The sequence below is a fragment of the Phocoena phocoena genome, chromosome 3 (genome assembly GCF_963924675.1).
Source record: "Phocoena phocoena chromosome 3, mPhoPho1.1, whole genome shotgun sequence".
Taxonomy (NCBI): Eukaryota; Metazoa; Chordata; class Mammalia; order Artiodactyla; family Phocoenidae; genus Phocoena; species Phocoena phocoena.
In genome coordinates this window covers 114,075,160-114,363,517 of record NC_089221.1, presented here as the reverse complement: position 1 = coordinate 114,363,517, position 288,358 = coordinate 114,075,160, and the positions used below count along the sequence as shown (strand labels likewise).

Genomic DNA, 288,358 nt, shown 5'->3' with positions numbered 1-288,358 from the left:
TATGAAGTCAGCAGGGCTTCATACGCTTTCACAGGGGTCCAGGAACAGTGTTCCTTGGTCACCTCCTTTTCAGACTCATCTCTGGCTCGCCACTCACCACAGAACTTAAAGTCATGATGAAGGAGAAAGCCTTGCACTTCTCAAGTTGGCCCTGCCTGGTTCCTTCTGCCTTCAGGATGAGTTTTCTCCAAGAGTCTCCTCAGCCCCTCAGGAAGAGAGAGTTTTAGCCAGTTCACCTAGCAATCTAGCAGCCATGCCGACATGAGACCGATGGCCAGTGGACCTTAAGCTCCCATGCTCCACAGACACAGCTCATAGATGATACACCAGCATGGAGCATGGGGCTGCTGTGTTTGTCCTTTGCAGTCACCCAAAACGTTTCAAGCTCAATGACCACCCACTCTTGGTGTTAGCGACCATGTCTATCTCAGAACATGACATAAGCTGGCTGAATGGAATGTTCCTTGAGAAGTCCAGAACAGTTGGAAGAGGGGAGGCTGACTGCTGGATGCCCCTTCTGCCAACAGTTAGGACTGCTTCCCTCAGGATCCTGTGGCCGGGAGGTGGGGGTGGGGAACAGGTCATTCTTCCCTTCCTCTTTTCTGCTGATTCTCTGTGGGCTACCACTTACATGGTGGCTGCTTCAGGAAGAGATAAGTGAGACCCTACACAGAGTGAACTCATCACTGGGAGTTCATAACAAGCCCTGAGCCTAATATGCCCAAACTCGAACATGTCCATTCATTCAGAGATCTCTTGCATTTCTTAAGCCCCACGGGTACCATATCATAGGCAATCCCAGCCTCAGGGAAATGAGAATATAAGATACACCACAGACAAAACCACACAAACATATATAAACATCAGGAGGACATCTTCAAGAGAAGCAAGCTCTAGTGCAACCAGAATGTTCTCCTTCACACCAGAGGTAGCCACATCCTGGGCATCCGGTTCCAGGCCCAGTTTCGTCCATTTCTTTGGTGAATTTAACTTTGTCCCTTTCATTTATGGATTGAGGTGCCCTTCAGCACCTCCTGGTTGACAAGGAAATGAGCTGATGAGGTATAATCTTTCAATAAAGAAAGTACATATGGGAACATATGTTGGCTCTATAAATCAACAATCTCCAACATGACCATTAAATAATTATTTCCTATTTTTTCTCAAATGCTCCATGAGGAAGCTACCAACAGGACAGATAGGGCATATGGGTGGAAATCAGACCTGCGGCAAAGCAAACACTCTTTTCCTTTGCTTTTCTTGCCAATGTCACTAAGTTTATTGATGGCATAATTGGAAAGTTCGGCTTGGAGCCAAGTGTTGCCTTCTGAGTGAGGGGCAGGGGTTGGAGGAGCCATAAAATGTTAACTGCAACAAGCAAGCTCAGGGCTCCCTGCCCTACGCACCTATGCCACATGCATCACTGCAGCCTCCAGTCCAACCAAATGATGAGGCTTCCATAGTAGACTCCCAGAAGAGGAAAAACACTGACCTCCCTTGGTGCCTGCAGCTCCCAGCTACATAATTAACATTTACAATATGGGCATGAAGTTATTTCCAAGGCTCTGGAAACTCCATTTCCCAGACTGAGAAAATGAGTGCAGAATAAAGCAGTGGCCAGGACCACCAAGCCAATAGTTCCACCAGGAAGACACCCCGTCTGTCACTGCTGAATCCCTAGCCCAGTGCTCTGGCACTGAGCAGAAGCACAGTAATTATCAGTGGTGGCCCCTTTCTTACTGTTGCCTTTGCTTCTCCACCTCCTACACCCACAGACACATGCAGGTAAACACAAACACTCAAAAACACACATATAGAGATTGGTTCAAGATGGCGGAGTAGAAGGACATGCTTTCCATCCCTCTTTCGAGAACACCAGAATCACAACTAGCTGCTGAACAATCATTGAAAGGAAGACACTGGAACTCATCAAAAAAGATACCCCACATTCAAAGACAAAGGAGAAGCCGCAATGAGACGGTAGGAGGGGCGCAATCACAGTAAAATCAAATCCCATAACTCCTGGGTGGGTGACTCACAAACTGGAGAACACTTATACCACAGAAGTCCACCCACTGGAGTGAAGGCTCTGAGCCCCATTTCAGGCTCCCGAACCTGGGGGTCTGGCAATGGGAGGAGGAATTCCTAGAGAATCAGACTTTGAAGGCTAGCGGGATTTGATTGCAGGACTTCGACAGGACTGGGGGAAATAAAGACTCCACTCTTGAAGGGCACACACCAAGTAGTGTGTGCATCAGGACCCAGGGGAGGGAGCAGTGACCCCATAGGAGACTGAACCAGACCTTCCTGCTAGTGTTGCAGGGTCTCCTGCAGAGGCGGGGGTGGCTGTGCCTCACCATGAGGAAAAGGACACTGGCAGCAGAAGTTCTGGGAAGTACTCCCTGGAGTGAGCCCTCCCAGAGTCTGCCATTAGCCCCACCAAAGAGCCCAGGTAGGCTCCAGTGTTGGGTCGCCTCAGTCCAAACAACCAACACGAGGGAAACCAGCCCCACCCATAACTAGACAATCAGATTAAAGTTTTACTGAGCTCTGCCCAAGAGAGCAACAGCCAGCTCTACACACCACCAGTCCCTCCCATCAGGAAACTTCCACAAGCCTCTTGTATAGCCTCATCCACCAGAGGGCAGACAGCAGAAGCAAGAAGAACTACAATCCTGCAGCCTGTGGAACAAAAACCACATTCACAGAAAGATAGACAAGATGAAAAGGCAGAGGGCTATGTACCAGATGAAGGAACAAGATAAAACTCAAGAAAAACAACTAAAGGAAATGGAGATAGGCAATCTTCCAGAAAGAGAATTCAGAATAACGATAGTGAAAATGATCCAGGACTTTGGAAAAAGAATGGAGGCAAAGATCAAGAAGATGCAAGAAATGTTTAACAAAGATATAGAAGAATTAAAGAACAAACAATCAGAGATGAACAATACAATAACTGAAATGAAAACTACACTAGAAGGAATCAATAGCAGAATAACCGAGGCAGAAGAACGGATAAGTGACCTGGAAGACAGAATGGTGGAATTCACTGCTGCACAACAGAATAAAGAGAGAAAAATGAAAAGAAATGAAGACAGCCTAAGAGACCTCTGGGACAACATTAAACACAACAACATTCACATTATAGGGGTCCCAGAAGGAAAAGACAGAGAGAAAGGACCCAAGAAAATATTTGAAGAGATTATAGTCGAAAACTTCCCTAACACGGGAAAGGAAATAGCCACCCAAGTCCAGAAAGTGCAGAGAGTCCCATACAGGATAAACCCAAGGAGAAACACACCGAGACACATAGTAATCAAATTGGCAAAAATTAAAGAGAAAGAAAAATTATTGAAAGCAGCAAGGGAAAAAAGACAAATAACATACAAGGGAACTCCCATAAGGTTAACAGCTGATTTCTCAGCAGAAACTCTACAAGCCAGAAGGGAGTGGCATGATATACTTAAAGTGATGAAAGGGAAAAACCTATAATCACGATTACTCTACCTGGCAAAGATCTCATTCAGATTTAATGGAGAAATCAAAAGCATTACAGACAAGCACAAGCTAAGAGGATTCAGCACCACCAAACCAGCTCTATAACAAATGCTAAAGGAACTTCTCTAAGTGGGAAACAAAAGAGAAGAAAAGGACCTACAAAAACAAATCCCAAATAATTAAGAAAAAGATAATAGGAACATACATATAGATAATTACCTTAAACGTGAATGGATTAAATGCTCCAACCAAAAGACACAGGCTTGCTGAATGGATACAAAAACAAGATCCATATATATGCTGTCTACAAGAGATCCACTTCAGACCCAGGGACACATACAGACTGAAAGTGAGTGGGTGGAAAGAGATATTCCATGCAAATGGAAATCAAAAGAAAGCTGGAGTAGCAATACTCATATCAGATAAATTAGACTTTAAAATAAAGAATGTTACAAGAGACAGGAAGGACACTACATAATGATCAAGGGATCAATCCACGAAAAAGATATAACAACTGTAAATATATATGTACCCAACAGGAGCACTTCAATACAAAAGGCAACTGCTAACAGCTATAAAAGAGGAAATCGACAGTAACACAGTAATAGTGGGGGACTTTAACACCTCAACTTACACCATTGGACAGATCATCCAAACAGAAAATTAATAAGGAAACACAAGCTTTAAATGGCCCAAAAGACCAGATAGATTTAATTGATATTTATAGGACATTCCATCCAAAAACAGCAGACTACACTTTCTTCTCAAGTGCGCACGGAACATTCTCCAGGATAGATCACATCCTGGGTCAGAAATCAAGCCTCAGTAATTTTAAGAAAATTGAAATCATATCAAGCATCTTTCTGACCACAATGCTATGAGATTAGAAATCAATTACAGGGAAAAAACGTAAAAAACACAAACACATGGAGGCTAAACAATACATTACTAAATAACCAAGAGCTCACTGAAGAAATCAAAGAGGAAATCAAAAAATACCTAGAGACAAATGACAATGAAAACACAATGATCCAAAAACTATGGGATGCAGCAAAAGCAGTTCTAACAGGGAAGTTTATAGTTATGCACACCTACCTCAAGAAGCAAGAAATATCTCAAATAAACAATCTAACGTTACACCTAAAGGAACTAGAGAAAGAAGAACAAACAAAACCCAAAGTTAGCAGAAGGAAAGAAGTCATAAAGATCAGAGCAGAAATAAACGAAATAGAAACAAAGAAAACAAAAGCAAAGATCAATAAAACTAAAAGCTGGTTCTTTGAGAAGATAAACAAAATTGATAAACCATCAGCAAGACTCATCAAGAAAAAGAGGTAGAGGACTCAAATCAATAAAATTAGAAATGAAAAAGGAGTTACAACAGACACCACAGAAATACAAAGCATCCTAAGAGACTACTACAAGCAACTCTATCACAACCTGGAAGAAATGGACAAATTCTTAGAGTGGTATAACATTCCAAGACTGAACCAGGAAGAAATAGAAAATATAAACAGACCAGTCACCAGTAATGAAATTGAAACTGTGATTAAAAATCTTCCAACAAACAAAAGTCCAGGACCAGATGGCTTCACAGGTGAATTCTATCAAACATTTAGAGAAGAGCTGACACCCATCCTTCTCAAACACTTCCAAAAAATTGAGGAGGAAGGAACACTCCCAAACTCATTCTATGAGGCCACCATCACCCTGATACCAACACCAGACAAAGATACTACAAAAAAAGAAAATTACAGACCAATATCACTGATGAATATAGATGCAAAAATCCTCAATAAAATAACAAGCAAACAGAATCCAACAACACATTAAAAGGATCATACACCATGATTAAGTGGGATTTATCCCAGAGATGCAAGGATTCTTCAACATACACAAAACAATCAATGTGATACACCATATTAACAAACTGAAGAAGAAACACCATATGATCATCTCAATAGATGCAGAAAAAGCTTTTGACAAAGTTCAATACCCTTTTATGATAAAAACTCTCCAGAAAGTGGGCACAGAGGGAAACTACTTCAACATAATAAAAGCCATATCTGACAAACACACAGCAAACATCATTCTCAATGGTGAAAAACTGAAAGCATTACCTCTAAGATGAGGAACAAGACGAGGATGTCCACTCTCACCACTATTATTCAACATAGTTTTGGAAGTCCTAGCCATGGCAATCAGAGAAGAAAAAGAAATAAAAGGAATACAAATGAGAAAAGAAGTATAACTGTCACTGTTTGCAGATGACACGATACTATACATAGAGGATCCTAAAGATGCCACCAGAAAACTACTAAAGCTAATCAATGAATTTGGTAAAGTTGCAGTATACAAAATTAATGCACAGAAATCTCTTGCATTCCTATACACTAATGATGAAAAATCTGAAAGAGAAGTTAGGAAAACACTCCCATTTACCATTGCAACAAAAAGAATAAAATACCTAGGAATAAACCTACCTAAGGAGACAAAAGACATGTATGCAGAAAACTATAAGACACTGATGAAAGAAATTAAAGATGATACCAACAGATGGAGAGATATACCATGGTCTTGGATTGGAAGAATCAATACTGTGAAAATGACTATACTACCCAAAGCAATCTACATATTCAATGCAATCCCTATCATTATTACCAATGGCATTTTTTACAGAACTAGAACAAAAAATCTTAAAATCTGTATGGAGACATAAAAGACCTCGAATAGCCAAAGCAGTCTTGAGTGAAAAATCAGAGCTGGAGGAATCAGACTCCCTGACTTCAGACTATACTACAAAACTACAGTAATCAAGACAATATGGTACTGGCACAGAAACAGAAATATAGATCAATGGAACAAGACAGGAAGCCCAGAGATATACCCATGCACCTATGGTCCACTAGTCATAGGTGCATGGAGGAGGCAAGGATATACAAAGGAGGCAAGGATATACAATGGAGAAAGACAGTCTCTTCAATAAGTGGTGCTGGGAAAACTGGACAGCTACATGTAAAAGAATGAAATTAGAACGCTCCCTAACACCATACACAAAAATAAACTCAAAATGGCTTAGAGACCTAAATGTAAGACCGGGCACTATAAAACTCTTAGAGGAAAATATAGGAAGAACACTCTTGGACATAAATCACTGTGAGATATTTTTTGTTCCACCACCTAGAGTAATGGAAATGAAAAGAAAAATAAACAAATGGGACCTAATGAAACTTAAAAGCTTTTGCACAGCAAAGGAAACTATAAACAAGACGAAAAGACAACCTCAGAATGGGAGAAAATATTTGCAAATGAATCATCGGACAAAGGATTAATCTCCAAAATATATAAACAGCTCATGCAGCTCATTACAAAAAAAACCAAACAACCCAATCAATAAATGGGCAGAAGACCTAAATACCTGGACCTAAAAACCTGGACATTTCTCCAAAGAAGACATACCGATGGCCAAGAAGCACATGAAACAATGCTCAACATCACTAATTATTAGAGACATGCAAATCAAAGCTACCATGAGGTACCACCTCACACCAGTTAGAATGGGCATTATCAGAAAATCTACAAACAACAAATGCTGGAGAGGGTGTGGAGAAAAGGGAACCCTGTTGCACTGTTGGTGAGAATGTAAATTGATACAGCCTCTATGGAGAACAGTATGGAGGTTCCTTAAAAAATCTAAAAATAGAACTACCATATGACCCAGCAATCCCACTCTTGGGCATATACCCAGAGAAAACTATAATTCAAAAAGACACATGCACCCCAATGTTCACTGCAGCACTATTTACAATAGCCAGGTCATGGAAACAACCTAAATGCCCATTGACAGATGAATGGATAAAGAAGAGGTGGTACATATATACAATGGAATATTACTCAGCCATAAAAAGGAATGAAATTGGTTCATTTGTAGAGATGTGGATGCATCTAGAGACTCTCATACAGAGTGAAGTCAGAAAGAGAAAAATAAATATTGTATATTAACGCATGTATGTGGAACCTAGAAAAATGGTACAGATGAACCGGTTTGCAGGGCAGAAGTTGAGACACAGTTGTAGAGAACAAACGTATGGACACCAAGCGTGGAAAACCGCGGTGGGGTGGGGATGGTGGTGTGCTGAATTGGGCGATTGGGATTGACATGTATACACTGAAGTGTATAAAATTGATGACTAATAAGAACCTACAGTATAAAAAAACAAACAAAAAAACACAACTAATACTAAACTTTCTTTGGGTTATTTGTACGGAAATATGTTAATATAAGTGTTTCAGACATCACATGAAATTTCTAAAAATCTTATATGTTCTGGTATAATGTTATAAGTCATAATTCTAGTTATTACTTTAAAATGTATATCTCAGAAATAACTAAAAAAAGGAAAAAAAAAAAAGACACATGCACCCCAATGTTCACTGCAGCACTATTTACAATAGCCAGGTCATGGAAACAACCTAAATGCCCATCAACAGACGAATGGATAAAGAAGATGTGGTACATATATATAATGGAATATTACTCAGCCATAAAAAGGAACGAAATTGGGTTATTTGTAGAGATGTGCATACATCTAGAGACTGTCATACAGAGTGAAGTCAGAAAGAGAAAAACAAATATCGTATATTAACGCATATATGTGGAACCTAGAAAACGGTACAGATGAACTGGTTTGCAGGGAGAAAACGAGACAAACGTATGGACACCAAGGGGGGAAGCGGCAGGGGGGTGGGGATGGTGGTGTGCTGAACTGGGTGATTGGGATTGACATGTATACACTGATGTGTATAAAACTGATGACTAATAAGGACCTGCTGTATAAAAACATAAATTAAAATAAATTTAAAAAACACACATGTATACACAAATAGAGGCACACACATACATGCACACTCACATACAAACGCATAGACATTTCTGTTAATAACCAGGTTTGGGGCTAGAATTACCAATATTTCTTTCATCAGTTTGATACTCCCCTTTGCTGGTGAAAATAAAGCCACTTATACCTTTGGGACTTCCCTGGTGGCACAGTGTCTAAGAATCCACCTGCCAGTACAGGGGACACAGGTTCAAGCCCTCGTGCAGGAAGATCCCACATGCAGCGGAGCCACCGCAATGAGAAGCCCGTGCACCGCAACGAAGAGTAGCCCCTGCTTGCTACAACTATAGAAAGCCCGCGCAGCAACGAAGACCCAATGCAGCCAAAATATAAATAAATAAATAAATGAATAAGCAAGCAAGGAAGCCGCTTAAACCAGTAGCGCCCTGCTTTGTTTCATTAAATTTCTCAGGTGCATTCAAGGAGTCATTAAGAGTTTTTCTAGGCCAATGTCTTCATTTTAAAGGTGGGAAAACTGAGGCCCAGATGGGGAGGGGAATTGCTTAAGAAAATTAGTGATGGTCAGGAATGAATCTGGTCCTTTGTCTTCTTAGCTAAATGGTCCTGAGTTCTTTCTGGCGATTACTTTTCAGCCATCTTCCCCACCAAGATTAACTGTATAACAAAAGCGGCTGCCATTTATTGAGTGTGGCATGGGACTAGGCCTTTGACACACATGATCTCTAATCTCACTATCAATACTTCAGGGAACCTATTATCATCTGCATCTTAGAACTGAAAAAATCAAAGTTCGGGGAGGCAAAATATTCAATTCAACCACTGAAATGAACGATATTCAATTATACTTGTCTGATAAAAATGGCAAATTAGTAATTTCCCCAGGCCTCAGATCAGGTGAGTAGCCAAGCCAAGCTGTGCTTCTAGGGCCCTTTCCTCTCTGCTGCAGCTCCCTGAATACGCAGCCCCTTCTCACACCGGCCTGTGAGCTAGGCCTGCTCCTCTACAAGCCATCCTGCTGGTCCTGCTGGCCTCCTTTAATGCTGCTTTAGACTCACCCGGGACCTGCTGCCCTCCACTCTACACACTGAATCTCCATTACAGCTGTCCTCTGTCTTTTCTAATCTCACCTCTTTTTGCTTTGGGATCTTCCCTGTCTCATCTGACCTCTGACTCTTCTTTTCACCGTGAGGGCCCTTGTGCCTATGCGGAGCCCCCGCTCCCCACACCGGTCAAGACAGCTTCTCTCCTCTCCTGGCTTGTCTGTCCTTTTCCTCATTTGGAGTCTGCTAAGCATTTACTCCTCGTGTTCTTGCAGTTTACTTTAAGCACAGGCAGTGTCTTGGCCTTAAAAATATGCCCACAAATGTTTTGATACTGCTGCTTTCAAGAGGTAAAGCTTACCTTCCTTCCTCCTGAGTGTGGGCTGGACTTCGGAACTGGCTTCTCACAAAAAGAAAACAGCAGAAGTGATGGCGCGCCACTTCGGAGATTAGATTAGTGAGGGAAGCCATGCCACGCAGAACCCGACAGACAGGGTGCCATGGCAGTTTCTGGCCAACAGTCACATGAATGAGCCTGGAAGAGGAACCTCCAGCCCCAGCAAGTCTCAGTGACTGCAGCCCCGGTCAACAGCTTGATCAGAAAGATACCAAGCCAGAAGCGCCAGTTAAATTGCTCCTGAATTCCTAACCCACAAAAGCTGTGAGATAATCAACACTTGTTGCTTTAAGCTGCTGGTCTGAATAACTAACTAGGCACCTTTGGCCTTTATTGGCAGAAAGAGGTCACTCCCCTACCGACAATCAGATATTGCAGAGGGGCTACCTTATTCTCCACACTGCCTCCTTAATTGAAAACTGGCCTATACTTCTCCCTTCCCAGCATCTTTCCTTGCCAGGGGCCCATTGCTTCCAAGGGCTTAGCTAATGGGTATTCTCAGGCTAACCCTTGTTGTTAGTTCCAGTTAGCTAAAAAGCAAACAAACAAATGAAGAGTAAAAGAAAAACAAGAAAATCTCCAAAGGTTTGCTGTACTTGTCTGACATGAGTATATGTTGCTGCAGAATGACTTAGGCAGCTACGGCACCACTCAGAGAAAACATTCCATTGCTTTGTTCTTGGTCTATGACTTTGAGCTACAAGATGAGAATTTTCCAGTCCAATGAAATGCATATTGACATTAAAAACGTGTCAGAGAGCTGACAGAGACAGAAGAACTGAATATCTGAAAACTGAGTCCAATTCTCAGGAGTGTGCACCTTGTCCTATGCGGGCAAATTATTTGAAACGTTTGTGCAGGGATAAAATCCTACAGCTGTGAACATGGACGGTCTCTGGGTTTTTGGCATTCTACTGAATAGAAGTTACTCTAATTTAAGTGGACTTAGAAACTCTATTGGGAATTCAAAGGTTTTTACCACAGGACCATGACTATGGTAAGACAGAATGCGTGCTCTTTAGGTCACTTAGGCGGATGTGCATGGTATTTTCTCTCTCATCCCCTTTGCTCCTCTTGTCCCATCCCGGCGCCACACTCCCTCATCTGGGTGTTAAACCACTCCAGTCTTTTCAGAAGAGCTGGGGACAGGTTTCATTACTTGTAACAGGTCTATCACTGTGGAACCAAGTCATTATCCTTTGCTTGTTTGTGGCATGCTTACCAGGTCTTAAAATTGCCTTGGAACATATATCATTTCTAACCCTTGGAAACGGACAAGAAAATCAAGTCGAGCTTCCTAGCTATTTCACAAATAGCCTATTGCAAATAGCTTTGATTGTGGGTACCATCATTCCTCATCCTTGCTCCATTAAATTCCCCAGCGGTGCCTGCCCCTGAGTGAACAGCTAATAGTTACGTGCATCTTCAGGAATCCAGGACACCAGGTAGGAGCTGCTGTTAAGGATCTGCCCATCCTTGAAACCACTAGGCTTAAGCCTCTTCTCATAATAGGGCTGCACCGAGAACACTGTCTGGCTGCAAAGTTAAGCCTCTGCAGTGTGACAGAAACCAGGTCCTGGGCTACCGAAATGGAAGGCTGTCCTATAAAAGAGGTGACATCATCTAAAGTAAGACACGGCTAGAGGAGGTCATGTGAAGTGGATAAAAGCAAACCTTAATTAGAGACGAAAATAAGCCTGTTGGATTTGCTTTTGAAATTACAGATAAGGGAATTTCAAAATATAGGCTGTATGGGCTTCCACTCACCAATTTCACTGACTAAATGGATTTCTGAAGCAGCCAACTGGAAATGTAATCTGTATTTCAAGAAAGCAAAATCAGCTTTCATCACTTAAATTTGGTGATTTAGTGTTTCCACACACGCTAAAGCACAAAAAAGAATAAAATAATTTGAGATCAAAACCTGAAAACAGGTGCACGAAAGAAACAATTGCAACACCTTTCATCGTCCCAACTGTCATAAACTCTAGGATCTAGCTGTGGGACTTCAGTTTTGTTTCATCACCTGTAAAATGTAGATATTAATAAAATATTAATAAAGTCTTCCTGGACTTCCCTGGTGGCGCAGTGGTTAAGAATCCACCTGCCAGTGCAGGGGACACGGGTTCGAGCCCTGGTCCAGGAAGATCCCACATGCTGCAGAGCAACTAAGCCCATGTGCCACAACTACTGAACCTGTGCTCTAGAGCCCAAGAGCCACAACTACTGAGCCCTCATGCCACAACTACCGGAGCCTGTGTGCCTAGAGCCCATGCTCCGCAACAAGAGAAGCCACCACGACAAGAAGCCCACGTGCAGCAACGAAGACCCAATGCAGCCAAAAATAAATACATAAATTAAAAATAAAATAAAATCTTCCTCATCAGATTATTGTGAAGATATTATTTAATATCAAACCACACAGAACAATTCCTGGCACATAGGAGGCACTAAAGAAAATATTAGCTATCGTTGTTGATGTTACTTTTATCCTCCCATTCTGTCTCTGTAAGCAAATCCACCTGGTGAAGCCACATCATAAGCACAGTGTTGCCTGGTGAGCAAGGGGTTTGCACATGAGGATGAATCCAGTGTTGACTGGCATCAGCCAAGATGCATGGTATCTACCCGCCTTTCTCCATTACACAGGGAAGGTTTTATCAGTGAAGTCAGAATACTCCAAGTTTGTTGCTTAAAGCTCCCTCTACTCTGGTCAGGTGAACACTGCTTATGCACCCTTGTACAGCTCTCCTCTGCCTTTCTCTCTCCTTTTTAATAAGTCAAACATTCTAGACAGTGTTTCTGAATGGAGAACCAATGTTTCTCCTTCAGGTCTCTATCTATCTCTGCTATGACCAGCATGCATTAACTGTAACTTTTACCTCTCCAGGGGGTTCTCTTACGTCCTTCACTTCCTAGTTCGTGGTGGGCAATATAGCCACCAAGAATTTACTATCTTTCATTCTTTTTTTTTTTTTTTGAAGACTTTTTTGATGTGGGCCATTTTTAAAGTCTTTAATGAATTTGTTAACAACATTGTTTCCGTTTTATGTTTTGATTTTTTGGGCACGTGGGATCTTAGCTCCCTGACCAGGGATCGAACCCGAACCCCCCGCACTGGAAAGCGAAGTCTTAACCACTGGACAACCAGGGAAGTTCCATGAATTTACTCTCTTTCTGACAGATCTTTTGCCCACAAAAAAAATTTTGGAAATCTGTAGAATTACCCAATAATTCAGTTTAGATACTTCATATGTTTCCAGTAGTTTGACAAAATATTCTCCTTTCTGAGTCTGATGAAGGCAATTTGCCCTTGATACTCAATATTGGCTATTTTTGTTATTTCATTTAAATTGAAAGAAGGAGATCATCCACAAGTCTAAGGTGACTTGAAATTAGTCATTTTTTTTTTTTTTTTTTTTTTTTCGGTACGCGGGCCTCTCACTGTTGTGGCCTCTCCCGTTGTGGAGCACAGGCTCTGGACGCGCAGGCTCAGCGGCCATGGCTCACAGGCCCAGCCGCTCCGCGGCATGTGGGATCCTCCCGGACCGGGGCACGAACCCGCGTCCCCTGCATCGGCAGGCGGACTCTCAACCGCTGCGCCACCAGGGAAGCCCCTACAGCCATTTTTATATATAACCCTGCAAGAGTTTCAGTTTGCCTAAGCTGATCAGGGACATTATAGCCTAACTGCCCAAGGGGCCACATCTGAGATGAGCAAAAGCCACTGAACAATAGCAGTGACAGTCGTTTTCATTATTTTTTCTAATGTTATTTTTCATTAATTTTTAAAACTGTCCTTATAAACAAATACATGATCCTACTTAACTATGTTCAAGGGATACTTCAAGCCAGATCTGATTTCCATATCAATTACAGGCAATGAATCCACTTTCTCTTAAATGTCATCCTAACATATATACTGGTGATCAGGTCAAAGGTTCCCGGCTAATACTGGAAGAGATCTTTCCATCTGTACCATTGGGTTTTCACAACAAACCTTTGAGCTAGGTATTGTGCTGTTGAGGCATAGATAGGTCCATTAACTTACCTGAGGACCAGAACTGGTAAGAGATAGAGTTGGGATTTTTTTTTTAATATATAATTCAATATAAAAGCAGACACCCCTCTAGACATTTTAAGTGGAGGGATTAAATACAGAGAATTAAGTTACAACATTGTTGGGAGGGCTGGAGGAGCAAAAGGGGATTCTCACTGTGACCCAAAAATAAACTATAGGGAGTAACTGCCCCACCTGAGAGCCTGCCCTTTTCTGATCCATGGCCCTTAACCCTTGAGCTGCCAGTACAGCTGCCTCAGGAGCTCATGGACCTCCTCAGTCATTGGCTGATGCCACTGCCACCAGGGCTAGATGAAGAAGTCCATTTCTCCCTGTCTTCACCTAAGTACCCAAGCATTCTCCCACTGGAAGAACATAAAGGAGATCTTCACTGGAAAATGTATCTTATAGACTTTTAGCCCCTATGGAACAGAGAACCAAATGTTCCTATGAATAGAATTCGTGGGGCCCATGAACCTGGATGAGAGAAAATAATTACATCACCATTTACACTAACGTCTTACTGAAACTTAACATATCTTTCAATTGTGAGCACAGGTAACTATCCACAGAAGAACTGATAGTACTGTAACATATTTACCTATAGAAGGTACAGGCATCTTTATATCACTAACAGTCGATATACTTCAAGAATGCATCATACATAAAAATTAGTGGCTATTAAGTCCATCACTAGATCTCATTATTTAAAGCATTAATAAAGAAGCATATATATTACTATATCAAAATTTATTATATTATATATTTTCATAGCCAATATAATTGGTTTCCTATGAAATCTTATGTTTTCTATTTTAATCATTTAAAAATCAAAATTTGAAAAGAAGTTCATGGGGGAATTCCCTGGCGGTCCAGTGGTTAGGACTCCGTGCTCTCACTGCCGAGGGCCCGGGTTCAGCCCCTGGTCGGGGAACTGAGATCCCATAAACCAAGTGGCACAGCCAAAAAGAAAAAAAGGAAAGAAAAGAAAAGAGGTTCATGGACTTCACCAGATGATAAAGGGTTTGGGGTGCAGCAACGTTAATTACCCTCGGCCTAAAAGGACAGGGCTGATTCCTATCAACACACAGAATCTGAAATCTGAACCCCTTCCTATCAGCTATCAGACTCCATCATTCCTGCTTTAATCATCACACTCCACTGGGATTTGAGGGTGAGAGTAATTATTTCAGGTATTTCGAATACCATCAAAAACCTGAGTGCTCCTGGGAATACTCCTGGCACTGATGTAGCCTCAGAAATCCCCAGTGCACACTAAAGGAGTAGTTTTTTCATCCAAAAGACCAGTCCTTTTTGTGGAGGGGGGTCATCTTTGAAGGATTTTACTCTATTTTCCCACACACATTGCCTTTTCATTTGCAAAGTGCCTTTTCCAGTGACTTCATTAAGACATGTCAGAAATATGCAGCTGACTCCTGTTTCCATCAGGCAGAGTAATGACATGTACAAAAATTAAACGTTTGGTGTGCTTAGAGGAAGATATAAAGATGCTATCTTAAGACTTTTTCCATGAAACATCGAAGTCAGAAGACACCTGTGTGGTATTTTCTTTTCTGACAGGGCTTCCATTCGTGAGTATGGCTAAAAATATGGATGGCCTGTTTGTCATCATGTATCTGAGAATGACATAAATAGAAGAGACCTCATTTAACAGATAAAGAGACCAAAAGAAACAGTGTCATGGCTAAAGGCTCAGCTGTAGAGTCAAAAGGACTTGGGTTTGAACGCAACTTCTCATGCTACTTGTATAACAATGGATACAAATCCTGGTTAGAGAGTCACTTTATCACAAGTTCATCATCTATTGGCAGGGGCTGGGGCGGGGGGAGCGGGGGCGGTAGATTTACTTCTCAAGACATTTTCTTTTTTTTAACAAATGAGATAAAATATGAGCTGACTAGCACACACAGTGAATATTATTAACACAAAAGACACAAAATTACTCAAGGTCATAAGATGGGATGGTAGAAAGCCAGGTCTACAACCCAGGCTTCTGGCTCTTTCTGCAGTGTTCTTTTCCGCATGAAGACCTTCTGTGTGACAGCTTTCTATCCTCTAGGACTTGGCTGGGCAGCTGGTGAACTGCATGACACCTTTCTAGCTTGTCCTTAGAGAAGGAAAAGTGTAAAAACACCTTTTATGTTTATGTAACAAGCAGAGACCCCGTAAGTATCACTTGCTTCTTCTATCCCCAGAAAAATGAAAGAATAATAGCAGAACAGTCGAAAATAGATGTGAGGGGGGCTTTTAATCTCGTACCTGCTAGTAATCAGATTTCTGGACTCTAAGCTCCCTCTGATAAACTGGCTATTCTCTTTTCACATCTCCATGATCCATTTGTAGCACCTGCTCAGCCAAGGTTTCTGTTCAAATCATAACCATCTTTGGCAAACTCACTTGCAGAGGATTCAACAGATTTCTGAGAGGTGACATGTTCCAAAGTTGTCCTGGGAGCTCCCTTTACCACCCGCTTGGCTGATGTGGCTTGAAGAAGAGCACCTCGGACATAGCCCAGGTCCTCAGGGACTCAGAGTACAGGGGAGAGCACAGGCCACAAACTTATAAACCCAGGATTCTGGGGAGCACATGGTAGGAGGGCTGATCTCAATGGAAGAGGGAGTTAGGGAGAGCTGCCTGGAGGGAGTCACATTGAGGAGCAGTTCAGCAGGTGAAGAAAACGATAAAAGCCAGGCAAAGGAAATAGCATATTCCAAGGCCCAGAGGTAAGAGAAGCAGATTGGGTTTCAGAAAATAAACAATTCTATGAGCTTCTGGGATTGGTGGACCTTCAATAATCCTTTTTCCTTAATACCCTGATACCAAAAAGAAGTTGTTTATGCTACACTGAGATGGAGCCAGTTTTTTTCAGAGTAGAAGAATCACTTTTGTAGACCTCTAGTTCACAGCTGAGAAAGCAGTGATGAGCACTCAACAGCTGCTGGGGTTTGTGGGAAACATAGCAAGGGCCTTAAAGAGACCCGTCAGGCTGGGCCTGGCAGCTAGGCTGGACTCACTGTACATTTACCACCCAGTGAGAATGAATCCTGCAGGAAGAAGACAGCATTCCCTCTGATCCAGCCACCAAGAGACTGACCAAGGGTGGGACTGAATTTCCACTGGGCATTCCACTTACTCTCTCAAGTTCTTGATAGCCAAGGGTAAGACAGAGAATCAGTATTAGGGTTCAGTTTTTACTGATTCAGCCTAAGGTGTCAACCATTCTAGTTTGCCTGGGACTCAGGACTTCCAGGACTTCAGAACATGGGAAGGTGGGTGCCAGGAGGGTGCCGGATGAACCAGGACAAGTTGGTCACCCTAGTTCAACCCACTACAAGTGCACCTGCTCCTAGGTGCTAAAAAATATGGAGATGGATAAGACACAGTTCCTGCCCTCAAGAATTTCACAGCATAAGGGAAAACAAACATGTAACCAAAATAAATCCTGGGCCCACCATGTACCCCTGTTTGATTAAGTGGTGAATTCAAAGAAACAAGCCCAACAACTAAAATTGATTAAAACACAATTCTAATTTCTATTCATATCTCTCACAAAGAATATCACAGGAGATCCAGTTCCTCACCCACATTCCTCTTCTTTTTTAATCTCCCTTTCTCTCATCTCATCTCCAAATCTCTTTAAACCTCAATGTGCCTGAGCCTCTGGGACCTTCCTCACACTCAGCTCCCTCCCCGAGGTTTCCCTGGCATCCTAATTACAGGGACCTTCTTCCTTCTCCCTTTCCTGGACATGTAACACAATTTCCCAACCAGAAGTGGCTGCTGGGACTCTTTCTGGGTCATTCCAGAAAGGCCAGAGACCCAATGACTCCATAGCCGCAGTCTTCCTCTCGGCCCAGAAAGGAGCAGAGCAGTTGTTTTCTCATGTGGTTGCTTTTCTTGCAAGAAATTCTCCACCTCATTTCTCTCATATAAGCAGATCATTTCCAACTGCTCTGAAAAGGGCCGTGATGAGGGTAATGTGTGTACAGGGAGGTGTGCGGACACAGAGGTGGGCACTTTGCTCAAAAACAAAGCAGAAACTTGGTCGTTGGAACCAAATCAGGCTTTGTCCTACAGATTGGGGCTTTCTCACTGTTCCAGACCCAGAGGAACTAACTGTGTGTGTGTGTGTGTGTGTGTGTGTGTGTAGGGGAGTGGAGATGAGGCTTTAAGGCTGCATCCATCCAACCCACAAGCAAAGTTGAAAACAAAGTGAAATGCACAAGCCAAGCCCATGGTCCTCTATTTTCCAAATCACTTGAGAAAAAGAGCTTCTTAGAGGGGAGTTAGGGATAGGGGGTAGCTAGGTCTGCCTGGGATCTTCTATTTGGTCACTAGAAATGTGGATTAATTCTGTCCTTAAAGGAATAGAGCCTCACTACAGTGAGTGCTAGCAACATATTGTTTCGGGGGAAGGGGCTTTGTCATTAGAGTTCATATTTATACCTTCAAGGCCCTTTGTCATTGTCCTTCCTGGAATATCGCCATAACCGTGAGGCTGCACAGACTGACATGGGGCCAAACCGCCTGAGTTTAAACCCACTGACTCTTTGTGGGATCCTGGACAAGTTATTTCACCTCTCAGTGCCTCTGTTTCTACCTCTGGAACACAAAGACAATTATATTACCTACCTCATAAGAATATTAAACAAGATAATAGCTGCAAAGTACTTAGAACAGTGCCTGGTACATAGTAAGCATCACACGAGTATTTGTTAAATGACTATCATTTTTAGTACCATTTAATTGGTACTCACTGCGTGCCAAGCACTATTCTCACAACTATTCTCTCCAAAAGGCAGGCAGTTTAAAATGATCTCTTGTTTACAGCTAAGGAAACTGAGGCTCTGAAAGGAAAGTAACTCACCCAGATCACATGGTTGATAAATGGCAAAATCAGAAGCTAACTGCATGTCTGCCTGGCTTTGAAGCCCATGCTCTGGGCTCTTTTGCCATCCTAACTCCCCAAACCAAGTTTTGGAGAACTATCCCTCCAAGAGTTTGTCTAAGACCTGCCTCCCCACCACAGTCCCTCAGAAGTCTGGGAATGGACTTGGAAGAACCTCTGGGAGCTACAGTTTGTCCAAGGAGAGGCAGAGACATGGGGCTGGACAGCCTCCACCTGGTTCCAGGCAGGTGGGGTCTCAGGCAGGACTCCATCGCCTAACAATCAGCACACGCCCCCAGCACCCGTGTGGGACCCAGCACCACCATCACTGCTGCTGGAACAATCTGCTCGCCTCCAGCCTCCCCACCGGTGGCCCAGGAGAGTGCCTCCCCGGGAAGCCCTCGCATCTCCAGGGCCAAGTGACTCAAAGAAAACCTTAGCTCCCCGGAGCCTGCTCCCCTCTGGCCAGTCCTCCTTCCTCAAGGGAGGACTGCCACCTTTGTCTCTGGGGACAACTCAGAGAGGCTCGGGCAGGACAGAGGACAAGGTGATTCCCCAACCTAACGCCGCAGCTGTGTCCACAGATCAACAATAAGAATAGTAAATGTAACAACGAATGCAGTGGTTATTACACATGGAAATGGGAGCTAACTGAAGGAGTTACTGTGTGCAGGGAGCTTTTCTGAACAAGTTATGACACACATCATCTCATATACTCCTCACAATAACCCTTAAACATCTGTAATATACCCAACTTACAAATGTGAAACTCAGACCCAGAAACAGGAAGTTACTTGCCCAAGGCCCCACAGCTAGTGAGTGGCAAAGCACCCAGGTCATCTGATTCCAGAGTGTGTCAGTCTCTTTCCCCTTCTCCACAAGACCTGGCCAAGTTGAGGTACCACCAGGCCATTTTCCCCATAACTCCGTGGATCTAACTTCTAAGCCATACGTTTCGTTTCTCTGTCCCGCTCCTGCCTCATGTCTTCCTGGACAAGTTGAAAGTGCCAAAGAATTCTTCAGAGCACGTCAGACTAAAGTATGGAGTGTCCAAAGCAAATAATGTTTCAGGATAATTTAGTTAAATAAACGTTCCAAAGTGAGAAACTGTATCAAAGCTTCCCCTGGGGAACATCAGGCCAGCTTTGCAAGCTCAGCAATCAGGTAGGATCCTGCTGTTCTATAACTGCCTCTCCTTCTAAGTGCTTCTGACCATCACCCAGATGGGCCTCATCAGGGCATCTGCACCTTGCTGCGGTCCTGGGCTGAGAGGCATGTCCCTAGGATGGCTTGCACCCTCTGCTTTCTCTCGCACTGCCTTGGCCTATGCCTTAGACACCTTTGCTCTTCCTTTGCTGGTCCACACTGAGAGGTTTCTACCCAAGGCTTTCCTGGGGGTACTGAGGCACACTGCAGCATGAGCCTCCCTGACACTGGCGCCCTCTGCCTGGTATGTTTAGAACTGGATGGTCCAGCCCCTTGGTGGTGGCCATGAACTGCTGTCTATGATAGGCCAGATCATTCCTCCAAAACAAGAAGGAGTCCATTAGGTAAGGGAATAAGTCCTCACAAGCAGTTTCTCAGAAGACAGAACCACTACTGGGCCTCTTCCTCTCCCCTGGAGCCAACACCCCAACTCCTTGCTTACTCTCCTGGTATGCCCCAAGGTTGGGTAGCTTATGGTTAGGAACAAAGGCTTTGAAACCAGATAAAGTTAAGTTCTGATTCCAGCGAGGCCATGTGCTGATTGTGACCTCAAACAAGTTGCTTTGCTTAGCTTCTCTAGACCTCAGTTTCTTCACTTATAAAACAGAGGTAATAATATACCCTACCTCAAAGAGCTGCGACAATGGTTGAATGATTTAATGCACACAAAGAACTGAGCACAAGGCTGGAACAGAGTTAGCACTCAGAAACTGGTGTCTGTCCATTCCATGTTGGTTGCTAACTTCTCAAGGTACCAACCTCCTCATATAGGCTGGTGACTTGAAAGTCTGTATTTTCATTACTCACTGCCTCCTGGGCCTCCATGTGTGAGGGTACAGGTACCTCAGTTTCAAAATATCCACAAAAGAACCCTCCTCTTCTCCCCAAATTAGTGTGACACCTAAGACCTTCACCACCTCATCTATTCCCGTCCTGGACATACACAGCTTTAACTCTCACTTCACAGGACAAGTTACATTTTTCCAGAAAGAAAATAGTATGTTTCATGCCTCTGTACCTTTGTGTGGCTTCTTCCTCTTCCTGGAATACCGCTGCCTAGTTTCTTGGGCTAACTCACTCCTACTGCTTTCCATTCAAGCATCACCCCCTGAAAGCCTTCCCTGACACCCCCTCCCTCCCACCCCAAGCTGGGTCAGGTGACCTCTTATGAGCTTCCATAGAGCCCTGTCCTTCTCCCATCATTTCCAGTATCACACCGAATCAGAATGGCCTGTGTGGCGGAAGAGTATCTGTCTACAATCTAAATTGTGCACAAAAAAACACCTTTCCTCTGTTGCTTGACAATTGAACTTCATTTCCTTTCAAGCTCCCAAATCATAATCTCAGTCACTTTGGATTAGTAGTTAATTTAAGATTTTCTCAGCCAATTTGGCCCCTCTCCCAATTCCCACATTTCCCCAGATTGAGTATGGGCTCTGAGAGCCTCATAGAGTGCAGAAGCACGGGCTGGGTAGGGAGAGAGATGGATGGGGCATCTGTTCCTCAGCTGCCATCATTAACTCATGTTGACATCTGCTGAGATGAAGCCCAACCCACCTCTGATCTTCTGTTATCAACCTCCAAAGGTCTTAGCTCTGCCCAAGATCTGTCTTTCCATGTCTGGTATTATCTGGTTCCTTCTGTGTTTCTTTGGGTACATGGGAATCATTTTCCTGTTCTCCATGCAACGCTGAGCTCTAAGAGGCCGTCTCAAGGCCACCTGCCCCAGACACTGCACATACCCATCTCCACTGCCCCTGTGACCTTGAGTGTTAAGGAACAACGCAGGAGTATTGTCATCCTCCCAGGTTCCACCAAGAAAATTAAGTGCAAATACCCTCCCTGCCAGGTTGTCCCCAAACCAACCTGGATATACTGTCAGTTTTCTCACCCATCCTCCCTAGACCTCAGCGCTGAGAGTCTTGGGCCCCATCTGAGGGAATAGCACCAGTGTTCATTTCTACTGCATTCCCTCCAATTTTCCTCTTTTAGACCAGAAAATCTTTATCTTCTATAGAGGACGGAAAAAAAATCCTAAACTCTGATTGGTTTTATATCTTCTAGCCTCTGAGACTCTTCAAGGCGAAGATTTTTGGAACCCTAAATTCCTAAGCTTTTGGAAGACCCTTTGAAACTTTTGGAAGTTTCCTTTGAAACTACTGTCTGTGCCTTGAGTTTTCAAACAAATTTTGAAACTCTAAAGCCAAGACTTGACCCTTATCTTTCTGTGTTCTGCTATAAAAACCCTTCCCTGAGGCAAAGAATGCCTCAAGGTCTAATTTGAATCGGGAATGTGCAGTAGGACCAAAAAAAAATCCTTTCCTGAGGCAAAGAATGCCTCAAGGTCTAGTTTGAATAGGAAATGTGCCATAGGACCAAAAAAAACCCCACTAACCAGACACAGTAGTAAATACACCAAAACAGTATCTCACTCCCCTTAAACTGTCTGATTGTTCACCAGACTGAGCTCTCTGAAAGCAATTATTTCATTTCTTTCACTAATACCTACCATGTGCTCAATAAATTTTAGTTGAATAAATAATATGTCTATTTCTGTTCACAGTGTTTGGAATTTCAAGAAATAAACAACATACTGGACTATCAACTAGCGTGTGGAAAAGTGATGCAGAGGGAGCAAAGCTCCCTGTGGCAGAATGGTAAAGCCAACAGAATGGATCTCTTGACTCTTCCATAGGACTTCTTTTTTTCAGCATTTACTAAGCAGTTATATGATCAGACACTGTCAAACATTTTACATACATTATCTCACTCGACTCTCTCGTAGAAATGAGAATGTGGAATCTTTTAGGCGGTAAGTCCTAGTGCTTGGGGCTCAGTTTTTTCACTAGAAAATAGAAGGGCTCTCTTCCCACAGAATAGCCACCAAGCACAAAGGCTTATCAGTACAGGTATAGTGAGATGGGGAACATGGGAAGTTACAGAATATGAGCATCTTTCCTGGCATCTGTGGCTCTTGCAAGTGAGAAACCAGGGAACATATTTATCATTTCATGCTCTGTATTATCAACCCTGGCACTGAGATAAATTCATGGACGTTCATATGGGGAAACTGGTAAAAATTTCAGGAAGGCTCTTGGAAACCTCATATTGCTTTTGCCCTGAGGCTCAAAATTTGACTTTCAATCAATGAAGCCGAAATATGTGGCATGAAAGTTTTACAACAAAAGGAAAATGTGTGTGCCAAGAGGTAACCTCCTTTCTGGGTTAATTATTTACCTTTAAAGGGAAAATATTGCAGCATAAATCACAGGTGCATCGCTCCTCAGTGTCTGGCTGGAGTGTGGAGATAACTATGCCCTCTAAAATCAAATGGGTCATTTATTCAGATTCATCCTAAAGCTGCCGCTACCCAGCTGTATTGCCAAAGTAGAAATTAGGAAGGAGGCAATCTGGTGCAGGGGAATGACTGCTAGACTTAGACAAAAGGTTTGAGCTTGAGCCAGGACTCTCTTTCTTCACTTGCTAAGTCACTTATGACGTTGACCCTGTTTTCTCATCTTCTGGGAATAATAATATCGACACTGACTATAGCATACGGTTGCTGTGAGGACCAAGTTAGTTGTTACATGTGAAAGAGCTTTGTAAACATTATGCCCTTATGAAAGGAGAGAAGGTAACCTGGCTAACAAGCTTATGCTTCCTGTCCCTCTTATAGAAATAACAGCTGGCGCCCCTGTAGTGCTCACCGATGTACAGGGACTGTTCTAAGTGTGAATATTAACTCATTTAGTCCTCAAAAACCCAATGTGGTAGGTTCTACTAATATTCCCATTTATAGATAAGGAAACAGAGTCAAGGAGAAGCTAAATCACTGGCCCAGGAGAGCAAGCTGTAAAGCTGGGATTCTAAGGAAAGCCATCTGGCTCTAGAATCTCTGCTATTAATACCCTTGGTAAGGATGTCTTTCAGTCCACCTTCAAGCCTTCCCTCAGATATCTTCATCCTTTGATCCTACTGTAAAGCCATACTTCTTTGGGCCAAAAAACAGCTAAAAGGAGTACATCTCTCCAGAAAAGAGTCTGCCTTGGGATCTGGTGCTCCTTCCCCACTTAGTACTATATTTGCGTGTCCTATAGAGATGTAACTTCTGCTTTCCAGTCCTCCCTCTGCTCTCTGAGCTCATGCAGAGCAAGGTGAACCCCTTCCACATGGAAGCAGTCCAAATACTGAAGACAATCCTCAAATCTACCACAAGTCTTTTCTAAAAACTAAATGGCTCTTCAATCCTTTATCCCATGGAACAGTCCTAGGAATTTTCCAGATGCTCACTGCCCATTTCTGTATTCCTGATTTTCTCCCCTAGAAATGGGCTGTCTGTGATTGGGACTTTAGCCACAAGGGTGGTCTGTCCAGGACAGAGGCCAGGACTGGCATTTCCTATAGCCAGGACTATACCCCCAACACTAAAGCACAGCTAAAAATCATGCTTAATTTTCACATGTTGCTATATCTGTCTGAGCTCAGCTTCCCTCCAGCCTGGTGTTTGAAAATCCTAAGATATGGAAACTCCTTCTGCAGAGAACAACTTTCCTGACCGAGGAACACTCAGCCAACTCCCATCACCCAGAGATAGATTATTACTTTTTTAGATTATTCTGCTCCTGGATTATTCTTCTCATTCTCCTTCATTTAGGCCCCCTTTTTCAACTTCTCTAGTCATTTATTAATTCATTCGTTCAACTAGTATTTAGATTCTATTAAATAACTGGTACTCCAGAAGCTGGGGTCAGAAAATATTAAAACTGTTTAGTAGTTCTGAAGAAGGTGGAGATTCAATACATCTTTTGGAAATTTGCTCAGATCTCACTCAGACTCTCTCTCTCTCTGCTTATACAGATATGATTCTACCTTTACTTATAGTAAATGTTCAATAAGCACTTGTTGAATTGAATTAAAGGTGTATAGAGGTATGATATACATATGTATGATGATCCATGACATGTCCAAGTGTCTGTTCCAAGGAAGACAATGGAGAGGTATATCCACCTTACTTTGTAGGTTCTAACATTTATGTTTTCATCTTGCAACTGCATTAAGGGAGTAACAAATCAGGTAATTTAAAAGGAAATGTCTAAGTAAAGAAAATCATTCGTAGATTTTCTCAAGGACAACTTTTATTCTGGCTTAGCTGTTGACTTTGGGGAGATTTTAGGTACCAAATGGTTAGTTTTAATAATTTCCATAGATTAAGGTCCTCTTTGATTTCCTTGGTATTTATGACATTTCTCTGTGTAATAAACTGTTTAATTCTCAGCCAAGAATGAAGAGTGGAATTGTTGTGAAGTTAACTTTTACTTCGAAAGAGTTACGAACTCTTATAAACACTTATAAACAAGTGTTTTAGGCCTTGACTTTTAATGGAATTTTCCTCTGCCTTTATACACTGCATCACTTATCCCCTGCTGTATCACACATTGCTGTATCCCCTGCTGTATCACACACCACTCCAAGACTCAGTGGTTTAAAACAGCAGCCGTGTTGAGGCTCACAGTGTGGGTTGGCTGGGCTCAGGGTGGATGGCTTGTGTTTGTTCCACATGGAGTCAACTGGGATGACTCAGCTAGCAATAGAAATCCAAGAAAGCCTCATCCACACATCTGGGAGCTTGGTGCTTGCTTGCTAGCAGTGCGCTGGGGTGCCCCAGTTCCCCTCCAGGTGACCGCCCTCTCCAAGTGGGCTCTGGAGCAAGACAGTCTAGATTTCTTTACATGGTGGTTGGGTTTTGAGAGCACAAGCAGAAGCTACAAGGCCTATTAAGGTCTGGGCTGCAAAATTCCAGAACAACACTTCTACTACATTCCTCTTAGACAAAGCGAGCCACAGGGTCAATCCAGAGTCAAGGCGTAGAGAAACAGACTCCACCTCTTGACAGGTGAGACAGCAAGTCACATTGCAAAGGGGTAGAGACACAAGAAGGCATAACTCACTGCATGTTATCGTAAAGAATCCATTACACGTAGGCTCGCCAAAGAGATGGAATGATATCACTCAGATGACAGTAAGAGGGACTCTTTCTGCCAAATCCCGGTGAGAGGGTGACCTGGAGTGTTTCACTGAGCCCACGTACGCCCACCTGAATCAAAGCAGTCATCAAGGAGGAGTGATGTGACTGAAGAAGGTCCTCCTTGAGGTCCACCCTGAGTCTAGTAGATGAAATGAGGACTACTGTTCAAAGCCCAGTGCATGGACTGGGCAGCCTAACAGACATGGGTGTAAATCGCAGTTTTGCCATTTGCCAGTCCTGGCAAGTTCTCGACCTCTGTGATCCCTTTTCTCTCAAGCACAACACAGGCATAACATTATTAGGGGCCTACCAAAGACGTCGGTGAGAATTAAATAAAATGTTTCAGACGAAGTGCTTAGCACAGAGCCTGATAAAGAGTGAGTGCTCAATAAACAAACAATAGCTCCCATTTCACCTGGAATGGAAGCTTCTTCTTCTCACGAAAATGCCCCTCCTGTCTCCAGGGAAGAAGGCAAGTCGGGCTTTCCTTGGCCAGGAAACAAGAGTGAGATTCAAAACCCTGAACAACCTGTGTGGCCCTGGACTAGCCATTCAGAACTGAAGCCAGTCTTAGGGCTCTGCTGGTGTCGAGCATTAACCCTTTGGTTGCTGGATTAGGAGAGATTTAAGAGATCCCAGGGGACAGGCCAGGCAGGGCAAGCAGGGTGGCAGGGAAGCCCATGAAGGGCTTGGAGCAGTGGCTATTTACCAGTAAATACAGAAAGATTTCAATGTTATGACCCCAAGGATGGACACACAGGTGTGGACCAGCTAAAACAACAGCCTCATCTAGGACAAGAAGTGCCAAGGCCCCTTTTCTGCAGGTAATTTGATTAGTACAGCCAGCCTGGAAAAGAGGAGCCAAAATCTCACCCTTCCTGCCTGAAGGACTGGGGTTTAAAAAGCAATTGATACTCAGCAGTGATTCAAAACGGGGAACAAAAGTACAATTCTGCAAATCTGTCGGAGTCCCACTTACATCCAGTGGCCTGGACGGCAGCAAGGAAACAGCACGTGACGCTGAGCATCAGAGGGAGCAGGTAAGGAGGGCGTGAAAGCTCTGATACACGCAGACACTAGTAAGGCAGGAGCACAAGGTCTGCCTCTACAAGTACCATTACGCCAGGTCAACCAAAGAGGTGGCGCTCTTTAAACTGAGTAAACGGAAGGACAAGCGCGTTTCACGGGAAATATTCACACAACTGCCGTTCGTCCAAAGGTCTGCGCTTAGTGCTGTGGGTGCTGAGACAGCGAGACTGTGCCCGCCCTTGCGGGGCCTGTGTGCACCGTGACCAGAGAGCTCACCGCCCCAGCCGGAGGTGGGGCCACCCGGGAAGGCCGGTGACTGTGATGACGACAAGCAGGAGGCTGAAGGGGGGACTCCAGAGAGAGCGGGCACAGGATGGAGGACACAGATGGACGTGCTCTCGGCAAGAATACGGTAAGTGGGTGATGGAGCCTGCCCTGGCTAGACCTTGGAGGCCTGGGCAGCTGGGACGGCCTGGAGAGGGATTCACCAAGTGGCTCGGGTAAAAGTCTCCAAAGCCAACCGAATAAGGTCCTATTTCCCAAGCCTACAGTCAAGACCCTCCATAACTGGTTCCAACTTACTGTACCAGCATTAAGTTCCCCTAAGTGGAACTGCATGGGATGGGGAAATGAATAGCACAGCCTTCATAGGGCAGTTATGAGGAGTCAGAAAGTTATTATATGTGTGAAGCATTCAACACAGAGCTTGGTCCTCACTGATAAATGTGATCATTCTTTCTACCACCACGTACACTTCAGCAGTTGTGCACTGCACAAAGTTGTCCAGTTGCTCCAGCTCACGTTCCCATGAGGTGTCTGCCATTTTCTCATTCCCCGGAACTACCGCATAGGCTAGCAGAACCCTGATTTCCTCATAAGGTTTTGTGGGAATGAACTGAGATAAAAACTATTGTGTGTTTAGCTCAGTGTTTGACAAGAATTATATGTTCAGGAAGTGTTCACTGTCACTGCTTTGTTGTTGTTGATGATTGGTGTCCAATCAAAAATAATATTTCCTTTCCTATTAGACCAGTTTGCCCATTGCCTGCTGAACACGGAGTGTGCACTGCCCTCCCAAGTTTCTCATCGGCCTGTCTAGTGCACCTCCAACCGTCAAAGCTTTCCCATGCCCCAAATTCCTCTTCAGTTCCTGCATCCTCTGTAAATTCCCTTACAACTTTTGCCTTCCTCTTTTGAACCCCCAGAGCATCAGCCGTCAGCATAATTCACTTGGCAGTTAATTATTCTGTGCTTTGCCGCAGCTCTCTACTGTGGGTAAGCCGAGGGTGCTGAGCTGTCCTTGTACCTTCCTACTGCCTGTGTCCTCACACACCCCCAATCTTTGGATGTCCCTGAAGCACCTAGTCCAGGATCTGGTTCCTAGGAGGAGCTAGGTATATTCATTTGGAGAATGAGACGAGACATGGCAGTGACTTGAAGAGTTAAGAGCAAAGTGCCTATGGAAGGTTCTGGGATGATTATAAAGAAACGTGCAAAAAAGAGAATCAGCACTTCAATTGATCAAAAGTATCTACTTCAGGGGCTTTGTGTGGACAGAGTCTAAACAGGTGTCTAAACATGCCTATGTGGTGCTCATCTTCCAGGCTTCTCCCAAATGAAACTCAGAGTCTCAGTGAGCCCCTGTGAACTCAGTGCAGTTCCGAGAAACTGTTTGCTAGCCAAGGGAGGAGGGGAGCCTTGGGCCTAACTTAATACTCCTTTTGAAACTGGAGAGAAATGAACTCTTGCTTCATACATTGTGACCCCCTCCCTTACCTGGGACCCTATTCATTAAGTAAGAATGTACTGAGCATCTGGCAAAGTACGGAAGATGACACAGGGCCGAGATGAACGAGTCACAGAGCCTGGCCTGAAGGGGCTAAGGGACCACAGGGAGGAAGTTCACACAGGAACAGTAGATGACTCTTGCTCAGCCAGTACCAAGGGCCAGAACCCACCTACATCAGGCGCCAAATGTGCAGGAGGGCGCAGAAGAGGCAGATGGTCCGTGTGGACCCCACTCCGTACCCATACCTTTCACCAACAATTCCTTCCCCACTCCTGAGACTCATTCCAATACCAACTCCTTCTGGGGTTTTTTCTGGATTTTCCAGTCATAGGAATTGCTCCCCTATTAGGATCATTCAGCCCTTTTGGTCAATACCTGTAGCTTCCAAACTATCTCACAAAACATTCTGCATCAGCGTTGCCAAAATCCCACCAAGGCTTCCTGCTAGTTTAGTAAGGTGCTGAAGTAAATGTGAGCCTGGGAGCACCACCATAATGCCCAAATTCAAATATTCATGTTCCTCAAAGTGGCCACACCGATTGACTGTATAAACATATAAACGAATGGTATAAACATAAAATCAATCTGTATTAATAAAAAGATTTTATCCATCTTAAAATGTATGTGATCTTGTTTGAAAATGGGTCCCATTGCTGAAAACAAAATAAAACACAAGTCTGAAGAAGGCTGCTTCCCATCATACATCTGGTAATTAACCCTTAATGTTCTAAAAACATCTCGGGCATTCTTTTCCTATACTTTCAATATGTGTTGACCACATATTAATTATTAATTGTGGTGGGTTTTTTTTTTTAATGTTCTAGAAACTGAGTTCAGTTCCGGAAGCAGCAGGAGCTGAAGCTAGGCATTCTGTGATTCTGGCAGAAGCAGTCCAGCTATTCCTTGCCTCTCTCCAGTCTGAGGAACTGGACTCAAACACTTCGGAGGACTGTGCACCGAAGACAGGAGAGGTGCTGATACCATTTTGTAAGCTTTTACACAGATGACGTTCATCTGCTCTGCTCTCCAAATCCATCCTAACACTGATAAAATCAGTGATCCCAAAGGGGTCACTGAGGTTCCACCTCCCCTGGCTGAGCTAGCTCTTCTGGATCAAACTGGTATTCTAGATCTCCTTCTCCTGAGGAGCCTGCAGTATGTTGCCAGGTTTGCGGAGTCCCATTTGAGGACTGTTGGGATCTGTGGGCTGCCCAGAGTTCTTTCAGTCACAGAGATCAAACACCATGGGTTGCCATGATCTATTGTCATGGATGTTCAAATCACTTAGAGGAAAGAGTTTAAGTAACAGTTAAAATACTACAAGGCAGTTTAGCATAGATGATAAGCACATTTTGGAATTCGAGTAATTATTATCCCAGGCTTCCCCACAGATTTGCTGTATGACCTTGGGAAAGTGACTTAACCTCCTTGAGCTTCAGTTTCCTTTTTTGTTTTTGGCTTGCGGCATCTTAGATCTTAGTTCTCCGACCAGGGATTGAACCGGGGGCCCTCAGAAGTGAAAGCTCAGAGGCCTAACCACTGGACCTCCAGGAACTTCCTGAGTTTCCTCATTTAAAAAAAATATAATATTAATACCTGCCTCTTAGGCATTCCACGAATAAGCAGGACAATATATATAAAGTGCTCAGAGAGTGTCCGTCATTCAACAAATGTTAGCTGTTATTTTTAATTAGTGAACTTTATACATTATTTGCTTTTAAAAAGTTAAATGAACAAGGCCTCACTCTAACTGACCCACTTCTAAAATGCATTCCTGAATGCCAAGGAAAGGCTGGAGGTGCAGTTAGGCTATGGGAAATTGCTCACAATATCAGGAATATCAAATAGTGTGCCATGCACACATAAGCATTCATCATGTATTGGGGAGGATTCAGACATGCTTCTATGCCTAAAGCCAAAGGCATTTCTTTAGGTGTGAAATTCTCAAGGCTTAGTGGTGGTGATTCTTTCTTTTTAAAATGTAAGGACTTGGAGATCATGTCTAGAGCCCAAAGATGTCAAGATGCACAGCAGTAAGAAGACACAAACTTTGGAAGCACAGCGATATGGGTTCAGAGCCTAGCTTAACCGCAACTCACGTGACGACGGGCAAGTTAGTTAAATTCTATCGTTCTCTGTTTTTTGTTTTTTTCTGTAAAATGGGACAAGGAAAAGATACCCTTATGAATTGCTATAAGGATTCAGTTAAAATATGCAAAACTCTTAGAGGAAAGAACACATAAGCTGGATTTTTTTTTCCCTTTGTGACATTAAGCAAGATAACTGCTAAACATCAGTTCCTTCATCAATACATTGAGGATGAAAATAATCTCTCCACGTTGGTTTTTTTTATACTTTTATTGAGTCATAATTGACATACAATAAACGGCATTTACTTCAAGAGTACAATTTCATAATTTTTTTATACAACAGGTTATTATTATTCATCAATTTTATACACATCAGTGTATACGTGTCAATCCCAATCTCCCAATTCATCCCACAACCATGCCCCACCCCGCCACTACCTCCCCTTGGTGTCCATATGTTTCTTCTCTACATCTGTGTATCAATTTCTGCCCTGAAAACCGGTTCATCTGTACCATTCTTCTAGGTTCCACATATATGCGTTAATATATGATATTTGTTTTTCTCTTTCTGACTTACTTCACTCTGTACGACAGTCTCTAGATCCACCAACGTCTCAACAAATGACCCAATTTCGTTCCTTTTTATGGCTGAGTAATATTCCATTGTATATATGTACATCTTCTTTATCCATTCGTCTGTCAATGGGCATTTAGGTTGCTTCCATGAACTGGCTATTGTAAGCAGTGCTGCAATGAACATTGGGGTGCAGGTGCCTTTTTGAATTGTGGTTTTCTCTGGGTATATGCCCAGTAGTGGGGCTGCTGGGTCATATGGTAATTCTATTTTTAGGTTTTTAAGGAACCTACATACTGTTCTCCATAGAGGCTGTATCAATTTACATTCCTACCAACAGTGCAACAGGGTTCCCTTTTCTCCACACCCTCTCCAGCATTTGTTGTTTGTAGATTTTCTGATGAAGCCCATTTTAAATGGCGTGAGGTGATATCTCATGGTAGCTTTGATTCGCATTTCACTAATAATTAGTGATGTTGAGCAGCTTTTTATGTGCTTCTTGGCCATCTGTATGTCTTTTTTGGAGAAATGTCTATTTAGGTCTTCTGCCCATTTTTGGATGGGGTTGTTTGTTTTATTAATATTGAGCCTGCATGAGCTGCTTATATATTTTGGAGATTAATCCTATGTCCACTGAATCATTTGCAAATATTTTCTCCTATTCTGAGGGTGGTCTTTTCATCTTGTTTATGATTTCCTTTGCTATGCAAAAGCTTTTAACTTTCATTAGGTCCCATTTGTTTATTTTTGTTTTTATTTCCATTACTCTAGGTGGTGGATCAAAAAAGACCTTTCTGTGATTTATGTCAAAGAGTGTTCTTCCTAAGTTTTCCTCTAAGAGTTTTATAGTGTCCGGTCTTACATTTAGGTCTCTAATCCATTTTGTGATTATTTTTGTGTATGGTGTTAAGGAGTGTTCTAATTTCATTCTTTTACATGTAGCTGTCCACTTTAGCCAGCACCACTTATTGAAGAGACTGTCTTTTCTCCATTGTATATCCTTGCCTCCTTTGTCATAGAATAGTTGACCACAGGTGTGTGGGTTTACCTCTGGACTTTCTATCTTGTTCCATTGATCTATGTTTCTGTTTTTGTGCCAGTACCATATTGTCTGGATTACTGTAGCTTTGTTGTAGAGTCTGAAGTCAGGGATCCTGATTCCTCCAGCTCCGTTTTTTTCCCCCAAGACTGCTTTGGCTATTTGGGGTCTTTTTTGTCTCCATATAAATTTTAAGATTTTTTGTTCTAGTTCTGTAAAAATTGCCATTGGTAATTTGATAGGGATTGCACTGAACCTGTAGATTGCTTTGGGTAGTATAGTCATTTTCACAATATTGATTCGTCCAATCCAAGAACATGGTATATCTCTCCATCTGTTGGTATCATCTTTAATTTCTTTCATCAGTGTCTTATAGTGTTCTGCATACACGTCTTTTGTCTCCTTAGGTAGGTTTATTCCTAGGTATTTTATTCCTTTTGTTGCAATGGTAAATGGGAGTATTTCCTTAATTTCTCTTTCAGATTTTTCATCATTAGTGTACAGGAATGAAAGAGATTTCTGTGCATTAATTTTGTATCCTGCAACTTTACCAAATTCATTGATTAGCTCTAGTAGTTTTCTGGTGGCATCTTTAGGATTCTCCCTGTATAGTATCATGTCATCTGCAAACAGTGACAATTTTACTTCTTCTTTTCCAATTTATATTCCTTTTATTTCTTTTTCTTTTCTGATTGCCATGGCTAGGACTTCCAAAACTTTGTTGAATAATAGTGGTGAGAGTGGACATCCTTGTCTTGTTCCTCATCTTAGAGGAAATGCTTTCAGTTTTTCACCTTTGAGAATGATGTTTGCCATGGGTTTGTCACATATGGCCTTTATTATGTTGAGGTAGGTTCCCTCTATGCCCACTTTCTGGAGAGTTTTTATCATAAGTGGGTGTTGAATTTTGTCAAAAGCCTTTTCTGCAGCTATTGAGAGGATCATATGGTTTTTATTCTTCAATTTGTTAATATGGTATATCACATTGATTGATTTGCATATGTTGAAGAATCCTTGCATCCCTGGGATAAATCCCACTTGTTCATGGTGTATGATCCTTTTAATGTGTTGTTGGAATTTGTTCGCTACTATTTTGTTGAGGATTTTTGCATCCATATTCATCAGTGATATTGATCTGTAATTTTCTTCTTTTGTAGTATCTTTGTCTGGTTCCAGTATCAGGGTGATGGTGGCCTCATAGAATGACTTCGGGAGTGTTCCTTCCTTTGCCATTTTTTTGAAGAATTTGAGAAGGATGGATGTTAGCTCTTCTCTAAATGTATGATAGAATTCACCTGTGAAGCCATCTGGTCCTGGACTTTTGTTTGTTGGAAGATTTTTAATCACAGTTCCAATTTCATTACTTGTGATTGGTCTGTTCATATTTTCTATTTCTTCCTGGTTCAGTCCTGGAAGGTTATACCTTTCTAAGAATTTGTCCATTTCTTCCAGGTTGTCCATTTTATCGGCATAGAGTTTCTTGTAGCAGTCTCTTAGGATGCTTTGTATTTCTGCGGTTTCTGTTGTAACTTCTCCTTTTTTGTTTCTAATTTTATTGATTTGAGTCCTCTCCCTTTTTCTTGATGACTCTGGCTAATGGTTTATCCATTTTGTTTATCTTCTCAAAGAACCAGCTTTTAGTTTTATTAATCTTTGCTAATGTTTTCTCTGTTCCTATTTCATTTATTTCTGCTCTGATCTTTATGATTTATTTCCTTCTGCTAACTTTGGATTTTGTTTGTTCTTTTCCTCTAGGTCCTTTATGTGTAAGGTTAGATTATTTATTTGAGATTTTTCTTGTTTCTTGAGGTAGGCTTGTATAGCTATAAACTTCCCTCCTAGAACTGCTTTTGCTGCATGCCATAGGTTTTGGATTGTTGTGTTTTCATTGTCATTTGTATCTAGGTGTTTTTTGATTTCCTCTTTGATTTCTTCAGTGAGCTCTTGGTTATTTAGTAACATATTGTTTAGCCTCCATGTGTTTGTGTTTTTTATATTTTTTTCTCTGTAATTGATTTCTAATCTCACTGCGTTGTGATCAGAAAAGATGCTTGATATGATTTCAATTTCTTAAAATTACTGAGGCTTGATTTCTGACCCAAGATGTGATCTATCCTAGAGAATGTTCCGTGTGCACTTGGGAAGAAAGTGTAATCTGCTGTTTTTGGATGGAAGGTCCTATAACTATCAATTAAATCTATCTGGTCTATTGTGCCATTTAAAGCTTGTGTTTCTTATTAATTTTCTGTTTGGATGATCTGTCCATCGGTGTAAGTGAGGTGTTAAAGTCCCCCACTATTATTGTGTTACTGTCGATTTCCTCTTTTATAGTTGTTAGCACTTGCCTTATGTATTGAAGTGCTCCTGTGTTGGGTGCATATATATTTATAATTATTATATCTTCTTCTTGGATTGATCCCTTGATCATTATGTAGTGTCCTTCCTGTCTCTTGTAACATTCTTTATTTTAAAGTCTATTTTATCTGATATGAGTATTGCTACTCCAGCTTTCTTTTGATTTCCATTTGCATGGAATATCTCTTTCCATCCCCTCACTTTCAGTCTGTATGTGTCCCTGGGTCTGAAGTGGATCTCTTGTAGACAGCATATATATGGGTCTGTTTTTGTATCCATTCAGCAAGCCTGTGTCTCTTGGTTGGAGCATTTAATCCATTCACATTTAAGGTAATTATCGATATGTATGTTCCTATTATCATTTTCTTAATTGTTTTGGGTTTGTTTTTGTAGGTCCTTTTCTTCTCTTGTGTTTCCCAGTTAGAGAAGTTCCTTTAGCATTTGTTATAGAGCTGGTTTGGTGGTGCTGAATTCTCTTAGCTTGTGTTTGTCTGTAAAGCTTTTGATTTCTCCATCGAATCTGAATGAGATCCTTGCCAGGTAGGGGAATCTTGGTTGTAGGTTCTTCCTGTTCATCACTTTAAGTATATCATGCCACTCCCTTCTGGCTTGTAGAGTTTCTGCTGAGAAATCAGCTGTTAACCTTATGGGAGTTCCCTTGTATGTTATTTGTCATTATTCCCTTGCTGCTTTTAATAATTTTTCTTTAATTTTTGCCTATTTGATTAGTATGTGCCTCCGCATGTTTCTCCTTGGGTTTACCCTGCCTGGGACTCTGCGCTTCCTGGACTTGGGTAGCTATTTCCTTTCCCATGTTAGGGAAGTTTTCGACTATAATCTCTTCAAATATTTTCTCGGGTCCTTTCTCTCTGTCTTCTCCTTCTGGGACCCCAATAATGCGAATGTTGTTGCGTTTAATGTCCCAGGGATCTCTTAGGCTGCCTTCATTTCTTTTCATTCTTTTTTCTTTATTCTGTTGTGCAGCAGTGAATTCCACCATTCTATCTTCCAGGTCACTTATCCATTCTTCTGCTTCAGTTATTCTGCTATTGATTCCTTCTAGTGTAGTTTTCATTTCAGTTATTGTATCGTTCATCTCTGTTTGTTCTCTAATTCTTCTAGGTCTTTGTTAAACATTTCTTGCATCTTCTCGATCTTTGCCTCCACTGGTTTTCCGAGGTCCTAGATCATCTTCACTATCCTTATTCTGAATTCTTTTTCTGGGAGGTCCTGGATCATCTTCACTGTCATTATTCTGAATTCTTTTTCTGGAAGGTTGCCTATCTCCACTTCATTTAGTTGTTTTTTGGGGTTTTATCTTGTTCCTTCATCTGGTACATAGCCCTCTGCCTTTTCATCTTGTCTATCCTTCTGTGAATGTGGTTTTTGTTCCAAAGGCTGCAGGACTGTAGTTCTTCTTGCTTCCACTGTCTGTCCTCTGGTGGATGAGGCTATCTGAGAGGCTTGTGCAGGTTTCCTGATGGGAGGGACTGGTGGTGGGTAGAGCTGGCTGTTGCTCTCTTGGGCAGAGCTCAGTAAAACTTTAATCCACTTGACTGCTGATGGGTGGGGCTGGGTTCCCTCTCTTTCGGTTGTTTGGACTGAGGCAACCCAACACTGGAGCCTACCTGGGCTCTTTGGTGGGGCTAATGGCAGACTCTGGAAGGGCTCACACCAAGGAATACTTTCCAGAACTTTTGCTGCCAGTGTCCTTGTCCCCACGATGAGCCACAGCTACTCCCCGCCTCTGTAGGAGACCCTCCAACACTAGCAGGTAGGTCTGGTTCAGTCTCATATGGGGTCACTGCTCCTTCCCCTGGGTCCCGATGCACACACTACTTTGTGTGTGCCCTCCAAGAGTGGAGTCTCTCTTTCCCTCAATCCTGTCAAAGTCCCGCAATCAAATCCCACTAGCCTTCAAAGTCTGATTCTCTAGGAATTCCTCCTTCCATTGCTGGACTCCCAGGTTGGGAAGCCTGACGTGGGGCTCAGAACCTTCACTCCAGTGGGTGGACTTCTTTGATATAAGTGTTCTCCAGTCTGTGAGTCACCCACCCAACAGTTATGGGATTTGATTTTGCTGTGATTGTGCCCCTCCTACCATCTCATTGTGGCTTCTCCTTTGTCTTTGGATGTGGGGTATCTTTTTCGGTGAGTTCCAGTGTCTTCCTGTCGATTACTGTCCAGCAGCTAGTTGTGATTCTTGTGTTCTCACAAGATGGAGTGAGAGCACGTCCTTCTACTCCACCATCTTGGTTCAGGGAATTTTTGACATATCTATACATCTGCAAATCCATCACCACAATCAAGGTAATGAACACATATTCACCCTCAATTGTTACCTTATACATCTCTGTAATCCCTCTCTCTTCCCCCTCCCCATTCTACCCCCACCTATGAATTCAGGCAACCAACCACTGGTTTTATTTCTATCATTCTACATTAGGTTGAATTTCCTAGAATTTTAGATAAATGCAATCATACAGTATGTACTCTATTTTTGTGTGACCTTTTTCACTCAGCATAACTATTTTGAGAGTTATAATAGTATGAATCTGTAGTTCATTATATTTATTACTGAGTAGTATTCCATTGGACGGATATAGCATAGTATGTTTATCCTTTTGCTTGTTGATAGATATGTGGGTTGTTTTCATTTTTAGACTATTCCAAATAAAGTTGTGTGGAACATTTGTATACAGGTCTTCATATAGACATATGTTTTCATTCCTCTCAGGTAAATTCCACTCCTAACAGCAGAATGGTTGGGTCATCCGTTATAGGTAACGTTTAACTTTTGAAGAAACTAAAAAACTGTTTTCCAAGGTGCTTTCACCATTTTACGTTCCTACAAGCAGTGTATGAGAATTCCAGTTCCTCCACATCCTCACCAACGTTTGATATGGTCAATCTAATATTAGCCATTATAATCAGTGTGTAGAAGTACTTTATTGTGATCCTCACTTGCATTTCCCTAACGATTAGTTATGTTGTTCAGTTTTTCAAGTGCTTATTTGCCATCCATGCATCTTCTTCATTGGGGTGTATGATTAAATCTTCTGCCCATGTTTTTATTGGGTTGTTTTCTTATTTTTGCATTTTCAGAGTTCAGAGTTCACTTATTCTGGATACAAGACTTTTATCTGATATCGGTTTTGCAAACAGTTTCTTAGACTCTAGCTTGTGCTTTCAGTCTCCTACAGTGTTATTCAAAGAGCAGAAGTTTTAATTTTGATAAAGCCCAATTTCTCAATTTTTTTCTATTATGGATCATCTTTTTGGTGTCATATCTAAGACATCTTTGCTTATTTCAAGGTTACAAAGGTTTTCTTCCATATTTTCTCCTAGAACTTTTATAGATTTAGGTTTTACATTTAGGTCTACGATCTATTTTGAATTAATTTTTCATATGGTGTGAGGCAGGATCAAAGTCCTTTTTTTTTTGTTTAGTTTTATTTTGCATATGGATGCCCAATTGTTCCAGCACCATTTGTTGAAAAGACTACTGTTTCTCCACTGAATTGCCTTTGCACTTTTATTAAAAATCAGTTCCTCATATATATGTGAGTCTATTTTTGGATTCTCTACTCTGTTCCATTTTTCTCTTTGTCTGTCTTTGCAGTGATACCATACTATATTAACTATAGTGACTTTATAATAAGTCTTAGTTCACCAATTTTGTTCTTGTTTTCAAAACTGTTTTGCCTATTTTAGGTCCTTTGAAATTCCATTAACATTTTAGAATCAGTTTGTCAACATCTACCATTTAAAAAAAAAAAAAAGCCTGGTTGGATTTTTATTGGGGATTAAGTCTATGAAATAATTTGGCAGAATAGTCATTTAACAACAGCTGATGACCAATGGTATTATATTAACAATGGTATTATATTTAGTTGCCTAACCCGTAAATACAGTATACCTCTCAACATCCTTAAGACTACTTTAGTTTTTCCTGATGTACTGATTTTTCACCTCTTTTGTCAGACTTCTCCCTAAGTATTTTCCATTTTTTGATGCTATTGTAAACAAAATTTTTTACTTCAATTTCCAATTGGTTTCTTCTAAAATAGAAAAAGAATTGACTTTTGCATATTGATTTTGTATTTGCAACCTTGCTAAGCTTACTTGTTAGTTCTAGAAGCTTTTTGTATATTCCACTGCATTTTCTACAAAGACAAAAATGTTATCTGTGAATAAAGACAGCTTTACTTTTCAACATGGATGCCTTTTTTTTTTCTTGCCTCTTTGCACTGGCTAGAACATCTTGTACAATGCTGAGAAGACACGATAAGAGCAAACATCCTTGTCTTGTTTCTGTTAAGGGGAAAGCTTTCATCCTTTCATCATTAAGTATTTGTCTTTTGTAGGTATTTTTGTGTACAACTTTTCAGTTGAGGAAGTTGTATTCCATTTCTACTCTGATGAAAGTTTTTATCAGGAATAGATTTGGGATTCTGTCAAATGCTTTTTCTCATATATTGAGTTGATCATATGGCTTTTCAGTTTTAAGATATTAATATGATGAATTACATTGATTTTTCAACATTGAACCAACTTTGAATTCCTAGGATAAAGCCAACTTGGTCTCTTTTTATATACTGTTGAATACAATTTGCTAAAATTTTGTTTAAAATGCTCATATAAGGGATATTGGTCTGTAGTTTTCTTTTCCTGTAATGACTTTCTCTAACAAGATAACTTGTTTTGCTAACAAGTTAAGGGTAGCCTCAAAGAACTAGTTGGGAAGTGTTTCTTCCTCATCAATTTTCTGAAAGAGTTCATATAATATTAGTACAACTTTTTCCTTGAATGTTTAGTAGAATTCACCAGAAAGCCATCTGAGAGCTAATTTTTCTTTATGGGTAAGTTTTTAAGTAAAAATTCAGTATCTTAAGTAGGGTTATTCAAGTTTATTTGCTTCTTATTAAGTGAATGTTGGTATTTTGAGTCTTTCAAGAAATTTGTCCATTTCAACTATGTTGTCAGATTTATGGGCATAAAGCTGTTAATAACATTTCGATATTATCCTTTTTAAAATTTTTATTTTATTTTATTTATTTTTGGCTGCACTGGGTCTTCGTTGCTCTGTGCAGCTTTCTCTAGTTGCGGCGAGCGGGGTCTACTCTTTGTTGCGGGGCTTGGGCTTCTCATCGCGGTAGCTTCTCTTGTTGCAGAGCACGGCCTCTAGGTGCACAGGCTTCAGTAGTTGTGGCACGCAGGCTTCAGTAGTTTTGGCATGTGGGCTCTAGAGCACAGGCTCAGTAGTTGCGGCGCACGGGCTTAGTTGCTCCGCAGGACGCAGGATCTTCCCAGACCAGGGCTTGAACCCGTGTCCCCTGCATTGGCAGGAGGATTCTTAACCACTGTGCCACCAGGGAAGCCCCCATATTATCTTTTTAATAGCTGTAGAATCTATAGTGATGTCATTTCTCTCATTCTTGATACTGGTTAACACATGTCTTCTTTTCCTCCGATTAGTCTGGCTACAGGCTTAATTTTATTGATATTCTCAAATACATGTAGTATTATATTTCATTGTGATTTTTCTCTTTTTTTGGTTTTCTTTCACTGATTTCGGCTTTAAACTTTATTATTTCTTTTCTTCTCCTTACTTTAGTTTAACTTGCTCTTCTTTTTCTGCTTTTGTTTTTAAGGTGGATATCACTGATTTGTGAGATCATTGATTTGTGTTTTTTCCCCAATATAGATGTTTAGTGCTATAAATAGCACTAAATAAAATACTGTTCAGCAGCATCCCACAAATTCTCATATAGCGTTTTTTTTTTCACTTTAATTTCAAAATATTTTCAAATTTCTCTTTTAATTTCTTCCTTGATCTTTGTGTCATTTAGAAGTATGTTATTCCGTTTTCAAACATTTGGGGATTTTCCACAGATCTTTCTGTTACTGATTTATAATTTAATTCTATTATGATCAGAGGTCATATTGTAATCCTTCTAAATTTATTGAGACTCATTTTATGGCCCAATAGTCTATCTTGGTAAATGTTCTGTGTGAATTTGAAAATAATGTGTATTCTATTGATATTGAGAGAGCCATATAAATACCAATCAACTTAGGTTGGTTGATAGTGCAGTTCAAGACTACTATGTCCTTGAGGAATTTTTGCCTGTGTGTTTGAGTGGGGGTATTAAAATCTCTGACAATAGTTGTGCTTTTGTTCATTCTTCCTGAAGGTTTATCAGTTTTTGCCATGTGTTTTGAAGCTGTGTTGTTAGGCATGTAAACATTTAGGACTGTTATGTCCTCTTGATGTATTGACCTACTTATCATTATGAAATTACCTTCTTTGTCTTCTATCCCTGGTAATAGACTTCACTCTGAAATATACTGTGTCTGATATTAATATTGCCATTCCAACTTCCTTTTGACTACTGTTACCAAGATATACATTTTCCCATTCTTTTACTTTTAACCTACTTGTGCCTTTACATTTCTTGTAAGCAGCATATTACTGGGTCTTGCTTTTTTAACCAATATCATAACCTCTGCTTTACTGGAGTAGTTACATTTAATATGAACTATTAGGTTTAAGTTTTTCGTCTTGCTTTTTTATTTCTATTTGTCCCCTTTGTCCTTTGTTCGCTTTTCTTCTTTTTCTGCATCTTTTTGGATTGAGTATTTTTTTATAATGTAGTTTTATCTGCTTTGTTGGCTGATTAGCTGTTACTCTTGCTTTGCTGTTTTAGTGGTTTCTTTGGAGTTTATAGTACATATCTTTAACTTATCATAGTTTATCTTCAAGTGATATTATACCCCTTCATACAGAGTATAAGAACTTAACAAAAGCACACTTTCATTTCTCACTGCTAGGTTTTTATGCTATTTTTGTCATATATTTGCATATGTGTGTATGTATTATAAACTCCCCAATTCATTATTGTTTTTGCTTATGTCATCAATTATCTTTTAAAGAGATTTAAATAATAAAAAATCGTATTTACCTATGTAATTACCATTTGTTGTGCGCTTTTTCCCTGTATATACATTCCATCTGGTATCATTGTCCTCCTGTCTGAAGGACTTCTTTTAATATCTCTTGTATTGGAGGTCTGCTCGTGGTGAATTCTTTCAGCTTCTGTATGCCTGAAAACATCTTTATTTTGCCTTCATTCCTTTCCTTAAATATCGATATTCTCCATAGGATTTACTTATTTATTCATGTCTTTTTTTTTTTCTGGCATGCCACACATGTGGGATCTTAGTTCAGCAACCAGGGATCGAACCTGCACCCCTTGCAGTGGAAGCGTGGTGTCTTAACCACTGGACCGCCAGGGAAGTCCCTATTTTGCCTTCATTTTTGAAAGATACTTTTACTGGGTATAGAATTCTAGGTTGACAGTATTTTTCTTTCAGTTCTTTAAAGATGTTTTTCCACTTTTTTCTCACTTTCATTGTTCCTGATGAGAAATTCTCTGGTGTCTTTATTTCTCTGTACACAAGGGTCTCATTTTCCTCTGGCTGCTTTTAACTTTTTATTAATGATTCTGAGAAAACTGATTATGTGCTGTGCTGTAATTTTATTTATATTTCTTGTGCTTGCAGCTCATTTATTTTCTTGGATTTGTGATATCAGATGAGGAACATCTAATCTGGAGTTTAAAATGAAGCAGTAGTTTGCATGACCCAAAAGGTCTTAAAGATAAGGCAACTTTTAATATACCAACAGCTAATCTGAAAATTTTTCTTTTTTATCTGTCTGGGATCAAAGGCTAGAATCAGGGATGGTATCTGGCAAATAGATACCATCTATTACTATTGTGGAGAAGGTGTCTCAAACCTCTTTTTCTGGGGTCATTCAAGTATCATAAGGCTTTCTATTAATGGGAGATACTCCAGGCAGACTCTTGTGTTTTATGAAAAGGAAAGAGTGGAGAAAAAAACAGAGACTGGGTATAACGAAATGAGGGAGTTTCAGCATTTGACACGCCAAATTTGGAATGGAATTTCAAGTGGAAACAAATATATTGTATCAAAGATATCTCAAAAATGCTTCCCCACAATGACTAAATTTACATAATTCTCAGGTGGATGTGTTCTGTGGTCTATACTTTTCTAAGAGTTTTAGATGTTAGAGTGCAATAAAAAATCTTAATGCAAAAAGAAGAGGAGAAGGAGGTGAAAGAGGAGTATAAAGGGGAGGGGAGGGGAAGGCAAATGTTCAAGCTTATGACTGCATCCTAAAATCTTGGTTTTGCAGATGTAATTTAAGAATACCTCTGCTGTCATTCCTGGTCTCTTTTCACAACTCTACATTCAGCCCTCTAGAAGAGCTGAAAATAATTCTTCACATGCACCAAGATACCTGATATAAGAAAAGCCTTTTGAAAATGGCTTTATCATGGTAAGTCACCATACAGGCTGGTCTGGAAGTAACAGAGCTATGTCTAAAAGAGAGAGGAAATAATTATATTTCTAAACTGTAAACTTTGTATGTCTTTTTGAGTAAGAGGAACAAACTTATAAATAGAATAAAACTCTAAAAGGATTTCAAGAAGAACACATTCCTGTCTGCTGGCAGACTGAACAGCCGAACTTGGGCAAAGCAACATGACTTTATAGCAAAGCACTGAATCCTAGAATAGGCAAAGTCAATACAGATGGGTGGCAGTGGCTTCTTGTGACACTGTTGATGCAGAAAAGCCTCCTTCTTCTATAAAATCATAGAAATGCTTGACAAAACATTCTTCACACAATTTAAAATTCAAAATATAAAATTCTTTCACAAAGATCAATGTCAAAGACACAAAAGGAAATCCCCAAGGGTCAGAAATGAATAAGCAAAGCAGTAAGGGGAAGGAACTGTCATGGTGGATTAAGGGAGTGTAGGACCATACATAGGCTTTAGGGACTGGAAGTTGCGGTTTTAAGATGCCCTCAGGAACCCTGGGTTCCTGAAGGGGCCACAGCCCCATATTATAGGGATACAGTATTCCATGGAACAGAGATGTCACAGGGATATAGAATCCCCGCTACCTAGTATTCCATTGTATAATTACACCAAAATTTATTTGTTCATTCTCAATTGATAGACATTTGGGTTATTTCTGGTCTTTATGAATACAGACATTGCTGCTATGAAAAGCCTTATACAAGTCTCGTGGTGCACAAAAACAAGCATTTTTTAGGGTATATATAATACATATGCCTAGGAGTGGAATTGCTGGGTCATAAGGTATTGTAAGTTGTTTACAAAATGTGATGTTTTCAGATGTTTTAATTTTTACTAACTGATGGATATAAAATGGTATTATTGTGGTATTAATTTGCAATTGATTACTAATAAGACTGATCATCATTTCATATGCTTATTGGCCACTTAAGGTTCCTCTGCTGTGATATATCAGTTTATCTTTTGTCCATTTTTCTACTGAGTTATTGAGCAGTTATTTATATATTCTAGACATTAATTCTTTGCCAAGTACATGTATTACAAATATCCTAATTTTGTTTATAGCAGGTTTTGATGAACAAAAATTTTTAATTTATTGTAGTCAAATGTAACAATCTTTCCTTTTTAGTTTGGAATTTTTGCCACCATTTTAAGAAGTCATTTCCTACCCCAAAGTCATAACATATTCTCCAATATTGTCTCCTAAAGTTATACGGTTTGAACTTTCATCTTCACTTATTGTCATATTTTAGGAAGGAAATCAATATGTAAATGAGCCCAGTACCATTTATTGAAAAGCTTATCCTTTCCCCCACTAATCTGCAATTCCAGTCTGTCTGAAAACAAAGTCTATTTCTGGATTTTCTATTCAGATTCATTGGCCTATTTTTCTTTCCATATACTAATAACTCACTAAATTACTTTTTATAACTTTAAAATAAATCTTGCTATCTGCTAGGCCAATCCCTCCTTTGGGATGTTTTAGCTGTCGTTGCTTTTTTGCTGCTCTGCATAAATTTCAGAATTAACTTAATTCCCAAAACCAAGCAAAGCACCCCACCACACACACACACACACACACACACAGACCTGTTTTTATAATATTTTTAAAAGTTTGGTAAAGAAAGATAAAGCAAGAAACTATTAACAGAAACATGATATAATAATACTGATATCAAATTATACTAAGGCAAAATGCATCTTTAGGGATAAAACAGGATCTTACTTAATGATGAAATTTAAAATTCATCAGGAAGATATGACAATCCTGATCCAGTATAAATGAACCACATAGTCACTGATTTTGTTATAAGAAAAATAAGTAGACTCACGATGAGAAATTGATCAAAGAATCATCATGGGATATTTTACCTCATCTCTCTTGGAAACTGATAGATCAAGCAGGCAAAAATAAATAAATAAGGTGATAAAAGATTTGAACAGCAAAATAAACCATATTGATCCAGCAGACATATCCTACAAATAAAGTAGATGCATTATTTTCAAGTACATATGGATAATTCACAAAAATTGACCATGTTCTGGACCACAAAAGAAGTTTCTACCAAGCTATCGATACAGAACAGTGAATTCTCTAACTACAAGGCAATAACGTTAAAAACCAATAGCAAAAGGACACCTTTGCAAAGTCCATACGTACAGGTCTCACAGGTTTTTCACAGCTTGCCAAGCTCTTGGAAAGAGAGCCAGTGAATGGCCTCTCCCATGACAGTAAAGAAAAGTCACCTAACAATGTAGACTATGGACTCAACCAGACCCTAATGGGGATTCTAACTCATTATACCAGCCTGTGACCTCGGGCAAGTGAAACAGTCTTTCTGTGCTTCTATTTCCTCATAGTTAGAAGGGAAATTGCCTTTCCCATAGGGCTGTATGAGGATTAAGATAATACACAGTACTATGCATAAAGACTACAAAGAAATATCTAATGTTTGGGGTGTTTTTAGGTTTTATTTAATTTTGTTTAGTTATTACCACTGGTATTATTAATTTAGGAACATTTGCTTCTCAGCATCACAAAGTGAATTTCTCTTATGCTTTCTGTCCTGGCACAGGCACCCTTTTTCAAATCTGAGCCACTGACTGAAGTTCAAACCCAGCATTACAGTAGAACAGGCCAACCAAAGTAATAGCTTCTAGTTTCTCCCGCTTGGTTTCTCTGGCAATTCATGGCTCCCAAGGAAACTCTCTCTCCAATTTCCCTATTTAAAACAGCTAAAGAGATCATTCAGATTCGACTACCTTTTACCAAACATATGGACAAATGATTTTTTTTATTATATTTTATACTGCATATCTTATCTTGTAAAAGATACTATTTTTACATGTTATGTTCAAAATGTGAAAACTGGCAGTTTGACACACAGATTGTATAAATCATTCAATGTCTGTATTAGAAATTACCAAAGTAACATCTGCAAAGTTTTGTGATATTTTGTCACCACATTAGGAAAGCCTATCATTATAGCTTGTAATCACTGATGGAGCGAAAACACCATCTTAGAATTAGTCTGATTCAAAGGAGTCAGAATTGAAAAGAGACATATTTCCACATACTATACAAGGAAGGAGATCTTAAAGGCCCAGGGACAGAGCCTCATTTCTGACACCCCAGGAAATGGTCATCTTTTACTGAATTGTCCTAGTCACTGAGAGATATCAAGCCTGATCTATGTAGCTCTGATGAAACTCATTACCTGTTATATCTGACAAGGTTCTATTAGAGAAGCAAAACCACTATGACAGATCAGATACATTAAAAGATGAATCAGGGATGTGACTTTACACAATTGGTGGAGCAGGTTAAAGAGTCTATGTGAAACTATTCTACCTTCTTCTGGTACTAGAGCCTAAATCTGCAGACAAGACCATCCGAAAGAGAAGACAGATGGGAAATGGGGGAAGCAAGGAAAAGTTGGAACCTATGAGGATGAGCAGAAAGGACTAGTACCCACTGCAGTCTCTCACTGCCTCCAAGCTCCTACTCTGATGATGGAGGTATCCTGCAAGGGAAGCTGGCACCCTTCATCAAAGAACTAATCACATGTCTGGGTCCAAGAGTTAGAGAAGCATGAAGGCAGTAGGAGCTGGAGGTGAACCAGGAGATCAGCTACAGCATGTGAGAAGATGCAGCGGGCTATACCAGTACCATGCCCTGCACTGACCTTCTAGGCATAAAGAACATGGCTGCTGCTTCACTTCCACCCACCACACCTCCTGTGAAATGCCTCACACGGCCCAAATGATTTAGAATTATACAGGGAAAGGAATTCTGGGAACTTTAGTTTTAGCTAAATTGACACAATACAAAACTACCACACTTGCTTTTGAGGGCAGATCTAGCACAAGAGGGGAGTGATCAGATAGTTCACCTGAGAACATGTCACCTTCGATCTTCTCAACACAGTTATTAGCATTCTGTAGGCAGACTTATTTTGTCTTTACAAAGAAACAGTGATAAGTTAGTAAATATCAATACTTGACACTGTGGATTTATATCCATTACCTTAGTTAACTCTTATGGTTAAAATTATATATATTAGTCCTATTTTGGAAACAAATGCAATGAAGCTCAGAGAAATTATCAAGCTTACTCAAAGCTACACAGTATGTTGCAAATTCCATAACTCCTGCCCATCACCAATTCACTCTGCTACTCCTGCGGCATAAGTTGGAGAAAATCTCTTCAATCACTGCCTTTTATGAACATCTGAGAAGAGCCAGACTCTTTATTGCATTGGTATAGCCCTACTTCCTTTTTCCTGAGTGGACCCTGAGAGAGAGTCAGAGACCCATAGAGACTTAGAAATGGAAGGGAGCCAAGAGATGGCCTACCCCCAGAAAGAATGAAGGGGAAGAGGAAAGAAGAGGATTAAAAGTTCAGGAAGAAAGTAAGAGAAGAGAATCATGGGCTTGTAAAGGGATTATCCTCTGGCAGAACTAAGGTGGGAAGAAGAAAGATGTATGAGCAGAGGAAGAGAAGTATTTCTGCATTTTCAAAAGGAGAAGAAGGATTTGTGTAGAGTCATGAGCAGACCAAGGGAGAGTTGGGAATCCGAGTGAAGGCTGGGGTGAGAACACAAGTTGCACAGCTCTCAGTCAGACCCCTGTAAATCTCCATTGTCATGACCAAAATGGCCTTATAATTCCTCCAGCTTAACTAAACTTCAGATAGGCTTCCCTTTTCCTAAAGCATTTACTTTTGAAAACTTATAATTGCAAACCCTTTCTCTGCTTCTTTGAGATGTAAATCTTTTAAAAAGCTTCTTAACCAATTTTACAAGCCTGTACTATCTTTCTCAAGGACCTTGGAGCCATCCCTTTGAAATATAAACATCAGGGGAGACAGCTCCCTTATCTTCTAGTTTCTGTGGGAGGATGGAGTCTAACTTCCCATGGACACCCTGTTCCAAGTTGTAGAACTACTTTCTGCCATGAAGATACAGAAAGTTTACTTTTCCTTTGGGTAAGGTCAATTAGCAAACATGGATGGCCTATGACCCTCCCCACCCACCATCCCAGCTCTTAAAATCTTTCCAGCCCTTTGTTTCAGTGGAGTAGAACTCATTGGGTTCTAGTCTCTCTTTCTTACTGCAGTAACCTTGAATAAAGTCTCTCTTACCTCTTTAATTTTTGCTCTGACAGTCATAAGCCCGATATGGAATGGGCAGAAGTTTAACTTTAGTCTACCTAATGGGGAAAACATTTATTATGCAAAGGAAGATAACAGTATCAACCAAAAAATTAGGAATTCAAGCAGTTGGGAGATCAAAGTAAGAGAAAGATGGGGTAGAGGTTTAGAGCTCAGGCTTTGGAGTTCATCAGACTCAAGTCTGAGCCCCTGAGCCCCCTCTTACTGCTCTTACTACTCTTGCAATGCTGGAAACATTCTTTAACCTTATTTTTCTCTATGGCACAGCAAAACAGTGATGATGACAATAGTACTGGTCGTGCTGAGAACTAAATCAATGTACCTGACGGTTTTATTAGTAGGGTCTAACTAGGAATAATGAAAATTACCCTAATTATTTACACAGAGGGAGGCTTTTTCCCCCAACTTTTCACTCTGAAATATTTCAAACCCAAGGAAAAGTTAACGAATAGTACAATGAATAACCACATTCTCTTTACCTAGATTCACCAATGTCTATACTTGGCGTCTCTCTCCCTCTCTCTGCCATTTGAAAATACGTTGCAGACATCATGCCTAAATACTTCACCCCTAAATACTTCAGCATCCATCTCCAGAGAATAAGGATATTCTCTTATAAGTATAACTGAAATGCATTATCACACCTAAAAAGATTCAATAATATCACCTGTTATTCAGTCCATACTTAAATTTCTTCAACTGTCCCCAAAATGTCTTTCATTGTTTTTTTACTTTCTGATCCAGGATCCACTCAAGGTTCATATGCTACTCTATACTTGCATTGTTTTTCTACTTTCTGATCCAGGGTCCACTTAAAGTTCATATACTTTACTGTTTTGGCTCTTTAGTCTTTTTAAATCTAGACATGTCTGAATGTTTTTGTGTATTAACTGTTTTCTTACACCATTAACTTTTGAAGACTCCAGGCCAGTTACTCTGTAGAATAAACCAGATTCTAAATCTGCCTATTATTTTCCTCATTTTAGATTTAAGTTTTCAGCAGCTGCAGAATACACATTCTTTTCAAGTACACATGGAACATTTGCCAAGGTAAGTCATATGTGGGGGCCATAAAACAACTCTCGAAAATGTCAAAGGATTGAAATCTTACCCAGGATGTCCTCTGACCACACTGGTATTAAATTAGAAATTAATATCAAAAAGATATTTAAAATTTTCTCAAATATTTGAAAATTAAGCAATATACCTAAACAATCTATAGGTCAAAGACAAAATTCTAAGATAAAATAGAAAATAAACTGAATAACATTGAAAACACATCTCAAAATTTGTGGGATACAGCTAAGCACTGTTTAAAGGGAAATCTATAACTTTGAATAGTTATGTTAGAAAATAAGAAAGGTCTTAGGTCAGTAACCGAAGGTAAAGTCAAACCCAAAGTAACCAGAAAGGGTGAAATAATAAATATGCATAGAAAGTGATAAAACTGAAAAAGAGAAAATTATAGTTAAAAATTACTTGAAAAAAATTGGTAAACATTTACTAAGACTGATCAAGAAAAAGAGAGAACACAAATTACCAATATTATTAATAAGAAGTATTATACATCACTGAAAAATCTACCGATGTTAAAAGGGTGAGAATATTATAACTTTATGACAATAAATTTGACCACTTAGATGAAATGGACAAATCTCTCAAAAAATGCAACTTACCAAAACTGACCTAAGATTTAGATTAAATATTTTTAGCAAATATACTACCTAGATGATGTCTTATACATCTCAGTTCATTACTTCAGGAGGCACATAATGTTAGCTTATTCCATTTTTAGAGATGCCAGGTTTGATTACTTGGTTAAGGTGTGAAACATCAGATATGTCCATTATAAAAGTATATTTTTCCTTTTACCCCAAATAATCTCTGGGATGTACTTTTAGACCACATAAATATCCTATCCCTCAACAATCTCTAACCCAATAGTTTCAGCATTCACTGATCATCCTAGTTGGAATAACTAATAATTAATTGATAACTAATAATTTATTAAATTGGAGTGAAAACACTTATTTCCTAATAGTGTTATCCCACCTACATTTATTAGCTAGCATTCTTTTATAAAAAGAGCTTTTCTTCTCTCTCAGTCTCTCTTTGTATCTCTTTCTCTCTTCTCAACGTGAGGAACTCATGAATTCAGTTTACTCAACATGTTACAATCAATTATCATCATTCTTTTTGATGTGTAACTTGTCTCAAGCCAGCTTTTGCACTTTTCTTTGTAATGAACCTATTAGTCCTTGTGCACTTACTTGCTTTTTGATATGAGATTTTTCAGTTTTACCTTGTAAATTCCCTGCTCTGGGCCTGGAAATACCCATTTCTCTAGGAAGCACTTTAGTGGTGACTGGTATTTAGAAATCCAGATCTAGGTGCCAGCTGTACTCATTGCTACTGAAGTAGATTCGCTTAAATTCCTTTCAGCAGACAGAACTAGGAAGTGTACACGTGTTCCTGTTATCTATCAAAATATATACTATACTATAATACAATACATTTTGTTGGCCAAAAAGTTCATTCATTTGTAAGATGTTACTGAAATACCTGAATGAACTTTTTGGCCAACCCAATAATATAAATAATGAGCTCATATTGATATCTCTTATTGAAATCCAACAATATGTTAGTCCTTACTTATGAAAGTAAAAACTCTGCTTCCCCAAAACATCGATACATTTACTCAATTGCTTTATCCTATTATACACACAAAACAATTTCAGAATTACACCACCAAATACTACCATCAAGAACAAAGCTGCTAAGCAAATGTCAACAGTTCTTTGTATCGATAGTTCTTTTTTGCTTTACAATACATTCTGTTTAGTATACAGTCAAAGTCTTGTGTTCAGGTTACTTAATTCTTTTCTCTGTGTGACTGTTATCAATTTGACATAAAGTAGGTTATTTCTCACTTATTCAAATTTAATGTCCGCCTTTTCATGTTTTGTTAGATTTTTTAATATTTACAATATTCACATGTTCAAAATTAAAACCACATAAAAATGGTCTACTAAGAGAAATCTCACATTCAGCCCTATACCCTCTCCTCACCATCCCAACACATCCTGTAAGTAAATATTTTCATTGATATCTGGTTGATATACCCTGTTTCATTTTGGAAGAATGAAGAATTTCCCCTTCTTTCCTACATGACAGGTAGCCTATTATACGCACTCCATTATATCCTGGATTCAGAGACAGCTTCCTCATTCTTCCTCTTCGGCCATATCATATACCATTGTCTGGAGCACTGTATTTAATTCGATTACTTTCCTTTGAGTGGTCATTTAGATTAACTGGAATGTTTTGCTATTACAACTCATTCCTGAATGCAAACCTTACACATATGCTGTTTCATATTTGTGGAGGTGTTTCTTCAGGACAAATTTCCAGGGCTGGGATTTCTGGTTCAAAAGGTAAATGCATATATAATTTTGTTAAATATCATCAAATCCCCTCTAGGGGGGCTGCTGTCATTTTGCATTCCCACCAGAAATGGACGAAAGTAACTGAATTTCCACAGCCTTGACAAATGTGTTATCTAGATTTTGACATGTTTTACCATTCTGATAGATGAGAAATGGTCCCTCAATAAAGTTCTAATTTGCATTTTATTATGAGTAATGTTGAATATCTTTTCTTGTATTTAAGGGCCATTTTATATTTTTTGTGAACTGTTTGGGGTTTTTGTCCACTTTATATCATATTTTGTGATATTTTTATTGATTTTTAAGAATTCTTTATTATTAATCAGCCCTTTGGCCATAAATCTTTTGATTTTTTATTAGTCTTTTGACTTTGCATGTGGTATTTTGCCATGTAAAAATTTTTTTATTATTTATTAATTAATGGATATTATCAATCTTTTATTGTTTCTAGATTTGGGATTATAGTTTGAAAGTTTCTTCATGCCCAGTTCAAGAGATAAATCACCCTTGTTTTCTTCTATTATTATATGGATTCATATTTTACATTTAAATCTCTGATCCATTTGGAATTTGTTTCAGCAATTGGTATGAGATATAGGCTATTTTTTTCCCAAATGACTATTCAGTTGTCCCCAAACCATTTATTTTAGAAGTCCATATTTTCCAAAACAGAAGGAATTTGAGACTTGGTTTTATGAGTGACGGATGAGCTGAGAAGTCAAACAGGGGGCAATGAAACAGCTCAGAGATTGGTAACCACAGGAAACCATCATCAGCTCTGGGTTAAAGCATCAAAGGAAAAAGAAAATGTTCCTGAAATCCAGGGTTTAGGGCCACCAAGCAAATATAGAAACCATAGCAGTCTGTCCAATGAGACCCGAAGCCTTCCAAGAGCTGCACTTGCTGCCTAAGCTTAGAGACAAGCATAGAAATGTCCCTTTGCTCCTGCCCTCAAATCTCCCACCAATGATTCTGATTGGCCACACCCAGATGGAAGCCAGCTAATGGGAGCCTGAGAAATGCATCCTGCAGAGATTAAATCCCTTGCAAAATAAAACGGTGATGGCAAAGGGGGAAGAACTGCTCTGAGGGCAAAGTGCCAGCATAATACTCAGTGAAAAATATAAGAATTCTTTATCTTTTCATTAAAATAAATTCCCAGAAGATATCATGTAATTTATTAACATTCCAGCAATACGTAAAGTAAATAAATGTAAAGGCATACATGGGTTTGAAGACAGACTGTAATACAATCTTCTTAGTTCAAACCATTGCTCCTGAAATTAATCTGAATCAGTGAGATTTTTATTATGTATAATTGGCCCTCCACATCCTCGGGTACCACAATCGCAGATTCAACCAACCAAGGATAGAAAATACTCAACAGAAAAATTCCAGAAAGATCCAAAAAGCAAAACATGAATTTGTTGCATGCAGGTAACTATTTACAAGGATTTATATTGTACTTACAACTATTAACCTAGCATTTACATTGTATTAGGTATTATAAGTAATCTGGAGATGATGTAAAGTACACGGGAAGATTTACGTAAATTATATGCAAATACTACACCATTTCATATGAGGGACTCGAGCATATGTGGATTTTGGTAACCCTGGGAGTTCTAGAACAAATCCCCTATGGATACCAAGAGACAACTGTATATGTTTTGGATAAAGAAGGATTGGGAAAATCAAGAGTGTGGGGATGAAACTAGAAAGATTTAAAAAATAGATTAGCTCTGCAGAAATCAGAAGCATCCAAGAAACTGAAAATGAGATAAAAAAGTAATAACTGGAAACAACTGAATAAAAAAGATTTACTTTTCATTTTAAAAGAATTAAAACTGAATTTAAAAAAGAAAAATTATAAGCCATATACAATGAATGCAGGAGTTTAGATACTCAGAGGCAAAAACTTCTTTTTAATCATTTAAAATTTCCCTAGGTGCTGCATTTTAATGTAATGATTTTAGAAATATGAACTTTAATAAATCTAATGATCTATTTTATACCCCAAGAAACCCATTACACTATTTCTACACCTAACATAGCAAAATCCAAATATAACCCCAGTTTTGAAGGTTTGTTAGTTGCCATAAAAGAAATACTTTGAGTTTTTGAAGGAATGATTTATTCTCAGAATTAGTCCAATGAGATAAGATCACTTTCTTGTAAGGAAACCGGTAATGTATCTCTGTTCAATAGAAAATCAAGGGCTCAAAATCAAACGCTTTGCTGACTTGTGATTCAGGTACTCAAGAAAGAATTCTCCAGCTGTAGGATTCTCTGGGCCTCTCAATGTTCCACTTATTTCTTTTCCTTTTTCTCCTCTTCTTTCCTCCCTTCTCTTACTTGCCTGTGTCCTCCTCTGCACTGAACAACATCACCATTTGGGGGAAGGAGAATCAAAAGGGTAAATAAGTCAACTCAAGCAAAAACATTCTGGTGCATAGGAGGATGAAATAAATAATAGTGCATGAGGCACCATTAGTCATCGTGGTTCTGCACACTCCATCTCCAATAAAACCACCTTAATCAAACACCCTTGGATAATTGGTCCCAGTGACTAATACATGCCCACTGATCCAGAGCCTGAGGAGCGTGAGTGACAAACCATAAACCTGCTCAGGATAATGTGGTTGATTGTAATTCCATTTCAGAGAAATGTAACAAATGGGGATGCACCACCTAGTCAACCAAGCAGCACAACTGTAATTGTTAAGGTTGTTCGTTTCATTACACAGTGTCCTTTCTCAAGAAAAAAAAGTTCTACTCTTAGGATGAGGAATTGTTGCCCTTCATCTGATCGCATGGTTTCCCCTGGCTACTTGGCTTTTTATTTCACTCTGGCTTCTAGAAGACCTGGAACCTGTCTATAGCCTGTGGATAGGACTCAGAGAGATATCTGCATGTTAGCTTAAATCAAGCAGTTTATGTCCTATCCTTATTACGTCCTATTCTTTTTCGACTATGTCTAATTTTGATTCGTGATTTATTTATCCCTGTAAATCATCTGTTGCAGGTTCTCTAGAAACAGATCAGAGATAGCGTTTGGGGTCCAAGATGTTCCTTTGTAATAAATACTTGTGATGAGACGAAGGAGGAAGCAGCACTGGGCAGAGGGAAAATGCAGGCCTGATCAAACCTTTGCCAGCCTAGCAGGGCTCTGTGAAGTGGTGAAGTGAGTACAGTCCTGTGCCAACCCATAATGGCTGGTATACTCCCCCCCACCGTCAGTCACCAGAAATAGGTCCCCTCCGCCCCCCACAAGGACGGGAGCTCAGGCAAGGTGGGCCTCTAGAGCTGAGGGAGACTGACGGAGCTGAAACGTGGAGACTGCTGATTCTAACACTCGCAGCCGGCAGCAAGTCCTCCCTTGGGGAAGCTGCCATCCCCACCTTTTTCTACTCCAATCCCCTACTGCACACAGGATGGAAGAGAAGCTTCTCCAGGGGCCTGGGGTGCCTCTCCTCCTAAAAGAAGCTTAGAAGAGAGATATTAACGCGATAACTACAGGGCCTGAAGTAGAAGTGGGTCTCAGAGTCCCAAGAGATACTCATTATTTTCTCCTTCCACTATCCTTTTTAGATTCTATTAACCATCAACCACCACCTCTGCTTACCTATTAATGTGCTTCAGACCTTCAGCCATAAAGACCTGAACCTACGGTTACCATGCCCTTTGGCTGGGGTCACTGTACCAGCTCACTTACAGCCACACTAGGCAAGGGAGTACTAATATAGGTCCAAGTGGACCAGTTCAGTTCCACCCATACTCCTCCCTTCCTCCTTTGTGTAATACCAGCCCTATCTCCTCCAAATGATCAGTCAATTACCCCACCAAGATCGGGACTCCTCTTCTTGCTTTTGGTCCCTAAACAGAAGGAAGTCAAAGTGCCCAGGTGAAAACTAAAGCTTAAAATTCAATGGGGTTCTTTCTGTGTGCCCTTGAGAAAGTGTGCTCCCTTTGGGAAGCAGGAGCTCTAACCCAGCAGAACCCAGAATTGTGGGGAAAAGAAACACAATGACCCTCAGTAGGTCACTGAGAGTGATAGTAAATGGGGTCACTACTGTTTCCACCCCTTGAGTCCTGTGTTCATGTATTCTTCCTACTGGACACAACACCATATAAAGGTCATTAATTCAAAGCATTCTAAAAGATGGCATCTCACTCCTGTAGAGCACTGCCTCTGAGCTTCCAATGATCTATCAGGCTAGCAGTTTATGAGTGGAGTAGAATGTGATATGGCCAGTGAATCTCACAGTCAGACCCATTCATGAACCTCCTTTGCTAAAAAGGTGGGTCCTTTGGTCTGAGGCTATGTTACACAGGATCCCATGCCAATGGATCAAACCCTCTATAAGCCCTTGGACAGTAGTGCTGGGTGAGACCATACAGACAGGAAAGGCAAACTCATACCCAAAATACATGTCCATTCCTGTGAGACGTGAAAATAAACAGTGAATCCTTTCAGAATAAAATGAGTTCAACATAGCCTACCTGCCAGCTACAGGATCATTGGTCTTCTTGATCAATGGTGCCATTTTGATATTATTCTCTGTTGCTGGCACACTGGATATTAAGCAGTAGCCATAGCTAGACAAGCCTTGGTAAATGGGAGTCCAGGCTGTCGAGGCCTTGCATATCCTTTGTTACCATGATTTATGTGTCCATTGTGTCAGCACTGAGATGGCTGATGATAGAGGCTGGCTGCTAGCAGCTGGACAGGTCATTTTGTTTACTTTGTTGTTTAGTATCACTGCCATGGTAAATACTATCTGGTGGACAGCAACATGTGGTACGATGATCTTCACAACTCATACTCACTCTCATACGTCCATTCATACCCCTCTAACCCAGACTTTCTTGTCATCAATCTTCCATGCTTTCTCCTCCCAGGCCCCTGATCAGCTGGCCAAGCCACTCCTTACTGTCCATGAGTATGCATACATTTAATCTCAGGTTAGTTCTCTTTCCACGCAAAAGGGGTAACCAGGTCCACCAATCCTCTGTGCACTGAGAGGACTTCCCTTATCTTTCAAGGCCATCTTTGAATGAGATTCTGGTGTAGCTACCATTTTTGACTTGTACCCATATATGAAGCCAACTCATCTGTATACTGAATTCAGGTCCTCTCTTCTTTCAACTGGTGTATTAAATTCTCCATACAGCCATTGGCATAAGCTGAGGATCACTTGTGCCACACTGGTGGATGCCATGGGGATCTGAGCTACTGCTCACGCTCACGCATTCTGCATGTGTCTTCTGGTCCTGATATTACTCAGTCCTAGATATACCACTTTCATTTTTCAATGAATTGTTCCTGGGCCCATCTGACCTTATGATTTGTGGATCTGATAGGACCCAGTTCACGATGGACCGTTCTGGACATAAAGTCAATTAGTTTGGCCATGATCCAAACTAATGGATCCAAATGACCCATCACTGCCAGGACCCAGTAGCATGTCAGAAGTTGTTTTTCAAATGGTATAAAATTTTCCGCTGCAAATGGCAAGGCCATGCTCCAGAACCCGAAAGGTTTACATTATGATTCTCTCACTGGGGCTTAACACAAACTATATATGACATATTTTCCCATCAATGATAACCCCTAATCATATTTGGTCTGCCAGAGTGTGTGGCCCAAGAGTGGGGCTACTTGCACTACAACCTGGTCCTGCTGTAGACTTTTCCTGCTCTGGGATGCACTCAAAGCTGGAAATGTTTCGTGCATCCTGGAATATACTGGGTTAGCAAAAAAGTGCCTTTGGTTTTTAAGTAAAAATAAAAGACACATTCTTCATTTTCACCAAGAACTTTATTGAATGATGTATTCATCCTTTTGTTCCATTACCTTTTGACATTTTTCAGGCAACTTCATAATTCCATCTTCCCAAAACTTTTTATCTTTTTGAGCAGAGAACTATGCCAGGTGCCTTTTACAGTCTTCCAGGGAATTGAAATTTTCTCCATTAGGAGAATTTGGTAAAGACCTAAATATATGGAAATCTGAAGGTGCAATGTCTAGTGAATATGGTGGATGCATCACAACTTACCAGCCAAGCTGTAACAGTATTTGCCTGGTCATCAAAGAAACATGCAGTCTTGCATAATCCTGATGGAAGATTACGTGTTTTCTAATGACTAATTCTGGACACTCTTCATTGAGTGCTACTTTCAGGTGATCGAATTGGAGGCAGTACTTGTTGGAATTAATTGTCTGGTTTTCTGGAAGGAGGACTCCCTTCCAATCCTACCATATACACGACATGACCCTACAAGCAACTCTATGCCAATAAAATGGACAACCTGGAAGAAATGGACAAATTCTTAGAAATGCACAACCTATGAAACTGAACCAGGAAAAAATAGAAAATATGAACAGACCACTCAAAAGCACTGAAATTGAAAGTGTGACTAAAAATCTTCCAACAAACAAAAGTCCAGGACCAGATGGCTTCACAGGTAAATTCTATCAAACATTTAGAGAAGAGCTAACACCTATCCTTCACAAACTCTTCCAAAATATAGCAGAGGGAGGAACACTCCCAAACTTATTCTACGAGGCCACCATCACCCTGATAACAAAACCAGAAAAAGATGTCACGAAGAAAGAAAACTACAGGCCAATATCACTGATGAACATAGATGCAAAAATCCTCAACAAAATACTAGCAAACAGAATCCAACAGCACATTAAAAGGATCATACACCATGATCAAGTGGGGTTTATTCCAGGAATGCAAGGATTCTTCAATATACGCAAATCAATCAATGTGATACACCATATTAAACTAAAGGAGAAAAACCATATGATCATCTCAATAGATGCAGAGAAAGCTTTTGAAAAAATTCAACACCCATTTATTATTTAAAAAACCCTGCAGAAAGTAGGCATAGAGAGAATTTTCCTCAACATAATAAAGGCCATATATGACAAACCCACAGCCAACATCATCCTCAATGGTGAAAACCTGAAAGCATTTCCACTAAGATCAGGAACAAGACAAGGTTGCCTAAACTCACCACTCTTATTCAACATAGTTTTGGAAGTTTTAGCCACAGCAATCAGAGAAGAAAAAGAAATAAAAGGAATCCAAATCGGAAAAGAAGAAGTAAAGCTGTCACTCTTGGCAGATGACATGATACTATACATAGAGAATCCTAAAGATGCTACCAGAAAACTAGTATAGCTAATCAATGAATTCGGTAAAGTAGCAGGATACCAAATTAATGCACAGAAATCTCTGGCATTCCTATACACTAATGATGAAAAATCTGAAAGTGAAATTAAGAAAACACTCCCATTTACCACTGCAACAAAAAGAATAAAATATCTAGGAATAAACCTACCTAAGGAGACAAAAGACCAGTATGAAGAAAATTATAAGACACTGATGAAACAAATTAAAGATGATACAAATAGATGGAGGGATATACCATGTTCTTGGTTTGAAAGAATCAACATTGTGAAAATGACTCTACTACCCAAAGCAATCTACAGATTCAATGCAATCCCTATCAAACTACCACTGGCATTTTTTCACAGAACTAGAACAAAAAATTTCACAATTTGTATGGAAACACAAAAGACCCCGAATAGCCAAAGCCATTTGAGAACGAAAAATGGAGCTGGAGGAATCGGGCTCCCTGACTTCAGACTATACTACAAAGCTACAGTAATCAAGACCGTGTGGTCCTGGCACAAAAACAGAAATATAGATAATGGAAGAGGATAGAAAGCCCAGAGATAAACCCACGCACATATGGTCACCTTATCTTTGATAAAGGAGGCAAGAATATACAGTGGAGAAAAGACAGCCTCTTCAATAAGTGGTGCTGGGAAAACTGGACAGGTACATATAAAAGTATGAAATTAGAACACTCCCTAACACCATACACAAAAATAAACTCCAAATGGATTAAAGACCTAAATGTAAGGTCAGACACTATCAAACTCTTAGAGGAAAACATAGGCAGAACACTCTATGACATAAATCACAGCAAGATCCTTTTTGACCCACCTCCTAGAGAAAGGGAAATAAAAACAAAAATAAACAAGTGGGACCTAATGAAACTTAAAACCTTTTGCCCAGCAAAGGAAACCATAAACAAGACCAAAAAGACAACCCTCAAAACTGGAGAAAATATTTGCAAATGATGCAACTGACAAAGGATTAATCTCCAAAATTTACAAGCAGCTCATGCAGCTCAATATCAAAAAAACAAACAACCCAATCCAAAAATGGGCAGAAGACCTAAATAGACATTTCTCCAAAGAAGATATACAGATTGCCAACAAACACATGAAAGAATGCTCAACTTCATTAATTATTAGAGAAATGCAAATCAAAACTACAATGAGATATCATCTCACACTAGTCAGAATGGCCATCATCAAAAAATCTAGAAACAATAAATGCTGGAGAGGGTGTGGAGAAAAGGGAACCCTCTTGCACTGTTGATGGGAATGTAAATTGATACAGCCACTATGGAGAACAGTATGAAGGTTCCTTAAAAAACTAAAAGTAGAACTACCATATGACCCAGCAATCCCACTACTGCGCATATACCCTGAGAAAACTATAATTCAAAAAGTCATGTACCAAAATGTTCATTGCAGCTCTATTTACAATAGCCAGGAGATCGAAACAACCTAAGTGTCCATCAACAGATGAATGGATAAAGAAGATGTGGCACATATATACAATGGAATATTACTCAGCCATAAAAAAAAACAAAATTGAGTTATTTGTAGTGAGGTGGATGGACCTAGAGTCTGTCATACAGAGTGAAGTAAGTCAGAAAGAGTAAAACAAATACCGTACATTAACACATATATATGGAATCTAAGGGGGAAAAAAAAGGTCATGAAGAACCTAGGGGCAAGATAGGAATAAAGACACAGACCTACTAGAGAATGGACTTGAGGATATGGGGAGGGGGAAGGGTAAGCTGGGACAAAGTGAGAGAGTGGCATGGACATATATACTCTGCCAAACGTAAGGTAGAGAGGTAGTGGGAAGAAGCTGCATGGCACAGGGAGATCAGCTCGGTGCTTTGTGACCACCTAGAGGGGTGGGATAGGGAGGGTGGGAGGGAGGGAGGGAGGCAGATGCAAGAGGGAAGAGATATGGGAACATATGTGTATGTATAACTGATTCACTTTGTTATAAAGCAGAAACTAACACACCATTGTAAAGCAATTATACTCCAATAAAGATGTTAAAAAAAAAATACGTTATAGCAGAATCCTCAGATGTGGAACTTGCTGCCTCCAGAATCCCAAGTGGCCTACCCATCAATGTGCTTCTTTCTTTGGATAGAAGACCGCAAGACACAGTAATTTGTTTTTACTTGAGAAGGAATGTGCCAGCATGCTCCTGATTCTGGGACCCCTAAATATGTTATATACATGGAAACCCATAAATCTTCACAGTTTTCATCTTCTACCTTCTGGAATACATGTGTCTGACCAGGACCTCCAACACACTGACCACTTGTGGCTCCTCTGGCCCAGTAAACATAATATCTCCAATCCAATAAATCAATATGATGTCCTGCAGTATGCTTAGGGAGTCCAGATTACTTTGTTCTACGTTATGACAGAGAGCAGTAAAGTTAATATAAGTCCTCAAGCAAAACTATAAATATATACTGTTGTCTCTTCAATGTGAATATCTGATCCTCTTTCATGATTTGGGATAGAAAATAATGTATTTTCCAAAACGATGACAACATATCTGAGGCCTATTAATCTACCCCAATAAAGATACCACATCTAGTACAGAGGCTGTGATTGGGACTGCTATTTGCTTGAACTCGCAGTAGCCTACAGTTGTCACCCCGGGACCATGGGCTTCTTCAGGTGCTAGACTGATCAGTTAAATGGAGGTGCCTTGAGGGCTAACACCTCTGTTTGTTAAATCCTAAGGACTGCTATTAATCCGCACTACTTTTCTTCTCCAGGATGCCCTATTGCTTTTTACTTTACTATCAGTGTAAGAGGTATGGGGGATAGCTTCAAGAGCCTTCCACTTGATTTTCCCTGCTGTGATAGTTCTTACCCCACATGACTACAGCCTAATGTGGAGGTTACATCTGCCAAGTATGCCAAACTCACTTAATATCCTGGGACCAGGGAAATGGCCATCAGGCGGGTTCATGGACCCAGTGGATCTCCTGTAAGCTCAGTGTTGGTCAGTACTCCATTTATCGCCTAGTCATTATATACTACCTCTCTAACAAGGGGGCCATGATGAGGCTTTGGGTCCCTGGGTGTTAATGTCAACTCAGACACTGCAACCAGCAGATCTCAAAACGCCTGGGCATTCGTTCCCATTTCTCTTTTCCCTAGTGCAAAGCTGTTCAGGTAAATGACCATAGGACCCTTTCGGGAAGGACTAGAGGAATCATTACCATGTAAAGATCCTAGGTGTTCTTTCCCACCTCTTTAATCAGTGGGTTCCAGGCCTGAAAATTGTATCAGATCCAGAAACTGGGTAAGGAATCTTGACCTTGTTTTTTCTTTTTTTTCTTTTTTTTGCGGTACGCGGGCCTCTTACTGCTGTGGCCTCTCCCGTCGCAGAGCACAGGCTCAGCGGCCATGGCCCACGGGCTCAGCCGCTCCGCGGCAAGTGGGATCCTCCCGGACCGGGGCATGAACCTGCGTCCCCTGAATCAGCAGGCGGACTCTCAACCACTGCACCACCAGGGAAGCCCTTGACCTTGTTTTTTAAAAAATTATATTTTCTAAAGCAGTTTTAGGTTCACAGCAAAACTGAGCAGAAAGTACCGTATTCCCATATATGCCCTGCCCCCCCAACATGTACTGCCTCCCCAACCATCACCATGCCCCACCAGAGTGGTATATTTGTTACCACTGATGAACCTACACTGGCACATCATTATCACCCAAAGTCTACGGCTTACGTTAGGGTTCACTCTTGGTGTCATATATTCTATGCATTTTGACAACTGTATAATGACAAGTATCCACCATTACAGTATCATGAAGAATAGTTTCACTGCCCTAAAAATCGTCTGTGCTTTGGCTATTCATCCCTCCCTCCCTGCTAACCCCTGAAAATCACCGATCCTTTTACTGTCTATATAGCTTCGTCTTTTAAAGAACATCATATTGCTAGAATCATACAGTATGTAGCCTTCTCAGTCTGGCTCCTTTCACTAAGTAATATACATTTAGGATCATGACTTTTTATTAAAGTATCATGACTTTTTATTAAAGTAACACACTCAGCCTACCAGTTATCCCTTCTTGATTGTTCTACAGGCACAAACTGAATAGCATCTTAGTCAGCTACCCATCTATTTTGTCCTTACAGGTAGTGTTTTCTATTAACAATTTCTATAACTCTATAGGTTATACTCTGGACTGACCCTCCAGTCTTGCTGGTCATTACAATATTGCAACAGCCTGGCTTGGGATGTTTAAGTACACCTGACTCCATTGTTTCAGGGCTCTATTAAGCCCACTGCTATCAGCGAGCCAAGTTCTATAACAACTATCCTACTACCAGCCTTGGTCTACAGAAAAGAACCACACTGAAAATTTTAGTGATACTGGTGCCTTTCTAACAAATGCATTCCTTATGCCCTTAGTAAAAGATGTGTCCTCTAGGTCCCATGAACATAATCATATCATGGGCTTTCTAACAATAGTTACAACTAGTTACAATAGTTATGGCATCCCCACATCTACAAGCTTTTTATTCCCTTCCTCCAACCTCTGACATGGAAATTCTGTCATTTCAACTTTGTGTATTGTGAGCCATTGCTTTTTTCATGTTTCCAGGGACCAGCCTAGTAGTAACTTCATGACATCTCCTGGGATCCTTGCCAGAATGTTAAATCCTGTAATTCAAGAGTCAATAAACTCTTTACTATCCAATTTTTATTTCAGGCCCTCTTGATCAAGCACCCTCAGAATGCAGTCCCACACGTACTCCCCTGACCCCTTCCAGTATATGCTGGCTAGTTCTTGTACCTCCTTTGGAGCATCATCCCTTTCCTGCTTTATCTATCTCAGAACATCCTCTGCTATATTATGGGTCTCTAGAATTAATGTCAACTCAGATCCTGTGTATAACTTAACCCTAGTTATAGGTCTTATGGGCAACAGGGAAGGTGGTGTGAGTCCTGAGGCAGGCATATGGTACCCTCAGGGGTGAGGCCTATATATGCCTTCCAGTGTGAGATGGTGGGTACTTGCTCTTAACAGGGATGAGTGGGCCACGTCTGCAGTCTCAGAGGGTTCAGAGGTGTATGAGAAGTCACAATCTTCAGGGAAATCTATGAAGACATCTTTATACCATCAGAGTCCTGGATTTTCCCAACCAAGGTGCTAACCTCAGCATGACAGACTTAATTTGGTTGGGCATTTAATCATCTCTGAAACTCAGTCCTCTAAGTATTAACTGCTAGGCTCAGACCTTGACTTTCTCTACCCTCCCACTAGAGTTGATAAGAGCTTCTTTGGTATGCAACCAAGAGGTCCTCTGGCTTTTACACCTGGATTTCAATTGCCTATTGTACACCCTCATCCACTCATTATCTTTTTCTTGGGCATCAGTGGCATCTATTAACAGCCATCCAATACCACTGTGCTTGTCATTATTATTTCTCCTGTAAGTTTCAAATACATTACACATCACACCTGTTAATATATTCTCTTCTACCAGTACAACCTCCCAATTAAGCACAGGTGAAGTTTAGGACCATTACCTTGTTCCAGGAGTTGTATGTGCTTCACACGTGACCCATGATGGGGTCCACACTGCCATCTGGATAGTGGTGATACAGCTTCAAAATCCATTTTATCACCTACTTTCTTAAACCACAGCTGTCACCAATTAGTGCAGGTTGTATTCTCTGGGCACTGAGACAGCATTTGAGGTAAAAGATACTTATTAGAGATCAACATTTATAAAAGGAAGAGAGAGGAAGAATGACTGGGCAGAGGGAGAAATCAAACTATGATAATTTGGCCAATATACCAGTGAGCTATGGAATAAGTATTGCTCAGAAGAGTATCCCTAAAATGGCCTGTATACTCCCAACTCGCTCAGTCACCAGATAAAGGCTGCTGAAGAAAATATGTGGCCTCAAATAAGATGGCTCTTTGCAGCTGAGGCAGACCCTGAAGGAACTGACAGCTGGACTCTGTCAGCTGACTGCTATCTCCACGCAAGTCCTTCCTTAAAAGAGTATTCCCGTGTGCTAATAATCATTTCATACTAGTTTCTGTTTGGTTTTTAAAGAAAACTTTCATAGGCTACTGGTCGATTATTGCTGATGTAAATCCTGTAAAGGTACAACCATTGAAATCCAAAAGTTACAGCTCAAACTGGAAGGTCAGTAATTTGCCATAAAATGCATAAATGAATAGGATTAGATCAGCATTATTCTCATCATCACTTTGAGATATTGTGCCATTTCTAGTCACTTCCCACCTGCTTGCAAATAAAGACACAATTTTCATGGCTTGAGAACAGTCTAGCGCATAGGATTTTGACTAGATCTTGTGCCCACTCTGCAGAAGTTTTGTAGTGATACTGCCATGAACCAAAACAAGAAAGAGATCCCCTGTTCTTTTTGAATATGAGCTTAACATAGTGACTTCTGGCAATTTCAAGCAGGATTTTTTTTCTATGAGACTGATCTGCATCACTTTCTTAAATCAAAAGTATAAGAAGTATGCTTATATTATATAACAGTATATTGCTGTTTCTATCAAGGATAAATAGCCAGGTCTGTCCAACAGCCAAACAAAGTAGCATGCACTATTAAGGAACATTCTGAAAGGGGGAAAAGAGAGACAATGTGTGTCTCAAAGAATTCAATCATTTGAAACAGACTTTCATATTCATGGCTGTGGTTTCTGAAACAGCTTAGTCTTCCAACAGACAAGAGCAGTGTTTCCTCAAAGTATGATTTATGAATCACCTGCATCAGAATCACCAGAGGACCTTGGGGAAAAATGCAAATTCTCTGGGGAAGGAGCACCAGACATTTGTATTTTTATATTTTTAACAGGTGGAGCACACAAAGTCTGACAACCACAGATCAACAGCACATTCACTGCTCAGTTATAGACTGAGCTGTTAAGCAACAATGAAAGCTTACAGGAGGGGTCCAAGATGGAGCTGTAGGAAGACCCTGAGTTCACCTCCTCCCACAGACACACCAAATCTACACCTACATATAGAGCAATTCTTCCTGAAGAAGAACTGAGGGCTGACTGAACAGCTACTGCACGCAGAAGAACCACATAGAAATGGGTAGGAAATGTGGAGGCATGGTATCCAAAGGAACCCCATCCCTAAAGGAGACAACCTGCAGTAGGGAGGAATATTGCTGAGGGGCCTGAGCACAAAATCCCTCACCCTGGAACACAGGAAAAAAAAAATAGGGGTTTAAAAGGCACCTAGACTTCCTGGAAGGTAATCCATTCACTAACCCCAGAGCTTCTGCCAACAGGCAGGGAACTTCTAAAACCCTCTCCAGGGCCAGAGGCACCAGTAAGCACCATTGTTTGAGTGCCCCTGCAACTCCCCCCAGCCTGTGCCCACTCCAGCTCCATCCATCCCATCAAGGTGGCCTTAGGTGCAGTACTCCCCAGCAACTGCCCCTGGCCCCAGCCCCTAAAATACTCTATCCAGTAAGATTATCATTCAGAATTGAAGGAGAGATAAGGAGTTTCCCAGACAAGCAAAAACTAAAGGAGTTTATCACCACTAAACCATCATTACAAGGAATGTTAAAGGGTCTTCTTGGAGTGGAAAAGGCCACAGCTAGAAATCAGAATATATATAAGAAAAAAATCTCACTGGTAAAGGCAAATATATAGTAAAGGCAGTGGATCCACCACTTAAAAAGCTAGATTGAAGGTAAAAAGGCAAAAATAGAAAAATCAACTCTAACTACAATAAGTAAAGGATTGACAAAATAAAAAGGTATACAATATTACATCAAAAACAAAGGGAAGGGGCTTCCCTGGTGGCGCAGTGGTTGAGAGTCCGCCTGCTGATGCAGGGGACACAGGTTCATGCCCTGGTCCAGGAAGATCCCACATGCCGTGGAGCGGCTGGGCCCATGAGCCATGGCTGCTGATCCTGCGTGTCCAGAGCCTGTGCTCCGCAACGGGAGAGGCCACAACAGTGAGAGGCCCACGTACCGCAAAAAAAAAAAAAAAAAAACAACAACAAAGGGAAGGGAGTAAAAATGTAGTGCTTTTAGAATGCCTTCAAACAAGTGACTACCAGCTTAAAATAGATAGCTACCTTTACAGGTCTATACATATGAACCAAGCCAAAAACCTATAATGGGTACAGAAAAAATAAAGAGAAAGGCATCCAAACACAACATTAAAGGAATCCATCAGACAACAAAGGAAGAAACCAAGAAGACAGGAACAAAGAAGAATGACAAAGACAACCAGAAAACAGTTAACAAAATGGCAATAAGTAGATACCTATCAATATTAACTATAGGGCTTCCCTGGTGGCACAGTGGTTGAGAGTCTGCCTGCCGATGCAGGGGTCACGGGTTCGTGCCCCGGTCCGGGAAGATCCCACATGCTGCAGAGTGGCTAGGCCCGCGAGCCGTGGCCACTGAGCCTGAGCGTCTGGAGCCTGTGCTCCACAACGGGAGAGGCCACAACAGTGAGAGGCCTGTGTACCACAAAAAAAAAAAAAAAAAAAAAAAAAATTAACTATAAATGTAAATGGACTAACTCCTCCAATCGAAAGACAGAGAGTAGCTGAAGGAACAAAAAAAAATAAGACCCATCTATATGCTACCTACAAGAGACACCTCAGCTCTAAAAACACAGACTAAAAGTGAAGGAATGAAAAAGATGCTCTATAAAAATGGAAAAGAAAAGAAAGCTAGCAATACTCATATCAGACAAAATAGACTCTAAAACAAAGACTGTAACAAAAGACAAAGAAGGGCACTATATAATGATAAAGAGATCAATCCAACAAGAGGATATAACATTTGTAAACATTTATGAGCCCAGAGGAGAAACATCTAAAAATATAAAGCAAATATTAACAGAAATACAGGGAGAAAGAGAAAGCAATACAATAATTGTAGGGAACTTTAATACCCCTCTTACATCATTGAACATATCATTCAGACAGAAAATCAACAAGGAAACATTCACTTTAAATGACACATTAGAGCAGATGGACTTAACAGATATATATATAGAACATTCCATCCTAAAGCAGCAGGGTATACATTTTTTTCAATTGCACATGGAAGTTTCACCAGGATCTTTCACATGTTAAGCCACAAAATGAGTCTTGATAAATTTAAGAAGACTGAGATTACAAGAAGCATATTTTCTGACCACAGCAGTATGAAACTAGAAATCAAATATAAGAAGAAAACTGGAAAAAACACAGACATGTGGAGACTAAACAACATGCTATTAAACAATCAATGGATCAAGGAAGAAATCAAAGAGGAAATCAAAAAATACCTTGAGACAAATAAAAATGAAAACACAACTTTCCAAAATCTATGGGATGCAGGAAAAGCAGTTCTAGGAGGGAAGTTCACAGTACTAAAGGTCTACCTAAAGAAATAAGAAAAAACTCAAATAAACAACCTAACTGTACATTTAAAGAAACTAGAAAAAGAACAAGCAAACATAAAAACTAGTAGAAAGAAAGAAATAATAAAGATCAGAGCAGAAATAAATGACATAGAGACTAAAAACCAATAGCAAAGATGAAAGTAAAAGTTGATTCTTTAAAAAGATAAGCAAAATTGACAGACCATTAGCCAGGCTTATCGAGAATTAAGAGAGAGCCTAAATAAATGATATCAGAAATGAAAGAGGAATTACAACTGACACCACAAAAATAAAAAAAAAAAACACAAGAGAATACTATGAACAATTATATGCCAACAAGTTATACAAACTAGAAGAAATATATAAATTCCTAGAAATATATAATTTTCTAAGACTGAATCATGAAGAAATAAGAAATTTGAATAGATGAATTACTAGCAACAAAATGAATCAGTAATCAAAAACTCCCAAAAAATCCAGGGCCAGACGGCTTCACGGGTGAATATACCAAACGTTTATAGAGGAGTTTATACCTCCCCTCAAATTATTCCCAAAAATAACTGAAGAGGGAGGAAGACCTCCAAGGCCAGCATTACCCTGATAACAAAACCAGACAAAGACACAATAAAAAAAGAAAATTACAGGCCAATATCCCTGATGAAAATAAATGCAAAAATTGTCAAAAAAGTATTAGCAAACCAAACTCAACAGTACATTAAAATAATCATAAACCATGATCAAGTGGAATTCATTCCAGGGTTACAAGGATGGTTTAACACCCATAAATCAATCAGTGTAACATACCACATTAACAAAGGATAAAAATCATATGATCATCTCAATAGATGCAGAAAAAGCACTTGACAAAATTCAACATTTCTGTTTGATAAAGACTCTCAACAATGTGGGTATAGAGGAAAATACCTTAACATAATAAAGGCAATAAACGGCAAACCCATAGCTAACATCATACTCAATGGTGAAAAGCTGAAAGCTTTTTCCCCAAGACCAGGAACAAGACAAGGATATCCACTATCACTACTTTTATTCAACAAATTACTGGAAGTCCTAGCCACAGCAGTTAGGCAAAAAAAGAGAGAAAGAAATAGGCATCCAAATTGGAAAGGAAGAAGTAAAACTGTCATTTGCAGATAACGCAATACTGTATATAGAAAACTCCAAAGACTCCACCAAAAAGCTATTAGAACTAATAAATGAATTCAGTAAAGCTGCAGGATACAAAATTAATACACAGAAATCTGTTGTATTTCTATATACCAATAATGAAATATTAGAAAGAGAAATGAAGAAAACAGTCCCATTTACAACTGCATCAGAAAGAATAAAATACCTAGGAATAAATTCAACCAAGGAGGTTAAAGACCTTTACTCTGAAAACTATAAGACACTAAGGAAGGAAATTGAAGATGACACAATTAAATTGAAAAATATGCCATATTCATGGATTGGAAGAATCAATATCATTAAAATGCCCATACAACCCAAAGCAATCTACAGATACAATACAATCTCTATCAAAACACCAATGGCATTTTTCACAAAACTAGAACAAATAATCCTAAAATGTGTATGGAATCACAAGAGACCCCAAATAGTCAAAGCAATCTTGAGAAAGAAGAACAAGGGTGGAAGTATCATGTCCCCAGACTTGAAATTATACTACAAAGCTACAGTAACCAAAACAGTATGGTACTCACAAAAACAAAGATCAATGGAATAGAATAAAGACCCCAGAAATAAACCCATGCTCATATGGTCAATTAGTCTACAACAATGGAGTCAAGAATATACAATGGGGAAAAGACAGTATCTTCAATAAATGGTGGTGGAAAACTGGACAGCAACTTCCAAATGATGAAACTGGCCCACTTTCTAACACCATATACAAAAGTGAACTCAAAATGGATTAAAAGCTTAAAAATAAGACCTGAAGCCATAAAACTGCTAGAAGAAAACATAGGCAGTAACCTCTTTGACATCGGTCCTAGCAATATTTTTTGGATATGTCTCCTCAGACAAGGGCAACAAAAGTAAAAATAAACAAACAGAAGTACATCAAACTAAAAAGCATTTACACAGCAAAAGAAACCACCAACAAAATGAAAAGGCAACCTACTGAACCGAGAAAGATATTTGAAAATTACATATCTGCTAAGGGGCTAAATTCCAAAATATATAAAGAACTCATAAAACTCAACTATCATAAAAGTAAACAACCTGATTAAAAAATGGGCAGAGAACCTGAATAGACATTTTTCCAAAGGAGACATACAAATAGACAACAGGCACATGATAAGGTGCTCAACATCACTTATCACCAGAGAAATGCAAATCAAAACCACCTCATACCTGCTAGAATGGCTATTATCAAAAAGACAAGAAACAGCAAGTTTTAGTGAGGATGTCATGCACTGTTGGTCAGAATGTAAACTGGTGCAGCCACTATGGAAAACAGTGCAGAGTTTCCTATAAAAAAAAGTTTCCTAAAAATAAACTACCATATGGTGCAGTGAGTCCATTTCTGGGTATTTATCTAAAGAAAAGAAAAACACTGCTTTGAAATGATATATGTACCCCTATGTTCACTGCAGCACTGTATACAATATCTAAGATATGGAAGTAATCTAAGTGTCCATCGATAAATGAATGGATAAAGAAGATGTGGTGGGCATACACACACATGCACACACACACAATTGAATATTACTCAGTCATAAAGAAGAATGAAAACTTGCCATTTGCAACAACATGGAGAAACCTACAGTGTATTATGTAGGTGAAATAAGTCAGAAAGAGAAGGAGAAATACCATATGATTTCACTTATGTGGAATCTAAAAAACAAAATAAACAAACAAAACAGAAACAGACTCATAGATGCAGAGAACTGGTGGTTGTCAGAGAGGATGGGCTAGAGGAATGGGTGAAACAGATGAAGAGAACTAAGAGTTATTTAAAAATAGGTCACAGGGATGTACAGCATAGGGAAAATAGTCAAGAACAGTGTATCAACTTTGTATGGCAATGAATGGTCACCAGACTTACTGTGGTGAGCATTTATATAAAAATATCGAATCACTATGTTGTACAGATGAAACTAATATTGTATGTTAATTATAACTCAAAAATTTTTTTGTTTTAAAAAAAGAATGAAAGCTGACACATGCTGAGCTGACTTTATGCCAGGCATTGCTATAAGCATTTTATGTGAGTTCTCTCATTTTATCTTCATTGTAGCTCTACAAGTGAGGGACTGTTATTACCTTCATTTTATAGGTGATAAAACTAAGGGACACATTGGGGAATGGAATATTTGGAATTAAAACACAAAAAGTTTGACAAGAAGTGCTATGTACTCTGCTATGAGCCTAGGAAAAAACAAAGCTCGAGACCTTACACAGGAACCTTAGACATCTATCATCTTCTGAACTTTCACTGTTGATAGTAAGAACCTAATTACTTCTGCATTTTACATATTGAAAATATTTTGATATGTACATAACTTTTTTCAGATTACAAGTATTTACCCATTGAACCAAATGTTGTGTATAATATCCTCCAGAAGTGATAAAGCTCTCTAATAATGTGTACACTGCAGGTTAGATTCTTCATAAAACATCATCTTATCCCATCATTTCTGAAGAGCTGATTCTGACCTGTCTTCAATTATATATCTATAAAATAATTAGCTCATGTCCTCCATATATATGACTGTTGTACTGTCATTAGCACATTTTTAAAAATATGCGGGTTTTTTTATGAGCTCATCATAGTGGAAACAAGTACATAGTTCATGTCACAATTTATCTTGGTTATGTATTCAAAACAAATATAATAAGAATTCAACTCCATCATTATCAACTAAAAGCCACAACCTAGTAGTCTTCATAAAGTATTTTATAATTAAGAGTATCTTATTCTGCACTGCTTCACTGATCACGATGATGAGGATCCCAATCAAAGGAGTATTATCAGTGTCAGAGCTAATCTTCTAACTCTGGGATTGTGTAAGACACTTTTGTTGGCTTTACATTTTTTTTCTACAAAAAAATGTAATACTAAATAGCTCTTAATTTATTAACATTTTATGCAAAATGAGTTAAATGTATTTGTTGCTGATTCTAATTAAAAATAACATTCCCTTGCCCTCAAGACTGCAAAATTTTTAAAGAAAAAGTCTTCATGTTAAGGAAATTTCTTTTTAAAATAGTATTTTATCCAATAAACCACAATCATTAACATTGGAGAGCTTGTGTAGAGGCTTATAGGAATCAAATTAGTTTGTTGTCAAGCTTTTTAGAGTTTTAACTAGATAATTAACTTCTCTTGAACAAGGAGGGGAGGAAGAACAGTCAAACTTATTATGCATCTCTTAAATGCATGCATTTGGAAAAAAGCATTGTTACCCATTTTCACCCACCATTTACATACAAGAAGACTGAGATTCAGTAAGGTTATTATGCTCAAGGTGACACAGTTAATAAGTGAATCAAAATTCCGGGGTCTTTTCCCACATACCATGTTATATGCAGAGAAAATGCTAGTAGCATGTTAATGAACCAATGTAATCTGATTTGCATATAAACCTAGAATGACATTGTGCAAAATATATTGAAGCCAACTCTTTAATCCTAAGTATACAGACTGTCAGTTGTTAACCATGAGTTGGTTTCAAACAATAAGCCTTCTGATTCATTGTTCAGTGACCCAGATAGATCCTGGGAGTAATCCTGGTTTCTCTCACACAGGTAATATTTCAATTAAGGAGGTTTCTCTCCATTGAGGCCATCAAAATACCTTGGTGTTTAAAAATCATAGATCATTTGTTAACAAAGCAACTGGTGAGAGGGTGGAATGTGGGGAAATGGGTTTTTGCATTAGGAATTTCCTTTCAAAAAGTGGAAAGTTACAAATGAAAGCTAACCCTTTTAAAGTCTTTTTACTAGTATCAGACTTGCTCTACATCACTGACCTCTTCCTGACCCGAGACAATGGCTAAAAGATCAAGAAACAAAAGGTTACATTTAGAAAATGCATCTCTCACAGAAGACAAAGTGGGGTGTGACCTTAAAGCTTATTAAAGTAAACTACTTCTGTTATTCTTAAGGTTCCTCTGGTTTTAGTTTTCTTCTCAACTCCTTCCCTCTGTAAACACACACAGATACAACAGGTAGAAAACCAGTTCATTCCTCATTTTTCATTTAACAGATGAATATTCTGCTTCGGGAGCCAGAACCTGCTACCTTATATAATTGAGGTGTGTGTGTGTGTGCGTGTGTGTGTGCGTGTGTGTGTGTGTGTGTTATGCGCCGTTCTGGGGCTTGAGTGAGGGCCGGCAGAAATCCTTAGGAGCTGTGGTAGGAAGGCAGAGTTGCTACCTCCCTTTCAAAGCTACTGGAGAGGGGGTGGGGACTATAAGAACCCATCACCACACCGCGTGCCAGTCTCACACACGGATCCCTCTCCGTCATGTTCCCTGGGAAATCTCCCCCAGATTAGGAAAAGAACAGTAAAGCGGGTCTGCCACGGAAGGCGAGTTTTTACTATTACAACAAACACAAAGGACACTGGAGTGCGCTTTCACATCCTCTCAACTCCACTCACTCGACCAGCTTCATACTTCAGCACCACGGAGAGTGGCATCTATTCGGCTACCACCCATGGGGAGCCAGATTCCCACGACTCAACACCGGATTCCGGTCATCTAGAGAAGGACAAGCCTGCGTATTTCACCCTCAATGTAAGCAGCTATGATGATTCTTTCATAATGATTTTTCCAGTACAGCTTGTTTTCTCGCTGAAATATGGAATTAAACTTTTATTAGCCCTCTCCCTCTTGTGCATTGCTTAGATTTTTAGATGTAAATCTGGATCTAAAGTCTCTTATTTGCTGGGTTGGTAGAGAATTTTTTTGTTTACTTTTTCATTGAAAGTCTAAGTTTACAAAGCCTTTTAGAAATAGGCAACTCATGCTGGTAGCCCAGCCGTTTTGTGCTAGAGTGTAGTTTTATTCCTATAAGAGAGTATGCATGTTGTCTCTTCTCCTCCTACTTCACTACTGAGAGCTTTTTGATTTTTTGTGGTTGTATTTATCTTAATATAAATACAGGGGTATGAGGAGGAAAAAGCTATATCCTCATAAGTTGCCACCACTAAAGAACTACAGGTGGGAAGGAGGCTATTACCTTTCGTTCCTTTTCGTTGTTGAAAGCATGTCCTTTAGACAACCATTTCAGCATAACAAATATGCTTTTAATAAAAGAGATGTAATCTGTCAGGGCTTTGACACAAGCTTTGAAACTCTGGAACACAGAACCTCCCTCTTTAACTTTGAAGTTGTAAATTCACTTAAGTATAATTGGGTAGACATAACCAGGATGCTACTGCCATTAATTGCGACTTAAAGGCTTAATGGATTTAGGGTAGATTTGAAAGAGGCAATAATGAATGACCCTGTCTGGTGGCATTCAGTGAATTTTTGCCTCAGAATGCCACCTGCTGGTGGGTCCTATTTCTGAAGCACTGGGCACACATCAGATTTATGAATGAATTCACATCAAATCCAGAATATTCATTATGGATATGATTCAAACTCACTCTCTAAGATCTTTTAAACAATGACATTGGTTCAATTATTTAACAATTTACTAAGGTTCTATGTCACAATTATAAGTTCAAAACAATTATTTCTAAAAACACTTGAGCTAACTCCTTTAGGCAGTAATTAACCCAGAAAAAATTCAAAACTATGTGAAGCCTCATTGAGGCTAATTACACATGCATGTGGTAGCCTGGATGAGAGGATCTCTTGCTTAGGAAAAGCAATCAACACTGCCCCCCACCCCCAGATAAATGTTCAGCATGTTACTTTTCTCAGTATTGCATTTCATGATTTAAGAGCCTCTCTTACTTTTTTGGTACTAGATGTTTATTTCAGACTCTTTTGTCACAGAGGTCAATAAACAATCAAAAGGTTACACATATCTATTGTATTCCAAGACAAATCTTCGGAGGAAAAAAAATATGTAACTATTAGAACTTACTGTTTCAGCTCTACCTGGAGCTATACACAATGAGATATAGATATTCAGTTTCACAACTCCCTAGTTCCAAAGAGACCACTGAGGATTTAAAAAAAAAATGAAATAAAAGAAGCACACACAAAGCACTAGTTATACTTGCATGGCTAATACATAGGGTAGTTTGAAAATACTGAGAATAACCTCTTCTCTAAATGATGGTATTTGGTGAAAGATAAATGGATGATAAAATCATTTATTAACATTCAGGAACACTGGATAATGTTTTTCAATCCAAGATGCAATGGCAAAAAAAAATCCCACGTTAGCAGAAGTGTTTGGAAAGTATGTCTCAATATCATGTATTGTAATGAGTAGCAGAAGGATACTTTGCTTCTTTCCTGTAGGACCTGACTGGCAAGGAATATGAACTCACGTATATTCATGGAGTAAATAAGTGAATATCTTTTTTACTCAAAATATATGTGTTGCACAAGCAAATTATTTTCACTAGCTTAGGTGGGAACTTGAATGCTTTGAATCCACAGTTATTATAAATGTATTAAGCTAAAATAGTTAATATTATTCAATTATTACTAGAGCACTTACTAAACTGTAATTTATACGTACTATCTCACCTCAACTTTGACAAAATAAGGAAGATGATACTTTAGGAATAAGTTGGATGCCTTTAGAAATACATTAAAAAACATTTAGGAGTATTCTGAAGCAGTGGGAACACCTGCTTCAGTCATCTGCCCAAGTCACCCACAAGACTTAATACACCCTCTGATATGAGCAGTCTCACCTAGCAACTTATGGGCCATTATTTATAGTGGAGCTAATTGGAAACTAATTTTTCCTTTGCAACTCATACCTTTTAAAAGTTGTCAGTTACAAACAGGGAACAGTATTTATAGGATTAAATGGCTCCTGTATTTGTAAGAAAGAGGACACTAGTAAACATTAATACCTCTGTTTTATTGGCCTTCTTTAATAACCGACCCAAATTCAAGTATTTAAGAATTAAGCTATTTGACCATGCACCGTATGCCAAGCATTGGTGCATGTAAACAAGTAATTCCCCTGCCCTCAAGGATCCTGCACTCTAGAGGGAAAATTTACAGTCTAAGGAAATTTAGAAAAAATGCATGAGGAAGATGGACGGCAGTGGCATACCAGCTAAAAGCACAGGCTTTGAAATCAGACAGATTAGACTCCTAACAGTAGGTCTACCACTCACAAATTATTCAGCCTCACAAGTTGTATAGGCAAAAGCGGTTAATTTACCTGAGCTTCACTTTATCATCTGTTAAATGGGAATGACAATAGCAAATATATCATATAGTTTATGAGGATTTAAAGTGATAATGCATGTAAAGTACTCAGCATGGTGCCTGCAATGTGGTTAATGTGTAATAAGTGTTAATCATTATGATTAGTCATTAAGGACAATAGCCAAGCTTATCATACGATTTGTGTGAATTTAAAACAATTCATATAAAGCAGTTAGCACAGTTATCTGGCACATGGCAAATGTGTAATATATGTTACCTCTAGCTATTATTTAGAAAAATAGCTAAGCTTTATATATCAGTGTAGAGTAAAATGTAAGCCAATTTATAATCACTTACTTAAATGTACTGATATGTAAGGTGTTCATCATTATTGTCATGGACATTTGTATAAGGCTTTACAGTATCCAGGGCATTTGATACACATTATTTCATCTTGACTGTAGTCTTGAGGCCCATGGAGGGTGGATTTTAACACTTCCTTTCTACTGGCAAGGGAACTGAGGTTTAGGAGAAAACTCGAAATCACTTGACTATTTCATCACTGTTGCTCTGAACTAAAACTCACAATATGTACACTTGAAAGAGGATGTACAGACCAGAACTAGGTTTTCCTGGATGGCTGACCTGACTCCTGGATTTTATTTGGTTCTAAGTTGTGGAATGTTACAGACTAAATTGGTTTCAGGCTTGGATAATTTCTACAAAGACCTATGGTGCATGTAGCAATTTTATAAAAACTACGACAAATATCGCTAAAAAGACATTGTGATTAAGTGTGGCCTTTGCTTCACCAGTAATTAACCACAGTCCCTGTCTCCAAAAGGCGCTGTGGTCATGCTCTTTTGCAGCGGGACTTAGGGTGTAGAATTCATACTTTTTATGGATCACTGACATCTGGCTTCCTTCAGACTGGCTGATGCATCTGTAAGAGCAGCTTGATAAAAATAGCAACCAAGGGATCAAGAGGGAGTTTAATAATCAGTTCTCCTCTCAAATATGGTTTTGTTTCCACTGAAACCCTTCTTCTCAATGACATCAAATGTCAATGTATGCATTTATGGAAAATGGAAAAGATACACAGTATCTTAATTGAGGTGTTTGATGAGTTTGATCACTTATCTCAATAATATATGCAAGTAAAAAGGCATGTGCATTCAAAGTTCATTTTTAAGAAAAAAATTAAAGAAGGGGCAATTAAATGCTAACTGCATTTTAGGGAGAATCATTTTGCTCATTATTGGCAGTAAAACTGACAGGATCCCCAGAGTCCAACAGAGCAACACATCTGATTCATGAGTGTGAGCTTTGTCCTCCAGCTATTGTGGACCAAATGACTATCTTTCTGACATATCATCTTTTGTGGAGTCTTTCCAACCCATGTGAAAAGTATGGCTAAAGCCTGATTATCTATTGTGTCAAGATTAAATGGCAAGGATACAGTGGCTAAATATTTTCATAGGTATATAAATGTTTAAATGGGGGAAATAGGGAGAGGTTGGTAAAAGGGTACAAACTTTCAGCTATAAGATGAATAAGGTCTGAAGATCTAATGTAAAACATGGTAACTATAGTTGATAACACTGTATTATATAATTGAAATCTGCTAAGAGAGGACTTAAATGTTCTAACCAAAACATATAAATATATATCAAATCACCACAATGTGGACTTTAAATATTTTATAATTTTGTCAATTACACCTTAACAAAGCTGAAAAAATAAAACAAATGTTTTGAAAGTATCATTAGAATAGAAATCGGAGCTAATAAGACTCCCAGTGAGGCTAAAAGGCCTCCATCAATATCTGAATCAATTCACGTAGCTCCAGGGTTTGCTGTGAAACCCCTTATGTTAAGAGTAATCCCATGGAGTAGGAATGTCCCAGTATACTCTTGTATGCATACATGATTTGAAGGCCCATAATGTTTCATCAACACCAGATTCTGTAAGGAAAGGAGCTGAACTGACAATTCTGTGAGCATCCAAATGTAAGTCAAAGCTGAGGTATTTAAGGATGGGAAAGAAAGGCTTGTTTATTTCTTACTATATCTGAGTGTCTGCTTTCAAGGTCATTCAGGAAAACGAATGGGAAGTAATAAAGACATTTTAACTTCTGACAAATACTAGCCACACACATTTTTTTTTCTTTGATAAAACATGATTATTACAGAAACATCAAGATTTATATGATGTGCAACTCTTGCACAGAAATTATCTGCCCTGAGGTTTAGTCATTTTGCTTCATCTACCTCAGTTTCTCCACCTGAAAATGAGAACGTTAACACCTTGTTTTTTATGTTTGTTTGTTTATTTAATGAAGGGAATTAACGAACGATGCTTTAACATCCTTTAAGTTTGTAGGCTACAGCGTCTATGACATCCATATGGACTCTGAATTTAGATTGGGTACTTATGTGTTCCTTGAGAAATTTTTCTCTGCTCTGACTCGGTTCAGTAGTTATTATATTTCCTTTGAATTAAACTCTCCACGGCTCACTGCTGTGTAACAGTTGTGTACTTTTAACCTTGGCACCTGACCTATTCTCCCTCCTGAGCAGACCTCCAGTGGAAAAGTGATGTGGAATGAAGCTCAAGCTCCAGCTCCTGCTAGGACAGTTACTGTTACGTCTCTGAAACACTGCTCAGGTGCTCTTGAGTCTTTTCTCAGGTTGAGCTGTGACGGCAAGTCCAGAGAGGTGCTCCTGAGAAGGGAGAAGCCTCATCATAGGACAGGCTGAGAAATTCCATGAGAAAGAGTTTTAGTCTTTTGTGGGCTTAATTCCCACCTGAGTGTGTGTCCCCAGATAACAGACCTTGAAACTGAGTTCACATCCTCTTCTGAAACAAGGCCCTTTGGGGACACAAATGAGGTGACTGCTTAGCTTTCAACAAAGTTACCTCCTCTCCTTCTAAAAGAACTTCTAATAATAAACGCTATGCCCAATTTGTGAGTCTTTCCCTCTCCTGTAAAGATCTCTTTTGGAATCCCAATCTACGGTCTGCGTTGGCATCAACGAGCACCCTCCCTCCCTGGAATGATGGCAGTGTTGAGAGAAATGGGCTCAGGAGGGGCTCATAAACTTGAATCCTGGGAATCCTCCCTAGCAATTTTTTATCAACGTACAATTTAGAAAAGCGGATGGCAGTTCAGAAGCTCTTCCTAAAGAAGAGAGGAGCACTCTATCAGGATTTATCACCCACAGTTGCCTTTTTTTTGTGTGGTACGCGGGCCTCTCACTGCTGTGGCCTCTCCTGTTGCGGAGCACAGGCTCCGGATGCGCAGGCTCAGCGGCCATGGCTCACGGGCCCAGCTGCTCCGCGGCATGTGGGGTCTTCCCGGACCGGGGCACGAACCCGTGTCCCCTGCATCGGCAGGCGGACTCTCAACCACTGCGCCACCAGGGAAGCCCCCACAGTTGCCTTTTGAAGGAGTTGCCCATCATTATTCCTTTTACTTTTTTGCAAATGAAGAAGCTGCTCCACTGAATCGTTTAGCAGCTTCTCTCAAGAAGTGTGACTCAGGCCTAAGCAGGATCAGGGTACAAAGTCTGACCTCCAAGTCTCTGCTTTTTACCAGATTGGGGCCCCAAAAGGAGCTAACACCAGAAGGGTTTGAGCACGTCAGAAGGTAAAATGAGCAGAAAACTAAATAGAGCCCAAATTTTTGAAAATCACAAGACTGAATGACAATACTTTTTTTTTTTTAATCTCAAAATACTAGGTATGGGCTTCCCTGGTGGCGCAGTGGTTGAGAGTCCGCCTGCCGATGCAGGGGACACGGGTTCGTGCCCCGGTCCGGGGTGGGGGCGGGCCGTGAGCCATGGCCGCTGAGCCTGCGCATCCGGAGCCTGGGCTCCGCAACGGGAGAGGCCACAACAGTGAGAGGCCCGCATACCACAAAAAAAAAAAAAAAAAAAAAAAAATACTAGGTATATTTTAAAAGCCTTCTTCTGTGACTACTTTTGTTTATCTTTTACAAATGACTTCAGTGAAGTACTCAATGCACGGAGACATGACCAACAACAAAAAGACAACTGGGAAGATGGAAAATAGTTCAAAACCAACCCCCAAGTGCTTACTCTTTAGAACAGATTCTTTCTTATTGAAATGTATGCCATTTTAATATTATTTGAATAATATGAGTGTGGGTAGACTAGAAAAAGAGGCTAGAAAATGTGGGCAGGGCCAACTGGAGAATAAAAAAGTTTGAGAGGTTCAAGTTTGTAGAGACTTAGGGACCTGGTCCAGACTCTCTATTTTACAGTTAAAGCATCTTGAACTGGGAACCTGCTCAAGGAGTCCAAGTGAGCTAGAGATGGGATATCCAGCTCAAGCTCAAATTACATGACAGCTATTATTATCTCCAGTCTGCCATTTTAAAACCCTGACAAACTAAAAGGTTCAGTAACTTGTCCAGAGTCACAAGGCTGGCAAAAGGTGGAGCCAGGATTCCAACTCTAGACCTTTCAACTTGAAAGCCTGTCTCTCAGCCCACTTGTCTCAAGATCTTCGTCTGAGATTGCTGTGAGCGGGAGCGGGCAACACGGAGGCTCAGAGCACGGTCGGAGCCCAGACCTGCCGGAGCCGGGCGTGGGGTGGCAGCCTCGGGTCTCCCGGAACCATGGTGAAGGTGGGAAACAATTTCACGGAGAAGGGCACCAAGCAGCCGCTGCTGAAGGATGGCTTCGACACCATACCCCTGATGATGCCCCTTGATGTCAATCAGCTGCAGTTCCCGCCCCTGGATAAGGTGGTCATGAAAACGAAGACTGAAAATGAACCTGACCAAAATAAAGGCAAAGCACGTCCTCCCAAGATAGCCAAGTTCACTGTCAGCATCACTGAGGGTGTTACCAAGAGGTTCAAGGTGTCTGTGCTGGTCTTCTTTGCCCTGGTCTTTCTCACCTGTGTCATCTTCCTGGTCGTCTACAAGGTGTACGACTACGACCATGCCTGTCCCGATGGCTTCACCCTCAAGAACACCCAGTGCATCCCAGGAGGCTTGGAGAGCTACTATGCGGAGCAAGACTCCACGCCCAGGAGAAATTTTACACCGTCATCAACCACCACAACCTGGCCAAGCAGAGCATCACCCGCTCGGTGTCGCCGTGGATGTCAGTTCTGTCGGAAGAGAAGCTCTCAGAGCAGGAGACTGAGGCTGCTGAGAAATCTGCTTAGCGAGATGGGCAGGTTCCTTACAGTGTCACTGGAAGGTAACAAAGGGACTCTGAGGGACATTTCATTAAATGTAATTACTGATAATTTAGAGGTTACTCAGGTATGGTGCAACTGCTTCTGTTTGCTAATGCTGCTTGGCAAATACAGCTTGCTGCAGACCACCATGGCATAAAATCAAGGGCATATCAGCATTGCTTAAAGAGCTCTGACACCACTTGCCATGTTAAAGAATCTTAATTTAGCGACTTTACTGGGATTTATTGGATGCTGTCAAAAAATAAATTTACACTGGATATGCAAGGGATTCAACTTCAGATAAATATGCATTTTGTGGGATTGTTTTTTTTTTTAAACTACCTTGCCGTTTGCAAACCTGACTCCATAGCCATATCTAGAGTGATCCCTTGCTTTGCTAAGCGCAAGATGTACTGCACGTTTCTTCCTACCGCCCGCCAATGGCAATAGTGCCAATGGCCAAGATGCACCATAGTGAGCAGCAGAGGGAAGGAAGGAAAGATGCCATCAGGTCACAGTTGTGCCCTCGCCTGCCCCGTGCTCACTACTGAGTGTACAGGCGCTGCAGCAGGTCGGCTCGGGCCGTGGTCACTGCTGTGGGCAGAAGGCTCCCTCTCAGTACAGAGGGCGCCCACTGGGCAGGGGAGCCATGTTTCCCTCAATGCATGTGGAATGGGTCAGAGCATGTGAGGTGGGGACTCTAGGAAGAAGGGATCCGGGCCCACAGGTTGCAGAACCCATCTCCCTGTAGTTAGTCCGTCTGCTCTGTGATGGGCTGAGTAGGAATGAAACCTACTGGCCCTTTTGTTCACATCTATTACGAATAAGTTTGCACCAACAGCCGTATTAGCTACTTAGTTTTAATTAGCTGGGTGAGAAAAGTGAAAGTGTAATTGCTGGTAAGCCAAGGCTACTTTAATTTTTATTTTGTGGGACAGATGTAACTCCTTTGATGTGAGAAACAGGCAGGAAGAGGGGGAAGATGGCGGAAGAGTAAGACGCGGAGATCACCTTCCTCCCCACAGATACATCAGAAATACACCTACACATGGAACGACTCGTACAGAACACCTACTGAACGCTGGCAGAAGACCTCAGACCTCCCAAAAGGCAAGAAACTCCCCCACGTTCCTGGGTAGGGCAAAAGAAAAAAGAATAAACAGAGACAAAAGAATAGGGACGGGACCTGCACCAGTGGGAGGGAGCTGTGAAGGAGGAAAGGTTTCCACACACTTGGAAGCCCCTTCGCGGGTGGAGACTGCGCGTGGCGGAGTGGGGAAGCTTCAGAGCCACAGAGGAGAGCACAGCAACAGGGGTGCGGAGGGCAAAGCGGAGAGATTCCTGCACAGAGGACCGGTGCCAACCAGCACTCACCAGCCCGAGAGGCTTGTCTGCTCCCCCGATGGGGCGGGCGGGGGCTGGGAGCTGAGGCTCGGGCTTCGGAGGTCGGAGGTCGGATCCCAGGGAGAGGACTGGGGTTGGCGGCGTCAACACAGCCTGAAGGGGTTACTGCGCCACGGCTAGCCAGGAGGGAGTCCGGGAAAAGGTCTGGACCTGCCAAAGAGGCAAGAGACTTTTTCTTCCCTCTTTGTTTCCTGGTGCGCGAGGAGAGGGGATTAAGAGCCTGCTTAAAGGAGCTCCAGAGACGGGCGCGAGCCGCGGCTAACAGCGCAGACTCCAGAGACGGGCGTGAGACGCCATGGCTGCTGCTGGAGCCACCAAGAAGCCTGTGTGCGAGCACAGGTCACTATCCACAAGTCCCTTCCCGGGAGCCTGTGCAGCCCGCCACTGCCAGGGTCCTGTGATCCAGGGACAACCTCCCCAGGAGAACGCACGGAGCGCCTCAGGCTGGTGCAACGTCATGCTGACCTCTGCCACCACAGGCTCCCCCCTCAAACCGTGCCCCTCCGTCACCCCCGGCCTGAGTGAGCTAGAGTCCCCGAAGCAGCTGCTCCTTTAACCCCATCCTGTCTGAGCGAAGAAGAGACACCCACAGGCGACCTACACGCAGAGCCGGGGGCCAAATCCAAAGCTGAACCCCCGGAGCTGTGCGAACAAAGAAGAGAAAGGGACATTTCTCCCAGCAGCCCCAGGAGCAGCGGATTAAATCTCCACAGTCAACTTGATGCACCCTGCATCTGCAGAATACCTGAATAGACAATGAATCATCCCAAATTGAGGAGGTGGACTTCGGAAACAACGATGTATTATTTCTTCCCCTTTTCCTCTATTTGTGAGTGTGTATGTGTATGCTTCTGTGTGAGATTTTGTATGTATAGCTTTGCTTTCACCATTTGTCCCAGGGTTCTGTCCGTCCAGTTTTTTTTTCTTCTTGTTTGTTTTTTTTACTTAAAATTTTTTTTTCTTAATAATTATTTTTTATTTTAATAACTATTTTATTTTATCTTACTTTATTTTATCCTCTTTCTTTCTTTCTACTTTTTCTCCCTTTTATTCTGAGCCGTGTGGATGAGAGGCACTTGGTGCTGCAGCCAGGAGTCAGTGCTGTGCCTCTGAGGTGAGAGAGCCAATTTCAGGACACTGGTCCACAAGAGACCTCCCAACTCCACCTAACTTCAAATGGCAAAACTCTCCCAGAGATCTCCATCTCAACACCAACACCCAGCTTCACTCAACGACCAGCAAGCTACAGTGCTGGACACCCTATGCCAAACAACTAGCAAGACAGGAACACAACCCCCACCCATTAGCAGCGAGGCTGCCTAAAATCATACTAAGGCCACAGACACCCCAAAACACACCACCAGACGTGGAACTGCTCACCAGAAAGACAAGATCCAGCCTCATCCACCAGGACACAGGCACTAGTCCCCTCCACCAGGAAGCCTACACAACCCACTGAACCAACTTTAGCCACTGGGGACAGAGACCAAAAAATATGGGAACTACGAACCAGCAGCCTGCAAAAAGTAGACCCCAAACACAGTAAGATAAGCAAAATGAGAAGACAGAAGAATACACAGCAGATGAAAAAGCAAGGTAAAACCCCACCAGACCTAACAAATGAAAAGGAAATAGGGAGTCTACCTGAAAAAGTATTCAGAATAATGATAGTAAAGATGATCCAAAATCTCAGAAATAGCATAGAGAAAATGCAAGAAACATTTAACAAGGACCTAGAAGAACCAAAGAGGAAACAAGCAAGGATGAACAACACAATAAAGGAAATTAAAAATACTCTAAAAGGGATCAGTAGCAGAATAACTGAGGCAGAAGAACGGATAAGTGACCTGGAAGATAGAATAGTGGAAATAACTACTGCAGAGCAGAATAAAGAAAAAAGAATGAAAAGAACTGAGGACAGTCTCAGAGACCTCTGGGACAACATTAAATGCACCAACATTCGAATTATAGGGGTTCCAGAAGAAGAAGAGAAAGAGAAAGGGACTGAGAAAATACTTGAAGAGATTATAGTTGAAAACTTCCCTAATATGGGAAAGGAAATAGTTAATCAAGTCCAGGAATAACAGAGAGTCCCATACAGGATAAATCCAAGGAGAAACATGCCAAGATACATATTAATCAAACTGTCAAAAATTAAATACAAAGAAAACATATTAAAAGCAGCAAGGGAAAAATAACACACAAGGGAGTCCCCATAAGGTTAACAGCTGATCTTTCAGCAGAAACTCTGCAGGCCAGAAGGGACTGGCAGGACATATTTAAAGTGATGAAGGAGAAAAACCTACAACCAAGATTACTCTACCCAGCAAGGATCTCATTCAGATTTGATGGAGAAATTAAAACCTTTACAGACAAGCAAAAGCTGAGAGAGTTCAGCACCACCAAACCAGCTTTACAACAAATGCTAAAGGAACTTCTCTAGGCAAGAAACACAAGAGAAGGAGAAGACCTACAATAACAAACCCAAAACAATTAAGACAATGGGAATAGGAACATACATATCGATAATTACCTTAAATATAAATGGATTAAATGCTCCCACCAAAAGACACAGATTGGCTGAATGGATACAAAAACAAGACCCATATACATGCTGTCTACAAGAGACCCACTTCAGACCTAGGGACACATACACACTGAAAGTGAGGGGATGGAAAAAGATATTTCATGTAAATGGAAATCAAAAGGAAAGTGGAGCAGCAATTCCCATATCAGACAAAATAGACTTTAAAATAAAGACGATTAGAAGAGACAAAGAAGGACACTACATAATGATCAAGGGATCAATCCAAGAAGAAGATATAACAATTATAAATATTTATGCACCCAACATAGGAGCACCTCAATACATAAGGCAAATACTAACAGCCGTAAAAGGGGAAATCGATGGTAACACATTCATAGTAGTGGACTTTAACACCCCACTTTCACGAATGGAGAGATGATCCAAAATGAAAATAAATAAGGAAACACAAGCTTTAAATGATACATTAAACAAGATGGACTTAATTGATATTTATAGGATATCCATCCAAAAACAACAGAATACACATTTTTCTCAAGTGCTCATGGGACATTCTCTAGGATAGATCATATCTTGGGTCACAAATCAAGCCTTGGTAAATTTAAGAAAATTGAAATTGTATCAAGTATCTTTTCTGGCCACAACTCTATGAGACTAGATATCAATTACAGGAAACAATCTGTAAAAAATACAAACACACGGAGACGGCTTCCCTGGTGGCGCAGTGGTTGAGAGTCCGCATGCCGATGCACAGGACGTGGGTTCGTGCCCCGGTCCGGAAAGATCCCACATGCCACGGAGCGCCTGGGCCCGTGAGCCATGGCCTCTGAGCCTGTGCGTCTGGAGCCTGTGCTCCGCAACAAGAGAGAACACAGCAGTGAGAGGCCCACGTACCGCCAAAAAAAAACAAAAAAAAACAAAAAAAACAAAAACACTTGGAGGCTAAACAATACACTACTTAATAATGAAGTGATCACTGAAGAAATCAAAGAGGAAATCAGAAAATACCTAGAAACAAATGACAATGGAGACAGGATGACCCAAAACCTATGGGATGCAGCAAAAGCAGTTCTAAGAAGGAAGTTTATAGCAATACAATCCTACCTTAAGAAACAGGAAACATCCCGAATAAACAACCTAACCTTGCACCTAAAGCAATTAGAAAAAGAAGAACAAAAAAACCCCAAAGTTAGCAGAAGGAAAGAAATCATAAAGATCAGATCAGGGCTTCCCTGGTGGCGCAGTGGTTGAGAGTCCGCCTGCCGATGCAAGGGGCACTGGTTCATGCCCCGGTCCGGGAAGATTCCACATGCCGCAGACCGGCTGGGCCGGTGAGCCATGGCTGCTGAGCCTGCGCATCCGGAGCCTGTGCTCCGCAACAGGAGAGGCCACAACAGTGAGAGTCCCGTGTAACACACACACACACACACAAAAAAAAGATCAGATCAGAAATAAGTGAAAAAGAAATGAAGGAAACAATAGCAAAGATCAATAAAAGTAAAAGCTGGTTCTTTGACAAGATAAACAAAGTTGATAAACCATTAGCCAGACTCATCAAGAAAAAAAGGGAGAAGACTCAAATCAACAGAATTAGAAATGAAAAAGGAGAAGTAACAACTGACACTGCAGAAATATAAAACATCATGAGAGATGACTACAAGCATCTCTATGTCAATAAAATGGACAATCTGGAAGAAATGGACAAATTCTTAGAAATGCACAACCTGCCGAGACTGAATCAGGAAGAAATAGAAAATATGAACAGACCAATCACAAGCACTGAAATTGAAACTGTGATTAAAAATTTTCCAAAAAACAAAAGCCCAGAACCAGATGGCTTCACAGGCGAATTCTATCAAACATTTAGAGAAGAGCTAACACCTATCCTTCTCAAACTCTTCCAAAATATAGCAGAGGGAGGAACACTCCCAAACTCATTCTACGAAGCCACCATCACCCTGATACCAAAACCAGACAAGGATGTCACAAAGAAAGAAAACTACTGGCCAATATCAATGATGAACATAGATGCAAAAATCCTCAACAAAATACTAGCAAACAGAATCCAACAGCACATTAAAAAGGATCACACACCATGATCAAGTGGGGTTTATTCCAGGAATGCAAGGTTCTTCAGTATACACAAATCAATCCACATGATACACCATATTAACAAATTGAAGGAGAAAAACCATATGATCATCTCAATAGATGCAGAAAAACCTTTTGACAAAATACACACACATTTATGATAAAAAACCCTCCAGAAAGTAGGCATAGAGGGAACTTTCCTCAACATAATAATGGCCATATATGACAAACCCACAGCCAACATCGTCCTCTATGGTGAAAAACTGAAACCATTTCCACTAAGATCAGGAACAAGAGAAGGTTGCCCACTCTCACCACTCTTATTCAACATAGTTTTGGAAGTTTTAGCCACAGCAATCAGAGAAGAAAAAGAAATAAAAGGAATGCAAATCGGAAAAGAAGAAGTAAAACTGTCACTGTTTGCAGCTGACATAATACTGTACATACAGAATCCCAAAGATGCTACCAGAAAACTACTAGAGCTAATCAATGAATTTGGTAAAGTAGCAGGATACAAAATTAATGTATAGAAATCTCTTGCATTCCTATACACTAATTTGAAAAAGCTGAAAATGAAATTAAGAAAACACTCCCATTTATCATTGCAACAAAAAGAGTAAAATATCTAGGAATAAACCTACCTAAGGAGACAAAAGACCTGCATGCAGAAAATTATAAGACACTGATGAAAGAAATTAAAGATGATACAAATAGATGGAGAGATATACCATGTTCTTGGATTGGAAGAATCAACATTGTGAAAATGACTCTACTACCCAAAGCAACTGCAGATTCAATGCAATCCCTATCAAACTACCACTGGCATTTTTCACAGAACTAGAACAAAAAATTTCACAATTTGTATGGAAACACAAAATATCCAGAATAGCCAAAGCAATCTTGAGAACAAAAAATGGAGCTGGAGGTATCAGGCTCCCTGACTTCAGACTATACTACAAAGCTACAGTAATCAAGACAGTATGGTACTGGCACAAAAACAGAAATATAGATCAATGAAAGAGGATAGAATGCCCAGTGATAAACCCATGCACATATGGTCACCTTATCTTTGATAAAGGAGGCAAGAATATACAGTGGAGAAAAGACAGCCTCTTCAATAAGTGGTGCTGGGAAAACTGGACAGGTACATGTAAAAGTATAAGATTAGAACACTCCCTAACACCATACACAAAAATAAGCTCAAAATGGATTAAAGATCTAAATGTAAGGCCAGAAACTATCAATCTCTTAGAGGAAAACATAGGCAGAACACTCTATGACATAAATCACAGCAAGATCCTTTTTGACCCACCTCCCAGAGAAATGGAAATAAAAACAAAAATAAACAAATGGGACCTAATGAAACTTAAAAGTTTTTGCCCAGCAAAGGAAACCATAAACAAGACTAACAGACAACCCTCAGAATGGGAGAAAATATTTGCAAATGATGCAACTGACAAAGGATTAATCTCCAAAATTTACAAGCAGCTCATGCAGCTCAATAACAAACCCAATCCAAAAATGGGCAGAAGACCTAAATAGACATTTCTCCAAAGAAGATATACACATTGTCAACTAATACATGAAAGAATGCTCAACATCATTAATCATTAGAGAAATGCAAATCAAAACTACAATGAGATATCATCCCACACCTGTCAGAATGGCCATCATCAAAAAATCTAGAAACAGGGCTTCCCTGGTGGCACAGTGGTTGAGAGTCCACCTGCCGATGCAGGCGACATGTGTTCGTGCCCCGGTCTGGGACAATCCCACATGCCGCAGAGTGGCTAGGCCCGTGAGCCATGGCTGCTGAGCCTGCGCATCCAGAGCCTGTGCTCTGCAATGGGAGAGGCCACCCCAGTGAGAGGCCCGCATACCGCAAAAAAAAAAAAAAAAAAAAAATCTAGAAACAGTAAATGCTGGAGAGGGTGTGGAGAAAAGGGAACACTCTTGCACTGCTGGTGGGAATGTAAATTGATACAGCCGCTATGGAAAACAGTATGGAGGTTCCTTAAAAAAGTACAAATAGAACTACCATACGACCCAGCAATCCCACTACTGGGCATATACACTGAGAAAACTATAATTCAGAAAGAGTCATGTACCAAAATGTTCACTGCAGCTCTATTTATAATAGCCAGGAGATGGAAGCAACCTAAGTGTCCATCATCAGATGAATGGATAAAGAAGATGTGGCACATATATACAATGGAATATTACTCAGCCATAAAAAGAAATGAAATTGAGTTATTTGTAGTGAGGTGGATGGACCTAGAGTCTGTCATACAGAGTGAAGTCAGAAAGAGAAAAACAAATACTGTACGCTAACACATATATATGGAATCTAAGAAAAAAAAAAAGAAAGGGTCATTAAGAACCTAGGGATAAGACGGGAATAAAGACACAGACCTACTAGAGAATGGACTTGAGGATACGGGGAGGGGGAATGGTAAGCTGGGACAAAGTGAGAGAGTGGCATGGACATATATACACTACCAAACGTAAAATAGATAGCTAGTGGGAAGCAGCCGCATGGCACAGGGAGATTAGCTTGGTGCTTTGTGAGCACCTAGAGGGGTGGGATAGGGAGGGTGGGAGGGAGGGAGACGCAAGAGGGAAGAGATATGGGAACATATGTATATGTATAACTGATTCACTTTGTTATAAGGCAGAAAGTAACACACCATTGTAAAGCAATTATACTCCAATAAAGATGCTAAAAAGAAAAGAAACAGGCAGGAAAGGCTAGGAGGAGGGCTGGCGTCACACCTCGCAAGTCCAATTATGACATTTTCATTCACAATCTTTTTAAGATAATTATGTTTCAACCTGAATCTTGACAGTAAAGTATATGTTTACGAAATTGCCAGTTAGATAAACTAAGTGTGTAAGATGATTAAACAGAAAAAAGACATTCATGGACATTTTTTCCACATTATTTAAATGTGTTATTTCTGGTGGACATGTCAAAAGTTTCACTGTTTTTTTAGACCAAAAATAAATGACAAATAGTGCGAGACCTGTTGCGAACAAGCATGGTGGTCATGGCCAACTCCTTTACTGTTTCCTGAAATGTGCTTCCAAAACATACAGTATATATGTGGAATCTAGAAAAGTGGTACAGATGAACCAGTTTGTAGGGCAGAAATAGAGACACAGATGTAGAGAACAAACGTATGGACACCAAGGGGGGAAGTGGGGCGTTACAGGGCGGGGATGGTGGTGGTGAGATGAACTGGGAGATTGGGATTGACATATACACACCAATATGTATAAAACTGATAACTAATAAGAACCTGCTGTATTAAAAAAATTAAATTAAATTAAATTTTAAAAAAAAGAAAGAAATGTACCCAGCATATAAATTAACCTGTTTTTCTATCCACATAAAAATCTAGGTTTGATCCTAAGAAACTGTGGCTGAATTTCCTCAGGAAGGCTGCTTCAGCGGCCATCAGTAAGCAGCAATGAGTCTAGGCCTGCTCCGTGCAATACTTGCCCTTGAGTAGGTGCTCAGTCTGCATGGGGACGAGCACGAAAGCACAGTCCCGCTGTAGTATAGCACTGAAACAGAGGTGTGTGGCCATGCCTGCATGTTGCTGCAGTTTTGTCATAGTGTGGGAGCTCCGTGTGCTAATACACCTGAAGCAAAGGCAGCAGTATCCATGGTGGCCATTTCTGTGGCAGAATTCCTGAAGAACTAGGCACATCAACATGCAGGAAGGGACAATAAAACTAACGTGGACTGAGTACTTTCTACATGCACGTTACCTCATTTAATCCTCCTACGGACTCTATGGCACACAAAAGTTATCCACATTGTACAGGTAAAAGCACAGAAAAGCATCGTACTAAAGCACAGAGAAGTTAAGTGACATTCTCAACTTTGCACAAATGGAAATAAAACATACAGCCATTGGCCTGTTTCCACCACATCATGACCTCACACTCTCCACGTCCACCATTAGCTTGGCCTAAACCCACATTTCAGCTTTTCGGACACTCCTCCACCCAAGGCGGATAGACTGCTGTGTAACTTAACCAATATTCTTCCATTAGTATAAGAATAGTTCGGGTTATGAAATTTGTCTTAATCTCAGTGATAGGACAATAATTTCTAGCAAGATTTCATAACTTCTCAAAATATTCCAATCGCGATATTCTTTTTCATCTCAACAATTTTTGTTTGCTCTGCCCCTGGGGAACCTGCAGGATCCTGGGAGAGTAACTAGCATCTTTGCCTTATCACCCCACAGGTTGGGAAGCAGCACCTTCAGAAACATGCAGCGCCGGCACACGACACTGAGGGAAAAGGGCCGCCGTCAGGCCATCCGCGGTCCCGCCTACATGTTCAACGAGAAGGGCACTAGCCTGACGCCCGAAGAGGAGCGCTTTCTGGACTCGGCTGAGTATGGCAACATCCCGGTGGTCAGGAAAATGCTGGAGGAGTCCAAGACCCTCAACTTCAACTGCGTGGACTACATGGGGCAGAACGCGCTGCAGCTGGCAGTGGGCAACGAGCACCTGGAGGTCACGGAGCTGCTGCTCAAGAAGGAGAACCTGGCGCGGGTGGGGGACGCGCTGCTGCTGGCCATCAGCAAGGGCTACGTGCGCATTGTGGAGGCCATCCTCAGCCACCCGGCCTTCGCGCAGGGCCAGCGCCTGACGCTCAGCCCGCTGGAGCAGGAGCTGCGCGACGACGATTTCTACGCCTATGACGAGGACGGCACGCGCTTCTCCCACGACATCACGCCCATCATCCTGGCGGCCCACTGCCAGGAGTATGAGATCGTGCATATCCTCCTTCTAAAGGGCGCGCGCATCGAGCGGCCCCACGACTACTTCTGCAAGTGCAATGAGTGCACCGAGAAGCAGCGGAAGGACTCCTTCAGCCACTCGCGCTCCCGCATGAATGCCTACAAGGGACTGGCAAGTGCTGCCTACTTGTCCCTGTCCAGCGAAGACCCTGTCCTCACCGCGCTGGAGCTAAGCAATGAGCTAGCCAGACTAGCCAACATTGAGACTGAATTCAAGGTAACTCTCCCACTTACCACCCTGCAGGCAGATTGCCCTGTGGGCTCTTCCAGGTGTGTCCAGGAGCCAAATGGGTTGTCTTCTGGTCTAACACTGGGTCTTGCCTATTCAGGCTCACAGGGAGGAAGGGAACTTCCTCAAGGTGTGGCAGATGTAGGCCTGAAGGAAAAGCAGCCCATTAGGTGAAATATTTGAAACCACATAAATGTGGTAAAGAGGTGACGTAAATGCAAATCCATACAGTAAAAGACATGCAGCACACAGGCAAGATTATACTGTGGTTCTAGCATAAATGTCTCAGCTCTGCCCCAGGCAGCTCAGGAATGTCTAGGATACTTCTGGTTGCTTCCTAGTCCAGGTCTTGGACTTCTTGATTGTCTCACCTGTACAGTTTTCACATTTGTTTTGTTCATAGCTCTAACCCATCCTAGACTACTGTGTTGACCCTAGATTCAATAGCAATAGCTTGCTGAATTGAGAAAGGCTTGCAGTTATGTCAAAGGGCTGAGGAGGAGGTACACCAAAATAAAAATAAAACTCTCTCTGTAGAGTTGGGCTTGTCATCCCAGTAGATGGGCCCAAGGCGACACCCCCTGAGAATACTTGGAACTACCAGGTTAGTCCAGGAGATGGAGACCCATCTCCAAAGTCCATTATTCAATACTGGTCCTGTGCTTTTACTGTCAACTGTCACTCCCCCTGAAAGAGAAAACTGGGACCTAATTCTTTTGACAGTTTAATAATAAATTAAAAGCAAATATTTAGTGGGCACTTACTGTGTACCAAGCACTAAGTTCCTTACCTATATGATGTTGTTTAATCCCCTCAACAACCATTGGTATGGGTACCATTATTGTGCCCATTTTATATGAAGGCACAGAGGTGGAGAGGTATCATGTAGCCAATAAGTAGTAAAACCATTGTTTTAATCTAGGCACTCAGACCCCAGAGCCAGCTCTTAGCCATTCTGGGAAGTTGTGAGTCAGAGGCCTTGTTCATACATTGCGCTTCTCAGAGTTTCACTTGTCTCTATCTGAAAGATACCTTCCACTGCAGAAGGTGTGGCTGAAAGAGTAGAAAATACAACTGGGCTCATAATTTCTCATCCTGCCATTCAGTCAGAGCCTATGATGCCATGAAGCATGCAAAAAGGTTTCACATGTTGGGCTGACACAAGATGTCACCGGCAGGAAAGGAGTTCATTGTCCAAATAAGATGTCAGGGCAAGAGTTGCCCCTGCATGGGACACAATTAGGTGGCAAAGGATTGGTACCAACTCACAGCAAAGGAGGCCTCATGGACCATCCTGTTCAGGAAGATCTCAAAGGAGGAAACAGAATTGGGCTAGGCTTTAAGGAGCAGAAGGAACTGAATCAGTGGGAAGAGAGATGTAGGCATTCAGAGGAGGCAAGTGAAGGTGAGGTCCAGAATGGCCCACAGCAGGCAGGGGATGGACGAGATACTCCATGTGACTACAGTAAAGACTTCCTGTAGGGGCACCAGAAGGAAAGCTGAAGAGATGAGTGGGCAGACCTCAGAGGGCCCTGCATGTCAAGCTGAGCAGTTTGGATATTATCCTCTTAGAAATGGAGAGCCCCTGAAAGTTTGTGATTAGGAGACTAAAATGAAAGCTAGGGTTTTGGAAATTTGCTTGACTGGTAGGTAACATGAATTAGAGGATTTGGAGTGTGAGACACTGAGACTGAAGAGGGGGACAATTTAGTTGTGCATGCATGAGGTCATTGAAGCCTCTCTGTAGGAATGGGATCACCCACAGCCAGGCACTGAAGAACCAGACTTACAGGAAGCTGCAGGGCACTGCAAATTATGAATAGATGAAAAATCCTGTAATTAAACTAATTTCACTCCATCTGTCCCCTTACCTTGGATCCATCTACTGAACTGGAGCCACTTCCATAAACCCTGTAACATTCATAGCCTCATCTAGAAAAATTGGTGGATGTAGATGTAGAGATTAACCAAAGAAGCTCCCAAGGAATGTGGCTATTGCCTCTCATTTCCTTATTTCTGTACAATAAACTCCACCTACCAGCAATATGTCCAGTGATGTCCCAAGGAAGCTTAGTGGAATTTTGCTTGTTCCCTAGGCTTCAGACTGAATATGCACAAGCATATAAAAGAAATGGCTAAGCCAATTAACTTAGATATTTCTGCCCAAGAAAAAAACAATTCAAGCAAAAAAATGTTTTTTGGATCAGATTATCTGGATAATTGCCCAATTCTCTATTTATCTGGAATCTGGGAGCATGCCAGCCTTACTAAATAAAATGATGCTAAACTAACATTTGGAAGTACATCTGAGCCATTTGTTTTCTTTACTAAAACCCAAAGTCTGGCATATTTTAGTATATATAATAATCTAAAACTGGAAGTTTGTTGAAAGCATCTACTATGATATTTTGATTTAAAAAGTAAATTATGGGGCTTCCCTGGTGGCGCAGTGGTTGAGAGTTCGCCTGCCGATGCAGGGGACACGGGTTCGTGCCCCGGTCCGGGAGGATCCCACATGCCGTGCAGCGGCTGGGCCCATGAGCCATGGCCGCTGAGCCTGCGCGTGCAGAGCCTGTGCTCCGCAACGGGAGAGGACACAACAGTGAGAGGCCCGCATACCGCAAAAGAAAAAAAAAAAAGGAAATTATGAAAATTATGTACAATTAAGAACATGACTAACATAACGACAAATCTTTTCTACAATGCAATAAATAAGAGTTAGCATAAATACATTTGCTGGCTATTAACATCCCCCTAGCTACCTTTGTTTGAAATAATGTCTTTCAGATTGTCGACAAATGGTGCATTATAAATTAACATAAGCCTTCCTTTAGAACTTTATTATTTATTAAACTGTCCTTACATGTGCATTCCTGACATTATAAATCTTCCCAGAGAAAAGAGCAGCTTATTAGCAAGAGGGAAGTCAAACTGCAATAAAAGAATAAAGAGCAAGTGATGCGTTCTACAATGTACTCTTCAGGAGTCTGTTTTGCTTTAGAGGGACTACACATTGATGAGTGCAGCCATGTGTTATGGAGATGACCCAATGCCATCAACTGTGTAAAAAAGCTATCAGGTTCTCACTGGAGATGTTATAAGTCATCCTCTAGATCCTCTAAAACACTCATTCTGGGAGTGACTCTTCCTGACTAGAAAATATCATGCAGGAAAACCTGGATTCAGTTGCCCAAGCTATCGGGTTTTTTTGTTTGTTTGTTTGTTTTATAAAGATGATGTTGGGGGTAGGAGTTTATTAATTTATTTATTTATCTTTGCTGTGTTGGGTCTTCGTTTCTGTGCGAGGGCTTTCTCTAGTTGCGGTGAGCGGGGGCCACACCTCATCGCGGTGCGCGGGCCTCTCACTGTCGCGGCCCCTCTTGTTGTGGAGCACAGGCTCCAAACGTGCAGGCTCAGTACTTGTGGCTCACGGGCCTAGTTGCTCCGCGGCATGTGGGATCCTCCCAGACCAGGGCTCGAACCCGTGTCCCCTGCATTAGCAGATTCTCAACCACTGCGCCACCAGGGAAGCCCCAAGCTATTGTTTTCAGAGTCTTTTTAATTTACCACCAGAAGAAAGTTTAGTCATTAGCAATAAGTAGAGCCAATGTCAAGGTCTCCAGTAAATTCTGGCTGGAGTCAGATGCCTGCTAGTAAGCCATTATTTGTAGTGTGGAAATTATGCACATATTTTCTTACGTCTCTCTAATCTTCTTGGGTCTACAAAGATATTAAAACTTGATGTGGCAGTGAGGCCTCCCTAATGCCATGAATGGTGCCCAGTAATCTAGTAAGCACTCCATAAATCCTTGAATAAAGGAAATCCTGGAAGGATAATCATATCACTGATGAAGCAAGTGATTACTTTTATCTATGATTTAAACTCTTCCAGCAACTATGGATTTAACAGAGGTATCTGATGGACCTGGTGAAATGCGGGAGCTCTAAAGATTACAAGGTGGTTGGAAACTAACACGCGTTACATAACTGAAGACCAATTGTATGCTGCGCCGTGTGGTGTCGATGACCACTCAACTCCTGGAGGGCAGAGAGTGCTTTCCTGGTCTTGCCCACACAGAGCAGAACACGTGTCATCTTGGAGCACTGCCCACAAATGGCACTTTGGTTAACTGATTTATCTACACAGTAGGAGACAAAGAAAGGGAACCTCTATCGGATAGACTTTTCAGAGGTGTTTCATCCTGCTGGAATGGGCTTTCTGTGTAGAGGTGCCCGGAGTAGCCTGGAAAAATAAGGAATCTGCCTATCTCAGTTGAGTTACAGCTCTGCCACCATGAACACAATAAGGTCTTTACATTTCTCTTGAATTAGCCTGCATGGTTTTCTTCACTGATCATCCTTCTGATAAAATGGCTCAAGGTCCCCTTTATTTTGCCGGTATCTTCCCAGTCAAATTCCTGGGCATCCTGTCTAGGTGTATTGTTTATCTGTGGAGCTGTTATTTCAAAAGGATTACAGATGTGTTTCCAAAGGATTTCTCTTTCTTCCAACATAGAGTTATGCCAACAGCAATGTCTGGTGGGAGTGGGGAGGGGATGGGGAAGGAAAGTATGACAAAGGAATACTGTAGAGGGAGGTTTAGGGGTCTGGAAGGAAAGAGAAAGCAGGATCAGGATTGGAGGTATTCCTCTTGCTTTCTCACCTTTCGCTTAAATTGAAAAAGTACCCAGTGTTCCCAAGTCAAGAAACTGCGGAAGCCCAGCAAACCCTTTACCTTAGTTATTTAAGATTTGGTCATTCTGAACAATAAGCTGCACTGAGAAGGCTTTTCCTGTTGACAACACATCAGCATGGCGGCTGCAGACTGTGCTTCAGATACAAGCAATTTACTCTTAGAGACCACAGAGGGCAAGAGTAGGGGGGAAAGAAAGCTAAAGCTGTAACTTCATCTTGCTTGAAGTGCTGATGACTTTTCTGTTTGTCGATGGGTTGTTAACTACATGCATTACGAAAAATAGATAATGAATTATGTATCAAGGTTTCTGTTGCCATTTTAAGACCCACAAAAAACTCTCTGGGCCTAAAATACCACAAATTAAAAATGCAAATAATGATAAATCGGACCAATTTGCCACCTGCTACGATCTCTAGTGAGATCCCATTGTGAAGGTAAAGATGTTGAGATGACAGTTTGCAATTTGCTTGCAAACTTATCAAAATGGAAAAGGGAAGAGAAGGGGAGAAGGTGAAGGAGTGACTTTGTATTGTGGAACACATCTGAACCCTGGAGTCTGGAGCCATGAAGCTTGAGCAAAGCCCTCCCTGGGCCTCGGGCAGTACTGAAAGCTGAACAAGCCCATTGCCCCCAGCCTCCGGAGGAATCTGTGTTTGCACCTGTTTCTCATATGCTTTGAATATTTTTTGGATTTTTAAATTTTATAGACCAACATCCTGGGAAAATACACTTCCTTGAAGTCTGAAAGCTTGGCTGATAGTATAAACAAATGCCTGCTTAATATGCAGGAAATGACTTGAAAATTGTTTCCTTTCCCTTTGGGAAAATATTTTTAAGCTGTGAAGGCTACAGGTCTTAAAAGCAAGTTGTTTTTGCTGTTGATTTAAGAGAATCAGGCAGAAACCTCCTCAAAGCACTCGTTTATATACCATCCAAAAGACCCTCAGGGATCTGACTGTGTCACCCAATCCCTCTGCTTGAGCATCTGAGGATGCAGAATGTAAGCACAGAAGAGATAGATCACAGATGTCAGGTGATGAGCTATAATGGGACAGCCCCCCCCACTAAGCACGCACAGGTAAAATGCGGCCAGAGCATGTGCGCTGGTCTCCATACCTGAGAGAAAGATCCAGGGACTGGCTTATCCCAGGAGAAGAGACAGAGTTGATTCTGCCCACGTTAGCTTTGTCTTTTTCTATTTTTCTACCTAAGTGTCTGGAGGAGCACTTTCACCAGAGCATTCATTAATGAGTCATCACAGGAAAATGAGCTAATTAATGTGTCCTTTAATGACAGTTTTTCATTGGGTCACAACTAATGCCTTAAATGATCTTTCCTCTTCTACTCTTTATGCCAAGAGTATTAGCCTCTAAAATACAGGGAGACAGTGTAAGTTGGGTGACAGGTATTCAGATGGGAAAAAGGAGGCCACTATGCTAGACGAGGACAAGGACAGGGGACAGGCTTTGGGTGAGCACCCAGTGCAGCCATGCTTCATTTTCTCAAGGCTATGGAGTCGAAAGCACAGAGCTTTGCTCCAGAATCAGAATGACCTGGGTTCCAGTTCAGAGTCTTCTCCTAGCAACCATACAATCTTGGGCATCTATTGGAAGTTTGTTTTCTTATTTGAAAAATGGAGATGGGGGAGGGAACAAGTGTTAGGAAAGAACTGCAACGTGTGGGAAATGGAATGTTTGTTTTCCCCACCCAAACACTTGCCCTGACCCTAATCTCTGTAAATGACATCTCGATTCACCCCATTGTTATGAGCTTTCAATGCCTCATTCCATTCAACCTCCAGAATGTCCTGGCACATATTAGGTACTCAGTAAATATTAGTTCAGTGAATAAATGAGTCAGTGAGTGAATTAATGAATAATGACCTCCGAGGGTATTGGTGAGGATTAAATGAGATGAAGAATATAAAACTCTTTGCAGAGGACCTGACCCATAGTAAGTACATAATTTTCCCCAGAGATCGCAGTGGAGATCCCTTTTTGTTCCCCAAAGCCCACTGGGTTTTCAGCACCACAACTTTTCTTCCCAATAAACACAACTTAGATTCCAACACCTCCTCTGTTCAGAGGGTCTTCCTGATTTCTGCTAAGCTTCCCTCCCCAATCCCAAAGATATTTCCAGAATAAGAAAAAGTACAGGCTGTGCGTATGAGCTCCATGATTAACAACAGGTCAAGGGAGTATTTTCCAATTGGAAAAATGCAGACCACTGAAACTGAAGAAGCCTGGCGTGCTGCTAAAATATTGCTGTGAAAAGAAGCAACACGGGCAGGAAAGACAGAGGCTGCAAAGTGGGGGAGGGAGAAAATGGGCAAGCTGAGCTCCTGCCAAGTACAGACGGAGATTATTTTTTGAAAAATATCTCTGTGTTAAAGATTCATCACTACACACAAAAAAACTGGGAAAAAATCATTTCCTATACAAGTGCAACTATCAGTCTGAAATATCAGAGATATGGAGAAAATGGAGGCAGTTCTTAGAGGATATCAGGCAATGAGTAGTAGCACAAATTATATCAAAAGGAAATGATGAAAATGTAGAGTTTTTCTCTGAAAAAGAGTTACAGTTCTATATATAAATTAATCATAATATACCAACAACAGGGAGGCCTGTGCTTTACTAGCAGCAAATTCACATGTAGATTAAATGTGGAAAACATATGTCAGGAGGGTGGATGGAAATATGGTCTGTAGACCTGTAGGATATCAGAACTGGATGGACCCTAGTTACAGAGCTATCTGAAAATTCAGCATTCATGCAAAACATACTTAATTAAGCCTCCAGTATGAGCCAGGCTCTGGGTCGGGTGCTGGGATGAGATGATGAAAAGATAAGTTCCTGCCCTCAGGACCGTACAGTCTAGTGGAGGAGACAGGCGGTCTTCATATAATCACACGAACAGCTTTAGAAATCACGCTGAGTACTAAGCAGTAGAAGAGCAGTTTTCGAAGCACGGACTTACTGGGACAGCTGACCCGGTGTAAGTGTGTGCGCGGGTTCTCAGGGATGGCAACACTGAAATGAAGATGGAGGGTGCGAGACAGATAGACAGCGGGGAATGGGAAAGGTGGTTCCAGGCGCAGCAACCGCACATGAAAGAGCCTAGGGAAGAGAGGGAAAAGAGAGGCCTGTGTAGAGAATTGTGACTAGCTCCCTATCATAGGGAGTAAACAGAAGAGGTGACAGGTGACAGAGGTGCTAAAGAACCACTCAGCCATGGCCTTACCACTCGGCAGCCTCGGTAAGAAGTTGGAATTCACTGTAGGGTGAATGGGGAGCTATCTGAAGGTTTCAGCAGGTGAGTGAGTGACTCAGCTTGGAAAGATCCACTCTGCCTAGTGTACTAAGTGGCTTGGAGGGGACAAGACTGGCAGGAGTTGGACAACTGCTGTAGGAAGGGGCAGTCCTCCCAGGAAGGGGGCGGGGGGAGTGGCAGAAGGACCAGCACATCTCAACCAGCAGGTGACTCACTGCAGTTGGAGTGACAGCACAGTCAGAGAAGGAGACGGCTCCTGGCTGTTTCCAGGACAGCTGTCTTATCTAGGAGTTCTAGTTATCCAGGAACTTCTTCTGTCCCTAGGGCCTCTCAGTGCTCTCCAGAGAGACACAGGGAGGGGAGGGAGAACAGAGCCAGCTCTTTATTTCTTCTCCAAGGTGGAAGCCCAGTGGAGTAGCAGGAGGGCAGGACAGTGATGAGGATTCTGATTTTCTACCTTGAACTTTGGAGGTACAGAAGGGTGTGCCCCAGGCTTGGCCAAACTATTCACGGCATAGCACTGCCAGCACAAAGGTATCGGAAAGTGGGTTCAGAAGTGATAAACCCAGTATAAAGAGTTTTCCACTAGATTTCAATCTTTCCAGTGCGTTTTTCCAGATTCTCAAGACATCTTTCTCCCTGTGCTTGCTGCATGGCCCAAGTAAAGTTTACATTAAAGTAGAGGAAAATATCTGATCTCATCTCTGCTTTGTGTTCAACTGGAGCTCATTTTAGCACAAATAAAGGCACAAAGGAGACCGCTCCCTCGTCTTCCTCCAAGACTCCGGATGTTGAGAATACCAGACCAGGAGGATACTGGAGGCAGATGAGGCTCTTCTGGGTACCCAGAATCCTCCTTGGTGAAATCCCAGTTGAGTCTAGGTGGATATATTAATTTTCTAGGGCTGCTGAAACAAAGTACCACAAATGTGGTGACTTAAAACAACAGAAATTTATTTTCTCACAGTGCTGGAGGTCAGAAGTCCAAAATCAAGGTGTTACCAGGGCCAAGCTGGCTCTGAAGGCTCCAGGGTAGGATACGTGCTTCCTTGGCAATCCTTTGCCTATAGATACGTCACTCCAATCTTTGCCTTTGTTGTCACATAGTGATCTCCCTGTGCGTTTGTCTCTTGCCGTCTTCTTGCAAGGACATTCTTAGAAGGACCAGTCATTTTGGATTAAGGGCTCACTCTATCCCAGTAGGACTTTGTTTTAACTAATTTTACCTGCAAAACCTATTTCCAAATAAGGTACCATTCTGGAGTTCTAGGAAGGATGTGAATTCGGCGGGGACACTACTCAACTCTATACAATAGGTAGCAGCAGGCTGAGAAACTGAGGAAGGCTGACACCAGGAATCTAGGCAGACCCACAGAGCAGGGCAGGATAAAAGAGCAAAGGTCAGTTATTCCGGGAACCAAAGACAGTCCTAAAACTAGGAGGTCATTCTGGAAGAAAGGACAGAGACTATTGATGCGTTCTACTGACCAAGGCACAAGCTGAGACAGGCTAATTCTGTAAAAGCCTGTGTGTGTGTGTACGTGTGTGTGTCTCCGTGTGTGTGCATGTGTGTGCGTCTACGTACATGTGCACGTACGTGTGTGTGCGTGTGTGCATCTCTACGTGTACGTGTGTGCTTGTACACGTGTGCGTGTGTACATGTGTGTATGTGTCTCCATGTGTGTGCGTGCCTACGTGTGCACATGTATGTGTGCGTGTGTGCGCGTTTGTGCGCGTGTGTGGGTTGTGTGTGCATGTACATGTGTGTGTGTGCGTGTGTGTGTCTAGGAGAGGCAGGGTGGCTAAGAAGTGGGAGGTAGCTGACAGAAGCAATGGGGGAGACAGTAATGGGCCACGACCCCTATCCAGTAGGAGAAAAACATTTTCAAGTGTTGGGTTTGGGGATAATGAAAATAAAACACACGGATTAGAAAACTTTTAGAGAATATAGAAAAGTAGAGGGAACAAAAACGTCAGCATTGGGCTTCCCTGGTGGCGCAGTGGTTGAGAGTCCACCTGCCGATGCAGGGGACACGGGTTCGTGCCCTGGTCCAGGAGGATCTCACATGCCACGCAGTGGCTGGGCCCATGAGCCATGGCCGCTGAGCCTGCGCGTCCGGAGCCCGTGCTCCGCAACGGGAGAGGCCGCAGCAGTGAGACGCCCGCGTTTGCTCCTAGTGCTCCCTCTACCCCCAGGTACAAAAATTGAATTAATACTATAACTACTTGATGGATCATTACTATCATATTTTTGTTTCCCTTCATACTTTACCCCCTATTCTCCCTCAGCCCCCAAAAAAGCACCCACTTCAATGTATTTAATGTATTTACACCGAATATTGTGGCATTCCCCCATGTGATATCAACACATTACAAATAACAGTTCCTAGAAAATTTTAGTGTCATGTGTCCTGAGGAAAACTTTTCCACTACCATCTTAGGTTGCAATGGTTGGGGGCCTGTGAATTGACTAACAAAAGACAGATTAACGGGAGAAAAGACCGAGTTTATTCACACGCACACAGAAGTGCATAAAAGAAGTAGCTCCCCAAACAGCTAAAGACAGGGGTTCATATACCAACCTAACAGGGTAAGGAAGAGGAGAAAAGGGTTTAAGGAAAAACAGGATGTTTAGGAAACACATGGGCTTTTAGGGATACAAAGGGAAGGCTTGAGGGCTCGTGAAGTTTGTTCTCATCCAGGTGGTCAGTCTCCTTTCTGGCTGTAAACCACGCCCCCAGCCCCTCCACAGAGGAGATTTATGGCAACTGTATTTTTGGGAGGCTCTCCTCAAGTTAGCAAAAGAAGTTTAGTTACTGTTTGTTCAGATGTTTTTAACTTAAAATAATCTTCATGTCATTTTGATGATTTTGAGAGTGCCTACACGTACTCATGAAAACTAAACCTCTGAGCCCCATCACAGAACTCCTGTGGACCAGTATGAGGTGAAGCTGGGCCCCAGGGACTAAGGAAGGGCCATGTGAAGAAGGGTTTCTGAGTCGTGCCCAGGGAGAGACAGATTTGCCTGTGTAGGGGAGGAATTTTCCCTCCACCTTTCTGAGTGCAGAGCTGAGACCCCTGTGATAAAGACTAACAAAAGAAAAACAAACACAAGTACAGAGAAGCACATATACCTTGTGTATACATGAGAAATACCCAGGGAAAAATGAGTAACTCTCTGAAGCGGCTTAGAATTCAGGATTAAATACCATCTAATAGGGAAAGGTATGGAGGATGGGGGCAGGGGTGCAGGCCTTTTATGGGAGAGTAAATGAATTTTAGGAAATACGAATGGGCGCGTAGAAGAATAGATGGGAGGTATGACAGTTTGTGACAAAGTCTGTCTGGGTATAGTACCTCCTCTCCTGTGACAAGAGCCCATCTTCCCTGGTTCAAGAAGCTCCCAGGGAAGGGATTTATGGCCATCAAGTTCCTTTTGGAGGATCTGTCTTGAGGCAGAAAGGGGCATTCAGAGAAAGCCTCTCTCTGCATTTGCTGTTTTTTCAAGTGTATCATGCAAACAGATGAGAGAACTCAGAGATGAGTAACTCAAAGGGGTAGTTAGAACTTGGGCTTATATAACATCGTAACAAAAGGATAAATTTTTAGACACATGACAAGACAACAGAAAAGAACTCTGAGCTTCTAAGGGCATCAAATTGTGGGAAGGTAAATATATGGGGAAACTAATGGTAGATGAGAGCTAGTTTTGACAAGGTTGTTGCCTAGATACCTCTGGTGCTGTCTCTGGGCTGGTAAGGGTCTAGAGTTGCCTCTGGTGATTAACATCTGTTTTTCTTGGTAGAGAGTGGAGGAGGGACACCCTTTACAAATTTATGCTCTGCTTTTAGCCAAATAGGAGAGGGCAGACAGCTTTTCTTGTATCTGCTTCTTCTTAATTGCCTTTAGCTCAAAAGAATCCTTATGACAAAGTGGCCCATTTTAGGGTGGCAGATTCTGCTACCCTTCAAGCCCATGACTTGTAAGAAGCTGGAAAATACCATAGCAGCTCTTGGATTCCAGGTAGAGTTCCATTTAGTACCCATTAGGAAAACTGAGAGAACTGCATTTGATTGCAAAGGGAAAAAAGTTTCCATCATTCAGAAATCTCGCTAGGCATTGATGAACTACTGTCTCTCTCTCCCTTTCTTTCTCATTTATAAACTATGTGATCAGTACCTACCGTAAGTGTTACACACTCAAACACAGTGTAGGGATAATAAACACTCTTTTAATATCCTGGCACAGGCTTCCTTTCAAAACGTGTATTACCCTAGCACTAGGAGGCCATGGACTTTTCCATCAGCTCTCAGTAAGACAGATCAGGTGGTATGGTACCGTCTGCACTCTTGCCGACCCCAGGAGCCTGGAGGAGTTGGGAGTACAGGCTCCGGTCACCGCAGATGCAGAATGGTATAAGGCCCAGGAAAAATAAGGAAACTAATCTTGTGTACCTAGTCCTAAAATTACAGTGATGTAAGAATGACTGAGGCTAAAATTTTCTAAATACTATCAATTCTCAAACAGAAAAGCACTCCCCAACTCCTTGGCAGCACAATTATCTTTCATATTATTATGTTCTTTCCATCTCCCATACCTACAGTGTGAAATTAATAATAATGACCTGTTCTTCTGGGCTGCAGAGCAGGTTTACTAATTACTGATGGATAAGTGCTTTGAACATTAAGAAGGGCCATGCTGAGAGGCTAAGCTTCTCTCTCTCTTCCTCTCTTCACCGCCCCCCACACACACATCCTGGAAATACAATACACTTCCATTTACAGTAAAACAGGTCCCTGGACCTGGGGCATCAGAATTCATGTTTGCATTTTGGGGAAGGATAGCACGCCTTTTACTGATACATGTTGAAGACCAAGGCTTTGCCTGTTGAGTTAATAGCTCTCTCCAGCTTCTCCTACATATACTTTGAAAGCAGTAGCTCAAGAATCTTTCTGATGACAAGCTCTCTTTCCTGGTGATTATTAATTTTGCTTAAAGTTTATTCTAAGAATTCACCTAATACCTTCCTGCAGCACATCAGAAACTTGACTTTTTTATGTGCTTAAACCTGATATTTTAAAGTAAGCATGGAGATGAGAGCCAGGAAATGTGGAAAAAATGTTTTAATTTGGCTTAGAAAAACTAGGAGCAAGAGTTTATTTCCCCAAATGGTATTCCCTCTAAGATTACAAAAGTAGAAAGCAGATTTTAAACACAGGGTTGGATATTTTCTTTACCTAAAGCAAATATGTGAGGAGTGTGCTCACGGTAGTCAGATTTCAGAGATTACTTGAGGGAACTAAATAGCTTGGAGCCTTGTGGTCACACTCTGCCCAGGGCACAGCATATGTCACACAGGTGATTTGCCACCATAAAAGACGATCCTCGGGGGCAATGCTAGCATGGGGGGCGCTGAGTGAGGAGACCCGGGGCTCCACCGGGAACTGACTTGTGACCTTGGCTCAGTCACTTTACTTCTCTGCAGCTCATCTTCCTCATGCATAAGACCAGGTACTTTTACTAACAATCCCTTGTTGAGTCCCCACTTCTCTAGGCCTTTCTGCTTCTCATTTCTACAGGGCATTTTCATAAACAACATCTAAGCTGAGATTTAAGAAGAGATGATTATTCCCATTTTACAGTTGAGGAAACGGACTGAGAATGGTTAAATGGTTTTCAGCAAATGGTGGTCTTCTTTCTGTGTGCCAGATACTGTACTAGGTACTAGGTCTACAAGTGTGGAAGAGACCTGAACTCTGTCCTCAAAGCAATGGGAGAGACTGGAGTGTTGAGGGATAAATACAACATAGTAGAGTAGGAGCAATATGCTATGAGAACACAAAGAAGAGCGCAGCAAACTGCCTGGTGATGTGAGACAAGGGTTCCTGGAAAAGATGATATTCTGAAGTGGTTCTTGAAGGATGAGTTTGGCAAATGGAGAAGGGAAAGAAAGACATAAAGGCAGACAAATACCATGTGCAGAGGCGTGAACGGCCCAGTGTTCTTGGTGGACAGGTGCAGCTGGATGGGTTTAAGGGAAGGGGGCTAATCTTAGGGAAGTACATTGAAATATGGTAATAAAGATGCATGGATTTTATCCCGTAGCTTTTTAACCAAGGCGATAGTGGTTTGGCATCAGGGTAGAAGGAACTGTTGTCGGTAAACAGTCCAATCAGGAGGCTAATTCAAAAGCCTAGAGACCAAATTCTAAGGACTTGAATTAAGATCACGACTGTGAGTGTGGGCAGTAGGGCTCAGACAGTAGAGACTGTTTAGATCAGAATCCATAGATCTCGGTAACTAATTGGCAAAGACAAAGATGAACCCAGGACTTCTACCTTAGGAGGCTGAGTGGATGGGGACTCTATTTCCTGAAGCAGAAAGCAGAACATCGGGTTTGGATGTTTGGAAGACCCATGTGTTCAGCTTGGGGCATGCGGGGTTTGAAGTGTGTGCGGGACTTACCAGTGTAGATGACCACTTGGCAGTTGGATATTGAAATCTGCTCCTTAGAATACAGGTTGGGGTTGGAGGTAAAAACCTGGACTCATCAGCACACGGGTAACAATGGAAGCTGTAGAGAGAAATGAAAGCATATCAAAGCCTCGGTCTCTCTCTTTTTATATTTTTACAAAACAGCTTTAAGTCCTACTTCCAAGTGTTATTAAGTCATTCTTTGGAGAAATCAGTCAAAAAACTAGAATCTTATTTTCCTGATTAGATTTGAACTTATTTAGATGCAATCACTTACTCATCTTTTACCCGTGTCTTCCGGGACTTTTAGAAAGTCAGTGCAGTTTGCTATGCACAAGATAATGAGCCTTGAACAGGCAAGTCTGGCTCCAAGACCATCTCTGAGAGCCAAGAATAGACCCCCATTCGCACCTCCTAGATCTGTTCCCTGGTAGCCACACACCAGCACTTACTTGTGCCTCAGCTTCCCATAAATAAAATTCTTGAATCAGAGTATATGTATGGTCATTTTATGCACCATTTATCAAGTCCTATAATGTGGCATGCCCTGGGCTGAGATATACAAATTAATGAAGTTAATTAGTCAAGTATGAACGTGTCAAAAATACAGAGAGCACTTTGACAGGTCTGCTGGACCCTAAGAATAAAATGCAGTGGGGGTCCAAGCATGAAACAGTGGATTTCCCCAGGGATATCAGGAAAGCCATCCTGGAGTTACCTTCCGCCTGGTCTTAAGAAGAGTAGAGGTTCTTAGAGGAAGTAAAGAGGAGCATCAGTCCAGACTTGGGAACACAACGGACAAAGGCACTGAGGTGAAAAGAACGGTGTATGCTCTTTTGATCAGAGAAATCATAAGTACTGATTTGCCTAATTTGGTTTTGGGGTTTTGTTTTATAATTAGCAGGGCTCTACATTTTTTTAATTCCTACCTTGCCATCTAGTCATTAGCCCCTCTTAATCAATAGCATTTTTCAGCAATCACAAGTAAATTAAAAAAAAAATATTTCTATACATATGCTGTGCTATAATTACTCTTTAAAAAAAGTTTCCTGAACATTTACTATTCTGAATCTATAATCAGGTGAATCATGACATAATCCTCTGGAAGGGTATGTTATCTGCTAATGCCAATTCTAAATTAGTGTTTCTCTGAAATGTTTTCACAATATACGGTAAGTACAAATAAGATGCATAGGTCATATTTGCTCTGAATCTCATTTTGGATCTCCTTTTAATTTGATGTTTAAAAACAACAAAGTTATTAGATATCAAGTAGACAAGACTGCAGTCCTGGCCAAGACAGCACCAAGGGTGAATACTCCTCTCCAACACTGAGATTTAAGGGTTTAGCAAATTCACCCAAAGGAAAACAGGCAGGTTTAAACATCATAACTCACTCAAATTTTTTTGCTTATATTGGTAAATGTGCAATTAATGTAGAAAATGAAACTTTATAAGAAAAAGAAAATTCACCTATAATCCCATCAGATACTACCATGTTATAATCCCATCAGATACTAATTTCCTTCCAGTGTTTGACGTCCAAAGCACACCACATACTGAGTCCTTGCTTTCCTTCTGTACCTTAAATCCTGCTGGTACTAAAACTTAAATGTATCCCCAATCCATTTTCATCCCTGCATCCTTACCACCACTCTTCTTGATCAGATGATCACAAGAGCTTCCACCACATAGGTGAAGCTGTCCTCCACATAGGGCCAGAAGGATCCCACTGAAGTGCAAATCAGACCGTGCCTTTCTCCCACTTAAAAAGCTTTGGTGCCTCCCCACTGCCTGTGGAATGAAGTTCAAGCTTATTATCATGGAAGACAAAACCTTCCATGGCCCTCCATGGTCCTGTCTACTTCCCCAGACTCACCTTCTGCTGCCCTGTGCCTCTACTTGCAGAGTTTCCTGTATATTCATATAGCATGTTTTTTGTGCTTTTGTTTATGCTATGTCCTCAACTTGGAATACGCTTCCTCCACTTCTTGAACTCGGTAACTCTGATTTATCCCTCAAGATCCAGTCACAACTTATTTTCTCCAGGGCAACTTCCCCGAATACCCAGGCAGGGCTAAGAGCCCATCTTTGATGATGATGTCCCGAAGCACTCAGCCTACTTCTGTCCCTTTATCATTCAGTTATTGCCACAATGATGTTGTGTAACAAACCACCCCAAAACGCAGCAGTCTACATGTCAACATTTATTGTCAGGTTCACAAGTCTTTGGGTCAGAGGAGGAGGCTGCTCTACATGTCTTATTCTGGGATCCAGGCTGCATGGACAGTGGAAACCAAGGGCACTCCAAGGGCAGAGGTCAGAACTCCCACAGAGACAAGGGAAAATACATGGTGCCTCTTAAGCCCTAAGTTTAAGGGTCACACACTGTAATTTCATGAACTAAAGCAAGTCCATGACCAAGTTCCCTACCAATGGGGAAGGAGGTGTGCTCGTCTCAAGGAGATGCGGAAGGAAGAAGGAAACATCTGCTAAACAAGGAGCTCATCTAACACAGTGCTCACGTCATAAATGGTAACTATCTTTCCAGTTGCTTGGTCCAAAAACCTCATTCATCCTTAACTCTTCTCTTCCTTTTTCTTGATGTCCAATCCATCAATAAATCCTCTTGGCTCTATCCTTCGAAGACTTCTAGAATTGTATACTTCTCTCCCCCTTGAGCACTTACTTTTCTGGTCCAGGCCACCTTCATCTCTCCCTTGGATAATTGCAACAACCTCTTACTGGGGCTTCAGGCTTCTGCTCTTGCCCCTTACAATTCATCCCATCCCAACAGCCAGGGTGATCCCCTTCAAGCATACACCAGATCCTGCTAACGCCGCTTCTTGAAACCCTCCAGTGACTCCCTATCTCACCAGAGAAAAAGCCACAGTGCTACAAGTGCCTCTTAGGGCTTTGGCCATCTGTCTCCTGCAGTTGCTCTGGCCTCACCTCTTCCCTCGTTCTCCTCTTCACCCACTCTGCCCCAGTAGTTGGCCTCTTGCTGGTCCTCAGAAACACCAGATGCTCTCCCTCTTCTGCTTTGCACTCTTCTCCCACTTTGTACCAATGACCCTCTGTCTGGAGCGCTCCTTCCTCATATATATCTACATAGATAGCTCCCTCCTTCACCAACTCTCTGTACAAAATCACCTCTTCAGGGAGTTCCTGCCTAACCACCAATGTAAAACAGAAACCTGAAGTCCCCAGGCCCCCAGTAAAACATAAGCTCCACGAGGGCAGGGAGTCTGTTTTGCTTATGGCTGTATTCAAAGATTGAGAACAGTGCCTGGAACAGGGTGGGAACTCAATGACTGTTGAATGAGCGGCCAGCACTGCCATATAATATTAGAACAACCGGGTTACGTCTAGTCTCACCATGGGTAGGCAATGACCACATCTCACTTCTCCTTGCATCTCCAGTGCTGGGCACAGCTTCTAGGACACAGAAAGCACAGTAAGCACAGGCTGAACTGGCTGGAACATTTTGTAAGGATGGATTACTGGAAAGCACTCAAGCTTTCCATCTAACAGACTCTTACTGTTTCTACTGCTTGCCAACTGGGTTTATTTGGAAGGTAATGTTTTCCCAGGAATTACTATGAGGCTGAGTGTAAAGAAACGCAGGTCTAATGGGCAAGAGACCACGCCTGCCTTAATCCTCATTTATCTCCAGGGTGCTAGCACAGTGCTCGGCATGGGGTAAATGCGCTATTCATTTTTGTTGATTAAATGAATAAATAAATGAATACATGAGTTCTTTTATGAGCCAATCCACGGACCAAAGTGGCTTAGGTGTGCTTGTGGACGAAAGCTTTGGAAGGATCGAGGAACAGAGAGTTAGTTGTTAACTCAGCATCACTCTGCAGCTGTACAGTATGCCTCAGCTCCAACACAGCAAACAGACCCAAAAATCATGCTTGCTAAAAGCCAGTGCACCATGAACAGCAGTCACCGTGCTGCCCCCCTTTGGAATTCAGATGGCAAAAGCAATGCAGCCTCATCCCACCACTCTCAGTTTCTCTGTGTATCTGAGCTGCAAGGTGTCCCAGCCACCGCAGGGGGAAATTCTGCAGACCCTCTGCTTCCCACCCATTCCCATAACTTCTCACCATGAAGACAGTGATCCTGCATGGGGGAGGGGGACCTGTTACAGAATAGAGGTGGATGGCCCCTTGGTGAAAGTCATAAGACTGAAAAGGATGTGGGGGGAGTGGACAGACTGGCACTTAAATAAGAGGCTTAGGGCCTTGGGAGCAACAGGAATGGCACATCCCATTAGGGATGACTTCCCCCAACATTCTGATGCCAACGCACCTGCTGGTAACTTAGAGCGCGGGGCAAACTCAGCTCTCTGGGCTCAGCCAGTCTTACTCCCTGCCCCTGGGTGTGGATACACAGGGTATTGCCTCACACGGTTTCAGCACCTTTGACTCTTAGCAACAGGCCCTCATCTCTCTCTTCCTCTTCACCGGGAAGGACCCTGAACCTGCCCCTTCAGGGTCGCGCTCAGGGTTTTAGAGCACGTGCCAGAGCAGTTGGTATTTTTATCAGATGAGCACTTCCCAGTGTTAGAATTATGGAATGTGGAGTCAGCCATACTCAAGTTCAAATCCCAGCTGCCACTGAAGTCTCTGGGCCTCAGTTCCCCTCTCTATAAAGAGGAATGATAATTGTATCTACTTCCTAGGTTTGTCATGAGAATTCAATGAGCTAAATATGTAAAGCATTCACTCCAGGGTCTGGCACATAGTAAGCATTCAGTAAATAATACCGCAGTAGCAAAAACTGTAAGACTCATATGCTTTAACACTGTCTCCCAGTGTTGGTCTCCCAGACCAACCAATCATGCTTAGGTCGACCCCATGCGGGGGTAGGACAGGAAGGCAGGGGAAAGGTGGGGCTGCTTCTATGTAAGCAAACCATGGGGCCTCCTGAGGGTCCCTCCTTCTCTTGCAACTCACACCTCCTGGCTAATTTCCTGAGTCACAGCTTTGAGCAATCCCTCTACCATGGAGCACTGACCTGTGGTTGACAGAGTTATGTGTGAGAAAGAGAGAGAAAGGGAAAGGAGAAGGAGATAGAGAGAGAGACAAAGACAGAGAGTGTGCAGAGCGAGGGAAGAGAGCCCTGGAGCCTCCAGGGAGGCCTGGAGCTGTCAAGTGCTGGGGTGGGGCAAGGTTCACACAGGCAGACCTGCCTTCCTGTGTCTGTTCCCTGTGGTTCCAGCTGAAAAAGCAGAAAGCTGAGGAAGGGCTCTTCTGGGAGCTCAGCAAATGAGAACCAAGCAGCATCTTTAATCTGGATAAGGATGTGCAGAGTGTATGTGAATTCCTCTCTGGATACATGAGCGTGTTCGTGTTTATTTAATTATGAGAAGTCATGTAAAACGCTGGATAATGTGCATAACCTACGCGAAACCATCTGTGGGTAAAGTAGCTGATACCCATCACAGTCCACCCGTTGGTGAATGTTCTCTGCCCTCTGGGCCTTTGCACCTGCCAGCCCCTCTTCCTGGAACGTCCATTCCCTGTTACTCTCCTCCCCACACCTGCCTCGCCCCTGTTAGCTTCTACCCATCCTCAGGGCTCACGCTCTGCCTCCTCTTAGAAGTCCCCCATATTTGTAGCTGGGTGGCATATCCCAAGACACTTATGTCACCCTGTGGTCCTTACCTAGTCACTTGTCATTCTCTCTAGCAAGACCCTGAGTTCCTCAGAGGCAAGGATGGTATTTTATTTAGGTCTCTATCTCCACTGCCCGGCACACAGTGGGTGCTCAAATATACCTGCTGAATTAGAATAAAATACTCGAGTTGCTCATCTGTCTCCTTGAAAGGCAGCCTCTATTCTCCTTAGGCAAGCCTCTGAATCCATCAGAGGGGACTTGTTATAAAACCAACAAGCAGAGCAATCCATTACTTCTGGGACTTCACAGCGTCATGGTGATGGCTTAAGGAGCCCCTTAACGATGTCAGTAGCTGCCAATTAAGTAAACCAAAAATCGGGATGGAAGCCAAAGTATCAACAGAGACACTGTCAACACTGCCTGGCTAAGAAAGGCGGTGCAGTCACCTGCAGATTCAGCTCAGCACCCAGGGGCCTGCACCTTCATTGTGAATTATCAAGGACTCTGCTCCAATGCCCTGCTCCAAGCTTCTGTCCTGCTACCTGCACCTTCCACCTGAGGAATGATACAGGTGAAGCTGCAAAATTAAATCCAACCATGGGTGTGTCTGCTTTGTTAGAAATGGCACTTGAAGACCAACACCCTGAAAGAGACAAATTTTCCATGTTTACACTCTCTGCTAACCTACAAGCCACATGTATCTTAATATTGGCTGATACCTGTCACATACTGCGTTAAGCAACTTATATGGATTATCTTATTTAGTTCACAACAACTCCATGAGGCAGAAAACAGTATAATCCCCAGTATACAGGTTAAGCTAGAACACAGAGGAAGCTTAAGTTATACACGCAAACACAAAGAGTATGCAGCAGAGCTGGGATTTGAACTCGGACACTCTGATTCTAGCGCCCAACCAAACACTAATCACCCAGTCATCTCTCTCATGCAAAGACTGATCAGCCCCGTCCCAAGAAATTCTAAGATCACCAATGGCTCATATACAATCATCCTTCCCAAATTCTGAAACACTCAGGACACAGAGAACCCATTAGGAAATGCAGGGAGTAAGTCTAGGATGGATAAGGGAAGGCCTCCTGCAGAAGCCAAAGTATCAACAGAGACACTGTCAACACTGCCTGGCTAAGAAAGGCGGTGCAGTCACCTGCAGATTTTACAGATAATAAAGTCAAGGAGGGAGGGAGTAACCAGTGTCAGAGTTTGAGAGTCACGCCTTTGAGAGGGTCACTGGAGCAGGGAGCCAGCCCTACCCACCCCACCCTGGGGTCAGAACCCTGGACTCTGAGGACCTAGGGGCTGTGTAAATCCCCCTGGGAAAGCCAAGGCAAGAAACGCTGGCTAGCTGATTCATGTGCTGGACTTGAACCACCTTTCTTGGATCTGAGCTCCTAAATGGAAATTAAACACTGAAGGATATTTGCCTTTTATGATCCTCCGGAGCCCGGGCTTATTTATATGGTGAAGGTTAATGAAACAATCAAGTGTATGCATGAAAGCTAAAACATGGATTGAAACTCTTCAATTTTCATCTGCAATAATGAGCACTAGGCTCAGGTTCTTACCCTGCATTTCACATCCATTAATTATTTCAGTGACTCCAGTTACAATTAACAAGGATCCAGCCATGTGTGTTAAATCTTAACATTCAGTTTTCTCATCCATCAGCTGAGTGGGAGATGTGCAGAAGGGAGGGGTGGAGGGCAGGATGAGGCTCTGAAGTCCTTTCTTGGCTAAACTGTACTGATCCAGACCTATGTGCCCAACACATGCCATGCACTTCACCTGCTTTACCTCACTAAATCCTCACAATATAATTTCAGTAATTGTTTTAAACTCTCTTATGTCATTGCTGCCTCCCAGGTAACCCCTCAGAACCTGCACTTGATTCTCCACAAGGCTCCTCGTATGCCCCGCTCTGTCCTCACACCCTGCTTCTTCATCTCCAGATACGCTCCTACTTCACCCTCCAAAAAGCATAGTCTCCCCTCAGCAAAACCCCCCGTGTCATTGCCCCCTCCTCTTAGAGATGCGTCACCTTCTTGCTCTTTCTGCAGACAGGCTCCCCTAAGGACACACTTCCCCTGCAGTCCTCCCAGGCGGGGGGCTGGCTTTCCTCTCACAGTCCTCATACCACTGGGCCCAGAGAAGGCGGGGAGGGAGCACATATCTCTCTTGCTGTTCCTTATGACTTCCAGACCTTTCTCCTTCTCTCCTCCCTAAGAACACTGAGTTCTGAACCATATTTCATCAGACTATGTCACCCATAATTCCATATCATTGGAATCTGCAACAATGGGTCAATCCCTGTCATTTCTCCATGGTTTTAGTTACTGCTATTTAAATTCTTGATACTTTAATATATACACAGACCATCCTTTAACGCCCTGACTCAGTTTTATGAGCTCATCTCCTCCAGTGGTCTTACTTTAGTCACGATGAGCCTACCTGAGCCTATACCTGTCATGATCAATAAATGCAAACTCTCCATAATCTCTGGCTACTAGCTCAAATTTTTATATCTCCCTCTAATATCCCAACTCTGTCAATCTTTTGCCTACCCCCAAGACTTCCAACTCACTAATCTAACCATCTTTTTTCAATAGACCTTATATTTTAGAGCCGTTTTAGGTTCACAGCAATATCGAGCAGAAGGTACAGAGTGTTACTATATACTCCCTGCCCTCACACACACATAGCCTCCCCCATTATCAGCATCCCCCATCAGAGTGGAACACTTGTTACAACTGATGAACCTACACTGACACATCATTAGCAGCCAAAGTCCATACTTTATATTAAGGTTCACTCCAGGTTTTATACATTCTGTGAATGTGGGCAAATGTATAATGACATATATGTACCATTGTGGTATCATGCAGAGTAGTTTCACTGCCCTAAAACCCCTCTATGTCCACCTATTCATCCTTCTCACTCCCCAACCCCTGGCCACTGTGATCTTTTTACTATCTCCATAGTTTGGCCTTTTCCAGAATGTCATATAGTTGGAATCACACAGTATTTTTTAGCCTTTTAAATTGGCTTCTTTCACTTAGTTATATGCATTTAAGGCTCCCCCATGTCTTTTAATGGCTTGATAGTTCACTTCTTTTTAGCACTGAGTAATATTCCACTGTCTGGATGTACCACAGTTTATTTATCCATTCACCTACTGAAGGACATCTTGCTTGCTTCCAAATTTTGGCAATTACAAATAAAGCTGCTATAAACATCCGTATGCAAGTTTTTGTGTAGAGATAGTTTTCAACTCCTTTGGGTAAATACCAAGGAGCACGACTGTTGGATCATATGGTAAAAGTATATTTCATTTTGTAGGAAACCACCAACTTTATATTTAAAGTGGGTTTCTTGTAGACAACATATAGCTGGGTCTTTCCACATTCCTTCTTCCCTGGAAGTCTTGCCTCCCTTCATACCAGCCTCAATTCCATGGACTATCATTACAATCTCCCCCACATACATGTCAGTTCCTCTGCCTCTCTCTTGATTTCTTCTATCTTTTGGCAAAAAAAATAGAATCCTGGTAAAATCGAATTGTCTGCTGGAATGTGGTTATAGAGAATCAACCACATTAGCTGGTCTCATTTTAAATGTCTAACCATGAATTTCAAATGGGCTCTTACTGTTCTTCAGCAATAATATCCTGTCTCCTTAATCAATTCACTCTTAAATCTCCCTAAAATCTATTTCAGACCTCTTCTCCTCAAACTTCCATCACTTTCTCCCCAATTCTTACTCTCAGCTGACAATTTTTCTTCCTATTTCACTAGAAAAGAAATTGAAACAATAGAAAGAAAACGTCTACAGAGTCCTACCACCAATGCATCCATCTACTAGCATCCTCACTCACATACTTGACCTTCCCTCCCACCACAGATAAACCGCATGTGATTCTATCCAAATTCATTCCTCTATTTATACACTATACCTAATCTTCTGTCATATACACTGTTGAATTACTGGATTCATACAATGATATACTGATATCATATACAATGACCAGCATAATTAGCTACTGGAAAATTCCCAGCAACATAAAAAATATTATGGTTTCTCCCATAAGGAGAAGGAGGGAAAGAAGGAAGGGAGGAAGATTGAGAGAGAAGAAAAGAGAAAGCTTCTCTTGACTCCACTTCTCACACCAGCTACTTATCCATTTCTCTGCCTTCCTGTTTAATAAAACTCCTCAAAACTCCTCTCTGTCTGTATTACTGGCTTCAATTCTTCTCTCTCTTCCCATTCTTTAATCCTCACCAGTCACACCCTCCACTCCAAACTGCTCCTATCAAGGTGATCAATGACCTCCAAGTTGCTATATCCAATGATCAATTCTCTGTCCTCCTCTTATTTGGGAAAAATATTATACTATCAGCTTTATAAGGTAACTGTGACCATTTAATGAAATACTACAATGCTTAGAAAACTTTTATTGTGATCATTTCTTTAAAACTCAGTCTAAATGTCAAAAACAGAAAACTTCCTAGGTTTACAGCATGCACACATATGTTGATTTATCTCCGTTTGTATTTCAGTTGCAGCTTTCAATAAACACTCCTTCCCCATAAGTGGGTCTCTGAAGGGAAGAGAGAGGTGTGTGGATTTGAGGCCCACACTCTTTTTCAATCTAATTTCTAAGGTCTCCATGGAGGAATAAGTGTTAATTATCCTGTATTGTGTGGGTGTCTCCACAGCATCAGTCTGAGAAATTCATTTAACTTTGACCAATCAGAATAATGAGCTTCTCTCTCTCTCTTCTGATTTAAGTTTGTCAGTAGCTTTGAAAAAGTTTGAGAATTGGGGTTTTTAACCAAAGTCAAACAAACTAATAATTTCCTAAAATTGGTGTTGTCAAAACAATAGCTTCAGCACCAAAAATTCAAGGTACCAAAATAACATGTTAGATCATTTTGGTCTGTCTTCTGTGTTAAAGCCAGAGATTCATCTCAATAATAAGTGAGTTTGTGAAATGTATGGACCAAAAGGAAAGGGAAGAAATTCTGGGCCAATCAAAAATCAAAGAATCTCTGTTAATATCTGTGTTGAGCAGAGCACAAGAAATAAATGGTGAATGAATATTCTAAAAACTGTTCAATACACTGACCAAATAAAACACTCTGAGCAAATAAGTTTGGGTTGAAAGCCAGCAAAAATTTGTTAGCAACATTTCGTTCCTAGAAATAATACTTTGTAAATCTTCAAACCAATGTAAAAGCATCTAAATGACCATTTTATTAGTCATATTAATAAATGCTTCTAAGCTTAGGTGTTCCAGAGTAAACAATCCATATGTGCAAACAAAATGTTTACCTACATAGAAAATTCCAAAGAATCTACAAAGCACAGGTAAGTGAGTTTAGCCAGGTCATAGGATATAAGGTTAACATACAAAAATGAATATTTCTATATACAGTAATGAATAATTAGACACCAAACATTTTAAAAATATTTCCAATAGTTAAAAAGTGAAATATTTATACAAGTCTTACAAAACATATGTAGACTCTAGAGGCTGAAAGCTATAAAACACTAATGCAAGCAATCAAAGAAGACCTAAATAATGGAGAGATACACCATGTTCATGGTTTGGAAGATTCAACACAGTTAGGATGTCAGTTCTCCCCCAAACTATATATAGACTTAACATAATTCCAATAAAATTCATAGCAGAATTTCTTGTAGATATGAACAAGCTTATCCAAAAATGAATATGAAAAAGAAAGGAATGAGAAAAGCCATAACTACTTTTTTAAGAATGGTAAAGTTGGAGGACTCAAAGTACCTCATTTTAAGACTTAACAAAGCTATAAAAATAAAGATAGTGGGTGTTACTGAAAAAATAGATATACAGATCAAGGAAACAGAATAGAAAGCACAGAATTAAACCCATACAAATATGGTCAACAATTTCTGACAACTGTGCAAAAAAAACTTGATGGAGTAAGAAGAATAATTCAACAAATGAGGCTGGAACAAATAAATATCCATGTGCTATAAAAGGAACCCTGACCTGTACCTTACACCTTACGTAAAAGTTAACATAAAATGGTTCGTAGACCTAAATATAAAATGTAAACTATAAAACTTCTAGAGGACAACACAGGAGGACACATCTGAGACCCTGTGTTAAAAAAGATTTCTTAGCTTATGACACCAAAAGCATAATCATAAAATAAAAAGTGATAAATTTGGACATCACCAAAATTTAAAACTTCTATTTTTTGAATGATACTGTTAAGAGAATGAAAAGATAAGCCACAGACTGAGAGAAAATATTTACAAACCCTACCTCTTACAAAGGAATTATATCCAGAATATATATAAGAACTCTCAAAACTCAATAACAAGAAACTCAGTTTTTTAAAAAAACTAAGAAAGGATTTGAACAGACACTTCATCAAAAAGATACAAAGATGGCAAATAAGCACATAAAAAGACGCTCAATATCATTAGCCATTAGGGGATGCAAATCAAAACCACAATGAGATACCACAACACAGAAAATAAATTGACCGCGGAGAGAACATGGAGCAGCCAGAACTCTCATAATTGGTTGGTGGTAATTGGCAGCTCTTCTAAAATTAAACATATACTTGCTATATACTCAGCAATCCCACACTTAGATATTTACCCTGGAGAACTAAAAACTTATCTTCACACAAGAACCTGTACATGAATGTTTATAGAAACTTTAGTCATAATTGTCAAAAACTGGGAATAACCAAATCCTTCAATGAGTGAACGTATAAACAAACTGATACGTGCATGCAGTAGATGTGAAATAAAAAGAGATGAACTATTAACACACACAACAATATGGATGAATCTCAAAGGAATTATACTGAGTGAAAGAAGCCAGTCTCAAAAGATTATATACTATATGACTCCACTTATATGGCATTCTGGAAAAGGAAAAACTCTAGGGCCTCTTTGTTCCATGCCCAGCACAGCTACAGCTCACGGTCCCAAGAAGCACTGCAGCATGTAGCAGCTTCAAAGCCCTGAGTCTGGACAAACTGACTTGTCTGCTAACTCTGTGTCCATCCAGCAGTCCCCACAAGCTAAGAATGGTGGTCCCTTGTCACTTTCTTTAAGAAGAGACTTGAGTATGCCCTAACAGGAGATTAAGTAAAGAAGATGTGCATACAGCAGTTCACTGAGATGGATGGCAAGGTCCATACTGATATAACCCACTCTGCTGGTTTTTTGGATATCATCAGTACTGACAAGACTAGAGAAAATTTCCACCTGACTATCACACCAAGGGTCACTTTGTTGTTCACTGTATTACTCCTAAAGAGGCCAAGTGTAAGTTGTGCAAAATGAGAAAGATCTTTGTGGGTACAAAGAGAGAGCTCTCATTTGGTAAGCTGTGATGCTGACACTACCCACTACTCTGATCTCATCAAGGTGAACGTCATTCAGACTGACTTGGGGACGGGCAAGAGTACAGATTTAATCAAGTTCAATACTGATAACCTGCGTGTGGTAACTGGCGGTGCTACCCTGGGAAGGACTGATGTGATCACCAGAGATGAAGAGAAGTGAACAAATTCAGAGTATATTTTTAATATATGGATTAGACATGAGCGAGAGAGAGAGAGAAGAATCAAGTGTTTCTCCAGCATTTTGTGTTCTCCTCTCCAAGGGCCAGTCTTGCTCCCAGTCCAGTAACTAAAAACCACAGAAAGCAAGAGGTCTAGAGTTTGAAATCAGTGGTCAAACTAAGGTGGGAACTAATTAAAATTACCATTTACAGGCTTTATTTTTATTATCAATTTTTATTTATTTAGGTTTTTATTTATTGTGTTATTTGTGTCATTTCCTGTTAACTGCACTAAGCATTTTACATTGTTTTGGTATTGATTCTCCCAATCATTACATGGTATGTATAGTATTACAGATTAAAAACTGAGCTGCAGAAGAGTTACATGGCTTGTTCTATTTCCCACAACTGACAAGTAGTAAAAAAGAAGTTCAAACTCCAGGTCTTTCTGACTTCAAAACCTGTGCACTCATCTACTACACTACAGAATCTGCTGGGTATTCAAATATCCATATCCCAGCCCACCCTTTATTTCTCCAAGTTAGTTGAGAGTCAGCCCCAATTAAGTCTCTAGTTTCAAGTGTGCTAAGTAGAAGGGAACACGCTGCTCACCAAGAGGAGGAAACATGGTGAGAGGGAAGAGAACAGGATTTGGGTCAGACCGACCTGTCTTGAATCTTGGCTCTACCACTTAGTCGCTATGTCATCTTAGACAAGTACACTGCTCCAATAGATTCAACAAGCATTTACTGAGTGCCTATCATGTTCCAGGAAATAGTCTAGGCTCTAATGATATATTTGTGAACAAAACAGCAATGATTCCTGCCCTTGAGAAGCTTACATTCTAGTGAAAGATATGGACAATAATTATAATAAATAACATGTATGGATGTCATATAGTCATAAGTACTATGAAGAAAAAAAAGCAGGAAAGGGTGATTGCAAATGGAGAAGGGTTACAATTTTTTAAAGACAGTCAAGGAAGTCTTCTGAGAAAGTGACATTTGAGCAAAGACTTGAAGGAGTTAAAAGAGTTGTTCATGTAGATACCTGGGGAAAGAGCATTCCAAGTAAAGAGAATAACTAGTACAATGGTCTAGTCCATGCCAACTGTGTTTGAAGAATAGCAGGGGGGTCAGAGTGGCTGGAGTGGACTGAGGGAGGAAGAAAACCACAGGAAATGAAACCAGTGAGAGAATGGAGAGGCTAGATAATATATGTCCTTATAGGACAGTATAATGAAGCCACTTTTACTCTGAGCGGATGGGGAGCCACTGGAGGGTTTGAGCAGACCAGTGCCATGACCTGACTACTTTTCCTGAATGTCTGACTGATGTATGGAGAATAGACTATAGAAGACCAGGATAGAATCATAGAATCAGGGAGGCCAGTTAAGAGTCTCTTGGTTAGTCCAAGCAAGAGATGATGATGGCTTAGACCAAGGTAGAAATAGTAGAATTGGTGAAAAGAGGTCAGATCTTTTATATATATATAGACAGATAGATAGATAGATATTTTTTTTAGAAGGTAGAGCTGGTAGGATCTGCTACTAAATTATATGTCGGTTTTGAGAAGAAGAGAGGAATCAAGGATAAATCCAAGATTTTTTGTCCTGGACAACTGAGAAGTTGGGGAATACTAACAAGGTGGAGAAGACCAGGTCCAGAGTTAGTTTCATTAAGTTTGAAATGCCTATTTGGCATCCAAGTGGAAATACCAAGATGGTAATTGGATATATTTAACTCAAGTTCAGGAGAGAAGGCTGAGCTAAAGACATAAAATTTGAAGTCCTCAGCATATGGATGGTATCTGATGATCTTAGACAGGATCACTAAGGCAATGAGTGTCAACAGACAGGAGAATTCAAAGGACTGGGCAATCTTTGGGGCATTCTAAAACTAAGACATCAGGGGACATGAGAATTAATCAACAAAGATGCAAAAGTACTCGTTCAGGAAGAAAAACCACAGAAAAGTATGTTATGCTAGAAGCCAAGTGAAGAATGTGTATCAAGGAGGAGGAAGTGATCAGCTATGTCAAAGCACCTAACAGGTCATGTAAGATGAGGACTGAGAACCAACCACTGGATTTAGCATATGAAAGTCACTTGTGACCTTGGAAGGACAGTCTCAGTGGAGGCAATGGGTAGAGTATGAAAGCCTTACTGAATAGAATAAGAAAGAGTGTAAGGAGGACAACTGTCAACTATGAGTGTAAACAAGTCTAATGAGGAGTTTTTCTATAAAGCGGAACAGAAAACTAGAGTAGTAATTGGAGAGGGAAGTGGAGTCAAGAGGAGTTCCTTCTTAAGACAAGACAATAGCAACATGTTCGTATACTAAGCCAACAGAGAAAGGGAGAAATTAACAGTGCAGGGGAGAGAAAGGAAGAGCACAGGAGCCATGTCCTTGAGTGGCATAGGGAACTGATATCCAACACACAAGTGGAGGAGCTGGCCTTAGGTAGGAGCAGCAAGAGTAAGAAGAGGGAAGAGAGTCCATGAGCACAGATGAAAGTAGACTATGTGGATGGTGCGAACATGTGAAGCTTCTCTTCCAATGAGTTCTATTTTCCAAGTAAAATAGGAAACTAGGAGGGGGATGAAGTGTTAGAAAACTGAGACTAGAGAGGTATGAAACGCTTGTTTGGGACAGGGAGGAGGGTAAGTTGCCCAGGAGCGCCACAGACTGCTTGAGGTTGGAGGTAGCGAGTTTACAGCACGCCTGCTCGGTGCAGGTGTGTGCTCTCCAGCCGCGTTAACTGTGCAGAGGCGGGAGCAGAGTAGCGGAGAGCTAGATGCGACCAAGGTCAGGCTTTCATCCAGTGAGGAGGACAAAATAAGAGGAGGGTAAGAGAGTTGATGTGTGCAAGGATGATGATAAAGACTACCCATAAAAGAGAAGCTCTGCAAGGAGGGAGACAGGGACCTGAGGGGGATGAAAACCAGTGAAAAGGTGGTGTGGTCAATGGCTTGTAGGTTTCATGGAATCAAAGGACTGCTAGAATTAGGATCCCAGATGAAGAAAGCTGGACATATAGGAGGTAGTGGTCAGAGAGAGGGAGACCTAAAGTTAGGGTCGTGGAGGAGCTGCAGTTACTGGGAATAACTAAGAGAATGAATGGTTGAGTTGGAGTTGAGGATAAGGTCACTGGAAAAGATGGCGTCAAGGAAATGAGAGGGCAGGGTAATGGAAGGGACATCTTCTTGGGTACTGAAACCACCAATAACAACAGCAGTTAATGTTGGGAGAGCGACAGTAAGACAGAAGCTAAAATCTTCAAGGAAGGTGACAGAGTAACCAGAGATGAGTAAGTGACCAATGTAAGGAAAAGTGGATTCAGCCTGTTAGTTTCTCTCTCTGAGTCTCAGTTTTCTTGCTTGTGAGCTGGAAATGCTGACAGTCCTTCTAACATGAGGTTTTTATACGGATTAAGTAAGATGATGGAGGTAGAACAGCTGTCACCCACTGGGCCTGGCAGACTTCAGTGTGCAGGACTATGGAATTATTTGTAAAAGGGCACCTGTGAAGTCTTAGGTATATGTCTCATCTTTCCAACTCAAGTTGAGGAGTGTGGCTCAAAGGCTCGCTGAGCTCAGGGTTGACCCATTTCTCCTAATCATCACAACTCCGCAGAGATGTGCGCCCATGGCTCTCTCTGGGAGGCCTGGGCCTGGCATGACCCTCACGTCTGCATCTATCCCATGTCCCATCTACCCATGTCCATGTCATCTCTGTCTTCCTGGCAGGCCCAGGCCTGCCTCCTCCAGCCATCTGCAGACACCAGGCATGTTGCCTTCCAGACTGATACAGAAGGCAAAAAGCAAACCAGCCGTTTTGGTTGCTCTGGTGTGTCTCCCTTTTTTATGGCCCGGCTAGCTGAAAGAGCCCAGGGAAGTGAAAGTCTCTAATGAGGTGGTACCTTCTGTTCTGAACTGTACTGAACCCAGAAATGCGCAGAGGCTCTGGGACGGCACAGCCTGACTTGCCCGTGACAGTCTGCCTGAGCTGAGCGCCATTTTTCTACCCAGCATTTCCAAAACACCCTGCTTACCCCTAAATGATATATAGAAATGAAGGGTAGCCACTCTTGTCTGAAAACATTTTCTTGACCCTTTTCCTTTCAGCAAACAAACATTTATCAACACTTACTTCTTTCTCTAACGTAAAGGGACATTTTGAAGCAGCAGTGCTGCAAGGAGAAACGAATCATTCATTTAGAAAAATTGTTGAGCTTCTGCAGTGTTTCAGCCTCCCATCTATGTGCTGAGGAATCCAGGTTCTGGAAAAGCATAACTGCACTCCTATCTACCAACTACTATTTACCACTCTCAGGGCTTTCGACATTGATTAACACTGAAAGTGACATTTGGTTCTTGTGCTGCTTCTGAATAGACTTGTTTCAACTAAGAAACCAATAAGGAAGCCTTTAGGGGAGAATATTTTGGGGGCGTAGTGGTTTGAAGGTGACATGAAACATTCTTTTGTCCAACATTTCCGATCATTATCTGGAATTGAAGCAGTGTGTTTTAGGGGAGAGAGAAGTTGGCATGTCACTAGGAAAGGCAGTCAGCCTCTGAAAGATAATTTAGAAACGTATGCCTAGGGAGGAGATGAGAGAAACCCAGAGGCAACTCATTAAAAAAAACAAAACAAAACAAAAAGGAGGTCAAGGTCTGAAAATGATTATTCAACAGGCAAGTAATTTAAGGTGTCATGATTCGCTGTACAAAAGGATCTGTGGTAGGAAAGGATTCTGTTAGATTTAAATTACATTTGATTTTTAAATTTATAATTTACAAGCAGATTTTCCAGCACGTTAAAAGAAAGCACACCTGTGTACATTTTCCCCCCAAATTTAGCATATCAGCCGTATCTTTCCAGTAAGCTTCCTGCGTAGAGCAGTTGCCATTACAGATCGGTAGTAAATGATTTAAGTGATATTTCCATCAGCCTTAAAAGTGCATTTCCTTATCACTCCTCCCTCAGATTTGGCTCAAAATTAGGCAAGGAGAACTGCTGCTTTCAAAGAGCTCAGGGTGGGCTTTGGCAGACTTCAGAATTACTTAGAGAACGAGGTTAAAAGATTCCTGGGCCTCATCGCCAGGAATTCTAAGTCAGTAAGTCTGCAACAGGGCCTGGAAATCATAGTTATAGCATGCACCCAAGGTAACTCTGATAGAGGTGGCTGAGGAGCACACCTTGACGAATCTTGGCTTAGAGAAGATGCCCTCTAGATTGTTGTGTCAAGAGAAGTTGCCCTGCCTTCTGGATCCAGCATACCCTCTGGTTCCAACGCTCTCTAAGCTCGCGCTTGGTGCACAGCTTTCCTGAGCGACACTGCTATGCTAGGCAAGCCCACCTGTGGGGCTCAGTGTGACACACCCCTGATTTCTCTTTATTCTGTTAGAACGATTACAGGAAGTTATCTATGCAATGCAAGGATTTTGTGGTGGGCGTGCTGGACCTGTGCCGAGACACAGAAGAGGTGGAAGCGATTTTAAATGGTGATGTGAACTTCCAAGTCTGGTCCGACCACCACCGTCCAAGTCTGAGCCGGATCAAACTCGCCATTAAATACGAAGTCAAGAAGGTAAGCTTCCCCACCGCCCCCGGCCTTCCCAGCTCCAGGGCTGCTGGCCTACCTTTGTGTTCTTGCTTGTTTTCTGTTCCCACAAGGGGATGGTAACAACACTGAGTACCCGACTTGCCTCTAGACAGGGAACTTCCAGACTTGCAGGACTGCTCAGAGCTCCTTCCTTCACCCCCAGCCCACCAGGAGAGAGAGATGAATCATGACAGTTACTCCGTGAACAGGCTTCAAGCCTGGAGAACAAAAGAGCAGATTCTCAACCTCCAAGCCACTAGCAAGGACAAGATTACAGTGAACGCTCCCATCAGCTAGCAGGCTGATTCCCAAGCTTTCATGAAAAACATATCACTCAGCTCTGTGAACAGCATTTATTGAGCTTTCCCTGTGTGCCTGGGGACTTGTGTAGAAAATGTCTTAGTGTAGAGGATTTGTGGGATCCATGGTTCTGGGAGGCTCAGAGGAATTTCACTCTCAAGGCTTATGAAAAGCTTTAATAGGAAGCATGACTAGACTTTCAAAAGAGTAAGTCCCAGCTCCTCAATCAACCTCAAGGTGTCTTTAATGGCCACCAGCACCCAGTAGCCCTCACACCCACAGTGGCTGGTCAGACTGAGTCCCTAAGGAGCAAAATTCAATTATGGTTCCACTTTGGATATACTCTGGATTCTTTAGAATCTGCTCTTATGTTAGACGACATCATTCATCCTGATGAAAACTGCAGAGCTCCAAAGATCCATATGCTTAAATACCAATGTGCTTTCCACATAAGCAAGATGGCTGATCAGTCTTTAAGGGTTTGGTTTTTATTCCAGCTCTTTTACAGGGTGACTACTGGGTGGGATTTCCAATGCCCCCAAGTTGGCCTCTTGGCATTTCTCCTCTTGTCTGATTATCTTAATTTGTGTAGGATGAACCATCCTTCAAGAAACCATGTATATCTGTGGTATTCATCTAGAGAGAGCTTCCAAGTTTGATAAAAATCTTCCTGTCCTTTTACTTTTAATAATAATCAAAAATTCTAGGAAAAATAGCTCTTTTCAAAGACTCTGAGTCCTGAAGATAAAATTGATAAATCATGGGAAATGTGGCCTTAGATTAATCTTCAGAAGCATAGAATTACAGGAGGGGAGGAGTCAGGCTGCAGTTTCAAGTATGTACAATCCTATTTACTTAGTGTAGGGAAACTCACTTTTTAGCTTATCTCAAGGACTCACTGAGGCGCTTCAGCAAAGCACAGCAATCCCTTCCTAAAGGTGCTGAGATATCCATGATCTTGGGGTTCAAAGAAACCCTGCGGAAGAGACTGCTTGGTAATGAATGGTAACAAGCCTGAGTTTCTAGCATTTCCTTCCTTCCCCAAGCCACAGTATTCTCCTGCTTCCCAACACAGGGTGAAAGGTGAAGATGTATTTGACACCCCAAAGAAAAGACGATGTTTGGCATTTGCAGATTTACGTTCACAGTTTCGGCTATTCACAAGCAATTCCAACAGCCCATGAAAATGCAAGCATTCACCATTCTTCTGAAACATAAATCCAACTGAGCAACACAGTCACTGAGGGTAAATCACTGAGCAAGTCCAGAGTTTGGCTACCACTTCAGAGCCTATATGTTCCTTCTCATTGTCAACTACCAAGTACAAAACAGCCCTGGCGATGGATGAGAAGAAAAAGTGGAAACACTCTATGAACATGACGGCTTTGGTCAGAATAAAGAGGTTTTGTGAGGGAAATTATTTACTCTAGTGGTATTTGCTAATTAGGAGAATCGTAAAGGTCTCAAGAAACACTCATCATGAATGTCAAGTGTCTGCTGCAATCCATATGTAGGAAGATGATAAATGACCTGCATAAAATGTCAGCCTTGCTCATTTCAAAAATCTCCAATAGGTAATTCTCTCAAACCACATATGCCATCACAGAGAGCAGACTCACAGCTTTCCTTGACATTTATTCTATCGTGAATTACCAGCGAAAATACAAAATATTTTAAAATCTTATTGATATTATAATGAGATTTCATTTTTAATTTATGAACTTAATTTATGAATGCTTGCATGAGCACAATCTAACCCTGGGTCTTTTAATTATGAAACAACTAGCACCAAGGCTTATTTACACCGGACATATATATGTGTCATAAGGCTGGAATATAAAACCATAAAACAATTCCTAAGGCTCTGCCACATATCAAATCAAACCATTAATTCAGTGATTAAAACAAACTAGTTGTTCTTGGCAGTTCCATGAGCTGCTAATAGGTGACCTTAAAAAAAGTTTTTGTGTTCAAATAAATTTAGAGATCTTGAGTTAAGCAGAGTCAAAAAGATTTCTTCCCTTAAAGACATTATAGAACCTTGATCACGCATTGCTACTCTAAAAGAAGAAGGGTACAATGTGTATTACTTGACCACAGAACTCCCTTTCTCATGGAGCATCTGGTAAAACTAGCTTTCCATGTAACAGTATCTGGGAAACTCTACTACAGGATCAGCCTTTATATTTATGAAATGCATAGATCTGAGTGAAATGGGTACCACTCTGTGGCTGGTACTGCACCCCAGATCATGTCCTTCATTTGTATGTTTGCCTCTCTTTGGTCTGGTCCTCTGGCTGCCTCAGCCATAATGTCAGCCTCTGTTACATAAAGACGATTACCCCACCATGGCACAAGGGACCACCTGGTAAAGAGGAAGGAATGATGAAGGGGATGTCAGGAGATTTCTAGCATGATTCTTACATTTAATGACCACATGGTCTTGGAAAAGTCTTTGAAGCTCTATGGGCCTCATTCCCCTTCTGAAAAATAGGCATATACGCTTTTGCTTCACAGGGTTTCTGTGAACTTTCAAATGAACTGATATGAGGGTAAATGCTTTGGAAACTGAAAAGGTCTCTACAGCTCCATAGGAAAGCATCATCACTGTCATTCAGTAATGCTATGCTCCCCCTTCCTTGGGACTAGACGGGTCCTTTTATCCCCAGAGATATTCCCTAGCTTGTCCTTTGTTATCTTCCCAGAGAATGCTAGAAATGTCCCCCTGGGTAAGGACATCATCCCTATAGCCTAAAACTCCTCCCCCAATGACCAAAAGGCCTTGTGAGGATATGGCTGTTCTCCATGACTTCTGCCTTAATTAATAGGGTGACTCAGCCTTCCCACTGTGTTTGGAAGGCAGTGTTGGAGAAGTGGCTAAGAAGGTACCCTTAAAAGTTAATCACGGTCCAACCACTTATTAATGGGGTCACTTAAGCAAGTCACTTAGCCTCTCTGTGTCTCACTTCCCTCATCTATAAAGCTTGGTTAATAATGCCTACTTTATTGAATTGTTATAAGAATCAAATGGAATAAAGCACGTGTGCCTCAAATAGCCCCAGGCCTCACCAGCCTGTGGGTATAAATGAGGCAGTATTAATACACACATTGCACTGGCTTAGAGTCAGTGTTCACATTACTTAAGACATTTCTGTTATCCACCTCAGTCCCCCTAAGCCTTTACAGGCCACAGTCCCTTCAGAAGCCAAGCATGCCTCATGAAGAAGCAAGGATGCTTCTTCCCCATACTGAGTCACAGCTAAGCCCAGAAGCAACTCTACCTATGCTTCACAGATAAAGAAAACAATCCCTCCAGCTTTGGCCTACAGCCCCAGTATATATACAGGCCTTGGACTTCTCCCCCAGGGCCAACCTGAGTGAACAGACATCTTGCAGACTCCTCCATTTCTAGCTCTGTCTCCAGAGAACATGCATAAATATCCTTCTTAAAGACTCTCCCCTCCCCCTGCATATCAACTCTAAATAAATGCTTGGGGACTCTGAGTCACACCAACTGGGAAGACCTAACCAGTCTGTGATTCATTCAGGTTCAGCTGGCCCAGTCTGCACCCATAAAGAAAGATCAGTGCAGTGTCTGGCACATGGTCATTGCTGACTGACTGGTTACAGCGACAAGATGCTTCGTGCCCTTTTCAACTTGTCTAACTGAAGACTCACATCGGAGCCCTTCACTCTCATCCCTTCCTCTCTCTCCTCTTTATCGCTTCTTCATTTCTAGGCTTACAGTGGGGCTATTTTCCTTTCTCTCCCCTATGTCATCTCTTCCTCCTTCCTGACTTCAGGTCGGCCTTAATGGGGATTAGGTGCATCTCCATTCACTGAAAGAACTTTGTGGGCGTGTGTCCTCCAGGTTCAAAGCGCCAAAGGACAGTGAGACAGGAGACCTGGAAGGTCCTATTTTCTACAATAGAAGCCTTAACTCCAGCTGTAGAGGAGATGGAGGCCCCTCTGGACATAATTAAGCCAAGGTCTGCTACCAAAAAACATGGGAACACGTGAATATTTTGTCCAAAATTATATCACTGTCATTGCAGAAAGCATGTCTATTATTAGGCAATGTCACCAATAAGGGTGGTTAGTTTAATCTGACAAGTTGTTTTAGCCATGGCCTGTAAGCCCTACAGTCACTGATCAGCCTGCAGGGGGTCCTGAGGAAAGTAAGACACAGTCTTGCCCTCAGAGAGCCATCAGTGTGGTGGGTAAGGTGCAGACAGACAGGCTCTGACCACAGCAGCAACAGCCTCTGCACTTTGCTAGCTGAGCAAAGGAGAGTTCATAGCAGTTGCCTCTTTCAGACTCCAGGTGGCCCCCAGTTCTAGCGTCTTGACATGTGGCTTGATTTGGAGGATGCAATTATGGTACCAGCTATCTTTCCTTCCAGCTGATGAGACCCACCCACTCTCCTCAAGACGCAGCACCACTCAGCAGAGCCTTCCAGATCCCAGAATTTCAGAGGTGCCCTTTCCTGACTCTGCCAAACCCCTGGGTGATTCCTGGACCAGAAAGCTAGTATCACATGAAATCAAGACCTGGGACAAGACCACGGGAGGGGGAAGGATGCAGGCGGAACCCTCACTAGCCCTACTTAGTAACACAGCTCCCTTTTTCTTCACACTGCTGTACTCAGGAAATAATATCCCCTGTGATTTTCATTCACTGGCTGACTCATCATTTAACTAACATTCACTGATGTCTACTACATCACCAGCTCTGTGTTCAGCACTGGAGAGACTGAGAAGACCCAGGCCTTGTCCTTGAGGGGGGTTCATGTAGCACTGGAGAGAGATGTGTGAACAAAGGGTCACAATCCTGTCTGAGCAAGGCAAACAGGAATGGGAAGGGGGCAGCACGGGGGGTCAGAGGAAGCACTGACCAGCTCAGTCTAGACCTCAGGAAATGCTTCCCAGAAGTGGAAATGCTTGAGGTGGGGCTTAAAGGATGAGAGGTTCTGGAAGGGATGGCAATTCAGGTAGAGAGAGGTTAAAGTTAAAAAGCCACAGGTATCTTAGGAAGAGTGGCACGCTTAGGAAAGGAACATGTTTAGAGGGGGTGTGGCTGAGGCTGTGCTATTGTGGGAAAGAAACAAACTGGAGAGTTTGTCAGCACATCCTTGAGGGTATCATGTGTCACGCACAAGGAACTTGGACCTTATCCTGCCAGCACTATCCAATAGAATGTTCTATGATGATGGAAATGCTCTGTTTTCTACCATCTAATATGGTAGCCACTAGCCTCATATGGTTAATGAGCACTTGAAATGCAGTTAATGTAATTATGAATCTGAATTCTTAATTTTTTAATTAATTAAAATTTCAATAGGCACATGTGGCCAGTGGTTACTAAACTGGACGGTATGACTATATATCCTCACTCACGCATTTAACACGCTTTCTCTGAGTGACTACAAAGTATGCCGTGCTAATCACTGGGGATGTGGTAGTGAATAAAAATGACGTGATATGAACCATGGTGGGGAAGATGGATATTAATCAGAACATCACACCAATAAATTGTAATGTTCCAACTGAAGTCAGTGTTATGAAGCAGAAAAACATGGTATTACAACTTCTAAAGGCAGATATGACCTAATTGGGGAGGTCAATAAAGGCTTCTCGGAAGAACTCAACGCTTGCTCTGAGAAAAGTTAGCCAGAGGTGGGGAGGGCATTTCTGGCAGGAAGAAACATGTTCAAAGCTGTACAAAGGCCCTGTGGTGAGAAGAAATACAGCCTATAAGAGGAACTGAAAGAATGTGAATGTGGCAGAGTCAGAAGGCATGAGGAAGAGTGGGGTGTGGGATGGGTCTAAAGAGGCACACAGGAACCAGACCACACAGGAACCAGAGGCTTGTAGACCATGCTAAAGGATTTCGTTTTTGTTCTTTTTTAAGGAACAATAGGAAGCCATCAGAGGAATTTAATCAGGGGTGGTTTTCTCAGGATAGAAAGCCTCTGAGAAAGGCTGAAAAGCAAAAAGGGTGGGTATGGGGCTTCCCTGGTGGCGCAGTGGTTGCGAGTCCGCCTGCCAATGCAGGGGACACGGGTTCGTGCCCCGGTCCGGGAGGATCCCACATGCCCCGGAGCGGCTGGGCCCGTGAGCCATGGCCGCTGAGCCTGCGCGTCCGGAGCCTGTGCTCCGCAACGGGAGAGGGCACAACAGTGAGAGGCCTGCGTACCGAAGAAAAAAAAAAAAAAAAAAAAGGGTCAGTATGGATGCAGCAATATTGTTGAGCAAAAGGGACAGACTATTAATCAAGGCAGGTGAAGTCAAGCTGCGTTAACAAGCAAAACCAAAGTTGTATTGGCTTTTAACACACACACACACACACACACACACACACACACACAAATGTTTATTTATTGCTCATCCTATTTCCATCTTGCAACAGAATTCAGAGGAATTCACTCAGGAACCCAGGCTGATAGAAATGCCACCATCTCAAATGTTTCCACCCTGCCAAAGGGAAATCCAGCCCTGGAGAGTCTCACATCAGCAATTAAATGCTTTCACCTGGAAGTGACACACATTGTTTCTGCTTACAACTCACTGTCAACAATTAGTCACATCACCCACCCCACCACAAAAGGGGCCAGGAAGTGCTGAATAATCCTGCCATGTGTTTGAAAGGAGAAAAAAAAAAATGGAGCTATTTGGTAAATAGCACTAATGACCACCAACAGGAAAAAAAGTTGAGGAAATTAATATTAAAAGCATCAACGTCTCTATAAATCGGAAGCAGAATCACCCTCTGAGGTAGAAGGCAGCCTGAAAAAATTTTCTTTAAAAAGGTTTGAGAAAAGTTCTGTGGGAGATGGGAGGAGAGAGAGCTGAACAGTAGACCCAATAGCCCAGCCAATACTAGAGACTGTAAATTCTTTGCAACAGCCTGTGCTCTTAACAAAAATGGAAAATCTCTACAAAAACTGGTAACATACCAAGTCAGTGTCCTCCATGAACCTCAATTCCCTGCTGTGAACTTCATTTCAAGATTCCTTCATAGAGATGGAGCCCAGAAGTGCACAAAATGTGCCCACAGAGGAGAATACCAAGGAGGGAGGGGCAACCTTAGAGGGGAGGGGTGTGGGGGGAACATTCCCCCAGCATCACCACCCTGTCTAAAGCTGGGCCAGGGCCTCTAACAACAGCATAAGTCTGTTTGTTTGTTCTTTCCTCCAAAAATCACCATCTTGTGCACATTTTACAGTCATGCCATAAGTTGGCCCATTTTTCTACCTGGAAAAACTCGCATAAGAAGAAAACAGAACGTGTCGTGTAGCAATTTATAGTGTCATGGCCAGGAGCATGCCGGCTCACACTCTCCACTTACTAAATATGTGGCTTTAGTAACCTGTCTCAAGTCACTTAACCTGCTGGCCTGCAGGAGCCCCCTGGATAAGGCAGATGCTACTCCAACCCTCAAAAGCCTCCTGGCCTAAATCTGTGCTAAGAGAGACAACGAGGCTCAGCAGTAGATGCAGAACTGGCTGAAACCCCTCACCCTAGTGTGGTGACCACAGGTAGGGACACTAGAGACAGCAGCTGACCTCTCCTGGGGCTCTGCTTCATTTCCTCCGCCTGCAGAGAGCACAGGGCCAGCGAGCAAAGGGAATGTGGGGACACTGGGGCTTTCTAGAGGACGCCTGAGAGGCCAATCAGACGCTCACATGCTCTGAGCAGACATTCTCCCACTGTGTTTTCCTGCTGAGGCATCATTTCAACAGATGCTCAGAGTTAAGAAGACCAGAGCTGTCACAAACACAGTCTGGCTGGTCAGGCACTACCCCAAACTGTGCTGCAGGATGTCCAGGAGCTGCCAAACGCTGCTGGAATCCATCGGTATTGAAAGCATCAATCAGTGTCCTCTTCGGGGATTCCTCTCAGCACTTTCGTGGCCCCAGCTGGCACAAAAATGACCAACGTCCATTAATCTCTCGGCTCAGAGCGGCTATCTTTTGCCTAGGAAAAGTAGTCTTGTTTTTCTCAAGCAACAATCCTAAGAAGAACTAACGCAAGTATGTATGTACCCGTTTTCTGCCTGGAAAAACTCTCAGGAGAAGAAAAATAAAACCTGTTGGGCAGCAGCGTACTGTTATGGCTGGAAACCTGACTACATATGTGCAAATCCCAAGTCCTTCATTTACTAGATAGGTGGCTTTAGATAAGTTATTTCATCTCTGGGGCTCAGTTTTCTTATCTGTACGGTGGGGACAAACAATAGTACCTAATAAATGACAATCAATGTTTATTAACACATTATGTAGCTAGAACACAGTTAGTGCATAATGCTAGCTAATGGAAACTATATGCCATGTTGGTTTCACAAGCAGAAACTACCCTTAAGACAAAACCAGCCTTTTTCAACCTCAGCACTGTTGACATTTGGGGCCAGATAATTCTTTGCTGTGGGCACTGTCCTGTGCATTAGAGGATATTTAGCAACATCCCTGGCCTCTACGTACTAGGTGTCAGTAGCACCCTCCTCACAAGTTTTGTCAACCGAAAATGTCTCCAAGACACGGTCTCTAATGTCTCCACAGGAAGACGTGGAAACAAAATCATTCCCTGTTGAGAATCTCTGGGATAGTTTTCAGGATCTAGGCTATAACCCCTTAACTGTAAACCACTGAGGACAGGGATTGTAGTTCCCCAAGGATGCACTGCATCTGTCTAGACCAAACCCAACGTTAGATCGAAATCAAACTCAATGTATCTCTCTAGAACAAATTAAGTTCTCATACTTAGCTACATAAAGGAAACCACTTGGGAGCTTTGTAAAAAAAAAAAAAAAAAAAAAAAAAATGTCAGTACCCTACCCACAGAGCTTCTAATCCAATTCTCCTGTGTGGGAGCCCAGGGACTGTGTTTTTAAAAGGCTCTCTAATGATTCTAAATTTTGTAAAGACTGAGTTCCTGGCAGGTGGGACCTCTCCTCATTCATCTTGGTCTCTGAAGACTGAGAAATAGTACTCACCCTACACATCATATGCAGTCTCTATGGTGAGCAAATGAATAGACAGATGGGTGTAAAATGTGAAGCCACAGGCTTTAATGTACTCCAAACATCTGTAATTCCCCTCACGATCAAAAATCCATATAACAGAAATCAGATGATGTCCCAGGCTGGCCTGAGAGTATGGGGCCATCATCTCCATGCCCTCCATTGCCGACCTGTGTCCCTTTTGGGTTTGTGACTCTGGAAAAGAGCTCTTCCTGTGCAGAGATGCCGTAACAGTGGCTCTGGCCTGGCAGTCTTAGGGATGGAGGAGAGCCGCAGGTGGCTCTCAGTGTGGCCCCGCACGGCAGGGAGAGGCAATGGGGCCTCTGTCCTCCACAGGGGAGCTCGGCTCACTGAGTGTTCCACAGTGGGTCTCAGGAGTGCTCCTCCACTCACTGGCCTGAGCTGCTGACCTGGCCACCCCACCCCACCCCACCCCGCCTGGCTCAGCTTTAAGAGGGAAAAGCAGAGTGTCTGACGCCTCCTCTCTGCCCTTCCTCAGGCCTGCTGTTGAATCATCTGACACAATTTTCTCTAAAGAGCAAATACTACTGCACGTTTGCAAAAGAGATTTCACTTCCTCAAAGTCCACACGACCAGACAAAACAACTACTGCCTTTTTGGTTATTCTGCTGCCTTCTGTTCAGCTCTTTGAAATATAAATATTTGCATGGAAGGATAATCCTTTAAAGCATTTTTCTTCTTCTCGGTTATCATGTTTCCTAAGCTGTGTAGCCTTAGTTTACCTATCCTTATATCCATCATGTGATGCATTTGTTAAGGTATTCAGAGGCTGATTATCATTACATTCTGAGTTAGGGACTAACAAGAAGAGAGGAATTTGAGGAGCACTCAACGAAGGAACATAAGTCGCCACTGCCTCCAAGAAATAGACGCAAACCAAATGCATTTACTAGCCCAAAGTGGAAAGAACAAGAGTCATTTTCAAATTGTCACTTTTATCCCAGTCAAACAGATCTTAGAAATTATAGTCCCCCCAGCCCAAGGACCTGTAACTAACTCCAGCGATTAAGCTAAAGACCAACTACACATTTCCGTCTCATTATTTCTGTACTAAATGCTCACATATGGATTCAGAGTCTTAATGAGCATTTAATCTTTTATATATTCCTCCCATTATGTACCATAATGCATTATTCTTTTATTAACATTCATCTGCCTAAGGTCATCTACAAATTTCTTGATGGAAGAGGAGTCTTGTAAGTGTAATTGTGGATGAAAACCTTTGCTTAATAGAGATGCTTTAATTTATATAATGCAAGCCATAGTCCTGTCTTGCCTGGTTTACTACAGTAGCCTCCAACTGATCCATCTGCCTCTGACCTCACCCTCCCCTCCTCCTCACCAACACGCACAAGCAACAGTCAGGGAACTTTCTGAAACAGTCAGATCACATCAGCCTCCCACTTAAACCTTGCATCTGAAAGTGAACAAGAAAGGCACAGTGCCTGACTCCAGGAAGTTCTGAGGCTAGTGATCATCACTTCCAGAAGCAGAGTTGGAGACAAGGGTCCTTGTGCAAGTAAGAAGCCTGCAATGAAGGGGCAGATGCAGGACGAAGCAGGAGAAGCTAAGCTAAGGCGTGGTTTCAGTGAAGCCCTACTGAGTAGCACGGCAGACGTGTTGCCCTGTGACTCCCTCCCTCATCAGCCACTCTCTATCCCAGTGCCCTCTTCTGTAGCAAATATCATGCCATTTGTCTACTTGTTTACTGTCTATTTCCCTCAACACAGTAAGCTCTGTGGTGGTAGCTCACCACTGTATTCCTAACCTAGAGCAGACCCAGGCAAGCAGAAGATACTCAAAAATATTTACTGAATAAACGAATGACTGAGTGAATGAATGTACCATACCTGAGTTTTCCTCCAGTTTTCATTTTTCTCAAATACAACAAAATCCCACGTTCAAGGTGAGATGCATTCCTAAAAGCTTTTGAGGAAACTCAGGGTTCTCTTGAGAAACACAATGAGATAAATAGGAAATGAGTCCATGATGAGCTACTAGACATTAGGCATTGTTTGTCTCATTCTTAAAGTCCTACAACTACTGGCACAGAGTCCACGGAAACTCAGATCATGACTAATAGCCTTATTTTATTTAAAAATAAAGGTCATTTAAATACAAAATACCATTGTTTAATAAAATCAGTAGCAATTTGGCCAGCAAGTTGCATCCTGAAGAAATTACAAATCAATTAATCTTTTTTTTTTTGCTGTACACGGGCCTCTCACTGTTGTGGTCTCTCCCACTGAGGAGCATAGGCTCCAGACACGCAGGCTCAGCGGCCATGGCCCACGGGCCCAGCCGCTCCCCGGCACATGGGATCTTCCCGGATCGGGGCACGAACCCGCGTCCCCTGCATCGGCAGGCGGACTCTCAACCACTGCGCCACCAGGGAAGCCCCAATTAATCTTTTCATATGTATTTATTACTCCAAAATAAAACCATTGGATACATCATCATCTGACTGCTTTGCTTGCTTCCCCTCTGATAGGTGTTAGCTCTTCCTGAACAGGCCGACTTGCAAGCTTGAAGGAGGGAATAATCATGTGACACCTATTATCAGCTAAATCTGTAGATACTAAAAGACCTAGCCCCTAGGAGATGTGGTACATATATACAATGCAATATTACTCAGCCATAAAAAGGAACGAAATTGGGTCATTTGTAGAGACGCGGATGGATCTAGAGACTGTCATACTGAGTGAAGTAAGTCAGAAAGAGAAAAACAAATATCGTATATTAACGCATATATGTGGAACCTAGAAAAATGGTACAGATAAACCGGTTTGCAGGGCAGAAATAGACACAGATGTAGAGAACAAATGTATAGACACCAAGCGGGGAAAGTGGCGGGGGAGGGGGGCGCCTGTGATGAATTGGGAGATTCGGACTGACATGTATACACTAATATGTATAAAATGGATAACTAATAAGAACCTGCTATAAAAAAAATTTTTTAATAAATAAATAAAATAAAAGACCTAGCCCCTGCCATCAGAAGCTTACATCCTACAGGGCTACACACTTCTGACTCCAGCCCTCTGTCTAACAAGGAAAGGAAAGATTAATTTAGACAAAAAATGATGTTGGAAACCCTCAGGGAGGCAGAATAGGTAGCTTCTGAGTCAGACCTTGAAAGGTGGGTCAGAGCACCAAAGAAAAGGGGATTCCAGATGGAGAAAACAGTGGGGCAAAGCACAAAGCTGTGTTAATGTTTGGAGAATCAGAGGTGGTCAGGGTAAGGACACATGGGAAGAAAGGCTGGGGTGAAGGGGACAAAAATGAGCAGGGCGGGGGAGCGGTGGGCGTTGTTCAGGAGACTGGGCTTGAAGGAAATACGACCTGCTGGGGAAGCAGGGCCAGCTCTGATGGGCTGTGAAGAAGCCATGCTGAAGTGTTCTGCCTTCATTCCGTAACAGAAAGGGAATCCTTGAGTTGTCTTTGCAGTTTACCTTGATAATCTTACTTATTGTACAAATAGCATTTTAACAATAAGAAAAATATTTAAAAGGAAAGGAACAGACTACATTCATATGCCTCATATGTCAGTTGCTTTCATTTGTTTAACATTCTTCCCATTCTTTCCCATAGTAGGCATGTATTTATAATACATACTTATAGGGTAACTAATTTTGTGGTTGGATTTACCAAGCATTACAAAATAAACAGTTTCCTATAATTATCATGTTTATGTCAGCATAACATTGATGTACCATTGTTTATATTTTCTCTACTGGTAAACATTCACTTTTTTTTTTAACATCTTTATTGGAGTATAATTGCTTTACAATGATGTGTTTCTGCTGTATAACAAAGTGAATCAGCTATACATATACATATATCCCCATATCTCCTCCCTCTTGTGTCTCCCTCCCACCCTCCCTATCCCACCCCTCTAGGTGACCACAAAGCACCGAGCTGATCTCCCTGTGCTATGCGGCTACTTCCCACTAGCTATACATTCCCTTGTCATTATTTATATTTTACTATCATCTCCATACATGTCACTTTCTTTCCTTCTTTTCTGTTATTTCCTAAAATTGGATTTCTGACAGTGAGGCTACCGGGTCAAAGGACATAAATATTTGTGAAACACACTGAAAAATTATTTTCCCAAAGGGCAATACTACTTCTTAATGTCAACAGTATTATACAACTAAACTCGTTTCATCAATACTTTGCAAGCATGAAGTATTATTAGGATTTTTTCCTCTAATTTAAGAGATGTAAAATACTGTCCTATGCAAATTTTAAAATTCATTCCCCTGGTCACTAGGCAGATAAGCATTTCCTATGTGAACTCCCCCTGCCCACAGCCACTCACTACACCACGCCACCAGTATCCTTTAGCATTTCCATACTGGACCCTTCATCTTCTCCGTGTTGACGTGTATGGCTCTTGTGCAACACAGAGACTTCTACACGTGTGTGGCCAAGTCAATGATACGTCAGGACTGTAGGGAGCAAGACGTGATGGTGTATACGAGATGGGGACTACCTAAGATGCTTTTAGATGAACCAGGGGGAGGTGATGGGGGCCTAAATAAAGTAAGGTGGTAGCTATGACCAAGAAAGGAAGGAATCTGTGTAACTGCTCTTTTGGAGGTAAAAAACAGGACTTTGTAACCCAGGGCACAAGTTTAACTTAGAAGCTTCTGTGGGAGTCTGGCCTACCATAGGATAAATTGCTTTACTCAGATTCTAAGTTGCCCTAACAGAGATTTCATTTAGGTGAGGGATGAAATTGGAGGCTATTTAGGAGCTCGGAGGACTTTGCAGTAGGATGGGGTACCTCAGAGCCCTGGGCCCACATGGATGGAGGGAAGGACTGGGCAGAGGACAGGGAAAAAAGAATCAGGACTCAGAAGACAAGGAGAGAAGATGCTCAGAAAGAAGGCACGTAGAGGGCTTCCCTGGTGGCGCAGTGTTTGAGAGACTGCCTGCTGATGCAGGGGACGCAGGTTCATGCCCCGGTCCGGGAAGATCCCACATGCCGCGGAGCGGCTGGGCCCGTGAGCCATGGCCGCTGAGCCTGTGCGTCCCGAGCCTGTGCTCCGCAATGGGACAGGCCACAACAGTGAGAGGCCCATGTACCGCAAAAAAAAAAAGAAGAAGGCACATAGAGTAGCTCTCTGGCATTGAATGCCAATCCTGTTCCTACTCGTCATTTGCATGCTGCATACTCACAGAAGCCTCAGTCATGTTTTCCCCATTTAAATGATGAAGGAACCAAGGCCCAGAGAGGGAGAGTAAGTCACTGAAAATTAGACAGCTGGTAAGAAGCAGGCAGGGACTTCAATCTGCATGCCTGGTCCCAAAGCCTCTGTTCTTAACTACCATACTGTGCTGAGACCCACAGGGCTAAGACCGGCTCTCTCTGCCTAGGAGGTTACCAGTGGGATCCCCAAAGAGTGGGGAGCACTCTTAAACATTAAAAGAAATTTTTTAATGTTTGCTAATTTGGAAGCTGCTTTCAGTGACCATCAGGCTGGCATTTAGTAAAATTAAGACCCATTAGGGAGGATTTATAAAAACAAAATTCCAACAACCAAATCCATTAGCACTAGTTACAAATCCTTAACTGATAACAGACCACTGCCCAGTGAAAACCGACAGGGTGGGAGACATATACATTACATATACATATACGTATATGCAGTGTTCTATTATAATTGTATATTCGTAAACAGTGTACACATATCCTAAAGGTTCTTTATGTGGTTGTTAAAGACTTCATCCTGAAATAATTGACTCCCGTCCAGATAATCAAAGAATGAATGTTTCTACTGAAAAACAGACCTTTCCACATGATGTGGAAAAAAACATTCTGTGTGGCGCAGTGGTTAGAATCATGAGCTGTGGAGTGAGACAGCCTGGGGTCACCCTGGCAAATCACTTAACCTTGCTCTTCCTTCATCTCGAAAGTAGGCGTAATAATACTTGCCTTATAAAGTTCCAGTACATAGTAAGTACTGTATAAATGTGGACTAGTATAGCACATTACAAATGTTATCTTTCAGGAGTTATTCTGATCTGTAGCAGGTACTAGTAATTAGGGAGCTGGCTACGTATTACCTGGTTGGCAGACAAGGCACAGCTCACTCCAAGTTGTTATACTCTATTACTAGAAAACAAATTATCTATTTCTAACCATAATCTGTTCTGTCAGAATTATTTTTATTATATTACTAAAATTTTACATATAGTATTATACATGTATATACAATATTAAGTTATATAATTAGTGAAGAAACAAGTATAACCAGTATGAATTTGATTCATGACTCTCAGGGGTAAGAAATCTCACATCTTAACTGCTACTTGGTATAGAAGAAACTCTGGAGTGAGAGTTCCTGGGTGGTTCACATCCTGGCTGTGTGATCTTAGACAAGTCACTTAGCCTGTCTATGCCTCAGTTTCCTCATTTGAAAAAAAAAAGTTAATCATCGTACCTATGTCACAGGATTATTGTGAGGATTAAATTAATCACTTAAAAATGTCTGGTGCATCATAAATGTTGGCTCTTATCATTTTTAAATTTTTCTAAATCATGTCAGATCTAACCCAGTGTCTCCTACACCCAGGTTGCCAGGAAATCCTGCCTCAGTCAGTCTAGGGCATCCTCCTCTGTGTCTTATCACAGTCCTGAAGACTCACCTGTATACCCAAAGAGGGCTCTTAGCCTGTGCCCTTCTCTTTGCAGACACCTGATACCCCTAAGACGCACTGATCACCTCCATCTGTCCACAAGCTGTGGCTCCATCTTATTCATTCAACAGATTGTTTTTTGAGCACTGTATCCCAGATACTATAGCAGGTGCTGGGAATATAATAATAAAAACAAAACAGACAAGAATCCCTGCCCTCATGGAGCTGCCAGTGAAGCAAGATCTCTTGGTCAGACTGATGCTGGGACCCTCTCCTGAACTTCCATTTAAAAAGCCTCTTGGGGGCTTCCCTGGTGGCGCAGCGGTTGAGGGTCCGCCTGCTGATGCAGGGGACACAGGTTCGTGCCCCGGTCCGGGAAGATCCCACATGCCGCGAAGCGGCTAGGCCCATGAGCCATGGCCGCTGGGCCTGCACGTCCAGAGCCTGTGCTCCGCAACGGGAGAGGCCACAACAGTGAGAGACCCGCGTACCGCAAAAAAAAAAAAAAGCCTCTTGGCCACTGTCAATACTAGCACTCTGAAATTACCCCTGTTGGGGGTCCTTCTACCTCCAGGGCAGACAGTTCAAGTAGAACCTGATGCCTACACCCCACAGAGAACTCCCAAAGCCCACTCCCCTCTCCTAGTCTCAGGAAGTATCTCTCCACCACCAGGTACCCTCCTCCCCTCTAGCCCTTCCCCTTCACTGGGCCTTGATCCGAAAATAAGGCCAGCATATGGTCTTCAAAGCCATCCCTAAAGCCCCCAGAAACTGTGAATTTCCCCCTGAGCTAGGACCACTTGGCTCACTAGAGCCCTCCTGGCCACCTCCTCTGGAGGTAGAAGGCAAAACGCCACTCATTCTCCCATGATGAGCCTTCAGCCAAGAAAACAAGACAGGCTCGATTCTCCCAGGCAGGTTATATAGACACCCAGTGATACAGAGGGGGTCAAGGGAGAAGGCATTTATGATTCAGCAAGCGGTAGGCTATGCCTGGACTACAAAGCTGTCAGAGGGAAGGAAGACACAGAACAGACTCGCAGATCTGACAATCAGAAGAAATTTTGAGAAATCCATTGCAGCAGGGTTCAGGAGCCAGGCTTCAGATGGTCTGGGAGCCATAGGGAAGGTCAGGAACACAGGTGAGAGCACAGCTGTGATTGGGAGAGAGGCTTCTTCCTCAGAGAACGGAGAGGAGCAGAGGCTGAGCATCAAGGCAGAGAAGAGGTGAGGACGGAGGAGAGATTGCCTGTCCAACACTCAGTGACCTGAGGATGAGAGTGCAAGAATGATGGTGGATTCTGTAACCTCCCCTCCCCCATCTCCCCAAGAACAAGGAAGAGACATTATCTGGCTAGGAAGGATGGATTTCTGCTAAGAACTGAGCCTCCTACAGCTGGACAAGAGGCCAGACCAATAGTGCCCACTATGCTTAGACAAACATCACATTTCTTCCCACGTCTATCAGACTTTGGATAATCTAGCTCTTGCCTACTTCACATCCTGCCACTCTCCTCTTTGTTCATTTTGATCCAGCCCACCGGCAGCCTCATTCTTCCTGAAACACACCAAAGCCTTCCTTGACCACCCTGACCAAACAGAGGTCTTCCCTCTGCTTACCACTCTGTCCCTTCCTGTCCCTTTACCCAGGTCACCTGGCTTCCATTCTAGATTCTCAGACCTTAGGGTAGTGTCTTTGCTATACATTTGACATTACAGTGACTAGAAGCTATCCAAATTTGGTATGGAAAAAATGTAAAAAGTATTCTGCATAGCTCCAGGTGGCTTTGTAAATTAAATTAAACCCACAACTGGCCCAGGAACTTTCCCCATTATTGATCATTTAAAGAGGTTGCAAAATGAATCCTGGACATTGCAATAAATTATCATTGTCTATTAGGCAGGTTCCATGAATCAGGTGGCCCTGGAGCCTTTCGAGACTGTCTGACGATGTAATTTAAATGACGTTGTTCTGCTCTTTGGTAAATGAGTGGACAGCAGGGGCGTAAGTGGGGGCAAATGTGTGTGCACATACAATCTACACTATGGGCATCTGGCCCATATATCTAAAAATGAAAGTCTATTACAACTCTCTCTAGCTCCCCAGGTACCTGCTTTTCCAAGTCATATTTAGTTTCCATCTTAGCATGAGGCAAGACCCCTTCAGAGGCTCCCATTTCCCATCACTCCCCAATGGTCCATTCACCCTGAGATACCTACACCTCTCCTGACACACCAGGCTCCAAGGCATCACTAATAATAACAACAACCATAAGTGCTTAATCTGTCCCCTTCACCATGTGAAGTGTTTTGAATGCATTCATTCCATGTAAACCATCAGTACTGCCATCCCCATTTACAGATGAAACAGATTCAGCTCAGAGGCAGAGGTGAGATTTAAATCAAGATCTATCTAATTCCCGAGCCCAAACTCTTTGCAACTGCTTCTCTTCATCATGCCCTTCCTGACTCTCTCAGTGGCCTGGTTATAGCCTTCATGGCTCAGCTCGAGAATCTTTCCTCCAGGAAGCCTTTTCTCACTATCCCTCCATATCCCCTCTTGGGCTGCTATATCATGGCATGCACGGCTAACCCCTGTTATGGCACTGATTGAGCTACACTGAATTTGCCTGCTTACCTGTCTGTTTCCCTAAGCAGACTTTGAGGGTCATGACAGCAATACTGAGAGACATTATTTGCAAACTTTGTGTTCCTGCTATCTGGCTCCGTAGGTATTTTCCGGATGGATGGATGGATGGATGGATGAACATAAATTTATGTATACACAGATGTAACCTTAAATATATCATGATAACTTATGAGACTCAGTTTCCACTTCTAAAGAATATGAACATGCTTAAAGAGAGATTTTATTTGCCAGAGGTTGATAAAAACCAGCATTCAGAGTACGACCAAAATTAACTCAACCTATCAAGAAATTTTATATATATATATATATATATATATATCACTAGCCACTGAATGACAAAGGAGACGACTGTCTCTTCAAATACCAAACACATTGTCAAGGGGACCTTTGCATTGCTTGCTGAATATTCATACCCCTCATCTGACATCTAAGAACACAGAGCCAGCGGTCACCTGCCTGACCAGAATGTGCCTTCACCAGAAATAAACGCTGCATGTTTCCCAGAGTTTGGGATGTGATGGATTTCCACATTTCCGAGAGAAGTGAAAGGACCAACTGAGGATGTTCAGGCTGGAAGCCTTGGGTGACAGCAGGCACCAAGAGAAAAGAAACCAACATTTACTAATTATCTAGCTAAGGTATGTGCCTGGCTTTCTGTCTACGTACCAATGTCCTTTAAAGTATCAGAGGACAGAAAGAAGCAGTATGACATATGGGATTAGGAGACACCCTTTAAAAGTTCTCTGTGTGCTCTAGATGGGAACAATTACGTTGGTTGTTGGGGAGGGGTGCTCATAACAGACACACCCTATTGTCTGCACAGGGTCTGGAGCCACATGGAAGAGCACTTGAACACTGTCTACACGGGACTTAACTTTGTTGGTCAGGTCGGTGCCAGAAGGTGGAAGAGCAGGAAATAAGGTTAATTTTTAAGGAATGTCTGAGAGAAAAATTCCTAGAAGAGAGGAGAAGTCTGGCCAAGACCTGAGTGTGAGGGATAAGCAGGGGTTCTGGGCTCAGCAGACGGTGGTCCTCAGAGCATCCCTGGCCTCCCCACAAGCCAAGACGAGCTGTGTGTAGGGAGCTAAGAGTACTGGCTCAGGATTAACACCTCTCTCCATGCAGCTTTCGGGAGGCTAACTCATAGCCAAATGGAGGTAAAACGAAATATGACAAGTGATCCTCCACTTAGGATCTCAGAAGCAGAATCAGGGAGGCCCGAACCCTGAGAAGGAGAAACTGCGGGACAATGGAAGGTGTTACTTCACCCTAGGCATCACTTCCAGGGACTCTGTTGGGGTGCTGCCCTCTAGAAAAGATGAGTGTGAGAGGAGACAGACATTTCTAGGGTAAACAGATGGAGATCCGGAGACAGGCATGATGGAGAGCAAGTGGTCATCTCTGCCAAGGAAGCAGATGTCCCATCTGCCAAGGAGACATTCAAAGTCCTGAGGAATTCAGCACTCACCACCAGGTGGGAGCCCACCGGCCCAGAGGCAGAACTACAGGAGAAAGTCAGCCCCTGAGAGCAGAGAGCAGAAGGACAGACACACTCTTCAGAGGCATGGACCAGCCAGGAGGCTTCAATGCAAACAGAACAGGAGATCAGAGAGCTGATGGTGGGGCAGCCAGAGCAGGGCTACAGAGGCCCAGGAACAGCTGTGCCTGTGCACTGGACCAGCCACCGAGGAACAGTTCAGAAAACATTTAGTGACGGATAAAGTGACTTGTGTAGGATACTGGAATCAAGCAGAAATATATAGGAAGAGGCAATCATAAAAAAAATCCCTGCCATCTAGCTTGAAAGGGCTACGAACCATCAAGATCTGGGAATTAACAAGCTTCCCAAAGGTAGAGGCCTTGACCATCTTGCTCACTGCTGTGTCCTCTGTGTCTGAAAATGCTTGGTGCACAGTATCAACCGGCACTTACTATCTGTCTGGTGGATGGATGCAAGCACGCCTACCAATGGGGCTAGGTTTGTGCTCACCGGCTGCCAATATCTGGAACCCGTGGGTCACAAACATGCTACTTCTAATTCTCGAACCAATGGTTATGCCATTATTTCAGCGGTTCTCATTATCATCAAAATACAGGTAATACTAACGTTCTTTAAGTGTTGAGAATTCATAAATTTAAAAGAGTGACACAAAAATCCTAAGCATGTGTCAAATTTAAAACTATATAGAAATAAAAGCATCAAGTAAAACGAAAACATGGGCAAAATACATATCACACATACATCAACGATATATTTGTAGGAGAGAAGTTAATTTTAAGTGTTATTTTTAAATAATTACGTAAGAGTAAAACGTAACGTGTGATTTTAAAAAGTAAAGTGTGCTGAGTTATACACACATTACTCTGCAAGAGAAACCTGGAAATTCGGGAAAATCGTAATAGAAAGTTACAGGTAAACTCAAGACAGTTCCCTCTGATTCTTTCATCTGCAACTGATCTAATATTTCATTCCATAATGGGAGAAAATCTTCTGGAGAAATGTATGACTACTTCACCCTACCACTTAGCACTAGCTCCATCAACCTAGGACTACAATTTTTTATTGGCTGGAAGCTGAGTTTATAGTTCAAGAAAGCATTTCTGGTCTTTGTCTTCTTTTGTTTAATTAAGGATATAAATGTTGATTTCCTGTATCAATATCGATATCTTTGGATGTATGTTCTCCTAGTTGATGAAGTCTTTGAACTTGAGTTAGAATTATTCTTGCAGGAAAACTTTGCTGTTATTGATAATCAAATTTCTTTCTCTACTTAAGAATCATAGGAAATATATAGATGAATACTCTGTAAGTGACATACTTTTGAAGGACTAAAAATTTTAATGCGTGACATAACTCTTTGGACAGGGCTTAAGATAAAAATGATTTACATTTCTGACTTTTATTACAGAAATAAAATATTGTATTGGCAACAACAACAAAACAGTATTGTGGCACTTGAGAACTGAACCATAAACCAAAAACTGAAAGTGCATTTTCTGAACCCCTGAAACTTCCTTTGAGTTAGTCATGCTTATGGTCATTTTATAAATGGAGAAACTGAGGCCTGAAAACTTAAGCTACTCTGTCCCTTAATAGTCAGTGGTAAAGCCAAGACTGGCAGCCAGGTGGGCTGACTCCAGACCCTGTGCATGTTCTACGACCTTGCACCTAAGGGACAAGAGTTACGGATCCAACTTGGGAATATTATCAAGTTCTCAGGCTCAAAGAATTATCTGAAACTACAGCTCTTCCTAGTAAAATGTCAGCATCAGGTGGGATTTGGCAAGAGGCCGGAGATCCTAAAAAGATCCTTTAGCAAAGCGGGTTTTTGGCCGGAGTCTGTATGTTTCAAGGCTGTAAATCAGGGCTTAGGTGACGTCCACATTAACCTGGTTCCTAGCAAAGTGCTGACCAGGCAGTTAGGCCACGGCTGAATCAGTTGTTGCCACTCTTGTCTGTATGCAGGAGACAGAGCCCAGGATTTCATCTTTAGCATGATGACTCGCTCCTTTTAGGAAGATGAGGTTGTCGAGGAAGCTGGCTTCAAGCCTTTCCCCTTGCGTATTCCTGATTTTTATCTCTACTGGGCCTTGGCTGGCCCACAGGCAGAAGCACAGAGAGATCAGAGGTCTAGCAACAACTTGAATCAGGAGGTCCCCTGGCCTCTGTAAGCTTGGAGAAATCACTGTGGTTCCTCATGCTTTGGTGTTTAAAATCTGCCTTGTGGAAATACAGGATAATAGTTCAAAACATTGTCTTTGGCTTCAAGTCCATACCCTGTTATATCACCTTCGTGTTTATAGGCAAGTTACTTAATTTCTCTGTGTCTCATGCTCCCATATTTAAAATAGGGATATAACAATATCTATCTCAAGGAATTGACATGGGTTAAATAACAACGATTGTTAAGCAAACAGCCTGACACAGAATAGGTAATCAATAAACATTAGCTACTCTTTATAATGATAATAGTTATTACTATTTTATTACATAAATATTTTCCAGATTGATGTCAGTTTGGTAATGCCATACATAGAAATTAAACAACCCTCATTCAATCCAAAAGAGAATCCTCGAACCCTATTTCAGCCTCCCATTTCAATCTTCTCCTGCACAAGAAGACAAGAGCCTGGTTTAGTTTTCATCATCTCTCCCTGTCTGCTCTCTACTAAAGACGTGAAGACAGTTAAATGTTCATCAGACCCTGAGAGTAAGAGAGGATGTGTTATATTTAGAAATCATTCTGGGAATATGAGTCACAGAGAAAATGATGGAGCAGATCTTAGAGGCTTCGGAAGAGTACAATTTATCACTCAAAATATATTTACTGAGTACCTACTATGTGCAAAACATAAGGCTGCACACTCCTGGGGACAGAAAGACAGTTGGTTCCCTCAAAGAGCTTAAAAATAGCAGAAGAGATCAGATGTAAACACAATAATACAGCTATTCACAGCTTGACCCATGACCATGACTGTCAAGTGAGTTGGCTGTACAACAAGACCCAGTAGAGTCCAAGGTATCTCAGGGGGCTGAAGGACTCTTGGTAGGACTTGAAAGTAAAGAGAAACTTGGATGTTGAAGACTGATTAGGAACTGAACCAGAGAGAAACAAGATGGACCTTCCTTGAAACAGGCATGAGGGCTACTACACAGGCCATGTTTAGGAACAGCATGTAGAGCAGTTTGGGTGAAAGGGAGGGATCGGGAACGTGAGTAGTTAAAGATAATCCAAGAAGGTTTGCTAGAAGCTGCTTCCATTTCTCCTTTAGTTTCAGGCTAGGGCACAGCCCTAAGTGGGGTCGAGAGAGTCACTGCCCAGGAATGGAGAGTGGCCTCTTTGTGACACTGAGAAAGAGCAGAGGCAGTCATCTGGAGCCAGCTGGAAGCTCACTCTGCGTCCACACACAGTGTGACTCTGGCCATGACAACACAGCCAGACTGGAAACCAAGTCACTTCATCAGCACCCTCAGGGCTCAGTGCTGTGGGAGGACTCCCGGGAGCACTAGAAAATCACACAGTCAGCATTCGCCTCCAGGAGGGCCAGCCAAGGCCCGCTGCCACTGTGTCTGCACTCAGGAAGTGGCTCGCTCAGAGCTCTGGGAGAAGCCCAGAACCATTTATTTGGGTCACTGCACCCCAAAGACAAGCACAGGCTGCTTCATGAGAAAATCATTCTTTCCCTGGCAAGAGAGATGCAGCTGAGTCACAGATACAGTCCTCAGAACCTACCAATTTGGGGCATTTGTGTAAGTAATCCCTATTGATCCGGAAAATTCAAGCTTTGACTAATTTGAGGTCAAGGAATTTTCCACGTCCTGCTGACCCTGGGAAACAGGAACAGAGCGTTATCTTTGGGAACAACAAGCAAACTACTCAACTGAAAAGACGATATCAAATCTCTGTCTCTGTGGGCGTGAAGAGTCTTCAGAAGTGCCCATCTCCTCTTGCTGCCCTGTAGACTTCCAGAATGGCTCAATCAGCAGCTACCTGGCAGGACCCTCCGCTATGTAAATAACCAAGAACACGCCAGGGTTGGCTGGGCTAGCAGATGCACAAGTGGAAGAGAAGGTAGGGGAAGCTGGAATCGAGCGAGAGCCATCTGTGCAGGCATCCAAATGGAATCTCCCAGCAAAGAGGGGAGTGTTTAAAACACACTCAGTTAGCAAATGGGGGATTCTGAAGACAGCGCTGCAGAACAGGTGAGGAGAGGGAGGCAGGTGTAGAAGCAAGGCACGTGAAACACAGCAGCAGAACTCCCCAAGAGTTGAGCTCCAATCCCTGCCTGCCTCCCTGGCTCCACTCTTGGGCACCTCCTGCAGATGATGGTATGAATTTTTTCCTGGTAAGATCTTTGAACTCCTAGCTCAGTTACCTCTGGAAATGAAGAAGTTGTTGTTGCTGCTGCTGTTGTCGTCATTTTCCAATCTCCTGGCACTTCTGCAGTGAGAACAACTTCAGTGGAGACATGAATTCAGTCATCTATCTGCTCATGATGTCTCCTGGAGAGCAAGCAAACCTTCAGCCTCTTGTACCCATGTGTGTCTTCCAGATGTGGTCACATGGCCACAAGTGCTGGACTCTGCCACACCACAGGGACCATGTTTGGAAGGCCACTCTCGTCCTCTAGATGGCACCAGGTTTGCAGTCTGAACTCGGAGAACTTCTTGCTGCACCATTCACTCGTTCAGATGACACTGCCTGAGTACCCCCCATGCATTGAGCACCACCCTAAGGACCATAAGAGCCCTCCAGAGGGGCTTTCTCTCCAGTAGAGGGTTACACAGGCATTATAACTATGATTAATGAGAGAGACTACAAATGACTTGAGAGGAGAGAAAGAAAGATTCTCACCTGAATGGGCAGGGTAAACTTTCACGGAAGAGACAGCTATTGAGCTGGACAAAACTTGGCTATGGGGGGATGAGAAGGAAAGCACTCCAGGTTGCAGCGATACCTTGACCAGAGGCTCAGAGATGGTCAAGCTTGGGAAGGCTCTGAGAACAGCTTTGCTGGAGTTTGGCCAGAGACTAGGGATGGGGAGGAAATGAGCAGAAGCTGGAACAGCAGCTGGAAGTCAGGTTTTAAACTCTATCTCTTACTCTCCCATCCTTTGCTCTGTTCTTCTGTTTCCTTCCTTTCCCTCCCTTTCACTTGCTTCCTTTCTCCCCAACCAAAATGCCCTCCATCTAACCCTAACCCTCCATCCTCCCATCCAACCCAAACAGTGCAAATGGAGTGGATGTGGGATTATCATAAAACATCTACTGCTCTGGAGAAGGAAGTCAGAGATCAACTGTCCTCCCCAAGAGGACACAGCCCACTGCCACAGGGTGAAGGGAGACACCCAAAACTCTGGCTGGGGGTATGAGCATCTCTGCAGCACATGTGAAATCTGTAGGCTCACAGAGAGGCCCTCCTGCTTGGCAGATAGACTATGCCAGAGACCTGACCCAGAAAAGACGCAGGCAACGTCAGTTGAGAGAGGCAGTATAAGGAAGTGGTTAAGGAATGTCCACTTTGGATCTGACAGTCACAGTGCCATCAGCTCTACAATGGGCATAATGGATTAAATGAGACAACGTTCATAATGTACTCAAGCAAAGGGCCTGACCCATATGAGTGCTCAGTAAGCGTTTGCTTTTACTGTGTTATTTATGGCAAAGAACTAAGACCGGGAAGGGCTAGAGTCCAAACCAACCAAATCAAGAGAATTTCAGAGGGAGCTTACACATGAAAAGACCTCAGGCTTTGGAATCAGACAGACCTCAGCTGGAACCCTGACTACACCATTCTCTAGCTGTGGAACTTAAATTGACCCAGCCTCAGTTTCCTCAACTGCAAGACGGGGTTGATAATACATCCTCATTTGTATATGAGGATGTAGATAATACATCCATTTTGGGGAGGGTTATTGTGAAGATTACAGATAACATAACCAAAGTTCCTTCATGTACTAGGTCCTAAGTTACTAACAGTAAAAACACTCAAGCCGTGATTTTAAAACATTTTACTTTGTCTAGTGCCCGTGCTTAGAGGCTACTTGAAAGAGGTATGAATTGTGGGGCTACCCACCCAAAGCTCCAAGCCCCACACCTTTTCCTTCTCATTCTCCACCACCATTCACCCAGAACTATCCTGGATTATACTCTTGTAGTGGCCTCTCAGGAGGTGCATGGCTAAATAAATAGGTTCGGTAGGCATGGTGGCAATGTTGGTTCCATACTAGAGTGCTCTATTGATTGAAAACTTAATAAAACAATGGCAACTTCTGCTTCCTTTTTTACTGTAATTAAGCATACTAAGTTCTTCAGGAATGTTTAACTCTAAAATCACGTGGTCACTCAACCCTCTGCTGATGGATAAACTCAGCAAAGGGAAGAGCAAAGAGAACTATTTTAAGCCCTGGAGGGAGAGCAGAAGTGGTAGTAGGAACAGCTGCAGCAGTAACACCAACGTCCACCTTAAAGTGTAAGTACCAGGCCACGTACTGAGCACCCAACACATGTCTTCCTCTCTCGTAGATCACGAAGCTAGGAGAAGTGAGGTGGCTTGCCCAGGGTCACACAGCTAGAAAATGTCGTATCTGGGATCTGAACCAGGATGGTCCAGCCTCAGAGCCTGTGCATGTAATCACTCCGCTAACTGCCTGCACAGAGAAGAAGAGTCTGAAGGTTAAGTTATCAGTGTAGACAAAGCAACCAGCTGTGCCAAGGATGTGGGGCTCTCAATCGTAGGTCTCACAAGAGGGAGGGACCCAGGAGAAAGCACACTGATGGGATGAGCATTTGGTGTTCGTTCATTCATGGAAGGCTTACTCCGTAAACTGGTGGGTGTTACTGCTCAGCCCTATTCCATGCACAGACTCACAGAGCTGAGAGCTCCCTGTGGACAAGGACTGCAACTTCTCTGTATTTCCAGTGCTGGGCACAGTGCCTGGTAAGGGGCAGCAGTGAGGAAAAGTATGTTGAATGAATGAATGAATGGACAAACCAACAAACTGAACTAGTCAACAACTGACATTTCCATTCCTCTTCTTCCCTCGTCAACTTCCATGACTTGAGAGCTTTGCCAAGACAAAATGGGAGGGAAGAACATTAGCACCATTGAACCAAATCCCGTGAGATGCAGCAGACAGGAAGTGGCACCACAGAACTATACTAATTCAGTCTGACTGTCCACACTAAGAACAGCCACTTGACAGCTGGTACAGTATCTGTCTCTTTTTGCCTATGTAGACAGTTTCCAGAGGGAGGAAAAAAAGATTTCTAGACGGAAAGGCTAGTGATGAGCTAAGTGGAAAATCCTGACCACAGTCACACTGGACATCAGCCTTTGATGGTTTATCTGTATAAAATAAGTCATTTTCTCTATAAGCATTGGATTTCATACATTTTTCTCCAGCTAATTTATTCTTCGGCTTATCAGATCAAGCACTGCCACATCACATTATTCTGTAAATGAGGCCCAGTGTCAGAGAAAAAAAAATCTGTGTTTAAGGATTATGGAAATCATGCAGCCTCAAAGCCTCAGCTCAGATGTAGCCCTCTTCCCCTCCCCACTAAACGGGAAATGCAGGATTTAACAGCTTTTAAGGTGGAGAAGTACTTCTGCAGGTTCAGGAACCTGCACTGCGCCTCACTGATGGAGGGCTCCAGAGTGGAGGGGGAGCATCAACATGGAGCTGAGTAGACTGGACAGTGACCCTGACTGCCCTAGCAGAGACCAGCCCATTTTTACCTAATTGCCTGGATAAAGCGCTTTCATTGGAGGATACGGAGGGAGGTACTGGATAGATAGGGAGTGGCCTCACGCACCTGTCAGGCTACATGAACCTTTCCAAAGGCAACAACACTTCAAGAAAATCTGCCAAAACAACGTGGAGGTCAGAATAAAGATAAGGAGGGTGGAGTAGAACCTCAGGGAGTGAGGAGGAGGACAGAGAAACAAGAGCAAGAGGGAAAGGAAAAAACAGGAAAGGAGAGTCACGGGCTTATTTTTATTTATCAAATACTAACACAGCGCTTACTATTTGTCAGGTACTGTCCTAAGCACTTTACAAATCCTTACTCACTCAATCTTCATTATTAGCCTCATTTTACAGAAAAAGGAAGTTAAGCATGGAAAGAGTCAAGGATCGAAGGGCATATGGCCAGGGTGTGGCAGGGCCCGGACTTGAACCCAAGCAGCCATGTACCAGTCCACACGCTTAAACACCCCCCATCAGGAAAGTCTTAGCCCTGTTGTAATATGAATATATGGCCCAAGGGTGTTAATATTCCATGAAACAGCCCTAAAAATACTCAATAGTTACTTAAGGAATGTTGATAGCTCTTCAACAACTATCTATTCTTAAAATATCAGATATTTCCTTATAAATGAATATAAAGCAGGGAAAAGAGTGAAGGGGATAATTTTCCTTCAGGCTGTAGAAGAAAAATAGTAGCCCATGGACCAACTGAAAGCAAAGAAAGAGCCAAGATTTGGCCAATATGCCCAAAAGTTCCCATATGCCAGCATTATATTCTCACTGTCACCAGGGTCTGGGAGGAATAGGAAGTTTAGGTGAGATATTAACAGAAAACCAGCTTTGGGTACAAATGTTGTTATACTAAACATGAAGGCTGGTCAAACATGCCACCAGAATAACTGGCTTGAGATGGACTCAAGAACCGGCAGCCACATGAATTCTAGGCCCTCCTGACCCTCAGGTCCTGTTTTCCAGTCTCCTTCTCCATTATAGGGAATTCTGTCTCAGAGCTCCGTCCTATCCCTCTTTGCAATTTAACTTCTTAGCTCCCCGCCCCAACCCAGTCCTCTGGAACAGTCCGTCCCAGCTGTGGGTCTGGTCTGACATGTATTCTCTTGATAGGCTGCTCTGCTCCATGTAAGCCTACCTTAACAGTCTCAGCTCCAGGCCATTACTACCTACTAGGAAGAGTGTGAATCATGTCGATGGGAAAGCTGAGGTGGTCAAACCAGTTCTTCCCTTGAAGAACTTTCATAAATGCGTACCATGCTCTCAGTCCAGAATGGTTTAGGGGCAGGAATGGCCTGGGCAATCCTCTTGTTAGGATCCAGATCATTCCATCCTATTGTGAGCCAGATGCCAAAGAAATCTGGCCCAAGACAACACTGATTTTCTGAGTTCCCACTCTGTTCTACCTAGCTGTGGGCTTTCCTTCCTCTGTTCCTCTCTGACCCTACTTTTAAAAACCCTCCCCCTGCTCCTGCCTTTGTTCCCTGACTGAGTGCCCTTCTGGTTAGGGTGTTCTTTGCGTCTTGATGGTGTGCCTCGTGCTACTCTCATCTTCCTTGGGTCAGGAATGATGTTTCTTTGTGCTTCAAAAGCACAGTGGAGAAAAATCCTCTGATACACATTGAACTGTGCGTCACGAAGTTATCTTCGAAGTCCTGCTACCAATACAGAAAAGTGCCCACATAAAGATAAATAACAATCTGGGCTTCAGCTATCAGCTGCCGTCAGCTTACTGGGAGTATTATAAAGTCTGTCTACAAATAAATAGCATGTTTGGAGCTAGGTTGCTTTATTATGGAGGAAGAAAGGCCACTGTGGAAATTAACAAAGGTATAATCAGAGGACAGAGTCTCAAGAGAGACCCCCCTGTTTTAGTCGGGACCACTGTCCTCTGAGGCAGGTAAGGGCGAGTGGGAACTGTTCCCACTGTGTTCCCTCTCAGAATTCTTCCCCTCCTGCTCTGCTGCCCAATTTGTTGTGCTGATTTGTCTGCAGGAGGCAGCAGAAGAAGCATGGATGGGCTTCTCCCCAGATAAAGAAAAAGAGGCCAAAGGCAGGGGTCAGGACAGGAGGCTTTCCAGAGCAGCTACAGTGCAGGGAGCCACAGGGTGAGCCAAGTGGTCTTCCGCTACTTCATGAGACTGTGTGTTTCTCCAGAGCAGGACCATTTCAGCACCAAGGGAAGGCTAACTGTTGAAAAACAAAACCGACTGCCCCCCTCTCCAGGCCTGCAAGTTGACCTGCAACGGGACGACTTGCTGTGATCAGGCTCTGAGAATTACTGAATCATGTGCATGACGTTCTGTTGTTTGCTCCACTTTGTTGTGAGCCAGAAAGGGCACAGGAAAGCATATGATGGCCTGAGGGTTCCTACCCGGGTCGAGGAGAATCTGTTACTCTTGTTCTTGAAGGGAAAAGCCACAATGGTTGACATGAATCCAATAATGCTACCGCAAAAAAGCCTCATTTGCAGCTAATGATTGAGTAACAGTATCACCAGGGGCTGCTGCAGGGCCAAATAAAGCTTTGATAGCATCCTCGCAAACCATTTGGTTGCTACTGTGAGTTCCCAGAAACTGGAAACAAGAAGATGTTGCCATCTGCGTTGAGAATTTTTTAAATAGCTCTATTTATATTGTTCTTATAATGAAAAGGGAATGTTTTGCATTTCCCAGAAATTGCTGCATATATCCTCTTAATACCCAATGAGGCAAATGGGATGAAAATTGGGACATTATGATCCAGGGTAATCTACTGAAAATGCAGTCTCTTTGAAGAATGCCCAGTCTATCTGCTCTAGTCCATGCGCCCCAGCTCCTGTGGCATATGGCTATCCTGACAGGGCCAAAGAGCAGGCTGCCTAAAGCAAATAATGGCTTCCCTTTGTCACAGGGAGGAAATAAGCTAACGAGCAAAATGTTCTCAAGTGTAAATTTTATTCCCATAAATGTTACTTACGTATTGCCTGTTACCAGTTTCTACTGGCCAAGACTCAGAATCAACTAAAAACAAATGGCCAAGTAGCACCAAATATTTGCAGAAAAAGGATGCTTGGTTACAGAAGCTCAAGTCAACCTGCTGAATCTATCAGAAAAAGGAAGATGCTGTATATGAATCTAGGGGTGTCTCGTGGACCATGTGTGCAGAGTGGAGCTGGACCTCAGAGAGGGTAGGACACTATAGAACCTCTTTCTATACAACTTCATCCTTCTTTCTCTCTTTTTAACTGGCTTGTTTTGCTACTTAGTCTACACAGTGGAAGGTAGCTGCCCAGATCCCTGAAGGTTACATGTTAACTCCTCAGTAAATTAAAAGACTGCCTCTCTCGATCACAGTCTCAAGTAGCCTGGGCATATACCCTGAGAAAACCATAATTCAAAATTATGTGGAGACATGTACCACAATGTTCACTGCAGCACTATTTACAATAGCCAGGACATGGAAGCAACCTAAATGTCCATCAACAGATGAATGGCTAAAGAAGATGTGGCACATATATACAATGGAATATTACTCAGCCATGAAAAGAAACGAAATTGAGTTATTTGTAGTGAGGTAGATGGACCTAGAGTCTGTCATACAGAGTGAAGTAAGAAAGAGAAAAAAACAAATACCGTATGCTAATGCATATATATGGAATCTAAAAAAAAAAATGGTACTGATGAACATAGTGGCAGGGCAGGAACAAAGATACAGACATAGAGAATGGACTTAAGGACACGGGGGGGAGGGGGAAGCTGGGACAAAGTGAGACAGTGGCATGGACATATATACACTACCAAACGTAAAATAGCTAGCTAGTGGGAAGCAGCCGCATAGCACAGGGAGATCAGCTCGGTGCTTTGGGACAACCTAGAGGGGTGGGATAGGGAGGGTGGGACGGAGGCTCACGAGGGAGGGGATATGGGGATATGTGTACGCATATGGCTGATTTACTTTGTTGTACAACAGAAACTAACACAACATTGTGAAGCAATTACACTCCAATAAAGATGTATAAAAATAAATAAATAAAAAGAGGAATAAAACAGAAATAGCCAGCTGAGAAAACCGAATGGACCCAGTTTAAGTCTGGTCCAACATATATCAAGAAGGGTGAGGTCAACAATACAACATGTCCACAAAAGGCCCACCTTGTAACCTGGCATGAGGGCAAGGCAGATCCAAGAGAGGGAGGTGGCAGTGAGAAGCTACTGCATGGGGGATACGATGTGTCAGCGCTCCAGCATGCTACAATAAGCAACAGGGATGCAAGCCAAATACCACTGAAATCCAGTGGGGAAATACTGAGGAGTTTTAACATGTCCTCTGGAAACTCCACGGCAAGAACTTTTTCTTAGACAACAGAGGAAAAGAGAGAGGAACTTTTCTACAATATCTCATTTAACCCTACAAGACAATGTGACAGGCTCTGTTCTGCAGAGGACAACACTGACGCTCAGAGAGGTGAAGTAGCTGGCTCCAGGCCACCTGGCTAGTAAACGGTAGAGCAAAATTCAAACGCATGTCGACTCTAAAATCCCATTCATGCTCCATCCATTCCAATATGCTGACTCCCAGATGAACTCTGCCTGGAGATAAGTCTCCTTGGATTGGAGACAAGCATCTTCACAGCAGCTGACTGTCATTTTCTGTGCCTGAGACTTCTCAAGGCCCTCAGTTTACCAAGCCCTGATGCAGCCAGTCCTATGAGGGCCAGTCCTACGAGGGCTCATAGCACAGAGACCCCCAGCATCCCCAAGTCAGAAGGGCCCAGCAGGTACCTGACCTAGCTGCTCTGGCTCGAACACCCAGGCCACCCTCCCCAGGGGAACATGTCAGCCCCAAGCTCCTCACAGGTCATATACTGTTCAAGTGCTACTGATGCCATTTTCCTGTTTGCATTTTGTTTTTGTTTTTGTTTTGTTTTTACAGTTCGTTGCTCATCCTAACTGTCAACAGCAATTGCTTACCATGTGGTATGAAAATCTCTCAGGCTTACGTCAACAGTCTATCGCTGTGAAATTCCTGGCTGTCTTTGGAGTCTCCCTAGGCCTCCCTTTTCTCGCCATAGCCTATTGGATTGCTCCGTGCAGCAAGGTACAGACTGCTTAAGGTGCATGTCTTTGCGGTTATTTCTTCTCTCTACTTAGCATAACCTAAAGTCCATTTTGTCCAAATATGCAGCTGACCATTTCCCACATTTAAAGAAAATAGCCCTGAGAGACCCAACAAAAGTAGAAAGCCACTTAAGAGGGAAAATGCTAAGATTTGCTTTTTTAAATCATTTTCTTAAAAGACAGAGGAGTGATAAAATGGAAACTTTTATACACACAAGGCATAATCTGATCAATAACAGAATAAAGGGGAAATAAAGGCACTTTTCCTTTTCTAATTATGCAATGTCCTAAACATGGCCTCCAAACCCATAGTAATAATAATTATAATAATGATAATAGGAATAGCCAACATTTATTATTTTCTTTTTGCTAAGCCCTTTTCATGCAACACCTCATTTCACTCTCTCAATTACATTATGATGCACACACTTTCTAAGCAGGCTCAGAAAGGAGAAACAACTAGGAGCTGAGAGTCAAAGGCTTCTCATACTGGGGCACTGCAGACCCATCTCAACATCTTCCTGGTTTCCTGGCTTCCTTGTCTGGGTTCTGGCCCACATGGGCAGCTAAGTAGGTCACTAGAAGGAAAAAAGACAAAGGAAAAAGGAGGAGAGCTGGAAAGGTGCAAAGCTGGGTTCTTTTCTCACAGGAAGGGGGAGTGTCTGGTGCCCACCTGTAATGGAAGGAGTGGAACCTGCAAGAGCCAAGCTGCTGCCCCTCCTTCCTGTTCCACCCTCCCTACAGCCCATCTGACCCAAAGCCACAAAAGGCATCAGCAGTCACTTCAGCTTCAGGCAAGAGCTAGCGCCTATAAAAACAAATCATGTCGAAATTCTGAAATATATTTCGTAGGTTAAGTGGTCATTAAAGTTTCCAAAGCTGCATTTACTTTGTGATATAGTAAAAAAAAAAAAAAAAAAGCAATTAAGCTTAGGTAATCAACCTTCAGTAGAAGAAATATGACTACAGGGAGATTAGTTCCACAGGGAATTTGATCAGCTAAGGCAGTTAATAAAAGTGTCATCAGTGAATGGATCCTCTTGTCAGCTCCACCAAGACAAAACTCATGCCAGGACGATAGGCCCAAGACTTCAGATCTGCTAACAAGGCCACCTAACCAGGCAGGCAAGGAACTGACTGTCTTAGAGTAGGAGGGGTGTCAGAGAAAGAAATTCGGACTCAAACTCCTTCTTCTGTAGGATAGTGTTAAAAATAAAAGTCCTCATACTGAATATTTCTGGTGTTCAACCTCATATCTATTGAGGATTTTGTTTCTATGGCACTCTACCATGACACAGATTTCTAAATCGGTATTCCCCAAATGATACATATGTAGGGTAAGGCTATTTTTTTCTGTCCTTTATCATGAGCTGGAAAAAGCACAGTGAGTGAAAAAAGACTAACTAGATTGAAAACTGGATTAGCGCTGGTCATTTGTTTTAGGCACTTGTTTTCATAGTAGTACTATCTAGTCTGTACTGCAAGTTAGATCACTGCCTTCGTCCAGAGATGGACAGGGACGCTGCCTCCACACTCTCTAAGCCACAAACTAATTCTAGGGCATCCATCATTAAAAAAACAGCCAAACACTGCCAATCCTCACTTTTGCTGTAAAACTAAATGTGACAGCTTTCAGGGAACAGGGACTAAGCAACACCAGCAAATTGGTTTGCCTCTACCTGCCTGGGGAAATATTCAGAAAGAGATGATATGCCAGTTGCTGACTAAATTTTTTAGATTTTCAGTAGGTCTGAGAAGAATCTTGGCCAATATCATGCAGATGTGATGCAAAAAAAAAAGGATGTGTGGACGGGGGAGGAATCCCGGACTTTCTGGGGACCCAGAAAATTCAAGAGACTGATGCCACCATGGAACGTAGGGGTGAGACCTATGGTGTCTTCTGGAATATTCTAGAAGTAATGATTGCAGGAAAGTTTGGCTCCATGGCTGCTGCTTCCTCTCCTCTGTTCAGAGACTATTCTGACGGGCATTTTGTGTCCCTGGAATGTCCAGTAAGACAAAAAAATAGCTTGTACACTAAGCCCTTGCTTGTGGCCACTGGCAGCTGGCGGCAAGAGAGGGTGGCATTTGATGAGGAAGACTGGAAGTTCAGACTGGGGAGAGATGCTGGAAACTCTCTGGGTGCTCTACTGCAGTCATGGCCTACCTTGTGGGCAACTGGCTACCAGGTCCCAGTTAGGTGCTTACACTTGTGGGCTAAGAGCCCAGTGCTACAGAACACAGAGGTGTGTCAACAAGTAAAAGCAGGTGTCCACCCTGAGGGCTTGAGAATACCGTTCATTTGGAGCTAATTCAGGAGCACTACTCAGTTATCTCACATTCACCTATTTCCCAGAGTAAAAGAATAGTACCCAGGAAGTCTGGGCTTGAGCCAGAGACTGAGTACAGCAAGCCTGGATTTCCCGATATGTTCTCAGCTCGTAAGGGCCAAGTAATGACAGAGCTGCTTTAGCCCATGTTTCAGACTCACCAGTTTTGCTCTTCAGGCAGAGGAGGACAAGACCTATGTCTCCCAAAGCTCTACCATCTCTTTTTATACCTAACGCTGTTACCTGACTCAGCGTTAATGATTCCCCAGCTAAGAACTGCTGGTATATATTGGTTGACTTTTCTCCTTTCTTTTGGTTCACTTGGTGGCCTTGTGAAAGGAGGAAGTTTACCCCAAGCATAATTTGCTTCAAAAAATTGAGATAAATATGGAATGTCACACAAAAAAAAAGAAAAAGGAAATCCCTGAAATGATTTGATCTCATCTGACATTTATCAAAGTTTTACCAGTTAAAAAGATGATTTCAAGCCCAGAAGAAAAATAGGAAAGGTGCATCAATTCCTAACCTCTTTTTTCCTCCCTATGGCTTAAATCAAGTGGGACTGAGCCCAGGTTAACCTTCTACATCACTGCAGGGCCTTATCAGGGTTTTTTCTTATCGTCTGCAATAAATACAATAATTTTTACATATGCATCTTCTGCCGGAAGATAACAACTTGAAGGAGGGAGCAAAGAGAACATTAAATTCCTCAAAGCAGCTCTTATGGGGAATCCCAGGGCCAGCATGGGCGCAGCTGCGTGCAGATTCCTGACATCAGGTGCCTTGCCTAGATGAGAAGATGGAGAGGTGTCTCCAGGTCCTCATCCAGGTAGTCATTGGAAGATGCTACATAGAGCCCACTGATAAAGGACTGGGGAAACTTGGCCATCAATCCCTTAAGAGCTGTGTCTACCTCCGTGTTCTCCACCTTTTTCTGACATTTCTGGGACCCTGCTGGGACACAGAGATCTGGTATCCCTTGCCCTCTCCTCAACCTTTCCTCTCCCCACTCTGCAGTCATTCTCCAACTTACCTCGCCTCTCACCACTACCTCAGCTAGGACACAGTGACAGGAAACAATGCAATGACTATCTAAGGATGTCACCTGTATACACCAAAGTATCCCAGCATCTTGGTTGGGAATTGGGGCTCCAAGATGCCAACACAGTCAGATAAAATATGGAAAAATTCAAAGTATGTATTTGACATCACATAGGTCAATATGAGACATCGTTTGATTCTGGTTTTTTGGGTTTTTTTTTACTGAATTTATGTAAGGTATTTTATTTGTCCTTATATTTAATCTCTACATTCTGAATTTAGTACATCTACCTATGGCTAAAAATAATCTACAGTCCCTATTTTGTAAATAATAAGGTTAAACATTACTAAGAAATGTCATTTATAAGATGTTTGTGGGCCCCCTAGTTTTCAGGTAAACATCTTTTTCAACACTTCTGAAGTTATTCTAGTGCCATATGACAATTTGACAACGCAGGTGAACCCGAACAAGTTCTTTCCAGCACAAATAGGGATTTCCAACGTTCAGACTTGAAACGCAGTCTTTTTTTAAAAAAAGATTAAAATTATCTTTTTAAATTTCAACAGATGGGTTCTATGACATTAGAATGTTACGATAATTACTGGCACCATTAACGTGGATGATTAGCATACTGAAGCCTACTGAAAGAACATTATCAAGCCAACTGATTTATAAATGTTATGTTGAACATAATGATAGTTAGGGAAATTTTACCAGGAGAAAATCCTATAGCTGATCTTTTGCTGAACCAATACTCTGCATGCTGGGTGACATTTCACTCTAGGACTCCTGAATGAGGCAGAACATGAACATCAATTAACTAGTCACTGGCTATAACTGAACATTTGCCCTGGAGAAGGAACTGAGATCCAGGAAAGACTCCCCTCTTTGCTCTTGTCTTATCAGTATACCTGGTGAGGGGTTAGAGTTGGTGTTTAGGTGAGGGTGACAGCAGTGACCTGGAAGAGACCCAAGTGAATTCATTTACAGGGGTCAGCAAAGACTGACTGTGCAGCCCCCAATTTAGTCCTCAAAAGTCCAAGTGGCCTTTGGATGGCAAGCCAGGGATAAGAAGATATGACCAATGCCTACTCCCTAAAAGGGCATCTTTTGGATCACTTCAGGCTCACATGGAACAACTGCACAAGTTAATCATGTACTAAGCCACAAAGAAAATCTCAATAGTTTTAGGGTAGTATCACAGAGGCTATGACCTGAACACACGCTGCAATAAAAACAGGATTTTTTAAAGCAAGGGGGGAGAAGTCCTGTATATCTGGAAACTAAATAACCTCTGAGTTAAAAATGAAATCAAATGGGAAATTATAAAAATATTTATAACTGAGTATCAAGGAAAATGCTACATGTCAAAATTTATAGGAACATAGCTAAAGCAGTACCTAGTGGGAAATGCATAGCTTTAAATAAATTTACCAAGATATAAGAAATGTGGAAAATAAGTCATCTAAGCTAAAACTCAAGAAAATAGACAAAAGAGCAACAGAGCATATCCAAAGTGTTTTTTTAAAAAATTCTGAACTCTATTGAAACAGATTTTTTTCCTAGATTCATAAGGCATAAAATTCACATCCACATGGTTGGGGGTAGCTGTGCAGTCAGATTGTAAAATGATGTTGTAAAATGATGTTATATTAGTGTGTTCTACTCCTTTCTCTTACCACTCCCATTAAGTCTTCTAAACAGAAAAAATTAAAGTGAGTAGAAAAATGGATTTGGTCAAGCAGCCTCTCACATAAAAGCTCTAGAGAAAATGTGTGGGTTCAATTAGCAGCTTCTGTCCAAAATTGAGGATTCTCTGGTTCAACTTTCAGCAAAAGCCTTTTAAAGAGAGCCCTGAACTTGCCTGGAGCTGCCAGATTAACATGTCTTGTATATATTTTGTTTCCAGCTAGGACGAACCCTGAGGAGCCCTTTCATGAAATTTGTAGCACATGCAGTTTCTTTTACAATCTTCTTGGGATTGTTAGTTGTGAACGCATCAGACCGCTTTGAAGGTGTTAAAACCCTGCCCAATGAAACCTTCACAGACTACCCAAAACAGATCTTCAGAGTGAAAACTACACAATTCTCCTGGACAGAAATGCTCATCATGAAGTGGGTCTTGGGTAAGCAAGTCACTCTTTTAATGTCTCCTCCCCTAATTATAACAGGACATTATTAAACCCTGACTTCAGAAGCTCTTCCTCTCCTCTTGAATGCACTCTTGGCAGACAAAATGGTGAGGAGATGACCAGCAAGGAAGCCAAAGTCAACTTCTGTATGTGCTGGTGTAAAAGATGCACAGACCTGTAATATAAATCCCAATTTTGAAAGGAGGTGTTTGGGGGAGATTCGTTCTGTACCTTTCCTTATGTGTGTACTGAAAGTGACTGTAAAGCGTGTGTGTGTGGGGGACATATGGTTTTGCTCATTTAAATATAGTCTACTAGAAGCCTTAGGAAATCAAGTTCTGCCTCTGGAAAAAAGTATAAGATTGCATAGCTTCAAAGATATTTTTTGTTACCACTGAATACTGATACATAGTAGAATAGTAATAATACAAATCTAAAAAGTTAGAGGAGTAACGTGTTCTCATTATTTGTGTTAGTGAACGTAATGAAGCTGTGGAATTCCTCTTTGTGGTGCTATTTTGTGCTGCCAAGGTCTGCCACTGGAATTGCCAAGGAATTGCCAAGGAAATCCTTCCAAATTGCCTCACTGAAAGTCAAGAAAGGCTATCTCTCTTTTGCCTAACTCACAAGAACTATTACTAGTAGAAATAAGCAAGATAAGATAAAACTGGCAATGGCTAAAATTGTACATGGCCAACTGTGTTACAGATTTTTCTAACACTGAAAACTGCAAAATTTATTGGTAAAAAAATCAGATTTCGTAGGAAACAATAAAAAACTGCAAAAACTATAATCAGTGATATTGTAAATAACCAAAACTTGATCAACAAATTATAAGATTTACATCAAGAAGATCTGAATTTGATGGGAATGTTTTGAGTAAAACAAAACTGAAAATAAAAAAGGCAAAAAATATATGCAGTATCAAGATTTTATCAATTAATTAAACTGTCCTAATGGTATTTGCCCCCAATTGCTTTTCTTAACAAAAATTCAATATTGGCATAATATTCATTATGTTTATGTTCACAAACATTGAGTCAAAATGTATTCAGGGTCAAAGTGTCTGTACTTTCAATCAACAAATTCACAAAAGAACAAATACCTGAAAAGACAGCCCAGTACATGCCCTGTGCTAATTAAATGATATTGCCTAAGAGAGCCACAAGAGTTGAACCATTGGAGAATATCCCATAGATCCCCAAACTCAGAACAACTGGGAGTATGGTCTCTAAGCTGGATCTCTCGATAGGCAGAAGGTAATGAGAAGAATGGTTTGACCCAAAGGGCAGAGACAGGAAAGCACACCATGCTTCCCAGGTGCTTTTTTAATCAACTGGCAAGTCTGTAGCCAAAGGTTCATTTTGTAGAGTCACTGGTACTCAAGTTGGAAAGGAACTTTAAAGCCTGTTGCAGAGTAAGTTCTGTGGCTTCACTTTCACAGTTGAGTCTATCCCAATTCTCCCTAGTATACCAGCCCCACCTTCAATTTAACTAAATTAAGCACTTTAACACTAGGCACTTTACAATGGACTGAATGTTTATATCCCCCAAAATTCATATGTTAAGACCCTAGTTCCAATGTCATGGTATTAGAAGTGGGGCCTCTGGGAGGTGCTTAGGTCATGAGGGTGGAGCCCTCATGAATAGGATTACTGCCCTTTAAAAAATATCCCAGAGAGCTCTCTCGCCCTCCCTGTGCCATGTGAGGACACAACAAGCAGTCTGCTAGCTGAAAGAGGGCTCACACCAGAACCCAAACATGCTGGCACCCTGATCTTAGACTTATAGCCTCCAGAACTGTGAGAAACAAATTTCTGTTGTGTATAAACCACTCAATCTGTGTAACTTTGTTATAGCAACTCAAACTAAGACACGGTTTAAAAAAAAAAAAAAACTCACATGTTGGGTTTATGGATAAAACAAAGTATTTATGGCACCAATCACTCATCCATCACATTTCCCCACCTGGGCTGCAAACAGAAGACAGGTGAGTCCAAGCATACTCCCCATTCAGTGGGTGCTACCATATGTTAACCATGGTACTCCTACTGACCCACGACTTCTTCCTGCATTCTCATATTTCTCTTCCTGGGTGTCAGAGCATTATCCCAATAAGAGGGAAGCATCTCTAGCTACAGAGGTTCCAGCTTTTGTAGTCTGGTCCCAGCTTCTACCCATCAAAGCAAAGCTGAGTTTTCAAGACCATTACATAAGAAGTATTGTAAAGAGGAAGACTTATTTTTCATTGACCTACTTCCTGTTACATTTTAGACAGAAGAAAGATTCTAACTACTTTTTCTTACTATATTTTTCAAACTTTTATCATGAATAATTTTAAGAACTGCAAATTTCGAGAGAAGATTATACTGAACCCTTTGTACCAATCGCTCATCTTCAACAATTAGCAAATCAAAGCTAATTTTTGTTTCATCCTACTTCCCTTCTCTCAACCCTGTAGAATTTTGAATCCAATCCCAGGTATCATAAAATTTCATCTACAAACATTTTTGTGTGTACCCTAAAAGATAATTTTCCTTTTACTTTTCTCTAATCTTTCTGTGCTGCAAGTTCAGTGACATTTTTTCTCCATTATCTGTGACTTTAATGCCCAACCACTGAATTTTTCATTTCAAATATTGTATTTTTCAACCCCTTAAGTTCCACTTGGTTCTCTTTTATATCTTTCATTTCCTTCCTCGTGATGTTTGTATTTTCCTTTAAATCCTTGAACATAATGTACATATTTATAGTAAGAACTGTTATAAAGTCCTTAACTCCTAATTTCATCATCTCTATCATTTCTGGGTTACTGACTAAACTTTCTCGTGACATGGATCATATTCTCCTGCATCTTGGTGTGTTAGTAATTTTTGATTGAATGATGGGCACATTACATGTCATACTGGTGAGCATCTAGATTTTGTTGTCTTCCTTTAAAAAGTTTTTTTGCTTTATTCTGACAGGCTGTTAAATTCTTACAGATGAGTTTGGTCCTTTTCAAACTTTCTTAGAGCAGACCTGGAAAAACTTTACCATAAGGATTGATTATCCTTGTACTATAGAGACAGACATCTGGGTCTCTACTAAATGCTCAGGGTAATCAACAAGGATTCTCAACTGTGGATGGTCAGAGCTCAAACATCTTTCCGCTCTGGGTGAGCTCTAGAAACTGTTCAGCTTGCAGCTCTCTTGCCGTTGTTTGTGGCGTTTTACTCTATGCATTCATGACTTAGCATTCAGGGAACTTTCAAAAGGACACCTACGTACATTTCTGGACTATTTTTGTTTGTGTTTGGTTTTGGGTTTTGGTTCTGTATAGTACCTTTCTCTCTGGAACTCTGCCATATAACATCTAATCACTTCAGCCTTCCTGAACTCTAATCTCTGTGACTTCAACTCATTGGGACCGCCTTCTGTGCTTCTGGAATCCTTCTCCATACCCTGCAGACTGAAATATGCTTCCAGAAAAAAATAAAAGACAGGGCTATCATGTGGCTAAGCTTGCTTGTTTCTCTCAAGGATCACAGTGCTCTGCTAGTTCCAACATCTGAAAATAGTTTCTTTTTTTTTTTTCCAGTTTACTGCTCCATCATGACTGGTAATAGAAATCAGGATTCTTTTCCTAAAACAGAACTACAAACATAAAAGAAAACGAATCATTTCTTTTCAAATACCCAGTCAGTATTCAAGTTGCTTTGACTGAGAAGACAAGTTGAATAAACATCCTAGCTTGCTTTCTCTCTTCCTTAAGGTCTCTGTTCACATTTTACCTTATCAGAGTAGTTGAGCAAGCTCTCTTACCTCCCTCCTCTGATAAGGTGAGATGTAAACAGAGACCTAAAGGGAAAGAGAAAGCAAGCTTTGCAGACATCTGGGTGAAAAGCATTCCAGAAAGACAGATCAGTGTGTGTTAAAGGCCTGCATTCAGGAGCAAGCTGGACAAGTTCGAGGAACAGCAACGAAATTAGTGTGGCTGCAGCAGAAGAAATAAGGGGGAGATGGCAGAGATGAGGTCACAGGTTAGGCAGAGTCAATCATGCAACGCATTGGAGGCCATGGTACAGAGTTTAGATTTTACTCTGAGTATGACTGGAAACTGGACAGTTCTGAGCACAGAAGTGACATCCTACGACCTCATTTTCTAATGGATCACTGGCTGCTGTGTAGAGAACAGATGATTCTAGGACAAGAGCAGAAGCAGGGAGACCAGTTAGGAGGCCACTGCAGTAATTCAGACAGGAAACAGCTGGTTTTGAGGAGGTAGTAGATGGTTATTAGATTTTGGAGGTAAAATCAATAATATTTACTACTGGATTGCCTGTGGGGTGTGAAAGAAAGAGAGAGGTCGAGGAAAATTCCAAGTTTTTTAGCTCAAGTAATGGTATAATAGAGAGTTCTTCTAAGGCAGGAAAGACCAGGGGAGGAGCAGTTTGGAGAGAGAGTAGATATGGAAATCAAGAGTTCGGTTTGAGATTATCTATTAGATCTCCAAGTGGAAACGTCAAGTAGCAACTGGATGCAGATGCTGAAGGTCAGAGAGGATGGGGCTGGAAACATAAATTTGGGCATGTCAGTCTACTTAAAGTAAACTATATGCAATACCTCAACTGTGAATGTGGACAGATGACCCGAGGACCAAGCCCTCGGGCACAGCAATATTTCAAGGATGGGAAAATGAGAAGTATCTTACCCAGCAAAGGAGACTGAGATAAGACAGTGGTGTCCCAGAAGCCAACCAAAGTCACTGTGTCAAGACCCAGGCAGTGATCACTTATGTCGAGTGTTGCTGACAGATCAAGTAACATGCGGCCTGAGACTTGACCACTGACTTTGGATGCAAAGTTCCTGAGTAGCAAGAGGGGATGGGAGCCACCAGGCAAACAGAGGACTTGCCCTTAGCAGGAGTGTGGACACTTCATCTACTCTAACAGGAGGAAGGTGGAGTTGAGGGCACAGAGCAGGTAGCTTGGTAAATGCAGTGCTGACTACAACATGCAAGTTTTCTGATAGTGTTGTTTCTATTTTCTCAATTATTTTCCTCCATATTTTGTAGTTATTAAGCATTGTATTATGTACCAGGCACTGTGCCAGATACTGGGGAAGCAGCTATAAAATAAGACTAATATTATCTTGTCTCTATTTCCTGGAGCTCTTTAATTATAAAATACTGCTAATAATAATAATAACGTTTAAGAGGAAGACATTGAGCACTGTGTTCACTGCATTCTTTGTGCTGGCACACCCTAAGGTCCACAACCTGATACATTCTGCTCAGACACAGAGAGGCTTGAAATGGTAACAGGCCCTTACTGAACGAGTCCTCACATGCTACTCCTGGGCACTGCCAGGAAGGCCTTGGAGCAGCTAGAAACACAACACACAGTTCTCTTCCCCCATGACTCATGAATGCAGTCCTTTGGACAGACTGGCTATACAAACCATGACTCCCTTGCCACCAGGAGCAGCCCTAGAGCTGAACAGGACTTTAGGACCCTAACAAGTTCAAACTGGTCCCCCAGTGATGGATAGAGAGGTTGACCACTAAGAGATGAAGGGCCTTGTCCAGGTGTCCTTGCTTCTGCCCTTCCCACTCTGTGCCTCAGTAGATGTTCAGCACAGGAGCTAGAGATCCATTTAAAATGTAATCAGGTTTGTCACTCTTTGACTCAAAACTCTTCAGTGATATCACATTCTCCCTCAGCATGACAGTCAATGTCACTATAAAGGCCTACAAAGCCCTCCACCTCTCTACCCCACCTCTATGCCCTCATCTCCCATCACCTCCCACCTCATTCACTCTCTTTCAGCCCCACTGGCTTCCTTGCTTCAAATGGTTTCTGCCTCAGAAACTTAGTTAGGCTGTCCCCTCTGCCTAAGACTTCTTCCCACAGGCAGCACCATGGCTCACTCCCTCACTTACTCAGGTCTATGTTCAAAAGTCTCCTTCTACCAATCACAAGCACTGAAACTGAAACTGTGATTAAAAATCTTCCAAAAAACAAAAGTCCAGGACCAGATGGCTTCACAGGCTAATTCTATCCAACATGTAGAGAAGAGCCAACACCTAACCTTCTCAAACTCTTCCAAAATATAGCAGAGGGAGGAACACTCCCAAACTCATTCGACAAGGCCACCGTCACCCTGATACCAAAACCAGGCAAAGATGTCACAAAGAAAGAAAACTACAAGCCAATATCACTGATGAACACAGATGCAAAAATCCTCAACAAAATACTAGCAAACAGAATCCAACAGCACATTAAAAGGATCACACACCACGATCAAGTGGGGTTTATTCCAGGAATGCAAGGATTCTTCAATATACGCAAACCAATCAATGTGATACACCATATTAACAAACTGAAGGATAAAAACATATGATCATCTCAATAGATGCAGAAAAAGCTTTTGACAAAATTCAACACAAATTTATGATAAAAACCCTCCAGAAAGTAGGCATAAAGGGAACTTACCTCAACATAATAAAGGCCATATATGACAAACCCGCAGCCAACATCGTTCTCAACGGTGAAAAACTGAAACCATTTCCTCTAAGATCAGGAACAAGACAAGGTTGCCCACACTCACCACTATTATTCAACATAGTTCTGGAAGTTTTAGCCATGGCAATCAGAGAAGAAAAAGAAATAAAAGGAATCCAAATCAGAAAAGAAGTAAAACTGTCACTGTTTGTAGATGACATGATACTATACATAGAGAATCCTAAAGATGCCACCAGAAAACTACAAGAGCTAATAAATGAATTTGGTACAGTACCAGGATACAAAATTAATACACAGAAATCTCTTGCATTCCTATACACTAATGACAATAAATCTGAAAGAGAAATTAAGGAAACACTCCCATTTACCAATGCAACAAAAAGAATAAAATATCTAGGAATAAACCTACCTAAGGAGACAAAAGATGTGTATGCAGAAAACTATAAGACACTGAGGAAAGAAATCAAAGATGATATAGACAGATGGAGAGATATACCATGTTCTTGGATTGGAAGAATTAACATTGTGAAAATGACTCTACCACCCAAAGCACTCTACAGATTCAGTGCAATCCCTATCAAAATACCAATGGCATTTTTCACAGAACTGGAACAAAAAATTTCACAATTTGTATGGAAACAAAAAAGACCCCAAATAGCCAAAGCCATCTTGAGAAAGAAAAATGGAGCTGGAGGAATCAGGCTCCCTGACTTCAGACTATACTACAAAGCCACAGTAATCAAGACAGCATGACACTGGCACAAAAACAGAAATATAGATCAGTGGAATAGGAGAGAAAGTCCAGAAATAAAACCACGCACATATGGTCACCTTATTTCTGATAAAGGACGCAAGAATATACAATGGAGAAAAGACAGCCTCTTCAATAAGTGGTGCTGGGAAAACTGGACAGCTACATGTAAAAGAATGAAATTAGAACACTCCTTAACACCATACACAAAAATAATCACAAAATGGATTAAAGACCTAAATGTAAGGCCAGACATTATAAAACTCTTAGAGGAAAACATAGGCAGAACACTCTATGACATAAATCACAGCAAGATCCTTTTTGACCCACCTCCTAGAGAAATGGAAATAAAAAGAAAAATAAACAAATGGGACCTAATGAAACTTAAAAGCTTCTGCACAGCAAAGGAAACCATAAACAAGATGAAAAGATGACCCTCAGAATGGGAGAAAATATTTGCAAATGAAGCAACTGACAAAGGATTAATTTCCAAATTATACAAGCAGCTCATACAGCTCAATATCCAAAAAACAAACAACCCAATCCAAAAACGGGCAGAAGACCTAAATAGACATTTCTCCAAAGAAGATATACAGATTGCCAACAAACACATGAAAGGATGGTCAACATCACTAATCATTAGGGAAATGCAAATCAAAACTACAATGAGGTATCACCTCATTGGCAGAATGGCCATCATCAAAAAATCTACAAATAATAAATGCTGGCAAGGGTGTGGAGAAAAGGGAACACTCTTGCACTGTTGGTGGGAAAGTAAATTGATACAGCCACTATGCAGAACAGTATGGAAGTTCCTTAAAAAACTAAAAATAGAACTACCCATCAATCCCACTACTGGGCATTCACCCTGAGAAAACCATAATTCAAAAAGAGTCATGTACCACAGGCTTCCCTGGTGGCGCAGTGGTTAAGAATCCACCTGCCAATGCAGGGGACACAAGTTTGAGCCCTGGTCCAGGAAGATCACACATGCCACGGAGCAACTAAGCCCGTGCGCTACAACTACTGAGCCCACGTGCCACAACTACTGAAGCCCGTGCACCTAGAGCCCATGCTCCTCAACAAGAGAAGCCACCATAATGAGAATCCCACATACTGCAATGAAGAAAGGCCCCTGTTCACCGCAACTACAGAAAGCCCATGCGCAGCAACAAAGACCCAACACAGCCAATAATAAATAAATATATTTTTTTAATTCGAAAAAAAAAAGAGTCATGTACCACAATGTTCACTGCAGCACTATTTACAATAGCCAGGACATGGAAGCAACCTAAGTGTCCATCAACAAATGAATGGATAAAGAAGATGTGGCACATATATACAATGGAATATTACTCAGCCATAAAAAGAAACAAAGTTGAGTTATCTGTAGTGAGGTGGATGGACCTAGAGTCTGTCATACAGAGTGAAGTAAGTCAGAAGGAGAAAAACAAATACCATATGCTAACACATATATATGAAATCTAAAAAAATTGGTTCTGAAGAACCTAGGGGCAGGACAAGAATAAAGATGCAGTCATAGAGAATGGACCTGAGGACACGGGGAGGGTGAAGGGTAAGCTGGGACGAAGTGAGAGAGTGGCAGGGACATATATACATTACCAAATGTAAAATAGATAGCTAGTGGGAAGCAGCTGCATGGTACAGGGAGATCACCTCCACGCTTTGTGACCACCTAGAGGGGTGGGATAGGGAGGGTGGGAGGGAGGGAGACGCAAGAGGGAGTGGATATGGGGATATATGTATATGTATAGCTGATTCACTTTGTTATACAGCAGAAACTAACACAACATTATAAAGCAATTATACTCCAGTAAAGATGTCAAAAAATAAATTTTTAAAAAAGAAGAAACTGAGAATGAAAAAAAGAAAAAAAGAAAAGTCTCCTTCTCAAAGTGAAGACTTTTTTAAACAACCTGTTTAAAATTGCAAGTCTGTCCACCCTCACTGCCCTCTCATTCTCCCTTCTCTTTTTCTTCCTAACAGTTAACATCTCTGACAATAAATACTACATGCTTTCCTTTGTTTCCAGCCTGTCTCAATTAATATTAATATTTCTCTAATCATACAAATTGTAGTTGATTCTTTTCATCTTCTGGTAGCTCTTGCTGCACGTTAAGTATCTGGTTTTCCCAAGGCCCTCTCTCAATAGCCACATAGTGTGACAATACTCTATTACTTCCCCAGACCCCTACTGGATATGTAGGTTGTTCCTCTTCTGCTGTACAATTCTGTGGAAGGGTCAAACCCAATCAGAAATAGATTCTTCGTGAACTCCCGATGCTTTACTTGATTACTAGCAGAATTTTTAGAAACTTCTAGATTGTAAATGCAGGAGATTTAAAGCAGGGGCAGAGGAGGTGGAAGCCACAAGGAGCCTAAGACCACATGCAAAGGTAGCAGAAAAACCAGGACACAGTATGAAGGAAGCCAGGAGGCACTTCCCCAGTGGCACAGTGGTTAAGACTCCATGCTCCCAATGCAGGGGGCCCGGGTTGGATCCCTGGTCAGGGAACCGGATCCCACATGCATGCCACAACTAAGAGTTCACGTGCCAGAACCAAAGAGCCAATGAGCCACAACTAAGGAGCCTGCCTGCCACAACTAAGGAGTCCACGTGCCGCCACTAAGGAGCAGATGAGCCACAACTAAGACCTGGTGCAAACAAATAATTTTTTTTAATTAATTAATTTTTTAAAAACTTAAAAAAAAAAAAAAGGAAGCCAAGAGAAGAGCGTGACTGAGGAAGGAGGGGTGAATTTGCTAGCAGACGTGTGTGTTCTCCAGAGCTGTAAGACAACTTGCTTTGGGGAGTACCAAATGAACCAGAGATCACAGATCCTTCTGCCTGGAGAATCTCCAACATCAGTTCATACCATAGGAATACATCTTTCTTGCCTGTATCATGAGCAGCCACTCTGGGGTAGAGGAAAGAGCTTATAATACAGCTTGTGACTTGGAAAGTGTGTCTATACAGACACTCACCAGAGGACTGTGACAACATTAGTGGTTCACACAAAGCCATGGAGCTTGGAGGGCAGGAAGCCTCTTCACCACACATGTCATTTCTCCATCTAGGAAGAGAATTATGTCATGAAGACTCTCTCAACCCAGCTCCTACAGAGAACCTGGCAGTGTTTTCTTAAACAGATGCCCTAGTTGAAAGCTCAATTGATGGAGTGAGATGTAAAGGCCTAGCACAGTAGGAAAATACACTTAAAGAGAGGGAGAGAAGGAAAGAGATTGGGACTGATTATCAAGAAGCCCAGTCCTGACTGTGTCCCTTCTGCCTTGGTGGCTCTGCCTCTCAGAATTTCAGCTTTCACATGTGTAAAATGTGAGGATCAAGCTGCTCGTTCACGTCACCCACCAAGGGTTACAGACTCTTCGAGGGCAGTGCTAAGTCTTAGCTCCAGAATCACACATCTAGGTTTGACCAAGAATAAAACTGCAGAATCAAATGGGCTGTGTTCCTCACCTAAATCATTCTTTTGATGGTTTCCTCATTTATCTAGGTAAGATTTCCAAGTAGACTACTGCAGCCGACCTGCCAAAATTTCTCCCAGCAAGTCAGACCACGTTGCTGCTCCACTTATCACATCTAGGAGCTAACTAGCTTAGAGTGACACATGGCCTGAACGAGGGCCTTTCAGGATCTACTGGGCCTTTACTAAGCCTCCCTGCTGCCAACCTCCAGCCCCAACCCGAACCCCCACCAACCCAAAACCATACTAAGCCTTTTGCAGTCCCCTACAACAGCCCGTTCTCCCTCACATCCACAGCCACTACGTGGAACACCTTTCAGCCCCTGCTACCTCCTGGTTCCTCATGCCAGGTGTCTCCTCCTTCATTCAGTCAATAGATACATGTTATTCCAGGCACTCTGCTGGGTCTCATGATTGTAATACTGACTGCTCTTATCACTGTGTATCCACAAACAGTCCCCTGGACGTTTTTATTACAGCATCTCTCACCCTATAGCACTACTGTTTGTGGACACATCTGTCTCTAGCACTAGACCGAGCTTGCTGGGGAAGGGACAGCATCTTCTTGGTTGTGGTATCCCCAGAATGGTGCCTGGCACAAAGTCAGAGCTCAACACTGTCCGTTAAGTGGTAAATGAGTTCCTGACCAGTGACAGTAAGTCTGTGCCTAGTAGAGGCCATGGTGAGCGATAGCACAGTGGAAAGAAGGCCCTGAACCGCCTGTGTGACTTTGGATAATTTACTTGCCATCTTCATACACGAGCCTGTTCATCTGTAAAGTGGAGATAATTACAGTCGGTAGCTATCAAGCTGTAAGGAAGCTTTAGTGTTGGAAGAGTGTTTAGCACAGGGCCTAGCACCTAGCAGGTACTCAACAATGGTTAGCTACTAAAATTAGAGATGGGGATGAGCTTTCTTAGAAAATTTTTGCATCTATTAACATCCTCTCCTTGCCTGGAAAACAAATGAACCCTGAATGTGTGTGAGGCCCAGATTTGTTGCAAAGGACCTGCCACTGAGATGGTGTTTGGATGTTAGGGCCTGAGGATTGAGGGCTTCTAGGGATGTTCTCCCACCTGTGAGTTAACAGAACACCTATATCCTGACCCAATGACCAGAAGTTGACCCAAAACAAAAGACAAGCCTCCCAAGATGTGGTTAGGGAGCGCTGGGACAGTGTAGAGAAGCCCTATGTAGAGGAAGGGGCTATGACCATTTAAGGAATGCACACAGTTAAGTCTCACAGGACTTTGAAGGGGGATCCCTTCTGAATAGCATCTGAGGCAGGGATGGGAGTGAACCACCTTTTGAACTGTCAAGCCCCATCTCAGCAGCCTGCATGCCGTTACTTAGAACCTGCCTAAAGAAAGCTACTCATTTCCCTCAAGGCCTCCCAGCATTTCCCAACCTGTTCCTCTGCTAGTCATCCTCATTAATTATCAGTTACCATGCTCTCTGCACTCCAGGCATCCCTCGGTGAGAGGGAGTTTGCCTGAAGGAGGCTCCACTGCCCAACATCCTTACTCTCTAAGCCCCTAGGCTCTATATACTCGTCTGATTGACACGCTAGAGGCAGAAGTCCAGGGGGCTCAGGTTGGATAGAAAATGCTGAACTACCCTCAATACCCTGGAAGCAGGGGACCTAATTTCACTCACTGAAGTACTTAATTTCACACATTTCTTTTTTAATTAAGCACTCCTGCTGCTCAAACCCTTGGGCCCATGCTACTTTTACTCATGGACTTGGAATAATTTAAATTAGTCTGGGTAAGTTAATATGTAAATCTAGGAAGACTGATGTGGGCATTGGACCAGGGAGGAAGTGATTTGCAATGCCCAGTGAGGAGCCTCTGTATTGGTCAGAAAAGTCAGTTTACTGTAAATAATTTGCATTTCAGATTCATAGAGCTTTTAGGGCTGGAAATTACCCCAAAGCCTCAAGAAAATCAAGGGACTTATCCAAGGTCACATACCCAGTAAGAGTGACCAAGGTAGAACTGAACCCAGGGCTTCCTGAATTAAAATAATTGATAGCCTGTAATTCTCCTAGTGCTCAGCAAGAAGCAGTTCCACTAAGATATTAGGAATTTTAATTGGGGGGCAGGGGCATAGAGGAAAGCAACAAACATTTTTTCCAGCCTGTAATGGTTTTTCCAATAACATATTTTAAATATCTATTTGAACAGGCACAGATGAAAGTACATTTCATTGTTAAGGAAATTTTACTTCACTGAATTACTACAAAAATTTTCAAAGTGTAAGCTTGGGAAGTATGGCTTTGTTAAAGAAAAAAAGGGGGGAGCAAGGTGTGTGTGGTGGGGGTAGTCTTGTAAACAGATCTGCAATGTTTGGGGACACTTCCTGCTGTCCCCCTCCAATTTGATACAGACATGCAGATCTTAGAATCTGTTTCATCAAACAAAGCCACAACTTCTCTAAACAGCTGTGGAAGAGGCAGGAGGAACCTGGGAAGGCAGGCCATGATGTCTGATGCACGAGAGCCAGGGGGCTGGCAGTGTTAACCTTTAGGGGATATGTGGTCAATGAGCTGGAATTGTTTCACTAACCAATCAGTTACTGATTCTTTTACCATATTAACCTTCTAAGTATGCAGGTGAAGTGTAGCACGGCGTAACACAGAATGGGCTAGTTCTGCATCAAATCTTTCCTACGTCTGAGTAGATGTAAACTCTCTGATGTTAATTAGAAAACATTCAAGAGTCTTTTTTCTTATCTGCTTTCAACTCAATTCTACTTCCTGGAGAAGCAAAGAGCATAGTGGTCAAGAGCATGGGACTCTAGGGGGAGACCTTCTGGACTCAAATTTCAGATCTCCTGCCTCCTATCTGGGCACATTACAATTCACTATGTCTAAGGAAATATTAGGTGTAAAACTGGGATAATAAGAGAATGTACTTCATAGGGTTACTGCAAAGGTTTGAGGGAGTTAATAGGTACACATACATGTACATAATGTGTATATATTATAACAGATATAATATGTACACATAGTAGGTGCTCAAAATGTTACCAAATAATTTTTAATAATCTAAACTAATTTAATAATCAATGAAGATAAAGGTAGAGAATAGCAATATTCAATAGAAATATAAGGCAAGCCACACCATAAGCCACACATTTCATTTAAAATTTTCTAATAGCCAATTATAAAAAGAGATGAAATTAGTAATAAGAGATTTTATTTGACTCAGTATATCTAAAATATCATTTCAGATTTTAAAATGTTGAGATATTTTACATTTTTTGTAAAAAGTCTTTGAAATCTGGTGTGTATTCTACTTAGACGGCATCCCTCAATTTAACTGGCCACATTTCAATTGCTCAGTATCCACATGTGACTAGTGGCTACTGGATAGTACAGGTATATAAGGATACACACTCAGTTGTTAGTCTCAGCTACCTCACGAGGCTGGCTTAGAGGTGGGATGGGGGAAGTAGCAACATCTCCTTGACTTCTACATCAACATGTAACAGTGAAGACATATGTCTTTAAAATCCAATAAGTTATAAAAGAGTAAGGAAAAGAAAAACTAATAACCCCAAACGAATGTTCACTCAAACATTCGTAGAAATATAAAGGAAAGCATTCTAATCAGGGAGTTAGGAGAACTGGGTTCTAGGACATATGTGGGACCTTCAGAAAACCCTTTCCCATTCCTGGACCTCAGTGAACTGGATGATTCCTTATAACCTCCCAGTTCTTAAATTATATAAATGTCAGCCATTACATTTCTCCTATATTTCCTCTAAGAATCTGTCAATGGATGAGAACTCTCTCCTCACACCTGGAGATGGTTTATCTGCAAGCAGAGAGACAGGTGACACGAATTCTTGCCGTCTGTGGGTTTCCTGACTATAAATCTGCCTTTGAAGGCATGTTTTCGTTTGCTGCTGGCTCTCAACGTTCCCAGCTCCAAAGAACCTACATTTACATCTGTACCCTGGTTCCCTTCGTGCCCCCTATGGTCACACACGCCCGGAAATGCAAAATGAGCCTCACCTTCTCACTCTCCCGCAGGAATGATTTGGTCCGAATGCAAGGAAATCTGGGAGGAGGGGCCGCGGGAGTACATGCTGCACCTGTGGAACCTGCTGGATTTCGGAATGCTGTCCATCTTCGTGGCCTCCTTCACCGCAAGATTCATGGCCTTCCTGAAGGCCAGCGAGGCCCAGGTGTACGTGGACCAGCACGTGCAGCACGACACGCTCCACAACGTCTCACTTCCACCAGAAGTGGCCTACTTCACCTACGGTGAGTCCAGTCGGCGGCTGTTCGGCTATGCCTTCCGCTCCGCGCGCTTCCGGGGCGTGGCCAGGGGCCGTCGGCGTGGCTTGTCCCGCAGCTGGTGGTTTGTAACATGGGTGTGGCCAACTTTGGTGGTTTCTACTGTCAAAGCAGACACCGCCCCGCCACTCTCCAAGAAAGCCCTAGTCCCTGCAATACAACCAGCTGAATAGAACGTGTAATTAGTGACTACGAGAAATGAATCGTTTTGTGTTGGAAAGGATGGATTTGTTTTGAGAAGGTTCTTGGAGCGTTTCGGGGGGATCCTTTTATTTTTTTATTTTTCTTTTTTAAAGAAATCTCATTTCTGATGTGGATCCAGGAGCTTTTCCTTACATATTGGATCCCTGTATTTTCTGCAAAAATAAGTCTTGCTTTCCCAGTTCAAAAGTTATTTTCTCATGGCAAGATAGGTTCTTAGAAGATGCCTTAATTCTTTCAAACCGCAAGGCCATACAGTGTGAGATGCTAGATTGAATTTTTAGTAATAAGAGTTAAAGCATCCATTTATCAAGGGTCCTCTAGGTGTCAGGAACCGTATAGACATTTTACACCATAAACTCCAATCATTGCAACAGCCCCACAGAAAGGATTTTGTTGTTGTTGTTCCTATTTTAGAGAGGAAGAAACAGGTTTTCATGGCATGGCTTAAAATGTTCCCAGAAATACAGTACTGCCTTGGATAGCAAGGGATCCTGGTCCAACATGAAATGAAAACGATGCAGAATGGCACAGTGTTTATGTTCGCAGGCTTTGGAGTTAGAGAGACCTGGATTCAAATCCTATTTCTGTAGCTTACTGTAAGGACTTGTTGACTAAATTTTTCTGACCCTCTATTTTCCCATATGTAAAACTGGGATAATACATGACAGAAAGTTTGTTTCGAGGGTTAAATAAGTGCACATGAAGAATTTTGCACTGTGTTCTGAAATATTAAATGCTCACTAATAGTAACAAGTTATTATCACTACTACCTCTGGGGTCATTTTCTGGCTCAATCACTGTAGCTTCTGTACTAAAAGAAAGATGAGTGGGGAGAAGAAACAATAGATATTTGTTGTTACTGGTAAATTAGCTGGACATTTAATAGGCACTCACTAGTGGCATGAAAGGTTTGAATCTCAAATGTCCCTGTTAGATGGAAGCCACGTGGTGTGTATGACCACAGAATCTTCATGATCGGGTACAGCAATGATCTCCAGAAGGTTGGCCACTTAACACAAAACTTGAGTTGCTGCCCATATTCAATGTAGATTGTGTTACACAGATTATGTTACATGTAAATGTGGTAGGGAACCCCACACACACACTAAGAAATGGAGAGCCTTGTAGTATTACAAATCATCCACTCTTCATTTGTTGGTTTAGCAAATCTAGACGTTTTAGAAGCATGGGTTTGCATATTTTCCCCTCCATGCTGCTCAGGGTTCGTTAAGGAAAGATGAGAGAATCTTGATACTGCATTGAATACTTTTCTTAGGGCTGTGATTCAAACCACAGTATTGCTTCTATTCCTTTTCTGGAATAGAATAGGAATTTTCCTATTCCTATTGCTTCTAAAAGGACTTCTATTCCTTTTCTGGATTGTATTAAAGTCTCACCCATTAAAGTCTCACCCAACCCAAAGCTTTGCAGTTTATTGCCCTTGCATTGTGGTTCACCCGGTACCCTTGAAATCTTTTGCATCTCAAAGGGTTGGCTTGTGCCCCAGTTATGGAGGCAGAGCGCCCTCTAGTGGTCAGCCAGGCAATGGTTCCCTTCCAACCTCCACAGCACCAAGTAGGCAGGTGTTTTTCAGGTTATAATAGGGCAATTTTTCTCCTAGAAACAGCTCCAAGGGGAAGAAAATCCCTTGTCTGAATCATCAAAGTGCTGTTTGCTTTTACACCCATCAAAATTCTTACAAGTCAGTCAAAGTAGAGTACTGTTCACTAAAAGTCCTGACCGGGTCACCAGGGTCTGACAACAGCTAAATCTATCTTAATATATTGATTATAGGAATGGCTTTTATTATTACGAATGAGGTTTAAGATGATAAATTATAGGGGAGAGAAAAAAGGAATTCCTTTTGGCGTCTGTTTGAAGAATCTGAGTCCTATTTCATGTTATCCAAATGTGTTATTTATCCACGGAGGGCAACAGATATATTGGAAAAATACATTTGTTCCCCTTACTTGTCTTTGAGTTTTATGACCTTGATGAGAACATAAAGTCTATAACTTTATATATTTCTGCATATAATTTAGAATGCACTACCTGAAAGTCTGTGTCAAATGGAGGCCTGGCTCCCCTTACTAAAGATCTCTCACTGCTCTTTATGATTATAATTGTTTAACAGAGTCTAGCTTTGAAAATAAAGAACAAAATTCTTCTCTTCCATCTCCCTTGGGGTGCCAGGAATCACTATGTAATATCCTTGCTATCTGCATTTACCTGGCTCTGAAAAGGACCCCATACCCCAAATCCAGTCTTTAGAATGTCAGTAATAATACCTCCTCTACAGGGCTGTTGTGAAAACTGCAGCTAATATAAGTGTAGGGGCTAATTTAGGTTTCTCTATGTTTCTCAGTTTAAGTTTCACTTAGTATTTCTCAACAGGGGCACAACTGACCTGTTCAGCAGGGCAGTTCTTATGGAACAGGTCTGTCTGGAGCATTGCAGGATATTAGCATCCCAATAAGACTCCCACCCAGTCGTTGTGACAACCACAGATGCCCACACACACACTCTGCCCCAGGAGGAAGGTTCTCCCCGCACTTGAAAATCACTGTATGTCTTGACACATAGAAGGCAGCTTATTAAAGAAAGCTGCTGCTCCTTGCACCATTAGAACTACAATAGAAACACTTACAGGTTTGCTCTGCTGAAGGAATATGTACCCAGGGCAGCTCAGACCCTCACCAGTGACCACAAGCAGAATCTCCCCAGCACAAGACAGGTCCCAGGACTCTTGCCACCTGGAACAGGGAAGTCATAGCAAACCTGGACGACTGGTCACCAGTTTTGGGGCCTTAGCTCAGTCAGGGAGCAACTCACAGATACACACTGCCTGAGGAACCAAACCCAAGAGCATTTTCTCGGGCAAGAACCTTCAGATTCCTGGCCCCCGTGTGAGCTCATTTGTTCTGATTTATGGCTAAACTTGTGGTTAGGATTTCATTCAGCCATTTAACAAACATTTATCAGCACCTGCTGTGTGCCAGACCCTTGTCCCCCAAAACCCCTGAGTGGCCTGCAATTTGTTTTCCAGCTAAGCACTTTACATAGATGATTTCATTTCATCCTCACTACATTGACATTATCCCCAATTTGCAGATGGGGAAAATGAGGCTTAAGAAGTTAATTGGACAGCCTCTTCAATAAGCGGTGCTGGGAAAACTGGGCAGCTACATGTAAAAGGATGAAATTAGAACATTCTCTAACACCACACACAAAAATACACTCAAAATGGATTAAAGACTGAAATGTAAGGCCAGACACTATCAAACTCTTAGAGGAAAACATAGGCAGAACACTCTTTGACATAAATCGCAGTAACCTTTTTTGATACACCTCCTAGAGTAATGAAAATAAAAATAAACAAACTGGACCTAATTAAACTTAAAAGCTTCTGCACAGCAAAGGAAACCATCAACAAAACAAAAAGGCAACCCACAGAATGGGAGAAAATATTTGCAAATGATGCAACCAACAAGGGATTAATCTCCAAAATTTATAATACAAACAGCTCATGCAGCTCAATATCAAAAAAACAAACAACCCAATCAAAAAATGGGCAGAAGATCTAAATAGACATTTCTCCAAAAAAGACACACAGATGGCCAAAAAGCACATGAAAAGATGCTCAACATCACTAATTATAAGAGAAATGCAAATCAAAACTACAGTGAGGTATCACCTCACACAGGTCAGAATGGCCATCATCAAAGTCTACAAATAATAAATGCTGGAGAGAGTATGGAGAAAAAGGAACCCTCCTGTTGGTGGGAATGTAAACTGATACAGCCACTATGGAGTTTCCTTAAAAAACTTAAAATAGAACTACTATATGATCCAGCAATCCCAATCCAAAATATATCCAGAGAAAACTGTAACTTGAAATGATATATGCACCCAAATGTTCATTGCAGCACTATTTACAATAACCAAGACATGGAAGCAACCTAAAAGTCCATCAACAGAGGAATGGATAAAGAAGTGTGGTATATATATATATATATATATATATATACACACACACAATGGAATATTACTCAGCCATCAGAAAGAATGAAATAATGCCATTTGCAGCAACATGGATGGACCTAGAGATTATCATACTAAGTGAAGTAAGTCAGACAGAGAAAGACAAATATCATATAACACTTATATGTGGAATCTAATTTTTAAAAAAGATACAAATGAACTTATGTACAAAACAGAAGCAGACTTCTAGATATCAAAAACAAACTTACGATTTCCAAAGGGGAAATGTGGAGGGGAGGTATAAATCAGGAGCTTGGGGTGAACATACACATACTACTATTTATAAGATAGATGACTGACGGGGACCTACAGTATAGCACAGGGAACTCTACCCTGTGATAACCTATATGAGAAAAGAACCTAAAACAGAATGAATATCTGTATATGTATAACTACATGAATCACTCGGCTGTATACCTGAAACTAACACAACACTGTAAATCAACTATAGTCCAATAAAATTAAAATATTAAAAATTTTTTAAATGACAATAAAAGATTTTAAAAGCAAAACAAAAAGGTTAATTGACTTGCCGAGAGTCATATTTTACATACAGCCACTGCGTAGAAAGGGCACTTTCGACCTCAGGTCTGTCTGACTCTAAGTCTGTGTGCCTCCCCACCACCTCCTTGTGAATGGGACAGCCCCTGCTTGTGGAGCTCAAACACTGGGAAGGAAGATAGGATAGCAAGCAGCACGGCGAGTGCATGACAGGAGGGCACACGGGATACTGTGGGAGCAGCAACGGGTACAGGGAGGCTGCCCCAGCCTGTGGGGGGCACAGAAGGCTTCCTGAAAGAGATGACACCTGAGCAGAGTCTTGAAGGGTGACTGGGATTGAAGTGACGGGAGAGTCCAGGCAGATGGGCCAGCATGTTCCAAGAGGGAGGGTGGCACCTTCAATGCATTAGGATTAATTTAAAGACAAGGGCAGGAATGGCAAGGGATGAGGTTAGAGGCCTCTAAAGATGCCTAACTGGTTTCTCTTCCAGAGCAGATCCTGTTGCCCAGTGAGTAACCCAGATTGTTTCCTTTTAGCCAGGGACAAGTGGTGGCCTTCAGACCCTCAGATCATATCGGAAGGGCTGTATGCGATAGCTGTCGTGCTGAGCTTCTCTCGAATCGCGTACATCCTGCCAGCCAACGAGAGTTTTGGGCCCCTGCAGATCTCCCTGGGGAGAACTGTGAAAGATATCTTCAAGTTCATGGTCATTTTCATCATGGTATTTGTGGCCTTCATGATTGGGATGTTCAATCTGTACTCCTACTACCGAGGTGCAAAGTACAACCCAGCGTTTACAACGTGAGTACCCCTTTGCTCTCTCCTAAGGGGCTCTCCGGGCTTCCCAGGGATCCTTGGCAGCCTCTTGCAAGTGTCTCCTCACAGAGACTCAGGTTTCCTTGGCATTTCTAAAGCTTAAAGGCAACTTTATTCAAGGGCGGTTTCGAGTTCAGGTTCTGGAGTTGGAAAAGCAGAAGGGCTGGGTTTAATCCTCACTTTGCCACTTACATGCTGTGTGGCCATGAGCATGTTCCTTAACTTCTCTGAGTCTTAGTTTCCTCATCTTTAAAATGAGGCAACTAATAATACCTGCTTAATAGGGACAGTGTGAGGATTCAATGAGCTGATTTAGCTGCCACACAGTAAATTAAATAAATGGGAGGCATTATTACTATTATGATTGGCTTAGCTATGTTACCTAGAAAACAAAGCCCTGGGCAGGTCTTGCATGCCAATATTTCACTGGAGAGAGGGAGTTGTAATCCAAATGAAATAAGATCAAAGGAAAAAAGAAAATGGCGTGTGGGGGGGGCAGGGAAAGCACATAGAGGTTGCTGACCTGGCCACCGTCTACCAAGGCATACAACTTGGTCACCACAGACTTCTACAGTGAGACATATAGTACTACATCTCAGAATAGCCCATCAGGATAGAATTAGATAATTTATCAGCCAGACCTTTTCCATCTGCTGTCTTTTGTCTTTCATTAATCAAATTCACTCCACAGAACATTAGTGTACCTACACTTCTAGGTCTGCCCCCGGGGAAGCCGTATCTGCACAGCATGGGAGGTAGGTCTGCCTGTGGGCACAGGTCAGCAGCTCTCCATGCCTGACTTGGCAAACCAGTGCTGTGCACAGGCACCGAGCAAGTCCTGCAGGACCACGTGCCTCAGAAGCAGCAGGGAAGGCCCAGGCGAGGGAGGCTAGAGGCACGCGGTGTGACTGAGTGACAAGGCACTGTCAGGCCGACTGACTCCGGGGTCCCGAAGGAGCTGCCGCAGGCAGAGCAAGCAATGCCAAGGCCTCCCCCACGGGGTGGTGTCGGAGCTCACTGAGCCTATGTCCACAAAGACCCAGCGCTCCTCCCCTCTGGGGGATGCCAGGGGGTCTCCTGGAGGGCCATCAGTAGCAGTGAGCAGTGGTCTAGTAGAAGGATCTGGCAAATCTGAGTTTACACTGGCATCGGCATTTCATAGCTAATGACCCTAAGCCAAGTCACTTGATTGATCTGAGCCCCCGTGCCCTCACCGGCAAGATGGAAATAAGACTTCCCACCCTTGTTCATAAATACCTTCACACATAAACGAAGGGATTCTGTAAAGTGCCTGAAGCTCAGAAGCGTTTCCAGTCCAGGTCCTGCCCCAGGCTCACCTGGTCCCAGAACTGCTCCCTGCCTTCATCAGGCTCCCGCCCAGAGTCTCGAGGGAAGGACAGTCAGGTCTCCAGACACAAGCATGGCAGCTGGAACCCACAGGGCTAAGCATTTGCCGACACGGGTCCCCAAGAACCCCTGAGCGGCCTGGAATTTATTTTCCAGCCAGTGACAGTGGCGGAGCCGTACCGTGCAGGCTCCTTGAGCAGGTCCCACCTTGCAAGGGGCCTCCACTTGACCCTTCTTCCAGAGAAATCACCCTTCAAGGGACGGTCCATGACTCGAAGAACCCAGACCAAGTGCGATGGACCCTGTGCCCCTCAGCTCAGAATCGTGGACAGCACTGCCCTGCCCGAGAAGAATTGCCCAGAAGGGTGGGCCTCTGGTGCTGCTGAAGCACAAAAGCTGTTACTCTCTGAGGCAAAGAAGTAGTCTGTGTTCACAGAGAACAGGTGCCTGGCCAGCGCTGAGAAATGCACCCGGGGGGTGCCTGGCTCTGTGTCTCAGCACACCACACACCCCTGGCTCAGACAGACTAGGTTTCAGTCTGAGCTCTCCTCTTACTGGCTGTGTGACCTTGGGCAAGTGTTTAACCCTCCTGGGCATTCATGTCCCCAGCTCTGAAGCGAGAATACCAAGACGGCCAGGTTCACAGGATTGTTGTAAGGCTCCAAAAGGAAGAAATCAGATTGAATTATAGTGCTTGGCAGATAATAAGCCTTCAATGAATAGTAGTGATCATAATGGAAATGATGAGTAGTAAGGAGGAGGGGGCAGGATGAGCTGTAAGAAAGGACACCTGGGGACCGACCGGCTCTATAGGCCCTTTCTGAACAGGGGCCTAGCCTACCAACTGTCCACCAGATCAGGCCAAGTGCGTTAGTGGATCAGTTGGACTACTTTATAGCACTCCAACACTCAGTGGTTAACTGCTGAAGGAATGAAATAAGCTTGAATCACCCCAAAGCAAATTTGCTCTGGATCTGCTAGAGGCAAAGCTAACTGTACACACTCAGTGTGGGATGCATCGTTTATTGATGTCAAGATGTCAGTCAATACACAAAGACTCTCACCCTCTGTGGTAAGCCCCGATGTCCCTCCTGTGTTTCCAGTCTAGCACGATGTCTTGTACATAGCATTGCTCACTAAGTGCTTCGTAAACAAGAATGAGGGAATCAACAGGAGAAAGGAAGCCAGATTCGAGGCAGTAGGATAAGCAGTTGACTAGGAATCTGACCACGAGGACCCCTCTGTCCCATTTCTCCTACCCTGGGTGTTCTGTGCAATCCCCCTTTGCTCCCCCTACAAGGAGGCTGTACTGTCAGCCCACAGTCCCTCCGAAAGTTGGTAGCACGACACATGAAAAAGGTCATGACTTAAGAGCAGGGCTGTCCAGGCCACAGTTCTCAGCTGGACACAGCACAGCCAATCTATAAAGGGAGTCTCTGGGATCAGGAAAAGTCATGGGGAAAGGTAACAGCAGGAGGAAGGGCCAAAGCAATTGGCTTGTCCCATTGCTGGGAACTGAATGGAGCTTTCTAGACGTGAGAAACCCAACCAAAGAGGATTCAGGCTCTCCAGGATGGGCAAGGGAGAGAAAAAGGCAAAAGCAAGCACAGTAAAGAAAGGACAGGATATCGCCTTGGCAACTCCTAAAATGGGATGTGAAGCTGTGAATAGGATTTGATTGAACAGGAAAACAGTCAACAGAGTGGTGAAGTGGAGAGGAAAGAATGGATTTTTGTAAATGTCATCTCTTACCTTTTGACTGCTCTCTGGAGATATGGCCCCCCACCCCCAGCCCCCAGAGATCTTTGATAAGCAAAAAGCTTGAGGGGGACTCAGAGCTATTCTGAGTGCCAGCAATGTTGGTGATGAAGTCCAATGACTCCCTTGGTGAATGCTACATAACAGCCCACACCCGGGCCACCCTGCCCAGCTCAGGATCATCCCTTTGGCCCACCCCCAGGGCACCCTCTGTCTGTGTGTGGAATTTAGAGCTTTAGGGTAAGATGGTCCTCTCATCTGCTTCTATAGAGTCAGAAGACTCAAGGCTACAGAAAGGAAATTTGGGCTGGAACACACTGTGGGTACTCTTCCCCTATCTTTGCCCCCCTCAACCCCACCCCAGCCATGTTCAAGGACAGCTTGGGTCCCTAAGGGAGTCCACTTTGAAAGTCAGCTGTTAGGAACCAACAGACAGCTAGCTGTCTCACAAGAGCCCTGTTCACCTAGGAGTGTGGGCCCAGGCCAGCTCACAAAAGCCAGTCCCACCCGAATCCCACTGAGTTATAGTCCCGTCCCAGACGGAAGGGGGAGAGACAACCTGGGACAAAAGGAAAGAGAAGAAGAAAGGTTTCTCCACCAGCAACAGACCCACAACCCTCAGCCAAGCCCTGCCCTAACCACCAGTGTGTTCCAGTTCCAGAATCACCACACCTCCCTCCCCACCCCCAAATTCCCATCCCGTCCACCTGGCAGACCTCAGTGAGGGGAGGTAGAGGAAAACAGACAGATCGAACTAATTCTGCCCAAGGCATGAATAAACACACAGTATGAACAGTCTTCATTGAGACCAGTGTTCCGCAGACCACACCAGAATCATCCAGGGAGATGGCTAAACCTGAGTCTTCCCGGACCCCACCCCTCAGAGAGCCTAGTTACCTCCTTTCCAGGTAGGCCTAGAAGTCAGCACAAACAATCCACTGGGGGATTCTGATATAGGTGGCCTTAGGACCACACAGTGAGAAATGCTGATCTGATTCTACCTCATCATTACTCAGATGGGGAGACAGACCACGCTCAGCTCTGCGCACTGAAAAACAAAAAGAGCTCGTTAACCTGAGTGAGTGTGTTATTGATAGGATTTCAAGCTCTGTGCAGTCAGAATACGTAGCCAGATTCCAGCGGAGAGCATGGTCTGCAGTCAAATCCCAGGAGCAGTTAGGAGGCAACTTTCCAGCCTCCTCTCCCTTCAGAACCAAAGGTCTGGTTATGTTTCACAGCTGCTTCAGTGTCGGGGGCTGGCGTGAAGGGAGGAGCAGGGAAAGGGGCACGTGTGCGCACGGGTTATTGGGTGGTGAGCTGGGCCTGCCTGCGCGTGACAGATGGGCACCAGCTGGCAGCTCACTGTCTCTAAGTCACTTCTGTTAGAAACTGCAAATGGCCAGAGGTGAGGAGGAGAAGGTGTGCACACTAGTTTTATGCCCCCAGAGTATAAAATCGAAGTGTCCTGAGACGGGGGTAAGGAAGTAGAGGTGAAATCGCCTGAAAATGCATTTTCTTTCAAAGAGTCTTAAAGTTGTCAATTCCCACTGTTAGAAATTTTGTTCTTATTGGGAACATACCTTTGATTTTTATCACGGAAGTCAGTAGACAAATAGGATTTGCTTTTTGCAGTTTTGTGTTGCAGCCACCTTTGCTGGAATGCACATGTCCCATAGGCAAAGGCTTTCTGCTTAGAGATCATATGGAAACCTTGGGGTCCAGCATTCTAGTTTCAGTGTTGGAAAAACAGAGACAAAAATCCTTGGCTCACTAATGAAATACAGCTGGGTGAGAATGTGTAGGAAAAGGGTGGCCTTCCCTATACTCGGACTGGTGACCATAACAGGACAGGTACACAAAGAAGAATGGGAGGGGCTGGGGGCAATGAGGGGACCCAGAGCAGGGAAGTGAAGGGCTCTCTAACATAACCCAGGATGGGCTCCTGGTCTTCTCTTTGGGTGAACTTGGCCTCCCCCACTTAATTTTGACTGGAGATGAAATGTAGGCCCTGGGCTTCCCTGGCGGCTCAGTGGTTAAGAATCCGCCTGCCAATGCAGGGTACACAGGTTCAAGCCCTGGTCCAGGAAGATCCCACATGCTGTGGAGCAACTAAGCCCGTGCACCACAACTACTGGACCTGCGCTCTAGAGCCTGCAAGCCACAACTACTGAGCCCGCATGCTACAACTACTGAAGCCCGTGCACCTAGAGCCCGTGCTCCGCAACAAGAGAAGCCACCGCAATGAGAAGCCTGTGCGCTGCAATGCTCATCACAACTAGAGAAAGCCGGCATGCAGCAACGAAGACCCTACCCAGCCAAAAATAAATTAAAAAAAAAAAATGTAGGCCCTGACCCTCAAAAGATGATCCCAGCCAATCTTTTCTAAAGGCTGTTGTGGAGTCAGCTTCATAGCATAGCCGGGTGGAGACATTGCTAATCAAAAAATACCTCTCTTAAGGTTATTCCGTTCCCCAGGGATCATTTTAATGGAAGGAACTTCAGCAGTGCTAGGCAAAATTAGAAGCTTCTATTTTCCATGACAGTCATGGAAAATTTCCATACCCTACAGAGAGACTCATATGCATACCAGGGGCAGAAGGCACTGACTCAGCTCCACCCACCTCAGTGGGGCTGCAGGAAAGCCAGTTCCTCCTTCCAGTGAACCTGGAGATGGGCACTGGGGCTGAGGCAGAGGCTCCTTGAGACTCTGCCCACACATACACCACCCCAGGACCACCGCACCACCCTGCTGTTGAACAACTCATGACAGACACATGATCTGCCCTCTCGTTTAATCCACACAACAACGGAATGACATAGATACTACTACCCAGAACCTGAAGCTCCGTGAGATATTGGACTTGCCCAAGACCACAGAGCCAAAAGAGGATTTGAACCCAGATATGCATGGCTCCAAGCCTGTCGTCCACCTTTTTACCTGAAATTCCCCCACTCCCATACCAGGGCCTATGCTCTAAGGTAGAAGCTGAGTGCCTTTAAAAGTTGGGTCACTTTCCTGTGACACTGAATTCTAAAGAATAGCATACTAGATGCAGATTTTGATTATCATTGAGAACCTGATGATTCTACATCTCAAATCTCAATAACCAGCCTGTGATTGTCCCCTGGGTAAAGCAGGTTTCTCTTTCAAAGTGTGCTCATTCATTTGACAAACATTATGAAGCAGCTACTCCATGCCAAGTTCTGTTTTGGCCCTGGGGTCATAGAGATTAATAAGACAATCTTCCCATCCCTGAGGAATGCACAGACAAGTAGGGAATTCCAGAAAAAAAAGGGGGGGGGGTGCATCAGTTATTTTACACCATGTGATCATCATCAAAGGGTACTTGGGCAGCACGGTGAGGAGGGAGCACTGAACTCTGCCTGGCAGGGTCAGGGAAGGCTTCATGGAGGGGGTGACCCTAAACGGAGGGTCTCGGAGGAGGGCACTCCAGCCTGTTTAAGGTAAAGGAGCAGGGCATTTTTAAGTGAAGGAGAAAGCAGCTGCCTCATTGCCCAGATATGGATTTGTTCAGATGTTTCAATGCCTCATAATACGTGAAAATTTTCTTAACAACAAAAGCCGCTTCCAGTGGCAGGGTCTGGGGAAGGGACAACAAACACCATGTCTGGCCACAAAGGTGGCAAGAAGAAGCCCCTAAAGCAGCCCAAGAAACAGACCAAGAAGATGGATGAGATAAAATATACATGCAGAAACAGAAAGAGGAGCAGAAGAAACTCTAGGAGCTAAAAGCAAAGGCTGAGGGGAAAGCCCCATGGCCAAGGTGCAAGTAAGAAATCTGCCCAAAAGTAAGCTCTTCCTGGGCTTCCCTGGTGGCGCAGTGGTTGAGAATCTGCCTGCCGATGCAGAGGACACGGGTTCATGCCCCGGTCCGGGAGGATCCCACATGCCGCAGAGCGGCTGGGCCCGTGAGCCATGGCCGCTGAGCCTGCGCATCCAGAGCCTGTGCTCCGCAACGGCAGAGGCCACAACAGTGAGAGGCCCACGTACAGAAAAAAAAAAAAAAGCATGGTCGGATCTGCCCTCAGCAAGAGCGCTGTGGCAACGGTGTGAAGGATGGGTTGGAAGGGATGGGAGAGGATGGGAGGGGATGCCCGAGCTTGGTGCTGGGGGTTTTATGATGAGCAGAAGCAGTCGGGATTCCTCCCCTCATGGAACTTGCAGACTGGTTGGGAAGACAGATATTAATCAAATAGTCACAGGAATGAGGGCTCGTTTACAACTGAGCAAATGTTGTGAAGGAAATGCAGCCCCAAAGGGAGCTGATAGATCCACGAAGAGGCTGTGGACAGAGGATGGAGAAGGAGGCTGAGGTTAGAGTGGATGAACCACGGTGACTGCCTGCACGTGGCAGGGGCTGGTGAGGGGGGGAGTAGGAGGACGTCCTCCAGGTTTTGACATCAGTAAGGCCCTAAAAGGATGTGGGGAGGGAATCAAGGAGAGCATGATGGGGAAGAGGGCAAGGTCCCGGTGATTCAGGAAAGATATAGGGGCTTTGACCTTCCCCAGGACCCGTACCCAGCAGAGCTGAAGTCAAACACTCAGATCTACCTCCCCAAAGCATGGCTGAAGTGGTCCATATCCTAAAGGACTGCAGGAGCAGTGGGGCCTTAAAGAGGGCCCATCCTCAGCACCAAGGGACAAGCAGAGACTTGCTGAAGGGGTGAATGGGGCCCTTAAGCTACAAATGCCATGTGTTTTACAAACAGAAGAGCCTGAGACCTCCCTGGCCCAAGGAAGGGAGAAAAGGGAGATGGTCAGGTGAGCCATACAGGCCCAGAAACATCCAGAAGGGAGTGATGAGCCAGAGGGGCCTTCTGACAGCAAAGGGCCACAGCCCCAACGAGGATTCACCTGCAGAGGAGGTCTCACTAGGGCAGCCAAGGCTGGATTATACTGTCTGCCCTCATAAAACTCATTATAACCAATGGCCAGTTAAGAGAAATCAGCACAGCATCACGGGACCGTGGCCTCTGCCACGTGCTTTGTGCTGAGCATGCTGAACGCGTGTGCAGGTGCGAATGTGGAATGCAGTCAGCCTCCTGGGCTTTAACGAGGAGAGATTTTCCCAGGATCCTGGGCCCGTGTTGAAATATGGGCATCCCTGATACAGAAGCATTACCATCACTTTATCATATTTGAAAGTTATCATCTCACCTTTCATCTTATGAATTCAAGTTAGGCATAAGGGTTTGGGGGGAATGAGAGAACTCTTCATGCCCATTTTCATGTGGAGAAACTAGCACAGCGAGGTCTAAGACTGGATAGAGGAGACGGCAGTGGTCAATGCTGTGGCCCAGGTCAGGCTCATACAGGCTGGGCATCTGGAAATGACCTTTATGTGTCAAAAAAGATAGTTTGGGTCTAATGTAAATTCTTATCTTCACATAGTTCTCCGATAAGTGATAAAAATATAGATCTTTCTCTGAGCTACTTTAGAATGATTGTACCTATTACAGCAGACATTCTACTATCATATAATGTTTATTTATACCCTCTCCTCATGTTAATTCATGACATGAATTTTAAAAGCCTGGTACCTTTGTGCTTCCGGAACAGGCTGAAAGCCCACAAAGTTTTGAGGAAAAAGACCTGATGGTCCATAGAAAATGTGCCCTTTTGGATGAGGCCTTCACAGCATATTTGCAGGCACTCCCCTCTATCTTATCCTTAAGGGACTCAAGTCCTCTATCTTATTCTAAGACTGAGTGTAGCATCTTCAACGGGGAAATTCTGACCTTTTAGTCACTAAAATTCAATTCTAGGATGGGAATAAGGTTTAAACTGTCATTCTTCAAAGTGACAGGGAAAGGAAACTGGACTGTCCAGGGTTCACTCTAGAATATTAGCAGAAAAACAGCTGTTAAGTGGGTCTGAGGCAAGCTAAGACCACGTCACCCCGTGCCTCAGTTTCCCAGCTTCAACCGTTCATTGACAAAAGATGTTTCCTGAGCCCCCACTGTGAGCCACACATTGTTCTGGGCACTGATGGCAGAGCCGTGAGCCAGTCGTGACCTTGTGGAGGTCACAATGCTCTGTGAATGGGAAAAGAGGCAAAATAATAACAATGATGATGATGATAAACAAATAGACAAATAAGAACATCTTAGGTTAAGTGCTGACAGCTAGGAAGGAAATAAAAGTGTCATGCAAAAGAATAATTAGAAACGGACCTCCTTCAGACATGGTCGGAGAAGGGTGACCTGACCATGTGACACTTAAGTTTAAAGTCAGGGGCACAGCACCCCGAGTGAGGGGAGAGCCAGAGTGAGGTCAGGGGGGCCTTGGCTGGGTGACTAGGTTTGACTCTTAGCCTATGGAAAGCTGCTAAAGGAGAGAGGCAGGATCTGATTCATATTTTTAAAGGATTATTCTGAGAATTGATTGTAGGGTATAAGAGTCTTTCAGGCACTGTGCCAGGCAGTGTTTTATGCACCCCTCACAAACATTCTGTTAACTTATTTACGACAACCCTGTGAAGTAGAGATTATTGTTTTCCCATTCTGCAGCTAGAAAAAAAGAGGCACAGCGAGACAAAGTTATTTAGCAAAAAGCTCACAGTTAAACCCAGAACCTGTACTCTGCTTTACAACAGCCTCACCTCAACACTGGGATCAGGAACAGGGAATCAGAATATGCAACGGGGACTCATTCATTCAAAGAACAATTAATTTATTTAGCACCTTCAGTGTGCCAGGTTCTGCACTAGGTTTGGGGTTTCAAGGGGGAAGAAAACATAGCTCTGCCCTCAAGGAGCAACCGGGCTATCAGGGGGAGAGTTGGACCCTCAGTATGAATAAATCCGGGCTTTGTGCATCCCAGTTCCTTGGCCCTGATTCTGGGGCCAGACTCTTCTACGTCTGGACTGTCTAAATCACGCCTCATTTAGGGCCCAGGATAAACCAAGAGGTGATTCAGAGGACCATGGTGGGGGTGAGGTCCAGACTTCCTCAGGCATTGAACACTCTTGCCCTGACTGCCCTCAAGGCTGGTCCAACTGCTCTCAGTCTCCAGGTCTGGGCATTAGAGAAGCACAGCCCTGGTGCGGAGGTCTTTCAAGATTCCAAACACCTTCTAGCAGTCCCCACTGGGATGGCAAGTGAGCATTGATTCTGCTTCAGCAGAACTCTAGCTCAAGGCCAGCTATTGTCTTTGAACTTGAGAAAACAGCCTTTCAGGAACTGATTCCTTCTGCTTAATTTGAGGCTGCTACTTGCAGATTTGGGTAGGTAACCCTGAACTGAACTGTTTGGGGTGGGGGGCAGAGTTCCATGACACTGAGGGGAGGGCCTCATGGCATCCCGAAGCAGCAGCAATTTCCATAACAATTGCCCCAAACCCTCGCCTTGTTAATCCGTTTGTTCTCTGAGGCCCATACACAACTGCCTCTTCAGACAACCCGTTATTAAAGTGCTGTTATCCAGGCGAGACAGACCTGGTAGAGAACGGATTACCTCGCTCCTGCCTTCTGCATGATAAGTCAGCCCCAACCTTCCCACACACACACACACACCCCACCGGGTAAGAGGAGGGTGAATCACGGTCTATTCAACATCACTCTCAGGCACTTTTCCCCTTTGACTTCATTAGGAGCAGTTCTTATGCTAGGGTGGCCTATTGATGAAACCTCAGCCCCTTCCCCTGCAAGCCAGAAGTCAAACAATCAAAGACAGCACAGGCTGGAGAAATCAGAAAGAGGATTTGCATGAAATCAAGGGTTGGTGATGATCCTTGCAGATAGGAAGGAAAACGGGCCTTGTTCAGAAAAGTCAGTATGCAGCTGAATTGTTAACTCCATTCAGCCCTGTGTGGAGGCACCTGAAGGTTGATGGGGTTGTATGTTGTTCCTGGGTAGGGCAAGGCGACCAGAGCATCCTTGCCCACAGCCTTATAGCACTGGCTCACACCAGTGGGCTTGCTTTAGACTGGGACCTCCACAGAGATAAACAAGTTCTGTGCCCCCTGCATCCTGCTCTGTATGGTGCCTGGCACATAGCTGGAGTTCAGTGAATGTTTGGCAAATAAACACATGAATAAAAATAATAGGTACCATTTATTGGACTCTTACTATACACTTTAAATGGGTTGCTCCATTTAATCTTCACAGCAACTTAATAATAAGGTACTATTATCCCTTTCATAGATAAGCAAACTGAGGCTCAAGCAGGTTTTGTAACATGCCCAAGCTCACACAGCCGGTACATGATGGGGCTGGGATTTGAACCAGGTATGCACCTCTGCTTTCTTACTCCTCCGGCTATCTCTGTGAAGATTCCTGTGACTGACACAATTGGAGGAATCTGTGGCAAACTTGGTAGAGAGCCAGAGTGGGTGGGAGGAGGATATGGAACGAGCAGCCACCACCCCTATCAGTAAAGAACCTCAAATTTAGCCTGGAGACCAGCTATCTGACAACGGGGACTTTTTGTGAGACAAGTGGCTTCATGGTGAATATCATCTACGTCAACTGCAAGATACTTTCTTCTTGAAAGACAGTCCCAGACCTCTTCAGTGACTGGTCTTCTGCACAATGCCCTGTATCCCATAGCTCCTGAAAATTATGGGCGATGGCTGGTACATGACTCAGAGAGCATCATTACTTCACAAGACATTGGGGCTCGCTCCAGTGCCCAAGCTCTTGGGATGAGGAATGTACTACTCACTCCTCTCCAAGGCCAGCCTTCTCTCTAAGCATATATTATCATAGGTTTCCAAGGTCAACGTAACACAACGCAGTGAGGACACGTTTCACTTATTTCCCACTACATATTAAACCAGAAGACACCACTAACCTGACCTATCAAGTTACTTGTGGAGCTCTTGTCACCACAAAAAGCCATCAAGTTTTCCTGAAAGATTGTGTCCTCCTTTTATTTTTCAACAAGGATGTCTATCATTTCATATTGATTTATAAGAGCTCTTTATGGAAGAAAGACATCATCCATTGTCATATGTGTTGCAAATACAAATCGTTTCCTCAGTCTTTTGCCTTATATGTTTACTTAATATGTTTTCAATATCTACAAGTAAAGTTTTACATGAGCATATCTTTCAAACTTTCCCTCTGTAGTTTTGAAACGTCTCCCAGGCCAAGATTATATAACTACTAATATTTTATTCTGGCTTTGACTATGTAGTTTTTAAACATTAAATGCTTTAACTCCGTTTAGAATGTATTTAGTTAGATGGTTTGAGCTATGGATAAAATAGTGTATTGCCTACCACTTAGCCCAGCTAACTGGACATAAACTCAGCCCATAATGTCCCCTCTGAGAAACAACAACGGCAAAAATAGTCTATTCCGTTAGTCCACTGAAAGTTCATGTCACGGGGCATGAGTACTAATGAAAGTCCCAAGAGACCCCAAAAGTGAATCTAGCCATTATGGTTGATCCAAGACAATGAACCCAGCTTTTCCTTAAAGGAAGTCTTTGTTAGTGCAACTCATTTTGCCCCATGATAAGAGGAAGCAAGGGCTATAGACACTCCCTAAAGAACATAGAAGAGTTTGTTAAAAAGGCATAGTTTGGCTAAGATCCCTTCCTGCCCAGCCTGATGCAGAGGATTACTGCTTTGGAGGGGGGTTACTTCCACTCAGGCAATCCCAGTGAGTCTGGGCCACTTGTAATTAGATTCTCTTGGAGGTCATGACCAAATACTAGTCCGGAGGTGAATCCTGAAGCTACAGAATAGAAAGGAAACAGGTGTGAAGACTGTCTGACACCCAGACAACAAACTGAACAGATCAGCATTCCAAGCCTTGGGGGTGGAGGTGGGGTGTTAGAGGAGGGGCAAAGGCATAGGTTTAGGGATCTGTGAATATTCTTCTTTTACTGGAACACATACTGCTTAGTGGGCTGGCTCTGTCCCCTCCAGATTATTAACACACAATGCCTAAGGGAAGGCACCAGGGATAAATCAGAGCTTAGTAACAAAATTCATAGCAAGAAGCAAATGAGAACAAAACGCATGCCGAATCTAGGCCATTTTCCCTAATCAAAATGCAGAAGGTTTTCCATGGATGTGTTCTAGAATTGCTTAGAATTGCTCGCTTCATTTATGTCAGCCAAAGGTTTGTGGGGCTCTCCAAGGTAAGAAAGGGAAAATGAATTTCTGTTAAATGTCCCTCAGTTGGATGTATTATCCACTTCTTAAGTTGTTCCTGGTAAGTACATTATCCTGCACCAGTACCTGTTTGCCCAGCCCCTCCCTTGGACAGCGTATCCTCTGGTTTTCACCTGACCCTGCTAGGAAGGGACCAAGTGTCAGAGAAATCATGTCCTGCCATCTCCTTTCAGTTTTGATTTGGGGCTCATTCAGTGGTTTTAGATTCTCTCTGCCACTGTTCCCTTCCACTAGGGTGATAAATGAAAGATTGCTTCTTAATGGAAGGCAATACCTGCAGTGAATCATGCCCACACACTGAATGGCATCTTTTTCACACAAAATGGATGCTGCATCTCAAGTGAGGAAACAGTTTTGCCCCTTTCTCAGAATAGCATCAGGATCTGGAACTCTAAAATAATAGCTCGATACCCAGTCCTTATTGCTAAACCCCTAACTAAATTCCTTCTTACTAAAACTAAGATGAATTAAATATTCCAAACTCACAGATTTCAAAGAAAACAAAAACAAATAATGACAACAAAAACTCAGTTCAGTGTTCAGTTTTCAGACTCTGAGATGCACAGGGAATGAGCAAAGAGCTGGCTAGACACACACACACACACACACACACACACACACACACACACACGTACTCTCTCACACTCAGGAGAGCTGAAATTTCATGCAAGTCAGTGTTAGACTTTTAGTCAAAGTGACAAGTACTAGTATTTTTGTACATCTTGTCAAATAAATACCAATCCTTAAAAAACGCTGATTTTTTTTCCTGAGATCTAGCTAATCCTGGCCATTTGTGGTAAGTGCTAAAAATCTGAAATGTTAAAGAGAAAAAAGAAAGTGCTTTCTCATAATAGGACCCAAACTCTGGATGCAAACTAAAAGACCTGCACTTAACCATTCAGATATTATCACACACAGGCACGTTCTAAACCACCCAACCAAAATTCAGCTTTCTAATTAGATTCTGTGTCACAAACCTGATATAGGGTCAGAGCCACAAAGTATAGACTGTGAAACGTGCTTGGGCCTTACTCTTAAAACCAGTGTATTTGGTAACTTGATAATCTCAAGTGTCCAAGAGCAGTGTCCTAAAAGCCAACTCTTCCCTGGGCAGCCCTTACAGTACATGCAGTGTCTACCTTGAGTGAGCTGCAGGGTGAGGTTTGGGCAGTTACCTGGTGAATTTGATCAACATGGACACATCAGACTCATCACTCTCATTCCTGAAAATTCATCCCCAGTTTAGAGCACCCGATATATGCGGCTGGCCTCACCACCCAAAGCCAGGATGGTGGTAAAGCATAGTGGTTAGAAGGACCTGCTTTTGAAAACCTCTAACATGCCTGGATTTGCACCCACCTGCCAGCTGAGTGCTCCTGGGAAAGGCACGGAAGGCTCTGAGCGTCAGTACTTCCAGCTGTCAAATGGAGGGAATAAGCCAGCCCACCACAGAGGTGGTCACGGGGCTTAAGCGCGCTGCCCTGTGTCAAATGCCCAGCAAGCCCCAGTCGCCAGTGATGCTGGCTCCATTAGCGAACACCATCCTCTTCCCTCTCCTGTGGGGCTGGGTAGTCTGAGAAGAGACACTCAAGAGACTACTGAAGGAAGCGTGTGCTTTCTGAAGCTAATAACCTACAAGGACAAACATTTGCCCTGGTGGTTAATTTTAAATGTTTAAGTAATTGCAACAAGATAAAAACTGATGCTGCAGCCAAGGGTCCCAATAAAAGGGTTGAATGGAAAAGAAAGAGTCTACCCTTTACCATGTTCTCTCAAAGTCTTCTTAGAAACCTGAATATCTCATGACTTCAGAGTACAGGTACCAGCTAGCAGCCCCAGCCCTACTCCAGGGAAACCACTGATGTCTGGGTAGTGGCACCTCTCCTGTGAGAAGTGCCAGCAGATGCAAACCTCCTGATAGGACTGTCTGTTTCCTTGTAGGGTTGAAGAAAGCTTCAAAACCTTATTTTGGTCCATCTTTGGCTTGTCTGAAGTGATCTCGGTGGTGCTGAAATATGACCACAAATTCATCGAGAACATCGGCTATGTTCTCTACGGTGTTTATAACGTCACCATGGTGGTCGTGCTGCTCAACATGCTGATAGCCATGATCAACAACTCGTATCAGGAGATCGAGGTGAGACCAGTTAATTGAAAATGCTCTCTCTCCCTGGGCTTAATTTGCATCGCTGTTTTCAGCAATGGGGTAATGACGTCAGAAGCTCATGTGTTATTAAATGTGAAGCCAGAACAGCAAACAACAGACATTTTCCTTGGATCGCTCCAAGAAGCGCTTCCAGTCATCCTGCCGTGACACACGGCAGGCACCATGCATGCAATGGCCCAATGAGGGCAGAAAGAAACAGGGTCACGAATCTTTGCTCTTTTACACGTGTCCCCTCGGGACAGCATGCAGGTGACCCATGGCAAATGGGAATGACTGTTTCTTCCACCCTACATTCACTTCTGCCTCTCCCGAGTTATTTATTAAGTACCTACTGTATGCCAAGCCCATGCTAGGCCCTGGCGATACAGAGATAACCAAGACACGATCTCTGCCCTTGAAGAGATTCTCACTCAGTCCAGTGAGAGAAAACAGATACATCAATCAACAAATTACGATGCACCAGTGCGCCAGTGCACCCAGAGAAGTCCTAGAAGGTGTAGGAGGTGCAGAATAGAGAGAGCGCATGACGATGGGGGCGCCGAGGCTTGCAGAGGTGATTCTTGAAGGCCGTTCAAAGACTGATTTTGCCAGACAGACAAAGGAGTCAAGACAGTATATCAGGAGGCAATTTACCAAAATCTAAAATGCACAAACCGTGAACTATTGATTGCAGCCTTGTTTGGAACAGCAAGAAACGAAAAACAAACTAAATGAGCATTACTAGGAATCTAGTTAAATAGGTTATGATGGATCTGAACAGTGGGAAACTGTGCAGCTTTTAAAAAGGATGAGGACTTTCTCTATATTCTGATGTGGAAAGACCTCCAATTATAATGGTAAGTAGAGAAAAGGCAAGTTGCAGAACAATGTATATATTGTACTCTGTGTAGAGAGGCAGAAAAAGGAACACGTATTCCTTTTTGATCATATAATCATTTGAAAAAGAAAACTAACCTGGAAGGGTGCACAAGAAGAGCACAGCAAGGGGCGCCTGATGAGAGGTAGGGGTTAGAGGTCATGGTGGGTTTACAGGCTTTCTCTTTATACGCTCTGATGCTTAGAAATCATGTCACTGTTCTACCTATTAAAAGTCAAATAAATAAACGCAACATTAAAACAAAATCAAATGCACTGATCCTTTGATTCAGCAAATCCGTGCAGACATATGATTTTACATAGATGTTCATTACAAGAAAAACTTGGAAACAGCCCATCAATACAGGAATATTTAAATAAACTGATATAGCACAGACTTTAAAATACTGTATAAACATTGAGAAAGACCTTTCTGTGCTGACAGAGCAAATCTCTATGATATTGTTAAGTGAAAAAATGCAAGCTTGTAGAAAAATATCCATAGGCAAGTCTCATGTACGTAATAATACAAATGTGCACACACAGAAAGCAAAGGTAGAAATAGGGTATCCTCTGGGGAAGGGAGTGAAACAAGAAAGGAGATTTGAAAGGACTTTCGTGTCTGCTTGGTATACCTCTGTACTTAAGTCTTTTATAAGAAACAATTACCTGTGTATAGAAAAAAATTAAGACTTCCATGTATTTGTTTGCTAGGGCTCCCACAACAAAATATCACAGACTGGGTGGCTTAAATAACAAAAAGTTATTTTCTCACAGTTCTGGAGCCTAGAAGTCCAAGACCAAGGTACTGGCAGGACTGGTTTCTTCTGAGGCCTCTCTCCTTGGCTTGCCGATGACTGTCTTCTTGCTGTGTCCTCACAGGGCCTCTCCTCTGTGTATCTCTTCCTGTCCTTATGATGACACCAGTCATATTGGATTAGGGCCCCACCCTTACAGCCTCGTTTAACCTTAATTACCTCTTTAAAGGCCCTCTCTCCAAATATAATCACACTCTAAGATACTTGTGGTCAGGGCTTCAACATATGAATTTTAGGGGAAAGCTTTGGTCCATAAAATCCCTCCAAAAAAGAGTATTCTAAACCGTCGGTACAGCATGTGCCAAGGCAGGGAGGGATAAAACAATGTGGTATACTCAGCACTGCGCTGCAAGAGGGTAGACTGGGCGAGAAAAAGAGGTAAGAGGAGAGAGGAAGAGGTGAGCCAGTGTGAAGCCTTAGTCTTAGCCCCCAGCCTCACCGCCCTGCCACCCCGCCACCTACAGGAAAACGCAGCACTGCGTCAGCAGACAAACAACATATATATATATACATATATAGATATACTTAAGTGTTTTACAGACTTGGTCACCTATGTGAATACTGAGCTGTTGCTAACTAACCCTCCCTGCCCTCCTGGGCCTCAGCTTCCCCACATGTAAGAGAAACCAGATGGTCCCTGGAATACATGGGTTTCTGGAGCACTCGCCCCAGGTGTTCTGCCCCACCCTATCGAGCACATTGTGCGTTGGTCCAAATGAACATAACATGGGAAGTCACGTGATTAGCATGAGTGATGCCCACCAGTTTGGGGCAGGAGTGAGCAAACCCACGGCTTATGACGTCAAGTTATCCACCACAGGGCGGTGCCAGGAGACAGAGAGAGCCCACTGCAGCCCACTGGGCGCTGGGCTTCTCCTTGTCTGGTGAGAGCAAATGTCCCCACCATCTCATTGGCGATGCGTGTACAAAGACCCTGAGGTCGGCTGCTGGGACGTGCCTAGTGTTCACGGTCATGATGAACCTTAATGAAGTACGTATTTGTAAGTTCTTACAGGAGAACACTTATTTATTCAACAGATCTTGAGCACCTACGTCCGAATCCATGGACCTGCCTGCCTCTGTGCCTGCCACGCCCCGCCCCCCACCCCCCGCCATTGCCCTCCTGTAGGCAGATAGGCCTTCTCCCCCTGAGCAGCCCCAGCCAGGTGCCCTGGCCCCCTGCCCTCTCTCCTCCTCAGAATCAGCCACTGCACATTAGCCCTCCCCACCTACATCCTCACCCTCTCCTCCTCTCTAGCTAATCCTGCCTGTCAGCATTTAAATGCATCTCTTGATCTTTTTTTTTAATAAATTTATTTATTTATTTATGGCTGCATTGGGTCTTCGTTGCTGTCTGCGGGCTTTCTCTAGTTGCGGCGAGCGGGGGTGGGGCTACTCTGTTGCGGTGCGCAGGCTTCTCATTGCTGTGGCTTCTCTTGTTGCAGAGCACGGGCTCTAGGCGCACGGGCTTCAGTAGTTATGGCATGGGGGCTCAGTAGTTGTGGCTCACGGGCCCTAGAGCACAGGCTCAGTAGTTGTGGCACATGGGCTTAGTTGCTCCGCGGCATGTGGGATCTTCCCGGGCCAGGGTTCAAACCAGTGTCCCCTGCGTTGGCAGGTGGATTCTTGACCACTGTGCCACCAGGGAAGTCCCATCTCTTGATCTTTAAAAAAGTAACTACAAACAATCCTCCCTCCATTTCACTTTCCAGCTCTGAACCTCTTTGTCTCCTGCTCTTTACCGCCTACAAAGAGTTGTTTACATTTCTCACTGCCTCTCCACTAATTAACTGCTACTCTTCTCCACCCCAGCCCACCCGCACTTGACCTGGTTGAGAACTACTCACCCCTTGGATCTCAGCTCAAATGCTAGCCCTCAGGGCAGCCTTCCCTGACCCCCAGGGGCAGGACCCCCAGCACCCAGCGCCTCCCCCAGCTCTTAGCCCAGCTCTAGATACAAAGAGCTGATGAGTTAACATACTCGTGTCATTGGCCAGGCTGCGCGTCCCAGGAGGGCAGGATTGCCATCCCCAGTACCTACCTAGCACAGGCCAGGCACACAGTAGGTGAGCACTAGGTGGGCACACAGTAGGAGGTTTGCTGAGTGACTGAAGGTTGAACATCAGGCAATGTATTAAGTTATGGAGATATAAATAATACTTACTGAGGGTTTACTAAGTATCTGACATTGTTTTTCCCGCATTAACTTCTTTAACTCCCACAAGAGCCTATGAGGTAGGTATTATTATCCTCATTTTACAGATGAGGAAACTGAAGCCCAGAGCAGCTAAGTCACCTGCCATGGTTACACAGCTAGTAAGGAACAGAGGCAGGGTTTGAACCCAGCCAGGCTTCGGAGCCTGTGCTCTCTCCACTGCATCACCGTTCCTCTCAGGTCGGCAGTCCCTCCCACACCTCTCTGCTGTACAGCCGAGATCAGGAACGACCCCTGTCCTCACAAAGCTTCCAGTCTAAACGACCTGTATAGCATGTCCCCATAGAGCAGGCCAGGTGCTGATGGGGTCTCAGTAAAAGCAAGCCTGCTGGTAATGACCTTATACTCTCCTGGCACATCCCAGCAGCCTCATGTGGACCCCTTGAAGTATAGCTCGGGCCTGTGTGGAGAAAAGCCCACTGCCCACAGCGCACATATTCAGTGCCGACCTCAGGGCTACGGGAAGCAGGCTATCACCATGAGCAGAGGAGCGAGCCCAAGACCACTGCCTACATCACACAGCTAGTAGGGGTCTAGCTGATTCCAAACCCCACGCCTCTTTCCCGGCCTCAGACTGCCCTCCTAGGACAGGGGCCCAAGGAGCCTCCCTACAGAAAACACACACCTGCCACCTCTCAGGGGGGCCCACTCAGCGTTTCTGGCATTGCCACCAACTCAGAAGTAACAGATCTGGGCTTTAAATCTACCACCACCACCACCAGGGAAGAGGGCATGGCCAGGCTACCTGCTGCCAGCTCATCAGGTTTGCTCCCCTTGAATTACATACACTAGACCTCGTGACATCATTTGACAGCACTCTGACCAATGAGAAATACACTTTCTAATAGGAAACACATGATGGCGTCTGACATGGTAGCCACGAGCCACATGTACTGAGCACTCGAAATGTGGCCAGTCCAAATTGAGATGTGCTATGAGTGTAGAATACATGCCAATTTCGAGGGCTCGGTATGCCAAGAAAATCTGAGCTATCTCATAAATAATTTTTATAATGATTACATGATAACATTTTGGATCTATCAGATTAACTTAAAAAACATCACTGATATTAATTTCACTTGTTTCATTTTACTTTTCATAATGTGGCTCTGAGAAAATCTTGATGCCCTTGTGTGGTTCTCCTCTGCGGCTGACGTTACGTGCTGTTGGATAGCACTGCCTCTGATGGTGTGCTGTTATTTTCCTTGCCCCACAGGAAGATGCAGATGTGGAGTGGAAGTTTGCCCGAGCAAAGCTCTGGCTGTCTTATTTTGATGAAGGAAGAACTCTACCTGCTCCTTTTAATCTAGTGCCAAGTCCTAAATCATTTTATTATCTCATAATGAGAATCAAGATGTGCCTCATAAAACTCTGCAAATCTAAGGCCAAAAGCTGTGAAAATGACCTTGAAATGGGCATGCTGAGTTCTAAATTCAGGGTAGGTAGTGTGGGACTTATGGGGCTAGAGAGGCAGCAGGAGGGGGAGGGGGAGCTGTGTGTTTGGTTCAGATGGTGCCCCTGATACAAGGGAAGTCAGGAGCCCGGAGGGACCCCGTGCTTTCCAGAATCAGCCAGCGCATCAGCAAAGCTGCAGTCCCAGCAGGGGCAGCCGGCCAGCCGTAGTGCCCCTCCTCCTGCGGGCCGAGCCGGGACCCCACTGAGGGACTCCTTAGTGGACTCGGAAGCAGATTAGCTCTTCCCAGAAAGTATCTGGATCATGATGACTGGGAAGAAAGGTTCCCTGCCCATTATCTCCCGCTCCTGGAGATTCTCAATTATTAGCATATTAAAATCTCTGGGGAGTCTTGGAGGAAGGACACCCACATCACTTTAACTGAGTGCTTTCCAAACAAAGCTGACCAAACAGTAATTTGTAACCCACTGACATTCTACAGAGCTAGAGGCCCCAGGAACACGTTCTGGAAAGCCAAGCAGCAGTGGGTATAGTGACCTCCTGAGGGTCCTCATTTTAGAGACAGCCCCGTATGCAGGTCCTGTTCGAGTCCTAGCATGTGTGTATGTACAATCGTGTATCATGTATTATATATTATGTATTTTCTTTTTTTTTTTTTCTTAGAAGACTCGCTACCAGGCTGGCATGAGGAATTCTGAAAACCTGACAGCAAATAACACTTACAGCAAGCCCACCAGATATCAGGTAACCACCCCTTTCCCAGGTATGGGCAGAAGCAGACTCCATTCAGACACCGATTTAGTCACATGGCTGTGTCACTCCCCCCAGAACACAGCTTCATTCCTTCCTTCATTCGACAAATACTTATAGAGTGCCTACTGTATGCCAGGCACCATGCTGCTTCCTGGGGATACAGACATGGTTCCTATCTTACTGGCACTTCCAGTCCATAGAGGGAGAGATACAATGAGCAAGTAAACGCACAAATAAATATGTAACTTCAAATTGATAAAAGTGCCAAGAAGAAAACAATCAGATGTTAAAATGGAGAAAAATAGGGAGCCCCTGCTTAGATATGGCTGTCAGAGGATGTATCTTCAAGGAGAGGACAGTCAGCTAAAACCTCAGAGATGAGAAGGAGGCAGCCACGTGGGGCCTTCCAGGCAGAGGAAGAGCACCAGCAAAAGCTAGAGGGGAGAAGCTTGGTGGGTCCACAGCAGCTAGAGCTCTGAGTAGGGGAGAGGGGAGGGCAATGAGGTCAGAGTCCAAATCAGGGGCCTGGAGCAAGGTCAGGAGGTGGATTTCACTCTGATGTACCCAGGAAGGCAGTGGGAGGAGTTTAACTTGGGGGGAGGGAGAAGATGATAAAATTGTATTTATGCTTTAAGAAGACAACCTAACTGCTATAATGAGAAGAGACAGGTGAGGACAAAAGTGGAAGCAGGGAGACCAGTGAGGAGGATGTGACAGTCACCCAGGTACAAGGAATGGCGACTTGGAGTGTGAGAAGGGTGAGGGAGAAAGACTGACTGACTCAATATACGTTTGGGATGCATCGCCAAAGGGACGTGATGCAAACCAGCGGGCGCCGGGTAGGGAGAGGCAGGCACGCAGGATGGCTCCCAGGGATCTGTCTTAAGCAACCAGGTGGATATTGATGTTTCCAGTAAGCACCTGACCTTAGACTGCCAGCAGGCAAAGTCTGTTGTTATAAAAATTAGGAGAACTTATGTGCATACAGATCTTGCTTTGCTTTTGGAAATTAATGCAAAATCTCTGTATCCGTTTGCATCAGCCAGTGATAAATGGTTATTACAGGTTATTGATTATAAAAGTGCAGGCCATACTTTTCTTGCTTGCCCACTCCCAATGACCAGCAGTTTTACCCATGCTGACCATCTCCTATCAGGTGTAAATCTGAAGCTGTCCTGAGTGCTCCTTCAGGCCAAGGTGATATGACCCTGGTGCCACCATCCCCGAGGGAGCCATTACAGACTTAGTATCTTCCAGACACAGGTCTCTAATTGAATCTCCATCCATATTTCAGAAGCTAGCTGTGCAGTTAGGAGGAGTTAAGTGTACAGTTAAGAAACAGCTCATCCCTCATAGTACTTATAGTTTTAACAGATGACATGGGCTAAAAATTGGCAAAGGGCAAGTCTTGTCTTTAATTGTGCACAAAATTGGACCTGACCAGTTTGATCTGCTTTGATTTATTTTACAGGACAAATCCTTTGGTCAGGGGAAGGATTTTTATTTCTTAGCTTCTCGGAGAGAAGTAGAGATTATCTGTGCCACAGAAAAGATAGAAAACCCTAGCAGGGACTTCCCTGGTGGCGCAGTGGTTAAGAATCCGCCTGCCAATGCAGGGGACACAGGTTTGAGCCCTGGCCCGGGGAAGATCCCACACGCCGCGGAGCAACTAAGCCCGTGCGCCACAACTACTGAGCCTGTGCTCTAGAGCCCGCGAGCCACAACTACTGAGCCCATGTGCCACAACTACGGAAGACCGCGCGCCTAGAGCCCGTGCTCCCCAACAAGAGAAGCCACCGCAATGAGAAGCCTGCACGCCGCAACTAGAGAAAGCCCACGTGCCGCAAGGAAGACCCAATGTAGCCAAAAATAAAATAAATTATTTAAAAAAAAGAAAAGAAAAGAAAACCCTAATGGATTAGGGCCAGATCTCTCCTGGGTTTTGAGAATCAGCAGCTGACATCGAGGAAGGCAGCTGATGTGGTGAATGTCTATACCCAGGATGAATCCCTTATGAACGAGGCCCCGTTCCAGAGCAGTCTTGAGCAATCCCATTTCTGTCTTTCATCTTCACTGGCTGAGTCCCTGCAGCCTTCAGTCTCCCGGAGAGCTTCCTGCTATGATTACACAGATTAGCGGGTTTGCAGCTTCAGGCTACTGATGGCCTGGGAAAGCAGGCTCACCCTGTATTTTGTGAATCCAGCAAGAAAAGCCTCGGGCGACTTATTCAAATCGTTATCACCAGAAAGAAGACAGAAAAACTGGGCCAGTGGGCGTCAGAGGGGGAGGGCTGAGAGGACAGTGGATGGAGCAGAAAGCATCTTGCATTTGTACGTTGGCACCTTGCTCAGTCCTTCAAGGTCAAGTCTGGGCATCTTCCTGAGCTATCATCTGCTCAAATAGGAGTAAACGCTGAGTTGACACAGACAGGCAGCTGGAGCAGACTAGACACTAGGGCATGTGAGAGAGGCAGGATCTGTAACCCCCACTGAACAGCTGAGGGAATTCAGGCTTCGTGGCAAAGGTCACACGGATGGTTGAAGTGAGATCTGTCTGACTCAGAAGGGCACCCCTCTTGCACCCCATCACGCTGCCAGGGCACTGTCCCCTTACTCCTCTTCACAGTGTCGGAACCTGCCCTGTCTGTGTCTGACAGCCCCTGGGAAGAGCTCTATCTGAGCCTGTGGGGAGGAAGCTAGGAACGGAAGGTGCTTTTGCTATCACGGGGCAGCAACCGGTACAGAACGAAGGATTTGGGCAGGGATCTAAAAATGGCTCAACCGATTTCTTGGGCCCACTGGTGGCCTTCCACGCTGTATTGCTTTCCTCTCAAAGCAACTTCCAAAAGTGCCAAGAATGTGAGGAACCCAGTTCACGCCCTCTTTCTTACCATCCAGGCTGCACCAACAGCCTTCGGAGCCCTTATGCTGTCAGCCTCTCACCATCGAGGTTCTGAGACATTCTGGAGCGATCCCCATAAGATAAAAGCCCCGTCGTTGATCCCGATAAGATAAAAGCCCCGTCGTTGACACGTGTGTAGTTGTTAAGCTTGTTTCCTTTGTGTCTCTAGTGCATCTACTTGCTTGCTCAACCTTAGCAGGTTGGGTGTTTATTTGAAGCTTGTCATTCCTTCAACTTTTTAGGGCTCTCTGTTATAAGGGAAGGCAGTTCCTCCAAACTTCAGAGGCTCTCTGTGCTTTGCTTTTCTTAGGCTTCCAGGGGTCTGAATTGTCATTTTTCACAAAATTGCTTCCTTGCTTTTGTAATTTTTTTTTTTTTTTTCAATCTGGGCTCTGTGGACATGAGACCAAACAATGGAACAAAACCATGATACCAGCAAAATGGCCAAAGTGTGCTTCCTATCAAAGCTACCCTTGACCTGTTCCAAGATCTGGCATGTCCACCTGTTGGGGTGTGTACAGACTTCATATACTCAGTCTCTGAGGATACATTTCATTCATAGGCAAAGCAGACAAGCTGCATCACAAACGAATCGTAGAATCTAGGCACAGTCCATCACTGAAAAAAGCCCCAACTTTTATGATGCAATCCCTTCCCCAAAGCCCAGTGGGGAGTCCTCTTTTTTGCCTTCTAGATGACCTTTTCTGTCGAGATTAAAGCCAACAGGATAGACAGCTTACCAGTGCTGATTTCTTCCATTCTGGGGTCTGATAAACCCTAGTTTAACAGATGACTTGTCCTGTGATCCATTTTGTCCATTCTCTTCCAAATGTTCCTCAATTTCTCTGTCCCTAGGTGGCAGCATTGCTTTCCTCGGGATGCTACTTTGTTTGCCATGTTCAGCATGTGTATTCTCTCCCTTGTCTCTGTCTTCAGCTGCCCTGGCTGCACAGAGCGGTCCCTTCCATTCCTTCCTCACCAGCAGCAGCCAGAGGCCACCTGGCTCTTGGAGTCTGGGCAGGGCAACTGTGCGCCTCCCTCCCGGATGTGGGTCTCAGTGTCACAACCATTCTTACCCATCGGGCACCTCAGTATTAGTTATTTTTCCTGAGTAAGATCACTGAATATTCTCATCTCCAGTACTTGCTAAATGCCACAGGGCAAAGTGGGCCAAGTTGGCACTGACGAGGGCGTGTTAATTTGGGGAAAGTTTATTATCTCCATGAAGTGAAAACTCTGTGGAAGATGGCCAGGAAGGGTCGCAAACTCATCACAAAGGACCATGTTTTTCCTCCACATAATGAAGTAGGGGAGGCTTTTGATGTCCATCTTTTCTGCAAACAGAGATCCTCTGTAGCATCCACGTTAAGAGAACTTTGGTCATTTTCTAACCATTTCAGACTTGCTGGGGACGAGACTGGCATCTTGCTCCCACAGATCCCAAGTGGTCTAACATGCATATGCCAGAGGGGAGGCTAGGTCATCATCAGAGCATGAAGTCTCTAAGCAACCAACAGGTGGTCACACTGTTCTCGCTTAAGGTACATGTCACTCCTGGGGTGCGGAGGAAGGTTAGAGGGTCCCTGCACGTCTGCCGTGCTCACGCGATTCTGCTCTAAAATCCTAATCTGTGGTGAGACGCTTAAAAGCAAACCCTTGCTGCTCTCCCCTTGGAGCTGCAGATCTGCAGAAACCACAGCTCAGATCAAGCATGCCAGGGTTCAAGAGCAAGCCTCGGGCATTTAGGACAATGACATACCAGTGACCCTCTTCTGCGGGCTAACAATCCATCCTCTGAAATCTAGCTGAGGCTTCTTCTTGCATAAAAGACCTTGTGCTTTGGAAAAGACAGACTGGTACCCAGAAGTAGTCCAAGCCCTCTGTGACCCACAGGAGCCACTTTCCTGCATCTCATCTCCAAAACCATCGTGCACTTAACCTTTTTCTGAAGCTTGGACGAAGCCCCAGCTTTGGTTTCCATTTTGGTTAAATCCCAGATCTGCCACTTTCTGGCTGTGTGACCCTGGAGAAGTCACCTCGCTCTCTGAGCCTCAGTGACCTCATCTGTAAATGGAGATGACAACCCCCATCTCACCTGGTTTCTGGGAGGATTCCATGAGGTCATTTTGTCAAGGGGGATAACACAACTCCTGGGCTGCAGGAAGTACTCAACAAATTTGTCTTAATAATAAACACATACTATGAAATCTTTTAAAGTCATCGGTTTAATCATGTTGCACTAAAACACAATGTGCACGTGAAACCAGGAGGATGACAGCTGCTGCCGTAGCTATGAAAGGATTCTGCTCAGCTCCATCACAGAAAAGGGAGCTCTCCACTTCCATTCTCTGGTTTATAATTTTATGTCGTAAATATACAGTCTGTTTAATTGATGGATCCAGAAATGGAAGGACCTCTAATTCTTGACGTTTTCCTTTAAAAAGGCAACAAACTTTAACTAGATCCCTATGTCTTATGTCGGCCTGAAAGTTTGCAGTAGAATACTTCCAAATTTCTTATTCAGTAAGAATGTCAGATACTCGGGTATCTGGTTTGTTGGGGTTTTTCCCCCATGAGAACTGGTTCAGGACAAAGTTGATTTTGTTTTGTTTTTCCAATTCAAAGTGAAAAGAGCATCGAGTCCCACAAAAGGCACAGATTCTTAAAACTCAGGTGACCTGCCTTATTGACTACGAGAACATCGGTGAGAAATCTAGCGTTGCAGTTTAACCACCAACAGGACAAGACCCAGGCCTCTCAGAGAAGCAGCAGCATGAAGGCAACTCACTAATGAACTGTTCAGCCTGAAATTAGAGCACGACACAAACCACAGAACCAAGCGGACCACCAGCAGGGGCTGAGGAGGGGCAGAAGTGGCCCACATTAGCTGGCTCAGAGCTCAGTGTCCCGGGACACTGAATCATGGAATCACAGGGCTGGAGACGCCTCCTTGGCAAGGCTGTCACCATTAAAGGCCCTGAGGGGACCACCAGTTGGTGATAATAATGAGATCAATCCTCCAGCTCTCTGCATCCCGGCAGCTCACTTCTCTTCTACTTGCAAGAAGCTTTTCCTGAGCCCAGGTAGTCAGAGAGAACTTAGCCACCTGCTTGACCTCACACAGCAAAGCTGGGGACAGAATTCGGGGCCCTTCAACCTAGCAAATGCCACCTCTGTCCCCTCGGTCCTCAGAGTGAGCAGGCCAGTCGGTCACCAGGAGGGATGCCGAGGAGCAGGGAAGCCCCCCCTTCACGGTGCTGCTTGGCTCCTAACAGATTCAGAAGGCTCGGCCACCAGAACATTTTTAAATCCTGCGATATCGCAGTAACCCTGGACCGACCAGCTGGCAAAATCCAAAGTTCACCGCCTGCGGTCTTTCTTACACTTGGCTCTATTCTTGGTGGCTCCTAACTGTGTGTTCCTGCCTCCTTGGCTCATAGAATCTGCAGAAGTGGGACCTCCAGTGTGACTGACAGTGTTGGGCACGTGGTGAGACTTCAGGGAAGCGGTATCTTGGCCAACCCTCCCAAGGCTGTATCTGCCTCTGCCTCTGGTAGGAATTTTCCAAAGTACAGTGGACTGGTCCTCCGTGCCTGGTCCTGACTGTGGGCTAAGCGAACCTCCTCTCCTGCCCAGCAGCTTGACGGAGGCAGCTCCACCGGCACTGGCCTGCTAAGATTTCCTTACTGCCCCGTGATCACATCAGTTGTTGAAATACAAGAAAGTGTTTCGGAGCTCAGGCCCCGAGAAGAGGGCATGATGGGCTAAGGTCACAAAGGCCAGGGTACAGGCAGGCCTAAGGACCCTCAAGCAGTGCCTGTGGCTCTCAGGTGATTCTGTCTCTCTCCATGGCTGGGCCTTCTGCCACTGAGAGTACCCTGTTTTCACAACCCAGGCTCAAGTGGTATTGAATCCAGGGATACTGGAACCTTCCCCACTAGGCAGGGCACCCCTCGAAAGTGAGGCATCAGACAAGGGAGGACCCCCGTGCTGACAGGCGCCCTGCAGGAGGGAAGGCACTCACACCTACAGCACAGGACCTGGGCTGGTTTGATCCCTTCCTTATGTTCACATTTCAGAAAATCATGAAACGGCTCATAAAAAGATATGTCCTGAAGGCCCAGGTGGATAGAGAAAATGACGAAGTCAATGAAGGTAAGCGATTGGATCCATCTGCTCTAGGGCGGAAGCCAGACGTGGTCTCACCAGGCTAAAGTCAAGGTGTTGGCGGTGGGGCTACATCCCTGTCTGGAGGCCCTGGGGACGCTCGTTGGGCTGTTGGCAGAATTCAGGTCCACGGAGTTGTAGGACTGGGGTCTCTGTCCCCTGGCTGACCATCAGCTGGGGCTGCCCTTAGCTCTGACCTTAAAGCCACCCCCCAGTCTTGGCGTGTAGCGCCTCCATCTCAGCACCGGCAACAGGGCGTGGAGCCCCGCTCACAACAGTTGTTCTGCCTTGTGCAGTCATGGCTGCCGTGAGTCGGCCTCATGGCCCTGGAGCTCAGGATGGCCCCGAATTCTTCATCCCCTGAGCACACATACAGACAGCAGCAGACTGTACACCTCTTTCAGATTCTGCAGCAGCCCCGGTTCTAGCTAGCTCTGTCCTAACTTCCTGGCTCTAAGAAGCTACCAACCAGCAGTTTCTCAAAGAATCCCCCACCTCAGAAGCACTTGATAAAAATGCGGACCTAGAGCCCACCGAGACCTAATGAATCGGCATGGCCTGGGGGTCTGCGTCGTGATAAGGATGCCAGGTCATCCTGATGTGCACTGAAGTTTGCAAACTGCATTATTTTCCCTGTGTGGGTTATCTTCCAGTCTATTTTAAGCAGTTACTCTTAAACGAAAAGCAAATTACCATACACCAGGTAATTAATCTTCATGAGACACCTGGGACAAGAATTTGCCACCTAGAAAGAGCCTCCTCCAAGAGTGAAGGCATGAAGTCTCTCCCTTGCCAGGGTCCCAGGGGCCTCCAGAAGGAGCCTAGTCATTTAGTGACCCTCTGCTTCATCCTGGGACATCCACAGTGCGGCCTCAAGGTCAGCAATGACCAAATGGCCCCGGGGGCTGACACTGTCTAGGAGCCGAGCAGCAGCCCACCTACCCACCCCTACTGTTGGGTCTCAAATACAAAACTGCCGGGTGTCATGGCAGCCAGCTCCCCACAGCGTGTAACGTGATTGACAGGAATGTACCTGATGGTAGAAGGTGGGGCTGCCCAGGTTCACGCCACTAGAATCACACCATGAAACTGGGGCCCAACGAAGCCCCCATAGAAAGAAAATAGGGGAAAATAGGGGATGTATGCCTTTGTCAAAACTGGCCAAACTGTACCTTTAAGACCTCGGCATCTTCTGTGTATAAGGCATACTTAAAAAACACATATGGCTAATGTGACACTTGAGCCAAGTCCAGTATCTCTCAAACCAGGAGAGAACCTTTCGACTCCCCTTTGTACTTAATAAGAAGATTCCCACAGCCCAGGCCCATGTGGATTTCTAACCACATGGTTCGCTGTGGAAAGAAGCGGAAGACCCTACCTGTGGTCCCTTGCTAGAGAAAGAGGAGAAGGCAGGCCTACCGTGGTGCACTGGTTAGGGATGCTGCTTGCGTGGTGCGAACAGACCCTGCCCCTGTGAGGAGGCCTGGCTCCACAGCCGCAGCCACTGTCCTGAGCTGATCTCCTCAGACACTTGGGAGTTTCTCCTCCCTGAGACGACAGAACAAAACATGGAGCATAATGAGAAAAATATGTTTCAGTTAACAAGGGTGTTGCTTAGAGTCTTGAAATCTGCTTCTAATGGCTCCAAAACCAGCATTCTAACAACCGTGATAAATCAGTGTTAGCAGTTCACAACCCTGATCTTGATTCTTCCATCTACCTCAAACCCCTAATGGAGAGCATGACCAGGAATGGGAGAGGGGTCTTAAGCAGATGAATGAATGGTCCTTCGTCAGTAGAAGCTGAGTGGGATTTAGGTCAAAACAGAGCTCCCATCCCCTCACCTCCACCCTTGGTGGGCTGGACCAGTAGCCTGACATTCTGTGGGAAGGATGCACGCCCCAAATGCCTATGGGATGAGCCCCTTCAGCAGGCTCATCTCACCAAAATCTCATTTGTCCTTGCAGGCGAACTGAAGGAAATCAAGCAAGATATCTCCAGCCTGCGCTATGAGCTCCTTGAAGAGAAATCTCAAGCTACCGGCGAGCTGGCAGACCTCATCCAACAGCTCAGCGAGAAGTTTGGAAAGAACTTAAACAAAGACCACCTGAGGGCGAACAAGGGCAAAGACATTTAACAGCCTGCATCGGCACCTGTGACTTCTACCAGCATTCCAAGGCCAGGTGGGATGCCCTGGCCACCAGCTCTGGTCGGGGGGGTCCTGGGCCACTCCTTTAGGACTCTAAGGGGACCAACTGGCTCTGTCCTGACCAGCCTTGCTGACATCTGCAGCCCAGTGGCCTGCCTGGACCCAGAACTGTTGTGAATCTAGGCTGTTGGGTGAGAAACTAGACCACAGGAGGAGGGGAGGAAGTGCCCCCCCGATGCATGTGACACCTTCAGGCCAGTCACAGTGACATATGTCCCTGTGACCAGCGCAGGAAAGGGCCATCTCGGATGCACACTCGTGCCCTCCCACTGCACACGGACTGCAGCGCTGTCTGCATCCAGGAAGCCATCCTGGATGGCTCATGGCTCATGAGGCCATCATGCCTCATCCCATGCAGCCCTGCTCACTCCCACCCCACCACCCACATACATCCAAAGGAACTGGGAGGTGACCTGTGATCTATTCTTAAGTGCCAGATGAGAACACAGATAGCCTAATAGCAAAATCGCTCTATTTGTTTATATAAAAAAAAGGTTTAAAAATCCTAAATCAAAAATTGTACTGTAGGTAGCACTGTTCAGAGAACAACGACAAAATCCAAATGATGTATTTTTACCTTTATTAAAATTATCTTGTATTTACTATTTTTACCTGAAATGGAAAGAAATAAAATTACCTCATAATAGCCTGGGAAGCCTCTGTGGATGCGCTGCCCTCCTGTTGTCCTGCGTCCTCCCTGGAGGTGGCCTTGGGCCTCTGCTGCTCTGGGAGGAGAAGGAGCAAGTGGGAGGGGGCAGGTACCACCCATGGGAGTCACACAGCCAGGACCCCCACCTCCAAGCGTCTCCTCCTGTCTCCAGACCTAGTGACCCCAACCTCCCCAAGGTCAGGAAGGAGGCAAAGGAAATGCTGAGGGAAGCGGAACATTTTCTCCCATCCCACCTCTCCCGCTCTCCCCTTGAGTGGCAGGGGAAGGGGAGCCTGATGAAAGGAGCCTAAAATCTTTCCGGCGGGGCCTAGGTGTGAGTAGGGAGAGCAGCCACAAGAGGGCGCCCCAGTCCCGAGCAACGCCCATTCTGAGCGGGCTAGAGGAGATGCCACTGGGCCCCAAGGATCACTTATTAGTAACACCAGCTGGATGTGCTGAGGGAGCACCTGCTGTGTACCAGGCACCGTGCTGAAGGCTCTGCATGCATCAGTCCACTGAAGCCTCACAGCAACCCTATGAGGAGGAAGAGGATCAGGTCACAAATTCAGATGCCTTGCAGACAACCTGGATGGGCCAAGCAGGTATGTGCGTGTACCTGTGCATATATGAGTGTTTTCTATATGCATATGTATAGGAGACTTGTGTTTTGTGATATGCAGTATATCTTCAGAGATAAAACTGTTTACTTAACTCTGCTCTAAGAGAAGTGCAGATCAACTGGGGTGATAAACAGAACTGAATTGGTCCCAGCATTGAGGTGGCGGGAAGAGGCCATGACAACCCAGACAGCCACGCCCTACCTAATGCGGGCACAGACACCAAGCCCAGCTAATTGTTGCCATAAGGAATGCAGGCCCAGTTTTGCCAAATCTTCCCCATTTCTAGGGGGAAAAAAGCCCACATTTGTTGGGCCTTGGCAGCCAAGATGGGTGACTGGAGAAGTTGCCCTGAAATGTGACTCCAACCCAGGCCTTCCTGGCACCAGTACCCAGTGCTCAGCAAGAAGGAAGCAGAGGCGTCCGACAGGGATCGGGGGCACATGTATGTATGTGCAGGGGGCCTTACAGATGTAAACTCTGGTCCAGGGGTTTCTCACCTGGGGTCTATGTGAGGGTCCATGGATGGATTTCCAAGAACCTGCAAATCCTGAAGTGCCCATCAAATTGTGAGCTTATCTTTGTGAGGGTGCGTTGTTAAGGAGAGAATACCTGCAGCTTTTCTCAAATGCTCATCCATGCTCCACCCCCACCACCCCCCAAAAGCCTGCAGAAGATGACTGAATCCCTTCAGCAGAATCTCCCAAGTCCCTTGCTAAGTATCGGGCATGAGACACACATGTATCCAATGGGGGATAAATCAACTACTCTTCCCACAAAGCACACCGGCCTCCCTAACCAGGGGACAAATGACCAACACTTGTGGAAGATTTCCTTTCAGATCCCTCACTTATCATCATCAGAATGCTAATAAACATTTCTAAGATGCATTATTCAATTTCCCTATCTGCCTTTTCTACCAGAGGCCGCTGGCAACCCTATTTTTCAAGTCCTGGGGTGATCTTTTCCTATCAAACCCAAGTCTCCAATTTGCCCCTTAAGGAGATAAAGGAAAACAAGTCCCACTAAGTAACTGAAAACTGGGAACGAAAACTAGCAGCGCCCGTTAGGCCCTGGCTGCCACATCTGGGGGGGTGACGGTAGTCCAGGAATGGATTCATGGCTGCCAGAGGGATGTGGAGGCGGGGAGGGACGTCTCTTTCATGGAAAGCTGCTGGAGAGGCCTTGGGCCTGAGGGCTGGCAGAGCTGTCAGCCTGGAGCCGGAGGCAGGGGCTTAGTGGTTTTCCAGGCACTGACAACCTCCCTCACTTGCCCCCATTTCCTTGGCTCCTGTGGAATTAGCCAGGCAGGAGAAGCAGTTCTTGGAGAGACGAAACAGGAGACAGAGGAACGGAGTCTGGGAAAGGCACAAGTACAGAGAGGGGGAGGAGAAAGGGCCCAGGCACCACCCCCCCACCCCAGACTCACACTTCCCAAAGCACCCGATCCGTCCCCTCGCAGCCCTCTACACAACAGTCATTATTTAGTCTGTAACTTTAGTGTATGCTTGTAACCTGTCTCCCGGTGCTGTGGGGCTCCGGAGAGGCGGCCCTGTCCAGGTTTCTGGGTAACCAGTGGTTAAGTGTCAAGGTCTCCAGCGACTTGTCACCTTCCGATGGTTCCTAGTAGGACCTGACAGATCCTAGTAACACTTCCTGGGCAAAAACCCCCAATTAGTACCCAGAGCTATTTCTGAAGCAGGAGAGCTCACACACTTGAGAAAGCACAGCCGGCCTCCTCTGCCCATCACAGAGCACCTCCCTCCGTCCCAAGGAGGCCCAGGAGACAAAACACTGGCCAAAGCAGCCCAGGCCGAAGGAGATTCCCTAACCTGGGTGCGACTCTGCAGATGTTCCTCCCAGCGGCTGCAGGCCTGGGAAGCCCAGGACAGACACCTCCAGGTCTGCTTGCTTCAGGGAGGCTGAGACACCTTGTCCCACTCAGGAGCTCAGCCTCCGTTGTCTGGTTAAAAATAAGCGGCCTCACGGCCTGTCACTCCTGAAAGCACTCATTAATGCTTCTGTAAAGGGTAGAGCCTGAGGCTCTGGGGGGCTGACAGGAATTAAGAGTTTTGATCCCGCTGTGGCAGGCAGGCCACGCCCCATTCTATGTTTATCCCATCCCTTCCTCTTATCCTTTGAAGGGTGATCTACTAGTGAGAAGGGACTCCAGGAGAAGCACGCGGACCTCAGTCAACCCAGGCTGGTTAACCAGGCAGCAAACCCCCTTCCGCCCTCTCTGCAGACACAGCAAGCTTCCGAGGTTCCCCAGCCTCGAAGCAGAGGCCGCCTGGCTGGCTCTTCCTAGGTAAATGAGCCGGGTTTTTCCCTCTGCTTTCCCACCGCGGTCAAGCCACAGGGATGTCCCAGGCCCTTTACCTCAGGGAAAAATTGACAGAGACGCAGGGAAAAAAGAAAGGTGTCTAGGTCTTAGGTTCCCAAAGGCCTGAGTCTTTAAAGAAGAGAGAGGATTGAGGAAAGAATCAAAACGTTTGAGAGAAGTGGTGTTTGAGGAGCTAGGGCTCTCCCCTACCCAGCCCTGCTTCCCTCAGAGGGGGCAGGAGAGGGATGGAGGGGAGGGCCTGAGAGCTGAGAGGCCAAGGCAGCCTGGCCCTGCCTGTGGAGGAACAGTGCTCAGGGCCATAGAGTTGGGACCACAGCTGGAAGGCCAGGTCCTCACCCAGCCGCCCTCCGTAGGCATCCAGGGAGGCAGGAGCATGAGGGGGAAGGATGGGGCCCCCCGGAGCAGGAGGGACAGGCGTGGAGGGCACTCTCGTTACAGTACGATTAAAAAGTGCAGATTCCACGTCCTCAGAGTTTCTGCCTCAGGAATAACTGGGCCCAGCGAGCCCATCAGCTGTGCCCACTGACAGACGAGGCCGTGGGTCCCGTGGCACTGACCCCACACGCTCCCAGGCCAGCGGCCTGCCGCCCCAGCAGTGCGCTGGGGAAGCAGAAGGCCAGAGAAGGCCTCGTCTATGCAAATAAAAGCATGCCAGGACCCGTTCAGGTGTCTGAGTGCAGACTCAACACTCACAGGGTAGATAGCACTGCTCACTGTGCCGCTTCCACCCAACCACCTCCAGGGCCCTGTGTGCTCGTGGATAAAGCAGAGGAAGGCAGGGCAGGCAGGAGTGGAGTGGGAGAGGGCACGGGCGTGCAGGCTTTGTAGTGGCTGTGACCCCTCTTTGGCTGGAAACAGATCTCACCCCAACCGCAACACAACCTACCAGAGTACCCCATGCCCCTGAAACCAACACAGCCCCAAGCCGGGCGATCACATGCCTGCCCTGAGATATCTATGCGCACACTGAGAAAGAGAGATCTTTTTTTCCAGTAGGGTTGCTGCACAGGGGAATGTGAATCTGGGACACCAGTAGACCCCTCCCTGCCACACAGACAGGCTGTCTGCAAATGAGGTCACAGATGAGAAATTAAGGAGAGGGAAGAAGTAAAGGTTGGAGGGGAGTGGGGAGAGGAGAAAAAAAGAGGGAGAGGGAAGAGAGGAAAGGTGGAGAGGGGAGCTGTGCCACACTCCCACCCCTGATACCCTTCTTCCTGAAGCTCTTCCTACATCTGAGGAGCTGTTCCAGAAGCCTTCTCAGCTTCGCTGCCAGATAAAGTCTCATGTTTGTTGATGCTAGTTTCCACTGGGTTTCTGGATGTCATTTACATCCTCAGAATCCTGATGAACACAGAAATGACTCCAGGACTTATTTGCCCCATCCTCCCCCTGGGGCTGTTTTGCATTTCTGTAGTTAGAGGGGCAAGGGCCAGAAACTGTCAGGGTTATTCTTCTTGAGACTCTAAAGAAGACATGGTGGGTGATGGTATCAATCTGGTTAAACTGTTCAAGAGTGAATCCACAAGACGCTGGACATACTGGCTGCTATGGGGCCCAGGTGATGGGAGCAGCTCAGGACCGGGAGAGGATCCAGAACTGGCACCCTGGGCACTTCTGTGATGGACAGTGGCCCCAGCGAGGCACCTCTCAACAGCTTTGCCGGCAGTTAGTAGTGGGGAGACCAAGGGGGGCCAAAGCAGAAAGCGGGCCGAGGCAGCGGGCATAGTGACTACAGTTATCACCCTTGTTTGGGGGGCTAACCACTCAGAAACCCCCAAAATAACCAGCAAAGAGTTTGAGGATAACCAGTTTCTGGCTAATGAGGTTCCTGCTCTAAATAGGAAATGTAGCCTTACTTGCAGGTGCAGGCTGGTGAAGTAGACTGTTCAGGTTACATAAGTAACAACACAACTCAATATTGGATTTGGGGGGCTTGTGCTGCTATCAGTGAACTTAGGTCGTTGAGAGTAGCATGCATCCCAGCAGCTGTACCAGTGACTCACAGGGTTTTCAGACTGGTGCTGCTGGGGGAGCAGTGACCACCCCAGACCGGAGCTGGGTCAGTCTCCTCGAGGGAGGAAGCAACTCCCGATCACTTCAAGGGTACAACAGAACAGAGCCCCAGGGTTTCACTCTCAGCTCCAATCAATCACAAGACAGACACCCCAGCAAACCACAGCCTCTGGTGGCTCCCCAGCCTGCAGAACTAAATTAGAAGCCCCCAAGGCCTGTGGAGCCCGGCTGGAGGTGAATGTTCTAAGAGCCTAGCTGCTTTTTCAGACACGTCTTCACGTAAAGATGCTCACAGCATCATCACTGTCTGTCACAAGAAGCATGAACAGAATGTGTATTCTGAGCCTCAGCAAAGGCCATGGGGCCGGGGGGCCAGAGTGTCTCATGATGTCCCCCTCCAAAGACACACGACGTGTTCCCGCGCCCTGGGACTTCCGAGCCTCCAGGTGAACGGCAGCGACTCAGAGGTGAGCGATTCCCATCGTGCTGGGGCTGCAGCGAGAGGCTGGTACAGATCAGTATTCTAGTCACTCTGGACACATCCTCAATTTTTCTCCCAAAGGGTAGAAATACCATTTTGCTGATTCTTAAAGACCCTCCAGTCTGTCCTCTCCCTGCATACATACATAGGACATGAAAGATTCAGCCTGAGGTAAAACAGAAGGGACCTCTTCCAGAAAACGGAGCCGAAGGTTTGAGACAAAAGCCCAGATGTGTGGGGAAACCAAGGGAACTGTCACTCCCCACACAGCCCAGGTGCACATCTACCCACAGGGTCCCGGGCCAGGTGCCCGCAACTCTGAAGAGACCCGAGGCACGCCAAGACCCCGCTGGTCACCCCCGGTGCCCACCTCTTGGTCAGAGACATGAGGAGAGGGGTTTGGAGGTGAGAATGGGATCTGGCTCCCAGCACTCTCCAGCCAGAGGAGGTAGGGCCCCCCACACACTGTCACACGGGTCCCCTGGCGGCAGAGACCTGAGGCAACCCAAGCAAATGTGAAGAGTGACGAGGTCTGTGGCGCCATCTTCATGGAGCCTGTGCAGGGGCTCCCACAGGCCTCTGCGGAGGCCACCCCCCGAAAGAGAAGACCAGAACTGACATGCAAGAGGCAGCATGCGTGTGCAGCTATGCTACTGCAGAAAGTAACAGAGAAACTGCTTACCTGCCGGGCCTCTGAGTCTCCTCCGTACAGGCTGTGGTTGCCCAGGGACAGAAGCCACCGTTGGCACAGAGCACAGGAGCGGGGGTCTCTGGAACTTCCCCAAGTTACACCCCAGGCCTCCAAGCCCAGCAACACTGGTGCCAGTGGAAAGAGAGCAGGTAGACACAAGCCTGGCTGCTGCCCTCTTCTATGATGTACAGGGGTGACTTCCCAAGAAAGAAAGTGAGGTTGTGGGGAATTAGCACATCAGGGGCCCCCAGGACGCATGTCTCTGGGGTCGCCTGCCTTTGCTTCTTCCCCTCCCACGTGGACGCTAGGCTTGGTCCTGTGACTCGGGGGGTCCGGCTGAGCACCAGCAGTGGCTCCGGAAGCAGGGCCTCGTCCTCGTGGTAGGCGGCTGCTACGTCGTGGAGAAGCTCGGCTCCACAAGTCACCGTGCAGACGCCGTGGAGAGAAACCTGGGAGGGTGAGAAGCCTCTGGTCCTTTCCAGTGGAGCCAAGCTCCCAACTGAGAGCGGGCTCGGCAGCGGGTCAGCCACGGGGAGCAGAGCCGCCCAGCTGAAGCCTGTCAACCACGGAATCACGGGAAACAATAGAGTGTTGTTTTAAGACTAAGTTTGGAGGTGGCGTCTCACCCAAGCGGTAGATAACTCAAACAAAGGAACCGAAGCATGGTCCCCCCACCAGAGGAGAGGAATCTTACCCATTCACCCCAAGAGAATGACTTACTCCTGGGGCCTCAATCAACAGCCCAAGAACACAAGTCAGCAGCAAGTGTTAATGAAGCCACAGTGTGGGTTCCCATCTACCCAGGTCAGCTTTGCTCCACCTGGGAAGAAATCCTGTTTCTGTCCACCAACAGAAACCAACAACGCCGCTCTGGCCATCTTGTGGAAGGAGGCAGGCTTTGCTGAACAAGCTGAATGCAGCCAGTCAACGAAGCCAAGCCCTCGGCTGGGAGTGGTTAAGTAGATTTGTGAGATTTTTAATAGGCGTGGTGGACAGTACAGAGGCGATGTCACAAGACAGTCAGTGAATCGTTGCCTAGCAGGCACAGATAACCTTCCCTTCGATTCCCAGCCTTACAGCTCTCAGAGCACTTTCACATCCCTTATCTTACTTAATTAAAACAACAACCCAGCCAGGTGGGCAGGGCAGGATTTGTTATCCTCTTTGCATAGAAAAGAGCTTATGCGATGCAAGGGTCCCATTGAGTGGAAGTTCAACCCCCGGGGCCCCTGAGCCTGGTGAACGGGACTGGGTGCAGGGTGGGTGCCCAGGAACACAGGTGAATGGGAGGGGTGCCCTTCGGCTGGACAACATGTGTAGAAGCCCTGTCCTGGGAGGCAGCCTGGGGCAGGAGGGACAAGTCTTTCAGAGCATTTCTCAGTGCAGCCCTAGGACTCCCTGCCTCAGAATCCCTGGGGACACTTGCTGATACTATAGATTGCCAGACAGGGAGTGAGCCTAGGAATCTATATTTTAAGATGCTCCTGAGGGTCGACTGTATGTGGACGCCATTGCTACAGAAGCCCCGTTGCCAAACAGTCTAGTTGTCAAGTTGCTTGACTGATGGGCACTCGTGGTCTAGCGCTCTTGCTAGCTCTCTCGTCTTCACCAAGGTGAAGTTTTGGAAGGATGTGTAACATTTGGACATGTAGAGAAGATGGGGCATAAAGAATTGGAGGCACTAAGAAAAAAAGTAGGGATGGGCAGTTCAACCCCACTCTATCCCGTGTTGCATAACCATTATCAAACAGCATCATTATGAAGTGAAAACACAGTAAAGGGACTGGAAACACTAACAGGGGCTGGGTAATAACATTCTCCAGGGATGGCCTTGCTTGGATTTGGTGTCCTGTTTCTTGGAGGTGAGGAAATGTCATGGCTGCACGGGGGCACAGGCAGAGAGATGCCTCTGTCCTGGGATCTTAGGGCCCACCTGGAGTCAGAGAGCAGAGCCCTGAGCTGACAACCTGCCCCAGTGAGGACAGCAAGCTTCCTGGATGTCCTGGCATTGGATCACCTGGGAGGGACCCCTCATCCCTCCATCTCCTCCATCCCCATGCAGGCGGGTTCTGCCAACAGAAATGGCAGGGAGAACGCTCCAAGCTCCCACCAGGCTGAGCAAGTTGGTTGGGGGTCGGGGGGAGGTCCACTTCTCTTCCCACCACAACTAATTGGGGGGTGGGGGAGAGAGGGGAAAGACACACGGGCTGAGATCCATTTTTTATTTTTATCACCCTTTCCGACTCTTTGTGATAGAATCTGAGCCACTTCTGTTGTGTATCAGGAAGAAATGTGCTGCCTAAGTGTGTTTGTAATTAGACCCAGGTAATTCGATCTTTCATAATCAGCACGTTTCTCCCTCCAGCTCACTACGCCCTGCTTCTGACACCACTCTATTTTCATCCCGGCCCCCGTCCCAGGCAGGGATGCCTTAAAGGGGCCCACTGGCTTGTCATCTTCTCCCTTTCTCTCCAAATGGCCTGACTGGCCCACATGGGCCTTCTCAAGCAAGGGCTCTGAGGGGCCCGAGGAGCAGATTCTGAGAAAGGGTGTCATTTGGGAGTCTGGACAGTGGAAAGGCCCAGCCCACTCACCCTCTGGCTCAGCAGAGCCCAGCCTAGACCCTCCTACCTGGGGGGGGGGGAGGAGAGACAATCTCCCCAACGCCAAAAATGATGAGAGTATCTCTTCCACCCTGGCTGTCCTCTCAAGTGGGTGCAGAGAGGACGGGAAAGTGTCCTTGGTGACGGTGTTGTCGGTGTCATCATGACTCCAGGACTCCTGACCAGGGCCGCTACCCTCCTGGGCTCCAGCCCCACCTTCAGCCAGTGCCTGCCAGGTCGGGGCAGGGAGGAGGCTCAGAGGGGCTGAAGGAAGCGTGATGGATGAGGCACTTAAGGAACGAGGACCCCAGAGAGGGGAGAGAGATAAAAAAGCAAATTACAGTTTTTAAAACATTATTATTCTCATTTAAATAAGCAAACATGGTCACTGGAAAAATTTTCAAAAACCTCAGCACTCAAAAAGGAGAAAAAGAAAATTGCCCTTAATCCTACCATGCAGAGATCATTATTAGGAGGTATTTACTTATGGTTTTCTTTGCATATTATATCAGTCTTAATCCACAACCTCAAGTGGGTAAGAAATGTCCCGCTACTTTTCCATGAGTCGATTTCTGCAAGGATCCTGCCCCTGAAGTGGTAGAAATCTCAGTTCCGAGTCCCCACACCTACTTTCCTGGCCCTGAGCTAAATTCTGCGGACTGAAGGTGGGTGGTCCTCCCTGCACCAGCATCCACCACCGCTGTTCTCTCTGCTTCTGAAAGGTCAGCCCTGCAAGTCCCTGCTACACAGACCCTCATTCCCATCCAAAAGACGTCCTCAGGCACGTCCTGCCACTCTCATGGCCTCCTTGGAGCACTGGCACAGAAGCCCTCCTCTGTCTCCCAACCGCTGTAGAGCCAAAGGAAGCTAGCTGTGCCCCCTCCCCTGGCACTTCCACATATGCTAAGGTGAGCCTGCAGGAGTTATTCTACCACCTCGCACCCGGTGGGGCTGGGGGAGCCATCCACACTCTGGGGGCTTCTGCCTCCCTAGGGCTCTACCCAAGAAAGCTATCTATTATCTCCCTCTGCACCCTGTTCCCCAAAACCCTCTGCGTTTCTGTTCTCTGTTCCAAGGCAGAGAGCCCCTGCGCTCCCTTCTCAGGGACCCACCAGCATCTAAGGTCACCTCGTCTTCCCACCAGCTCTCTTCTCCTCACCTCCCTCCCGGCCGTGCCCCCAAATCAGGGAGATCTCTTCTAAGGGCTACCACATAAGGTTGAGCAGTGTGTGCACTGCACAAATGTGGCCTGCTGTGGGGTAGGGCACAACCAGAGGCTAAAATCTGCCCTTGCCCTGGCAAGCAGAAAGGCACCTTCTCACAATTCACCCACAGGTGCCCTATGCGCCAGCCACGGCCCTGCCTTTTCTCATCATGTCTTGTTCCAAACTTTATACCAAGGCCTAGACTTTTGGTACTCAAAAACCAGTAATTTGACTCCTCTGTTAAATCTGTCATCCCTTACCTGAGGCAGTTAATGTTGGGCAGTCTGACTGCCGTCTGCCTGCAAGCAAGGATCACAGGTGTTAGGGCACGCAGGAGGACGCCTTGGTCAGTGCTTGAGGACATATCTCACACACACACACACACACACACATGTGCACTCCCAGCTCCAAATGCTAGATTCAAATCTTCAGGGTTGAGACAGAACCTGCATTTTAAAAGCTCCCAGGTGATTGTGAAGGAGTTTGGGGAGAACGGGTACCATAAGGGGAAACAGACCCAGTCTCTGGAGAACACTACCCCACGGCCCAGCAACCCTTGTGGGGCAGTGCAGGACCCTCCCTTACTTGCCCGGGCCGGTGAACTCAGGACCCCACTGGGCTGGATGGGGGACTGTCATTTCTCAAATGCCCTTAACACCCCCATGCATCTTCCTGTTTTCCCTCTTTGGTTGCAGTTGAGAAAATCCACTCAACACTGTATCTGGGGGAGTGTCATTTTAAAGGCTTTCTCAAAGAAGGGCCAGATGATTCCCAGTCATCCAGCCCACTTCTCCCATCCAGCAGAGAGAGCCTGCAGGCAGCCTCCTTAGGGAGTGGTGGGAAAAGCCCCTTCCCCAGCAGTACTGAGGTGCAGGGACCACGCATGACTCTCCAGAAGAAACCTTCTCAGATGGAGACCCCCTAACTTCTGACCTGGGAGCCTGAGTCCCAGGGGAGGAACAGGTCAAATTTCTTGTACCTCAGCATCAAATGGCAATGCTAATGTCGTTTCTAATTTAGGTTTTAAAATGCCACTTAAAGGACAGCTTCATTTCTCTCACTTAAAACTTTTTTTTAAATAATCACATTTCCTCATGAATCAGGCCATGGGCATATTTGTCCCTCCCTCCCTGTGAAGAACTGACAGAGCAAAAAGGACATTCTCTCAGGTTTCTTCATGTGAAGCAGCACCTTCTTTAGCACCAATGTGCTGCTTCTTCAGTCAGGGGGCCTTTCTCTGGCCTGTCCCCACATCCATGGTCCCGTCTGCTCGTAGCCTCTGACCAGGATCCGGACCCTGTCACTCCCCGTGCTAGAATAACCAGCCAGGCTGAAAGGGGGAGCACAATGCGAGCCCACGTGCTGACGTCTGGACATTCCAACCTGTCTCAACGTCCTGTCAAACCCCTAGCAGAGGATGGAAGACTGAAACTAAATTGTTACTGCTTGCCTGCAGGGTTTGCTCCAGGATGACGTTCATTGTCTCCTTTACCCTTGTTTATATTTTCTCAGTAACGACCAAATACTACTTTTACAACCAGAATAAAAATCAAGGGGAATGAGTTTCATTTTAGAAAGGTCAGTGGGAGCCACTGTAGGTCACTGACTCTGACAGTTACCTAAGGATAACAGGTTCCCTCTGGTAGAGGAACATGTTCAGGATGGATCCAGCTGGGTTTACGGTGAGGCAATGAAGCTTAAGCTTCAGGGCCCCGCCCCCCCAGCTCACATTGACCTGTCGTGGGTTTATAAAATTTGCAAAAGCAACAGCTAAGACTATTGTTTTCCACTACGAATTCCCCCATCACACTTTTCCTCAGGTTGGGTGGCGCTGAAGGGAACGTGGAAACTTGGGCAATCCAGCTAAGAGGAGGCCAAGTTGGAGATACATTTCCTCCAAGTGTTAGTGCATGTAACTAAGTGGTTTCCAGTTACTGTAGAGGTAAGGTACCGCCAGCCCTCCACTGGGGATCCCAGGAGAACTCCCACCACTTCAGCTCACAGGTATCAGGACACGAAGGTGCAGGGTCAGAGGGGGGACCAGATATGGAGTTGTCACCAAACACCGGGTACCAAGGAATGTGATGATGGAAGGGAACTATGGTTTGAATCGTATGGCCCCAGAAGCCAGTCTGGATTGTTTTCCTGTACTTTGGATCTTGGTCAGCTTTTTCATTTATTTTGATTCTTTCTCATTCTAAATAATTATTTACTTTAAAACCTAATTTGGGGGCTTGCCTGGTGGCGCAGTGGTTGAGAGTCCGCCTGCCGGTGCAGGGGACGCGGGTTCGTGCCCCGGTCCGGGAAGATCCCACATGCCGCGGAGCGGCTGGGCCCGTGAGCCATGGCCGCTGAGCCTGCGCATCCGGAGCCTGTGCACCGCAAAAGGAGAGGCCACAACAGTGAGAGGCCCGCGCACCTCAAAAAAAACAAAAAAAAACTAATATTGTGCTGTATATTGAGATGCAGGAGCTGCAGGCTCCACAAAACCTGCATCTGCCCCTAAGGATGGACCACAGAGCACAGGGCAGGGCAGGGGGCTCAGCACCCGGGCCGAAGCAGCCCCCGCGGCAATGCCGACGGCAATGATAGGACACACGTGAACTTTATACCACTGACCACAAAAACAAAGCACTGGCTTTGAGGGGGTCTGGCTGGGACCCAGGGCTCTCTGCCCTTAGCCCAGACTCAGAACCCAAGGGTGCAACTCTCACCCTTGGAAGACTCTGAATCTGAGGCACCCAGTCAAAGCCATCAGTAAATAGCTGGAGACTGTCGGGGGGCGAGGCCAGAGAGGAAAGGTTACCAGGGGCTGGGGGCAAGGAGGGGGGGCTTCTGAGGAGAGGTGAGTCTGGCTAGGATTTCAACCTCTGGCAGCTGTCCCTTCCTTCAGGCCTCGAGTCCCAGGTGAAAGGTCACCAGTCCCAGCAGGGGACAGATGATGCTACCCTTGACCACGCTCTGAGCCCAACTCCGCAAAGCTGCATACATCCTGCCTGACGGGGCTCTTCTGACAGCCCGCCCACTGGCCTGCATGAGACATTTTTAGCTTGCGGCGCTTCCTACCAAGTCCTTCCTACCCCTCTCCTCTTAGAGGTGTCAGAACCGCACTGTTACCTGGAGGCTCTCCCAGTGTACTCCAGCTCCCACACCTTTTATCCTCAACAGGCATTTCTACCAGTAAATCTCTTGCATGTGCTTCTCAGAGGATCCAAACTGACACAGGACCAAACTGGATTTTTCCTCTTGCCATCATCAGAATAATTAAAGCTGATTATGAGACATTAACTTTCGCATTGGGTGATTCGATGATGTTTAATGCCGTACCCACGTGCCATCTAAAATAATCTTGCATCCCACTTGATGTATGCGTACCAGACCTTAGGCAATTCAATCCAAAAAGAGCCAGCTCTTCCTGAGTGAGTTCCTTTGCCCTGGCCTCACCACCAAGTCCCAGACATCTGCATGAAGTAGTTCTCCAACATGCCACAGATGGGGTGGGTTGGGGGGCCTCTTAATTGACTGAACATACCCCCACCCTGCCTTGCTGCCGGTCACCACTTCTGGGCCCCAGGCATCCCCTCTGGCTCTCAGTGTCCCTCCAAGTGTAACCTCACAGGCCAGGTACCCCCTGCCTTGATACAGGGACCAGAGGGCCCCAGCCAGAAGGCCAGGTACCCCTGAGCCTGGCTACTAATCTCAAACAACAGTCCTGTTCCTACATCCCACTCTTGGCCAGAGCAGTGGCCTGTTCCTTAGTGTGCAATGACCCTACTCTGACTCCACCCAACACCCAGTCGGGCCCAGGCAGCAGCAGGAGTGCAGGTTCACCTTCATGCAAACCCCTGTCCTTCCCACAGGAGGCTAGGTGATGGCGCCCGGGGGTGGCAATATGTCTCAGCAGCCTGCAAGCCTTGTGTCATTGGAACCCACTTGGCTGGAGGCCACACAGCTAGAGGGACTCAGAAAGGCAGGCGAGGTCACATGTCACTGAAACCAAAGAGAAGGATGTTGAGGCACTAACCAGTGAGACTTTGTCCAAAAAATGCCCAGAGTCACCCCATCACCAGAGTCAGAGCCAGCACCCACAGCCTGCACATCCAGGTCCCAGGCAGCCCGTGAATCATGTCACTGACTCTCCATCTCACCCCCTGACCTTAAGAGACCCACAGGCCCGTGGGATCAGAGGACAGAGGTGGAGATGCCCTTTCTGGGATTGGAGACCTTTTGTGAGCTCTTTCCTTCCAGAACCGTCTCTCCCTCATACCCCATCCTTTCTCCAGTTTTCCTTGCTTCACAAACCAGACTGCAACCCCTCGAAAGCCCTGGCATGACCATTCTCCAAACCCACTGCTGTCTGCTTCCATTTGGAAAATCACTTCATTTCAGAGCCTGGGCTTGGCCTACTTGCTATTCAGTTCTTAAAATGGACATTCTAAAATGCAACCTTCAGTCACAAATCACTATGGTTGCCAAAGCCATCTGTACCAAACAAAAACGAAAACAAACAACAAAAAACACACACAAACCCAAACAAAACAAAACAAAAACATTGCCAAGGGTGATGGTTAAAATAAAAGTCTGCAAGCAAGGGCATCACCAGCGTTCACAGAGGATGTGGAGACCACTCCACAGTGGTTGAATACTCACAGTACACAGGGAAACCAACACCAGCAGCAATGAACTCCAACCTCAGACAGCAACACTTCACCCTTGATCTTCACCCCAGCCTCTTGGTGATGCTGAGTGCTTTAATAATAATTCCCCTAGTGAGCAGAAGAAATAAAAATAGCTTTACCAGGCACCAAGGGCCGGTGCAACAGTTTATGAAATCCTGGGGCTGTAATGCTTGCAGTCTCCCAAGTTTCCATTTAACAGCTAACAAATGGCCCCATCGCAGCAGGAAAGGCACCCTTGCCTCGCCTCGCTTGGTCTCTCCGCAGACAGGCCAGCAGGGAGGGAGCGTGTGTCACTCAGCGACCACGTAATGGGGAAGAGGTCCCGCAGGGATCCCAGCCCTGTGACCTCTGCCTGTCAAAGCCAACCTCCAAGCCCCTTTATAATCTTTCCCGAGACTTAAATGTATGGGTACACAAAGCTTCCTAATGGAAGGTCGCTCTGGCTTGTGTAAAGAGCTGTGTAAACTTCATCTCTGCATTTACTCAGCACCAACCTTGTTTAATTTCCTGCCTGGGGATGTTCAGGGAACGTGACCATCCTCTCTGAACATCTTTTGGAAAGGAAACAGTGCCCTCCCACTTTGGGACCAAAGGACCCCCTAAAAAGGGCAAGATACCTCCTCCAACTTTACCAACAGGAAAGGCAGTTTGACCACACTCTCTGTTAAGTTTCTCACTAGCAAAAGCAGCTTAAGACTGAGTAGATGAGTACAGACTGCCAAGTCTGAGGCTCCATGGCACCCTGACCCAGCCGTGTGACCTTGGCAGGTGACACCAGTTCTCGGGGTGGCAGCTTCCTCCTTGGGAAAATGGAGGTGCTAGCGTGTTTGTCTCACAGGTTGTTGTGAGCAGCAAGTGCTTGGCCTTCGGAAAGAGGTGTGAACCGTGGCTACTAGAACTGCTCTAAATTGGAGGTGGCCCACGGTAGTGGTTCAGTGCGGACTCTGGAACCCAATGCCCAGGTTCAAGTCCCAGTTCCTCCATTCACAGGCTGCAAGGCCTGCAAAATGCAAAATGATGATGAAAAGCAGCAGCTCTGAGGAAGGAATGCACATCGCCAGGGACCCCAGGTGCAGAGATTTCCCTGCCCCACCAGGAGCAATGGAGCTGCAGCAACCCTCCATCCACACCAAGCCCTCTGCAGACACCCCCTGCTCTTTGCCCACTTCCTGAATGATCACAGCACAATTTTGGAACCCAAAATCACTTACCATAAACCCTTACTTTATAGCCCAAAAGGCTGAGGCCTGGCCCAGATTCCACTTAGGACCTCCCAGCTGAGGCACCCAGCCTTCCTGCCACTGCCTGGTTGTCTTCCCTGACCTCATGAGCAGGGTGGAGAGGAAGCCAGGGGTCGGCAGGGCCACCATGACTCCCCACACAAACATATGGAGGAAGTTCCAGGCCAAACCACAAACTAAGCTACAAACCAAAAATATTTTGATGTTTTTCCTCATTTTATATTTTTCAGATGGGCACAATCTTTAATGAAAAAGAAAATTTTAATTTTGTTGTACCTTAAAAAAACAAACAAAAAACCCAAGACCCAGAGAGTTACTGACAGCAGGGGCTTCACCTGGATAAAATCCCCTCCATCCAATCCACATGCTGCCTCTCCCCTTGGCTGACAGTGTCCCTGAGGAAGCTTTTTCCGGTTTCACATAATGTCCCTGAGATCCTGCTGGCTGAGTAAAATGCTATCCCAAATAGCTCAGGCCTTCAGAGAAAGGGACTCTACTCCTTGCCTGAGCAGCCCACATCCACGGCTGCTGCATCACTGTTAACATGGAGGCTGTCCTGTGCCGACATGGATAAACCTTGCCCCTCTCGGAGCCAGCTTTCCCATCTGGAAAATGAGAAGTTGGCCTAAGCAGCGGCCGGGCACAGGGGCTCAGGGCCCTATGCCCTTGGAGCACATTGGGCAGCGCCCCAGGACCAAGGTGGGCAGATGGGGTCATGCTAAGTCCTGCCAGGTCCCGCTCTCCACCTCACACCCACACCCACCCCCATGCTCAGGGAGGCTCCCCACAGGCCTTGTCCATGGAACTGCAGGAAAACACTGCAGGAGGGTCTCCGGAGCATTTCTTCACCTCACTTAGCAAGCAGTCAAACCCTCTGTAGGGTCAGGACAGGCCCACAATTCAGTGTTATACAAAGAGCTCGCAGAGGTGTTTCTCCTGGGCTGAGCTGGGCTTTGTGGGAATGCGCTCTGGCCGAGGATGGCCTTGCACACCTTGCTTGCTCTTGTTAAGCCTGTGGGCAGGTGCGAGGTGCAGTGGGGAAGAGGCGAATAACGAACTCATCTTCCCACAGGTTCCTGCAGCCAGTGCTCACCAAGCTCTCCCATATCCTGTACCCCTTGATGGGGGAAGGAGGTGTGGGGGAGGGAGACAAGGCTGTGACCTTGGCTGACCCTGTAGGGGTCTCAGAGCTGGGACTAGGGTGCAAAATGGAAGGAGGCACACTCCCTCCTGACTCTACACTTGCAGAACCTTGAGGGCGATTGCCTCCTTTAGCTTCGTGCCAGACCATGACAGTCCAGGGCAGTCGGTGCTTCTTGAACAGTGCAGGGGCTGCGGTGGCCAGGCCACTGGTTCCCATTCTAATCTGGGGGGCTTGGAAAACTTCGCAAAGGAAGTGAAGAGTGTGGACTCCTGGAAAGGAGATACCCCTTGGTTCTGCTGACTGCTCACCCCTGTCCTGGCCACCAAGCCTTTGCCAGGGCTGCCAAGGGCAGGTGGGCCATTGCCAGCATCACGTCTTCCTCTTGCCCTCTGTGCCTGAGCAGAACAGGCCAAGGGCGCTGATAAAGTGAGCTCATGGTGGGGAAGCACATGTGTCCTCAGCTAGAGAGGAGCCTGGGCCCACGGAACCAGCCCCAGCTTGTCTGGGAGCCCTCTGCCCTTACCCAGGGCCTCCCTGCCCTCCCCAAACTACAGTCTTGGGACTCGGAGCCAACCAGGCTGTGCCTGGAAGGAGAATGTCCACGAGAACAAACACAGGTATCCATGCCTATCTAAGCCTGGTCTCTGAACCGGTTGGCTGTCCTTATTGTCTCTTATTTTGCGTGTGTCTCTATTCTCAGGTCTGTAATCGTCTCTTTGTCTGTCTGTCTTTCCATGACCCTGTGTTTTTCCTCCCTCCCTCTCTGTGTGTCCTTCTGTCCGAGAGTGATGTGACGACAGGCGCGGCGGGGGTGGGGGGGGGTGCATACCTGTCCTCTCTCGCTCTCATTGGTTCGCAGCCGCTCCCCGGGGACAGCCGCCGCCAGTCCCGCCCCCCTCCAACCTCCAACCCCCCCCCCCACCCCCCGCCCTGGACCTGAGCGCGCGGGGCGCCTCAGAGCTCAGTCTCCAGCTCGAGACAGGAGCGCAGCAGCCGAAGCCAGCGGGGACAGGTTCTCCGCACACCCGGCATCTCAACAGGGACTCGAGGCTGCAGAATTGCTCTGAGACTCAGCGGCAGCAGCGCGGGAGGACGCGAAGGACTCCGAGGACTCCCTTTCTGCGCCCTAAGTGCACTCGGCTTCTGGCGGCGCCCAGCAGGGATCCCGAGCTGCGGTCACACTCACCACTCAGCTTTCGCCGCCGCTGTAGCCCAGGGGCGCCCCGGAGCCCGGAGCTCACCGGAGCTGGGGTCCGAGCTGAGAGGGCGGCCGTAAACCCGGGTCGCTGATTCGGGACCGCGGGTTGCGACGGCGAAAAACCCGAAAAGTCCGGGGTTCGCGGGCGCCGAGCCGTCCAGCTCCGAACCGTGGGGTCCACCACCCCACGGGGAGGGCAGCTGAGCGCGGCTGGCTACGGAGCGGCGGCGGCCCGGGGGCTCCGCGGTTCCGGCGACCCCGCAGGCACCTGGCTCACGGTCAGTCACCCGTAGCGGGAAGAGCAGGGCACGCCATGGAAGCGCGGGGCGGCGCCGGGCGGCGCAAAGCGAAGTGAGGCGGTCGGGCCGGGGTCGGCGGCCCCGCGGGCCATGTACGGCGACGTGTTCAACGCCACGGGCGGCCCCGAAGCGGCGGTAGGCGGCGCGCTGGCCCTGGCAACCACGGTCAAGGCGGAGGGCGCTTTGCCGCTGGAGCTAGCTACCGCGCGCGGGATGCGGGACGGCGCGGCCGCCAAGCCCGACCTGCCTACCTACCTGCTGCTCTTCTTCCTGCTGCTGCTCTCCGTGGCGCTCGTCGTCCTCTTCATCGGCTGCCAGCTGCGCCACTCGGCCTTCGCCGCGCTGCCCCACGACCGCTCGCTGCGGGACGCCCGCGCGCCCTGGAAGATGCGGCCGGTGTAGCGGCGGAGCCAGCCACGCCGGCAGGCGCCCGGGGCCGGTCTCGCCACCAGCAGTCGGTGTGAGCCAGGCAGGGTGCATCTGACGCCCCTGGGAACACTGCGCCCTGACCCCAACACCCTTCCCGCCCTCGAGCAGCACCCTCGGCGTCAAGGGAGTAGGAGGCGTTAGGAGGCTGTAGAAGGTCCCGATCCTCGTGGCTGCAGGGAACTAAGGTTCTGCTTCCCTGGAGGACTCTGTCTTCCCTGGACAGCGGGCCCAGCTGAAGGGGGGGGGGGCGGGGACGGGCAGGGGGTGCCTTCCTGCAAGACGGCGCTCCTGCCCGTACAAGGGAGCCTTTCTCGCCGCGCGCTGACTTCCCTACTTTGCATACCCAAGGGGCAGGCGCTGTGAGCGCGCAACTACCCGAGCGCGCAGCCAGCCCGGAGCTGCCTGTCCGGAGTCTCCGGCCCTGCAGCCGTCTTCTTACGGCTATTACCACCTCTCCCACTCTTTGCACCGAGAGTCCCACTAGGATCTGAGTGTGAACTCAGCCGGACTTGGGAATGATGGCTCTCGGAAGCTTCGTCCCCTGGGGAAGGAGGGGACTCGAGTTTCAATGGGTCCCGCCCGGGTCTGAGGACCCAGTTTCTCTGCCCGCACGCGCAAAGGGGAAGCCGGTCTAGAGGCGCAGGGTCCCACCTGCAGCACCCTGTGGTCAGGAAACAGTGTCCTCCATCTCCAGAGGCCGCATTTCTACAATAAAACCTCACCGAATTAGACCCAGTGCTGACGACGCTCTGGTCATTGGTTGCGCCACTTGGGAAAGGGGGATAAAGGGCAGGGCGATCCTGAGCTGAGGCTGAGACCCAAGCGCAGCGCGCCTCCCACCTCCCTGTGGCCCAGGTCAGTTTTAATGATGCTTGCTCCTCTCCAGCTCCACCTTTCCCCAGGGTCAGTCAGTTACTTGCTCTGGCAAGTGTCTTCCGAGTGGGTCTCAAAGAGGAATTGCTGCCTCAGCTGCTGAAAAAAAAAAAAAAAATTCCCTCTTATAGGGCTCCATGGAGACCTTCCCTGTGGGGTGGTTCCTCCCACCCGGCATCCACTCCGTCGCTCTCAGAGCCTCTCTGGGCCTGAGCCCTTCCAGGAGCCTTTTCTGGACCAGAACCACCTGGTGAAGGAAGGGCCTGAGGGTCAGGCAACGGGGGCAGCTGCTCAGCACTTCTGCCCGAGGTAGACAGGGAGGCCAGCTCTGGAAAACACAGCAGGAAAGCAATGGATGAATAAGCCCCAGCTTGGAGGAGCAGATTTCAAAGAACCTGAGAGGGAATAGAAAGAATTGTGATAACCTTGACCATTTTCAAAGTTAATTTAATTCTAGGGAGAATTCTTTATGGTGGGTTTAAAAGTTTCAGGAGTCGCCTGGCTCATTAGGACACCGGAGCTTAGAGAATGTTTGACTTAAAGGAGATTTGGTAGATTATCTAATCGAGTAGTTTTAAACCATTTAGGGGTCACTCCGATTTTGAGAATCTGAAGAATACTAAGGACGCCTGTCAGGCAAAATGCATACAGGCACACAGTGCTACAAACTTTTTGTGAGGGTTGACACTGAAACCCATCTAAGGACCCCAGCTGAGGCTGGGAAAAGACTTGCTACGGCTCCAGTCTCAGGCTAAGGGCTCCTCACCACCACTTCTCCTCAGCCAGTGCCCAAGATCCCCTCCTGCTCCTATCCCATGAAGCAGCAGAGATGAGCAGCTGACAGTTCATCTTGGGCTTGATTACCCATGCCTTGGAGAGCTAACACCAACCAAGCCCTAATGGAGCTAATTCTATGATAACCTCACAGAACAGTTTGGTTTTTAGAAATGTAGCCAAACCTTCCTAGCCTATAGTAATGGTAACTCAGCTAATCCATGTGACCCTTGGTTGCAGAGAAGACAAAATGGAATAAATTTTAAGGAGGTATGAGAGCCCTGGCTGGCATAATGAAATCACACACTGCTGATATGCGGGACCCTCCAGCTTTGGTCTGGGGTCTGTGAGGGGTAAGAGACTAATGTAGAGACAGCGTATTCCGCCTCCACATCTCCCCATGGATAGATCTCAAGGCAGTATGCAGAGTGGTCAGAAGCACAAGCTCTGGAGTCTGTCTGGCTTTAAACCCCAGCTCCACTGCTCACTGGTTGTGTGACCTGTGCAAATTACTTAATCTATCCTAGCCTGTTTCCTTATCTGTGAAATGAGTATTATATCACCTAGCTCTACAGGGTTGAATGTCAAATGACATAATCAGTGTAACATGCTAGCACTCAAATATTAGCTGTTATTGTAACTGAGCCTTAGGCTTGAGGCAGCACTGCCGAAGGGAGAAGCTGACCCACGAACAGGATGTGCTCTCACCACAGCTCTACTGTGACGGCAAAAAAATGTGAGGGTGGGGGGGGATTATCAGTGGACTTCTGGCTTAGAGGTCATCTGAAGTTCCTGGACCAGAACCAGTTGAAGCCAGAGTGATCCAGGAGGCTCTTGGGATCCCTTAATACAATACTGTCCCAAGGCATCAAGAGGTTAAAGCTAAAAAATGCTAAGATGGAGATAACTTGGAAACCATCTTTCTGATGTCTCTACAGGGTTTCAGTGGTCTTAGCCACCTAAGCCAAAGGTTTGCCCTCTTCAAATGAACAGGTACTTCTGGAAGAAATTCCTAAGGAATTGCGCTGTGTAGATCTGGAATCTAGAAACCAAGCAGGGTCAGTACGAGGAACTGGACTAGAGTTCTGCTTTTTGCCAGGACGGTGACCCTAAATAATTTCATTCTCATCTCTAGGCTAGTGTTAGACTAGTTGAGCAGTAATGGGTCCTTTGTCATGTGGGACCTAGACCCAGATTCTCCCCTGGAAAGGATGTGGCTGAGTTCATGTCTGTCTTCTGCTGATATGCAGGGTAAGTGGACTATAACGTGGTAACTGGACCTTTAGATGGATATCAGGAAGGTCGATCTATGCACACACATCCTCCTGCCCTTTGTTCTTCCATCAAGCCCATGATGTCTTGGAGTTACCTTGGAAGGGCTGGGCCTGCAAGCTAAATTGAGGAATAGGACCTATGACACACGTTTTTGGGCTGCTCTTCCGTAACCGGTCACTGGGGCAGGCGAGAGGGTTGAGAAGACATTTCTGATGGGGGGTAAGAGGGTGGGTAGGGTGGAAATTAGGGAAGTGGTTAAAGATGCCAGGAACCAGGAGAAGCAGCATAATGTAGAATCCTGGAGCCCGGTAACCTGACCTTGGCCATCCACTGCATGCCACGCTCATGCTTCTCGATTTCCGAAAACCTGCTTCCTCATCTGTAAAATGGAGACGATAACAGTACCTGGCTCGTGGGATTTTCACCATTGTGGGAGACACTGGAGGTAAGGCGTTCAGCTCATGTTTGACATGTGGTAAGTGCTCGAATGTGAGCTATCCTTATTATTCGCCATCAGGATGACCGTTTCAGAAGTGTTTGCAGCAGCAAAAATAGCAACTGCTTTCCCTCAGTGACTAAAATTCATCACCTTTCCATATAAATGAGACCTTCCTCCAGTCTTCTCCATCTCAGTAAACTGAGCCATCATCTGGCTGCCCAAAGTAAAAAGCACATGGTGGTCATCCTGACCCCGAACTCTTCTTCATCCTGCCATGTGCAGTCCATCCTAGACACCACTCTGCTCCATCTACTCCCCTCCATCTCCACCAACGTGACCTGAATTCAAAGCCCAGCATTCACTTCTGCCTCTCTCCAAAGCACGCGTCCAATCCCAGGATCTGCCTCCAGCTCCGGCTTACACTCCAGTGGCTTCTCCTTGTCCTCAGGATTTAAAACAAAACTCTAACCTTGGCCCACAAGATGCAGCATCTTCCGGCCCCCACCAACCTCTCCAGCCTCATCCCCTCACACTCCTCTTGCACTCCAGGCTCAAGACACAGTGTCCTGTTGATCCCTAAAGCCTCTCTGCCTAAGCCGCTTGTCCCCCCTCCCTCATCCAGCTAATGCCTCCTCATCCCTCAGGTCTCAATATCTCTTCCTCAAAATGGATCTGCCTGAGTTCTCAGAGGAGGTCAGTTACATTCATTCACAGCCGCCGATCAGGTCCCTTACCGCAGCCATCAAGTAACTGTGTTGTAGTTCGTGGCCTAGTGTCTCCCCTCTACTGCCATGTAAGCTGTATGAGGTCAGGGACAGCATGTGCCTGCTCTGCTCACTGCTGCTCTCCTAAGGCCCAGCATAGCATTAAGCACAAAATAGACACGGAATAAGTATTTGTTGACTGGAATATAATGGAAAGACAGCTAGAGGTTAAGGTAAACTCTTGCCTGTGGGTTCTTCATCTGAACACTTGACCTTTGATTTGCTGCCTTAAACTAAACTTGCATCAGATGAAATATTGAGTTGAACGCTCCTCATTGATCGGGCCTCCGACTGGCCTGTTTCCTGGAGGTAGTAATCCACCAAGTTGTTAGCAACTGACATTTCCTGTCTCCATCTATGTAACACTTCAGTTATTATTGTATCCTGCAGAGACTAAAAAGTCTGTACCTTTAGCTATTTCTGCTTGAATTACTCCTTTTCCTGTAGGGAAGCTGAGTTCTTTACCATGTCATTCATATGCTTTCTGAATTGCCTTGACTTAAGAATCAACTAAATCACTACTTCACATACTGACTCCCTCACCTCTTCTTGGACTTTTTTTTTTTTTTTTTTAATTGCGGTACGCGGGCCTCTCACTGTTGCGGCCTCTCCCGTTGCGGAGCACAGGCTCCGGACGCGCAGGCTCAGCGGCCATGGCTCACGGGCCCAGCCGCTCCGCGGCATGTGGGATCTTCCCGGACCGGGGCACAAACCCGTGTCTCCTGCATCGGCAGGCAGACTCCCAACCACTGCGCCACCAGGGAAGCCCTCTTCTTGGACTTTGATCAGAGATTTCCTTCTCAATGAGACCGTCTCTGGTTTCTGGATCTAAACCTTCAGCCACCTTCCTTCTCCCACCCCTGACATTTCAAATCTTCCTCTCCTACTTCTTCTCCTCAGAACTTACCACTACCCTGTATATTTTTTGGCTTATTTTGTCTCCATCAACCGGAATGAAGATGCTTGAGAGAAAGTATTTTTGTTCTATTCAGTTTCTCCTCAGCTGACATCTAATAGGCCCTCAAATATTAGTTCAACAAGTGAACGAACAACCTGATCCTGCTCACGTAGGACCAGAAGAAAATCCAGATATTCGGAAAAACAGGAGTAGAGCCTATTTTTTAAAGTCTCCTTGATTCTCCATTTCTGCCCCTCCTCCACCCTCCAAAATTGATCAAATGACCCTAACTAGATAGAGACTGAAACCACTAAACTATGTTACAGTTTCACTTTCCACGAGGGCAGGAATGACTCCCTGCGACAGCTCTGCTGCCGAGCCTGAAGCCTGACTTGCAGTAAGCACGCAATAAGGGTCTGGTGAGAGTAAGTGAAGAAGCAAGTAAGGACTCACCAGGTTACAGCCTGACTGTTACAACAAAGAGCACTCCCCACCTCCAAGTTTCTTTTCCACATAACCTTCCAAGAGTAGCACAACTCTGTCACCCTCGTCCCTTGGCTCCCGTGTCCACCTTGAGGTGGCTACTCTAGTTCCTGCCATCCTATCTGCATTCTAGCCACAGGGAAGGGGGGAAAAAGCAAGAGGGTTCCTCTGTGGAGCATTATGCCAAAATGACACGTATCATTTCTGCTATTATGCCAATGGTCATAGCTTAGTCGCATGACTGGCCACAGCTGAAAGGGAGGCTGGGAAATGTGGTATGCAGCTGGACAGAGGTGTCCAACGATTAAGGAGAGAAAACGGGTATGGTAAACGTCTAGCAGTTTATTAAACAGACAGTAAAAGGACAGCACCTTTCTTTTCATATGAAGATCATCTTTGCAGGCTCCCTGTTCATACACAACGAGTTTGTGCTTGCATTCATCATCTTCACCTTCACTGCCATCACTAACTTGGCCTAAACAAACTCTGTAAAATTCACAGAATTTTATGTAAAGAAAAGACAACCAAGGGATGTTTACCATTAATCTCAACTAATGTCTGCACAGCCCTTCGAACCCTCCTCTGCTTTTTCTCCCCCCACAATCACACACGCTCTCTCTTTAGCAAAATGAATCTTTTATTCTGAAGTACAAACACAGGTCACTGTTCTGTTTCTCAAAGGCACTGCATAGGGTGCCCCACCTGAATGCAATTAAAGGCCTGACCCTCAGGCACAACAGTTGGGGGTGATATTATGGAATCTAAACCAGGGCACTAAAATCAAACTACAGGGTTCTTAACACTGCCGCCGCTGCCCCTGTAAGCCATGAACTAAAAAGCACACTTTTTTTGTTGTTGTTGTTATTTTCTCTCGTCAAATACATCAAGGAAACTGTGCCCTTTCGATTCTCTGGGAAAATATTAAATGTCAACAGGTTAAAGCTCCAAGTTGCCTGTTAGTTTTGTAGGTTCTCTAAGCAACAGTCCAGGAGCCTGATAACTTTGGGGCAAAGGTCCAAAAGCTCAAAGAGAAAGAATAAATATGAACGTTCTTAGTTGAGTTTCCCCCTTTCTTCTCCTATGAGGTGGGTAATAAAGAGATCTAATAAAGTACTGAGCTCCAATCCATTCAATTAAGTATTGTCTTATTACATAATTTAAAGCTAAATTCTAGTATAAAAAATCATATCTGGTTTCAGTACTCTCATTCATTCAACAAATATTCGACTGCTTACAATATATCAAAAACTGTTCTAGCAGTGGGAAGACATATCTGGCCACAGCTTACATTCCCATGAGATGACACAGTCTATAAACAGGGTAGAGAAATAAAACATGTAGAATGTTGGATGGTGATAAATGCTATGGAGAATGAAAAACATTTTTTTCTTTCTCCTTCTTTTCCAAAGTCTTATTTTCCTTCTTTCTGAAAGCCTTCCCAGATTAATCCCAATTGGCTTCTTCTGTCACTTCAGCAGTCTCATTAAAATATCTGGAGAGCTAAGCTTGATGTAATATGTTTTGGAAAGGTCTGCCATTCAACAAAATAAGAGACAGCTCAGAGGACAATGCTCTCTTGGGGATACAGAATTCAAGAAACACTTTGGAACCAAACCAATTTCTCTTAGAACCCTTTCAAAAAAGGAGCTATAGCTTCACCCATAATCAGCTAAATTCTTGTCAAAGAAAGGAAAGGACTGATGTAGAATGACTACCTGAACAGTTTAGAAGGATACATGCACAGATGTTTAGTGGTTCACTATTGGTTTGGGATTTTTAGTTCATACTTTTCTGTACTATTAAAATTCTCAGCATTTATCTCAGATAAAACTATTATTTAAAATGAAATAAAAGGTGACAGGAAAGGGGTAAGAGATTAAGAAAAAGTGTAAGAAGGCTTTCAAAATCCATCCCAAACATCAAAAAACTGCCTCACGAAACACCCCTCACAGCAACTATAACACACGTCCACTTGAAACAATATTGATAATAATCTTAACCACCAACCTAAATCCTCCTTCCACCCCCATGCAACATACTTTAAGATGGAGATAGTTAAGCAAGGTGCCAAAAACTCTTCTTTATATTTTCCCTGTAGCCCCTTTAAAATACAACCACAAAAAGTGATTTAGACGGAAAGAACACAGGACTTTTTTTTTTTTTTTTTTTTTACAAAAGTCAGTTTATTAAGATAGGCTTACAAATTCAACAACAAAAAACACAGTAATATTTAAAATGTTGAATGGGAGGGGGAAATACTTTCTTATAGCCCGCTGATAGCCTTCTTATAAATATTTATAAAATATGAATTGCATCAAAACTGCTGTAATATGGAATAGCATTAGCCATTGAGTTCTCGTGTCTAAAAGAAAATTGAAGCCGATGTCACAATTGATCCCTGTCACCTGAACGGTTTTGGCTACGGCAATTTGAAAACTAATTATCTTAAATCTGAGAGAAGCCAATACCACCTCTCACTGTTCACTGAAATCTTTTGCCAGAACAAATGTTTTTAAAGTATGCTTCTAAAACAGTGAACTTGCTACTAAACGCCTTACACTTGAAAAAAAAAAAAAAAAAGCATAAGAAGAAACTAATTTGCAGATTAGTTCATCTTTTGATGAAGCCTTTTCTCTAAAGAGAATAATAAGAGCTTTTATATTTATTCTTTCAGGTTAAAATATTTAGTTTGGGTTTTTCTAGTGGGGACACATGGATTTTCACCATCCCCTTCTAATTAGAATAAGTTTGTACTTCTTGTATATACAACACAGAAGGTGGTAAAAGTAGGCAGGCATTTGGTGGGGATGACAAAACTAATCTGTGATTTTGAACTTCTTTTAAAAGGAGAAAATTAAGAAAAGCAAGGCTAATTCGCAAAGTGGGTAATCAAGGATTAATCTACCAAGGTCAAGTAGCATCAGAAATAATTCCTCTGATTCAAAGAAGTAGCAGAAATGTAAGAGATGATGGTTATGATAATAATAATAACAAAAGAGTTCTGATGTGGCGGGCACTAAGTACTATATTTGTATCACTTTATTTAAACTTCCCCCAAATCCTACGAGTAGACTTTTACGTTACAGATCAGGAAACTGAGGCACAGAGTGGTTAAGCCTAAGGGCACAGAGTTAAGGAAGCTCTGAGGTCCAGGACTCAAATGCAGGCAAGCAGACTCCAAAGCCAGCTCTGCTAACAACTATTCTGTCTCTCAATCATCTGGTCAAGACCTCTAATTTTAGATAGAGCTAGGGAAGGGAAATTAGTGGTTAAACTAAAAAACCCCAGACTCTAGATTCAAATCCTTTTTCAAAACAAAACTAAACTAACAAAGAAAAACACATCAACTCTCTTATAAACAGAATAGAAACATACTGATCCTTCTGAGGAAACCTCATGCTGGGTGGAAAGGCCTAGTATATTCAATTTCTATCGCTAGTGCACAAACAGATAACACAGCTGGTCACAGCAACTGATAATCTCATCCTTTTTTATAACTTCACTCAATGAAACATGTTAAATCAAAAAAGAATAGCCCCCAAAACAAACAAAAACACATATTAAGCAGATTTTGAGATTTATTAAAATAAAGTATTAGCAAACAATATCCAAAAACAAAGTTCTTAAGAGTTATGGCTTTGAAAAGCACAATATAGTAAAACCTAATACATTTTTATAAGTATCAAAAAGATAACAGAATTGAAGCATGTTGCTAGAATTTCATTTTCTACAAACATAAACAGAAGGAGAACAAGTACAAGTAAGAAGCAGACCTAGAGTGCAGCCAGTGATTTGGTCTTTATCATCTGCATATGAAATATCTTTTTAAGAGAACATGGGCAGGATTACATACAAATACCCAGTTTTCATGATTACAGTCCTACCCAATTTTAGCATAAGTGATTTTCAAAATGCAACTTTAACCAACCACGTTGAAAAGAAAAGCACTTGCCCAACTATTATCTCCAAGAGTCCCTACAGTTAAAATACTTTATGAATAAATCAAAGCAGCAGCATCTCCAATGGTATTAGAAGGGAAAATCTGACTCTAAAAGACTTCTTCTTTACTTGAGATTGTTTGGCCTCACTGGAGTTTTGTTATAGCTAACACCAGCTAGTATTAAGAAGGTACTACCTATCAACGGGGTAAAACAAAATCTACCTCTACACAAAATTTCAAACTTTTAAAAAACAGTTATCTTCAAATAAATCCTTAAAGGACAATGGTTTATGACGAATTTAGGAATTTTAAGAACTGAATTATCTGGACGAGAACCACACAAACCTTTTTCACTCTGTCATAAATAACAGAAGAATCCTGCTCTGAGACTAGATCTTTTCAACAAAACAATTCACCACATGTTTTACAGCAATTGCTACCAGCAAATATTACAGCATAAGCTCTTATTTTTAAAAAAATTTGATATGTAAAATCCTTCTCATTGGTTTTTGTAAATCATCCAATTTTAGGGTAACACCTCAATCATAATAACTGCATTTTAGAAGAGAAGTTTCTATTATGAAAAATCCAATATAACAAAGGCTTGACAAATACTCTTACCTCTTGTAATTAGGACATGCTAAACTTCAATCCAGTGAATTACAAAGAACTAGCTAAATTTCTGTTTAGCAGGTATTGAATAGAATTGTTTACATAGAAGAAATGCCTCAAATTCTCTCTCCATACATGCATCTTCTGTGAGAAGTAAACCTCCCCAGTCCCACCTGTTTTAATGAGGAAAATGCTACCCTCCAGGGGTTGAAACAGGCATCAAACCTGAGATTACCACCCAAAAAGCTGCGCTACTGAATACCTGAGGAGATGCCCATAAACCAATACTTAGGAAAACTCCCGCCAATAAAAATCACCAAACACTTCTAAAACCAGCAGGCTATCTACTACCTTAAAAGATTCTTGCTTATCTAGCTGATGGGTATAATGAGGACACACATTCATAATTCCTACCAGAGAGATTAAGTGAGGATTTAACTAATAAGACAAGGAAGAGCTCTGAGCCTCTTAAAAGTTACTAGGTCCAAAATTTAAACCATCATCGGAAGCTGAATTTAATAATTATCAAAAGATTTTTCCTTCTTCAGAAAGTATAAAAGGTATTAATATATTTTAAGTAGGAGAATGATAACGATCCAAAGTAATATTAAGCAAGCAACTAGAGAAAGTATAAAGAAATGGAACTAAAATGGTATATTAGATGCTCTCTGTAATAGAAATACAACACTTAAACAGGTACTATCAAAGTTGAATTTAGAGTTTCTCTGCTACTGGCATGATTTCATTTTTGTATAAACTTTCTCCTTTAAAAGAACACTATTACAGGGGAACTGTTTCCCACAGGTACTCTAAGATAATACTGAAGGTTATATAATGTGAGCCCCAGTCCTTATCTTAACAATAGATTCCAAATCTGAATACTTACTGATCATTTTACATCCTAAAAGAATGTCTTACTCTCAAATGTTATGAAAAGTATAAAATAGCTACACCCTCTTTCCATACTATTAAGTATAACTTATTGAACTACCTATTGACAGTAATCTTACTGTGGATTTCACCTCAGAAACCCAGACAATTCTATTATCATACTGATAGTTTACTTACATAACAAGAAAATGTAAAAAGTGATTTATAGTCTGATATATATATTTGACATTTAGATTGATGTCTTCCTTAAATTTTCTCTAAAGAAAAAACGTTCACTTCAGTAGGTCAGTAACATGCCTACTAGTTTATATTCCATAACGTAAGCCAGGTAATTATGTAGAGATGTTAGTCAAATGCACCTCTTAAATTACCTTTTCCAGTCAGCATCTTTCTGTTGCTTTACTACATTACTGAGATTAGTTTCGATTCTATTCCTCTTTTTGCATTTACCAAACTGGCTGTAGTTTTATCATTCCCAGACTCTGTCTTTTCAGCTGGCATGTATTTATTTCAATGTTGTACATGCTATAAAATGTGATTTTTCTGGTTGTGATGATGTTTTCATAAATTTGACTATAAACCATTCTGGAGATTAAATGAAAGCTTAAAACTGTAATCTTATGAAATGGTTTCTTTCAGAGGTGCTTTTTTCACTGGTAGAATTTTACTTAGTTTTTTTAATCTCACTGGCTAATTTTTATTTCCCATCCATTCCTGTACTGAGCATCCTCAGGAATTAGAGGACCAGCTGGATTGAATGAAGTTTTCATATAAAACTCAGGGATGTGGAGTTAACAACTTTTAGGAAATACAACAGGCTTAATTATACTTCTATATGAAACTCTTACCAGTTAATTGCTTCAGTACTGTCATTCGAGACACAGCTCCTTAGAGAAAACACAGAGAAAGCCAATCACATAAAATCTTGCTAACTCTAAAGGCTGTTACATGAATAAAAACAATTTTTAATTAACTCAGTTGTAAGCATCAATAAAACAATTCAATAGTTTCCACCAGCTCAAGCCCACTGAAGTTGATTACATGTATCTGCCAGTCAACCTAGGTAGTTATTCTACAAATTTGTTCCAAAGATTGTGCCATGAGCCTGTTAAGTAGAAGAATGATGTAAGTAGCTAAGTTCTATCACTAAACAAATAAACCTCTTTTGTGTGGCTGACACAATTCTGGAAGATTGAGAATGCATGTCATGTAAAACTTACGTTTAAGGCTCAGGTGACTGTCAGAAAATTTCCTTTTACTTAGCAAAGGACTGTGAGCTGAAACACATATGGCACTTCATCTGAGAGAACTAAAACCATCCATTGGCTGCACTTTATAAAAGCAATAAATAATGTTATGGAAAACAAAAGGAACTGCATTCTCCTTTACTCAAAAAATGCATTTTTTTCCTCATAAGAGCACAAAGGGCAAAGTAGAAAGTCAAATGAAACTAACATTTTAAACAGAAGACTGACATGGCTCCACATATTTTTAAAAGGCACTGGAAAATAAGCTTCTTCTAATAGGTAAGTTAGGTGATTTTTTTTTCCAAAATAATGTATTTGTTCTTCATGCCATAACTAGGTGTCCATCTGACTGCTCCCTAGAAAAAGAGGTTAAGAGTCCTTTACTCAAAGCCCTTAAGCATGACTGATTAAATGAACATTTTAGAGTTTTCATGTCTTTCCTCTCTGAGGATTGTGGAGACTGGTATCCACATAGGTGCTAAAAAAATGGAAAAAGAGCACCCATGGTAACTGAGAGAATAGTCTGTATTCTTTGACATGTGAATGTTTTCAAATCAGCTAGCTCAATTCATTTAAGCATCAGACAAGTGGCCTCATCCTTGGGGCCAGACTGAAGAGGCTCCTATGGCTACAGGACACAGGTCCTTGCATGGGGAAAGAGACGCAAGTAAGAGCAATGGGATGAAGTACATGATTTTCCAACATTAATATCATCCTGCAGGGAATTAAAAAGGCACCTTCAATTGGAGCTACAGAATAACAGTCTTATAATCTAGGTTGAAAATACAACAAAAGCTAGAAAAAGCATAACTTCCTATAACTGTAATCTATAAACTGCAGTGTTTAATACAAAAGGGGTACCAAGGAAGCAAGGATGAACATGTAAGTCCAAGTCACTTGAGTGTGTTTCACAAAAGGTTACTCTAAAAACTATCACCCATCAAAGTGCAAAATAAAAGATTAATGCATGTCAAAATTAGAGTTCTTGCAACATTGGCCAAAAGCAGCAAACACAACTGAACAAGGCCGTGCATGCACTGTCACTAGCTATAAAGTAGTACTTATGACAGATTTGAGTAAATGACATATACTGGAGATCCGTTGTTTGCAGTAAGTTTTTTTAAAAAAAGGAAATATTTTACAAAAGATAATATTGAGTGAAGTCACAATACACTGACAAACATTTAGCTGTACTAAATGTAAATTTTATGTAACTTAGAAAACTATCACTGGGCTTTTACTGAACACTACCTGTTAGAGCAGTGCATAGTGTTCCTTCAAATAAAAGACTTTTTTTTTTATAGTTTCCTTTAAGCCCCTACCATATGCTTTTAAAAAACAATGAATTACACTTTTTTAAAGTTGGTAGGACTAAGAAACTGGTAAAAGTACAGCTTCTGGAGAATCAAGAATAGAACGGAAGACTCTCATTGAACACCTTCTTACACTGTTATAATTTTCATCATGTGATCTATTACTTTTCCAAAAAAATTTAACAAGTAAAAAAACTGCTGGGACAATAAGGCCAAAGTATGTTCCAGTTTAAGATCAATGCCAAACTTCTGACCTGGGGCACAATACTCACTCTGCGTCTTTCACAACACTTTTGAGAGTTAATCACATGAACGTGAATACAAACAGATGTTGATTCATCACAAAAACAAATGTATTGGTCACAATTATGTAGAAAAAAAATAAGCTGTAATATCTGTTTTCCATGTAAGCTCACAGTATCTGTACTGAAATTTTCCCTAAAATTAAAACAAGTCCACTAATAATATAACTGAAAAAGAATACTTCTACACTATGAAACAGAAGAAATGGGGTTTAGAGGGGAGCCCATCTGAGTGAGGACTTTATCCAGCCACTGAAGAGGCCCATGAAGATGAATCTCAATCCAACATGGGGTGCTGGTAACATCTTGCCGGTGATATTCTGCTCCCCAGCCCTATGAAAATGAACAGATAACATGGCAAGCCACGTTTTAAATTGTCAGCCAGTCGAAACCAATTTCAACACACTAACAAAAATAAACTTTAACAGTAGAGATATATAGACACACCTAAAGGAAAAACTATCACAAAACCAATCTTAGCATTCACCATGAAATTAAAAGCAGCACAGTAGCTGCATCGTTATAATAACATATAATCCCTTAATAGAAACCCTTGGAACAAGATATGTTTCAGAATTCTTTTTTTTTTTTACTTTTAGGAAGTTAATAATGGTAAAATACCTTATAATTAAAATATTAATATTCCTGCAGTGAGCTATATTCTCTCTTAATGGGATAAATAAAACTCAAATATAGCCTCATGTAAGTTCACATCAGATTTTGTAAACAAAAAGTTTTTGATTTTCAGGGTTCTTTTTAAACATCAGATAAGGCGTTGTAAATCTGATCAATGCATACAAATGTAATTAAAGTGGCAGTCACATATCATTATCCTTTAAGATGGGAAATTACTGGGATGAATTGAGCTGGACCACTTTAGCCTAAAACGCCAAAGAGTAAAACAGAATTTTTTCACTTCTACTTGCCTGAATTTAACTAGCTCTCTGCTTTACTGCTTACAGTAGTCCTGGCCCAGGAAAAGTAAGCAGCTGTGATGAGGGTGGACTGGGAGACTAAATTGAATATGCAAAAGCCATGTTTCTATAGAAGGCAAGAGAAATGCCTTCAGGGCTATTGATAAACTGCTGCATAAACAGGCCTATAACAAAGCCTATAGCAAGAAAACACTGGGCTGTGGGGCTGTGGGCCAAAAAGAAAAAAAAGGTACACAGAGCATTTGACAATTGCTCTTCTTTGGCTAAATCCTTAAGGAAATGGCAGGTACAGGACAGGTTGCTGAGATGTAACCAAAATTCTTTCTAAATTTTGCGTATGCACCATCATTTGGAATACCAATAAAATTAGGCCAAGGGCAAATGATAAATTTGAAAAGTTCTTTGATCTTTCCAAATCCTTAATAACAGAGCTTAAAACAAGGAAAATAATTTTAGTATGGTAAAGAATTCTTTACATCTACCTAATGGGATCCAATAATGACTGAAACTGCTGAAGCTAAGGAACTTAAAAAGCAATTTTAATATTAAATGCTTTCTAGCAATTTAGCCTTTAACTGAAATTCTTTTATAAACTCAGCCCCTATTCAATATCAATATTGAGCACTTTATAATGTCTGGATTATAAAATAAAATCTTAGACCAATCATGTGGTTTAAGTTATAAATTCAAGAATCTTATTTAAAAACCTATTAAATCAGGTAAAAAATAGTTACTACCTTTCATTTAACAAAGACTTTTTAAAATTATGACCTACAGACATATAATACACATATTTACAGTGACTCAAATTAAGCTACAGGTCACAACCCACTCACCTTGACAAAACTCATTCGAATGGTACACATTTTGGTAAGCTCATATACTGCCTCAAATCCATGGTTGACTGACTGAGCCAGAAGCTGGGCAAACTCCTGATTGTTAAAAATTTTGAGGCTGCAGCTGCTGGGAATCTTACAGACAGTGGTAGGATGAAAGCCATGATGAAAGTTGCAGTTCCTACTCTGTACAAATATGCTGCTGTCACTGAGGCACTCTGCATACACCTCTCCACCAACATAGTACAGATGAACACCTTAAAAAGACAGGCATTACAAGAGTAAACTTAACAAAGCAGTATAATGAAATCGAGGAAGTTGTATGAGGTGCAACCAAGAATAACTACTCCACTATAGCAAGTCTTCAGACAGAAGCTGCCACTAGATGGCCTTATGCTGCCAAAGATAATCAAGAGGTTAATGTGCCTAGATCTAAAATCATCCTCAAACAACTAAGACTTAAGCCTCAAGTTGGCAGCATATTAGGTTATCAGTTCTCAGGGTTTTTTTTTTTCCTTTTCCAACAATCATTTATCATCTCAAAGAAAGCAATGGCAAAAAAAAAGTCCCCCAAAAGCACCTTATGATGAGTCCTTTCAAAGGAATTCTTAGTGCTATCAACTGTCATGAATAGTTGTTTGGCAAAAAGTTTTGCACTCTTTTTGCTAATGGAAAGGTCTGCAGCATTTAAAAAAAAAAAGCTAAGTCACATATGTAATTTCAGGTCATAGGAAAAGCCTTTAAATGGCAGATGTATTTTACTTTCCTTTAAAAAAATGTTTTGGGTATTTAAAAAATATATAAATAATATATGAATGTTCAATATTTAAAAATTCAAATTATATAGCTAGAGCTGAAGTTGTTCCCAACTTTTCTCTACTGCAAATAGTACTAAAAAGACCATCATAGTACACACATGTGAGTCACAGACTAGTTTCAGGCTATGACATTAAAAACTAGTTTTGCTTCTGGGCAAATAAAAATGAGCCGTGGAAGAAAGGATCCTAGAACTGTATACTGGGAAAAAAGAGGAAAATGATTCTAGAATTTAAGAATTCACCAAGTAGATTTCTCTTAAATTATTCTACTGCAGAATGAAATATCAATGCATAGAAGTGAGGCATTTTACCTAAAAAAATCATGGCAAGTTGACAGTTCTGTCAAAAAAGAATGGAAACTTTCTTTCCAACTTATTTTTGTACATACTATTTTTCTGAATCTCTTCTATAAGAAATCATATTACAATTAAAGTTATTTACCTTTTGTTCCTAATTTGGACCAAGACTTTCTCAAGTCAAAGAAGCAAAAAGTAGCAAGTGGTAAAAACAAAACTTCTTAAAAGAGAGGCAAACAGCTCTACCTGGGATAGGTTTCCTTTCTGACCACTTAATGCATGAGACATTTCACTGCAGTGTGAAAAGTTCCTTGTTTGCTGTGGCAACGATCTTGCAGGATGAATTATACATAAAACCCTGTTACCTGAATTTAAAAGCTGGGAGAAGTGGCAGTGAAGCCATTGAAGACTTACGTCATTCAAACTGGATATCCTACCAGTAACCCTGCTCCTCTAACATAATGGAAATTCTTTCAAGTCATCAACCCAAAATATTCCACAAATACCATAATTTTAAAATTTTAATCCTTCACTAGCGTTCATATATTCTACAAATATTTCTTGTGTATGTACTATAAGCCAGGCAGCATTCTAGTTGCTGAAGATATTGTTGTGAACAACGCAAATTTCTGTACAGCTTGTATTTCAGTCAAAAAGACTGAAAATTAAAAAAATAAACACAGGATAGTATGATTTCAGACCCTAAGTACTATGAAGAAAAAATAGGTAGGATAAAGAAAAGAAGTCTGTCTTTACTTAATACATTCTTCAACATCTCCAACTTGAGGGCAGGACCATGCCTTAAGCTTCTTTGTATGCCCCAGAACCTTACACAATGCATACTACATAGCAAGCACAACAAATGACTGAATTCAACTGAAAGTAGGAAAATGACAAAATTACCTTTTCCAATATGTCGCCTGGTGTTTTCAATTGTTGAATTACGATTAACATTTGACAACAATCCCAAGCAGAATCTACTTTTGTTATTTGAAGGGTCTGTGAATCCATCTACTAACACACTAGTAGAAGATGCATGAAAAGCTTCCCCAACACGATTGTTTAATTCATAGTAGACAATTGAACACCAATGTTTGGGCTCTTCATAGGCAACAGGCTGAACATCTGTGAACAAACCAGACAGAAAAAATATTTAATAATTATCAGAAACTCCAGACTCTGTGTTTCCTTTAACCCAACCCAAGCACTATATGAAAAAGAAAATTTTCAGATATTTCACTTAAGTCTCACTGTCCTTCCTGACTTTCAGTCTGTTTGTATGTTTGTTTTCAAAAAAACAAACATCAGAAATGCCTTGATCATAACAATTTTCAAAATTATACATATACACGGATAGGCAACATCACATTTTAAGTTATTTTTCTAGCAGAATCTAATCCAGGTTTAAATTTGAGATGACAAACCTCTGTTTCAGCAAACTGAAAGACTTAACTATACCAGTATCTGTAAAATTATTTTAAACAAAAATTTGAACTAAAAAACTAAGTAAGCCTCTTAGCAAACCAGGAATAGAGGGGAACTTCTTCAACTTGAGATAAAGAACATTTACAAAAAACTTACAGCTAACGTCATACTTAATGGTGAAAAACTAGAAGCTTTTCTGCTAAGATCAGTAACAAGGCAAGGCTGTGCTCACCACTCCTTTACAACAACACACTGGAAATCCTAGCTAAGGCACTAAGACAAGAAAAGGAAATAAAAGGTATACAGATTGAGAAGGAAGACATAAAACTGTCTGTTCTCAAACGACAAGATTGTCTATGCAGAAAATCTGAAATGACTGACAAAAAACCTCCCAGAACTGATAAGCACTTATAGCAAGGCTGCAAGTTGTAAGGTTAATATACTAAAGTCAATCACCTTCCTATACCAGCAATGAACAAGTAGAATTTGAAATGAAAAATTCATTACCATTTATATCAGCACTCAAAAAATGAAATATTTAGGTAAAAACCAAACAAAATAGATATAAAATCTATATGAGGAAACTATGAAACTCTAAAGAAAGAATTCAAAGAAAAACTAAACAGAGATATAGTCCAGGTTCATGTATAGGAAGCCTCTATATTCTTAAGATATCAGTTCTTCCCAACATGATCTACAGAGTCAATGAAATCCCAATAAAAATCCCAACAAATCATCTTGTGGATATTGATAAACTGATCCTAAAGTTTACACGAGGAGGCAAAAGACCCAGAACAACCAACACAATATTGAAAAACAAAACTGGAAGACTAACACTATCCAACTTAAAGACTCACTATAAAGCTACAGGAATCAAGACAGTGTGGTATTGGCAAAAGAACAGAGATCAAAGGAACAGAATAGAGAGCCCAGAAATACATCCACATAAATATAGTTAACTGATCTTTGATGAAGGATCTTGGTTACTTCCCCAATAATAGATACAAGATAGTCTTTCCAACAAATAGTATAAGAACAACTGACATTCACAGGCAAAAAAATGAATCTAGACACAATATCTTACACTATTCATGAAAATTACCTCAAAAATGGATCACGGACCTATGATACAAAACTATAAAACTCTAGAAGATAGCAGAGGACAATATCTAGATGACCTTGAATAGGGTGACGGCTTTTTAGATACAACACAAAGAATGAGAAGACAAGCCACAGAATGGGAAAATATATTTGCAAAAGACACGTTTGGTTAAAGGACTGTTACACAAAATATACAAAGAACTCTTAAAACTCAACAAGAAAATGAACAAGGTAATGAGAAAAACTCGTCAAAGACATGAACAGACACCTCACTGAAGATATACACATGGCAAATAAACATATAAAAAGATGCTCCACATTACATTTCATCAGGAAAATGCAAATTAAAATTGCAAAGAGACACTACTACACAACCATTAGAATGACCAAAATCCAAAGCACTGACAACACCAAACGCTGGTGAAGATGAGGAGCAACAGAAACTCTCATTCACTGCTGGTGAGAGTGTAAAATGGTACAGCCACTTTGGAAGACAGTCTGTTGACCTCTTACAAAACTAAACAAACTTTTACCATACAATCCAGCAAATGTGTTCCTCGGTATTTACCTAAAGGAGTCAAAAACTTATGTCCACACAAAAACTGCAGAGAGATGTTTATAGAAGCTTTATTCATAACTGTTAAAACTTGAAAGCAACCAAGATATCCTTCAAGAGGTGAATGGATAAATAAACTGTGGTACACCAGACAATGGAATATTATTCAACACTAAAAAGAAATGAGCTATCAAGCCATGAAAAGACATGGTTGGTGGGGGACTTAAATGTATATTACTAAGTGAAGAAGCCAATCTGAAAAGGCTACATACTGTAAGATTCCGATTACAAGACATCTGGAAAAGGCAAAACTATGGAGATAATAAAAAGATCAGTGGTTGCCAGGGGTTAGGAGAGAGGGAGGGATGAACAGGCAGAGCACAGAGGATTTTTAGGGAAGTGAAACTATTCTATATGATAATATAATGATGGCTACATGTCATTATTCATTTGTTACAACCCAAAGAATGTTAATACAAAAAATGAATCCTAATGTAAATTATAGAATGGTAGTTACCAAGGAGGTAAGGTGAGGGGGAATGGGGAGTCATTATTTAATAGGTACAGAGTTCTATTTGAAATGATGAAAAAGTTCTGGAAATGGATAGGAGTGATGGTTTGCTGAATACTGTGGATGTACTCAATGCTACCGAATTGTACACAACAGAGCTCCCAAAGTACAAGAAGCAAAAACTAACAGAACTAGAAGTGGAAATAAATACTCAACGGTAGTAGCTGGGGACTTTAATCTCCCATTCTCAATAATTGATAGAACAATTAGAAAGAAAATAAGCAAGGATACAGATGATCTGAACACTACTGACCAGCTTCATCTAACTGAAATCCAGAGATCCTATGACACCCTACGACATCAGAAAATACAATTTTTTCAAAGGCACATGGAGTATTGTCTAAAAGAGACTATATGTTTTGCCAAGGGTTGGCAAACCTTTTCTACCCACCCAAATGGGCAAATCCAGCAACATATAAGAAGGATTATACACCATGACCAAGTGGGATGCAATACCTTAGGTTTTGCAGGCCACGTACTATCTGTCATATATTCTTCTTCTTCTTAACAATTCTTTAATGATCTAGAAACCATTCTTAGGTCACAGGCTATACAAAAACAAGCATAAAACAAGTCTCAACAAATTTAAAGAACTGAAATCATACCAAATATGTTCAAAGCACACAAAAGAATTAAATTAGGAATCAACAACAAAAAGAAATTTGGGAAATCTTGAAATATTTGGAAATTGATAAACATGCTACTAAATAATCCATGGGTCAAAGAAGAAACCACAACAGAAATTTTAAAATATTTTCAATTGAATAAAAATAAAGACAAACAAAAATAAAAATTTATGGGATGCAGTTAAAAGTGTGATTAGACGGAAAGAAATAGTTTTTAACACCCATATTAGAAAAGAAACAACTCAAGTTAATAATGTAAGATTCAGAAACTACAAAAAGAAAAGTAAACTAAAAGTAAACTTGCATTCCTCAAAGCAAGAAAAATGAAGGAAATAAAGATTAGAGTGGAATTCAATAGAAGAGGGAAAAGTTGTCATTCAAAAGATAAACAAAGGGCTTCCCTGGTGGCACAGTGGTTGAGAGTCTGCCTGCCGATGCAGGGGACACGGGTTCGTGCCCCGGTCTGGGAAGATCCCACATGCCGCGGAGCGGCTGGGCCCGTGAGCCGTGGCTGCTGAGCCTGCACATCCGGAGCCTGTGCTCCGCAACAGGAGAGGCCACAACAGTGAGGCCCGCGTACCGCAAAAAAATAAATAAATAAGGTAAACAAAATTGATAATCCCTCAACTAAACCAACGAGAAAAAAAGAACATGACACAAACTACCAAAATCAGGAATTAATACTTCACTACCAACTCCTACAGAAATTAGAGAGATTATAAAGGATACTACCAAAAACTTTATGTCAAATTAGATAATTTAGATGAAATGGACAAATTCCCAGAAAGACACAAATTACCAAAACTGACTCAAGAAAAAACAAACTCTGAATAGACCAATATAATAACTAAAGAAACTGAATCGATTATTTAAAATCTTCCCGCAAATAGAAGTCCAAGCTGAAATGGCTTCACTGGTAAATTCTACCACACATTTAAAGAAGAAATAATACTAATACTTCAAAAACTCTTCCAAAAATTGGAGGGAACACTTCCCAACTCATTCCGTGAGGCCATTATTACCTGACAGCAATACCAAACAAAGACATCACAAGAAAATTACAGACCAATATCCCTCATGAATATACAAGCAAAAATACTCAACAAAATATTAGTAAACCTAGCCAAGCAATATATAAAAAAGGATTATACACCATGACCACATGGGTTTTATCCTAGGAATACAAGGTTGGTTTAACATCAGAAAATCAATTCATGTAATACACCTTATTACTAGAAAAAAAGAACAACAAACTCACATGATCATCTCAGCAGATACAGAAAAAGCTTTTGACAAAATCCAACATTCATTCATGATAAAAATTCTCAATCTAGGAATAGAAGAGAACTAACAATTTGCTGGCTAGACTCTCTAGAACAATACTGAACAGAAGTAATAAAAGCCGACATCATTGTCTTACTCCCAATTATAGGTGGAAAGTAATTCAGTTTTTTATCATTAATTATGATAGCTATAGGTTTTTCATATATGCCCTTTAATAATAAGAGAGAAGGAGAAGTTAAACGCATTCAGATTGGATAGGAAAAAAAAATACTATTCTTTATTCATGGATGACATGCTCCTATATTTAAAAGACCTTAAGGAATCCACATATGCACACACAAAAAACCTATCACTAGAACTAATAAATGAATTCAGCAAGATTTCAGGTTACAAGATTAATATACAAAAATCAACTGTATGTTTTTAATTAAAAAAAATTTTTTTACAGTGACCAATAGAAATTTATTTCATTAGTTAGACCTGAAACCACTGCATTAATGCCATTTTGAAACTAACCTTTCAGGGATTTAATACAGTTGTTCTTTAACAATAGAACTTGGTTCATTCACTACTTAAGACATGATTATTTAAATTAAAGTTAATTGGTTTCCTTACTCTCCTTTAAGGCTTTAGGCTCAGAATATTTCTATTAGAAAAATCTAATTTGTCTCAAGTTCCTATTTCTAAATTTTAGAGTGGTTAAAATGCTCTTATATTTTAAATCTTTGTAGCAAAAATTATGTCTAAAATTACAGCTCAAACTGGCAAAGCAATTAAAGATGCAGGTGACGCAAGTCTTTTTTTAAGTCTTTTTCATACAGTTTTACTGAGATACAATTGACATATGGCACTGTACAAGTTTAAGGTATACAGCATAATGATCTGTCTTACATACATCATGAAACGATTATCACAATCAATTTAGTGAACACCCATCATCTCATATAGACACAAAATTAAAGAAACAGAAAAAAATTTTTTCCTAGTGATGAGAACTCTTAGGATTTACTCTCTTAACAGCTTCGTATATAACATACAGCAGTGTTAACTACATTTATCAGGTTGTACGTTACATCCCTAGTACTTCTTTATCTTATAACTGGAAGTATGTGCCTTTTGACTGCCTTCATCCAATCAATTTTATTTCTAGCTACCACTGAAGAATCCAAACTCGAAATTAAAAAATTCTTCCACACACCTAGCAATAAATTTAAAAAGAAAAGAAAAGAGAGACATTCCATGTCTGTGTACTAGAAGGGGACAGCAAATCTCCCCAAGTTGATTTAAAGAGTCAATGTGACCTCTATCAAAGTCCAAGGAAGAGTTTTGGTGGAGGACAGAAATTGACAAACTGATACTAAAATTATATGAAAATATGCAAAGAATGCAGAATTGCCAAACAATTTTTAAAAAGAAGAACAAAGTTGGAGGACTAACACTGCTTGTTTTCAAAACTTACTATAAAACTTTAGTAATCAAGATGGTGAGTACAGACATACAGATCAATGAACAAAATTGAGAGTCCTGAAATAAACTCTTAAATTTATAGTCAACTGATTTCTGAAAAAGATGCCAAGACAATTCAGTAGAGAAATGATACTCTTTTCAACAAACAGTGCTAGAACCAACTGGATGTCTACTTGCGCAAAGATGAATTTAGACCGTTAACATACAAAAACCTTAACTCAAAATGAATCATAGACATAAATATAAGAGCTAAAGAACTTCTAGGAGAACACACAGGAGAATAATTTTTATGACCTTGGGATAGACATAAGATTTTTTAGATGTAACACCAAAAGCATAATCCAGAAAAAAATTGATAATTTCATCAAAATTAAAAACTTTTGTGCTTCAAAAGACACCATTAGGAAAATGAAAAGACAATCCACAGACTGAGAAAAAATATTTGCAAATCACATATCTGAAAAAGGACTTCTATTCAAAATATATACAGAACTCTTAAAACTCAATAATAAGACAAACAAAGGACTTCTATCTAAAATATATACACCACTCTTACAACTCAACAATAAGACAAACAACCCAATTAAAAAAATAAGGCAAAAGATTTAAATAAGCCAAAGAAGATACATGAATGGCTAGGTTAAAAATGTTCAAAATCATTACTCATTAGGGAAATACAAATTAAAACAAATGAGACACCACTTCACACCCATCAGAATAACTATAATCAAAAAGATAAATAATAACAAGTCTTAGGAGGATACGGAGAAACTAGAACCCTTATATGGTACTGGTAAAAATGTAAAATGGTGCTTTCACTTTACAGTAATTTTGTAGTTTCTCGTAAATACTTAAATTTACCCTGTGACGCAGAAAAATTTAAAAAAGACCTATCTGCAAATGTTGATTACAGCATTGTTCATGCTAGCCAAAAACTAGAAACAATTCAAATGTCCATCGACAGATAAATGGGTAAACAAAATGTGGTATATCCATAAAATAAAATACTGTTCAGCAAAAAAAAAGAACATTATTGATACATGGTGCAACATGGATGAATCTTGAAAACAACGCATTTTGTGATTCTATTTATATGAAAAGTTCGGAAAAGGCAAATCTACAGGTACAGAAAACAGATTAGAAGGTTCCTGGAGCTGGGGATAGGAGGGGATAGACTGCAAATAGGCACAAGGGATATTTCTAAAGGGTTATGAAAATTTCCCAAAACTAGATTGCGGTGATGGTGTAAAACTTTACACATTTACTAAAAATCATCGAATCATACAGTTAAAATGGATAAATTTTATGGTATATAAATTATTACTGGTTCAAGATGGCGGAGTAGAAGGACGTGCGCTCACTCCCTCTTGTGAGAGCACCGGAATCACAACTAACTGCTGAACAATCATTGACAGGAAGACACTGGAATTCACCAAAAAAGATACCCCTCATCCAAAGACAATGGAGAAGCCACAATGAGACGGTAGGAGGGGCGCAATCACAGGAAAATCAAATCCCATGACTCCTGGGTGGGTGACTCACAAACTGGAAAACACTTATACCACAGAAGTCCACCCACTGGAGTGAAGGTTCTGAGCCCCATGTCAGGCTTCCCAACCTGGGGGTCCAACAACGGGAGGAGGAATTCCTAGAGAATCAGACTTTGATGGCTAGTGGGATTTGATTGCAGGACTTCGACAGGACTGGGGGAAACAGAGACTCCACTCTTGGAGGGCACACACAAAGTAGTGTGAGCATCGGGACCCAGGGGAAGGAGCAGTGACCCCAGGGGAGACTGAACCAGACCTGCCTGCTAGTGTTGGAGGGTCTCCTGCAGAGGCAGGGGGGCAGCTGAGGCTCACCGTGGGGACAAGGACACTGGCAGCAGAAGTTCTGGGAAGTACTCGTTGGTGTGAGCCCTCCTAGAGTCCACCATTAGCCCCACCAAAGACCCACGTAGGCTACAGTGCTGGGTCACCTCAGGCTAAATAACCAACAGGGAGGGAACCCAGCCCCACCCATCAATAGACAAGCAGATTAAAGTGTTACTGAGCTCTGCCCACCAAAGCAACACCCAGCTCTACCCACCACCAGTCCCTCCTATCAGGAAACTTGCACAAGCCTCTTTGATAGCCTCATCCACCAGAAGGCAGACAGCAGAAGCAAGAAGAACTACAGTTCTTCAGCCTGTGGAAGGAAAACCACACTCACAGATAGACAGACAAAATGAAAAGGCAAAGACTTTGTACCAGATGAAGGAACAAGATAAAACCTCAGAAAAACAACTAAATGAAGTGGAGATAGGCAACCTTCCAGAGAAAGAATTCAGAATAATGATAGTGAAGATGATCCAGGACCTGGGAAAAAGAATGGAGGCAAAGATCGAGAAGATGCAAGAAATGTTTAACAAAGACCTAGAAGAATTAAAGAACAAACAAACATAGATGAACAATAAAATAACTGAAATGAAAAATACACTAGAAGAAATCAATAAGACACTGATTAAAGATATTAAAGATGATATAAACAGATGGAGAGATATACCATGTTCTTGGATTGGAAGAATCAACATTATGAAAATGACTCTACCACCCAAAGCAATCAACAGATTCAATGCAATCCCTATCAAACTACCAACGGCATTTTTCACAGAACTAGAACAAAAACTTTCACAATCTGTATGGAAACACAAAAGACCCCGAATAGCCAAAGCAATCTTGAGAAAGAAAAACGGAGCAGGAGGAATAAGGCTCCCTGACTTCAGACTACACTACAAAGCCACAGTAATCAAGAGAGTATGGTACTGGCACAAAAACAGAAATATAGATCAATAGAACAGGAAAGAAAGCCCAGAGATAAACCCACATATATATGGTCACCTTATTTCTGATAAAGGAGGCAAGAATATACAATGGAGAAAAGACAGCCTCCTCAATAAGTGGTGCTGGGAAAACTGGACAGCTACCTGTAAAAGAATGAAATTAGAACACTCCCTAACACAATACACAAAAATAAACTCAAAATGGATTAAAGACCTAAATGTAAGGCCAGACACTAAAACTCTTAGAGGAAAACATAGGCAGAACACTCTATGACATAAATCACAGCAAGATCTTTTTTGACTCACCTCCTAGAGAAATGGAAATAAAAACAAAAATAAACAAATGGGACCTAATGAAACTTAAAAGGTTTTGCACAGCAAAGGAAACCATAAACAAGATGAAAAGACAACCCTCAGAATGGGAGAAAATATTTGCAAATGAAGCAACTGACAAAGGATTAATCTCCAAAATTTACAAGCAGCTCATGCAGCTCAATATCCAAAAAACAAACAACCCAATCCAAAAATGGGCAGAAGACCTAAAGAGACATTTCTCCAAAGAAGATATACAGATTGCCAACAAACACATGAAAGAATGTTCAACATCACTAATTATTAGAGAAATGCAAATCAAAACTACAATGAGGTATCACCTCACACCAGTCAGAATGGCCATCATCAGAAAATCTACAAACAGTAAATGCTGGGGAAGGTGTGGAGAAAAGGGAACCCTCGTGCACTGTTGGTGGGAATGTAAATTGATACAACCACTATGGAGAACAGTACGGAGGTTCCTTAAGAAACTAAAAATACAACTACCATACGACCCAGCAATCCCACTACTGGGCATATACACTGAGAAAACCATAATTCAAAGAGTCATGTACCACAATGTTCACTGCAGCTCTATTTACAACAGCCAGGACATGGAAGTGTCCATCGACAGATAAATGGATAAAGAAGAGTGCCACATATATACAATGGAATATTACTCAGCCAAAAAAAGAAACAAAATTGAATTATTTGTAGTGAGGTGGATGGACCTAGAGTCTGTCATACAGAGTGAAGTAAGTCAGAAAAAGAAAAACAAATATAGTATGCTAACACATATATATGGAATTTTTTTAAAAATGGTTCTGAAGAACCTAGGGGCAGGACAGGAATAAAGACGCAGACGTAAAGAATGGACTTGAGGACAAGCGGAGGGGGAAGGGTAAGCTGGGAGAGAGTGAGAGAGTGGCATGGACTTATATATACTACCAAATGTAAGATAGATAGCTAGTGGGAAGCAGCCACATAGCACAGGGAGATCAGCTTGGTGCTTGGTGACCACCTAGAGGGGTGGGGTAGGGAGAGAGGGTGGGAGGGGGAGACACAAGAGGAGGGGATATGGGGATATATGTATATGTATAGCTGATTCACTTTGTTATAAAGCAGAAACTAACACACCATTGTAAAGCAATTATACTGCAATAAAGATGTTAAAAAATTTTTTTAATTTAAAAAATAAAAGAAAAAAAAAGAAGACATACAGCCAAGAAGCACATGAAAAGCTGCTCAACATCACCTATTATCAGAGAAATGCAAATCAAAACTACAGTGAGGTATCACCTCACACCAGTTAGAATGGGCATCATCAGAAAATCTACAAACAACAAATGCTGGAGAGGGTGTGGAGAAAAGGGAACCCTTTTGCACTGCTGGTGGGAATATAAATTGGTACAGCCACTATGGAGAACAGTATAAAGATTCCTTAAAAAACTAAAAATAGAATTACCATATGACGCAGCAATCCCATTACTGGGCACATACCCAGAGAAAACCATAATTCAAAAAGACACATGAGTGCTTCCCTGGTGGCGCGGTGGTTGAGAGTCCGCCTGCTGATGCAGGGGACACAGGTTCATGCCCTGGTCCGGGAAGATCCCACATGCCACGGAGCAGCTGGGCCCGTGAGCCATGGCCGCTGAGCGTGCGCGTCCGGAGCCTGTGCTCCACAACGGGAGAGGCCACAACAGTGACAGGCCCGTGTACCACAAAAAAAAAAAAAAAAAAAAAAAAGACACATGAACCCCAATGTTCAATGCAGCACTATTTACAACAGCTAGGTCATGGAAGCAATCTAAATCCCCATCGACAGATGAATGGATAAAGAAGAGGTGGTACATATATACAATGGAATATTACTCAGCCATGAAAAGGAACGAAATTGGGTAATTTGTAGAGACGTGGATGGATCTAGAGACTGTCATACAGACTGAAGTAAGTAGAAAGAGAAAAACAAATATCGTATATTATCGCATGTATGTGGAACCTAGAAAAATGGTACAGATGAACCAGTTTGCAGGGCAGAAATTGAGACACAGATGTAGAGAACAAACGTATGGACACCAAGGGAGGAAAGCGGCGGGGGTGTGTGTGTGGGGGGGGGTGGTGGGATGAACTGGGAGACTGGGATTGACATGTATACACTAATATGTATAAAATAGATAACTTATAAGAACCTGCTGTATAAAAAATAAATTTAAAAAATAAATTACCACACCTCAATAAAGCTGGTTGTTAAAAGTGGCTAAGAAGTTAAAAAAAAAAAAGAGCAACAACAAAGTATTGTATTTCTCTTACCTCTGCTGGATATGCTGGGCATAATCTGAGGAATCAAATTATTGCTTGTATCCATGGGCTGGGAATTATCTTGACCCATCTGATCATCTGGTGGCATATATGCAGGAGGAGGAGTATCAGCTAAGGGGAAGAAAATGAGACAAGTTAAGTCCCAAAAGAATAGTTAAAATCTTCATCCTGCTCAAAGTTAATCTAAACACATCTGTAAATTCTTAAGATTACCAGCAGGATTCATTACTAAACATCAGAGACACACAAAAATGTAGGATGCTACCTTAGGGCAAGGGAAAAGGAGAAAAGACAGCATACCCATTAGCTACCAGAAACCTACTGCAGGTCCACATGAATTTGTTCCAATCCAGGACAGTAAGATCAGTGCTAAAATTCACTAAAATAGAATTCAGGGTCAAGAATTTTGCCTCCATTTGCTTAGAATCATATGCTCAGAGAAACTGCAACTACTGCAGGTCAATCTGAAGGCCACAGATTATCCTTGTTTAGATAGATATCTACAGAGACATTTCTGAATTATCAAGATCATCACATACTGTATGGTTATTTAAAACTGGAAAATAAAACCATGCTCTTTCAAAATTTGCCAACACTAACAGCAGCTGTCTAATTCTTCTGCAATGTCTTAAAATGGTTGCTCTGTCCTATTAAATGGCTAAATCCTATTAAGTGGCTCTTAGGAAACTGAAAGTTAACTAGAATATCTTTTGAGTTCCAACATTTGTGGTTGAAAACCTTTATAAAAGCTACAGCTATACTTATTTGTCTCATACTGTAAATACTGAATTTAACTTGTTTTTCACCTCAATGTTTGTATAAGATGTATTTTGAGACAGAGCTACAGTCAGCACTGAATCTAGGACAAAGGATGAAAATTAGTTTTTGAACAGACACCTAACAGCAAGTTAAACAGTTGGAACTGAAATCCTCTTCAAAGAAACACAACACAACAAAATACAACTTCATCAATTGCTACTTCACTGCAGTAAAGAAACTACAAAGTATATATTTACATATGACCCTACTTACAACAGTAGGCATCCCAATATTTCTTGACACAGTGACCTCATGATTTACTCACGTAAGACAGGCATGCCATTAACAAACTTTAGCAACTTTAAAAATCCACTTATGATCCTTCTTCAGGCAAATCGGTGCATCAGTTACCTAATTAAAGATAACTGGGGTTCATTTTAACCTACCGAAGTACAAAATGATTTGACAAGCAATGTAGCAAAGTTAAAAAAGCACACACTTTAGAGTCAGAGAAACCTGGGCCTGAACCCCACTTACTAGCTGTGCGACCTTATGCAAGGTATTTAAGCTCTTGGGGTTAATACCAGTTTCGTTTTCCATCCATAAAACAAAAAAAATCTATCTCACTTGGTTGTTCTGAAGATTAAATTTAATGTGGTATCTCTCATCACAGTATTAGTTACATAAAAGGCACCTGATAAATGGTACTTGGTATTATAAATTATACGAAAATATTTAACTTTATGTCAAATATAGCTACTTCCTTTGTTGCTGCTGTTGTTTTGGTAGAACTTAATTTTAATGCCTGATGGTATATATGGATTTAGTAATTTGGTCCAATAAATGGTCAATTGACATCTAACAACATTTTGTTTCCAGATTAGCTACTTTACTTCACATTCATCAGTCATTTTGTCTTTATGTTTTTGATAAGCTTTTACTACACGCTGCCTTTACTGTATATAGGACTCCTCTCTATGAAACCTTTCAAATTAACTCCATTTGGCTTCAATCTCTCAAGCTGCACTGGCAACCACTTGACACATGGGTATATCTATAGTTAGCAGTAAATGTATTTATGTGTTGCTATAATTTTGTCTATTCATTTAACAAATATTTACTGAGGATCTACTGCATACTAGATTCTGATATAGGTAGTCGGTATGTAGCAATAAACAAAAGATGCTATAAAATCCCTGTTTTCATGGAGTTTATAGTCAAGACGGGGGAGGCTGGGGAAAGGCAGACTGTAAATAAAGACAACATATACTATACTGGATTGTAATACATGCTATAGAGAAAGATCAAGCAATGAGAGAGGGAAGGTGGGTTGGGAGGAGGGAGTGCAATTTTTAAATTCTATCTTATTTTATTGTCATTATTCTTAAAGGGTAATCTCTGATCTCCCCCAAATTGTGTTTGCTTTTTAAAAAAATTCAATTTATTTAAACTAAAAAAAATAAAAACAGTTCATCCACTTCCCCCACCACCTCTGGCAACCACCAATCTGTCCTCTGTATCTGTGAGCTTAGTTTCTTATTTATTTTTTAAGATTCCACATATCTTATTTGAGAGAGACCATATAGTATTTGTCTTTCTCAGTCTTATTTCATCTAGCATAATGCTGTCAAGGTTCATCCATGTTGTCACAAGTGGCAAGATTTCATTCTTTTTTTATGGCTGGATAATATTCCACTGCATGTGTATGTGTGTATGTGTGTTATCATATCTTCTTTATCCATTCATCTATCAGTGAACATTTAGGTTGCTTCCAAATCATGTCTACTGTAAATAATGCTGCAATGAACATGGGGCGGGGGGTAGATATCTTTCTGAGTTAGTGTTTTTGTTTTCTTTGGATAAATATCCAGAAGTAGAACTGCAGAATCACATGGTAGTTCTATTTTTGATTTTTTGAGGAAACTCCATACTGTTTTCAAAAGTGGCTGTACTAATTTACATTCCCACCAACAGTGCACAAGAGTTCCCATATCTCCAGATCCTCACCAACACTTGTTACTTCCAACACGTTGCAGTTTCACTTCTACCTATCTCGAAATAATAAAGCATAATATGCTGAAAATGTTGTTTTTCCTTCCATCTTCGATATTAAAATGACTGAACACAAATTGACCAATTTTGATAAGTCTTTTTTTAAATGCACGCTGATATGACGGCTGTCAAATACAATCTAACAAAACTGTTCCAACTGAAGTTAAAGACAACTAAGTGCTACTAGAGCCATCTTATGGAAAAAACTGAACAAACCTTTTGGCCCGCCCAATAATTGACCATTTTTGCATGAGTTTATTTCTGGACTCTCTATTCTGTTCCAGTGATCTATGTGTCTGTTTTTATGCCATTATTTTGATTATTACAGCTTTGTAATACAGTTTGAAATCAGGGAGTGTGATGTTTTCTGCTTTGTCCTTGTTTCTGAAAACTGCTTTGGCTATTTGGGGTCTTTTATGGTACTATACAAATTTCAGGATTGCTTCTATATTTTGTGAAAAATATGTCTACTTACATTTTTTTAAACTTATGGCACTTGGCAAAATAAAATCCCAAACTCTTCTGGAAATCAAACAATTACCAAAGAATAGTCAAAAATAGTTGGCTCTTGGCATATTAACAGTTCACCCAGAGGATCAGCAGTATTAAAACAACTGCTAACTCTTAGGAATTATTTTTTTGTATCAATAAAATAAATTCTTACCTGGGAGCTGAAATGGACTTCCTGGTCCAGAACTTGCTGGGGAGTTGGGATATGTGCTGCTAGCAGGGGAAGGAGGGTAGGGACTATTTGGAGATAAGGGAAAAGGAGTGTTGTTGGGCTGATGGAAAGAATCTGGAAACGTTGCATTTTGTGGCATGTGAGGTTCATTGTGGCTTAAGTTTCTAAACTGAACCAGAAGGCTGTGTTGTGGGTTGAATTCATTATGACGAGGCACTAATACTGGAGGTAAGACTGAAAGACAAAAATCAAAAGTCATCTGTCAGCAACGACTAAAACAAATATCTCATACACATGAAGGGAAAGACAGAAAGGATTCAGGGAAGACTGTAAACCTATTAAAACAATTTATTTTTAGGAAGGGCTGCTTTGTAGAACCTTGAATCTATATTTACAAAATAACTAAACCAAAAATTCTCTAAGCACTCAGCCTATATAAAATACTCTAGAAGACAGAACATCCAAAGCAGAGAAGATATCACTCCTATTCTGTAAGAGATCAAGCACATTTAAGAACAACCATAAAATTACAACACAGGGAATATAGCCAATATTTTATAAAAACTATAAATGGAGAATAACCTGTAAAAATTGTGAATCACCATGTTGTACACCTGAAACTTATATAATACTGTACATCAACTATACCTATAACAAAAAAGGGGGCTTCCCTGGTGGCGCAGTGGTTGAGAGTCCGCCTGCCGATGCAGGGGACACGGGTTCGTGCCCTGGTCTGGGAAGATCCCACATGCCGTGGAGCGGCTAGGCCCGTGAGCCATGGCTGCTGAGCCTGTGCGTCCGGAGCCTGTGCTCCACAACGGGAGAGGCCACAACAGTGAGAGGCCCACATACCGCAAAAAAAAAAAAAAAAAGGTAAATATGTCATCATCTCCTTAGATGTTACTGCTGTTGGTCTTGCTTTGTCTACATGCAACAGGGAACACATCCTAAACCATGTGCACAAAAGTATCATCCCTTAGTTTGCAACCAAGGTAGCTATTTCCATGACATTACCGCTTTGCATGTTTGCTCTTTACCATTGAAGACTGTGGATGCTTTTAATGAAATAAGAAGCTAATATTAATTTGAAATAAAATAATGGATTAATATAACTTAAAATTTTTTTTAATTAAAAAATAGATTAAAAACAATCATAATACAGAGAATTTAATGCACTGAGAGTTGAACAGAGGTGAGTATTCCCAGCTAGCAAGGAATCAAACAAAATACCATGGAAAAGAGAACATCTGATTGGACCTTAAAGACCAGGAAGCATTTCACACAGAAGTGCTAGGGGTGGAGAGTGTAAAGAATGTAAAGGAGGAGATGGATAAAGATAAGAAAGAATAGTCAGGTGGCCTAAGCACTGAACTGGGAGGTAAGACTAAAGTTGAGATCAGCTATGCACATGCCCTGAAAGTCTCCATGTTTCCAATTCTGGACATTTTATCTTTCTTTCTTTGAGAGATCTTGCATTTTATGTTCTTCAGTAAAGTTCTCCCAACTGAAAACAGTAACAATTCCTAGGTAGAGGTCTTCCATTCAAAATAATTTTTCTAAACACGACCATAATGGAAATATATACAAGAAAGCCTAAACATCTTAAGAAATACACTTTTTCTTAGCACATTCACTTTATTCAAATATTCAATTTCTCTAAAGACCCAAGTGTCAACCACATACAAATATCCGATCACCTTTCCCTACAGGAAATTGAAACAAACCTGATTTCTCTAAACTCTTACGGTACTATTTCATCTCTTTTATAACTTTCCTATATTTGTCAGTGTAATTTCACTTCCGAAAATCTCACTTTGACTCTGACATCAGTCAGCAGCAACAAAATCAATCTGTTTTTAAGTTAACTGGGTCACACTTCCCCTCCCTGAAATAAGAATGAACCTGAGGAATCAGAAGCTCTGTAATTTGTACTGTTTTTTTATCTCTTTTCATTTTACTGAATTAGTGTCGTGATTATGTAGTTAACATCTGATTACAATCGCTTTGTTCTACAGTGTATTACTAACTGCTGTTCCCCTTACAAAATGATGGGACAGATGCCACTGGACAGTAGGGCGTGAGACAGTAAGAATGTCTATGTGTAGCTGGCTAGTAATCTGAAAGACTTAGTGAAATAACTACTTAGGAGTTCAATCCAGTAAGGATTTCTTTACTTTTTTTTTTTTTTGAGGCAGAACTAAAATCACTGATTTCTCTCTTACTTGTATATTATCTATACACATCATTTTTTTAGAAATTATTTTATTTTCATTCAAAAATAATACATGGATAGTTTAAAAAAATAGATGCTACATGAGATTATAAACAAAAAGAACAATTTCTAAGGCTCCTCCCATACTGCTTCCAGAGACAACAAAGTTAAACTCTTAGTCATTTCTTCTAACATTCACTTTGTGCACTACTAAGTAATATGCTTATACTGTTGTTATTGGTTGGTCAAGACATTATTCATAGACTTGCTTTTATGGCAAATGAAGTAGCTTTCTTAAACCATTCTATCCCACTCCCCTTCCCCTTCGCCACAATAAAGTCACATAAAAAATTTTGGTTAAATCAATATCCAGGGTTTATATGTTATACAAATTATATAAATACAATTCACTGCTGAATTGTACTTATTATGTATAAATAATAAATACAAGTATATATTATGATTATATTTTTCCTTGAACAATGTTTTTATTAATTATTGCCTTGGTCCTTCATTTGTTTAATCTCAAGTCTGTACCACTAATTTCCAGAAGTCCAACAGATCTATCAAATTCCCATCAATATTATTTTCCAGATGCCACAAATATACAAATAATCTATTAATTCCATTTTCTCCCCTGATCCCCCATCCTTTGCTATAATCTAGACTGGCTGCTACTTAAGTCTCCTACAAATCTGAGGTCCTTGGACTTCCCCTTCTCTTCTCTCCTATTGGATCCCATTTCCTGGACCTCATTCTCTATGAGCTTCCTACGGAAGGATGTAAGGAAGAGAAATTTTGAGCCCTGGCCTATATGAAAATACCTTGTCTTATGTTTATCTGCAGACAGATTCCAGAATAGATAACTTTTTATCTCTGAATTTGGGGGGCACTGCTTCATTTTCTTCTAGAATCTAAAACTGCATTGAGAAATCCAGTATTCTCATTCCCAGTCTTTTCTATGTGCCCTGACTTTTCTGAGAGCTTTCAAAATCTTCTTTTTATCCATGATATGCTAAAATTTCATGTGTGGGTCTTTTTTCTGCCCCTTGTTCTGGTTACTCAGTCACTGGGCCCTTTCGATTTTCAGTTCTGGGAACTGTTCTAGACGATTTCTTTGATAATTTTCTCTTTCCCATTTTCTCCAATGCTTGATTTCTAGAATGTATTATTTTATTGGAATATTTACTTTGAAACTTATTCTGAGCCAGTTAATGTTTTATCTAAGCACTTTTCATGCATTAACTCATCTAATTCTTGTAACTAACTTGAAGTACATATTATTATCCCCACTTTACAGATGAGGAAACGAAGTCACAGAAAGGTTAATTAATTTGCCTGTGGTCACACTGATAGCATTGGTAAAGTCAGGATTCAAATCCAGAAAGTCTGGTTCCAGAACATAGTCTTAACCAGTAGACAATACTGCCTATTAAACACTGGATCACCTGGGTTGGCCCTCTATTTTTCTTTTTATCACTTTCCAACTATTTTCCAACCTTTTTTTTTTTTTTTACCATTCTGCAATACTTTCTGGCTCCACTATATGTGATCTTATATAAGGTACTTCCCTATTAAGTTTTGGTTTCCTTATCTGTAAACTTACTGGTAAACTTAGAGTGCTGTAAAATGTTAGTACCATTTTCTAACCCTATGAAGGAATAACCTCATAGTATTAGGAAAGTGTCTCGTCCTTAAGTGCTCAATAAATGTTCATTACTATTACTATTACTGTTACTATTATTATGACTTTATTAATACTGGTACTATAAAGTGATCCATCCTGTGCCACAGCTGCTTAACTTGCTTAAGCATACCAGGCCTAAGCCCCAGTCTTTTCTACAGAATGAATCACAGCTGAGAAAAACATATTACAAAAATAAGACATTTCTATTGACTGATTACTGGACACACCCTAGCTGTGGGGGAATACACTAAATTCCTTGACTTTCTTTCCAACAACTTCTAGCAAATATCAAGCCTGGGAATTTTTCAAACTACATTTCTCTATTAAATCTTCACATCTTCCTTTCCTCATCAATTCCTCAGGCTACAGCTCTCCTTGGATTCAACAAGAAATTGAGAATCACCTCAAATACCACCTGGCAGCTCTAAAGCCCTTAAAATGAACTTTCCCTGACAGCACCATTACTACTATTTTTTTTTTTTTTGCTAGTCTCCACAATCAATGTTATTTTTATAGCTTTTTTTTTTACCATACTGGGCTCTTATATTATCTTCAGTGAAATCCAGCGAGGCCCGCAGACTAAGGTGGCTACCATGATTCCTGCCTCTGGGTATTTACCCCTGGAGTAATCCCCCTCCCTCTGAGTATATTATCTGTGACTTGCTTCTAACCGATAGCATATGGCAAAAGTGACAGGATGTAAGCGATAACGTTCCACAAGAATACAATGTTCCTTCTAGCAAGAAGACACTTTCTTACTGGCTTTGAAGAAGTAAGTGGCCATGAATGTGAGCTACTTATGAAGAAGGTCCCACGGCAAGCAAATGAAGGCAGCCTCCAGTCAACAACCAGACAGAGTCCAACAGCCTGCAAGGAACTGAATCCTGATAATAATCACATGAGCTGGGAAGGAGACCCTTTCTCAGGTGAACCTCCGGTAAGACCCAAGCCCTGACCAATACCTAGAGTACAGCCTTGCAAAGGACCCAGTTAAGCCATGCCTGGACATCTGACTGACAGAAACTGTGAGATAATTAACGTGTATTAAGCCACTTACCTTGTGGTACTTTGTTATGCAGCAATAGATAACTAATGTACCCAGCTAGTATCTCAGCGTATATAATTTATTCAATACAAAAAAATATTTACTGAGCACTCCCTACTAAGTTCAAGTTAATAATACTATTCTAGGCACTGGGAATGCAGTACAGAATGAGCCAGAGGAAGGTACTTCTCACATCAGTCAATAAAAAAAATAAATACCTAATAGAGTCAAGTAGTGATGGGGGCATTTGAGCAAGGACAAAATGAAATGAGAAAATGTGACACGAAAAGATCCTGGGGGGAGAGTACTCTAAGTAGAGGAAACAGCATTGGAAAAAAGCCTGGATGCAGGAATATGGCAAGTCCAAGGAACAGAGGAAGTTTGAGGATAGGTTATGTAAGCCCTTGTAGAAATCTGTTCTAAGTGTGACAGAAAGCCTTTAAAGTGTTTTGGGCAGGGACTGACATGATTTGATATATATTTTCTAAAGATCACTCTGGATGCTATAATAGAAAACAGAATGGGTTGGGGGAAAGAAAAAAGACAGAGAGACCAATTAGGAGACTACTTAAGGTGAAAGATGATGATGGTCTGTGCTAGAGTAGTGGTGTTAGAGATGGTGAGATGATATGCTCAAGATATATTTTGAAGGTACAGCAAACAGCATTTGCTCATAGCTCAAACACAGAACCTAAGAGAGAAATAAAAGATGACTTCTAGGGCGCAATTACATGAATGCTAGTGCCATATACTTCAACTGGGAAAACTGGAGGAAATAAAAGACTTGGTGGGAAAAACAAATCCAAAGTCCTATCTAGACATATTAAGTCTGATGTTTATTAGACATTCGGGTGGAGATGTTAAGTAGGCAACTGGATACAGAGTCAGGAGAAGCTGACTCTGGAGTTCAAAATGTGCACATAAGCTTATAGATAGTTTTAGGACATGTGATAACATAAGAGTACACAGAGGAAAAATATAGATGGAGAAAAAGTCCAGGGACTGACTCCTGTGAAAACAGGAAAACAGCCAACAAAGAGACTAAGCAAAAACAGCCAGTGAGGTAGGAGAACTAGGAGAGTGTAATGTTTCAGAAGCCAATATAAAAAAGTTTTGAGTGGGCGGGAAAAAGAGCAACTGTATCAAATGATGTTGATGGGGCAGGTAAGATGAGGACTGAGAATGAATGACCCCTCTATCTGTAACAAGGCAGTCATTAGTGAATTTGACAAGTCAAATGGTAGGGAAGGAAGACTAACTAGAGGGGTATCAAGAAAGAACAGGAAGAAAGTAATGTGGAGATAATAAACATGGAGACTACTATAAAAGGTAGACTGAAGGTGGGGGCATATTCTTGAGGTCAAGACAGAAATTCTTTCTTAACTCTTATTTGAAGTTGGGCTGTATCATGACATGCTTGTATGCTTTCAGAAAAAGTCTAGCAGAGAGGGAAAGTACAATGCTGGAATAAATAAAAAATAAACAAAAAGGAGTGGGATGTAGTACACACATGGAACTTAGACTTCAGATAAAATAGAGGAATGGCAGAGTGTATATACGACTGGCTTGTTACAGCGAACAATGAATTAGAACAAGCCACTTGGGAGCTGTATCATCCATATATTAAGCTCAATTTAAAATCCAGTACTCCTCCCAAGATTAAAATCTCTAAGAAGGAAACATAAAGCTAAAACAACCTTCTTAATTACTAAATTCAGTCAAATGCAAATCAGAAAGAGAAAAGTTTTTATAATTTTTCCCAGAGGAGTTAAAACCTACCTGGACTCTCCACTCTCTTATAGTGGTATGGGTTGATACAAACTTCCTTTTGCTTAGATCCAAAAGGAAATTCACAAATATCCAATGGCTTTAGCTCGTGATGACTCTGCAAATCAGGCCAGCGCCAAACACGACAATATATAACATGGGGCAAGCCTTTTCTGTGAGAAACCTGCAGGCGTCCATCTAAAGATCTGGGAATAGTGACACATTTGCTTGGCTGTCCTGGACTGCTCAAGGCTTTCTCCAGTTCCTCCATGGCACCCTTTTTCTTTTTTAGCTTTTTCACCAAAGCATCGACTGCCTTTTCTGCCCATTTCTCCTCTTCATCACCTTGCTTCCAGCCCAACAATCGCTTTACTGCTGGACTAGTAAAAGAAAACAAGCTGGCCATTGACGTCATTTGATTGAAATCTTCAGAAACCTTCCTGCAACTCAAAGTCAGATCACAAGTGAAAAGTCATATACAAGTCCTAAACAAAAGTTCCAATTAAAAAGGGAGGAGTGACATTTATCTTCATAAGTGCCATAAGCTTCTTTCATGGGTTCAAGTCCTGAAAGAGAAAGGGGGAAAATTTAAATGAATGCAATTAACATACATTTAAATCAATATAATTTGAAAAGCATATTACTTTTAAATAACAGCAGAAAAGGATTACAAAGTAAAACAAAAAACCTACGTCTAGAAAGAGAAATTTTCTTAGTCCTGTGACCACTCCCTTCTTCATAATATGAACAAATAATTCACTGGCAATGCCAAATGATAACCAAAAGCAAAGTAGGGTGCTCTACTTTCTATGTATTATCCCCCCACCAAAAGAAAAACAGCCCTAGACCTTTATTTCTTTCGGTCAGAAGCCCCCAAATCTAAGGTTTGATTCTAATGTATTTTTCTTCATTGAAATCCAGGTTATGTGCTGTGTCAGTTTTGAACGTGATATTATCCTGATTTGAACAAAAGTCTTAAGAGAAATCTAGCTCTTCCCTAGGGTCATTATTCTCTTTAAAATGTTCCACAGACTTGTAAGATTTGGGCAAAAGTCATAGTAGTACTCAAGTCACATTATTATTATAGATGCAAATTTTATGAGACGTTGTCGTAAGATGTACCAAACCCTCAACTAAATTATAACATACTTAACTGCCAGAAAAATGGGAGGTATCTACTTTTAAAATGAAGAATGCTAGATTTAAAGAGAATAAATTCAAAGTTTAATCCCAAAAAAGATAGTTTATAATTTCATAATTCCTATTGTCTTCTCTGATATTTTAAGCATGTTAAGTTAATGAACCTGCTCCAGACACACCACCATTCTACACCCTGAAGAAGCCCTTGGTGATGGTGACAAGAGGAAGCAATATGCAGTGGTACTCCACCGATAAGAGTGGTACAAATCCCCTGTGGTCACTATACAGCCAACCACAGACAATGAGTAGCTAGTGAAATAGCAGGAGTAATGTTTGGAAAAAGGATGTCAGTAACAAAAGATGCTTCCTTTCTTATGCCTAAAATTGCCAAATAATGCTGAAGCTCTGTCTTTGACAAATACTAGCAAATTCTAGCATCAAGCCTATTCTGGATTGGGGTGCATCTTCCCAGAAAAGAACACATGTGCTCAGTTAAAACTCAGGTAAACATAAAGTAAAATAAAACAGAGTTAAATTCATCAAATATGTATTGATTGCTTGTCGCCATGTACTGTGAACAGCCATGATGGTACTTTAAAAAAAAAAAAAAAGAAGTCACATACCAAATAATTTCATCTTAAGAGCCAACTGATTCGTTCTTTCAATATGTGCTTAGTAAGAGCCTACTAAGTGCCAGGCACTGTTCTAGGTGCTGATCCAGAAAAGTAAAAGTATAGGAGCACTGACTGACTCCTCTTTAGAAGAAAAGGGTTACATGTAGAGCTATGGAACATTACGGTTCCTCCTTTAAAAAGTGTTTAATTGACCAAAAAGGGCTAAGAGCTGCAAGCATTTATTCACACTGTACACCATACCCAAGAAACCTGTATCATAACCTCTTGGCATCTGTCACTAGGAACTGCACAATCTTCAATTAGACTGACTTCTCCCTACTTGCAAGGCCAGACTATACAAAGTGCAGAGAACAACTTACATCCCATTTCACTAAACTCAAATTCCACTCAACCTGCTGCCACTGGGAAGTCACATGTGCTCAGATGCTCAGTAGTGGCTATCCAGACTGCCATGCTGGAACCATGGGAGGAAGGGTACAGGGAAGTGAAGGTATACTCCTTATGTATGGATGGATATGCTTAACCCTATGCAGGACATCTTTCCCAATGCTGCACAGGATAATTTTCATCAGGTAAGCAAAACTGCCTACCTTAAACCAAAGAAATACAACAAAAAGATGAAAGCACGTTTTTCAGTAACAGGTCACAGAGTATAAAGTGTTACGAGTTAAACAAACTGTAAGAAAGGCTTACTTCAGTTGTAGCAACATTAAGGATATAGGATAAGCCATCTGGGTCCGAAAGTAAAGGCATGATTTGGTTGTCTGAGATGAGAAGGAAAATTTCAAAGGAAAAGGGGCACAAGCAAAAAAATCCATAGGCAGATATGAAGAGAGCATTTCCTAGGATAGAGAGCAGATAGGCCTGGCTGACTGAGACCTTATTCTGTAATACTAGAATATAACAGAAGCGAAACAGAGTAGTGCATGTGTATGAGAGAGAGCATGTATGAGCAATGATATGTTGAAGAACGGAGAGACAAAAGCAGAGGAGCTTGAAGACCAGATACTAGATTAGTAGTTAACCACCAGAAAGTGCTTAATAAATGTTAACTACTAATCTAGTATCACTATTACTATTAAATACTAACCATATTATGTACTAACAAGAAAAAAGGGGAAAGTTTTTGTGTATATAAACCCAAAACAAGGACTAAAAGGCTACATACTAAATTATTCATTGCAGTTACCTCTGGGGAGAGGCATGGAATGGAAGACAAGCAAAATAGAAAGGGGTCCTGCATGATTTGTTCTATATGCTTCTGTATTTTTTTAACCTTTTAACAAAGTCATAATGCTAAGATAAAAATAGTAGAAGGACTTCCCTGGTGGTCTAGGGGTTAAGAATCCGCCTTCCAATGCAGGAGACGCGGGTTCGATCCCTGGTCAGGGAACTAAGATCCCACATGCTGCGGGGCAACTAAGCCCACACGCTCTAGAGCCCGTGAGCCACAACTCCTGAGCCTGCGTGCTCTGGAGCCCACGTGCCACAACTAGAGAGCCTGTGCCCCGCAGGGAAAGATCCCACATGCCGCAACAAATATCCCAAGTGCCACAGCTAAGACCCGATGCAGCCAAATAAATTAAATAAATAAAAAAAATAGGAGAGAATTTATTATCTACTATAGAACAGAATGGAGTTAAGAGTGCTAGTACAAAAAAACAGGTGAAACTCATGCATGCTACTAGAACTCAGGATGGTGGTTACCCTTTAAAGGGAAGGGTGGGGGTATTGACTGGAAGGGAGCTTGAGGATTTCTGCCATCCTGGTAAAGTTCATCTTGCTCTGGGTGATTTTATGAGAGAATCACTTTGTGAAAATTTGGCTGGCTGAATACTGAAGATGTACACACTTTCTGTTAACAATTTTAAAATATTTTCCTGTTATGTAAAGTGCAGAGTGGTCAGCTCCCTTCCTATGTTTCGCCCATCTTCAGGTCCCCTTCTCACAGGCAATCCCTCTTGTATTGTCTTTTATGTCTTTCCAGAGAAATTTTACACAAATACAGATATATAAATAATCATAACCTTTTTTTCACACAAATAGTGGTATATTGAAAAGAAAAAAGCAAGGTACAGAAAAATGTATAAACAATGTTATCTTCAAGATCTTTCCATACCTATATAGAAACAGCTTCCATATTCTTTTCTAATACACAGAATTCTAGTGTAAAAGTAATCTTAAGAGTATATCAAACTACGTCATCTCTCTGCTCAAAGATCATCCAGCAGTTTCCCATTACACTCAATATCCAAATTCTTTAACATTACTTTATAGGACCTACATGATCCAGCCTCTGGCTTCTCCTCCAAACTCATTTTTAGCATTCTCCTAGCTAACTTTGCACACAACCACACTTGAAGGCTTTCCATTTCTCAAATGCTCCAAAGTCATTTCTACCTCAAGGCCTTTGCACTTGATGTTCCCTCCCGTGGAATTCTCCACTCCCAGATCTTAACATGGCTTTCTCTCTCAATTAATTCAGCTGCTCAAAAGTCACCTTCTGAAAAAGGACTTCCCTGACCACTTTATCTAAAATAGCATACATCCCACTCCTGCATCATTCTCTATCCCCTGGTCCTGCTCAATTTTCTTTCATGACATTTATAATAATCTGATATCATATCAATTTTATTTATTAACTACATGCCTTCCCCACAGAAATGTTAGAAGGCAGGTAGCCTTGTCTTCTTTATCCATCATCATATTCCCTTGGACCTAGAATAGTGCTTATTTATTAAATAAGTGAGTGAGTAGAGAGTTGAAAAAAAGCAATTTGTAAAAACATACATACCTTTATAAGAGCAACTGTGTAAAATTTAAAACAAAAAAAAGGAGTTCTTTATGGACATGCACAGATATAGTAAAAGAGAATAAAAGTATGCATGGAAATGATACATACCAACCTCAGGATACTGAATACTGACTATCTCTGGTGAAAGAAGAAAGAAGGTGGAAGAACAAATGGAAAAGCTTTAGCTGTGTTTCTTTTAAAACTAGATTTGAAGAAAATCTGACAAATCATCACATATATTATTTTCTCTACTTTTCTACATGTAAATATTTTATAACTCAAAAATGCACTATTTTTAATTTTTTTAAGTATTATCAATGTAATGAAAACAGAAGAGGATCAGATTCTGTCCTTTACTAGGTATATGACCATGACCAGGTATCACTCTTTCTAAGCCTATTAATTTTTCTATAAAATAGGGATGATGGTTCCCAAGTCATTAAAATGATGAAGTAATAAAATAATGTGTGCCTGAAGTATTGAAAACACACATATACATATACATACATGTAATAGATGCTTTATAAACTCAAACATGCTATTCACACATGAACTTCTAGCACTGGGAAAGGGGAAGGGACAAACTTTGCACTCACTTCTTTAAATATGAAATGATTAAAAATTTTAAACATGTTTAATTGAATTCTTTCTAAAAATGTTTTATAACTTTCCAAACTGCATAACTGGTATGCGCAAGTAATCCAAGTACTTGTTATCTAAAGTTTAAAAAGGGAGCAAAATTGATCATAAAAATTCACTAATGAATAAGTAAAAGACCTGATCAGGCACTTCACAAAAAATATCAAAATTGCCATTAGATGGTAAAATGGACTCAACAGCATTAGTTATCAAAGAAATTTAAAAAACAAACAAAGACAGTGAGATATCACACATTTACCAGAATAGCTAGACTTAAAAAAAAAAAAAAAAAAGAGAGAGAGAGAGAAGGTGTTCATGACAATCAGAACAATTCTTACATATTGCTAGCAAAAATATAAACTAGCCCAACCACTTTGGAAAATTGTTTGACAACATCTACTAATGCTAAACATAGGTCCCTATGACCCAGCAATTCCATTCCTAGGTATATATCCAACAGAAACAAGTGCTATGTCAACCCAAAGGCAAGTACATGTTCATAACAACTTTATTTGTAATAGTCCCAAATTGGAAATAACCCAAATATTCATCAACAGTAGAGTGGGTAGATAAACCACAGTAATAAATTCATACAACAAAATACTTCACAGCAATGAAAAAGAACACACACATGTAAAACATGCATGAATCTCACTGATATACTGAAGAAGTCAGATACAAAAGATTACACATTTTATCATTCCAACTACATGACATTCAAAAACAGGCAAAACTAACCTATGGCATCAGAGGCAAGAATATTACTAAGAGGGGACAAGACAGCCTTCTGGGGAGCTAGAAAATTTCTACATCTTGATCTGGGTGATGGTGGTATAGATGTACACATACATAAAAGTTCACTGAGCTATACACATAAGATTTGTGCACTTTAAGATATACTTCAATTTTAAAAATCTTTTAAAAATTTACTAGTGTACTGATCACTTATAATTAGTTCTTGTTCACTAGCATCTCCCTTACTGTAACAGCTTCTAAACCACAAATGAAACTGCAAACTCTGCAAAAATTGTAACATTTCATAAAGTTTATTAAAATGAGAGCAAAAGATGCAAGGTCTGGGATTTAATTTTACCTTACTATCCTATGAACAAATAAGTCTATTGCTGTTTCATGCATACTGTCAAAGAACATGAGACTCCTTTATTAATCATGGCCCATCAAGCAATGTAAGCGTCAGATGTGCGGTTCCCTTTGCCGCTAAGACCCACAGGAATATTGCAATATGACCCAGATGGACGGTACTCCTGCAGTGGTTTGCACTTATGATGAACAGTGAGTTTGGGAAATTCACCACTTTTATAGTTATCAGTAAGCAATAATAACTTCACTGTCAATGGATTAACAGAAGTCCATGGGAAAATCCATAAATATTTTTATGAATATTTTCACAAAAATAAAAATGCTCTTAATATTAGTACCACAAATGTCAAACACGAAGGATGTCATATCATGCTACTAAATTGTTTTGTGAGAAAAATTAAGCCTATCCATACTCAATTCAGCCTTTGTTCGTTATAAAACTTAATGCATGTTTACAATTATAACCTAATGATTTTCCAAAATTTTAAGTTTTTAAGATAAAGTCCGAATCAGACCTTTTATTCACAATTCAGTATGAAATACTGGTCTGCATTTTAAGTGGTTTCATTTTAAATGGGTGTTTTCCTGAACCAATTATCATTGGCTCGTGAAGACCTAAATATAGCATAAGCTTTTCTTTTTTTTTTAATTTTAAATTTTATTTATTTATTTATGGCTGCATTGAGTCTTCATTGACGCACATGGGCTTTCTCTAGTTGCGACGAGCGGGGGCTGCTCTTTGTTGCAATGCGTGGGCTTCTCACTGTGGTGGCTTCTCTTGTTGTGGAGCAGGGGCTCTAGGTGCATGGTCTTCAGCAGTTGTGGCACGCAGGCTCAGTAGTTGTGGCGCACGGGCTTACTTGCTCCGCGGCATGTGGGATCTTCCCGGACCAGGGCTCAAACCCATGTACCCTGCATTGGCAGGCAGATTCTTAACCACTGTGCCACCAGGGAAGTCCCGGTAAAACTGTTTTATGGTACCCATGTGATAGATCAATTTTCTCCTGTCATCTTTTCTGTAAAATATATATTTAAAATCAGATATTGGTCCACAAATTGAAATAAAAGTATCAGAGTGCTTGGGATAGAGCAATAGATTTATTTTACTACCCTCACAAAAGTCCTCCATTACGATAGAATTTTTTCATTACGTATACAAAAAATAGAGTAATAATTTTTTGATTTGCAAATACTAGCACATGCAATATGAGTCCCAAGTGAACTTGCAATACCTTTGAAAATAAGAGTATGATTAGGTTTTCGAGTACCCAAACGGTTTAATTTCAAATCTCTTATTGAAAAGTTGGTTCAATTTTTCGCACCCCCTTTGCCTTTCACTAAATAAAATGAATTTAGAAACACTGAGAACACCCATCCTCAATTCAAACAGCTGATTGTGTTCACAACCAACAACAATACTCTTCTATATTATCTCTATCCCAGTAATAGAGAAAAGTCCAAAAAGGCTATATTCACTAACTTCAGCCTTTAGAGGTTACAGATTGCTGGGTAGTTAAATTTGGCCCTCTGTACTCCCTTTCTACAATGCTTTCAGGGTCTACTGAGGCACAAGTATATACCACCCATGCTAAACTCAAGAGCAGACTTATACTCTTATTTATACAACACACACTTACTGAGTGTACCTAAAAAGGGCAAGCCACTGAACTAGATGCTAAAGTGTTAAAAGATAAATCAGGTCCATACCTTAACTGTAAGAATTACAAATTAATAATCAACTGAGATGTGCCCATTCCTATCTGCAATACACCATGGAGAATGGCAGATCTCCTAGGGTGTACAGGATGCTAAAAGAAATTCAGAGCATGGCCCTTGGGGGAAGGGAGTGGAGGGAGACAAAAAGCATGAAGTAGCTGTATCTTAGGCATAAATGCTATTCTGATAAAGACATAAAATCAGAGTTTTTATCTACCAGGATGGGGAAAAACTACAGTTCAGTTTGCTGGAACATAGGTGGTAGAACAAGAAAACTGACTAGATACATACAATAAGGCTAATCTACACAGGGATATTAATATACGTATTGTAACACACAGAAACACCAGATTTGAAGTCTAATGAACTAGCGTTCAAATTCTGAATCTAACACACCTAAATATCCATTTTTCCTATTTTGTATAATGAGTATCAGTTCTGAGAATTAAATGAGATACACACTTAATGCCTGGCATAGTACATACTGAGCAAAGGGAAACTGCAGTCATTATTATTGCAATAATCATGAAATTTTTTGACATCAGGCTCAGGATTTTAAATACACAGCTGGGCTACTTTTTTTTTTTTCTTTTTCGGTACGCGGGCCTCTCACTGTTGTGGCCTCTCCCGTTGCGGAGCACAGGCTCCGGACGCGCAGGCTCAGCGGCCATGGCTCACGGGCCCAGCCGCTCCGCGGCATGCAGGATCTTCCCAGACCGGGGCACGAACCCGCGTCCCCTGCATCGGCAGGCGGACTCTCAACCACTGCGCCACCAGGGAAGCCCTGGGCTACTTTATTTCATCAAATATACAAAGCCATCTACTTAAGAGGTTCCATTATTTTATGAACCTTGAAGGAAGAAAAGGCTGCAAATTAAACTATCACAACATGCTTTCTCATCGCTTAGATTTTTTTCTTCATAATATCATCCTTCTGCCATCAAGACTGTAGGTCTGAAGAGTGTTCCAGTATTACTCCAGGATTGTTGTTCAAGCCACTGACACCCATCCTTCAAGTTTTGATACTGCTGCTTCCTTGATCTTCCCAGAAGGTGTAAATGAAAGAAATGACAGCAATGCAAACAGCAAAGGCAGACATCATGCACGTGCAATGACAACATCAAAACTGCCACCTAGCCGAAACCAATATTCAGATGCCATCGGCTCTAAGACACATACCAATTTCAGAGATATTATGAGGTGGGAAAAATGCATATCTAGAAGAAATAAGGCAGCTTTTTCTTTCCTCCTGTCCCAAAGTCTTTTCTGACGTTCCCCATCACTTCCCACTATACTACTGCTCTCCCTTCTTTCTTGTTCTCATTCTCCTTTCTTGCCTCCCCTTTCTCCATTCCTCACCGCTTCTCCCACATTCCTGAGTGCTGATTTTGGAGAAGCTTGGCTACTACCTAATGATGTATAAACTACCTAAGGAAAATGAACTTTTCTTCTAACTCCAAAAGGACCTACTTAGCACAGAGTACGTATTTTGTACCTCTGGTACTTTCAAGTGCTCCAGGGCTTGCTTACCTCCGAGTTTTCTTCTAAGTAGAAGAGAAGATGCATTTAACAGCCCAGATATGTAAGACAATACCCTACATGAAAACCTGGCTTCTGAGCAAATTCTATTTGTGCCTCTGTCATCCTCATCCTGGGCCACCTAATACATTGAAGCTTTCCTAAAGTACACCATTGGGAGTAAAATATTTGTTATTACTCTTTAAAGGTGACTTATTTCGTTCCTACAAAAACCAAAATATCAGTAGGCTTCAAGGAACTTAAATCATGGAATTATTTTCTTTTGCAATAAACCTCCACGAGAAGCTCTTTCAAAATAGTTATTATTTATAAATGTTAAAGCCATATTTCAATAGCATAATTGGGCACAGAGACAAATTCTGTTTTCTTTTTGCTCTTCTGGAGTCATACTAACCCAACCTTTTTGAATGCTAAATATTAACTGAGCCTTCTTAAAAGCCAAGTCTTCTTAAAACAATGCACAGGAGGCTAACAAAGAAGTCAATAAAACAAACAAACAAATCTCACAAACTAAACTGAACAATGCCCAAGATATCTTTCAGAGAATTTCTATTTCTAGCTTAAAACCCAGAGACTCCCCCCAAATCTAATATCCCATTAGGAAATACACAGGATAATCTGTGTAAAGTAAGTCAATTCTCATCAGTATTGCAGTTTGAGTGAATATAATGATATCTAGTGATCAAACATTTTCAAACTTCTACCTATTTAGGGGAACCATAAAAACAGAAAGGAAGAGGAATTATGCCAATATAACTGGAAAACGGGAGGAAAAGGTGAAAAGATTACACACTTATGAATACGACTGCTTAAGAAGGAATTAACTGTGCTTCAAATGGCTGGTGACAACAAAAAGGGGAGGGCTCAGCAAACGTACAATAACCTAGCTCTGACAGGCTCCCTGTTCCCCCCACCCAAACACACACACACACACACACACACACACACACACACATAGCACTTAAGTGAATAAAAGCCTTAATGTGCTTCCCTAGTGGCGCAGTGGTTGAGAGTCAGCCTGCCGATGCAGGGGACGCGGGTTCGTGCCCCGGTCCGGGAGGATCCCACATGCTGTGGAGCGGCTGGGCCCGTGAGCCATGGCCGCTGAGCCTGCACGTCCGGAGCCTGTGCTCCACAACGGGAGAGGCCACAACAGTGAGAGGCCTGCGTATCGCAAAAAAAAAAAAAAAAAAAAAAGCCTTAATGATTAGGTGTGGATAATTGCTCATGATATTAGCACAGATTTTAGGAATGACTATCACAAGATCCAAAAAGGAATATGACAATCTGTAATTCATGATCCAGTTGGTAATAAAGGAAAAGAATAAGGAAAACCAAGTATCATTAAGCCAAATGAGGCAAGAAAGACTAGGAGGAGACAATCAGCTAGATCGTGAAGCTAAAGGGAAAGATACTACCACAGAATGAGAGCCAAACAAAGAAAGACAATATAAGGCAAAGGAGTCAGGCTGCTAGAAGTAATCCTATATGCAGTACAGAGTTCTATCTAAGCAGAAAGACATATTCAAAGAGCCATTTTGAGAAGACAAAAATGGCAATAGCACATAGCCAAGAAAAGACTTAACCAAAAGGGGCAGAGAGGGTAAATGGAAAACATGTAATCCAACTATGAGAGGAAGTCGCACCAGGGTGGTGGTACACAGACCAGGTAGTAACGGTAGTAGAGACAGAAAAGGAAGAGTTATGAGGGACATTACAGATAAACAATCCATAGGACTTGCTGACCACCAAGAAGAGAAACGGGGCAGTCAAGAAAGGTAAAGGTTGAGGACTTTCCTGGCAGTCCAGCAGTAAGACTCTGCGCTTCCAATGTAGGGGGTGCGGATTCGATCCCTGGTCGGGGAACTAAGACCACATACACAGCCAAAAAAAAAAAGCAAGTAAAGGTTTAAAAGCTGAAAGAATTAGACACCGCTCACCCAAAAAGGGGAATTCTAGTTATGGCCAAGATGAAGCAAAAAGGTGATGGTGGAGGGGTACAAGGAAGCAAGTACTGATCCAAGTCCAAGCAGATGTGACACTTAAAGCTCAAGACAGGAGGAATGAATATAAAAATTTGGAGGATGATACAAAGAGAAGAGTTGAATTTGATTTATTCAAATTTATTGGGTGCCTAGTAAGCCAGGAATACTCTGTGCTAGGAACTGAGGCTTAAAAGATACTATCTGTAATCTCAATGATCATAAAGAATAATGGGAAAAAGAGAAGACGTTATGAAGAGCTTCATATGCTGTTTAGCACATCACTTAGTTTTACTATAGATTTCCATACGATACTCAACAGAGATGGGGTATTAAAACAGAGTAAAAAATATATACAGCAAGCACAGAAGGCCAGTAACTGAGTAGATAGGAATGTGTGCTACTTCGTACATCAGAACTTGGAGGGACTTAAGAAAACTGTGAACACATTATCTGCTATTACCTTGGCTTTTTTTTTTTTTTTTTTTTTTTTTTTTGCGGCACGCGGGCCTATCACTGTTGTGGCCTCTCCCGTTGCGGAGCACGGGCTGCCGACGCGCAGGCTCAGTGGCCATGGCTCACGGGCCCAGCCGCTCCGCGGCACATGGGATCTTCCCGGACCGGGGCACGAACCCGCGTCCCCTGCATCGGCAGGTGGACTCTTAACCACTGCGCCACCAGGGAAGCCCTACCTTGGCTTTTTATAGTTCACCTCTGGTTTACGAAGACCTAACTAGATGACTCTTTCACTAATGGGTTTTGTCATTTCAGACAGCTAGAAAGAAAACTGGGATTTAATTACAGACAGCTAGAAAGAAAACTGGGATTTAATTATGAGCTTCAGAAATCCCTGTGTGTATTAGGTTCCCTGAAATTCTTCTGAAAAACTGCAGCTATCAACTGGACAATAACAATACAGAGCAGTACCTTGGAAATCCAAAGAAAAAGAGTGGCATCTCAACCATAAATGAAAATCTTATAAAATTAAGAGATATCATTCATTACAAAAGAATCTTTCACATTACAAAACATACACACACTCACACACACACACACACACACACACACACACACATACTTTACTTCTATTTCAGCTCAAGCATCCCTTCTTCAGGGAAGCCTTCCCAGACTACCTTGCCTAGGTGAAATTCCCCTATTATACACACTTACTCCTTCACATACCTCTATTTCGTAGCACTTAACATATCTATGTTTTTACATTTACCTGTACAACCTGGCAAGAATGTAAATGAGAAGAGCCATATCTGTTTCACTCATCACTGTAAGCCTAGTGATACATATGCTCAATAAATATTTGTCTAATGAATGAAAGAGAATGTGAATACAAAGCATTTGAAAAGATATTAGCCATGGGGGTAGGGTGGGGTTCAGGGTACTTTTTACTTTCTGCTTCATGCAATTCTGTACATCTTAAAATAAACATGAACTAAATTTGGAGGCTGAAATTTAAGAGTCAATCAAAAACTAGGGGCAAATACTTTCTGCTTCCAATAAATAATAGTAAGAATTCATTTTTCAAAAGCATTTATCTTCCTGTACT

General features: G+C 42.7%; 3 protein-coding genes and 2 pseudogenes across 3 annotated transcripts; 4 read left to right on the top strand and 1 right to left on the bottom strand.

The window, feature by feature from the left end:
* Nucleotides 1-74,045: 74,045 nt before the first annotated feature.
* On the top strand, nucleotides 74,046-216,323 carry TRPC7 (transient receptor potential cation channel subfamily C member 7). The gene is made up of 12 exons (XM_065873127.1): nucleotides 74,046-74,270; nucleotides 92,340-93,117; nucleotides 126,192-126,374; nucleotides 159,202-159,366; nucleotides 164,668-164,884; nucleotides 179,693-179,926; nucleotides 185,243-185,507; nucleotides 200,716-200,911; nucleotides 206,046-206,267; nucleotides 206,907-206,987; nucleotides 213,977-214,052; nucleotides 216,032-216,323. Coding segments are annotated over exons 1-12 (2,589 nt in total). The 5' UTR covers nucleotides 74,046-74,268; the 3' UTR covers nucleotides 216,202-216,323.
* LOC136121163 (neuronal vesicle trafficking-associated protein 1 pseudogene) lies at nucleotides 81,469-82,025 on the top strand (annotated as a pseudogene).
* LOC136121635 (small ribosomal subunit protein eS4-like) lies at nucleotides 120,174-120,784 on the top strand (annotated as a pseudogene).
* A 19,204-nt stretch (nucleotides 216,324-235,527) lies between the features above and the next one.
* SMIM32 (small integral membrane protein 32) lies at nucleotides 235,528-235,839 on the top strand. Its single transcript, XM_065875680.1, has one exon. The coding sequence runs from the start codon at nucleotides 235,528-235,530 to the stop codon at nucleotides 235,837-235,839; it is 312 nt and encodes a 103-aa protein (XP_065731752.1).
* A 14,027-nt stretch (nucleotides 235,840-249,866) lies between these two features.
* On the bottom strand, nucleotides 249,867-275,666 carry SMAD5 (SMAD family member 5). The gene is made up of 6 exons (XM_065873231.1): nucleotides 275,264-275,666; nucleotides 268,523-268,774; nucleotides 265,039-265,158; nucleotides 253,466-253,687; nucleotides 251,449-251,705; nucleotides 249,867-250,010 (listed from the first exon to the last, which is right to left on the bottom strand). Exons 1-6 carry the CDS (start codon nucleotides 275,664-275,666, stop codon nucleotides 249,867-249,869), a joined length of 1,398 nt encoding a protein of 465 aa, XP_065729303.1.
* Between the last annotated feature and the right edge of the window lie 12,692 nt (nucleotides 275,667-288,358).

Bases quoted from the DNA above. Each gene is read 5' to 3' on its own strand.
- TRPC7 (XM_065873127.1), top strand. The intron at 126,375-159,201 runs GTAAGCTTCCCC...TTGTTTTTACAG, and splicing joins TTAAATACGAAGTCAAGAAG to TTCGTTGCTCATCCTAACTG. The intron at 214,053-216,031 runs GTAAGCGATTGG...TTGTCCTTGCAG, and splicing joins AAATGACGAAGTCAATGAAG to GCGAACTGAAGGAAATCAAG.
- SMIM32 (XM_065875680.1), top strand. From the start codon at position 235,528: ATGTACGGCGACGTGTTCAACGCCACGGGCGGCCCCGAAGCGGCGGTA.
- SMAD5 (XM_065873231.1), bottom strand. From the start codon at position 275,666: ATGACGTCAATGGCCAGCTTGTTTTCTTTTACTAGTCCAGCAGTAAAG. The intron at 253,688-265,038 runs GTAAGAGAAATA...GTTTGTTCACAG, and splicing joins GCCCAGCATATCCAGCAGAG to ATGTTCAGCCTGTTGCCTAT. The intron at 251,706-253,465 runs GTAATTTTGTCA...TGTCTTTTTAAG, and splicing joins CAGGCGACATATTGGAAAAG to GTGTTCATCTGTACTATGTT.